The sequence below is a fragment of the Hirundo rustica genome, chromosome 3, assembly GCF_015227805.2.
Source record: "Hirundo rustica isolate bHirRus1 chromosome 3, bHirRus1.pri.v3, whole genome shotgun sequence".
NCBI classification, from domain to species: Eukaryota; Metazoa; Chordata; class Aves; order Passeriformes; family Hirundinidae; genus Hirundo; species Hirundo rustica.
In genome coordinates this window covers 101,452,981-101,741,338 of record NC_053452.1, presented here as the reverse complement: position 1 = coordinate 101,741,338, position 288,358 = coordinate 101,452,981, and the positions used below count along the sequence as shown (strand labels likewise).

At 41.4% G+C, this 288,358-nt stretch overlaps 8 protein-coding genes across 15 annotated transcripts; 4 read left to right on the top strand and 4 right to left on the bottom strand.

Moving 5' to 3' along the window:
• Positions 1-51,047: 51,047 nt before the first annotated feature.
• Positions 51,048-84,968, bottom strand: LOC131378504 (endogenous retrovirus group K member 25 Pol protein; the record flags this gene model as incomplete). Its single annotated transcript, XM_058419695.1, has 2 exons — positions 84,603-84,968; positions 51,048-51,512 (listed from the first exon to the last, which is right to left on the bottom strand). Coding segments are annotated over exons 1-2 (831 nt in total), but the record flags the coding sequence as incomplete, so codon positions are not given.
• Positions 84,969-85,254: 286 nt separating this feature from the next.
• On the top strand, positions 85,255-107,030 carry YWHAQ (tyrosine 3-monooxygenase/tryptophan 5-monooxygenase activation protein theta). The gene is made up of 6 exons (XM_040060691.2): positions 85,255-85,413; positions 86,394-86,772; positions 101,781-101,904; positions 104,280-104,443; positions 104,814-104,909; positions 105,961-107,030. The coding sequence occupies exons 2-6, from the start codon at positions 86,479-86,481 to the stop codon at positions 106,018-106,020; spliced, it is 738 nt and encodes a 245-aa protein (XP_039916625.1). The 5' UTR covers positions 85,255-85,413; positions 86,394-86,478; the 3' UTR covers positions 106,021-107,030.
• Positions 107,031-130,297: 23,267 nt separating this feature from the next.
• On the top strand, positions 130,298-164,953 carry ADAM17 (ADAM metallopeptidase domain 17). The gene is made up of 19 exons (XM_040057986.2): positions 130,298-130,431; positions 142,548-142,680; positions 144,156-144,289; positions 145,200-145,288; positions 147,256-147,424; positions 148,008-148,138; positions 149,822-149,911; positions 150,934-151,047; positions 151,594-151,738; positions 152,281-152,369; positions 154,242-154,394; positions 155,198-155,397; positions 156,410-156,513; positions 157,161-157,295; positions 158,192-158,322; positions 159,306-159,384; positions 160,555-160,643; positions 161,286-161,342; positions 162,957-164,953. The coding sequence occupies exons 1-19, from the start codon at positions 130,344-130,346 to the stop codon at positions 163,305-163,307; spliced, it is 2,481 nt and encodes an 826-aa protein (XP_039913920.1). The 5' UTR covers positions 130,298-130,343; the 3' UTR covers positions 163,308-164,953.
• Positions 164,954-166,597: 1,644 nt separating this feature from the next.
• IAH1 (isoamyl acetate hydrolyzing esterase 1 (putative)) lies at positions 166,598-172,861 on the bottom strand. The gene is made up of 6 exons (XM_040057987.2): positions 172,740-172,861; positions 171,579-171,631; positions 170,979-171,127; positions 169,984-170,145; positions 167,602-167,720; positions 166,598-166,920 (listed from the first exon to the last, which is right to left on the bottom strand). The coding sequence occupies exons 1-6, from the start codon at positions 172,812-172,814 to the stop codon at positions 166,753-166,755; spliced, it is 726 nt and encodes a 241-aa protein (XP_039913921.1). The 5' UTR covers positions 172,815-172,861; the 3' UTR covers positions 166,598-166,752.
• Positions 172,862-173,726: 865 nt separating this feature from the next.
• On the bottom strand, positions 173,727-191,371 carry CPSF3 (cleavage and polyadenylation specific factor 3). Of its 2 annotated transcripts, XM_040059441.1 has the most exons (18): positions 191,257-191,371; positions 190,707-190,770; positions 190,207-190,304; positions 189,118-189,246; positions 188,201-188,378; positions 186,541-186,630; positions 185,411-185,561; positions 183,578-183,753; positions 182,893-183,051; positions 181,994-182,140; positions 180,887-181,039; positions 180,379-180,487; positions 179,561-179,659; positions 178,407-178,501; positions 177,788-177,875; positions 175,799-175,868; positions 175,121-175,217; positions 173,727-174,157 (listed from the first exon to the last, which is right to left on the bottom strand). In XM_040059441.1, exons 1-18 carry the CDS (start codon positions 191,325-191,327, stop codon positions 174,056-174,058), a joined length of 2,076 nt encoding a protein of 691 aa, XP_039915375.1. In that variant the 5' UTR covers positions 191,328-191,371; the 3' UTR covers positions 173,727-174,055. The 2 variants fall into 2 exon arrangements, with proteins under 2 accessions (XP_039915375.1, XP_039915376.1); XM_040059442.2 differs by lacking the exons at positions 190,207-190,304; positions 190,707-190,770; positions 191,257-191,371 and adding an exon at positions 189,957-190,108 and having other exon boundaries at positions 173,727-174,153.
• On the top strand, positions 191,326-192,192 carry LOC120750052 (TMF-regulated nuclear protein 1-like). Its single transcript, XM_040058177.1, has one exon. It carries the CDS (start codon positions 191,326-191,328, stop codon positions 192,190-192,192), a length of 867 nt encoding a protein of 288 aa, XP_039914111.1.
• Positions 191,412-200,835, top strand: ITGB1BP1 (integrin subunit beta 1 binding protein 1). 4 transcript variants are annotated; one of them, XM_040059444.2, is made up of 7 exons: positions 191,412-191,584; positions 193,624-193,724; positions 194,642-194,720; positions 195,413-195,549; positions 196,735-196,827; positions 199,640-199,789; positions 200,481-200,835. In XM_040059444.2, the coding sequence occupies exons 2-7, from the start codon at positions 193,653-193,655 to the stop codon at positions 200,550-200,552; spliced, it is 603 nt and encodes a 200-aa protein (XP_039915378.1). In that variant the 5' UTR covers positions 191,412-191,584; positions 193,624-193,652; the 3' UTR covers positions 200,553-200,835. The 4 variants fall into 4 exon arrangements, with proteins under 4 accessions (XP_039915378.1, XP_039915379.1, XP_039915380.1 ...); XM_040059445.2 differs by having other exon boundaries at positions 191,419-191,584; positions 193,627-193,724; XM_040059446.2 differs by lacking the exon at positions 196,735-196,827 and having other exon boundaries at positions 191,419-191,584.
• A 269-nt stretch (positions 200,836-201,104) lies between these two features.
• On the bottom strand, positions 201,105-286,722 carry ASAP2 (ArfGAP with SH3 domain, ankyrin repeat and PH domain 2). Of its 4 annotated transcripts, none has more exons than XM_040059438.2 (28): positions 286,402-286,722; positions 267,701-267,773; positions 263,649-263,794; positions 254,959-255,033; positions 253,362-253,411; positions 243,567-243,696; positions 241,375-241,460; positions 239,945-240,020; positions 239,339-239,425; positions 233,940-234,043; positions 233,759-233,828; positions 228,705-228,792; positions 226,854-226,902; positions 226,579-226,745; positions 225,113-225,246; positions 224,292-224,386; positions 222,479-222,668; positions 221,971-222,056; positions 221,656-221,771; positions 221,104-221,171; positions 219,384-219,497; positions 216,000-216,255; positions 213,454-213,615; positions 212,412-212,580; positions 211,031-211,098; positions 209,288-209,397; positions 205,397-205,519; positions 201,112-203,755 (listed from the first exon to the last, which is right to left on the bottom strand). In XM_040059438.2, exons 1-28 carry the CDS (start codon positions 286,525-286,527, stop codon positions 203,681-203,683), a joined length of 3,093 nt encoding a protein of 1,030 aa, XP_039915372.1. In that variant the 5' UTR covers positions 286,528-286,722; the 3' UTR covers positions 201,112-203,680. The 4 variants fall into 4 exon arrangements, with proteins under 4 accessions (XP_039915374.1, XP_039915372.1, XP_058275892.1 ...); XM_058419909.1 differs by having other exon boundaries at positions 201,154-203,755; positions 209,288-209,394; positions 286,402-286,705; XM_058419910.1 differs by lacking the exon at positions 286,402-286,722 and adding an exon at positions 285,887-285,984 and having other exon boundaries at positions 201,154-203,755.
• Positions 286,723-288,358: the final 1,636 nt, after the last annotated feature.

The following is a 288,358-nucleotide window of genomic DNA, read 5'->3' as shown; positions in this document are numbered from 1 at the left end:
GACGTTGGCACAAAGTAGTTAGTGAGGATTGGGTCAGAGTAGAGATGACCTTTTTAGTAATAGTGGTAGACATTGGTAAGAAATAGTAAATAAAGAATACGTAGCAATTAGTATAAAAGATAAGGACAGCCCAGAGACAGGAGGAGTCACCAGATGTCCGAGCCGCGGCAAACATCTTTTGGACACTGAGAAAATTGTAAGATAAGAACTAATAAACGAAGCATGTAACCTTGAAGACTCCGTCTTTTCCTGCGTTTGGCACAGAGCTTTGCAGAGGGCCAGAACTCTAAAACCACCTGAATGCCGGGGAATTTAAGCTCCTGAAAAGGAGCCCCCGACAACTCGGGACACTGAGTTGATGCTTGGTTAACCAAAGGGGTGCTCACAGCACAGGCACAGGGCTGAGAGCTGTACAGCAACAGTTGTTCTGGCCCAGCTTGTAACTGAGTTTACTTTGTACAGACCAAAACATTTGTTTCCTCATAAGCTCCTCAGTCCAAGGTCAGACACTCCAGGTTAATTTTGCTCACAGACCATTTTGGTTTTAAGTCTTCTAAAAATTTCTTCACTAACATATGCCATTTCAATTTATTTATTTCCTTGATTTTTTTAACAGCTACCAAGAGGTCATATTTAAACCTCATGTATGGTATTAGCTCTTTGTCAATATTTAAATTCTTATGGGACCTATGTGGTCTTGAAAATGAATAATTAGGTTAATTGTTCAACCAATTCAACAAAGCAGAGCAGCACCTCTGTTATCTAAACTCAGGCCTGTGATATTTGACAGGGAGGATGACAACTTTCCCTCACACATCATGACCGAGTCCCCTGGCATCAGTGCAGGTGCTGTCTCTGATTCCCTTATTTTCATGTCACTACCCTCCCCATCGCTGCCTTCAGCAGGCATTGTTGTGTGGCAGCCTTGAGTCCTGATCCTTAGATATTGCCTCTGACTAGCATTGACCCCACAAATAGTGCTTGGGAGAGGAGCACCTGGAGCCATTCCCTTCACATCAGTGTTTCCCTGATGACTCACAAGTGGCATGAGCTGGCACAGCTCTGTTGGAGACTCTTGGGGAGTGGTAGAGTCCTGCCCATTCCTGCACAACCCACTCCCATGCCCAGATACATGGGCTGTGCAGAGTAAGAGCTAAAACCACTCCTGAGTAGTGCAGGTCAGCCAGCAGCCCCCAGGCAGCCATCTGGAGTCCTAGAGGAAAGCTGAATGTGGGTCTTCCCTGATAGGACCTCCTCTGATACCTGGCTCTCTTTGACTGGAAGTGGTCTTTGTTGAGTGGAAGAGGTATTTATTGATTTTTCAAGATCCACAGAATAGTCTAGTCACCTTCAAAAGTTCAAGGGGAGAAAGGTCCTTGAATGAGTGGCGGGAAAAGTGAAAAAAAGCTCATGGTAGCAGAAATGATGAAGACAGACTGAGAGGGATGCACAGGATGCAGGTAGGGGATTCAGACAGCCCAGTGCAGGTGCAACAGCTGCCTGTCATGTGAGTATCAGCACATGCACCTGCACAACACCTCTGTAGCAAGAGAAACATAAACCAAAATCACAGAATCATAGAATTGTTCAGAGTGGAAAAGACCTCCAAGTCCAACCATTAACCCAGCACCACCACCATGTCTACAATTAAACTGTCCTCAGGTGCCACATCCACACACTTTTCCAAAATTTTCAGGGATGGTGACTCCACTACTGCCCTGGACAGTCTGTTCCAATGCTTTGCAACTCTTTCAGTGAAGAAAGTTTTCCTAATATCCAAACTAAACCTCTGGCACAACTTAAGGCCTTTTCCCCTCACCTGGTCTCTGGCTACTTGTAAGAAGAGATTGACCTCCACCTGACCACAACCTCCTTTCAGGGAGTTGTAGAGAGTAATAAGGTTTCCCTTGATCCTTCTTTTCTCCAGGCTAAACACCCCCAGTTCCTGCAGCTGCTCCTCGTAAGAGGATCTCTGTTGCTCCTCTCTGCACTCTCTCCAGCCTCTCAGTGTCCTTTTGAAGTGAGGGGAACAGAACTGGACACAGCACTCAAGGTGCAGCCTCACCAGCTCTGAGTACAGGGGGACAATCTCTGCCCTGGCTTTGCTGGCCACATTACTGATACAAGCTAGGATGTAAAAGAAGAGAGAGCAGAAAAAAAATTGCCTTGCTTCTTTATTTTTCTGCTCATTTCTGAAGATGACAGCTGATCTACTATATTTCCTCTCAACCAAAACTCCTATGCCCCTCAAATTAAGGACAGAGTTTGCTGGGAAGCACTGGCAGGAGCCAGCCTGGAGCTTGTCCTTGAACTCTTTATTGAACACTCTTGCTACTGCTCCTTGGTTGCCAAGGGCTGCAAAGGTGATATGGATGGGGAGTGGTTTTTCACACACCGAGACTCCGAGGGAAATCTGCACTCAGTCGTGTAGCTCAGAGCACTGATGATGCCCTCTCCTCCTGTCAGTGCCCTGCTGCTCCTGTGAGCTCTCCTCACAGCTGTTAGCTCAGCCTGGCAAGCCGGCAGCAGCCGCGTCTGGCAGCCGGGGCAGCCCGATGCTGCAGCCGCACATGCAGCGGTGCTCGTGGCTGGGCCTGCTCTCTCTCCTCATTCACAGCTGCTCATCAGGGCGTGGGCACTGTTCTGCCCTTGCAGGGGTGTACTTTGCTTCCCGTGGCTCAGGGAGCCCAAAGGATTGGCATTTTTCTCTGCACTGTGCCGCTACCATCCAGTCGGGCTCTGACAGACAGGCGCTGGCAAAACTTGTGCTGCTGCTGGTGCAGCACCCACTCTCACTCTTCTGTACTGTTATCACAGCAAATAACCAGAGACACCGTAATTTCTCTTAAGAGGCTTTAGGCTACAGCCTTTTGTCCCCGTAGGCCTTGCCAGCTGGCAGCCAGCAGCTGGTGGCAGGTTGAGCTGCCCTTTCATTTGGCTGGAGATGCCATTGGGTGAGTTTTTGAGGAGCTCAGAGCCGAGAGCACAACTTGACACAGTAATGCCATCCAGTACTGGGCAGGCTGGCAAGCCACACCTCGGGCACCCCAAAAGCCCCAGAGCGATGCTGGCTAGTGCATGTCCCTGCTGCAGCACGAGGGCAGGGGCTTTGACCTCCTCCCATGGACGATGGGCTGTAGGAGGACACTGCCAGGTGGACTGAGCTGTTTCCCACTGAATGCAGAGCAGCACAAACTGCCAAATGGCCACTTGAAGCTGTTTTTGAAAACGCTGAGTGAAAGACATAAATGGTTTCTTTAACCAGACCTGCCTTAAGCAATGTAAACTGCGTGGCAATGAGGGAAGCAAACCCCACTGTTTTGCTTGCTGGGGATGTGCAGGACTCTCCTGTCTGGAGCAGGGTTGTCCTGCACAGTATTCCTCCACGTGCCATGAGGTTCCTCACAAAGGTGTGGGCTGCCCAAATCGGGACCCTGGGCTCTGGGGAGAGCCTCTGCAGGTTTGCAGGTGTGTGAAGCACACGTGAGGTGTCTGGCAGCACTTCAGCCATGTGCTGCACTGCAGCAAGTAACGTGGAGTTGATGTGCAGGGATTATAATGCCTTGGGAGGCTTGGGAAAAAGTCTCCTTCCTGTTCCAGTGATGGGACATGGGAGAAATTATGATATGTTTGTTCTCTATCCACTCCCCATCAAATGTTGTCAAAACTCCTGCCTGCACGTCCCTGTTCTTCCACATCCTTCTGCCACCGCAACCCACTGGCAACCAGCCTTTGTCACAAGTGGACTTTTGCTTTTTCTTCTTCTTAAATGTGAAGCTGTTGACAACCAGCTTTCTGTCTGAGAGGCAAATGGTGACTCACAGCCCTTCCCACCTCTGCATCCAGGGGGGAGCTGCCCTCCCTTGGAGTGGCACTCTGCAAACAAACCATGTGGGATCGGGAGAGACCCCACCATTCTATCAACACATTCTCTCTCCAGGAGATTTAAGGCTTCCAGCATTTTTAGAAAAATGAGCATTTTTATTAGCAAATTCTCCTGCCCTGGAAGCAACTCTTTTCATTTGCATGTTCACATTCATCAGCAAAGTCCCCGACATGCAAAAGCATCATAAACTGCACCAAGCTCCATGGTGCCCTGGGCCATCCCCTTTCCAGCCCATGTTGCACCCGAGCTGCAGCTCCCACTTTTCTTTCCCCTTCCTCCTTCTTGGTTTTCAGTCTGACACCAGTCCTACACTTGGTTTACACACAAGTAGAGACTTTCCCTGGGTGGAAGGGAGGGAAAGACACATCTGGGCTCAGGATGGGGGAGTCTTCATATGTTGTATAAATCAAGGGAGGGAGGAACAAGCGAATTTGCATCAGACCACACTCCCACTGGAAGGTAAAGCGTGTGAGGACACGCAGCCCAAATGATGCTGTGCCATAAGAGAGCTGGATCCCTGTGTGGGGAGAAGAGGCAACAGAGAATGGTTGACATGGCCAGCTAACACCATCTAAAAGGCTGACATTTCATTTTTATATTTCTGTGTAACTGCCTGCCTTTATTTCCTTTCTGCCTTTCAAAATGACAATTATTTCCTGCTGAATTAGCCCTCACTAGAGCACTGAAACTACCCGAACAGCAAGCTGTCCTGACATGTTGCCCTGGCAGGGACTAGTCTCCTGGCCAGAGAAAACCAAAGGAACATTTGCTTTGTGCCATTGAGATAACCCAGAAAAAGGGAAGTGAGAGTGAACCTGCACATCTTCCACTTACACACTGCCTTCCTGCAGCTCCTCAGGAGAGAGGAAAGCAGCCTCTGCCTTCACCTGCTGGGTTATTGAGGGAGACAGAGCACCTCTGGTCCCAGATCCCCATGGCTGTCATTTCACACCTCCTGGTGCTTGCTGCTGAGAGAAGGACTGAAGCTACTGCATCCTCCCAGTCACTGCGGCAGGGCCCCTTAGGAGCTTAGAAAGCACCAAGGACTGAGCTCTGGAAGTGCCTGCTGAGTCCTGTACCTTCCTGGCCTCTTGGTTACATCTGTGATGAGAGAATTAAATGAGGCAAGGAATCTTCTAAAGCATTTATGTTGCATTTTGTCCTTCTGTCTATTACAAATTGCACATTTTGTGACAGTAGTTAGCATGTCAGATTGCTTTTCCAAATAATTATGCATGATACACTCCCTCAGCCAGCCCTCTGGTGACTCACCAGGAGGTAAAGCTTTGAATAGGAGGAAAAAAACCCTCAGACACGTTTCTATGGGCTCTGTGCAGCCACCAAACAAACATCAAGTCTGGCCTTTTTGTTCTGCTGTCTGGCTTCTGAATCCCACATGAGATGGAAGGAAGGGAGTTTTGTGAAGAAGAAAGCCTGCACAAGATAGTCTGCTTTGGAGAGAAGTGGGGATTTTAGTGGTTTTGGTGCTTTGCTTTGTTTTTCTGAACCACCAGGTCCAGCAAAAAGACCTGCAGAGAGGGAAAATAATCTTCTCCAATGTGGGGGGGAAACTTTACAGCTGGGTTTGTGGTGTAATGTTGTGTACCAGGGACGGCTCTGCTGAAAATGAGCATTGGAAGTGATGACTCTCCCCTCTCCCCGTGTCTCTCCGGCGCTGTGACGGAGGGGCTGGGAAGAGACAGATGCCAGTGGGCACCGGGGTGTCCCAGCTGTGTTGCTGGAGCTGGGAGTGGGGCTGGCACAAGGCTGCAGCAGGGGACTGCCCCCCCAGCTGCCTGAGTTTTGTTTCCAGGGAGCCTGGCTGGGGAGCAGAAGGGTTCTAGTTTAACTAGGCAATGCCTCAGAGAAAACAAGATCCACGTAGAAACTTGCCATCAGATGTGATTTCACAGGAGCCCTAGAACATGATCTCTTTTTAAGCATCTTTATTTTTGCCTGGCTAATGAGCATGATTCCTCACAGAAAAGCAGATTCCCAATGGGAGGGATTGCAATATAATCCTTTTGCTCTGGCAGCAGTGCTACAAAGGGGATGGCAGAGGCTCAGGCACACAGACCCAGCAGGTCACATCCTGCCTTGGGATCATGGAGCCTGATGGGTTGGCTTTTCCAACCCATCCTTCTCTCACAAGGCGAGGTCTGGGCCATCAAGCCCCAGCCCACAGAGCCATGACATGCCCAGAAACATCCCCTGTCTATCCTGTGTCTCCATTGCCCACCAGAGCCCAGGAGCTGAGCCCTGGAGAACGTGGTCACCAGGTGTGGCAGCTGGACTTGGAGGACCTGCAGGCAGAGTGATAGATTTCCATAGGAAACCAGAGCAACAAATTTTTAGGAAAGCAAACAATCCAAAACAAATCCTTCTCCTTTATTCAGCAGTGGCACACAGGCACAGAACAACAGTGGGGTAAAATTTCTGCAAGTTGTTTGGATGCATGAATCCCTTTTCTTACTAATGGGAGCAAAGGGACTAATGGCTTTGAAAATGTGAGCTATGATATGTCTTGTTACAAGACCCCATTCCCCTATCAACAGGAAAATCCAGTCTGGGGACTCTAATGCGGGAAGATCAGGAGCCAGCTCAGATACAGGAGACTGAGAAAAATGCAGGACTTGGGAGAAAAATAAATCCTGTTTAATTATTATATTTTTCTTATATGGAAAACTGCATACTTGGAGAAGAAAAGTAGAAGAAACATTCTTATAAATTAATTTTGCTCAGAGTAAACAGTGAAGCTTAGAGGAATGTTCAACATGATGTGACTTCTGCCACTCTCAGCTCTTCAAATTGTTTTCAGTAACTAAAATGTTTCTCATTAAAGTCTTTTATTTCAAAACTGCATGGTATCAAGCAGTTAAAATGCTTACAGACTCAGCTTCAATACCTAATTTAACGATGGTCTTGGCTGCTGTTGTGTCAGCTGCCTCACAGAGACTATGGAGAGAGAGAGCAAATGTTAATTTTTCAAGCTTTTGCTTTATTCTCTTAAATCAGTTGATGTTGGTGTCTTGTGGCAGGATAAAGCCTTCTTTCTTGCTTAAAAAACAGCTAGATGGCTGTTTTTAATTTTTCAGCATTTTATTTTCTTTAAGTTAAAAATATATTAGTAGGCAACACATGTACAAGTAAGTACTTTAGCATACCATGGTCATGTCTTTCATAGTTTGAAAATAAAGAACTGAAACTCAGCTTTGTAAATGTATCCATCAGCTCCTTTGTTGAGCTAACTACATAAATCATAATTTCACCCTTAAAAAATTTTAACCCAATCATTCTGATGAGAAACAAAACTATAGAAATTACTTGAATTTCCTAAATTTGGTGGGTTGGGTTTTTTTAAACATTTTCCTCCTTAAGCCTTTAAAACTTACAGAGTTTTTCTGTCTCTAGGCAGAACAAGATTTCCCTGTCAGACCCCTGGCATCACATATTCACACATGCCAGCTGTCTTTAGCCCTGACACCCCCAAACCAGCCCTGCTCCTGAAGCCAGGTGAGTATTTTGTCTGGTTGCCTTTCCTGAGCACCCCCTTGCCCCAGGGCCTCCACTCACCCCTGCCCACCTCTTGACCACCACCTCCGCAGGCACTTTGGGAAGGGGCTTGGTGTCAGCAGGGGATGCTGGCTGCCCTCCTCTCCCATGAAATCTAGCTGGAAAACAGGATCCAGGGACCTGCTGAGAAATGCCAGGTTTTGTGGGAGGGTTAAGAGGGGCTCGCTCCCTCCAAGCAGATGTACTGCAGGCTTTTTGGACAAAAAGCAGTCACCCTGTGCAGCTATTTTGCAAAATTTTAGTTGGAGAGACTGTATTGCAGTGAATGCCGTGCCTTCCCCAGAAAGGGATTGGAAAGTCATCCTCGTTTCCATGGATACCCTGTAGCAGGACTGAAAACAAAGCTGAAGCTGTACTTTTTGATATGGCTCCCTGAGCTTCCCTTTCTGTCCTTATGCACAGGGAAGGGACAAACAGCCTCTGCAGCATGAGGGGGTCATGTCCACATGAAAATATCCACATTTGTGGCTGAGCAGGACAGGAAACTCTGTCAAGGCATCTGCTTTTTGTATGGAAACCACAAGGAGGCTGAGCAGTGCAGGGCTGTTTCTCCCCTCCCAATTAAATCTATTGGAGTCCATGTTTTATAGATGACCTTGAGGAGCTATTTGATCAAATAGATTTTATTTCATCTCTCCATAAATGTCAGCATTACATGGCATGTTGGAAAAAAACACAATAAACATAAAAAAAATAGACAACACTTTGTGGGCATCACATAAGCGGTGATATTCCCTCTGTTGCCAGTGACACAAATCTGCAGCAGTTGGGCTCTGTGTCACCCATCACCGTGGCACCAGCCCTGGTGAATCACAGCTGCTACGCTGCTGCAGGCACAACCACATGGCCTCAAAGCACTTGTGAGCCCAGCTCAGTTCTGAGCTTCTCCTTCCAGCAGAGATGCAGAAATCCAGCTCCCTACCCACTGGAAAGGGCCAATATCCAACATTCCCTGCTTTACACACCTTTACTCACTTGCAGTTCCTGAGCACAAAGCCCACTTTTAAGAAGCCATACTCTGCTCTGTGCCAGGCTGCTTGCTGCTCTCTTTCGTCTCCTTCAAGAAGATGTTCCACCTGACTGGCTGCAACCTTGATGCTGATGAGTACAGCTGAGAGAGGGTCAGCTATTTTATTCTTCAGCAGCCTCATGAAGATTTCATCCCAGAAATATTCCTTGCAGCAGTGTTGCAAACCATTTCCCAGACAGTCATATCTCATTATTCATCAATGTATTTCTCATGGAAGTGTTCAGAGAGCTGTAGAAGTCCAGGATTCTGTTGTGCCAGCTGCTGGCCAGGGCAGAGCTAAACCTGCTGGCACCCTACTCTTAGCAGATGCTGGGCAACTCCACTGCCTTCCCAGTACTGCTATGCGTTGTCTTGGTCATCTGTGATGTTATTTGGAAAATATAATGAGACAAGATGAGGTATACTAATGTTAAAAAAAAAAAAAAGAGAGATGTGAATATTGATGATATGTGAGTACTTCAATAACCCTTGGAAGAAGCTGTTTTGTTAGGAGCTTTGATTATTCTGGTGGGTGGGAACAAGTTTGTGTGGATGTGGAAGGACCTGGATTCAGCCGGGGCTTCTGTTCCAAGCTTGGCAGCCCACCCTAGGGCTCATCAGTCTCTTTCAGTCTGAAAAATCCCTTGGGAAATGGGAAGCACAGCAAGGACCAGACCTCACAGCAGAACCATCACACTGCTTTACCCCAGCATTGGACCTGGACTTGCAGGAGATTGAAACACTTAATGAGCAGAAGTCAGTACAAGGGAGGGAGACAGAGTTAACTGAATATCCAAGATAACAAATTTAAAGTGTAGCTTGTTGAGATTTTCTTTCAATATTATCTACTGTCATTTAGTAATTGTATGTACACAGATGCATGCATGAAGTACAAAGTGGTAGGATGTGGTTTTTGGCATGGGCTTCAACAGATGCAATTCACATGGAGGGAAGAGGCACAAAATCAGCTGTTCAGATCATCCCACACAAGTGCCAATAAAGTCCTTATACCATGCCATTAAGCATTCACGATGCACCATCTGGACTTCAGGAAAGCTAATTCTGGAATGTTTTAAACACAGCACTTTATAATAATCTCTGGTGCATTAGTTACCTAGTTACCTGGAGGGCAGTTTTGCAGGATTCGGAGAGAAATGGTAAAAGGCACAAACAAACTGTCTTGGTTTTGAAAGACAGTTGTCCACCAAGGAAAGCTAGAGCCTCCCTTGGAATGGAGAATGTAAACCCCCTTCCCTCCAAATTATTATAATTTTGCAATTAAGGGCTTTCAGGCAAAGATATGGGAATAGGAGTAACAGTTCTTTACTTAGAATATTAAAAAAAAAAAAAAAAAAGGAAAATACAAATGTAGAGTACAATAAAACAAGCAAGGAAGCAAACAAAGATCCTGGAAAATCTTGACAGAGTCAGGGATAAGACCTAGCACCCTGGTGGTCAGGGTGTTGGAAGCAGTCCAAATAAGTCCTCCTGGAGTAACAGATATGGTTCCATGAAGTAGAGATGGTCCTGTAGAAAGTCCAGTGGTGACAAGATGGGTCTGGTCTTCCTCTGGGCATCCACTGGAAATCCACTGTGTCCTTCAGTCCCAGTTTTTATCTAGCTGGGAACAGCTGGCTCCTCCCCCACTGGGTGGAGTGTGTCATGTCATTGGTGGGCCCTAATGGCCCATTATCAGAAGATGTCCCCCTGGAGGATGGAGGGGTGGGGAAAGAGATAAGAAACACTGCCCCACCTGGTTTTAATGGCTGGGCCATTATTAGAAGGCATCCACCCTCCTCTCCCCTGGAGTTACAAGAGAAGGATAAAACATCTCCCAAAAACCAGCTTTCAACAGATGAAATAGAATACATATTTTTAGGTTATATAATCCAAGACACAAACTCAATCTGCAACTGGGTGGTTTCAAGTCCTCCATCCTGGACTCATGCAAGACTCCTAAGGTCTCTATTGCTGGAAAACTGAGGATTGTCCCAGCCCCAGTGGATAAGCTCTCTTTTTCCAGCCAAACACTGGAATTCCCTTTTTAGCATTTTTTTTACATACAGCTGATGTTGGCCAAATTTTCCTGATCAGTAACAATAGAGACCAGAATCTTAAATGACAGAGCAGAGGAGGATGAGGAGGAGAAGGAAGAAGGCAGCAGGTGGACAGGGCTGTCTGTGCAATCAGTGTCTCTTTGGACTGGTCTAGGGCTCTGCAGGCTCCAGAGATTTGCTGGCTGCAGTCCAGTGCTGTAGTCAGCGTTATTTATTCCTCCCCTGCCTGGGCAGTGGATCCCACTCTCCCAGCTTGCAGCCTGCACTGCCCTGCACAGGCACTGAGGTTCATCCTCTGCCACCCCTCTGGCTGGAAGGAGACTACTGGGACAGGTGAGCAGCCCGTGTAAATCAGATCTATTCTTCCAACCTGAAAAGAGGCATTTTCCTTTTGTCCCTCTGAGCACAAGGGAACACTGCAAGGAGCCCCAGTGCTCTGCTTCCCTCCAAACCAGTCAGTCTTGGGTCTGTAGGCAGAAACCCTCCAGCTTTTGTAATCTGAAAAGCTCTGGTTAACCCACCTGATTTATCTCTGCTCAGGCCAGGTAGACTAATGCTTTCATTAGGTCCTTGTCTGCAGCTGCTTTTTATACCTAAAGGCATTTGGCTGCTCTTTCTGCTGGCTTAGACCCACTGCTACCTTGGAGAGACCTAAAATTTCATGGTACCTTCCCCTCGCAGTGATGGTCATTAACACCTGCAGAGCCACAACTGTGTACACACGCACTCACACATCTTTTGGGGACAAAAACATCTGAAAGTATGGACTGCATGTCTAAAATGTCTCACATATTGAGTGGGTTTACTAACCAATAACATTTTGAATAAAAAATTCTTGCATTTGAGGTTAACAAAATTTTCTATATATCTTCACGGAAGTAGAAATAGCTGTCAAGCTAAAATGTTATGCCTTTCTCTTTTTCTAGCTTCTTTGCAACAGTGCATTTGTCTTTTTTCACTTCTCATATAAGGAAGCTCAAATCTGGCTTTAGCTGAGGAAGCCTTGGGTTTTTTATCCAGCTCTGAGCTGTTGTTTTGTGCTGACTTCTCCTTGGAAAGACTCGGCATCTCCCTTCCACCTCAGAAATTTTCATTTTTAGGCATAGAAAAACCTTCACAACGTGCTTGGCTGCTGTCAGTGCCAGAGGATGTGTCCTTTTTGGCACACCAGTGTGAGGACACAGGGAGGTTTTGCTCTCTGTGCTGGTGCACAGGGCAGGTACGTGGAGAACACTCTGTCCCTGAGGTGGGGGTGTGCGCGAGCACCCTACATACCCACAGCCTGCCCACGTCCCTGGTTGTCGAGGTGGTATCTCCATTCCAAAAGCTGGGATGGTACAGTGATATGAATCCCTTGAGTACATATGTGTGGGTAAATCTAAAAATAAACTGAAATATGGTTGTCCAAGGTGTATAAGGAAGCAGTAATAAGAGTCAAGAAGTTGTCTCCTACTAGATTTGCTCCCATCCTGATGTTATGATTAAATCATGGACAAATCAAAACCAACTGCTCATAGAATGTAAAGTCAGCTTTCATCTGTGGATTCCCCTTTTGTCTGCCCAGGCACCGATGCCCTCGGCTGGCTACAGTGCTGGAGGAAGACGTGCTGCACCCTTTCTCAGGTACGGACAGGTCGATGTCCACGCTGGAGAAAGCTGGGGGAAAGTCCTGTGTTCAGGGCTTGTTGGCAACATCATGAGAGATTCCCAATACAGTCAACCAGAAATTTCATTATAGCACCCAGGGTTTGAGCAACCACCCCAGACTGCAAGAGGGTCTTCAAGAAAGGAGGTGCAGCTTTATAATTTTAATAATGACAAAGATAACCTGCACTTTCCTCTGCACTAAACCCCCATAGTTCCCCTCAGCTCTTTTCTACCTGACTCAAAACACACTTACTCCCTACCCAGCACCAGTCACATCCCCACTCATGCATCTCTGTGGTTTCCAGGTCTGAATATTTTTATGGGTCTCCCTGGTGCTTTCCCTGCTTTTCCCTTCCCCTTGGAAATTGTGAAAGGGGAATCAGAAGCAGGAAACTGTCAATTAGCATTGCTAAAAAAATAACCCAAAAAGGCCATCATCAGCTGGAAATGAGATGCTTCCCACACCAGCAGGTGCAGGCTTCTGGGGAGATAAATGTTTGTATCTGCCTTCTCAATGGTAAATTATGTCAATCCTCAGTCAGTGTGGGCTTAGGGGAAGGGTCTCTGTTTCTCTGAGACTTGCTGGGGCCTGTGGTCATTGGACGCCCCACAGGCTCTAATTCCCCAAACATCCAACTGCAAAAAAACACCCAGCAGATGACAACCACGGCAGAAAAAGCAGGGAGACATCTCACAGAAAGTTTGCCCATAAGGGAAATGGTAAGGCCAGCATATGGTTTTTCTAACAAACCTTGGTATGGCAAAAGATGGGAGAAAAAGTCTCTTTCTCACTGTTTCAAGAAGTTCTACCGTTAGTTGTTTTGTGTTGGTCCTCCTCCTACACAAACCTCATCTTTTGCTGAGACAAGGTAGGAATAAACAGGTCTTCCACAGCCGAGGTTTTCCAGCATCTCCCGGGAATGGTCAAACCTTGCCCAGCCAGAGAAGGACAATCGAGGCTCGTCTACATGAGGAACTGCACTTAGCCACATCAGTGCACTGAATAGCAGTCATCGTCCAAGCATGGACATGCTGCCCTCAGTGCACTCAAATACTGGGATAACATATCAAAAGGAGAATCACTATGCTTCAGTAAATTATATCTGTAATTTTTTTATGTATTGGGTGGGTGGTAGAACCCTCAGATTCTGCAATATCTGGAAAAACTTGTGGATGCAAAGAGGAACACAGACTTGGACCAGTTCACAGTGAGATCCCCACGTACCTTTGCCTTTGAACTACTTCCAGTGGTGAGAGATGCAAATCCACTGTGTCTGTGTTCACATTATGCCCTGCCTTGTATTGGGGGGGCTGCATTTCACACTCACCTTGCTCCAGTGACAAGCCCTCCTTTGCCTTCATCACCTGGGGCTGCAGGGATGGGGGAAACAAATGATGTTCAGAGTAAAAGAAATGGCTCCGGAGATGCTGGAGCAGCAGCTGACCAAGACTGCAATGTTCAGAGAGTGACCTTGCAAAATGAGACAAGGAGGTGGGTCAAAATTTCCAGTATAAAAAGTGCTTCCTCAGTTTGTGGTTGTTTTCTTTTTCTCTCGATGTGTAAATTCTGTCTAAGGAATGTGGAAGGTCTAGGGCATAGCATTAGCACATTGTCAGCGTAATCACACAATAAAACCTGCCACAGTGAAGACAGAATAACCATTTATGGAGTGAGATGATGCTGAAAAAAATGTTGTTTACAGCTTAGCATCTCCTCTGTCTGAAAATCACCCAAAGAGAGGAAGGAACTGAGAGATGATTCAATGTTTAAATGTTTAAATGAGAGTGTGAAATGGGTATTTCTGCCTCTGCTCAAGAGGGTTCAGGATCTGATTCCTCCATCTCCCTGCAGCCACACTTATGGGGTGAGCACATAGGCCTATGCCCTGGGTTTCCCCTGAAGTGGATGTTAACAGATGGGAAAAAATCCATGGGAATGGGTTTCTTGTCACACTTGTAACAGTAGTGGAGCGGGGAGAGGTAAACCCACATTTTCAATTACTTATTTCATCAGGACTGTTTTATTAGTGACTAGATAAGGGATGTGAGTCCATCCTGTCAATGGCTTTAGGAAGACCAGGCACTGTGGAAAGAGCAGATCCCAATTTTCGCATCAATTTCCAGCCCTTTGTAAAACTCTGCACTCCTGGTCTGGAGTAGGGTGATGGTAGGGTCGTACCCACACAGCTGTGCTGTTCCAGTAGCAGTAACACACTGCCAGCCTGGATTTCACATGGATCAAAAGCCTTTGACAAGGTCCCCCAAAACATCCCTGTCTGGATGGACAGAGATGGATTCAGTGGATAGACTGTTGTGTAGATAAGAAAGTGGTTGGACAAACACATCTAGGGGATTATGGTCAACAGCTCAGAGTCCTGACGGACATCCGCGACCAGTGGTGTCCCCAGGGGCCCATACTGTGAGCAGGGTTACTTAATATCTGCATTAATAACGCAGATGAAGGGCTCGAGTGCATCCTCAGCAAGTTTGCGGATGGCACAGAGATGAGTGTTGCTGTTGACACACCTGTGGGATGGGATGCCATCCAGAGGGACCTGGACAAGTTCAAGAATTTGACCCATAGGAATCTCATGAGGTTTAACATGACCAAGTGCAAGGTGCTGCACCTGGATCAGGGCAACCCCTGGTATGAATGCAGGCTGGGCAAAGAACAGATCCAGAGCAGCCCTGCTGAGAAGGACATAGGGATGGCATTTTGAGCCATCCATAATTAAATATCTTTAGAATTATGAGCTATATCAATAATAAAAGTAATAATATCCCATTTATTTTGATTAGTTGAAAGAAATTGGTACCTTCTTCCAATTACTAGAGCTAATGGTATCTAGCTCCTTTATGAAGAAATATTCCCCATTTTCCAAACAAATTGCATGTTTGGGCTAACCAACCCTTGCTTAGCCTTTGCAAGGTGAATAATTACAATCAATGCAGAGTAGCAGGGAGCACTTAGAGGCAAAAAAAAAAAAAAAAAAAAAAAAAAAAATAAAAAAAAAAAAAAAAAAAAAAAAAAAAAAAAATTAGGAATCACAGCAATTGAAATAAAACTGTCAGGGCTTCCCACGCAACCTGCAGCACTGTGCCTTTCCTGAAAAAATCCTATATAGGTGCCCAACTCCATTACATGTGCATCTGCCCTAGCCCCAGTGTTTGTTCCTCAGCAAGCTGTTTACTTTTGATGCGCTTGTGTTCATCCTCAAAGCTGCATCTTCAGTGGGACCCCAGCAGCCCAGCAGACCAGTAACCCCTGGAGGAATTAGGGCTATTGCAAAAGGCATGGAGAGCCAAGTCACCCCATACTGTGGCAGTGCCCCAGAATGGTTTTACCTGTCCAGTTTTTACCTGTTCAGCCACTGCACAGCAGACTGCACAATACAAAATGAGATATCACTGCTTTGATTAGTGTATGCTTTACACTACTTTTAGACTATTGAAAACAGTTGCTTCATAAATATGTCCCTGGATTTATCTCCTTTCCTATTTATTGTACAACCTGCTGTGTCACTTCCTTTACATGTTGTGGTGCCTGGAATATATTACTTCGCAAGTGTTTTTCCTGAAAGTGTTATTTTCAATGAAATAGGCATGAGCAAGAGTAAGAGTGGTCTTGGGAGCTTTCAGACACCACAGTGTCTGCTCTAACACAACATTACAGCTGCTGAAATGCCACCCTCAAATCTGAACCATCTGACTCATTACAGACACCAGAGAAATTTCATCTAAGAAAGGCGATAAGGTTGTTATGGACACAGTACAGCCTGTATCTACCTACCATCACCTCTTCACCAGTGCTGCCAGACAGTGAGCCCATTTTTTCCATCCTACCACTTCTTGAAATATGTGGCATGCTGTAAGACTGCTGCTTGCCATAAGAGATGGCAGCAAATAGACATGGCATGTCATCAGCCTCCCCTTCCGTGCCCCCTGCTGCTCTCCTCCTCGGCCTCCCTTTATACCTCCAGCACCGAACCCACACTGTGGAGTCATTAGCATCAGGGGAGACTTGTTCTGAGCACTTCCTGACACCATTTTCTACAAAGGTCACTACCAACATCTAAACCTGCCCAACTTTTCTCCGTCTTCCTCAGAACACAGCAGGGTTACTCAAATAAATCTATTCCAAAAGTCTGCAGAAGGACAGTACTAGCATCATATACATGAAAAACAACATAATGGTGTGGGAAAGTACCAACATAATGATGAAGATTTTTGAGCTGCCTCACTGAATTCTTCCTGAAGGATTTTCAGCTTTTGTTGACTTCTCAAAGACTTTCCTAACAAGGGCACCAGTAAGGCGTCTTGCTGGATCAATATGCCACTACATAACAAAAATAACGCAAGGCAATTCAACACAACTCACACTGGACTGAGTGCAGAACTGGTCATGATCCAGACTGCCAAACTGGGACAGCTGCGCTGGAACAGCAGTGCCACCCAGGAGAGGCAAGTTCAGGATGGCATAGGTCAAGAAGTGGTTCAACAATGCCTAAGAGATGAAATCCCTGTTCATGTGGGGTAACTATACAGAATACTCAAAAAAGCATGACAAAGCACACAAAACGTGAGAAAAACGTAACTCCTTCCACACACAGTCCCTGTTTTTTCCTTGCCTGGGAGGAAATGTTGGTGTTTTAATAGGTAGAAAGCCTCACTTATCCTGGGAAACTGCAGAGGGAGGTTCCAGCTCCTTGCTTTCCCTTGTCTCAGAAATTGTTTCTCCCTGAATTCAGTGGGAAGACATCACAACACCACGAAAACACAAATACTGCTGAGATTGTACCCAGGAACTCGCACATACTTTTCGCAATTCTGTAGATGTAGTTTACTGAAAGACTGTGTGGCACTGTGCATAAGGGGCAAGGGGATGCCCAAACCTCACCTGCACACTTTAAGGCTCTAACTGGAAAAGTGTGAAGAGACTTCAAGCAGGCATTATCTGACACCAGCACTCCTGCCTAGAAAGCTGGATTTGATACATAGCCTTGCCAAAGGACTTGCAAGCACCATTTGGCACCATCACATTGAACATTTCCAGGGGATTGTGGCCAGAATTACAAATGGAAGGACATTAGCTGGGATGGACAAAACCTCAGGTAGGCCAGCTGCCCACACTGTCCTTTGTAGGGTTCATGTTCACACCTGCACTAGTGGCAGCCAGTGGGACAAGTGAGAACACACACCTGACATCAACCTCATCATCTCAGACCACAAAACTACTAATAAAATAAAATAGCATAAATTTAAAATGGATATCCAGACCTTATTTTCTAAGAGGAAAAATGCTACTTTTCAGGCTAAAGAGCTTGAAAAATGAATTTATCAAGTTGGCCTTATTCCATAAGGGTCTAAAGGTAATTATAATTTTCTAATTCATAGTTCATGTTTTAACACTCTGCATTTAATGACTACTAGGTGCAAAAGGCTAACTGAAAATCATATGAATTGTGGCTGAAAAGTTATGGCATGAGGCCGAACAGTCTGGTTCCGCTGACTTGCACTATTTCTTGGGACAGCAGTAAATACTAACACAAAAACCAAATGATTTAATTAAATTTTATGTCTCAGACTAGACCTTAATTTTGACTTTTACATTCGTAAAGATTGCGTCCCCTACATTTGACATCTAAGAATAAAGAGAAGACAAAAGGAAATCTAATAAACCCAAGAATTTTGGGGAAATTACTTTCTTTGAATGCTAAAATATGTTATGGATGTTTCACCCATAGCTGGGAAAGGGGAAGAACAAAAGAGCTCCCCTTTCTCCAGCTTACCTCCAGAGTGTAACCAGGGTTTGCCAGCGACAGACCTTGCCTTACACAGACGTACTTTTATAATTCATGTAACACACATGTAACACAAAGGAAACTGGCCCGGCGGCGGCCCTGCGGCGCTCACCCTGCTGCGGCCCTGCTGCGGCCCTCACCCTGCTGCGGCCCTGCTGTGGCCTTGCTGCGGCGCTCACCCTGCTGCGGCCCTCCTGTGGCCCTGCGGGGCTCACCCTGCTGCGGCCCTGCTGCGGCCTTGCTGCGGCGCTCACCCTGCTGCGGCCCTCCTGTGGCCCTGCGGCGCTCACCCTGCTGCGGCCCTCCTGTGGCCCTGCGGCGCTCACCCTGCTGCGGCCCTCCTGTGGCCCTACGGGGCTCACCCTGCTGCGGCCCTGCTGTGGCCTTGCTGCGGCGCTCACCCTGCTGCGGCCCTGCTGTGGCCTTGCTGCGGCGCTCACCCTGCTGCGGCCCTCCTGTGGCCCTGCGGGGCTCACCCTGCTGCGGCCCTGCTGCGGCCTTGCTGCGGCGCTCACCCTGCTGTGGCCCTGCTGCAGCCCTGTGGAGCTCACCCTGCTGTGGCCCTGCTGCGGCCCTGCTGTGGTGCTCAGCCTGCTGTGGCCCTGCTGCGGCCCTCACCCTGCTGTGGCCCTGCTGTGGCCCTGCTGCGGCCCTGTGGCGCTCACCCTGCTGCAGCCCTGCTGCGGCCTTGCTGCGGTGGTCACCCTGCTGTGGCCCTGCTGCGGCCCTGCTGCGGCCCTGCTGTGGCCCTGCGGGGCTCACCCTGCTGTGGCCCTGCTGCGGCCCTGCTGTGGCTCTCACCCTGCTCCGGCCCTGCTGCCGCGCTCACCCTGCTGTGGCCCTGCTGCGGCCCTGCTGCGGCGCTCACCCTGCTGTGGCCCTGCTGCGGCCTTGCCACGGCGCTCACCCTACTGTGGCCCTGCTGCGGCCCTGCTGCGGCCCTCACCCTGCTGTGGCCCTGCTGCGGCCCTCATCCTGCTGCGGCCCTGCCGCGGCCCTGCAGGGCTCACCCTGCTGTGGCTCTGCCGCAGCCCTGTTGCGGCCCTGCTGCGGCCCCGGCGCTCACCCTGCCTTTGAAGGCGGCCTGGCGGGCCGGGGACAGCAGCGCTCCAGCAGGCCCGCTGTGGGGCAGTGCAGGAGGATGGGCAGAGCTTCCCGAGGATAAAGTGTATTAAAAATACCTCTGAGCCGAAATTTTTGCACCCCAAACTGAATCCAAACTTGCCAAAAGTTCAAGGATGCTCAGGTCTGAGGTTCTCGTTCGGCCGTGTCTCTGGAGACCTCAGAAACCCATTTACTTTGCAAAGAGAAAAACAGGAAGCAGAGATTGTGTCAGCCCCGGGGCCTTTCCTCCAGCTGAGCCAGCCGGTCCAGGAGAGATTATTTTGGTTGCAGGCACAAACGGGAGGAACTTTCCTCTGCTCTTTGGTTACAGCTTTTTCTGTGGAGCACTTACCCCTGACAGGAGGCAGTGCCTGCTCGAAAGCTGTCTCTGGGCCCAGCTGATGGAAACCCAGGGGCCGCATCAATGGTGTCTCAGGCTCACAGGCACTTGGAGGCGTCTTTTCTGCACCGAGGTTCTCACCTGGGTTAAAAAAACAACTGAGTGGGTTTTTTAAGAGGAGAGCTGAGTCTTTGCTTGCCCTATCCCTGGCTCTTGTGCCTTGTCTTTGAGAGGAATGAGATTTGTCTTTACAAACATGCCCTGAGTCTGCTAGCAGATAAAACTAGCACTGAGAGATAAGAGAAACAATGGGAAGGATTCTACTGATTGATGAATGGAAAAGAAGATACTTGCCTTTACAAACAAACCGTAAGTTTGTTTGTAAATGAAATTGAATATTGAAAGATGAAAGCAACAATGAGGAAAACCCATAAATCCCATAAAAATTAAAAATTAGCGGGGGGTTATACATTAAAAGGGGAATCTTAGGTCTTAGGCATTTCGGGAAGTCTCTACCTCTCAAGTACCTCAGCCAATGGAGAAAGAGAGAGGGAAATGCGGCCGAGAAATTAGGATAAAAAGGAGGCTGCGTCCTCCGAACGCATGGCCTCTCCCTTTATTCGAATAAAGTAAAAGGACTCCTCTGTCTCCTTTTTGGACATAAACCTCTGGTGTTCTTGGATTAATTTTCCTAACATCTTCCACGTGGCTTGAATATTCAAGTCATTAAGGTTTATCAGCAGAAAAACTCACAAAATAGGACAACAAAGAGCTTCTTGGAAGTGAATTTATAAAATCCATATATTTATCAAAATTGCATGCAAAGTCTAGAAACCACACCACGAAATTTGAGGAGCTAATCAGCCAAGCTGTAATTGCAAACCCTTGCATCAGGCAGCTGAGTCATGAGATAAAGTGGGAGAACTGAGGATGAACAGCAAGAAAATCCACATTCTTGGCTTGGAGAGATGCAGAGCACTTCTAGTTCCTTTCCTGGCTGCTGTCAAGGCTTTGCAAGTAAATAATCAGCATGAATAGTCTATGCATTTCATGTACACTACTCCCATAAAGTAGTTTTAATGTAGAGAGGGTTTAAGGGATTTTGAGGAAAACCTGCTCAGAGCTGTTTCAAACAATCGCTAGGTATTAATGTCACATTTGCAAGTCCTGGAGTTTCCCTGATTTTGGCAGAATAACATTTTCTGCTTATTAAGCGTTCATCTTCTTACTCCAGCTGTAAAAATACTGGGGACAGACGCTAAATTGCAGGTAAAGATGCTGCTGTGTTGGGGAATGGCCTTGTGTCAGATGTAATTGAGACAAACACTCTGGAAAGCCAGGAGGCAAAAATTTGTCTTTCATTCAATCTGCCAAACAAGGGTTGCTGAATAATTAGGGAAAATTAGGGCTGATTCATGGCTATGTGCTGGCCAGAAGGGAAGTGAATGCATACTGAATACATTTTATAATAAGTAGTTCAACCAAGTCTAATATCAGAATTGTCCATGCCATGGCGGTGTGCCTTTATCCTTTCCCTGCTTTTGAGATATCACTTGAAGTATTTAGTTCTTCTCCCACTCTCTCCAGATAATACACCAGGCTCATAATAACACATCTGCTAAATTTCCAGTGTGACCTATCCCACATATGCAGAACTCTGTGTGTCTTATGGTTACATAATATCAGGATTACATTTTTCCAAAAACCCTTTTTCAAAGTTCCAATTTGAAGTCATGATTTTAGCCATTATTCTCCGCCTGAGATAGTTGGTGGCCGGTGCTCTCCTGACAAGTGGGGAGAAAACCTACTCAAAACTAGAACTTCTGTAGGGAAAGAAAATGAAATCCTCTTTAAGAAACTTCAGAAAGAGCTTAATGGATGCAGGAAACACTGTGGATGTGGTTTACCTGGACATTATTAAAGCCTTGGACACTGTTTCCCACAGCATTCTCCTGCAGAAACTGACTGCTCATGGCTTGGACTGATGTGCTCGCCCCAAGGTAAAACACTGGCTGGATGGCCAGGCCCAGAGGGTGGTGATGGATGCAGTTACTCCGGTTGGTGGCTGGTTGCAAGTGGTGTTCCAGGCTTGTGTTGATGCCAGTCCTGCTTTATATCTTTATCAATGTTCTGGACAAGGGGATCGAGAGCACCCTCAGTCACTTTGCAGGTGACACCAGTTTGGGTGGGAGTGTGGAACTGCTGGAGGGTAGGAAGGCTCTGTGATGCTCACCAGAAATCTGTGAGAGCTGTCTTGGTTAAATGCAGCAAAAACCACCCCGCAATAATCCAAAATGGCAAGTTTAGATAAATTTGTCTAATGGCCTTTGAGACACAGTTTCACAGCACCTTCTTTCTTTTTCAATATGAAAGGACTATTCTGTCTTCTGCTAGCAACACCATGATTCAGCTGGACTACGAAAGTCAAAGTTTACCACGACTGAGATGAACAATGGGCCACATCAGAGCAGAGCTCAGCCTGCTCTGACGCCATCAGCTCTATCACAGGTGTGCACACACTCCCATGCCCCAGGCAAGGGCTGGCATCATGAGACAGAGTGCAAAGTAAGCAGTGCAGCCACCTCCTGGAGGACATTAAGTGCCCCAGGGTTGTCTTGTGTTCCCCACCAAAATCAACCTTGCTGTGATTCTCGGTTGTCTCATATGACAGAAGTTTGCATCATGGCCTCTTCATCACTGTGAGTGTCCTCCCTTTTCAGCTGCATTTATTTTTCAGGGTTTCAAAGCTAGGAAAAGCATGTAGAACTGATAGTCCCCAGGAATATTATAACAGATCACAGCTGTCAGTGCATGAGTGAGGTTTTAAGGCAGGCACACCCAAATGGGGATGTCCACTCTGCAAGCCATCCTTACCCAGAATTTCTGTCTCAGAATGTGGCCTCACCCCTTTCAGACTTATTTGTCAGGTATTCCTGGGAAAGGGTTGTGCTGTTGTGACATGCCCAGAAAATCCCACATTTGCTCACATTAGGAAATCAATTACTAAATTACAGAAAGTGAGCCCAGGCTATAAGTGATTTTACAGTAAGTATAACTGGTTTCTTTGGAGAAGAAGCACAGCAGGATCTTTACTTGTCCTTCCTACTCTGCACCTTAATTTTTTTTTATTATGGAATTGGTTTTTTGTGGTTTTGGCAGGTTTTTTGTTTGTTTCTTTGTTTTGTGTGTGTGTGTGTGTGTTTGTTTGTTTGTTTTAATTTGTCTGTTTGTTTGAGGTTTGGGGGGTTTTGGTTTTTTGTTTGTTTGGTTTTTTGGGGGGTGGGGGTTTGGTTGTTCGGTGTTGTATCATGTGGCAACAGTGACTATTGTGTCCAGGGAGGTTACAACAACCCGCAGGGAAACAGAGACAAGTCTTTGTTAAAAGCACGAGAATCCATTTATTCCCCCCTGCCCTAAGCTGGGGAGGGTGTGAGGACAGAGAGAGGTGAAGATGAAGACATCGAGCAGGGGCAGGGCTGTGGGTTTTATCGGGTATTTTAGGGGAGGAGTCTTAGGTTTAGGTCAAGGGAGGAGATCCGATTTCAGCCTCGTCGAAACAGGACTCCACAGGTCAGTTGGTTTTTTGGTGCTTGGTTGGTTGGTTGGTTGGCTGGTTGGTTTTTTTTTTCTTTTCTTTTACAGGGATTTTAAACTACAAAGCTCTTTCATAATATAACAGGCTCAGAATAACCTGAGTTGGAAGGGACCCATAAAGATCAGTGAGTCCAACTCCTGGCCCTGCACAGGACAGTCCCAAGAATTAAGTCATGTGAATTGTCCAAATGCTTCTTGAACTCTGTCAGGCTGGTGCTGTGACCACTTCCCTGGAGAGCCTGTTCCAGTGCTCATCCACCCTCTGGGTGAAGAACCTTTTTCTAATATCTAACTTAAACCTGCCTTGACACAGTTTCAGCCTTCCCTCAGGTCCTGAGGGACCACAGAGAAGAGAACAGTGTCTTTCCTCTTCCCCTCATGAAGAAGTTGTAACTGCATTGAGGTCTCCCCTCACTATCCTCTTCTCCAAGCTCAACAGATCAAATTACCTCAGTCACTCGTCATACAGCTTCCCCTCAGGGCCCTTCACCATCTTTGTCACCCTCCTCTGGACACATTTAATAGTTTAATGTCCTTCTTACACTGTGACACCCAAATCTGCCCCCAGCACTCGAGGTGAGGCCGCCCCAGTGCAGAGCAGAGCAGGACAATCCCCTCCCTTGCCCCGCTGGCCATGCTGTGCCTGATGTCCCCAGGACAGGGTTGGCCCTCCTGGCTGCCAGGGCACTGCTGGCTCATGTTCAACTTGTCATTGACCAGGACCCCCAGGTCCCTTCCCATGGCACTGCTTTCCAGCCTCTCATTCCTCTCATTGCTCTCTGTACATCCAGGGCTGCCCCATCTCAGGTATAGAATCTGGCACTTGTGTCTGTTACGCTTCATATGGTTGGTCATTGGTCAAGGTCTCTCTGCAGGGCCTGTCTGCCTTTGAGGGAGTCAACAGCTCCTCCCAATTTAGTACCACCAGAATAACAGCCCAGACACACTTCCCAATACAGGCTTTCAAACTTCCTGGGCAATATCCTAGGCTAGCCTTTACTGTTAATTTATAGACAGGATCTTTTTAATTTTCCGTATTTCACTTCAGTAGTTTGTGAACGGTTGGCTTTAACCTCACAGTAAAAGCCAAGAGCTTTGTGTCCTCAGTCTCAGCAGATTACCTTGAGTTTTGCCACAGAAAGGTCTGTGACTGATCAGTTCCATTCCCTGTTTGCTGCCTGAGAAGTAATTTGTCCCTATCTGTGCACTCCGGCCTACAACATCCAGGTCCTGAGAGCTTATGGATGGAGGCTACCTTAATATCCACAGACACCCAGATAATTTTTGCATGAAGATCCCAATTTAGTTTTCTCCTTAAAAATGCAAGGTGTAAATCTGATGAAATGTCACAGGTTTAAATCAGTATAAACCTACTGAAATCAATGAGGTTATTTGGATTCACAGCATGAGGGCTGATTCCATCCCTGCTCTGACTACAAAACTTCCCAGTTCAAGCAGTGGTACTTCTTTGATTTTACTGTTTAAGAGCCAAATTTATTTAATATATAAAGGAATTACCTTGGCATGAAAGGAAGAAGGGACACAAGGACAATTGCAAAGAGGCAGTGCTGCACAGCGTAAGGACAGACTGTCCTATGGCAATTCAAAGTAGACCAGGCTCTGGGGATGGCTGAGACGGAAGCTTGGCCAGTGTGAAGAAAATAAGTTTAATTTAGTCTAGTAAACTGGGGAAAAGTGGGGATGGTAGTGATCTCCATTAGTGCAGCAAACATTAGGGACAAAGATGATGATTATGCTTGGGGATGGCACAGCTGGTGTCACCAGTTGCTCTGCCAGAGCAAACGGGCTGCTGTGCTCAGGAATGGTTTCAGTCTGAAAATGAAAGAGTGATGCTGGCCTGTTAGAGCAGGCAGGGTCTGAAAAGGCTCCCTGAGGCACCTATGAGTTTGAAGATGGGATTGAATTTGACTGTGAGAAGGTGGGAGGGAGATGGTGAGTGGCAGTGAGGTCCCTGCCTGTTCTCAGAACCTCACATGCCCCCTTGCACCCACCATCAGGGTCTGCTCTCCCCATGGGGTGCTCACAGCCCTTTCCATGCAGTGTTCATCTCTGCTAACAAAAGTGAGTCTCTTCTGCCATTGGTTTGGCATTGAAACACTCACCCCTGAGCCACTGGGCTGCCCCAAGGAACCACATCTTGAGGCATGCAGCACAAACTGGGTTCAGACCAGTAGCACTGGAGTGAGTGACTGTGTTGTGATGCCAGTGCTCTGCATCTTCCAGTTCCTACAAATCCACCTCTTTGTCCATTAATGTGGACCCACACTGACATAGCTTTTTTCATTAACAATCTCCTTTTTTTTTTCTCTAGATGTACTGTATTTTCATTTATTATTATTAGCTGATAAAAATCTGGAGATGTGTATTAATGACCTGTGCATCTAACCTAGTTAGTAACAATATATTAATTTTATTATTTTCTGTCTTTAAATGAGAAAAGCTTCCTGTCAGGCCCTCTTAAAGCATAGAGAAGATAAGCGTAAAAAATTTTAAATCAGTGTCAAGAAAACAAGCCTATAGATAATTCAGTCCACAAAGAGATCCTGGGGAGAGAGCTGCACTTATCTTTTCAATCAAGTAGATCTTATGTTTCAACATTAGACTCTTAGTTATATCGAAACTGACACTTGTTTCCATTGAAGCCATTAGAAGCTGAACTCAGTTGATAAATATGTTATTAAAATGGAGTGCTAATGGAATAATCTGCAGCAAAGCTCAAAACACACAGATTTCACTCAACAAATGCTTGGAAATATTTAGTGTATGTTTTTCTCAATTGCTTCTAAAATTTGGATGTGTCACGAAGCATATTTACACTTACTGTGATGGCAGCAACATCTGATAGAGTCTTTCTCTAAATGGGCATTTGCTATAGTCTGGGAAATCCCTGTGATGAGGCATAAGGTGATCAATAGCTGCCCATAAGCAGCACACAACGTAAAAGCAGCAGGTTGGGCTGAACAGATTACTGTTGGTCTGATAAATGAGAGCTGTCTGTGCCACGTTCCTACTAACAGTACTAACAACCACTATATGGTAAAGGAGAAAAAGGACCTATATCAACCAGCCTTTTAAGTACAAAAGCAGGTGGAAGTGCTTTAAATTTGGTCCTGATGTAGAAAATCTGGCTTGTAGCTGAAAATAAATGACCAGAGAGATGATGAATGGTACAGTGATGCTCCTAGTGTATCACTCTGACATGAGCCAGGATCAGGAGGAATACCTGGAGTAGGCTCTGTTTTTTTCTGAGTCTAATATTTATAGCCAGCTGAAAGAGAAGCTCTTCCTGCCCCTCATGCCTTCCTCCACCATACATGAGACCTACCAGGTTCAAGTCCACCCAAAAATGTCACGGCCCTGGCTCATGTATCCTGCCATTTGTATGAGCTGTACCACACTGTTATGGCACATGAAGCTGTTATTTCCTGGGAGATCCTCCTGGTCCCTGGGAGGAGGCTGGAGGGGGGCTGGCAGGTACCCTGGTGCCTGGGAGGAGGCTGGAGGGAGGCTGGCAGGTACCCTGGTCCCTGGGAGGAGGCTGGAGGGGGGCTGGCAGGTACCCTGGTCCCTGGGAGGAGGCTGGAGAGAGGCTGGCAGGTACCCTGGTCCCTGGGAGGAGGCTGGAGGGGGGCTGGCAGGTACCCTGGTGCCTGGGAGGAGGCTGGAGGGAGGCCGGCAGGTACCCTGGTCCCTGGGAGGAGGCTGGAGGGAGGGCTGGCAGGTACCCTGGTCCCTGGGAGGAGGCTGGAGGGAGGCTGGCAGGTACCCTGGTGCCTGGGAGGAGGCTGGAGGGAGGCTGGCAGGTACCCTGGTGCCTGGGAGGAGGCTGGAGGGAGGCTGGCAGGTACCCTGGTCCCTGGGAGGAGGCTGGAGGGAGGGCTGGCAGGTACCCTGGTCCCTGGGAGGAGGCTGGAGGGAGGCTGGCCAGCCAGCTCCCTGCAGGCTAGCAGATGCATGAGGGGTTTAGGCATCTTGCAGGCAAGACGGGCACTACTTTTTCTTGTCTGAAGATTTGCTTCCTTCCCCTCTCCCTTCCTGAGACAGACAAAAGTATGTAAAATGCCAGGGCCTGTTCTCTGCAGGGGGGATCATTTCTATCTCACTTTTGTTCCAGACTCCCATGTAAGTGGCAGTCATGGGTATTACTAGACTGCATTTCATACAAGGTAATTTACCTGCCTACTTTTGAATGTGAAGATCTTGTTATCCTGTTCTACAAAAAGAGTTTGTCTTTAAAGCAATCTTTTTTTCTCTAGTTAAAAAGCACACCAAATCACTTAGACTTTGCTTTAAACATGCTAGGGGTTAAGTATTCAGGATAGTATTTCTATTATGGCCAGCACTACTTACAGAGTTACAGAGGATGCAGAATCTCTTCAGTAGCAATGCCACTGCAGGAACACTGAAGAACAGAAGCTTGCTACCAGCATCATCCAAACAGTAACACAGCTTGCAGAATATCCTGAACTTGGTATAAGCAGCCTGAACATAAGAGAGTGATTAGTGAGAGCTACAAGAATATGAACACTAATGTATATAAATCAACCTCAGCCTTTGAAATATACAAGGAAACAGAATATAAATTGGACATAAATTCCTCCTTGGGGTCTCTTTGAAGTGCCTCTGGAACAAGAGAAGAATGTGGCCAGGGTATTTTCCAAAGGCCAGGTTAACATGGACTCCAAGAATACAGACACAGACCTGGTAGCATTCAGTACAGATGAGAGACCTGCTTGCTTAACAAAGAGGAAAAAGTTGCAGATGAAACCCAACATCTTCCTCAAGTGGATGATGACACGGCAGTGGTGTGTGCCTGTTTTCTGCACTGTTATTTTTGGACACAGCAGCCCTTCTACCCTGGAACTGACTCACCTCTACAGGAAAGCCTCTTCCCGCCCCAGGCAGTTGTCTGCATTTTCCTTGCACGGCTTTTGGTTTCCTTCTAAGGGTTTGCACCAAAACTCACAGACAGTTTTAGAGCATGATCACGCTGACTGTTTACAAGGAGAGACCTGGGCCAAAGAAAACAATAAATGCTTGAACTCCATCCCATTAATCAGATCTCAGAGCATGATTACACCAAATCCTGTAAACCCCAACAAGTAATTCCTCTTATCCTCACTTTGCGTACTTGGACAGTCAGGCACAGACAATTCAAGTTACTTTCCCCAAATTCATGCTGCGTAGCAGGCCCAGGAATAGATTTTAGATCTAGACAATTGTAGGCAGCCCAAACAGGAAGGGATGAGTTTTAAGTCAACATCAACTCAGAAGCTGCTCTGAGATGTCCCTTCTCAGTGCCTTCACTTAGATTGTACCAGGAGATGAAGTAGGGCAGGAACACTCTGAGCACAAATGAGACACAAACCTTTCTCTCAGCAACATCGTAGTTACTCTCTCTACAATAAGAAACTGTTCTTTCATGTAGAAAATGAATCCCAGTGATATAGGAAGCAAGCAGACACCAGCTTGCACAGCCTGATGGGAATGGGCACCGTACAAGAGGGCCCATTCAGAAGCTCAAAAGACCTTTAGCAGAAGATCCTTGTGGTGAATATTTCCTTCAAATTTCCATGTAAGTCCGTCTTAAAGAAACAGGCTACAGAAAACAAAAATGAAGAATCTTAGTAATCATTGTAAGTCTTTAAAAAATAAAGGGAAGGTGAAAGTGTCTCATCAGAACTGAGTAGTCGGGTGGACCAGCAGTTGGGTGGGTGTGCGTGGTGGCAAAACCTGCTGGGAATGGGAGATGAGGTGATGCTCTGTCCTGGATTTTTGGGTTGTTTGAGGGGGGAGTTTTGTCACTTTGCCTTCCTCTTATGTCATCCTCAGATGACACCTGAACATTCATAGCTTGCAAAAGTTTACAAAACCACCTTTTGATAAAATTTTCATTTTAGCTGATCCGTCTCCCCCAGCCCTGGATACACTGTAGCATCCAAGAGGAAAGCCAAATGCTAGCATCCTTCCTCCCTAAGCTGCACCATCAGGTCTCAGCTGACTGTGACCAGAAAAGCCTTCCCTATTTGATCAGAAACCATAACATCATTGAAAACTACAATTTCCTGACTAAAATTGAGATACAAAATCTGCATAGAGATGAAGTCTTGAAGGGTCATATTATTCTCTGGGCTAATCACGTTTCCCTGCCCACTCCTTCTCATCTGAAGATTTTAATGGCTTTAATTTGTAAGTGTTTGGAGCAGTCGCAGTTTGTAGCTGTGTTTTAGAATAAATAGGAAGTGAGAAGACTTGAGCAGCAGTAAGGTTGCCATAGCAATTATTTGTTGAAGAAGAGAAATTGCGACAACAAAACCCTGGAGAGCATGTCACTGTGACTCTACCCTTTGCATCAGGCCCATCTAGACTTCAGAAAGGACAGGTTGCAGGGGAGAAGGGAGCCCTCGTGGCCCCTCTGCTGCTGTTCAGCAGGAGTTTGGGGAACCTGCCTGGAGGCACGGCTGAGGCAGTGAACCTATGGGCTGAGTAGGAAGTTTTGCTGAGTGACACACGCCCGAACTTTGTAGACACATTAAATCACGCATGACTCGTCAAGTGATCCCATCATTGTATCAGCACGAGTGCTTACTTATAAATCATAGATGAATCATAAGGCATTAGTTTGACTCTGTAAACCATGGAGTATCAATCATGAGATTTGTCTCAGATTTCAGTCTGCAATCACTTTGAAAACAAGCTGATCTCTGGTGTAGGAAGGTTATCTGCAGTGTGCTCTTGTGCTACTCAGATGAACATTGATGGGCCGCTAACCAGACAAGGAGATAAATGGAAAATAAATCCATGTGCAATTTGGGGAATTTGCTTTAACTTACATGAGAATATCTCTGAGAACCAAACACCACTTTTACCACTGCTATCTGAGCAATGCAGTGATAAATTGACAGGATTTGTAGGGAGTTTTTCCTTGTGGCTTTACATTTGATGTTTTATATATCTCATTTGCTTACCCCTGGCACCAGCATTTAATGGCTGGCTTTGCATTTTTACTCTCATCTTACAAGGAAAGGGACAAGGACAGAATGTAAATGGGAGCCAAGGTGAGATAGACACAGCAGAGCTGGAAATTGATCTTGTTTCCAGGCTCCATTTGACACAGACCCTGCCTAATAGTGTAAACTCGCGCTTCTGCTGCCATTACAGCAGATGCTGCTGGCACCTCCTAGATGCGAGGGTCATGCCATGTCTGAGCATCAGCATCTCAGTGACAACATTCAGAGACACCCATGGGACATTTATATTCACATGTCAACATCACTGGCCCAGGAAATAATGTTTGCATAAATAGTTTTAAAATGCTGTCTGGAATATCTTAACCACTGTAGGACACCCTTCTCTAAACACAACACTAAAGTGACCCCTGTGCCTGAGGAAGAGGGAGGCGGAAGCAGAGCAGTATCTCACCAGTCCCCAAACCAGCAGCCAGCCACACTGGGCATCAAGCAGCAGAATGCCTCCACCCTTCTCACCCACAGGACAACAGCTCAGACTAGAACAGTGCTTCTCGAGTAAGGATTTAAAAGTTAACTTCATGACCACGTCTGTGCTATACTGCAGTGACACACAAATGCTTCATCTGTACTCACAGAATACACATGGATGATGGCATATCCAGGCCAGGTCTGGTTACCTTACTGAGTACAGCTGCCCTCAAATGTTCTTTTGTCTTGAAAGAAATGCCATTTTTTGTCAGGCAGAGACATTTCTGTTTTGGAGGAGGAAGGTGGACCAGAAAGCATCCCAAGATTTCTTCCAGCTCTATTTTCTTGTGGACCTTGTTCTGGTTAAAATCAAATCCATAGCATATTTGAACTGTTAGAGCTTATGAAGCAGAACAAACTGCTCGGATACTTCTTCAGTGCAGGGAATAGCCAGAGATCCAGTGGTGTGCGATATTTGTCAAAAGCTGTGGAAGAGCACCAAAACTGCTTTCCTACATAAGAAGCCCACGTCCAGCAGCCAGTTATGCCAAAGTCAGAGGAAGATGCAAAGTAGCACTTGGTGTAAAATCATTTCCTGCATATCACACAGTGTTGACCATGGGTTAATACCATTTGCTTTCAGAAGAACAAGGCAGCTGTAGGATAATTCATGCCCACTTGCCCTGTGGCTTTATACAGAACATAACTTCTCAGAACTGGCTGGTATAGGTAGTTGCTGAGCAAATTTTTCATGCAAAAAGACCGCCTTGCTCTTTAAAATAAAAAACACCTTGTCATAAAGAAATGAAAATCTGGGACCTTTTACATATTCCCAAGGTAGTTTCCAAGACGGGATATGAAAAGCTAGGGCTGCATTTAACAGCCTATATTAACTGAATGCTTGTGTTGGAGAGGGAGTAGCCGCCTTGCCCTAGGAAAAGACAGGTGAAACTTTTGAGGTAGCAATTCACTTCATCTGCTTGGACCAGCGCATGAGGCAACCACTCCATGCCAGGGAGGTCTTATCCCCAGCTCCTTTCCCGAGGCTGCTGCGTGGCACGGTGTCTGTGGTGCTCCTGGTACAGTGAAACACTTCACCCACTCACTGGCACAAGCCTTCATGGTTATCAGGTGTGCCAAGATGTGAAGGTGAGTGCAATCAACCCTGCATGTTTGCCTCCATTTGGAACCAAACACCTCTTAGCCTGCAGAGCACATTTCTGCACAGCCCTGCTTCTGCAGCTTCAAAGCATTATGTATGCTTGGCTATTTGCTACCTTGACACTGAAACACTGTCGTCAGGCAAAGCTACCTGCCTTGAATAATGTGCTGAATGCCAAGGAACATGAACAGTCCTACGGCAGGAAATTTAGTTTGCTTTAAGTAAACTCAGCTACCAAATCAAATTTTTTTTTTATTTATTTTTTTTTTATTTTTTTTTTTCTATGAGTCATTTTTGACAAAAAAATATTTATATAAAGTTATCCTTTGGAGGGTTTGAACTGCAGGTTTGGCTTTCTTACTGACTCTGCTTCAATGCTCAAATGAAAGCTTTTTATTTCCCTACATTCTTTTTTTTTTTAGCTTGGTCAAAGATCACTGCTCTTGCCTGACAGCAGAGCACATCTTCTAAAGTCCGAGTAAGAGCCCATGGGTGCTGTCTGTCAGCACTTGCACTGAGGTCCCTGGTTTCAGAGATGTAAATACTGACTTGATATCAGACAAGCACCGTTTCTAAAGCAGTTTCCAAATCCTCCATGCTAAGGAGCTTCTACTGTCTTAGGAAAGGCTTCAGCAAGTGGCGACAAGTCTGCTCATGGATCAGTTCCTTCCTCTTATATTACTGCAGATATTTACCTGAAAATAAGATGCTTTGTTCATTAAATAGCATCTATTGCTTGATGCATTCCCCCTCTAAAATCCAGGTTTATTTTAGTCTCGCTATCATTCCTGCTGCAGAATTAGTAGGCTACATTAACAGGATCAGAAAAAATACCTAATTTTTTGGAACTCTTATGTACAACAAGCCAAGAGTGGGGACAAGTTTATACTGTCTCAGCAGGGCTGTTTTCTACTGGAAAACTTTTGGATTTGTCAGCATTAGATTATGAAATTACTTTAATTTCTTAGCATCCCCCCTTCAAGGTAAAATATCCACAGGAATTCTTAAAAATTGACTTTTTTCCCCTACCCCTGACGGAAGGACTATCACTAGCCAATACGAACTCCGGGCCATGCCCAGCCCTCTCCCAGGTAGTGACCCTGCAGCACCAGACAGAGAAAGTAGGACAAAATCTGTGCAACATGTGGTCTGCGAGGTGACTCCCCTGTTCCCGCAGCTGCTGAGGTGGTGGGGGAGCTGCGTGGCCGCTCCAGAGGCCACGAGGAGCAGAGAAGCAGCCCCTGAGGCTGTGGGGAGCCCAGGGTGGCTCTTGGCCAGTGACAGCCTGCACAGCACTGGGCTGGCAGAGTGGCACATGTGTACTGCCGGGAGCAGCCAAGCTGCCTCCCTTTGGTTCTGCACAGCCCAAGGGCAGCTCAGTGGGATGCTGGATGCGATTTTGGCTGAAGAGTGATGGAGGGTGGCTCTTGCAATGGTGGGGGCCAGGGCATGAAGGGCTCCCCGGGTGCAAATTCAGGGTCAAGTTAGAGATGTGGGAGGTGTTGCATTGTTGGAGTCCTAAGGCATTACAGATGGCAGAGGTAAGGAATGAGGAGGGGCCCAGGATCTTGTGGAGAAGAAGGAAGCGAAATTGAGGGTTAAATATTGTGGGTGCAGGGAGTTGTGGCCCACTAGTGATGTTTGATGGCCTCTAAAATCCAATGTGCCCGTGAGAGCTGGTCTGCACTGGGCTGTCTCTCCAGGCTTCAGGAAACCAGCTTCACCTCAGGGAACACCTTCACTGTTTGCATTTGTAAACACCAGACCCCCTGAACAGTGGGGTGTGGATTTGAAATGCCTGCACAGCTCTCTTGCGTCCTGGTCAGGTAGAGCAACATTTATGCTTTACATTTTCCTGTGGTTTTTGGTTTTTTTGTTTGTTTGTTTGTTTGTTTGTTTTTTGTTTTGTTTTGTTTTGTTTTTTTTAATGAGTGAGTTTTGTATTCCTTAAGATTGCTGGCAGAATTAAGAATTTTCCAAATGGGAACTGGGTATCACCCAACCACATCACCTCAAGCTCCCACTTCACCACAGAGTATAATTAAAAGTGAAACCCTTCTCTTTCTGATGAGCTTCTTGTGAGACATTCTGGTTAAGAGTTTGTAATCTTAAACTCCTTTGATCAGGTCTACAGAAGGAAAGTTTTGGTGACTCTTATTTCTGTATCATCTTCTGTAGCTTTGGCTGTGCTTGGCTTCAGGCACAGTGAGCTCTGGAGCAGACAAACCTTGAATCCATCAAGGCACACACAGCGGCACAGGCCACCAGATCACCCAGAGCAGAGGAATTATGTTACCTATTGCACAACAGCCTCAGGGTACCTAAGAAATAACCCAATATTCACCACAAGAGCAAAAGTTCTACGGATTATCACTGAATGCAACACTTGTTATTTATTGCATTATTATATTATTTAAAATAATATTATTATCGTTACAGGAAAAAATACCACAATCACTTTTTCTCAGCAATGACTGCTTTTTTTCTCTGCTCATTATAAAATATCTTATATCAGAGAGGGATGCTGGGTGGAGCTTAAAGTGTTGTACACACAAATAGGATTTCATAAGCAAGTATGATTCATTATCACTACTAGATAACGGAATTACCTATTCAAAGACCTCTGAACTACTCAGTATTCTCTGAAGGTATTACGCTCATTAACAAGAAGTATTTGCATGAGACAGCTTCTCCACATTCTCAAGAGGACATAAAGGCAATACAGTGTGTGTCAGCCTGTGTAAAGAAAATTTACATCAAGAAAAAATTAAAGCTTCCTCAGTTTTGGCTTCAAAGGAAAATTTAGTGTAAACTTGCTCTTCTTTCTGCTGCCACTAGAATGTCCCAAGTGGGCTTGTACCAACACTCAGGCTTTGGGGATGAGAGTGCTCCTGGGTGGATGCATGCTCTTCCCTCAATCCCAAGCAGCCACAGAGGACTGAAAACAGGAGCCTTGGTGGTTTAAGTGCTGGTGGTGCTGTGAGTTGGTGTTGCCCCACATCACCGTTGGCTCATGGCAGCAAGGCATGGGCACAGGCAGCACTGCCTCTTTCCTTTGCTCTTCTGGAAGCTCTTCCAAACTCTCCACAGCAGACCCATAAAGCAGCAATGCCTTCAACCTGTCCTGATGAAATTTTTCCCTTCTCATTGCAAAAGATATGTGCTATGCAGCACTGCCAGCATTGGGGACAGCAGTGTCCCAGCAATTTCCAGGCATCTGACCCTGTGTTGGTCAAACACATACTCAGGAACCAGCCTGCAGGACCTTAATGTACATTCAAATATTCTGTCAGGTGCCATTAGATTAGGACAGGTTTTCAAGAATGGGGACAGAAGAGCCCAAGCAAGCACATGCAAACACCTCATGGTCAACCCTTTTTGTTCAGATAGTTAAATTCCAAATCTTTCATACACTTTTCTCTCTCATTCCATAGAGATATTCTGCTATAGGAAGCATGGCCAGTGTAGTGCACGAGTAACACCCCAGGTTGCTGACCCAGCTGAGTTCTTCTGTGCAGAGCAGACAAGGTGCATTTTGTCTCATGCTCACTAACTCAGTAAGTCTGCAAGCTTGTCTCGTCCTAAGCCTCCTGAGAAGGAAGAGCCTTGCTTGAGCAAATCACCATCAAAAGACAGAAAAAAAAAATAGGTAGGAATGGGCAGACTGTTTTTGGACAAGGGCGATTACCAGAGAATCCCAAAGGAATCTCTTCCAGAGTTTAGTTCATAACAAGCATATGAATCATATGATAACACCTTCATAAATTATTTGAAAGAGTGAGGAACAAAGATTGATGATGATATGAACTGATTCAAAGCAATAAAACTGAAAGCTGTATAGAATTGTATAGACTGTATAGAATTGTAATGCAACCTTGCAATAAATGGCTGGATGATAAAAAGCCATATGAAATGTGATATTGATAAATGTGGAATAATGCATACTTGGAAAGACAATTTTAACACCATGCACACAGTGATGGGCTCTGACTGGCTTGCTACCACTCAGGAAAGAGATCTTAGAGAACTTTGTTAAACTATCAACTCAAAGCTCAGCATCAGTTTGAAAAGGCTAATTTTAATACTACTATTAGGAAATTACAGAAAACAATTGGAGAGAAAAACCAAAAAACTATTGCAAGGATTGTATTGCCTGCTTCTTACCATACATCTCTACTGTGAGCATTGGCATCTCTTTCCAAAGCAATGTAGTAGCAACAGAAAAGGCACAAAGATGTGAAGCAAGGATGATACAGAGAAGAACTTGACAGAGATAAGAAATCTTCAATCTAAGGCTAGAGGACCGTGAGGAATATATGTTAGGGTTTATAAAACCTTGAAGCACATAGGCTAGATTAAGAGGGAATAATGATTTAACTTCTGATACTACTACTATACTACCACTACTATACTACTACTACTACTAGTAGTAGTAGTAATATAATAGTAGTAATGATAATAATAATGATGATGATGATGATAATCATTATCATCATCTAAGGAACCTCACCTAAAATCTTCTAGTGGCAGATTAAAAACAAGAGGTGCATACAGTGTGTTGTTAAACTGATGTCTTGTGTTGCAATATGTAACCAAAAATGTGTATTCTATTTTCCATCTGTTGAAACTGGTTGTTTTATTTATCTCTTGTATAACCCGTTCCTCATAACTCTGGGGGGGAGGAGGCAGGTTCCTCTGCTAATGGGCAGCTGTTAAAACCAGGTGAGGCAGTCTTCTTATCTCTTCCACAACCCAGCCTCCCTCCAGGGGGATATATTCTGTTAATGGGCCATTAAGGCTCACCACATGACTGATCAATGCTCCACCCAGTGGGAGAACCTAGCCATTCCTAACTAGATAAAAACCGAGTCAGAAACACCAGAGCAGCCTGTTTTCCACTAGATTTCTCAGAGGAAGACTGGACCCATCTTGCCACCACTGGACCCTTCTACAGGACCATCTCTACTCCAACAGAACCATATCCATTACTCCAGGAAGACTTATTTGGCCTACTCCCAACACCCTGACTGACAGGGTACCAGGTCATATTCTGACTCTGTCAGTATTTCAAGGATTTTATTTGTTTGCATGCTTGTTCTTTTTGTACTACTATATTTATATTTTTAATATTCCTAGTGAAGAACTGTTATTTCTATTCCCATATCTTTTCCTGAAAGCCCCTAATTGCAAAATTATAATAATTTGTTGGAGGGAGAGGGTTTACATTCTCCATTCCAAGGGAAGCTCCAGCTTTCCCTGGCGGACAACTGTCTTTCTAAACCAAGACAACTGGAGAGCTCACCGAGACATGACATTGGTGGATGTCACAACTGCATGTGTTCAAACAGTGAATGGAAATAGTTGATGGAAGACAGAATATATTGAGTATTATTAATCACGAAAGTATCATACTTGCCTTAGGAGTTCCTTGGCAGAGCCTCCTGGGGAAGTTCTCCTACAGCTTTCTCACTTTTGTGAATGTTTCTAAGCATCCACTATCAGTCACCGTATGTTTTACAGGCACTAGCTTCCTCACAGTTCTAAATATCATTCTGCAGTCCCATCAGAGCTGTGAGAATGCAGCAGTGAAACCTAGTAGAAATGTAAGTCAAGCTCACAGGGGACTAAATGACACCAGGGTGCGCTAACCCAGGTCACAGAAAGAACATCTGCTTCTTGAAAAAGAGAATTTCTATGGCAACAGTGAAAAATTATTATATTCTTGTTTGTCTTCACATCTTTTGATCTGCAACAGCCTATGGCTCACACAATCTTTATCTCTCTTTCTGAACATGGGCAGAGACAAGCTGCTGACCATCCAATCATCCATTCTCAGCAGTATAGATTTGGTCCTAATGCTTTCTGGCTGGCAGGAATCTTAAAAAATTTGGGAGCATGTGATGTTTGTGGTGTTCTTAATGAAGTGGAGGATTAAGGTAACAAAATAATACAAGAAAGAACAGTATAAAATATTAATTGTAAAGATAATAACAAGGCAAGTTTTGTTTCTTATACGCTGGGGAAAAATAGGTTTTGGGGTTTTTTTAGCTTGTAAAGAACTTCTCCGTTTTCTCCTCTGTATTCCTTCTTACTTTTGGCCAAATTGCCCCATGCCATCCTCTGTGCACTTAGATATAACCAGTAAAATCTTTACGGAGGGCTGCTGTGCAAGACCTTTTTATAGGCTGCCTATAAGTCATGATTGTTGCAAAAGTGAGCTGCAAGACCCAGCTCCTAGGCTCAGTCTCAGCCAACCCCTCCCCTTGACAGGGTTCCTCTGCAGGGTGCGCAACACAAATCTCTGCATGGGAAGGCAATGAACCCCTGGATCTCTCAGAGTCTGGGAAAAAATACAGGCAGCCTTTACTTTCTGCAGGTACAAACATTTCATCCTCGCCGTAGGTGTGCTGAGCATCTACTAGAAGATTAAGGTAGTTGTCAGTACAGACACTTCAGATAGAAATGAGAGACATTTCTTACTCCAAACTACTGCTGACTCATCTGAGAATGGGTGAGCAGGTGTTAGACGTGATTTTGGAGCATCTGCAGTGTTTGAATGCAAACTATGTGTTAAGTAAGGTTATTAATTTTAAATTGATCAGCTTAGTGCAGCTCTGTTTTCTGAACAGAAACACGTCAAATCTGGCTGCTGATCTGGGGGGAAGCTCAGCTCAGAGTGCTGCAGGCTAGGTGAAGGAGACAAAATAAGAGGTACTTTCAACAAGTTTGAGAAATACTGATTTGGGTGTATCATAGGTCGGCACAACTTTGTTTCCTGGTTATAGAGAAATGTGAGATGTTTTTCCCTGACCTGACCATAGAGTGGTGTGGGGGGGAGGACAGGGACCTATCAAAAGCTGGCCGGGATATTGGCAGCTGGGTTGACCAATGGGAAATGTCGATGCGACTTTGGAGGAGACATTTAAAACTGATCTGCTGCAGAGTGGTTTCTCTCTCGCTCTAGATTCAGCCATGAGGTACCATCGTGGGTTGCGGCCGGCCTGGGTCGGGCCCTGCTGCCCCTCTGGGGGCGGCCGGGCCGGGCTCAGCCGGGCCTCTGAGGGCCGCTGCCCGCATGGGCGTGGCCTGGGTGAAGCCTTTTACAGCTCTGTGGTGGCTCTGAGCCGAGCCGCCCTGGATGAGACCGAGGGGTGGAAAAAAGGACATCTGCCAGCTTCCTCCATCAGCACAGCTTTGCATTTTCTTCAGCCTCGTGCACATGGCCCTTGCAGGCCCAGGCAGATTTAACCCTTTCCTAGCAACATGGAACTTTTAAAGTACAACTCTTCCTTGAGGGAAAGAAGAAAGAAAACAGAGGGTACGTGGAACAGACACCGAATGAAGTCAGTTAGATTAGAAGTGAAAGAACTGATAATATTGCAATAGGATTGAAGAAGTGGACATTTTTAACCAGACTTCTCTCAGGTAAACTATGGAGAAATTGACTGTTCTTTGCATCATCTTAGTGTTGTTGGGTAGAATGCTATTCTAATCAAAATTGAGGACTGATGTAATTGAAATTTATTTGGGAACTTTAAAGCCCCCACTCCTGGGTTAGAAGGTGGTCTCAGCCTTTGAGACAAAGATGATTTTAGACTAGAAGAAGTATTTGTGAATAGTACCCCAGATACACTGAGAAGCTTTGCTGATATAACATCCCAGTCTGTGAAAACTCTGGGCAGCAGCAGATGTGTGACATTAGGAGCACTGGCCTATTTTGTCTTGTGGCGAACATCTTCATAAAAAGTCTTAGAGAGACTCTTCTCCTAAAAGTAATGAGTGATGATGTCTAAATAGTGAAACTGACTGAAAATCTCAAGTTGTGTCTTTCTATGTTGTTTAATAAGAAAGTTAATAGTTTGTGAGGAGAGAAGAGTGTTTTAAAGTGTTATTCTGTTTTAGTTTAGGTTTTCTTTTTCTCAACTTTTTTTTCATTCTTTTAGTGTGTGTTAATAAAGCTATTTTTTTATTATTATTATTTTTAAGCTTAAGCCTGCTTTGTTTTTTTTCTCCTAATCTCTCCCTCCCACAAAAAGAGAATAAATACTAAACCCCCTACATTAATTGGTGTTTCTGCCCAGTTTTATTAAATTAAAACCATTACAGGGTGGACTGTACTGACAGGAAAACCAGTGTGAGCAGGGTTTGGTCTGCTATGCTGGTGAGGGGCTGTGCAGTGTCCCCAGGATATTCCCCTGTCCCATGGGTGCTCATGCCAGCACTGTGCCTCTACATGGGCACAGCTGAAATGCCCTTTAAATGTCAGTGAACAAAGTAAGGAAGACATCAGTTAGGTATTTACCCTGCCCTATTTTATGCCTTCTGTGGCATCAAAATCCAATATTATAAAATGCCGGAAATTTATATAAAAAACTAAGTATCTAGAAGAAAAGGCTATAGGTGACAAGGCGAGACAGGATGTCCACTTTGCTGGTGTACCACGGGGTCTGTGAGTGGAGATAAACGCATGACACAGACCTCTTCTGAGGCCTGGGCAACAGCCAGTAACCCCTTTATTGTTCCAAGCTCCTTTTTATAGCCTTTTTATAGCCAGTTTGAATTTTCTGGGCTTGGGAAGCCTATTGGTTGGAAATCTCTGCACCGCCCCGATCTCTGGCCAGTGGTGGCTCTGCATCCAGGGTTTAGGTGGAGACGCTGAGGTCTTTGTTCCCCTAGGGGCTTCCAGAACAAGCCAGGTCAGCCGAATTAGGTCTGTTATGATCAGATTTACATCCAACTGTAATCCAGCTCTATATTGCTACGTGCTGGTGCTATCTGTTGGATAAGGCTTGTCTTCCTGAGCAGGTTGTGAAGCCTAGGAGAGGGCTGTTGTAGCAGCAAATTCAAAAATAGAAGGTTAGCACCTCTCAGCAGCTGAAGGACAGTGAGTTGGGGTATCAGACAAAAAAGTAAAAAACTGCTGAGGGACAAGAGTAGAAATGTAATTATGGAAGATAAGACCTGCCAAAGAGAATATTTAATTCTTTGAGGAGATTGTGTTTGATTTATAACTGCAAAGACATAATAGAGTTTTGCAAGGTTTCTTTCTGAGCACCATATTGGCATTCTGATTAGAAATTGTCAATATACAATATTAATAAAGCATTATGTGGATAAAGAAATGATGAATAAACAACTCAAAAACCTGTTGTCTTCATCAAGCAGATTTGTTATCTATTGGATATTATGAAGACCAGTAGGCTCTAGTACCTCTCCAAAATTTTTATCCATTAATGCAGCTCTAGAGGACAGCAGTCTGCAAACAAATGTTCTCCTGACAGCTGGTAAGAGCAGACAGGGAACGGGACCAGCGATGGTCATGGCATCGCTAAGGAATTGGCAGCAGCTAAGGGTGCTGCTGCTGGGGCATGCTCTGCTTTGTCAGAGCACTTCATTTCCCATTGTTTCTGAACTACCAATGCTGTACACATTCCACTTTCTAATTCTTTTTTAGCTAATGAAGTTTCTGAGAAGCAAATCAGATTGCTATTGACACCGAGTCTAATGCAGGCCCTTCTTTGTCACAGTCAGTTTCTGAAATAAAGTTATAACAGTGCTGTAAAAAATACTTGATGTGACAGGCCTGGAAGATGAAATGGTTTGTTGATGTGCTAATGGAAGCTAAGCTGAATAGCTCAAGAGCAACAAATTATATAGATTTAGGGCACGGAACAATTTCAGCTACATCACCTTAATGTCCTTTGTAATGAAAACAAATTGCTTTGTGCTATATAAAGTGGTGCCAATGGGAGCTGGAAAGTTCAAAATAACACAAGGACATTGTTAGGTTCTCAACCAGCTCAGTAGAAGCGTGACAGGGTGAAAAATGAGGAAGGAACTTTACTAGTTCCTTCTAGAAGAATTTAGTCCCAGAGACATAATCCTTTGTTTAGCTACTACGCTAAGCCAAATACGAAGAAATATTCTTGTTTTATTCATAGCAGTAACTGCTGATCATTTGATTCCATCAAACATCACTTAATTTTGCAACACCTCTGAAGCCTGGCCTGTGTCTCAAAGTGTTTAGCCATTTAAACTACAGTGATATAATTGCAACAGAAGAAAAAACAACCCTAAAATAAGTGGCTCTGCCAAGGAGCTGTTAATTCAATGCAGTTTATTTAAACGGTGCAAAGCACCATTAGCACTCTGATGAGCAATTATTATTTCTATGGTGTGGCAGCTCAGGCTCGCAGCAACACACCTGCATCACTCTGTACTGGATGCTAGATGAATGCACAAATCTGAAGCCAATATTTTTGTACTAGGCATTCAATATCCAAAATATATTTGGAAAATATCAAGTTTTTAACTGACATGGAGTAACCATATCCTTGTTTTAAAGAAGAGGAAAAGTCAAGTCAGTTCAATACTTCTTTCTATTACAAAAGTGGAAAAGGAGACATTTACATATTTCCACAGAAGAGACACCTTTGCCTGCAAAGACACTGGATTACTGATTCATATAATAAGGTCCTTTCCTCCTTCCCAACTGACAATGGAGAAACACTGTCTTTTTTCTTTTGGAGATGACTACGTTATAATGCCACTCTTTTGAATTGTAACTGATATTTTTCAGGAATAAATCTTCTCCTTTTTCACATGTATGTTCATAAATGCCTCAAGGCTAGTCTTTAAATCTTAATAGTCTTATTAGATACAGACATATCTACCTTTTGTACTGGAAAAAAAAAAAAAAAAAAAGCATAAATTTGGACATCACTTTATCTGTGTTGTTACAATTGGCTGCCGCCAAGACTGGCTTTTGACCAGGCTGGTGACCCAAGTGCAAGAGCTGTGGTGTTGTTCTCTTGTTCAAGAGAACAGCACCAGAAAGAGCTCTGGGACTACTTTGGTAAGTCTCAGCTGAGAATCAGGACAGTCACAGATGCTTTGTTTTGCAATAAAAGAGAGCTCTTATAGCCTTGACAGGTATATATTGCTTGGATCATACCCCATTTTCACCTTTTGATGCTTCGATTACACACTAAGGACTTTGTTGACTTTCAGCTAATATTTCTACTAACTTTTTGCTAATGCATCCATCAGAAAAACATCATAAATACTTCTGGAGACGGATATTAATGGTATGGCTTTCAGGAAATATGTGCTTGGCCAAACTGAAATGCATGAAAGAACTGTCAGACGCACAGAAAGTAGCAATCACATTGTATGAGCTGGGTGAATTTTCCTGCAGCCTGAACAATGGATTATCTTGAGAACATAAGCAAATTCTAAGAAGAAATGTATTTAGTTAACCACTGGCAAAATAATTTGAATATCAAGTACATTTGTAGAAAATCAAAATCTATTCAAGGATGACTAAAATGGATTAGTCTGATGAAGCACATGGCCAGAGAAAAAATATTGTCCAATCTCCATCAAAATTATACAAGTTTCCAAATGGCCTCCATTCCTTTGCACACATTATTAGTGCTTTGCTTATTTGTACAGATGTAAAGTCAACAACCCCATGAAGTATCTGTGTGAAGCTGTGTATCCCAGTGCAGCTATTACACAGACACCTTTCGACTCACTCCCATGTCAAAGTTAAAGCCTAAAACAGCCTTGGCAATGAACTGCTTTGGCTATGAATTCCTTTCAAAAATTACTCCGCTGAGCAATGGCTATTTTATTATTTGACAGCACATAGAGGAATTTTAGGCAAAACCCATGGTGCTGTTACAGAACCTGGAAGCTGAGGATCTCCTCAGTACAAGGAGGATGTTGACGCTCTGCAGCAAATCCAGTGAGGGCCACAATGGTGGTGAAGGGGCTGGAACATTCATAATGTGTGCAGAAGCTGAGAGGTAGGACTGTTCAGCCTGGAGAAGAGAGGGCTCAGTGGGATCCTATCAATGTGTTTAACTACCTGATGGGGAGGGAGCAAAGAGCACACAGCCAGGCTCTTCTCCCTGGCACCCAGGGACAGGACCAGAGGCATTAGGCACAGATGGAAACACAGGAAAATATGTTTAAACATAATTAAAAGACTCTTCTTGTAGGGCGGTTGAACACATATTGTGAAGTCTCCATCCTTGGAGATACTCAGAACCCACCTGGACACCGTCCTGTGTGACCTGCAGTGGGTGATCCTGACCGAGCAGAGCTTGGACACATGGCTCTCCAGAGGTCCCTCCTGCTGGTACTACAGCATCCTTGACCTACCTGAAGGCCAGGTAGAAAGCAGAAAACATTCTTGAACTTTGCAAAAGTTTATTACTTAGTTTCATTCTCCTCTTCTACCTTGCTCTTCTTGTAACCTAAATTTATTTCTTGTGAATCTTTCTGATTTCTGAACTGCAGTTTCATGAGGCAGCTGGCTGAGTTTTGCTATGGCTGGACTGGTTTATGACTGGACAAGATCATGGCTGGACTGTGTCTCTTGTGGTAAAGGCTACCTTGATGCCAAGGACATCTCCTTTATTAAAGCAACTCCTGGTCTTCTGTCTTAAAAACCAAAGGAAGATTAATAATAATGCAAACCTGGCATGATAAAATCAACCAACACAATACTACAAATTTTATATCTTGCCTCTAAAATTCCTGAGGAAGGAACCTTTTCATGAAAGACTGGAGAAGAGAAAAAACAGAAAAAAAAAATTAGAGGGTTATAGTGCTTCTAATTGTACACCTATACACACACATATATATACATGTATATGTGTGTGTGCATGCCATTTACAGTTCAGTTGTGGTATTAATAGCTTGTCTCATTTTGTGTGAGGTAGAATACTCATAGGATAGGATAGTATACTGAAGTAGGAAATAGAAATGAAGGGGACATTCATAAAGATGAAAACAAGTACAGTAAATCCTCAGGATCCAGGCAGGGCAGGATACTCACAAACACACTGCTGTCCCTGACAGCCCTTTGCCAGGGGTCTGTCACTGATGAGACAGCTCTTGGCCTGAGACACTATCACACCTTTCCTGCACACACAGAGGATAGTAACTGGTTTGCTTGGATGGGAAAAAACAGAATTTTCATTAAATTTGGTGCCTGGGCAGGCAGCCTGCTGCCTGCTGAAACCTGACATATGCGACTGGTTCAGCCTCACAGGAGGCAGAGAGAGAGAGGAAATCCAACATAAGGAATAACTCATACTACAAGCAGAACAAAAGTAAAGAAGAAAAAAATCACTTAGGTGCAAACCCCTGCTAGGTATAAGACAGATGGTTTTCCATGGCAAAGAACCAGGAGGTTTTTTTACTATTGGTCAGAAATTGCATGAAATCATGTCATTTATTTATTTACTTAGTCTTCAATTAAAAATACCAGTGAACCAAATCTGGCAGTGTTCAAATTCAGTTTACTCCAGCCCTACTGTTTCATCCACTGATGGGTTTAATTCCTTTTTAATCTTTGCTGTATAGAATTTTTATAAGGGTTGCTGACAGTTTCACTCTGCATTAGCTCCCAAGACTTTTCAGCAGCAAACCCACTTGGGCAGGGGTGGCAAGAGCAAGCCTTGCTCCTCTTTCCCCTCCTGGAAGATGATGTCCCCGTGATTGCAATGGCATCATCTGTGTGCTGGGAGGGAAAAGCATTCCCACACATCTCCAGCCAGGGGGAAGGGAAACAAAAGTCTCTGTGCGAGATGTGCTGCAGAAGCTGTTCCCCTCCTCAGCACAGCCACACTATTCACCCTGATGGGATGTCAAGCCCTCTGCGAGCACATGGTACCTGGTGGTGGTGATTGCATCCCTGCTCCCAACGGCACCAGATTCCCACCACAGGTTCACAGAAGGGTGGAGGCTGGACAGGACCTCTGGGAGTCATCTGGTCCAAGACTGGATATTTGTACTAGTGGAAATATTATTTGTGTTATTTCATTCTCTCCAAATGGTGCAAAGTATGCTGAGAACCTTGTGTCTAGCTTTGTTTATTAGATTCTTGGAAAAAATGGGCTATGAAATCTATTAATCTCTTTCTCTTACATTTTTTCAAAGTGCTGTCATGCACTTGAAGTGATGGCCTGGCATCATACTCAGCCAAGTTTCACTGAAGGTTTGGATCATCTGGGGGCAAGGTGGTGACACAAGCAAGCTGGCAGCAAAGCTATGCTTTGGGCAGAAACACGGAGTGTGAGAGGGCCTGGCCTGCTCTGTGTGACAGGATCTTCCACCCACCACACTGGCAATGCTGGGAGCTGTCACAGCCAGTCCAACCTCACCTGAGATACTGAGTTAAAAACACGTAACATCTACCAAACACAAGGCAGAAGGGAATAACCTTCAGGAACTCAAACTCCAGGAAGAGAAGACCAAGGTAGAAGATGTCATGGCCACATGGCCAGCAGCAAGCAAGGCATGGCACTGCCAGGCTTGCAGGCTCCCACCTCCTCTCAGCCACCAACCACAGCTGAACCAAGCAGGGAAGGGACCAGGAAGATCTCAGGGAGATGATGGGATATGACAGACGTGGTCTGGGAAAAAACCCAACACATTAGGTAAGCCTTTATCTCACGGCTGACTTGGAACTATTGGCAAATGTGAAAAGTTTGTATCACATAATTATTTTTACAAACAAAAGTGGAGGAGGTTTTTTTTTTTCACGTAAAAAAGGTCTGGTTATGTGATTCAGATGAATTTTTATTTAAAATTCTCTCTTCCAGATTTTGTCATAACATTTTCTCAAAGCAAACTACCCATGGACTGAATTAGAATAAGCCAGAGCATTAAATCTGTTAATTCCCAACGTTTTAATTTTCTCTTTGTTAAATTTAGTGGAAGTTCTTTTACAACACCCTGGAAGTGTTATTTAAGAGAAAAAGTGATTTTAGCAGTCAGAAACAGGACACAAGGTGTTGGGGTTTATGAATCAGGTTGTAAAGAGTAAAGCAATGAAAATCCACTGACTTCCACTAAACTGAAGACATTTTACACTGCCTGAGCATCTGCTCTTTCAGCTTCAGCTCACCTCCACTGCCAAATCTCTGTTGTGATAATGTCCTTCAACGGAGGACATCCGTTAATGGAAACAATAGGGTTTTTCTTCCCTTTCTGCTGTTCCAAAGATAATTACAACTAGAGAGTTTCAAGAAAGGTTGTCGTTGCTTTGGTTTTGTACAAGGACATTATTTTGCAGTGTTGAACACAAGGTTTAATCACAGCTTGCATTACCTTAGTCGTTCTGAAACACAAGCACCAAGGGAATGCAGCCCTTTGGGCATCACTGTGCAGGCTCACTCATGTCCTGCCTTCCTTGGGCCATTGTGAGGCAGAGCCACCTCCTCCAGGGTAGGGCTCCCTGCTAACAGAATGGCTGTCCAGCCTCTCAGTCCAGCTCTCCATCCTCACATGCATTTCATGGGCTCGGATAAGGAAGGAGAGGCAGACGTCAGATGCTCATTGAGCAGATAAAATGACTGAAATGCTAAAAGAGAGCCATGAGCCCACTGCCCCAAACGGAGCATGGGAACCAACGGGGCAAGATGCAGAAGGAAGGGCTTTGCACTGCTGTAGAGGAAACTGTGGCCCTTCAGAAAGGCAGCACAGAGAATTTATTAATGTTTCTTGAGTTGTGTCTAGAAGTCAGACCACATGTAAGGGTCCCTCTGGGGATTTACTCCATCATTCACCCTCAAGAGACTCCCAGAGCTGCAGCCTGCAGGTGACCTATCTTTGCTCATGGATGCATTTCACCAGGAGTCCCAGTGTCTGAGTAGAAGCAGAACCCAGTTGTACCCACACTTGGCCTTCCTGAGCTGGTTCACAACTATTCATAATTCTTTTTTAGGTTATTCTCTTTGGAGTTGATTGAAAGCTGTGCATATAATGCTTGTTTTTAAGTGTGCAGCCTGTGGGAGACAACCCATCATAGATTGTTGTAGCTTATTAATGGACTGAGTGTGCCATAGGAGAAATCTTCACATCTGGGGAGTGGAAGCTTTGATCAGCTTTAGGTTTAATAAGTTTTCTTTTCTAGGTAACAAGCTTTACCTCAGAAAGGGCAGCAGAGTGCATAGCAAGGACCTCAACATCCCAGTATGGTACAGACAAGCCTCAGAACCTGCAGAGCAGCCACAGCAATCCCAGCACCTTCAGTCAGTGTTAATCTTTCCAGACCACCACCTGTGCAATAAAGGTGGGGAGAGATGAGACTCTGAGGAATCCTGCACTCAGTCCAAATAACTCAGTCTCACACTTGAGAGACGGTGATCCTGCTGGCCAGAGAGGTGGCAGTCTGCCAGCACTGCATGAAGAAGTGGTTTGCTGATCATTCCCTGAAGCAGAAGCAATAACTTCAGTCACCAGGGCTGTCTTTCAGCACCACAGAACTCATGTTTGTGGCTGTTAGCAAGTCAATTATAAGTAAGCAAATTACATTATTAAAAAACCTGTGTGAAAGACCATGCCTTGAAACCACGTGAAATGGTAAAAGTGGTGAAAATTGTGAAATGGTTCTCATTCTCAGACCTGCTGTGTGATGATTCCTGCCAAGGATGCCCATGTCCTTAGGGTGGCATCCCTGGAGGACCAGCAGGCTCCCCTGCCTGCCTCAGCCCTCTGCACCATCCCACTGCAGGCACCTGTGCCACTGCCCACTCTTACCAGGGGTCTCCCAACCCAACCCAGCAGTTCCCAGATACAGCTGGGAAAGGCAAACAGGACCATGGTCCCCACCCAGAGAGAGACTGTTGGCAGCACAATTTGAGTTGCTGATCTGGGCAGCAGCTCCAGCCCCAAATCAGGTGGTGGGGTTGAGGCTGCCATCACAAAATAGTACATTTTGCAAGCCTGGCATTTGGTCCAAAGCTCACCAAATGCAGAGGAAAAAGCTCCTAATTTCCTGACATTTAGATTAGACTCCCCACCTTTAATAAAAAAAAAAATGTTCCCTTGGCTTACTTTTCTTTCCATCATTAAAAAAAAACAAAACAACAACAAAAAAAACCACCCCACAAGCACACAGTAAAAGAGCTATTACTTAAACATAGATAAGTCCCTTCAAATCATTATTCTCTCTCAGTACTCTAGGACACCTGTGCATATTGAGCAAAAGCATCTATTATCTACTACAAGTCAGATGTTCTAGATGTATTGGGAGTTAGAAATGAGAGTCTGGCTAAAAACTAAGTCAGTTCAATGAGAAGTTCTTCAATTTAACACACAAATTGATTTGGTTTTGGCTGATCAGTAGTGATAAAAATAGAAAAATATGCTTTCAAATAATTAAAGAAACATTTAACTGGAATAAAATATTGACTACATAGGCCTTCTGAATGAAAATAATTTTCACTTCAGTTTTCTGAGAAGAGATTTGGAGGTCCACAATGATGTGGACCAGTTTTCTAATATAAGGGTGCTTGGCTGCTTACAGACAACAAAGTCGTGCTCCATTTGAGAGTAACTATCTGACTTTAGAATGTGGCATTTAAAGTGATGCCATCATTTTTTTTAATGCCCTTACTTGCACATTGTGTTCCAATCCTTTTTCAGTATGCAATTAAATGCTCTAAAACCCTGAAAAATAAATAGGAGAAAAAAATTAGGGATCTTAGTTTCTGAAGTTCCTCTTCACTTATTCCCTCCCTGAACTATTCAGAAACTGTAAGGATCTTGATAAATTCAGAAATATCCTCCTCTAAAGAGAGTTACATAGTATTTTGCACTACAATAAAGAACCTTTGACATTGTTGAGCAGTTCTTAATCTCTGTAGAAAGTAAAGCATGACTTCTTTGATCAGTACTTCTTGCTCTAAACTGAGGGCTGTGTCTAGTTCTGTCCCCGCACCGGGCGGGAGCTGACCTCTGGCTCGCTCGGGTCAACACAGCCACAGAAGGTCCCGGTTCGTTTTGGATTCTCGGCTTAGCAGCTGGACCCGATAGTGTTGTGATAGCAACAGCAGCAGAAGAGAAAAGGCTGGCTCTCAGCTTAGCAGGTTGAAAGATGTTTATTAGCCCAAGAGCTGAGGAGCAAAGAGGAGCAAAGAGCTCCGAGCTGAGAGGCTGAGAGAGTTTTCTTCCTCCCTCCTACCCCTTATAAGTGGGGGAGGGGTTCCAGGGAGGATACAACAAGACAACAAATCAGGGGATTCAGGGGGTAACAAGGTGTGCCCACCTCCAAGCCTCAGACCACTAAAATCCAGAGCTAAAGGAATTCCCCCCAGGGGGCCTATCACCTGAAGCCCTCTCCCTGAGATTTTGCAACCTGGGAGGGATCCCCAAAGTGATAGACAGGCTGCCCCAGAGAGGGGGGTGGGCAGAGGGGATATTACAAGTCAGGTGAGGAGTGGGAGGACTGACACAAAACACCTTATTATACAGACAACACAAAAAGGGTTACAACATTGGGGATACAGTGAAATGAACCATAACATAAACTTCTTATAAAAACCTAATAAAACAGTTCTGCACCACCACATCTCCCCCTTTTTTGTTTTAATAACAGGAGGAGGGCTGGAATGGAGGAAGATGATATTTGAAGTCCGGGTAACTCTTGGCGAGCTACTCTGGCTGAGTGGGCCACTCCATCTGAGGTTCCTCTTCTGGGTGTCTCCTGTCTTCTGGGTCTTTCTCCAGTTCCACGTTCTCCTCCCATCCAGGCGCAGATGATACAGCAACTTGGTTCACAGAGGGGGCATGTGTGGTGCTAGAAATTAATCTACTTAACATTTTTTTGATGATACCAAATCCAATTAAAATTAACAGAATAACAAACAAAAATAACAAAACTGATTTCAAAATTGAATCCACCCAGCCTGAAATTCCCCAGTCCCCAAACAATCCATTCACAGTCACCAGTCTCTCTCTTGATGTCATTCACCATGTCTCAGATGCTCTGGCTGGCTTTGTGGCCTGCCCCATTGCCCTGGTGGCTTTGGGCTGGGGCACCAACCATCCGGAGACAGGTGTAGCGAGACTGGCAGGCAGGAGGATGCTGAGGAGCAGGTGGAACTTCCTCAGCCCGGGGACTGGCGCTGGACAGGCTCTGACAGAACTAAAAGAACTAAAACAAACAATTAGCATCCCAGCAGGGGTCATTCAGGAAAGCAAAACCGTCCTGGGAAAAATCTTCCCTCCTTTTCCTCCTAAAAGCTGCCTGAGTAACCTGTGGCAGTTTCTTTTTCTCCCCCGAGACCTTCGGGACATAGGGCCTCACCCATTTTGATGGTAACCATCTTGGCCCCGTGGGGGTGGACACGCAAGCGTACCCACGGTCCCACGTGACTAAATCATGAGGTCCCTCTCTCCTTCCAGTTTCAGGGTCCCGGACCATGACCGGCAGCCTCTCTTTGATGTTTAGCTGAGGGTTTGCCCCGAAATGACGAACAATGGGAGGGTTTAAAAACTCAAATGTGCTGTTTAAAAAATTCAAAGTGAATAGAGCCCTGGCCAATCGGGTCTGTGGTGTTTCTGTTTTCAACACCGGTTGTTGTTGGTTAAGGACCCTTTTGATTTCTCTGTGGGTCCTCTCCACTACAGCTTGGCCTGTCGGGGAATGAGGGATGCCGGTTTTATGTCCCACTCCCCATTGTTGCAGGAAGCTGCAGAATTCCCTGGAATGGTATGCTGGGCCATTATCAGTTTTTAATTCTTTTGGGATGCCCATGAAGGAGAAAGCCTGGATGAGGTGTTTAATTGCATCTGAGGTTTTCTCCCCTGCGTGGACGGAAGCAAAAACTGCACCGGAAAAAGTGTCCACAGACACATGCACATATTTAGATCGGCCGAATTGGGGGATATGTGTCACGTCAGTCTGCCACAGCTCACAGCTGTTCAGACCTCTGGGGTTCACTCCCGCACTTAAGGTGGGGAGTGCATGCTGATTACATGAGGGACACGTAGCCACAATTGCCTTAGCCTGCTCCCGAGTGATGTGAAACCGGCAAACAAGGCCAGGTGCATTCTGATGGTGAAGCTGATGGCTGAGCTTTGCCTGCTCAAAAATGCTCGGCAATGGGGCCATCGCTGCAGGAGCAGCAAGAGCATCAGCCCTTCTGTTCCCCTCAGCTATGAAACCCGGCAAATCGGTGTGTGATCTCGTATGCATCACAAAGAATGGCTGCTCCCTGTGGGAGACAAGCTTAACAAGCTTAGAAAGCAGCTCAAACAGTGCGGTGTTAGACACTTCCTGCAGTATTGCCTGATCTGCCCTCGATACCACCCCCACTACATAAGCGGAGTCCGTTACTAAATTGAAGGGTTCGGGGAACCTTTCGACAGCCCTAACAACAGCGGCCAACTCAGCAACCTGAGGTGATCCCTCCACCTCGGCAACATCTGCCTCCCACTGCTGAGTCTGAGGGTCCTTCCAAGTCATGACTGACTTGTGGGACCTTCTGGACGTGTCTGTGAAAACTGTCAGGGCCTCTAAAGGCTTCCTGCTCCGAACATCTTTCAAATTCAGTGTGAATTTGGCATCCCAATTAAAAATTTTGTGGGCTTGCCAATGAATTGAGATTTGCCCAGTAAAGGAATCTAGAGCAAACTGCAGTGCTTCGTTTTCCTGAAGCAGGTGTTCTAACATTGCCTTTGTAATTTGGCCCGATCTTAATCCAATTGGAATGTGAATGCATTCAAAATCACACCCGGCCAATTCCCTGATCCGAACTCTGGCTTTTCGGATCAGTTCAGCCACCAGTTCCTGTGGACGTGTCATTCTCTTGGACCTTTGATGGCTGAGAAAGACCCATTCTATGATTAGAAGCGGGTCCTCTCTGCCCTGGTCCTTTTTGATGTTATTTCTCCATTGGAAAATGACTCCATGGAGGTGTGGCAATTTCCCCATTATTATAAATTTGAAAGGCAGGTCTGGATCACACCTGTGAGCCTGCCGAGTGGACATGAGATGCTGTATCTTTTCCAGCGCCTCCTTCGCTTCCGGGGTTAGTTCCCTGGGAGAACTCAGCTCCTCTCCCCCTTTCAATAAATTGAAAAGAGGAGCTAGGTCCTCGGTTGTGAGGCCCAGCCAGGATCTCACCCTGTTCAATGCCCCACACAGCTGATGGACATCTGCAAGGGTCTGAATTTTGGCCCTGATTTGCAATTTCTGTGGCACAATGGTCCGCTTGCCAATTTCCAGCCCAAGGTACCTCCAAGGTGGCATCCTTTGAACCTTGTCTTCCTGCAGCTCGAACCCTGCAACAACCAATGCATTAATTGTCAGGTCAAGCACATGTGACAAGACATCATCGGTGGGGGCACACACAAGCACATCATCCATGTAATGATGGATGATTGCTTTCTCTGCGGCTACGCGGACTGGGGACAGCAAGTGTTATAAATGAAATTGACCAAATTTGATAAATCAAAATTTGGAATTTTTATTGTGAGACAGAATAACAGTCTCGGACAGCCACAATTAAAAGGACAGCGTCGAGCCCGGGGTCGCCGCTGGGTGAACAATGGTAACACACTCTGTCAGTTTTTTACCCCCCAAGTTCACATTTTTGGTTTGCAGCAGTCTCTTTTTATACACTGGATCGCGGAGAGAGGCTCGGGATGTCGACGGTCCTCCCTCCGGGGCATCTTCATTAAACATGCAGGTTTCAGTTCTAAGAGTCTGAATGGATCAGCGGAGGAGGACAATGCTGTTAATGGTTGGGTCCAGGTGTGGTGTGGAGATGTTAATTCCAGACGGAGACCATCTAGATACGGATCTGATACAATCATCGGGTCCTCCGGACTATCATCTCTGTTTTCCGTTGCCTTTTGTTTCTTTTCAACGATTCCTGGCAGTGACAGTCTTCTGTCCTCCTTTCTGGTAATTTCAATCAAGCTTTCCTCGTGTCCCTCCCATGCCTTTTCAGGCTAGAGAAATTCTTGTATTTTATTAAGCCACCTTCCCCTGAGTTAACTCACAAAATGCTATTTTAAACAAAACTTAACTTCCAACATGCTAGTTTATACAGAACTTATACTTATATAGTTTGTATTACATTTTATATTCTATTAACATGAATTAACTTTAGGACATACATTACATTCCTTTTTAATGATTCCCAGCAGAGGCATGTTTGTGTCTCTCTCCTGGTAATTCTAATCATGTTTTGTCTCGTGTCCCCCCCCTTGTCTTTTCAGGCAAGAGAAATTCCTGTACCTTTACTGAGCTACTTTCTTCTGAGTTAACTCACAGCATATTGGATTAAAACAAAACTTATAGGGATGGTATTATATTTTATATCTTTTAACACGAATTAACTTTAGGACATATATCACAGCAAGGAAGCCATGTACCACTGGCAGATGATAGGTGACACCTTCATCCCTTGGGGAAGAACCCTCCAATGGTAGCGTTTCCTCGGGGCCTCTCAGTTAATGGTGGGAACCGAGAATGCAAAACGTGGTGCATCATCCGGATGTGGGGGAATATGGAAGAAACAATCTTTTTTATCTATAACAGCCAATTTCCAATTTTGTGGCAGCATGTTCGGGGTAGGCATCCCAGGCTGAAGAAAGCCCATGTCTTCTATCACATTGTTAGTTTGTCTGAGATCCTGGAGGAGTCTCCACTTGTCCTTCTCCGGCTTCCGGATAACAAAAACCGGCGAATTCCAAGGGCTGGTGGTCTCTACAATGTGACCCTTAGCTAACTGCTCCTCCACGAGCTCTTCGAGCGCCTTCAATTTCTGTTTTGAAAGCGGCCACTGTTCCACCCACACTGGTGCATCTGTTTTCCAATTCAGCTTGTGGGTAGGGCGCTCCTCAGCGACTGCCGCCCAAAAATCCTGTGGGGGGTCTGGAGCGTCCCGGAGGCTGAGCGGGCGGGCGGGAACCCTGCTGCTCCATTCCGAACGCTTTCCCGGGGACACGGGCCGGGGAGCAGAAGGAGGGGGAGGAGGGGGAAAACAATTTTCTCGGCTAGGCTCTTTCTGCACTCCCTTTTGAGATTGAATCGCGGAATTAACCTTTGTTGCCACAATAAAATACTTCGTAGCCTTTTTGTCACCCATTTGAATCAGCCGAATTAATTCCCTTTCTACAGTGCCACAGAAATCAGCGCTGCAGACTTCTTCGGGGGATACTTCGGGAAAATGCAGATGAACCCAGCGAACAAAATTTCTTAACTCGCCGTTTGAGATTTTCAATTTGGCGCCTTTCACAACCGATACATAGTTATAATACAACCTTTTCTGAGCAACCGTTAGCTTTCCACCCATGTTTTGATACTAAGTTGCTTTTGAACCCAAACCCAGATGAAAGGCACTCCCCGCCCCGCCCCCCCCCCCCCCCCCCCCCCCCCCCCCCCGCAGACCCGTTCGCTCAAAATCACAGGAGGTTTAACCCTGTAGCTGCGCAGCTATTTTTAGAGGATTTCCTCCCCAATAGATCCCCCTCCCTCGGGGGAACCATAAAACCAGTAAGTATGTCCCTTTGTGGGTATACTTACGTGTTCCTGTGACCTGCCCCCAGGGTGCATGGGTCGGGTTTTTCTGCCGCAGGGAGGACTCCGGTCGGGCCCGAAGCTCCCCTCCTTTCCCCTGGAACTTGCCTTGTTTAAAAGTCAATTTCACAGGGGTGCGTCACTCCCAGAGACTGTTCTTCGGGCTAAATCAGCCCCAGTCCATTCGCAGGGTCCGCCTCGTCTCCGGGGGGGCCCTGCTTGGGCACCAGACGCTCTGTCATGGTGGAGCCGTGCCCCACGTGGTCCAAGCTGCTTCTGCCGGCGTGGTTCGCCCCAGGTTGGAGCGCCAACGCTCTGTGTCTCTGCCGGCGTGGTTCGCCCCACGTTGGGCACCAAACTCTGTGTCTGGTTCCGTCCTGCACCGGGCGGGAGATGACCTCTGGCTAGCTCGAGTCAACACAGCCACAGATGGTCCCAGTTCCTTTCGGCTTCTCGACTTAGCAGCTGGACCCAATGGTGTCGTGACAGCAACAGCAGCAGAAGAGAAAAGGCTGGCTCTCAGCTTAGCAGGTTAAAAGATGTTTATTAGCCCAAGAGCTGAGGAGCAGAGAGGCTCAGAGCTCCGAGCTGAGAGGCTGAGACACTGAGAGAGTTTTTTCCTCCCTCCTACCCCTTGTAAGCGGGGGAGGGGTTCCAGGGAGGATACAACAAGACAACAAATCAGGGGATTCAGGGGGTAACAAGGTGTGCCCACCCCCAAGCCTTGGACCACTAAAATCCAGAGCTAAAGGAATTCCCCCCAGGGGGCCTATCACCTGAAGCCCTCTCCCTGAGATTTCGCAACCTGGGAGGGCTCCTCAAAGTGATAGACAATCTGCCCCAGAGAAGGGGGGTGGGCAGAGGGGATGTTACAAGTCAGGTGAGGAGTGGGAGGACTGACGCAAAACACCTTATTATACAGACAACACAAAAAGGGTTACAACATTGGGGATACAGTGAAATGAACCATAACATAAACTTCTTATAAAAACCTAATAAAACAGTTCTGCACCACCACAGAGGGGTAGCTCAGAGTGATTACTATGAGATGGAAATCAGTTGATTTTCTAAGAAAAAGGCGTTTAAGCAAAATCCAGAAAGCTGGTATCAGGCCTTTTCAGGGTGAAAAGTCTGCATTGGGAATCAAAGCAAAGCAGCTTTTGTTTTTTAAGTTCATGAACCAGGACACCTGGAGCACTCCTTGACAGGTATTTGCATAATTTCCATTGGAGAAGTTATCAGAAAATATTAATAAAAATAATTCAATGATATTTACTAAGAATAAGCATTAGTAATTTTCCTTAGGTTTTAGTAACTTTCTTTGTTTTTACACCCACAATGACAGCCGTGTAACACATTCTTATGTTCAAGCAGGGTGTCGTGGGCTTTGCTGATGTATATGAACATCATTCATATAGGGTCCATGGTATTATTTTACTGTAGGGGTCTGGGTGGTTTTGTGTATATTGAAATTACATCAGGAACTCTTGTGTTTTTCAAATAGCTTGAAAATACTGCATATAACAAATTGCTTAGACAATCCCCCAATGTTTTTATTGTGTTAAAATTTCCAAGGGATGCCGCTATATGGGGTAATGTTATATGGAGTTTAAGCCATCAATATTGCAGCGGGAGAGTGAGCAACAGAGTTGGCACATGGGCTGATCCTGTAACTGGGAAGAAGGGCAGAACTCCTACTGGTGCCACCAACCTGAAGGTCATAGTCTGACCAGCTTCCCACAGGGATTTCCTTCTATTAACTGTCTCAGGGTGGGTACAACCCTGCCTTATCACAGTAACATTTCACACACAGGTGTAAAATGGACAGGCTGAGTTCACTATACCAAGTAAGAACATTTTCTATTTTTATTACCCAGTAAAGACAGTCTCCAGGTCAAGAGTATTTAACATTAACAAGTGCCTTGGGAAACCCTGGGATTCCTGTGCAGTGCAAGAGGAAAACATCATAGCCACCAGGAGCAAAGGGTACCATTCTTTGTCACCCCACCTATATTTTTCTATTTGTGCTCTTTATACATCTTTATAAATAGAACCATTGTGCAGTTAATGTAGTCTCTGAATGAAATATAAGTTCATTCTAGACCCCTATACTAACAAGGTATAGGGATAACATTGGTGAAACTTCTAATGAAAGAAGAAAAGCTACAGAAAGATCCTAGACTGTGCCAAGAAAGTCTCTGCCTGTATGAATCCAAGTGCTTTAATCTGCAAGACAAAGCCCCCTCCCCTTCCGAGCTGCCACAGCACGGCATTGGCCTTTCACTCCGTGCAGTCTCCGCGCTAGTGTGGAAAAAGAGGCTGGACCCGTGTGGGCAAAACACAGAACATTAAATTCTCCCCAGAATATGTGCGTGCACCACCTTCCCCCCTGCAGGGCAGGACTGCTCAGTGTTTCCTTTGGCCTCAGTCAGACCCTTTGCTACACCAGAGATTTTGCGAGCCAGAGGCTCGATTACTCATTCACTATAAAATTCCTCACGGTAATAAGATGCTCCTGACTTGCAACTGCCGAGCTGCCGTTGACACAACAGAAATAAGAAACAAGGCAGAAAGAAAGGAAAGAACGTGAATCACCGAACTGCATAGTAAAGCAGACTCCGGTCTGAAACATGGGCTGCCTGTTGATACTGCTTTGTGTGGGGAGAACCAGTGAGACCCCGCTGGGACCTGCAGGGTAGGTGATGCCACTGAGAGAGCTGCTGGCTGGTGCCAGCCTCCAGACAAGAGGGAATGCTGCTGGGGCCAGGCCAGGGCAGCTCCCCGGATGGACAAGCACACGAGCCCGTCAGCCCCACCACCTCCCCAGGCAGTGCTGGGGCCGTGGCAGGGCTCTCTGAACCAAGTGGATTTCTTTAATAGAGTATGTGTCACTTTTGACTCACACTTCTACTCCCTAGACACGCTGATTCAGCTGCCCTGGCTACTCGAACCAGACTGCAAAAGCTGCGGCACTCCAGCGCCAAGCTCTGCTCTGAGCGGCACAGGCAAAGCCAAAGTAACTCCAGTGGAGACAAAGTCTCACACAGAGTAAATAAGCAGACATTGGACTTTCTTCCCTTTACCACTGACTTCTTACATTTAGCTCTAGCGAAATCGCTCCCATGTTTTTGGCAGGATCATCTCTTTCATCAGACAGAGCTTTTGATAAAGACAAGATGTATCTTGCTTAAAGCAGGGTCCTACTAAAGACAGAACAGTTTGGTGTTTTGTTTTTGTTTTGTGGGGGTTTTTTTGTTTGTTTGTTTGGGGGTTTTTTGTGTTGTTTTTTTTTTTTTTTAATTTCGATCAAGTAGCGACTTGGGTTGGAAAAGAAAACAACAGTTTCAATTTTTTATTTTTTAATTTTTCTAAAAGCTTGCCCTGCAAATCTGTGCCCAAAATTTATGTGAGATATTGAACTACAACAATTACCCATCTACTTGCTTGCTGTTACTGATAGTTCAGTAGGTCAGGACTGCAGAAACTTCTTATCATGGGGCACAGAGACTCTGTGCCAGATTCTGATCTCAACTGCACGTGCTGCAATTTACCTTATGTTCATATTGCACTAGAATAACTGAGATGGAAATGTGTTTCACTCTTCCCATTCTTTTGCCTTTGGAGCTGAAGCAAAGGGAAGCTTTACTTTGAAACGTAGGAGCAGTGAAATGATTAACAAAAGCTAAATAGGGCAGTTTCAGGCTGAAAAATGTATGATTCATAGCAACTTGTTCAGACATATTTCTAAGTAATATACATTATGGCAATTTAATTATGTAATAGAAGGGATCACGTACTGTTGCATGCCCACAGTTCCCACTCGTTCAACTAAATGCAGATGGGCATATACTACACAGAAAGTAACACACAAAAGAGAGGGAGAGCGAGAAAAGTGGTGCTGGAATTAAAGAAAAAAATATGTAGCAAAAGATAATACCCAAATGGCAAGTTCTGTACACCACCAAGTATTCATTTGCTCAATTGCAGCAGAAGGTCGGGCAGGAGAGCATCCCAGCAACAAGCCAAGGCAATCTCAGTGTAGGATTAATGCCATTAAATGGAGGGGAAATGTCACAGCATGCATAAGAAATCTGAAGACTTCAGACACGCAAGTACCGCTGGATGTGGGTGTTTTTATTATACAGCTAGATGTAGAATTTCAAAGCCTTTCTAGCACACTTTTCCACCTAAATCAGAAGTTTAAAGGCTACTGAGTGTTGCCTCAGCTTCTTTAGCCATTTGATAAAATCTAGCAGTGATTTCTGAATAGTGTGAGAAGGGTGCAGGTATTTTTTAGACTACTCATGCCCTCATCACTGCGCCTTCCATGAGCCCAGGACACCTCCTACTTCATTCAAAGATGTACTGTCTTCAAAAAACTCTTGGGTTGTTTATGTTCTGGAAGACTTAGGTCCCTGGGAACATGCCTCCTCACAGATTGGTGTCATATCAATCTATTTTGAAAGCAGTGGTGGCAAACAGCAGCTGAACATGAGGGATGCAATGTTGGCAGTGCTCACAAAGATAATTACTGTTCACAGTGATGGGAAATTTTTAAAGGGGAAATGGCCTTGAGTTGTTCCAGAGGAGGTTTAGACTGAATATTAGTAAAAATTTCTTCATTGAAAGGATGGTCAAGCATTGGAATAGGTTGTCCAGGGAAGTGGGTGAGTCTCCATCCTGGAAGGGCTTTAAAAGATGTGACACTTGGGAACATGGTTTAATGGTGGACTTGGCAGTGCTGTGTTAATACCTGATTTAAAGGTCTTTTCCAACAAAACTCTTCTATGCAGTGAAAAACTCATTCAGTCCCCTGAGGTGCCAAAAGTGACATCCCTCTTTTGGTTTACCTTCATATCACAGAACAGCATGGGCACCATCTGTAGCCATCAGTGCAGGGGGAGCTGTATGAGAACTCGTGGCTGCAGAGCTGCCACCATCAGCACCAGATTTGTGCACTAAGAGACAAAGCTCTGGTATGTATGAAATCTCCACGTGACACCAACACATAATTGCTTTTATATAGAATTAATAGGATCTAGTAGTGCCAAGTTTGTGCTTCTGTTATAGCTTTTTGCCTGCTTTTGCCAGCTTTGGGAGAGCAGATAAGAACTGATCAGCCACCAGGTGCCCAGTGTGCACTGTGGTCCCCGGACAGTGACATTTGTGTCCCACATTCCTGTGGCTGGGGCTCCATCCTGATCAGGAGGATTGCTCCCAGCAAGAGGAGAGGAGGGTTGGAAGTAATATAAAATATAAAGATATCTTTTAAAAATATTGATATGATATGATATGTACATTTAAAAAACAAATGAAAATCAATGCTTTGGTGGACTGTCAGACCACCTGTTACACCCCCAGATGCATCCTCTCTGTGCCAGCACTAGCAGGGCTGCAAATACCCTGCTGCACTGGAGGGAAACCTGCCTGCTCCAAGTAAATGGCACTTGAGCCAGGGGCAACATAATTAAAAAATACATAATAAGGGCACACGGTGTGAATGGCCTCTGAGCAAACAGAGCAGACACAGCCTCCAGCAAGCCTTGCTCCCTCAGATTTGACTGCTTCCTAACGGGAGGAGCAGGTGGAGAGGGAGCCTGCTCACTGGCCTGGCACCTTGCTCTGGCCACCCAGATGTGCAGGGGGACACAAAGGGACACAGAGGGATGCAGAATGATGCAGAACAATCCAGAGTGATGCAGAGGGCTGCAGCCATAAGCAGAAGGAGGCAAGTGCTCACAGGAAACAGACACAGCATGGGCTGGCCCCCAAGAGAAAAGGGACATTCTGTGCAATGTGATACCTGCAGCTGCCCCTGGCCAAAACTTCCCCCTAGTGCGTGGCAGAAGCTTAAACCTTGGGAGAGGGCAGGGAGGAAGTGTTGTACAGGGGAGATGTCTACATGCAGTGCAAGAAGAAAATCTCTATTTACTAATCCATGCCCCCATTAACCAGCAGAGCTGGGCTGTGGCATTTGCCTGCAGGATGCACAGAGAAGAAAGCATAAGGAAAGAAAGCATAAGGAAAGCCTGAAGAAATGGGGTTAATCAATTTAAAGGAGAATAGGATCATGCAGTAGCCTTCTGCAGGAGTGAGGTCTGGGAGGAGGCACAGCCCCCATGCTCAGCTGCAGTGTCTCTGGATCACCGCTCCATGGGGAGAGCGGCCGCCGCCCAGCGCGTGGGGACGCCAGCAGGAGCATTACCTCATCCCACGGGAGTGACTCAGAGCAGCAGTATCACCTCTACATGCCAAGCGCATCAGGTCAGTAAAATTAAGTCAAAGTATTGAGGAGACGTGTCCAGCACGAAAAAAAAAAAAAAGGACACAAGTGGCAGAGAAAGGCACATTATTGTACCTGCCTGTACATCACCCATCCATGTAGCAATACAGAGGTGATCGACTTCCATCAGCTGCAATGCTCTTCCCTCTCTCCAGGAAGAACGCAGGATAGCCATGCTTCAGGTGTGCATCTTCCCCCTCCCTGCTGTGTGCTGTTACCAGTGAACACAGGGGCAAAGCAGCTCACCTGAGTTTGGAGCACAAAGGGACATACTCTTAGGGACTGGTAGAGCTGGTTGCAGTGTTGAGCTAGTCCCTGAAAAATGGCAGCTAAAGAAAGAGCTCATATTGCACCAAAAATATTCATCAGGATTACAGATGAGCTCACACAGCAAGATCTTTGGACTCTCTTTGCTGAGTTATGGAGGATTAAGCTTGCTGGAGGCTGAGAAAGAGGGGTAGGTGTGACCACTGTAACCATTCTGGTCGGGATGCAAGCTAGGCTAGTGCCTTATTGTATGGGAAATGACTCTGTAGCCATCACATAGAAATGTGGAGCTGTTCTTTGAGGGTGATGCAAGGAAGACTCTTCAGCTTGCCTCACACCTTCTACAGATTCAGGTGAAAGAAGCTGTTTCAGGAGAGAGACAAAACCCAAACCTGATCCCACCCTGACTTTGTATGTCAGCACCTCACTGAGCTGAGATCCACTGTTTCAAAGCTGGCATCATCCCTGCACAGGTACCATGTGTTGTCCTTCACCAAAGCAAGCAGAAGGGGATTTTGGTGCACTTCCTTATGGAGAAAGCAGGATTCAGGTTTTAATATTTCTTTAACACGTAGTAAGGCACTGGTCAAAATGGATTTAGTGACAGGATAATTTAATATACTTTTCCTTAAAAAAATAATTATAGGTAAAAAAATACAGCTCTTCTGACATGTGATGGGCATCATCTTATCAATGTTTTAAACATATCAGAACCCTAGGATGCAGGAGGCAGATTTCTGACCTCAGATTTTAGCTGTGGAATCTTCATATAATCAAGTTGTGAGGCTGAAACTATTTGTTGGTCGATCTTTATTCACAATGTGTTCAGTGGCTCTAAGAGACATTTTGCACTTCATTGTAACCTAGGTTTTTAAAAGTTTATATACACTAAAGCAAAACCACAGGATTTAATTTTCTTGATGGAATAAAACCAGGAACGTGTATATTTAATAATCACATAAGGAGTACCCATATTATTTCAGTTTGCCTTTAAACAGAATAAAAAGGCATCGACTTACCTGATATCCAGGCACTGCCAACAGCCAACAGTGGACTCTGTCCCCAGGGCAGGTCACCACCAATGACAGCATAGTGCACAGCATGCTGCCAGCCAAGGAGGGTTTGCTTAGGAGCAGCCCTTCTGGCACCGAAACTGCTGACTATTGTATTTGACAATATTGCATCTTCTTTCCAGTCTGATTGAGAAATGGAAGGGGGATCATTCTGGTTTCTGAGATGTAGCAGGTCGTGACAAACAACCAGGAGAAATGTCCCTGGGGCTAAAAGTCAGTCCTTATTACCTACCCAAGCTCGACCTTCATGCAGAGACTTGAGCAAGTTTCTCTGCATATGGTTGCATCCTGTTGGAGATGGTAAAACTAACCAGTCTCAAGGGGGAAGAGTTATAGAATTCACTCATTCTTTTAGACAAAACCATTGCTTGATGCAGGGCTGGGAACCAGACAAAGATAACTCCTGGAGAAATGCTCTGTGGTCTCCGGGCAAAAACCTTTCTCACTTCAACTCTCTCCAATTTCTGCCATTAGTACCAGTAGAGCCAAGATCTCATTTTCTTTTTTAACCAAGCACAAATAAACAAGGATGTAAAAGTGGCAACAATAATGTTTTTGGGACACTCTTCACTGCTTTGAGGTCTTGTGGACAGGATTGCATCACTGACTTCTGGCTTTGCCCAGCCCTGGTTGCAGCAGCAGAAAGCATCTTCCTGTTAAAATGTCAGAAATCAGGTTTTTTGCTTGGGCAGCTCATTAGCAGCAGGCTCAAAACAGAAGTTTAAAAAGGCTGCAAGAAGTATTAACACTGCCTTGAACCTGACACTAACCACAGAGAAGGGGAATTACACCACTATAAAGGAAGGTGTGAATTTAATTAATCATGCTGGCAACTTAATTCCCCATGTGAGTATTTCTCTTCCAATATGAACCATGGCCATTTTCAACACAGTTGATGTTTCTTAACATCAGAAGAGGTAGTTTAGACTAAGATGAAAAGAAGTCACTCTTTATCCTGTAATAAGAGGATACATGAGAGATTATATTTCATAACTGCAGCAATACAGCTATAATTACAGCAGTCTGACTTCCCATGCAGATGAGTCCTGACCCTGGTAGAATTATTGATTTGTAGTGCTTCCTTGAGGAGGCAAACAAGCCCATTGTCTCTGAATTATCCTCTCTGTACAGCCAAGAAGGAGGACAACAATTTTTGGTAAAGAAGAAGAACAGAAATTTCCTTTCTGCTCTTCTCAGTTTGCAACTTGCAACAAAATTATTTTATGTCAACCAATTAATCTGTAGGACTGTAATCCTCCCAAAATACCATTTGATTTCTGGAGGAAAAGGAATATCAGGAACAGATTGCTTTTTATTTCTCATTTTTGCAGGTGCTAATGCATTCATTTTAAATACTAAATCATGGGAGAAGAGAGAACGTCCTCCCTTTTCCCTCTGCAGCCAAAGGTTAAATGAGTTGGCACTGTAGGCTGAGCCTGCTTTCATGACATCTTCCCTGACAGCTCATTTTCAATCCCTGATTCAGCTGTCCCTGATCACAGGTACATTGCATCACACCTACAAGCTCACTGGCATTTTATCAGACTCCAAAGAGCCGCCTGTATTCCTGTGCACCATGCTCTGTATGTAAATAGCATAACATTAAGTCATATGCAAATGTCTAAACACAGCCCACCATTAACTGCCATAGAAATCTATCAAATACAGGCATAATGAGGTGAAGGTATGAAACACAGATTACTCCAAATGAGGATCTAACCCCCACATGCATGTGAAGTTCAGCACTGCCTTTGTTTGGGCCAGGTGTCGTTCTACAGGCAGGACACAGACCATATGACAATTTTTAATTAGTTGCAACCAAAAATGACCATGATATTAATAGCACAACTTCTGAAAAATAGTGTCATGCTCAATATTTAAAGCCTGTGGGCTCTAGTCTTTCATCAGGCTGCTGATATAAACATCAGCTTATGAACTGGTGTCGCTACTTTTCTGATCAGGGTCATGGACAAGTAAATGTAATGACTGGGGCTGAAAGACATATTGTCTTGGCAAAAGAAGATCACATTTTCCCTCAATAAACAGTTTTCACCTAAGCTATCAGAAGTAAACAGCACATGAAACCCAAAGTGCCTATTAAAACACTTCCCTTGATGAAATATTTAATACATTTCTTATTTAACAACATACATACTCCTTGTATTCTTAAAAATAAGATGTTCTTTTCTGCACATTGAACAAAGATGTAAAAAGGCAAATGGTGACGAGTCTCAAAAAGTTTTATGAATTGAAAACACCTCATTCAAGGTATTTAAGAACAGAGTTCCCCTTTCTGTGTAAGGTGGAAATGCTTGGCCAAGAACTGCAGCCCGGCATTCCAAGATGCTGTCTTTGGAGCTCTTTTCTCTCTGTCCAGCCTCATACGTTATTTGGAGCACACAGAACATCCTTGGCAGGCAAGGGGCAGCGGGGCAAAACCTGCGTCACCTGAGATGCCAATGAATCCTTTTTCCACAGGCATTGTACAAGCTGCCCACATCATGGATGGAGACCTGAGCACCAAACGACCATTACAAAGCCCTGCTCTGAAGTAGAAGCCATTATTAAGGAGAGGTGAGATGGTAGGTCAAAAGCACAGGAGAATCTTGAGAGGTTCCTTTCTCCTAATTTGATCCCCTAAGGTATCTCCTGGACAGGTTATTCCTCCCTTTCCTGTTAGCGGGGGTTGCATTCCTGAAAGGAAAGGGCTCGCTGCATCTGGGATGGTGCTGGCAAGGAGCATCAGCCCTGCAAACAGCTCGGTGTTGCACAGGAGAACACGCAGTGTGCACACAGGAGCTCTGGGGTCAGGCTGGGGCACAGAGCTCTGGGTGTACTTGTTTTGCACACTTTTGTGTCAGTGACACAAAGCACGTCTGCAGCTCGAGCTGCCCTCCAGGAACCTCCCTCTGAGGCCTCCTCCAAGTAGAGGATCCACAGCAGAGGCAGGGATGACTCTAATATGTTTGTATTATTTTTGAACTGAAGATTAACAACAGTAAACAACCAACAAGAGTTCGTCCCGTCACGACTACTGTGCCACAGTCGCTGTCCTCCCTCCTGGGGTCTCGGTAGGGATGCTCAGCAAGCAAAGGGACTTGTGTCCCTCTCCTGGGGGGCGGTGCCAAGGCTCACACTAAGCTGTGACCAGCTACATCTCCTTCTGCTCTCTCAGAAAAAGGTTTGCTTTCCACCAGCCAAATGCTCCGAATCTGCAGCTTCCCCCCTAGAAACCCCTTTTATTCATCCCCAACCAAACTGAAGTGACACGTGGCATAATAATGGTATAATGCCTCGGGCACACACAGGTCTCCCAGCCTATTCCCTTACCTCCGTGCATCCTCTCTGTTCCCAGGCCAAACAAGTTGCATTTCCTCATCCTCGGGGCTGTAGGAGCAGCTTCCCGCTGACAGACCGCTGCAGCCCCCAGCTCCCTCCCTTCCTACACGGCTCCTACGAGAGCTCGGCTTGTGCCCCTCTCCCCAGCCTTCCCAAAGCAGCTTCCCAAAGACAGGGGCTGGAGTTTGGGGATCCCTCTTCATCCCTCTCAGTCTGGTTATCCATTTCTGTCCAGGGGAATGATTTTTATCTAAGCCATTGTTTTATCTTTCCTGCCTGGTTTCTTTAGTTTGAGTCCTGCCTCCTTTAAGTCTGCATTTCCAGTTAGCAACACGGAACCGGGCTGGGAAAGCAAATTGTAAGGGATAATCATTAAAAAACAAAACACCCAAAAAACCAACCAAACAAAACTCAAACAAACCCAAACATATTTGGTGCTTTTCCCTCGCGTTAAAAACCGTGCAGAAACTGATGTGCATAAAAACATGGGAATCTCCTGTCGGGGTGCTGGAGCACAGCGGGGAGAGCAGCGGAGCCCCCAGCGCTGCAGCAGGCAGGCAGGCAGCTGGGGAAGTGCCCCCCCCGAGCTCTGGGCTTTCCTGTGTTTTCCAAATAATCGGACACATTGAAGGTTGAATCCCACAAATGGGTTAAGTCCGAACCTTAAGTCAGTTGGCTGCAAAGAGAATGAGTCGCAGGGTGTTTCTCCATCCCTCTGCTCCTCCCTCCCAGCAAACTGGCATGCTGCTCAGGTTTTTCTCTGCAAACTGCCAAACCACTATTAAATCCTAAATTCATGCCACTGGAGAGAGGAAACTATTTATAGAATAAGAAAATTGAATGAGTTTGCTGCCCCAGGTTCATATTTGGTGACTTCAACAAGTTACATAAGGGCAGATTTTAAACCACCACCTCTGGAAAATCCTTCTCAGGCTTTTCCTGGTTTTTCTTGTTGTTTTGCTCTCCTCTGCTGATTAGATCTGGGTATCCTTCTGCAGGAGTGTTTTAAATAGTGCATTTTTAATGTTTTCTTTAGGTGAGAGTTCTGTGGCCTGGCCTGGCCTGAGGATCTTGCCCAGAGCCTTGCTGCAAGCAGTGGATCCTGCAGCCTCCTGAAGTCAAGGTAGAATGCCCCTGTAGTATACTCACAAGCCTGATAGTGTGGTGGTGATCATGGAAGGGATGGAAGATACTCCCTTTCTTCCCATTATTTAGCATTTATCAAAAGTTCTTAATAAAATACATGTTGTAAAAAGCACTGCAACTTAACTTTACCTGTTGTTAACAAAAGACCCATCTTAAAAAAGATTTCTTGGCTTGCATAACAAATGCAGGATATTATAGTTAAATATATACATTGAAACTCAGAACTGAGATGCCAAAAGCCTAGGAATCATGAGTGCTCAATGATTTTGAGGACATTAGCTCCCCTCAAAATTGAGATGCAGACAGCCACCTGACAAAATATTGACTTTTTCATAACACAACTCTAAATATGAATATCAACCTAAAGACACAATTTATAATCCAGTGGAACAGAGAGACCTGCTGTCCCATTGAAAATAGCTCCTGCAGACTTCTGAGAGCCCCTCACAAGATGACATCAGCCCCGGCTGCCAGCAAGAGCCAAAGTGTTTTGAGTGCTCGTGCAGCATTTCCATGAAGCAGAGCTGTAGTTTGCAAGTGGTGGGAAAGAGTCCACAATAGAAACAGGGAAGTGTATCTCTATCAGCATGCAGTGCTGCTCTCAACTCATTAAGAAGAAGGATTACTTTTCTTATTTCAAGACACATCACAGCAATACGTGACCTTTCGATTAGACAAGGGTTCTGGTGGAATCTTCAAAAACATTGCAATGCATTTTACATCTCTGTCTCCCAGAGCTGACAGGCATTAACTGCTGCAGAGTTTTATAAGACAGCAGCCTAGGGATGGTTTTGGCATCCCTGCCAACCTCAGGTCCATATGGCATGATAGAAAGCAGTTTCTCAGGTCACATGGAAGGCGTGTCTTGTTTCCTCCGGTTAACGGAGACAGGGAAGTGCCCCCTGGGGACCGTGTTTTAGTTGTAATATTTCCTTTGTTGTAAACAACAAGCTATGCCCCAGGAAAGGACTTGTTAAAATTATCTGGAAAGCAAAATGTGCTTTTCTTATAGCTTGGCTTGGCTTTGCCACCAGGCATCAACTGATGCACCTGAGTATGTGCTCAGCTCAGACAGCCTTTAATGATGCTTTTGAGTTAATTGAGAATTAATACTCTAAGCTGCAAGAAATCTGTTAATACAATCTCCTTTTTTTTCCATAACTGAGGTGGTTGGAACATTTAGGAACCTTAGATCTGTGGGTGAAAGTTGAACAGCTAAACTGACCTGAACAGTTTTTCAGTCCTAAGGTTCAATGAGTACTTCAGGTTTCATAATGATTTCAAGTAAAATGATGGGTTATAAAGTTAAATATTGTGTAGGCATACACCTCCCCCCCCCCCCCCCCCCCCCCCCCCCCAAAGGACTAAAAAGTGGCATTAAACAAAAGCAAGATGTTGCATTAAGTGCAAAAGGAATGAAATTATTTGGAGTGTTGGAATATTACTTAGATGTTAATGTTCGGTTTTAACCAGCTCTTAAGCAGTGCTTGATTAGATTAGGTTAGATTAGGGATTAGCAGGGATTAGATCTAATTCATGAATCAGACAAAGCCTGAGAAATTCTATGAGAGAAATGCGGGCAGGAGGTTTTAGCAGCAAATAAGTGACATCCAGGCAGTGGAAAACGATGGGAGCAGGGGTTGTGTCCAACAGTCTCCCTCCTGTATCTATACCTACTGTGGGTGAACAAAGCTTTCCTGGCTGCACAAGTGAAGTGCTGCATTACACTCCAAATGCTTCTTCCTTAAAAAGATCCTAATGTCCTCCCCAGCCTCTGTACCCCCACAAAGGGCTGAGATGGAGGCAAGGGCAGGACTCAATACAGCAGTAACCTCATACCTACAGGGGCACTGCCCCTGATACACCAAGCACAGGCATGATGACAAAGTGACAGGAGCTCCACAAAGGTACTGTAGGCAGGGCATCACTGCCTGTTGCCCAGGCATTGCTGGAAAACAGGCAGGAGTCCAGGTTATTGCCTTTAAATTGTTTACATCCTCTTAACAATTCACCGACACACCTGGGTCAGGCAGGCACACTTCCACCACCAGACTTCAAGCTTTAATGGGGGCTCAGCATCTCTCAGGATGCAGAATAACAACAGCAGGAGAATTCTCAGGGTACTTTGTGGCAGGGGCATCACAAATGAGAGTGCAAGTTCTGTTGGCATAATTATAATGCCCTTTACAGGCATGATGCACATCCTTGAAATGCTTTGACAGAGATCAGATTTCAGCTATAAAGTCCAGATTACTTTATGGCCTTAATTTTTCCATTCAATTAGGTTGATGCCAAAAGCTTCGAGGTACCTGTTTCACTTCACTTTCTTTGAACAGGAAAAAAGCAACACTTCAATCTTTATTTTCTCCGACAATGGGATGCACTGTTGTGGCCATATTCCTCCTTTCAGCTCAGAAGCTGGCTTGAAGCAGGTTGGGGTGGTTTCTCAAACCATCTTTTTCCAGGCATTACAAAGGAAGTGTCTGCTTTGGACAATACTTCAAAGGACAAGTGCTTGAAGAAAGCAAATATCATTCAGAACAGATCCATCCTGGCAGATGTATACTGGCAATATCATAGGAACTAAGCTTCTCCCAAGTATTTGGCAGTGAAAGCTTGCAATCAGAACAGGGATGAGCTAATTACTGTACAAACAAGGCATACTGTCTTTAGTGTATCTTAACATGTCACATCCTTCTGGAAGTGTGCTAGGAAGTGTCTGTCCAGATTTGGGGAAACATGAATGGTAAAATTTGCACAGGAAGGTAGACAATACGATGTTCTGAGTTCAGGGACCAGTTCTACTGCTGGTCCTGACTTCTTCACCAAGGTAAGGGAACCTTTCCTCTCCCCATCCCTGAAAGGGAGTAGAGTTGAACAGAGGGTATTTGTTCCCTTTCTTTGTAGAAAGAGATTCCTAATCCTTCAGTGGAAAGAGCAAGATGCTCCATGGGCCACACTCCCTGTTCTCCTGCAGGTAAACATTCATTAACTAACATTTATCCCTGTGCCTCAAGCTGGTGGCTTTGCAGTAGGCTTGTGATCTGGTTGGTTCTTCTTCAGACCCAACCCTGACCATGAAAGAAGGTGAAGAATGTGGTGAAATGGGAAAACAGTGATCTCCTACTGTAAGGGATGACCCAGGAGAGAGATTTTTGTCTTTTCCTTTCCATGCCTGAGGAGCTAGATGGGTGTCAGAGCGAGGAGTTATGTACAGTGCATATCACAAACTTGCTTTAACAGCATTGAGATGAACACTCAGTACCCAATAAACAATGATAGCCATGTCCAGCTGGGAATGGCAATTCCTACTCCAGTGCAGTCAGAGATCTGCTTCAGCCTAAGGACTGGTACAACAGTGGAACTACAGCTAACACTAATACAGGAATGGAAAGGGCAACACTGCACAGTTGGGTGTATCTCAAGTCAAGGAGTCACAAGTTTTTCCACCTCCCTTTTGGCCTTCTGAAACAAGAGAGAGATCAATGCCACTGAAGGAAGAAGGACATCCTTGCCTTCTCCATGGATCCTCGTAGGAAAGTTTGTAGAATAGTGTTAACTAGGCTCGCTCCTGCCGTTCATGATTTTTACTGCAATCTGGCAAAGATTTAAACCCATTTTGCAGGCAGATTCAGTAACCTGCTGGAAGAGCCTAACCCTTTTAGGATAAAAGGAAGTGGATCCTTCTTCTGAAAATATCCCATATTCTTCTACTAATATCCCAGCACATTTTGCCAAATACCTGTGTTTTGCTGCAGCCTTTACCTGCTTTCTTGTATTTTGGCAGTGAGCAAAGCACTGGTCTTCAGTATTCTGGCTGGTGGCAAGCTGATTCAGCACCACAATCCCATACTGAAGTCTGGAACTGATGACCTTTTGAAAAGCCTACCTCTTGGCCAAATCCCTAGCAATTGCTTGGTGCACAAAAAAAAAAGCAGAGGAGTGATAGAGGGGGATAGTTAGGACCCTGACTGTGACAAAAATAAATAAATAGAGCAAGACTTCAAGGATGGTACCAGGGTAACAGCTATTGCAGTACATTGTTACCAAGACCTGACTGCGCTCTGGTTCTGAGTCCCAGCTGGAGCATCTCTCTACGTTGCAGGCTGGGGATGGCACCATTCCACAGGATGGGGCACTGGAACAGGTTTTCAGAGAAGCTGTGGATGCCTCATCCCTGAAAGTATTCAAGGCCAGGTTGGAAAGAGCTTTGATTAATCTGGTCTAGTGGAAGGTGTCCCATGGCACTATCCCTGATACAGGCAAGGATGTCATTGGTCTTCTTGGCCGCCTGGGCACACCCTGGCCTATGTTCAGCTGCTCCCAACCAACAGCCCCAAGTCCTTTTCACTAGAGAAGCTTTCCAGCCACTCTGCCTCCACCCTGTAGCACTGCATAGAGTTGTTGGGATCCAAGTGCAGGAGCCAGCACTTCATCTTGTTGACCCTCATACCACAGGCCTCAGCCCATTGATCCAGCCTGTCTAGATCCCTCTGCAGAGCCTTCCTGCCCTCCAGCAGATCCACACTCCCACCCAACTGGGTGTCATCTTTGAACTGTCTGAGGGTGCACTCAATCTCCTTGTCCAGATTGTTCATGAAACTTGTTGCCTCCTCCACTGAGTTGACTGCCCAGGTGATAGGGCATTATTACATCAGTCAAAAATATCACAGCTAAAGGAAAACCACAACAGTTGGAAGGTAAAGTTCTTTTACTCTAAAAGTGCTTACTGTAAACAGAAGAATAAAACTTCTAGAGATGTGTTGCTGGCTTACAGTTTAATTGGTGCCCTCAGTTTTGAGCCAGCTTAAATCATTATTATGAGGCAAATCACTGAGGTCAGACTATTCAGACACTTGTGAAAGGAAAGCAATTCTGAGAGTTGCTGTAGGGAATTCTCTGCAGCTTTCCTATAGTTTTGCAGTGTACTTCACACTGACCTGCTGGAATTAAATGAACGTATACCAGAAGTAGTGCTGTCCCTTAGCATGAAGACTGTTCATTGACACAGCTCTCTGGTGGTGGTCAAACTGGGAGGGAGTGTGCTCGTGCCTAGTCTGGGCCCAGTGTTCTGGAGGAATAGGATATATTTTTCCTTCTCTGTCCTTAGTCTCATTTTAAAAATTCCAATTTTGCCTGCTTGCAACAAGTTTGACAGTGAGATCCATCAAATTGAGGGCAGCCTTAAACGTGCCCACTTACTAATTTGCTTCTCATGCACTTTGCTACCCCATACCAAAAGCAGCCACCAAGCCTTCTAATGGAGACATGCACAACCCCTGAGGCCTCTCTCAGTTGATAGCCTTCTACCATCTGTTCTTTCTCTGGCTATTTGGGAATCCATGCCATGTTTAATAAATTTCTCCTTGAGTTGCCAGGAAAGCACTGCCTTTAGACAACTGCCTTTAGGCTCAGGGGACAAGGAAAATTTTGGAAAGATGAAATCCTTGTAACTTGAGATTTGTTTAGGTCTGGATAGAGTCTGTGAGAAAGAAGACTTAAACCTGAGGAAAACACTAAAGGACAACTGCACTGTGTTGATGTCTGTAAACTGGAAAGTAATTTCTTGGTTTTGTCGTTTGCGTGTCCCCAGATCATCAGTGTGATAAAGAGAGACAGAAGAGTGTGGCAAAAGGGCTGATAGCCTATAGCAAAACAGCTTTGGGGGATCCAGGAGGGGCAGATAACTTTTCTGAAGCCTATGGTCTTAATACTCCTAACTGCTTTTCAGATGCTTAGTAATGTGGTTTTGCTTAGTGTTTACTCTATGTGTTCCATTATTTGCTTAAAAAAAAATAAAAAACAACAACAAAACAAAACCCCCTGAAAATATATTTCCTTTCCACAGAAAGTGCAATTAATTCTCTACATAAAATAAAGTAAAAGGTATGTATGAATCATGACAATAGTATTCCATACACAAGAAGATATGCAACATGCCTGACTGGTGGTTTATATAAAGATGTATTTGTAGTTCACAGGTGGATGTTGGAGTCATGCCAGGAGCACAATGCATTTCTGATTTGATGCCCCCAAGAACAGTATTTCTGTGAAGCTCCTCATCTGTCTATTCAGGGCTTTTGGCTTGTGTATCCTCTACCTTTCCCCACATCTGCACAATACCCTCTTGCTTGTTTTTCCCTTACAAAGTCGCTGCAAGAGTATTTCTGTCCTACTTCCACCTCAACATCAGTGCTGTCCATTCAATCATGATTCATCCAAATCATATTTCATAGTCCTTATAAAGCTATCCAGGCCATAGGATAAGGGACTGTTTTGCTATCTATGTGCAGGACAAAAGACTGAAATGAAGCAGCATTCTCTGAATAAGCAGAATAACTCTACAGAAGACATCAGGATTAGGCTAATTTGCTCCCACGAGGATCTGTGCTGTGTCCTTTGTTTATCTACAAAATGTACCCTGCACATCCAATTAAACCTTCTTCAAGCTTGGGACCTTGGAAGTGATCTTATTTAATACTTTCATTAACAACTTTGGCACAAGAAAATGAAAACATGCTAATGAAACAAGAGCATATCACAAGATTCAAAGGCTGTGTCAGTGCAGAGGAAGATCAGAGTACTGCACAGGTAGGCTAAGAGTAAAATAGACAGACTAAAACTGAAGATCATGGAGCATAAAGTCATGTTTTTAGGGATTAACACTAGAATTTCTGCTAAAAACTTAGAAGCCCATAATTTAGCATCCAACTAGGAGCACCTTATATTTCTAGCTAAGCACAATCACCCCTTGCTAATGTGATGCAGGGCTGAAAAGCCGAAGTTTGATGCCAAGAAGTATGTGTTATTCACTAGTAAAAAAGTTAATGTGCTAGTACCAGAAGGCTTATTGGGATCTTGCTGGGATATTCTAAGGAACTAAGGGTTGTTTTTGTTGAACAAAGACAAGTTCAGGCTCAAGAGGTACTGAGGCTGTTTTGGTGGAGGGAAGGAGGTAGACACAAAGGGACTAGCATTAGGTTTAGGCCACATTTGCACAGGCAGCATGAGTGAATTGTCAGGTAGGACTGCAGGATTTGAGGCAGATGTAGGCAATCAGACATGCTCCTGCCTTGAAATGTGCACAGAATTTGTTCTAATGCTTCAGTGAACACAGAGCCTTCCAACATCCCATGTACTACCTTCCTCCAGCATACTTCTGCTGTTCATAATTAAAGGCAAACCTGAGAGGGGACTCAGGCCTGCAGGAACAACTCCCTCAGAAGTTGCCTTAGCCAAATGTGGAAAACTAATGTGGATCTTCCTTGCCAAATTGGACTAGACATAGCCATCTCCTTCCAACTAATGAAACACGTGTTTTTGTTCACATTTCTCAGCTGGGGCTCTTATCCTGGTGTTTTGATATTTGATCCCATTTTTCCCCATCTGCTCATATATTCTCTCCTCCCTCTCTCAACCCATTCTCTCTGCAAGTTGCATATGTGTATCTGAGGGATGAGAAGGGAATGTCTCACATCGAGCTCTTGTACTGCAACATGGGCATTAAGGAGCTCTTTTGCAATGAAGCAGCATCAATAATTCAGCAACATGAGAAGAGTACAAAGCCCACAGCTGAGCTGGAGCCAGGCAGTCATTTGGGAATGTAAAAGATGCCAGGACTAAGTATTCCTATGTTGAAGCTTTGGGAATATAACATGGCAAAGAAAGCAGAGTTTCCAGGGATTTTGGACTCCCGCACTTCTTCCTGCATGTTGACTGACAAGCTATGGACAGAAATACATCTCTCCAGTAATGACTAGAAAGACTTGTGGAAGGAAGAGGGAAAAAACATAGCGTGCCTGCATTGATCCCAGCACAATGGAGTCTGGGGGCACAGGCTTAGCCACTCGGCAGAGGACCCAGCACACACCCATCGCCTCTGCCCACTCTTCACTGGCACCCACAGTGTCAGCTGCCAGCCAGGGGCAGTCTAGGGTGGTTCGGCCTCAGATAACAAGTGCTTGGCTCTGAGGCCATAGCAAACACTCATCTGTGGGCTCCACTCCTTCAACTCCTACAGGTTTCTTGGAACCGCTCTGAGACTCTGATGCCACCACAGCTGCTCACAGCATATTTTTTTTTTTATCCAAACTGGTTCAAACTTCAAACTATGCTAAAGTCTACAGAGGCAAGATTTTTTTGGCCACCTTCTCAGATGCATCAAGTTCTGCCATTGCCACTGATGTAAGCAAAAAGGTGGGAATACAGGTTTTACTTCTCGTTCAGGCTAAAGATAAACTGTACGGTGCCTAAAGATGCAGGCTACTGGTCAATGTCTTGACTAATGATCTGGAAAAGAGTGTGAACAGGGCAAGTTTACAAGTGACACAATGTTATCTGACAGTCAAAACAGAACTCTGAGACAAGGTTGTGAAAAACCTTCTTACAGGCTTAACAAATGCTGGTTGAATGGACAATAGGAAACAGAGGAAATGCCATGTTATCAAGTATAGTCTAGGACAAAATCATTTAAGTATCGATGCGGTTGGCAAAATAAGAACATTTACACAATGTTCAAAGTAATTTTATAAATGACTTTGGGAATAGAACAGAATCTCAGTATGATTCTTCCTGACAGAATATCAGGAAGAATTGTACTGAGAAAAGTCCTGAAAGCATTTAGTCACTGTCTATACCAACAGTCTCACCTTGCAGTGTCCAGAACCAAGTCTCCCATCACAGAGATATATGAGAAACATAAAGGGTCTACAGAGGTATAACTAAGAATTTCAAAAGTAAGGACGGACTCTAAATGAGATTGTACAAATCCTTATTTGTACGGGCTCATAATAAAAATCTTCAAGGAATTAGTTAAATACAAAAGACACATATTGAAAACAGACAGCATTTTTCTCTGATTTACACCAGAGAAAAATCAGGCCTTATCCTCTTGAAGCGAATCAAAAGGAGCTTGTGCTCTGTAAAAGCAAACACTAAATGACTCTTGATGACAATCACCCTACTTATCACGCCCCGCAACTACTGTTCCTTCCAACAAATTAAATGGCTGTATGCCAAGAGTAACAGTAAAACAATTGCATCAGAAATATGGAACATTCCTCTCCACCTGAAAAAAATGTATGACTTTGAATGAAAGTATATAAGTATGATGCAAAAAGGGAAAACATAGAAAATTTAGTCCCCTAACAAATGCCACTTTAAACAGTATGAAATTGAGCTCTTCATACAGGCTTGATGACCATTTATGTGCTTTCTGAGTGAACATAACCTGCTCAAAATTACCATGTAATGTTTGTATTGATCCATTAGTGGTAATCTTCAGTCATTATGAATATTCATCAAATTGTTCTCATACTTGTAGACTTTGGCTTATGTTCAGCCTATTTAATTTCAATTAGTTGCTTAAGGATCTGGAAACAGACACTTGCAGTATCTCAGTGAAATTGGAAGAATCATTCAGTTTTCCACAGGCTACATAGAGATGCTGGGGCTACTAGGCTCAAAAATCCAGTAACTTGGAACTACATCTACTGGAAAGAAATCCAAGTCTTTCTTTCTGTAGAGCATCCTAACAAAGTCTTGGAAAACAGATCTGACATTTCCAGGATATACACTTCTCTTCATCTGCAAGAGAGACTTTATTTCAGTCTTTCAGTATATACAGGGGACTTGTAAGAAAGATGGAGAAACACTTTTTACCAGGGCCTGAGCAACAGGAAAATGGTTTTAAACTGAGAGTTTAGATCAGCTATAAGGAAGACATTTTTTATGATGAGGGTATTGAAGCATTGGTATGCATTGTCCAGAGAAGTTGTGAATGCCCCATCCATGGAAGTGTTCAAGGCCAAGTTGGATGGGCCTTTAAACAATCAGGTGTAGTAAAAGATATCCCTGCCCATGACATGGTGGAGCTTTCATTCATATTGTAGAAGCATGGGGTTTTTTTCCATGAGAAAAGTTTCGCAACCTTTTTCTTCGGGGTAAGAAATCCTGAAGAGTTTGACAGAGCAGGACATTAATTTCCCACCTAGCTGTGATGACAGTAGCATGGGTACAATAAAGCAAGCTAGTCAACCAGTACTCCTCCAATGTCACACCTGGGAAAATAAGATACCATCCCTCCAGGAAAACGTTTTAATGAAATAGCTAACAAAGGTGGTAATCTGTGACAATAGGAAAAAAAAAACCAAACCAAAAACCTATGAAATCTTTGATACATTTATTATAACATTTTATGTCAAAACTTTTTCCTTAATTAGCTTATTATTTTAATAGTCCATGCATAGTTTCTAAGCTCAGGTAAAGATGCATAGAAACATTGTATTTAAAGTTACAGAAATAAGACCAATTCATAGAATTGCCTGTTCTTAAGAAGAGGAGCAACACTAACTACATAACATCTAAACATTCAAACACATTTTACTGAAGGTTACACAAACAACATTACTTTGAGGAACCCCATGAAGCAGCAGAATGAAATAAATACTGGGATTTACTTACAGCTGGAAGTCTACAGTGTTCAAACACATGAAATTTAGATCTGAAAACTCCTCCCAGCATCAATGCTTAACACTGTGAACATCTAGCACCTTCAGACTAAACTTCTCGTGTACTTATCCATGGATCAGGACCACATCTGAATCTCCCTATTTAGAAGCGTATCTCCTGCTGCAGAAATGGCTTTATCTGCCAACACAGCCAACATCAGCATGTTCCTGTACTCTTTTTGGGGCTGTATGTTGTAAGCACAGCTCTTCACCTCAACAGAAAACTCTGCTCCCTCATTCACAGTAGAATATGAAAATAGGGAGCTTGCATCTCTCATTTGATTTTTCCAGAAGGCAAAACCTCCCACTGGTAAGCTCAACCCACCAATGCAGGAGGCAACCCCACACTTAGATACTTCTTTCCCTAGTCTGAAGTTTTTTTCCTTGTTTGTAGCTCCATGGACACTCACCCCGTGTACTTGAAACTTTCTACAACATTAATGCAAGTAATTAAGTGATACAATTTGCATTACCACAGGCCATCATTAAGCAGCTTGCCTATAATGATGGTAGACAAGTACAACAGTGATAAAATATTTCAGTAAAGCAAAGATGCAGCATGTTAACTGCCAAAATTAATCCACTTACTAAAGATGTATGAATAGGGCCCTGTTCTTGGCTTGTCAAAGGGCATTTAAGCCTAAAATATGTATATATATGCATATGTTATGCCCTTCTTCTACTGAAGAATTATTTTATTCTACATATAAATCACTTTTAATAGTGTACCTGATATATAATCATGGGTTGTGAGAAATTAACCATGCGTTTTTCATAGTCCTCAAACTTCTGATCTTTTTACATGAAAGGCAGTGCTGAGTCCTCATTAAACTCATAACCAAGAACCTTGTCATTAGAAATTGTATGGAAAAATTCAATACATGCACATCCTATTGCTACACTGAGCTGATGAAAGAGCATGAACTCTCCAAAACCAAAATATCTCACCTTTGAACAAATTTCTGAGGGCTACTAGACAATTAATTTCAGTCTGTAAAACTCAGATGAGGAAGGATAGTTATATTACATCTTCCCACAGGTATCTCTACTTAACCACTTGACTGCCTTCTTTCCATCTCTATCTTTTTGTTCTCTCCCTTTCCTCACTTTATTCTTATGGCTGGTCTACACTGGGAATAGTCTGATAACCATAGTTTGTTGTTACTGCTCCCCTAACAGGCACTGTATTTCAGAATAAAAGTGGCTTTCTTTATAGAATGGAGTTTCCATGTAAGGAATTACCCTAGTTTACTTATAGTTTAACTATAACTGTTCACAAACCCTTTACCACTCAGTTTACCTGTATAGATGAACACTTGACCTTCAGATATCCATCAGTCTCAATATTATATGACAAAGAAGTGCATTTAGATTATGCAGGGGAAACTACACTAGTACTTTCAGATCAAATGCTTGTCTATTTTTCAAACTGTTAATTGATACAGTAAGAGATATTACCTCTCTGGACCAGCTTTGCCTGCTGGCATCCCTAGCCTATCACAAAACTAACAAGAGTGGCCTGCAGTGACTTGTCTGCAGTGACCTGCCTGGAGGACAAATCATGCTCCCAACTACACCTACAATGCCCCCTCTCCTGTCCCCACTGTGTCACTTGGTTGACTGATGTCCCTTCTTCAATTTGAATAACACGCTCCTGTGGCAGTTGCAGGGGAAAGAGAAGAAGAGAGAGAAAAACCAAGAAGTGCAGAGGTCAAACACACACAGAGCTCTCCCTGAATTTGCTAAATCTTTATAAAACCTGAAGCCTTTCCATGCACCAGTGCACCTTTATGGATTTTGGTCTTATTCCCTAATGCCCTTTTCCCTTCCAGTACTTCTCACTCCCTAAAAGGCACACTAAATGTGTGCAGTGTTTGTGCTCTCTGACATCTCCATGTGGTTTTTGCCTTGCACATCCACCCTCACCACCTGCTTTCTCAATTGTCATGACCATTTGCAAAACGGCAGAAGAACCAAAAATCTATACAAATCTATTGCAATATAGACATTTTCTGAAAGCGGCAATCTCATAGCACTACAATCAACTGTTAACGGATGAGCAATTTTAATGGTCCACTCCCATAAACTGGGTAATTTTTCTTAGACAAAAGCAAGACATATAATTAGAAAAGGGAACTAGTTACTTGTAATGAAAGAATAATCAAATCACCATTAAAAGGACATTAGCTATATTTGTCTTAATTCTAGGGGCCCTCCTGTTCCCTCCAGATAGGAGGATAAAATTTACTTGACAATCTGAGTGTCTTTTTCCAGTCGTGTTTGTTCATGCAAAAGCGGACCTTTTATTAACCTTTAGCAGAGCAAGTTGGATGTAACTGAACAAAAGCCATTAAAAGGCTATTTGTTTCATTTCCATAAAAAAAGCACACACCTCAACTTTGAGGGATACCATGAACTCCAGCTGGCTCCTGTCCTCCCACTCTTACGTCACACTTGTAAGACAGAGCAATTGAAAATAAAAGAGAAGCCCAAGGGAAATCCACAAAAGCTTTATGTCCAGCTAGACCAGTGCAGGGTATTCCTGGAGAGGAATCCCATATGGGACTCCACGACATGTGTCTCTCAGCCGTTGCAGCACAGTGAGGTCGCAGGGTTTTGGATCTACTTCACAAGAGATTCACTGGACCTGCCTAGGACCAAAACAGACAAACCTGCATTTTAACACCACCAGCACAAAAAAGGGAATGGCTCTGTTTAGCTGGCATCCTCCCAGGCCACCAGGAGGAAAGGAAAGCTCTCTGAGGATGGGAGGTGACTCACCCAGGTGAGGTGACAGGCTTGACTCTGCTCCCCAGAGCCTATTGCACTCTCCAGTACCACACGCCACAGAAGGAAAGGATGCAGAGAAATCCCGTCATGTTCAATAAGGTTATATATACTGCACCTCCCAAAAAGAGGTGTGGAATCTAATATCAATTACTGAAATGGTAGGAGGGAAGAAAGAGTGCCAAAGGCTGTGGCACTCCTATCAACCATGATCAGTAGCTGCCTCAGCACAACAGATTAGAGCAGCATTTACCTTGCAGCAGATAGCAATATTAATCAATACCATCCCTTACAAGCAGCAACCAAACTACTCTCAGCATGGAGATACACTTATCCTGAAGCCACTTAAACCAGACAAATGGCACTCAGCAGCAAAACTGAGGTTCAGTACCACCCTCCCTGGCAGTTGCCTTCCTAACCCAAGTATTTCTTGATCCCTCTTCTCCCAGCAGAAGAAAAGCATTTGCATAAAACAGCACCCACCATTAGCTACATATTCACCACCATTTTCAGAGGCTTGTCCTCTGGAGCAACTAGTTTATACCAGTAATGAGCTAGCCATGCCTGTATTTTCAAAAATTTAAGAAGTCCTGTGGCCTCTTCACAGCACAGTACAGACACACTATGGAATCAGGCTAATGTTTAAAGAGCTTAATCCCACTGACTCACATTTATTTGTCACTTAGCTGGACTCTGATGATGCTTTAGCCTCTTACATGCGTGACTTTCTACTTTTAATGTAAGAACACTCATGCTACCCTCTAGCACCTTTAAGATATGAGCAAAAAGTACAAGGGCAACAAGAGATCTTATCCTTTCCTTCCTAAGTCCCCAATCAAGCACAAGATTAACTTGAATAAATGTAAGTTTTATCTAGAAGAGTCATAACCACTGCTTTAGTTCTTCTCCGAAGGCTTAAATACACATCAGTCTATATGAACACACTTAGAATGTTTTTCATGTTTTAGCTAGAATGGTTTAGCTGTTTCTCACAGACAAAATCAGAAGGAATTCCAGTTTTGTCCAGGATGACACACTTTATTTCAATTTGACTATCAAAGAATTCCAACGCCTGCAACCATCAGAGTGGTGCCTTTAATCTCTACAAGAAGTTGGCCAGAAGGATGTTTAGTCTTATGCTGGTTTCATGGAAAACTAACCAAACATGGAAAACATAAAGAGAAAACTTGATTTTAATACCCTCAGCTGACATCTTAAAATTTGCCTGCAGAATTTCCTTAAGACTCCAACTCTCATATAAGAACTGCTAAATGTCTAGGCCTCCTAAGCAAGACTTCTCTGCCCAGAAGTTTCAGTAAAAGCTGGAACAACAAAAGAAGGGCAGAGGGTACAGATAGAGAAAGATTGACAGTGTACAGGCAGGAGCTGAGCAGAAGGCAGGAATCAGAAGGGGGTGAGATGGGATAGCAGTGTAAATTAGGGGGCTGCTAATAATGAAGACTATAGGAAGAGTATGGGAGCAAAGGAGAAAAAGCCTTAACCACCAGAACACAGGACCTTAATAAACATAAAATATGTTCTAATAAACATAAAATATGTTCTCTTGCCATTAAGTGAACAGACATGAAACTAGTTGTAAACAACTTTCCATCCCACTCAAGGCAGGACATGAAATGAGTACGTTTTTCTAGTGCTACCCATGACAGGACTATTTGGATAGTTCAGGAGCATGCTGCATATCCAAAGAACTCACTCATACTGTTGTTCAGTGGTAGTCTGGGCAAACCCCATGACAGAAGTCTGCTTTTGGGGGTTCTTTCTTTGTGTGTTTACCTTCATTCACAGTGCTATATGTTTGCTTTGTGAGATGCCACTTTGACCTGCCATGTACCTGTTGTACAGACAGTAGGAAGGAAGCTCCTGCCTGTACCATCTCAATCTCCTTTGCTGTAGAAATAGAAAGCATGTGATGGAGGGGGCTGGTTCTGCTGGGAAAAAGCAAGAGGAGTCTTATAGCAAATAACAGAGGCTCTAGAAAACTGTCTTCTAACTCTGTTGTAAAGTTCACATGCAAGTCTGAGGAATTTGCTTTATACATATTCCTCATTTTTCTCGCACACCCCGATTGAGTATTTTGTGGTGTGAGCTGCTAAGATGCTGAATGTAAGTAGGTACATCTGAAGTCAGTGGGAAGTGGACTTTCTGTATGCATGTATGCAAAGTAGCATAAAGCATTTACCACCCTAGAAATAAAGGTCTTTGATACAGTATTTACCACTTGGGAAATTAGGGTCTTAAATTTCTTCATATAGGTAACCAGAAGTGTTGATATTTTAAATTTCCTGCACACAAGACAAAATACTGCCAACCATTTCATAGTGGTGACAAGGGAAAAGTCATTAATAGTCAGCAAGATTATAGCACTCCTGAAATGCTCTACAGGAAATTAGGTTTCTTTAATTCAATAAAGCATAATGTTATGCAGTAAAGTGTACATTAAAGTATACATGGACTAAGCATGTATAAGAATATGGAATAAGCAATAAAAGAAACACAGAATTGGAAAGCTCCTGGAGCTTACTCTCCTGCTATGCCAGGCAACTAACTACCTCACATAAGCACTTTTATAAACTCATCAGGCTCTGGTTTCTAAGTGGATGAGCTTCCTGTGATCAGCACAGGGACTCTGTCTCATGGCTTCATTGTTCTGAAAATTCCAAATCTTCTAATTCACAGTCTAAATTAATTAATGTCCATTTTACACACATTTGTCTTCCATTGAAACAACAATTCTACATCTATGCCATTTATCCTTCTTTTGAGACAAAATCAAATCTCCTCTTAACATTAATTTTTCTAATCTAAACACAACAAATTCTTCAAGCCCTCTCTCAGTAAAGCTCCCCAAAGGACAACATTCCTACTCAGCAATAGGATTCTTCTGGGGAAATAAGCTTATGGCTGTGTGATTAAAAGCGATACTGCTGGGCAGTCTTATGGCATGTAAACCCACAAGACCCATGCCTGAAAAGCAAGGAGCACAGAGGGGATTGGAAGCCAGACACACACAGGCCACACAGCTGCTCTGCACACATGCATCAGACTCTGCATCACGTGTGGAGTTCAGTCTGCATCCATCACACTGCTCTATGCACACAAACTGCCCTGCCCAGCACTTCCCAACTCTTAACTTGGTTTCTGTATTTCTCAATGCAGCCTCTCAATAGGTGGGAGAGAGACGGGAACTAAATGGTATGAAGGTAATTCTTAATATCTTCCCCTTTTCTGAGGTGAACCAGTCAAGGAAGTAGCCTTAATTAGGTCAGCTGTCCTTCCTCAAATAAAATACACTCACCCTTTTAGGTGGAATGGCTAGTTGATGGAGACAGGGTGTTAATAAAAAAGGTTTTGCTACACTATTGGTCAATTTTGGTCTTTACTTCATGTAAACAAAGGTAATTATTAGAGACTAATGAAAATGAGAGCATATCCTACTAAAAAGGAAGAATAAATGGGCCTCCTAAAACTGTAGCAAGTTACCAAGAGGTAACTTCTGGGCGAGATCCAGAGCAGCTTCTGAGTTTCATTAAATTTGAAAAGGTTGTTATTAACAGGTCTATTTTTTTTTTTTTTAATAAAGAAATGTTTCCCAAACTCAAATGACAAAGTGCTGTGTTCACAGCAGAGCTCAAATTTCCACATACGTAGTCCAAGTCCTAGTCCAAACACACACCAAGAGCTTTATGAGTTGAGACAGAACATCCTGAGGTTGATTCAGAGAATTCATCATCCCATCTGGATGCTGAAGTTCCTCTGACTATATTTGGTGATGCTGAAAGCAAAGGTGAGAAATCTCACCACGCACAGACCTGCTACTGCACAGACATTGGAGAACCTGACCTCGCCTGAGCCCTGATACACCACATGCATTTGACCTGATTTTGTACGGCAAGACCAACAACACGAGCCCACCGTGTCCTTACCACATCCTCTGAGGCTGATGCGGCGTGAGTGCACACAAGTCGTGCATCCACTCGGCCAACGTTTTGAACCTACGTATGGCCATAGCTGCTCCACCTTTATACAGCCATTGGTGGGTAACATGCTGCTATTGTATACCATAACAAGGTCTGACCTCTAGAGAATTAAGGTGAAGTCAAGAGGATGAAAACAAGCAAATATACTGATAGCTGCTTATGGGAAATGCCGCCTTCCCCTGCGTGGGGCTCCGGGAACACGTACTCGGGAATACGAAGCCCCGCAGTGCCCGTACTAGACCCCGCCGCTCCCCGGCACCTGGCGGCGGCAGCACCCGGACTTCGTCCGGCCTGCTGGGGAAGGGCCGCACGGCCGCTCCCGGCCCGGTCCCGCCCGAGCCGCCGCAGGGCCAGCCGGGTAGGGCCGGGCCGGCCGGGCGGGGCCGGGCCCGCCGCTCGCTCCTGCAGGAGCTCCCGCCCGCCGGCGCTGCGGGAAGCAGCGGCCCGAGGGCGCGGCCGCCCGCGGGCGGAACAGCAGCCGCCGCGGTGCGGGCGCGGGCACCGCCTCGCCCACCTCGCTCCCGCCCCACCGCCGCACGGGCACCGCCTCGGCGGGACCCTCCCACAGGGAGCCCCGGGCCCCCTCCCTTCGCCTCCCCCATCGGCGGTCCCCGGTCCCCTTCCCGTTCCCGGCCCGGTCCCGCGTGCCGAGCGCGGGGGGGAGCGACCAGGGAGGGGGCGGAGGGGGGGGTTGTAGCGGCGTCACCATGGCGACAGTGACGTCATCCCACCCTGGATCTCATTGGAGGAAACCCCGTGGCCCCAGCCGCAGCCCACGAGCCCAGCCGAGCTCGCGCCCTGCCCGCGCTCGCCCCCGCGGCGGAGCCCTCCTCTCCGATTGGCCGGCGCTGCCCGGGGGGGCGGGGCCGGGCGCGCAGGCCGGGCCGCGATTGGCCGCGTGGGCGCGGGCCGCGCAGCGGGTCGGTGCGCGCGCCAACGCCCTTCAGCGCTGGCTCGGCCGAGACGGGAGCGGCTCTTTCTCTCCGCCACAGCCCCGAGCGCGGCACCGACCGGGTGCGGCCCGGCCCCACAGCCCGGCGGACCCAGGTGAGCGGGGGGCCGCGGCCGCCGGCGGGATGGGCTCCGCTCCGCTGCCTCCTTCCGCCGCGTCCTCCATTTTGTGATAGCGGCGTGGAGAGCTCGACGGCCCCGGGGAGCGGGAGGTGCAGCCAGCGCCGCCATTTCGCACCCGCCGCCGCTTCCTCTTCCCGCCCCGTCGCCACGGGGCCTCCGCCGGGCGCCCCCCGCCATCCCATTAGACGCGGCCGCTGAGCCCGAGACCGCGCCCGCTGCCGTGTGCCGAGAGCCGCGGGGCCCCCGCCGCGCCGAGGGCCGGATCGGCATCGGCCAGGGCAGACGAGAGGCCCGGGTCCACCGCGCCCCGCCGCGGGGAGGAGAAGCTCCCGGGGCCCCCGCCCCGGCCTCGCTCGCCCCCAGGGAGGCGGGTCCTGGAGGGCTTTAACCCCTGCCGTGTTCTCTGGGGACGAGCTCGTCTTGCTGGTTTTATTATGTATTTTTTTCCCGCCAGCTCCGGCATTCATGCCCGCCTGTCTGCGGCGTTCGCCCGCAGGGCTGGTAGCACACGGAGGCAGGGATTTGGGCGAGAGCCCCGGGCTGGGTGGTAACCAGGAATCCTTCAGCGAGTCCCTATTAGAGAGCATATTATTATGCTCACGTAGGGCACGAAGGAAGAGCGGCGTGATGACTTCTGATGGAAAAAGAGCTATTTTCACTGCTTGGGTGGCAGGCTGCCCGTCCCTTGGATAGCACCGACCCAGTGTGACTTACTCGGCTGGGTTTCTGGGTCATGGTTTCTCGAGGGTTGGACCCTTGGGACGAGTCCCCTTAGCGTCGCATAGAAGGGCAGGATCTTGCAGTCCATGTCTCCAGGAGAAGCACCTGGAGATGGGGAAGGGAAGGCAAGGCTCACAGTAATTCTTGGTTTTTGCTGGGTTGCGGTGCGTACCATAGGATCGTGTTCGGTGGTGCTTATCCTGGCATCATGGTTACTGTCTTTTTTCTGTCAGGTTTTGAGGTTCATTCTCGTGTTGATAGCGTGACATCTCCAGCTTCTTCTGCTACTGCGCTGCTCTTGTCCCACTGCCAGCCACCATGGATAAGACCGAGTTGATCCAGAAAGCCAAGCTGGCTGAGCAAGCCGAGCGCTACGATGACATGGCCACCTGCATGAAGGCAGTAACGGAGCAAGGTGCCGAGCTGTCCAACGAGGAGCGCAACCTGCTCTCCGTGGCCTACAAGAACGTGGTGGGGGGGCGACGCTCGGCCTGGAGGGTCATCTCCAGCATCGAGCAGAAGACAGACACCAGTGACAAGAAGATGCAGCTTATCAAGGACTATCGGGAGAAAGTGGAGTCTGAGCTCAGGTCCATCTGCACCACGGTGCTGGTAAGTGGGGACTTTGTTTTTTCTTATATTTTGTTTAAGGTAAAGAAATGCAGTATTTAAGTGTGCTGCTGTACTGGGGGAGGTATTGGGAGCTTGGACTGGAACATATAATGTAGTGTTGTGCTGGGGTAGGTGAAGTCAGTACAGTAACTTTCTACAACCCCTGTGTGGGTCACTATGAAGAGGAGGATCAACTGCACTATGCTTTTGGCCCTATATGTAGAGGTATTTGAGACACTCAGTTTTGAGTGTCTGTGAGATACATTTTTGGGTGAAGTGATCCATATGCAGTATTTCACCAGGTAGTTGCAGAGATACAGGGAATTTAGCCTCTGTGCTGTGGTTAGTAAACTTACCTGTTCATAAGATAATCTGAAAATGTGAAAACCCCTTTATTCAGGTTAGCTAATAACTTGCTAAAAACATTGAAACCGTGTGTGCATTTTGTTTACTTCATCATGAAGAAAAATATTCTTAAGGGTTCTTCAGGAGGCATTTTGAGGAATATTTTAACATAAATTTGACTTTGCAAACTTGACATCTGTATTGAAGGTGGGAAAGCTGTAGAAATTGGCTTTGTTAGTTGCAAGCTGACTTCTCAGGGTATCTTTGAGATGAATTTGCAGTAATTATGGAGCAATGAAAAGCTAAGGTGTAAAGACTGGAATGACACCCTAAACATGCCCATCAAAGCCTAGAAGTACATTTCTGTGGAAGCAGCAGAATTCCAGATGCTATTGATAAGAAAACTGTAGTATGCTGTAGTGGGAGCTCAAGAGATGTGTGCCAGCAGTGTGGAGGCTGCTGAACCCTGTTCTACATGATCAGGGAATTGTATCTGCAAGAAACTGCATGTGCATAATGCAGTAATAATTCTGTGGCAGATAATTTTCAGTGGTTAATTTGCTCTTCTTTATTACCTCTAGTGTCTAGTATTGCTAATGTGAGAACAGGAGGAAGCAAGTCTATAAGGAAATAAAAAACAATTTTGAGGTAAATTTATCCTAGATTGGTTTAGGAGATGTGAATTTAAAGGTGACTGCTTTGGAAGTAACTGATTTTTCTTCCTGATTAAGTGTTCTGGCACATGTAAAAGGGAATGCTTCTTTGGATTGTGCTGAAAATACCTATATGCTTCCTTGTATGCTGCCACCTAGGTTTGTTCTTTCTTTCTAAATCAAAGTGAGTTATATTTTCTTGAAAATAATTTTCATATTTATTAGCTTTGTGAATCAGTTGAGTTAATTCCTTAATGCATTTCTGAGCCTGTGCCTTCATCAAGAGCAAAATCATTTCTCCAGTTACATTGTATTGAAACTGTGAAACTTTCCCCTTTGTGAAAATGATGGGACTTCTGTAGGATTCCTACTTCCTGTGACTAGAGTTTCACTAGAATGCTGTGACGAAGTGCCAACATTTGTGTCACTCTTCTTTCTCTTCTCTACTCAGTGCCCCACTTCAGAACTAACTTCTTGGGACCTCCATATAAAGCTCACTCTTCTGACTTTTTAATCTACCTCTGTCCTTTTACCAAATTGATGCCTTGGAGTAGGTGATGCGTAAAATCTCATACTGGTTGTACCATTTTGACAAGGAGCTCGTGCTTCCACAGGGAGAGGCAGTGAAGCACTTCACATAGTGTCTCTGCTGAAGTTATTCCTCTCTATCTAATGGCCAGCAGGTATTCTGGTAGCTGTGGTAGCGCAGACCTCTGGTGTAGAGAAAGCAAGCTCTTTCTGCGCTAGATGAATTTTTCGGTGCACTCTGGTCTTTCTCTGTTCTCAGCATTGGCCTGTTGGCAACTCTCCCCTTCCGGCCTAGAAGGCTGCAGGAAGTAGTGAAGACCAAAACCTGCAGCTGAGCATACTTTTCCTGTCCTGTTCTGACCTGCTGCAAAGATGCGCCTTCCTTGGGTAGGAGGCGATGTTGGCTATCTACTCCAGGCCTTCCTTATTTTATTCTTTCTTTGAGGGCCATGTGCGGTTCTTTTCTCTTCTGATTCCCTCCCTTTCCTCCTCCATCTACCACTCCTATGATCCATGAGTCAGCATGTGAGAGGTTGGAATTCGCCATGAGCTGGCCTTACAAAGGATGGGTTTCCTCAAGCTGAGCCACACAATGGTTTTGACTCCTCCTTTGAATAATTTCTTCTTGACTAGTACTATGGTAATAATGCCTTGTAGCTTTTTCAGATCTCTTCAGCTGAATCTCAGAGATGCTTTTTTAATTCTAGAAGGCAGCTAAACTATAGCAACTGCTGGCAAGTAGTATGGAAAGGTTGCTTGTCATCTGGAGTATTTGGATTTAGCAAGGGTGGGTGTGTTGGGTGGAGTGTGACTGCTGTTAGTCATACTACTAACAGTTTTTTCAAGTTTTTTTTAACTACTGATATGACATATTTCTGAATCTTCATTTAGAAATACTTGTGCTAGCATTAAAAATACTGCTAACGTTTTTATTAAAATGTCAGGAACATGGAATCTGTAATTACTTTTTTCCTGCAAAAAATGCCCCAAGCCAGTTAAGTAAGGCATTGTTTCAGGTCACGGTTTGAGAAAGAACTTTAATTTAATCACCACTAGACTACAAACATTCAAAATTACATTGGAATATCTGTATATAGATACATAAAAATAAAGCTTTTACTGATTATTTAACTGCCGTTCTTTAACTGCCTGTCTTGCAAGTAAGCATGATCTGAATGCTTTTTAGTTGTTAATTTTATGACCAGTCTTTCAGATGAGAGTAGCTCTTTAACGGAGAAGTGATATTATATGGCTGTCAAACAACTTCCACAAATGTTTTATTTGAAAGCTACACTAGGAGATTTTGCCGAACTCCCTGTATTGATTGACTAATTCTTTGGTAATGTAGAGAATTAATGTTGAATCATCTCTTATGACTCATAGTTAAAAAACTGTTCTTGAAACTCTTTTCTTCCTGAATAAAGAAACAGGTTGGCAACTTAATTTTTTTCAAGATAAAGTTGAACTATATTGTTTTATATACGCTGAGCACAAAGTTCATGTTGCTTTTTCTTGAGTGATTTCACAATCAGTACTAGACAATGTAGAAGGGGTAGATGCAGCAGCAACTTCATATAATTAGTGAAATTATGTGGGATACTTTGAAGATGGAATGTACAGTATAAGATTTGCTTAATTGTATGCACACTCCACTGTTCGGTGACATTAAGTTTTTTTTAAAAGTTAACTTTTTTATTGGAACCTTTCTGGGGAAGCAGATTAAACTGGTGGGTTTTCTGAGAGCCTTGGTCCTTTTGCACGGCTATAACTTGTGTTGCATTCAGGCTCCTTTGTTCTTTAGAGGGCAGTAATGTGAAGGCAGGGGAGACAGCAGCCCATGCCTGGAAGCACTCTCCACTTGCCCCTTGAGGGTTTTTGTGCGTGTTTGCGTGTGTTCAGTTTCTAGGTCCTGTCCTGATGTGTTGGATCTGTTCTTGGAGTAATAGAGATGAGATTTGATAACGATTTTTCCACAGTTTAAATCTTGATGAAGATATAAAATCATTAGGGCTTGAAAACAACTGTGTCTTAATGGTTATTTCTTGTGTCTCTAGCTGAAACATTCAAGTGGTTTTTTAATATTCTTTGAAATTTTATGTAGAAAAGTTACATACCTGAGGCTTTTCCGTTGTTTCCTAACATCTGTTTTCACAGTGTCCTCTGCAAACATTTTTACATTGTATTGTGTCAGGCCTATGTTGGCTTGTTTCTCTAGAAATGAGCGAGGGTATTGTGAACTTCTAGAAATGAAGGAAGAGTCACATTACTTGTGCTGCTGATTCTTTTTGCCACCCTGTGGCAGTGCCTGCAATGAAATAGTTTTGAACTATAAGGTGTATATTATCTGTATGTTTACTGTCTTAAGGCTGATAGGATGCTTTGATCTTCTGGGAGATCGCACTGTTAGTTGTTGAAAGCATGTATTGGTCTGTCGCTCTTGCCAGCTCCCCGTTCCTTCCTCTGTCCCCCCAAGGCTGCAATGTTGTTCCTACTGCTGCTTCACATAATTAAGAAACAATAAAAGCTAATAAAAATGAGTAAAAAATCTGTCCTCTTCTGAATATTATCCATTTTGTAGATCTAAAGTTACTCACTTAAAATGAGTAGAACAAAAATCCCCATGCTAGAAGGTAATGTTTAGAGCAGTTTGTTTCAGCAGCACAAGTTCAGCAGTCCATTGAAAGTGAAGTTGGCATTTTCTTGCAGTAGTAAATAGATTCCACACGTCAGCGAAAATATCTGATGTCTGATGACGGATAACTTTGACCACAGCCCTGTTCATTCTGTAGTGTTACCTTTGGCCTACAGAAAAGTGAAGTCTTTGGGTTTTTTTATTGCACATGCAGCAATTTGTCAGATTCACTAGGTCTCAGCCACATGCTGCTATCTAAACAATTTACCAAAGTTTCATGTCTTGTGAATTTTTTGTCTCTGTGTTCTATTGTTGGGGAACAGACAATATGTGGTGTAGAGGTGAAACCCAGTAAAAGGGTATTACATACAGTCTCTTGATACAGGAACTGTGTAGCATGCAGTTTTATTTTGAAAGTCAGGCATGCTAATCACTTAATATTGCATTTGGACTTAAGTTAGTTGTCCTGGTCCTGCTTGGGACAGGGTTCCGAGTATTAATTTTTAACTGTTTTGAGTTAAAGCAGCTGCTATTCTTAAGTGACTGACTAAAAGGAAAGGCTACTTCATGAAAGTCAGGTTAGGAATGTTACTTCTTGGCAAGTCCAGAATTGTGGAGTGCATGTGAATTGAATGAAGAGTTTGGAATAATTTTTTTTTTTTTTTATGAAAAGTAATTTGTGGAGAGAGATATTTTTCCTTAGTGTTCTCAGCACAGCTTCTAGCAACCATCAACACATTTGTGGTAGGAATTATGGAATTTAATGCTTTAATATTTTTTTTAGTTTAATATGCCTGAAAATTAGATCTGAACTTGACTTAGTCATAGTTTTACCTTCTCTTACCTTCTCTGTCATCTTTCAGTAGAATCTGCTGCTGGAATCCTCCCTCGCTCTTGTGCAAAGAAAACGTAATTATTTCTGAGAAAGGACTGATTCTTGCAGGAACAAAGAATGCACCGAGGTTCTCGAACAGACTGCAAACTGTTAAAGAGTTTCAGAAATAGTTCAAGGAATTCTGATGGTAGCTGAAGCCTCCATCCCATGCAGTCATTGCTTGCTATCCCCTCCCACTACAGCCAAATGCTGTCTAGTATTATTAAATTTCTTGGAGGACATTTACTGCTTTGGTGGTCTTGAGAAAGTAGGATGTACTCACTAGGTCAAACTGGACAACAAAACCGCAAATTCTGTTTTTCTGCTAGTGCAGTGGAGCATTTAACAGATTCTGTAAATCACTGTCACGCTTATCTAGTAGAGAGTTGTCTCACAGGCATTTCAGCTACCTTGGATACTAATGGTGATAGGTGCCTTTTTGAAGTAAAACACAGAAGACTGTATGTGAGAAAGAGAGAGAACTTGATGTGGAAAGAACGCACTTGAGTTTGAAGGTTATTACACTTGTTTTTTTTTTATCATGGCACAAATAGGGGTTGTTTAGCACCGTATTAAAGGAGTAGATTGTACCAGTTTCTGTACAGGTACTGCAGCTCGTTTTTGGGGAGATTCAGTAATGGGGGATGCCAAATTTTCAGAGGAAGGTAGTGAGGAAAACAGCAGAGGAAGGGCTGGTAAAAGTGTGTGGATGTACTTGTAAGTTTGGTAGGTGAAGGTGCACACTTGATTAATCAGTGTTTTCATATTTAGCTTTATGCTCTTGGCCTTTGAGAAGGAGAGGCCAGGTGCCCCTCGATGCTACTTGTGGTTGAGCTTTCTTACCGCCAAAAAACTTGAAGCCAGTTTTGTCAAAAACAGGTAAGGTAAGTAATAACTATTCTTGACCACGGCATTTGTGGCACTTAATACAGCTCCACCAAGTTTATTGGAGGGGTGCTTACAAGTTCTTTCTCATCCGTTCTGCATCCCAGGAAGCTGGAACCAACATCAGAACACTTCAACTGTGCACACTGCTGATTTGTAAACTTGTCATTTGCTAATCCATCCTCTAGGTCTGAATATGTGGCTGAATATGAGCCAGTGTGAGCGAGGCACTTAGGCAGCAAAACAGTTTGAGTGCTGAGTTTCACATCTTGTGGTCTGTGCACCCACCAAAACATCAGATGTCAAGATCTAAGAACTGGGAGTCCTGAATGAGCTATGATTTTGCTTGTACCTTTCTCTCAATTTAAATGTCTCTAAATTTGTTAAAGTAATCAAGGGTTTGATTTACCAGTTTGTAATTTTGCTACAATATTCTTGCTCTATTGCTTTTTATTATCTCCTTTAATTTATATGATCCATTCACTGAAGTAGCGAGGAGTAGTATTCAGCTCTGGAAACAGAAGAATTTGCATTTATTTTAATAATAACTTTTCTAAATACACCATATACACTCTTACCTGATTCACAGCCACGTCATTCCTGGATAAAACTTCTTCAGGAAGTTTTATTCTGAAGTTGAATACCTTTTTCAAAATTCTTGTAAGCAGAAATTGTTTTTAGTGAAAGTAGGTAGCAGGGCCTTAGCAAAAAGTCCTGGCTCCCTTTCTGTGAGACGTTGTAGCCGGGTTATCTGAAATGTTGGCTTCAGTTTTTCCGACCTAAGGTTAGACTTCATTGTTGTAGGTTGTCTCATTTGGGGAATAACAAATGACTGGCACACCCCTAATAGACTGAGTGAAATAGTCTATTGCGGGTTTCCTTCAAGATAAAGTTGGATGACGCAAAAGGCTCTTCCAAGCTACACTGTGCAATGGGAAGAAAGTGCATCTGTTATGTTACCATTTTGAGTTCCAGTGATCCCCAGCCTCTGATTGAGGGCTCCCAAAGAGAGAGGAGAACTAAAGCAAGTCAAAATGAGTTCTTTGCATAAGGGCAATGTATACCACGTAACTCCTGTGTGCTGCTGTTCCTCTTGAGTGCTGTTAGTCTAGATATACCTTAGTCAGTCATTTAATCTTATCTTTGGGCTTCTGTAGCTGCAGAGCATAGAAGTGTTTTTAAAGTAAAACTTAGACTTTTTTTAGACTGATTCTGTCATAATATACAATGTCATGAATGGATGCTGAAAGAAACCTTTTAGATGGCCAGGATTCTGAAGAGAAGGATTTGGTGTCTAAAATGTGTGTTTGCTAAGAGAAGAGCACTTGGAAGTATTTTGAGGAATTAGAAATATGTAAAACTTAGTCATGGAAGAATGTTAGAATCAATTTGAGATAAATATGTCAGATACTAAGGAATTTTTCCTGAAAGCTTTTGGCTGTGTTGTATAGCCATTAATTCATCAAAAATTTATAATTTTTGAAAAGGGGAATGACTTTTTTTTTTTTAAATACTCATTTCTACGCTTCATAGGGAAACTGAAAAACTTTAGGCTCTTCCATAAAAGCATAAATAATTCTCTGACTTTCACTAGATTGTTCATTTTGTCCGAAAAAATCTATGGAAAGGAGAACTTGCATTTCCCTACACTTCTAGTCCCTGGCTTACATATTTCTCTGGGGACCACAGAACTTTCTAACTTGAGGAGAAGTAAAAGCAGTGAGTGTAAATTCTCGACTAAATTAATCTCAGCCCCAGGTGGGAATAGTGTGGGCAGACGTGCTACAATTCAGGCTTCCAGTGCATTTGTTAAGTGGGATTCCAGATACTTCATTCAGGGCCAATCCTAAGTACTGGCTGCCAGTTTTTTAAACTATATAGACAAAGACATGGAACCAAGTGGAAAAGATGAATTAGGTCACCCTCTCCGTTTTCATGTCAGGTACATTTGTCTCTGCTTTCAACAGTGCTTTGTCAGGTCATCTTAAGGCCATGCCATTACTGGAAAGGTACACACATACTTTCCTCAATACATAAACTGAAACACAGTCTGGAGAGGTCTGTATGAAAATCACTTAATGTTCTCCCAAAAGGAGTTGATGCATAGAGCTTGAATCCTGAAGGATGAAGAATTCAGTTCCATTGAAATACTGTTGAAAGTAAAATGATCTTACTGTTGCAGCAGGGGACTCTCCCTTTCCTGTCAAGAAAACAACTGCTGAACGTTAAAAACCACCTAGGTTTCAGTGAGTCATACTGTGGACTTTGGAATGACTGATTATACTTGAAATAGTCAAGAAGTCTTAAATACTTCTCTGCTAGACGATTAAAACAGGCAGTCATCTGTGAGTAGAAGCCTTATTGAAAGGTCTGAGCCTACACCAATCATCTGAGCTGTCAGAGACTTTGGAATATTTGATGTGTTTAGATTCACATTTAAGTTATATTAGGTGATTATATTGGTCTGAGCTGCCTCACCAACTTTACCTTTGCTTTTTGACTGCAGTTATGGTGGAAACCATTTCTCTCTGTGCTGCTTCTAGATCTTTTTTTCTAATATTGGGTCTGGATGGACCGTCAGAAATACTTGAGACTGAAAAATTTTTCCAAATATTTTGTGTACTGCAGCCCTGGCTGAATTTATGTATCCTCACACACTTCATGGTGTTCCTTGAGATGCAAGTTTTTCATCCAGGTGGGCCTCTGATGTTGAATCCATGTTTCAGGATGGTGAATTAACTTGCTAAAAGATGTGTTGACATGCACTGTGTACTTGTGCATAATTTTTAAGGAACCTTGTTTCAAAATAGGTTTTTATTGAAACAGTTTCTTCACTTGCATGTGGTTTTTTGGTTCTGTGGGATTTGGCCAATTAGTGTGTGGTACAACATTAAGTCATCAATTACTTGCAGTTACCCAGGTAACATCTGTTCTCCTGGTGAGCTTCAGTGCTCCTTAATAAACAAAACACCCAAAAGCACCTAAAGCTCAAAATAGAGACCGTTCAGTGTCAGTTCAGAAAATGAAGAAACATCTAGGAAACAACAATAAAACTCAAAGTCTAATTCTTGTAGAACCTGTGAAAAATTGGTACTCTGTGGAATGACAGCACCTTCTCTGCTAGCAGGTCTGAGAACACTTGGATGGAAAAGAGCTGCTGAGCAGAAGTTCAACTTAGTTTCTTTTCTTTTTTTTTTCCCATACAATTGAACTTTTTCCATTATGCAGTGAGGAGGAATGTAATTTTTTTTGATACTATAAGCATTGATATTTATGAGTTTGTTCTTCTGTCAAAAAATTGCTACTATAGGATTTTTTTTTCTCTAGATGCTTTTTGTGTTATGAGTTCAAGCCACGGGAAGGACACTGTTTTAAATTACTAAAACCTGCAAATATCAGTTACTTCACACAAACTGTTAGGTTGTTCACTTTTAAAAATAGCCTTAAAAATTACATTCCCAGAAGATGGGAATGGTGCTGAAATAAGGTCTTTTAAACAACTTGAAGTAAGATTTATGGGCTTAAGACTCAAGAGTGTTGCTGGAACCGTCTGACTTGAAATATCAAACTTTATCTAACATGGGCCTCATTCAGAAAATTTTGTGCCGGCCATTTAGACCATGGACACACTCTTCCTTCTAAATACCATGCAGCAGCTTAACTCATGTGACAAACTTTTGGAGAGCATTGCAGTTTCTGATGATTGCTTTTACATTTACTTTTTTCCTTCTAGTGGAGCAAAATTAATGATAAACTGGACTCAGTGAGAAATGCAAATAACAGTGTAGACCAGTCTTCTAATAGCATAACATTAAATAACTTGGGGCTGGTGTGTGATCCAAACATGTCATAGGTGTTGACATCTGAGTGATGGCGACATTGTAAATGTTTTGGGTTATTTGAGTTTACCACATTGAGATATTCTGTTGGTACCTGCTGTCACATGGCACATGCTGTCTTCAGCGTGCTTTGAAAATTGGTCTCAAACTATTTATGATGAGTAGATAATCTCTGGAGCTGACCTGGTTCATGTTCATCCTCTGGTATTGAATGGTTAATTGTGAAGAATATATTCACTAGCTAGTGGATATATGAGGAGACTTACACTCATGTATTTGCTACTCTTACTTAATGAAGTCCAGTTCTAAATGGCACAACTCCTGAAGGAAGCTAAAAGGTCAGTTTGGTATTCAAGATGCTTTTTTCTCCAAATTCATCTTTGCTGTTGAGATTTTTTTTATAGCTGGGAAGAGAGAACAGCACAGATCAGATTGCAGTGGTATTTTTCTGCCACTTGAACCTACCCTGTAGTTAAACAATATAGAAAGTATTTAGTGTATGCCATGGTTGCACTTAATTTCTCAATTAGTCTTGCCTTTTAAAATAGGCTTAGATGGGGAGAGAGTGGTGGGACTTTGTTTTGATATCAGCTTTTTCAAGGAGGTGTTGCCCTGAAAAGAGGTATCATAAAGCATTTGTGGAGTGGGACTGGAACATGAATTGCAGGGGTGATGTGCCAGTGTATTGTAAGGAGAGGTTGGTGGGATGCACACGTCACAAATAATTATTAAGGAGCTTTGTCTTCAGGGGGCTCCTTTGTGTCAGACATACCTTCAAGTAAAGTATGGCTGACATTCCTTCAGGGCTTGCTTTTCCTAAAGCTGAAAAAATGGAGAAGTGATGAGAGCAGATATACTGACTTAGTATTTCTGGCTCAGCTTAATTGCAGTGGTCAGTGAGTACCACATTGTCAACCCTTGAGCCTATTTAAACATAGGGGAAAAAAGACTGAGAAGATACTTATGTGGTTGGGAAAGAACAAGAGCAGAATGGAGAAGGATCCAAAAAGGCAATTGAAATGTAACTTTCATTTGACATGTACAGGAGTTTGTTTGCCAATGGAGAGAGACAGAAAAAAAAAAAAAAAATCAGCTTTCACGAGGAAGAAGTATCTAGCTGCCAGGCTCCCAGCCTGTTCCCATGGCTCCTCCAGGCAGCTGCAGACCTCTTCCAGGGAGCATTAGCCCTTTGTTGCTGGCATCTCTATAATAAATAAGCCTCTATATAGGAGTGGAAAAGAGTATCATATATGAGAATATGATGCTGTTAGGATGACTAGAGTTTTAGCACACTGTGAAGGCAGAAATAAATGGAGATGGATGAACAACCCTTAAGAGTGGAGTGGGAAATCTTGTCACGCTCTAGGAGGACCAGCACGCCCCCTGAGTGCAATATGTCAGGGTGGGGGAAGCGGCAGCTACCAGCCACACTGTCACACTGCAAACCTGTTGTAATGCAACTGCAGTGGGACACAAAGGGTCTGGTCTGAGATAGAGCTTTGATTCCTGCATCTTCATACTGCTCCTGGTTCTGAGAGTCACCCCCCATCAGGGCAGATCAGACACTTTGTGGCTTTCATGCAGCTTCTGAAGCATGTTCTTGTTGCAGAGTACATAATTGCTGTTTTTTCAAGGCTTGGTTTAGATGGTGATGGGAAGAGCTGCAGTTCTTAAGTGATGGTGGTAACCGTATTTTAATACACAACGGGGATGGGCACATTCACTGTATGTGAGCATGGATGGCAGTCTATTGTATTGCCTTACTTCATCCCAGAATCATACCTCTGGCAGTGCTTGTCTCTCCCTAGGTAAAATCACAAAAACTTGTGGCTCTCTGTGTTTACTTCATTGCTTTGCCTGCCTGTAGTCATTTTACTTAATATGAGCTGATGTTTAAAATAAGGATTTCTGGCTAATTTCTGTCTGCTGGAAAGGTAAAAAAGACCAGGTGGGGAAAGATGAGAAAAGAGATGCAGGAAATCGTGAGATTTGACTCACAACAGTGTAAAGTAAATAATTTGGCTTACTGTACTGTCTGCTCTCACTACCCCACCAATATTTTGTCTGTGAGAGGGAGGGTAAAATATCTTCCAAGTAGTGATGATGATGTCCTAAGATGAATGGCTCTTGAAGTACACCAAATACATTATTGAATTGAAAGATTAACATCTGGCCTGAGAAATAATCAGCTTCAGAGTCTGTTTGGATTCTGTTCTAACCTACATGATTCATAAATGAGATCTTGTTCCATTTAAGGCTGTTAAAAAACCAAAACTGAATATGTAAAGTCCAGAATGAGGATGTTCCACCCTAGCTGAAGGAAAAGGCATAGGTCTCTTCCTTACTTGTGTTATGTAAGCATTAGGAGGCCTCCAAGTGAACTGGGAGTGGGAGCTGCTGGGCTACTCAGTTCTCCACCTGAGAAGTGCCTAGGAAATAACCCACTCTTTGCTATCTGAAAAACTGCAGCTCATTCTCAGCATCACTTTTTCTCTCTAAGTTTCTCAGAAGTTTGGACAGAGCCACTGGTTATCTGGTCTGCGTAATGAAGACAGCATTTTAAGGATGCACTGACACACAGGCCACAGTGCTGCTTGGTTGTGGTAGGGCTGGCACGGCAAAATCCTTGCATATTCCTGAAAGCAGTGTGTGGCCTACCCCATCTGGGGGGAAGAAAAAGTGGGCACTGATGCTTTAGGGAATGTAGCTTTCAGATTGGACTTAAATTGGCCACGCTAAAGCTTTCCTGTAAACATTCTCTAGTGTGTACTAGATTCCAGGGGTTAAGTGTTTTTCAGCCATAATCAAGCCAGATCAGCTCTAGTGCTAGAGCTGCCTCCAAAGACAGAATCTTATAATAAAATGGGTAATACTTTTTGTATTTTTACTTTTATATTACTTTTGTGCTAAGTATACAGTAAATTTCTACGTTTTGGAAAGCATAAAATAATGCCTGAGTGTTCCCTTGTTGATATAGGTGTAATATCTTGAAAGTTTTAGTTCAGCATTTAAAAGATGAAGCTAAGATAAAGTTCTGTGAAATAGCTGGCTTAAAATGCCATATAGTATCTTCACTGTTTGTCTGGTCAGTGCTCCTTAGCCTGTGGCACAATTAACCCTGAGCACATGGATAAATCACATCTCTGCCACTTGATGCAGTCCCAGCTGTAGGATGGTTTTTAGAGGCTGGTAGTAACTCTTCAAACATTACGGATTTATGGAAGCATAATTTTTTTCTAAACCGTAGGTGTATTATGTGTCACATTTCACCATTCTGGGCAGTTTCTTGTAAAATAAAACTCAAATGTTAAACTTGAGGTTACTGCATTATTGTCTCTGAGACTGAAGCTGGTTTGTGTGATGTTGAACTTTATGGCTGATGTGGACATTGTCATATGACAAAAACAACAGGAAAACATTGAGCCAAAATGAAGGTTTTTTTCTTTGCAGAAATCTGTAGAATGGGAATAACTCATTCTAATATGGAATGATTGATGCACAATAACAGTATTAATCCAGTGTTGTATTACCCATCTGCCTGCTCCCTTTTAACTCTTGTTTTGAAACCAACCTAAGGTTTTGCTGCTTTTTCTGTAACATCAGTGAGCTGTACTGTTCTATATGTTTGTTCAAGCCCCTGCATACTTGACTGTGTTAAACTGTTACATGAATTCCTCACTTACGACTTTGCCAAATAGCCAGTATCTAGGCTTTGGCAGTAGTTTTATAGCCCGACAGAAACTCCTAAAAATGGCTGTCTCTGATTTGGTAGGTGCAAGGGTATGTCAGACTTGGTATCATCTTACATTCCTGCTGTTTTCTCTAGGGTGATATTAAGGGCAGGTGTGACTCTGTACTTTCCTTACTACCTTGGTAGGTATCTCTGAGGGAGCTTGTCTTGGGCACTGCATGTTATATCCATGGGACATACACAGTTTGGATATGAAAACACTTTTTAAACCCAATTGGAAGTACCCTACTAGTGTCAGTACACTGCAAGTGTCAGTTTAAAATAGTTGCCAAAACCTCAAATGGACTTGGAATGAGTAAATGCTTTGAATTGGATTGCTCTGCTTCCATTGATCATTAAAGGAAGTAATAATAGCATGGTGGTGTGCATAGGGAGTAGGTTTGTGTCTAAAGTTAGCTTGGTTGGATTATAGTGCTCTAGTACCCAATTAAAGTGCTAAGGATTTTTGTGCAGAAAGCTAACAGTTCCTTGAATATTTACTTTGTAGCTGCTTCATGAATTTGGATACATGTTCCTGTAACAAAAAGCTGCAAGCTTTGTGGAAACTTTGTGCTCCTTTTATGACCTGTTTACTTTCCAAATAAGTAAATGTAGATCTTTATCACTTACATTCCTACTGTGACGTTTCTCTGAGTATTGCAGGTTTCCTTGAGTGTATGGGAATTCACTTGCATCTTTTGTCAGCTCTGGAGAACATAAGTAATGAGTTGGGTGAAACCTCTGCAGTTCAGGTCCAAGGTCAGGCAGAAGCTGCTCCGCTGCTTGTCAATTCTGTGAAGTACCCTGTTCTCCAGGGGAAAGTCCTCTACCTCTTTCTTCACCCCTGTCTTAGGATAACTTGCAATCTTGGAGAGAGACTTACCTTCTCTTCCTGGAGGCTTGCAAACCTTTCCTTGTCCTTCTGGTTGTCAGGAGGGGAGCTGTGAACAAGGGGAGTGATTCTTGCAGCAGCTCAGGGTGTGCTGGAGAGCACATGACTTTCTGGGAATGGCAAGGCAGATATGAAGGATGTCTCCCTGCTGTGCTGGAGCCAGGTATTCCTTTAGGGCCTTGTGGAAGAGCTGGTGCAGTGTGGTGAGGTTGGCTGCTGACTGGATGTGCTTGAATCCTTGACTTCCTGTGGTAGGTAGGCTGGAGATTCCTTATCATGAGTCTAGTATAAACACAATTGATGCAAAAAAAAAAAAAAAAAGCTTTGAAACTTTCTGCATCTTGTTTTGCTTTTCCACTAAAAGCTTATTCATTTGCAATGCTTTTGAAATGGTAAGTGCATATCCTGAAACTAAACTTGACCCTGAAACTGGACACTACTAAGCATTTCCTTGTTACTTGCAGTCTGATTGGTCAGTTGTCTGTTCATCTTCATGAAATAAGTGTGCATCTATCTAAAATGCCTTAATACTCTGTTTAGCCTTGTAGCAAACATTTGGGAGAGAAGTAGATTGAACTTAGTTGCAGTGGTGTTTGCAATATGTCAGCTTGTGTTTTACTGTTGTTTCAGGAGCTCTTGGACAAATATTTAATAGCTAATGCAACTAATCCAGAGAGCAAGGTATTCTACCTGAAGATGAAGGGAGACTACTTCCGATACCTCGCTGAGGTTGCCTGTGGTGATGACAGAAAACGTAAGTAACCTTGGCTCTTTCACAGTTCTGCTCCATGGGTGAGGGGCCAGGAAATGACATACAGACTCCAAATTCACATGAGTTAGCTGTGTTTCTGTTAGAAATCTCCAGTTTTCATACAGACAGACAGCAAAACTCTGGCTAGACCTTAGATCTGCCAGGGAATTTTAGCAGGTGTTCCTGTCATCTACCCTAAATTCCTGAATAATTGCTCCATAATGCTTATTCGAATCTTCTGGAAAACAATGTAGGTGATGGTATGGTAATATATTTAATGTTGCTTGTTTGTAATTCTTAACTATAATAAAGTTGGTTATGAAACTCTGTAATATTTTGAACTCCATGATAGAGTTCTGTTGATCTGTAAATTTTACCCATTTCACTGTGAAGCAGATTTCAGTGTAGTCACCTGTGTTTATAAATAAGCCACAAAATTACTAGGTAGATACTATAGCCAAAAAACATGAGCTGTATTCTAAAATGACTGATTTTAATGGGAATAATACTGTTCCTGAAATTTTAGTTTGCCCTTTTGGATTCAGCAGGAGAGGCCTGGGCATCCTGAGTCTGTAGAGCTTTCCTAGGAGTTAGAACAGGTGCATAGGTAGTTGTAAGTACCTCAGGAACCTCTTCTGGGGAAGACTTTAACTCTGTATTGAGTAGATGTCTGGAATAAATTATTGAACTGTCCTGCAAGGTGCCTAGATAGTGATGTGATGTTAAAAACTCTTGGTATGGCATAAGCCAGTGATGTATTTCTACTTAACAACTAAAATGAGTTGTGCAGTCATGCTGTGACACAGGACAGGGACTGCTGGAGCATGTGGACGCTGCAGTGACTGTCCCCTGGGGTTGGGCACGGCAGGGCCTGACAGCATTGGCTGCCTGAAACCGACTGCAGTGCACAGTGGGAGGACAGCGCTGGTCGTTACTTCAGTAAAGGCTTTGTTAGTCTCCCTCTATTGCAGGAGTGTTAAAGTCAAAAGATGAAGGCATAAAGAATGGAGTAAAAGTCTTTGCATTAATGTTTTGCATTCAGAAACTTCTAACCCTTAATCTCATTCAAGTAGCAACAGCAAATCCAAGGGTAGTAGAGAAAACTTGCCTTTGGCTTTCACAAAGATGATCTGATTTATACTTTGTCTCAAGCAACAGCTACAAATCTGGACTTGTCCGAGCACAGAAATACCAGCTCCTCTTGGCTAAAATGACTGCAGTTGCATGCCATGTGTGCTGATACGGGATACAGTGCAAGAGAGATTGATTGATAGAATCTTATTAGCAGATCCTGCTGGGGTTTAGCCCTGAAGTTAGTTTGTGTATCACCATGCAGACTTTTCTGCTTAACTTCTTGCAAACTTCAAGACTTTAAGCTTTTCTGGTGTTCCACCATGAAGCAACTGTTTATTTTCTCAGCTTCAAATATATTTTATGTACTTAGAAGCTAATTTATCTTCTGGATTCGCTTGCTTTTTGCCTTTCACTGGTTCTCAGCAAATGGATAGTCCTTTAGCACTCATTACTGTGTCAATACTAGAGAATCCAAATCTGTCTTGTTTCTTTTCAATACTACTAGATTTTACTTACCAAGCTCTTTTACCAGCATTTGCTAGAGCAGTGCCCATGCTAGCTAGCTCCCTCACGGAGTTGTATCTTGGGCTCTGACAATAACCTTTCTTTTCCTGCAGTCTCCTTGCATTCTGCGGCATGTTTAGAGCAGCTGTTGGCCCCTTTGGTTGTCTAGCAGAAGTGAATCTGGAATAGACAATAGGTAGCACTCTTTGAAGTACTCTCTGACCTGGTAACCTCTTTTCTCTGTGGCGTTTCTCCCAGTTATTTTGGGCACAACATTGGGGCTTTTTATCTTGACCTTTCTACACGCAATTTTTGGAGGCAAACCTTCAGTTTTTCTAGAATATGCTGTACCTGCCTTCCAGACTGCCTCAGGAAATTTGGCCTTCTTTACTCTGCACACATAACTTGCATGAACATGTCCATCCTGTGCAAAGAATGAAGTAGTTCTGTAGAAAAAGTAATGCACAAATGATTCCCTACCTCCCTTGCCCCCAGTTCACCCACTGCTTCAGTACAGTAGTCTTGGATGCTTGTGTTTACCAGGTTCTGTGTATTTATCTTGTCTTGAATACCTTTGCTCTGTAGTAGCTTAGTTTGCTCCCTGTGTTTTGTCAGTGAGGTAGCAGTACTTAAGATGGGTGTGCAGTCATTACTTTGATTAAAGTGCAGCGTTTTCCTAAAAACAGACTTATGTACAGCATTGTTCAGTCTCCTACTAAACTAAGGGAGTGATTTAGGTAGAAATATCTTAAAAAAAATGAAGTGAACCCAAAACCACTTTGTTTGTCATTCTTTTACAGAAACAATAGAAAACTCACAGGGAGCTTATCAGGAGGCATTTGATATCAGCAAGAAGGAGATGCAGCCAACACATCCAATTCGCTTGGGTCTAGCTCTTAACTTCTCTGTATTTTATTATGAGATTCTCAACAATCCTGAGCTTGCCTGCACACTGGCAAAGACAGTAAGTCACTTTTTCTTTTTTTTTCCATCAGTATGCCTGCATAGAAAGTAGGAAAGAGTTTATGCTTAAAACTGTATGATTTATTACTTCCTAGAGTTTGTGAAGGAAATTATTCTATTTAAAGTTTCTGGGTTCCTGGTTCATATTGTTAGTGGGATTGAAGGGGTACAAGCAGGCTGTATTTACAATGTGACTTAAATTTTCAACAGCATGGCAAGCTTTTATTATGTCTTTAGTATGGTTTTGTTTCAAATAGTGGGTCATTAACCTCTGTTGCTTTTTCTTTTAAGCTGCGTTTCCTGATAGGTTTAGCTTCTGCTTAATTAATGATCAGTTAATAGAAAGGCTAAAGATGGTTTAATTATTCCAGGCATTTGATGAGGCAATTGCAGAACTTGATACACTGAATGAAGACTCATACAAAGACAGTACTCTCATCATGCAGTTGCTTAGAGACAACCTAACAGTAAGTTGCTTTTTTATGTATTATCTGGTTTTGTTCTCCAGATGTTTGCTTAGACTGAATTTGTGATGGAAAAAAAACCCTTATTTTTCTCTAGCACAATGCACAGCACTGACTTGGGCTATTTAGTTATGATACCTTTTCATAACTTAGTTTGAATGTTGTGTAAGTTGATGTCCAACTTCATACTGTGTAATCTGGAATAACAGCCTGGTTAGCTCACATTCTTCTAGTATGACGGCCTTATGGTAGAGGGGAGAAGGGGCATTCAGCCCAACGTAATGTGTAAGATAGGACAAGCAATTAAAACAGTCATCAGTGAACTGTCAGGGAATCTTACTCAAACTTTTTTGATGACTACCTTAAAACAACGTTTCTCCTGGTGTACATCCAGTGTAGCTTGCTTTATTTGTTGTCCTGATTTTCATTCAAAAGCTCTGAAATTTCAGTGTACTAAGAATAAAATCAGTTTGTTTGAGTATGTTCTTATAATGATAAGCCATTTAGGAAAAGTGTCTTATGGAACAATTAAGTTGTATTAAAACATGCAGCTATGGCAGTTTTTCAGGGAATATCCTCTCTGAATAATTGCTGTATTTAAAATTACAACATTTATTGTTTTGCAATAGTCCTTCAGTAGAAGTGGCTGTTGTTAGCAGAGTGAAGTGCTTAGCTTCGGTAACCACGGTGGCAGTCTACACTTGGAGGATTCAGACTGCTGCGTTTGAAATGGAAGTTGTCTGTGGAGCTGCTGTTGAGGCTGTTGAATGGCCTGGGATAGATGGCACAGCTCACTGTTAAGCACAAGAGCTGGAGCCATTGAGAACGTCTGCTCTGCCTTTCTGTCTGAGGGGAAAAGCTCATTGTGCCCTGTGCATGGGGAGCTCTCTCCCCAGCAAGGACTGGAAGCCAGGGTTGTACAGTGCCATGCACTGGTACTTTGTGGGCATCCTTAAGTCCAATTCATTATCATTTCCTTACAGTTAGTAGTTGTCCCTTTTTGGATTCCAAGCTGCACTTCTGAAGGCTGACACTGTTTTTCTTTTCCTTCTAGTTATGGACATCAGACAGTGCAGGAGAAGAATGTGATGCTGCAGAAGGTGCAGAAAACTAAACTGCACGTGGGGCGTCATTCTCCCTTTCCTTCTCAAGAAACCTTTTTACACGTCTCCATTCCTTATAGCTCCACTTGGATTTCCTATAGCAAAGAAAACCCATCCATGTGTATGGAAATCAATTTATAGTCTTTTCACACTGCAGCTTTGGGAAAACTCCATTCCTTGATTTGTGTTTGTCCTGGCCTTCCTGGTGTGCGGTTACTGCTGTAGAAAAGTATTAATAGCTTCATTTCATATAAACATAAGTAACTTCCAAACACTTATGTAGCGGACTAAAGTGTACCTGGTATTTAAAAACAAATCTGAACCAGTTCCTGCCAGTTGATGGTGTTTTGTATTACAGTAAGATATGAAAATGTAGTTAATTGCAACTAAAGAGTGTTCCACATAGCATTTAATTCTCCACATTCCCTTCTTATTCTGCAGGGCTTCCTTTCCATAATTGACTTTCACATGCTCCTGTGTATTTGTTTCAGTAGGAATATGGAAGTTCTGGGCCAGATCAAGTTGAGCATTTAAAGTTTGGAAAACCACAAATTGAGTTGCTTCCCATATCATGTAATACAGAAGCTTGTGTGTTCAAAAACAGGGGCTTCTCTTAATCTTCAGTTGCTGCTGTTTAAGTTGATATCCCTTCCCAATAAAAGTTCACTTACACTCCTGCCTTTGTAGTTCTGGTATTCACTTTACTATGTATTAGAAGCAGCATGTTACTGCTGGAGTACAGGCAGTGCTTTTTGGCAGACTAAAGTGCATGTCATTTCTTAATACACTGGAATGGGAAAACCAATTGAAATTCACATGTCCAAGTATAAATTTTAGTACTTTTCCATGCAGGTTTGTGCACATGTGAGAAGGTGTCAAGTTTGTCCAGTGATTGTTAGAGAGTTTGGACCACTATTGTGTGTTGCTAATCATTGATTGTAGTCCCAAAAAAGCCTTGTGAAAATGTTATGCCCTCTGTAACAGCAAAGTAACATTAAATAAAATTACATTTTATAAACCACCTGCTGTTGACTTGTAACAATTCCATATAATAACTTAAGGGCTGAACTTAAAGGAAGTATCTTGTACTGGAAAGGTCTTTCTCAAATTTATTGCATACTTCTTAAAAGTCTGCTTTTAAACAAACTTTTTTTAAAAAAACACCCCGGATAACTTGTCATAGTTAATCTGACATGTGGACTTTTTAATAACTTAATCTACTAGAAGAGATGGATTCATCTTAGTAATGAACTAAGAAAAGATAGCAAATTTCTTGATACTCTTTCATAGCTTGCAAGTGCTCTCATATAAATGATGCACATCTTTTGTAATCTCTTGGAATTCTCTGCTGTGTTCTCTTATGTTTTTCCTGATGGATCTCATTACAGTGTTCCAGCTACACGTTTAGTAATGCAGAGGAATTTGTCCTGCTCTAGAATGTTAGTTTGTGTGCTGCTACATCATGATCTGCTTTCTCTTGTTCTTAGACTACATTTAATGTTACTGTTTTCCCTCATTTTTTGAGCTTTTTGTAAAGATACGTTGCTCTGCTTTTTTCATTTCCCGAAATCTCCACCTCTTACTTTCCCATGTTGGTGGGTTTTGGAAAATACTTACCTCTCGTTAGTGTTGTGGCTGGACAAGAAATCACATTACAGAAAAAGGGTATCTATTATTAGTCCTTGAAAGCTTCTGGTGGTATATCTTCCACCTTCCATGTTTTTATTCATTCTTTGAGTGTGCACAATGAGTGTTCCTACAATAAAACTGTTCAGATTCTGTGCTTCAATTGACATACATTACTCTCAAAAAAATTTGTATCAATTCCATTTTCTTCATGCAGTCACTTTGAATTGCTGTCCAGGTATTGTGTGGCAGGACTTTACATAAACTCATATGATTCTTAATCAGTGTTTTGGTTTTGTAATTTCCCCTCACCCACACATTTCTTACTGATCCTTTGTTTGTTTCATAAAGGTTTTAGCTCCTAAGTGCTGCCATTCTCTAGTAAAGCTGTTTGGGTACTGACATGTAGCAGTCAGCTTGATCTGTTCATTTAAGGGTTTGCTTTCTTTGCTGTCTTCTGGCTGCTGTCTTAGCTTGCACTACATTGTCAGCTAACAGAGTTCTCTTTTTTCCTTTCTTTTGTACCTTGTTGAGAGAGTTGTCAGTTTTCCTTACAGGAACAGCAGCTGGGCGTTGTATCTAAATTATAGCTTAATTTATGAAATGTCCCTTCTGATGTTCATCAAGCTGGGCAAATTCTAGCTGTGTCTTGTTGATTGTATCTACATTTAACATGAAAAAAGTCTTGAAACTGCAGCATCAGCTTTTAAATTTTAATAATAATGAATACAGCAGCATCTCTCCTCATTGTTGCTTCCAAAATTCGGCCAAGTATTTGCATGGTTTGGGAGGAGAAAGGGAATGAAATGTGTAGGAGAATGGGATGATACCACAAATAAAAGGGATGGATTGTTATTCCCTAAATGATTTTGCTGAGTCTTTCCCTCCCATGTAAACTTGGGCAATAAATCATCATATGTAGGAAAAGGACAGACTTTGTAATTTATTCCAGGCATTACTGGGAGAGTACAGACTTGTGATTCCCATTGTCCAGCTGAAATCCCAGACTTGTGTAACAGGAACTAACTGCCCTCTTTTGTGTGAGTGTGGCTAGATGACACGGCTGCTGAAAGCTCCAGCAATTACAGCTTAGCCAGCTTTCAGCTGTATAAAATACCAGAGTGGGAGGGTGAAACGTTAGTACCAGCTTTGGATTACTGCCATGATATTTTCCACTACACTGCAAAGACTCCAGCTTCCTAGAGGAATGTGTTGTTTTCTGCTACATGGTCACGAGTACACCTGATAATAAAGTGTCGCCTGAAACTGACATCAAGTACTTTAAAACTTGCATTTCTGTATATGCAAACTAGTTTAAAGGCAGCTTTTCTTTAGTGTAGGATCCGTGCACTGACATCAGTGTAAGAATTCCTGAACAGATGAATTAAAATTCTGTAAATGCCATTAGAAGTGGCTCATAAGCTTTTTTATTGCAAATTATATTCTTTGTTGTCCAACCTCTACGCTTAGTTAAATCCTCATTCCTCTTGTTGTGGTCATTGTCATTGTAGAATTCCTCTATTTTGGAAGCAAAAGGACATTTTTGTAAAACCTGTTTGGAGAGTGGGGCTTTTTTTAGGCCTTTGCTTCAAATCACATATGGCTGCTGATGTTACTGCTGAGCAGATGCTGGGTATTTCCAATCTGTTGTAAATCTGTTGGAAATTGTAAAAGAGGGTCATTACTGTAAAAAGGAGGAAAATGAGAGGGAGATGTTTGTTTCTATGCTATGAATTACTTCAGTTGCATTCCCGGGGAAATCGGATGTGTGACAGCCAGGGAGTGATAGAGTTTGGTTTCAGCAGTAACAGCAATAACAAGACTGTACATTACAGCATTCTTCACATAACTCAAGGCTTCCAAAGAGATTTTGAGCATGTGTTGAGATACTGAAGCCTCTGTAGTACAGAATGCATGAATCAGCTCAGTGAAGTTTAAAAAGTACTTGTTTTTCTATTCACAGAACAAATTATGCTAATGTGAACCAGGAGGCAGCAGAATATTTTGGCTGTTATAAAATGGCAGAGCCAAGGTTTTGCCACTCTTACCCCTTCTGAAAAATCCAGGCTGACACAAAAAGCTACCTTTGTTATGTTAGCATAATTTCATTGGTTTCAATGTATAGGTGACTTAAACTTCATTTATAGAGCTAATTTGATCAGACTGAATGGTCTGAACAAGATCTTGCTATATGATTTGAAAGGTTTCAGTAGCTGGTGAACTTTATTCATGACTTAATTTGCCTTTAATGTTAGAATTAATCAGTTTAAATACAGGAACCTGAGAACATAATTTTTGATTTTCATATACTGGGTCTTCAGTAGGGTCTTACGCAAACATAGAATAAGCATCCACATAAAAAGTATTTTTATTTGGACACTTCAAACTATAGATACTTGTTAATATGTAGCTATGCCAAAACGCTTCATAAAACACTAGTGCTCAGGAAGCATTGTGTGAAGTGGAAACTCATGACAGCTTATTCCTGTTAAGGTTTGTGGTCTGAGAGATGGTTGACATCAGTGAGAGGAACAAGAGGAACTTCTCAGGCAGTACCAGAGCCTCACCAAAGAAGTTTGTGTACAATGGAATTGCAGCTAGAATCAATTTAACTGACCCAATTTTTGATACTCCTTTTTGTCCCTCCCCTCAAGTTTTATACCATCTGGGATAGTTTCAGTAATGCTCAGTGGGAAACACAGTTAGTGCTTTTGCTAGGCCTGCTTGAATTATTTAGCAGCCAAGTTCAAAGCTACTTTGCTGTGAAACTTCCATCCCCATAAATGTGTTTCTAATGTTCTGGTTACTCTCCTGCTCAGCTTTATTCCAGCTGTCCTTGCACTGCTCTTCCTTTCTACCCTGTCTTCTAAGGCTCTCGAGTGAGGGCTGGGCACACTGGATGGTGGTGAAGAAGGCACAAATTGCTCTCATGTCTTGCACATTGAAAATACTTGAGGGGATGGTCTGCACCTGAGTGCCAGGTGTGTAGGATCCCAGAAGGGAGAAGATACAGCAAGATGATCAACTACTGAAAGTGTTGTAATGCAGGAGAATAAGAAAACCAGAGCCCATCAGTATTGAATGCAAACACTGCTGTCTTTTATTGCCTCCAGAGTGGAAGGACTTAAGATACTTTGTCATTTAAAAGTGAGGGATGTCATGCCTGCAGGTCTGGTGTGTGGTCAAGGCTGAAAAGATGCTCAGATCTCTGCATGTGCTGCTCCATTCTACAAGCAACGAGATGGTTATGTGCTGTTCTGTACCAAGAGCACACAGTCACCTCTAGTGAACCTGTGGAATATGGTTCAAAGCCAGTAGCTTTGATAAATAATAATATAAATGGTTCCTCTGGAAGATACAGCCTTAATTGTGCCAGCCCAATCAATTGAAGACTTCTGCTTTGAAGTGGGACAACTTATGCTGTGGTTTATGTACTTAAAATGTCTGGAGGAGACCCTTAGATTTCACATCCCACTCATTGCCATCACAGGCACTACACAGTATGTGTATCAGGCTGGTATAAGATTCTTTTCCTCCTTTGGTGCTTGAAGCCTGTTTCAGGTCCTCATCCTGCTGATAGCTAGAAATCCAAATAGAAGCTTTCTCTTAGCTAATTTCCACTCATTTGTTTTTGTGTCAGTGCTGCTTGTTAGTTAAATCTTGTAAGCAGTCTGCTGTCAGCAGCTTGAGAGGAATCTTAGATTAATGGAGTGCTCCAGGAACATTTTGTGGTATGCAGGGATAGTACATTGTGCAGAACTTCAATACATCTGTAACAATAATTGGTTTTCAGAGGTGGGTCCTAATGCTGCACATCCTTTTGCTCAAGGTTTTGCTGATTTTAGTGAGGATTCAGTTCACTGATGGTCTGCAATAGTTAGATTTGTATTTTGTCAGTGATAATTTGGCTGGTAGTGGAGGCCATTTGCTTTGGAGTACATCTGCATAGAATCTATTGCAAAGGGAAAAAACAGCTGAGGAAGAAGGAATTGTTTTGGTTGCCAAATAGACTGATCTTTAACAGCATGGGTATTGGCATTTGCAAGGAATAAACATATTTTCTTTTCCCAAATGGCTGCTCTATAAAAATGGCTCACTTGTTTGTTCAGTGTCTTAAACGATAAAAAGGAAATGTTACTTATCTGTCTGGCTTGGTTGATGGGTCAGTTGCAAATATTTTGTCCAATTAGAACTGGAGGAGAAAGGGTGAATCATTCTTGTCAAAGGCACTTCAATTTTTAAAAGATGCTCAAGCTTTCCAAACGTAACTTTTTTTTCCATCCAAGTACAAATATGAGATCGTTATCAGTATCCTGGAACTTCATATTTTATTCGTTGACTTTCTAAACTTCACTTGCTGAGAAAACCAGGCAGGCCTTACTACTAATTAATAAATCACTAGGATTAAATGGTGCAGTAAGAAAAGTAACAGGAAAGAAAACAAGTTTACTGTTCAGTGGATTTGTAATACTGGAATGTTTTGTTTTTCTCTTAACAGTAGGAAATTGCTACACCCACAAAAGGTCTATAATTTAGTGTGTTCTCCTCTTAGTAACCACATCTTTCATCAAGAGGAATCTAGAAACCTGTTACTGCAACAAAGCCAAGGAAAATTGTCATGTCACTGTGGATCTAATCATTCTTGTTATTACAGTAAAACTTCACAACCCTGCCATGGAGAGCATGACATACACAAGCAACCAAAGCCTGGGAACTCCCACCTGGCATGCTGACCCTTTCATGACTGATGAATTTTGGACAACCTTCAGTAACTGCAATGACTACATAAAATCATGGGATAAAGCCCATATAAATTAAGACAAGGTCAAGCATTATTTATGTAAAGGAATGAAATACAGTGTTCTCGTGTACTTTAAAAGACAAGTAGGATAAGAATTTGACAATTACTTCAGGGTTTATAGCAGAGATGGAATCATCCTGCACTGTCTTTGTAGTTCTGCTGGAGACAAAAGGAAAAGCTATGTGGATTAATTTGAAGATTTAATAAAGCAACTGGAGAGAGTAACCTGTTTTATTCCTGAACTCTGGAGCATCTGAGAGCACTCTTCCTCTGCTGGAGAAGGAAAAAAGGCATCTTTTATCAAGAAAATCTTAGGATTCCTCTGGTGAGACATAAAAAGCAACCACATGCACTTGTACTTGAGGTTGCAGTGGTTGTGATCTTTTTGAAGATCTAGAGAAGACATTACTCATTTTGTCATGATGAGCTTGTTTCTGAACCACTGGGTTTCTGCTGAAGTTCCTCAAATGCTTTTGAATCCTCTCTGGTGAGAATGTTGCTGCAGGGTAAAGTTCAAACAAAATTCTCTAGTGAAGAATGATGGTCTAAAAAATCAAGAAATGATGTAGGTAAGTGTAGAAGGCAAAGAAGGATGAGAATTTAGTAGCCAAAGGAAGTGATCCAGCGAGGCTGAGTAGAGGTTGGAGAATCCCTGCCTAACTTCAGAAAGTGAATCAAGCCTTAAACCAAACCACATGGTCATATCTCCGGGTAAAATGATGCAAATGGGTCCTTTGGGAAAGGAGATCAACCTTAGGGAAATACTTGGGGTGCTACTTACTAATTCAAATACTGGATTTACTCAATGAGCACAGTGATGTAGTGGTAAAAGATGGGGGTTGTTTGTGTTTGCAGGCATCACTGAAGTCATGCTAAAGCTGCCACAAGGGAAGTATTGTGCCATTTCCTTATGTGTAAGTTCTATCACTGTTTTTCCATCTGTGTTTATGTATTTTTTTTCCTTAATAATCAATCCTGCTCTGTACAGTCTGAGTGTGTGCCCAGTGAGATGTTCTGCTGAAGAGTGGGGATCCCAGGACTTGGAGTAATTTATCAAGTCAACCTGGAAAAGCTACAGCCAGGTAGCACTAGTGCTGGATCTCCTGATGACAATCTGCTCAGAGTAGCAGCATCATCACAAGTACTGGATGCTTCCTAAAGAACTTACTGGATGAGTTACTCGATCTTAGCAGGAGACCTGTTGTTTAATTGGTAGAATTGAGTCACAGAAACTATTTCCTGCCTAATGAAAACAGTGTCTCCAATTATCCAAATATGGCACAATTTTTCTATTAAAAAGCTTTTATTGAAAATGAAATTCTGACATTTGATTTTTTTTTCTTTGAAATCAATTTAAAACTGTTAGATCTGATTCTCTCATTAAGCATTCTTGGCCAGATAAAAAGTCCTCAAAAGCTCTGGAAGCCATAGCCAAATGGGACTCTGAATTGCATTTCCATCTCCTAAAAGACAGTTGGAAAGATATCTCTGTGGGAAGTGATCCACTGCAGGGAACAGTCATGTCCTGGCAGCAAGGATGGACCAGATGACCTAATTTCTCTTTTCCATTGGAGTTACCTCTGATTCCCCAACTAGTCATGCAATCACATGACTGACAACAAGGATAAAAAAATATGAAAAATATATCTCCCAGTGTAACAAATAAATCCTGTTATTCTTGTTTTCATCAACTTGCAAGCACTGATCAATTGAATCCCATAGAGTCCTATATCATTATGTTGGTCTTTTAGAAGAAACCCTTAAAACTGGCTTGCCATCTGTTTTTCCTGGAATTCAGCACTGCATGAGCCTCAGCTGCATGAGACATCTGCTTGGTGCAGTATATGAGTGAACAGAAGCAAGAATTGAGAAGAAGAGCTCAAAGAAGCAATTGCAGGAATAATACTCTATTGCACAGTTTTAATGTTACCCCATACAACTAATCTACAAGATTTTGGAAGTGCAGCACTGTGCTGAGTACTTCTCCATTATTATACCTTGTATACATGTGACATGAACTTGCTATGCCAAAGTCTGCAGTTCATTAGAGTGGCCTTAAAATGGCTTTTTTTGCAGCTATTTATAAATCAGCCATGACCTGGCTGTTATGATCCAAAGGAGATTTTCTTTCTTTTTTTATTTTCCTTTCCTATCACTTGCTGCTTCTTGCTGGCTGAACAGGTTACCTGTTCAAGAGAGGTAGCCCAAGGTCTTGTAGTGTCAGATCTTATCTTCAATATGAAGAATTTTGGAATCAGCATTTAGATTATTATCAAGGGATAAGTCTTTGAAACACATTTTATTAACATAACCTCATGCTGCAGAGTTTGTAAATAGAATTTTATTCCCACTTGGTACATCCCACCTGTAATTATTCTCCATTAACATTATTCCTATCATACCTACAAAAAAAACCAAAAAAAACCCCCCACAAACACGAAGGCCAAAGAGTCCTCACTGTAGCATTAAGATGATAATGGATGCACTTAGAAACACCTGCATCTGGGTGGAGAAATGAGGATGTACAAGATAAAGAACTTTAAAAAGCAGAATACACAGACCAATAAAACACTTTGTTGTTTTGATGGAAACAACACAAAACCACTGTATTGTCTGAAAGAGGATGTTTACCCTTGAGATCCTTCACAACTCTGATTTTCAATTACTAGATGGACACTCATCTAGCCAATTGAGATCCAGGAGGAGTTTTCCTCTCAGATCCACTTTGGAAGAACTGTGGTAATGTTGATTTCCTCCTCAGTAAGAGAAAGTGGAGTAGAGTTCTTGCTAGAACTGTATGTCATGTACTTCCAAGGGCCTCTGCAATGCCCAGTCTCTCCTGACCTCTTCTTGTACCTTATTTTTTTAAGTAGTTGTGGCTTTCAGTCTTTCTCTTTAGGTATTTTGGGTTAGAGGATGTTAAAAACCTGTCTTTTAGCTTAGATTTATTGACTACACATTTTATGGGGCCTTCAGAAGTAGATGTTTATTACAGACTTAGTTGGATGTACAAGATTGGACAAGTCCTGTGCTCCTCTGGCCCTGGTAATCAGTTCTTTCCTACTCGTGTAGCCAAAAGAAGCACTCTCTCCACCCTGCCACTGTGGAGCCAGAGGCACGGACAAGATACAGGGATGTCAATAGTTTTCTGTGCTCTGCATTCTTCTTCTAAATTATTTTCCTGTGCAAAGCAATCCCAATTTCTAAAACAATGAGAAAAAATCTTCAAGCTCTTAAGAAATATAAATAAACACATGTGTATTATAAAAATATCAATGGTTAATAAGAAAAATACTGTGATAATGAAAAAAGTTTAACATTTAGAAATGAGGAGTGTCTGACTACTGAGGGGTCTTTACGGAAGGAATGACCAAAAATTAAAAAGCTTAACATTTAACAGCATATTTCCTGTCTGTTCCTGCTTGTTTTTTCCCTTGACTTGTAAAGCTTTCCCATGTTTTCTTTTTCCAGTTGGAATAGTGTGCTGCTGTTCGGGAAAACTGCCTTAGAGACCTACTCCACTGAGACAAAAGTAACTGGTAAATGCAGTTTGATGTATTTTTGTTTGGTTTTCTTCCTTGTCACTCAGCTTTCATATCCATTTGCACTTACCCCCTCTGAAAACTCCTGTTTGCTATTAGTAATTTGTTTATTTAATTCAAGGATGCTTTGCTTAAAAACTCTACATACTACTTCAAAACAGTGTTGTGGGATAAAATGTATCAGTCTGAGCATTGTAAATTATATCAATCCGAAGGCAGTGCTGATTCATTTCATACCCCCTGCCAGTGATGTCTGAAGATTTTCATTAAAGGGGAATTGCTGGGGTACAAAGCTCCAGTGGCAGCCTGTCTTCCTGGGCCATGTCTCCTGCTGACAACCAGTTCCTGCACTGGATACATGCTCTGGAGGATCCCTCTGAGATCACAGTTATGCAATCAGTTTAGTCCAACACCAATCCATACTGCCTTTGAAATCTTCTGCTGTCTCATCTCTGCTTGTCCCTAGTTCCCTTCTTAGGCTGGGATCAGACAGCCTGAATGCAAAACCGCGTGCCAGGATGGACACTTTTCCCTTCTCTCTCCCCCACCCAACTGCTGATCCCCACACTGCATAGTTCCTCAGGAGGAGAAATGCATTGGAGGAGAGGCCAGGAGCACTCCTCCTCCCGATGGCAATGCAAATTAGGATGGATGATGTGGAACATTAACAAAAACCCAGGTACAAGGACTCTAACATCTCTACTTGTCAGACTCAAGGCAGGTTTATTTGTCTACTTTGTACTGTATTCTGGGTCTGGTCTTGTAATGTTTATTGTTGGCTCAAAGTGAGTGACACTGGATTCTCACTCATTAGGCTACATGATGAAAGTCTCTTTAGGAGTAACAGCTTCGAGCAGTGAAAGCTCCTGAATCTCAAACTGCACAAAAAGAAGAGTTGTAAATAAAAGACAAAAATCAAGATCCTCACCAAGGAAAGGATCCTTAGCAGAACATCAATCCAAATAACATCCTAGCAGAACACAGGCATGGTCAGCAAACCTGTTTTACTACGATTTCAGGTGTTCTGCATGATCCAATTTCTTTCTACCTTCACAAGTTGGGCTTAAGGGTAAAGACAAATTTAAGCATCAAAAGGCAAACCTTGTTTGCAATCCTCCTGTGCTTTATTGTGTGGGAGGCTGTTTCTGTACTATTCCAGAATGAAAGGCCCTGGTAGTGATGGCTGTAATCAAGGAAACAGGAGAATATGGGATTGATGCAAGAAATAAGATGAGCTGATAATTAACCACAGAAAGTTAGTTCACTAAAGAAGTTTAACTCATTAAGATGAAACAATCTAGAGCAAGACTCCTATTAATTTCAATTGAGAAGTGTATTTGGAATCCTCCCTTTAAAATTATAACCTAAAAAGATGCACCATATTCATGAGAAATAAAAGGTGGGAAAATAATAAGTAATACACCAAACAGTTTCAGTTGTGCTAGTGTGTGTATACTGAAATACATATTTTATTTATAAGAATTTTGTTATATATATTTACATGCATTTGTATATATATATGTATTTATTTATGAGATTTGGCCGTGTCTGCTTGCAGAGGACTGACTCATTTGATGTTGGAAATTAGTTATAATCAGATGCTAACAACTTTTGGTTACTAAGGACCTAGGCTGACCCCATGCCAGTACCCACACGTCATTAGCTGTAAGTTTGCAGTCCTGTGAGCCACTCCTGCCTTTGCATAACTTGGATTTCTGGACTCAGATGAGGACAGAAAAATGTTAAAATTTTGTACTAAATACATTACATTAATTATAGTGTCTTGGTTGAAGACTATTTAGAGACCACATTTAACAGTAATTACTGGTCATGTTGTCTGGAAAAAACATAAATAAAAGTCTAAATCCGTAGAGGTAAACTCTTCTTTTCTGGGTGTTTTTGTATACAGGCAAGAACAGCCAGTGTCATTCATTAAACTTTTCAAATAGCTTATTTGAATATGGTGTAAGTTATGATAGGCAATACTAGAAGCTTGCACAGTAGAACAGCAATATAAAAGCAATAAACTCATACAAAATAAAAAAAAAACTGCACAGGTTTTCCTACTGCCATATATGCAGTATCTTTGCATTAATAAGAGCAAGACAAGGAATATACGTTTAAGGATCTTACAAAACATCCCCTCCAACTGCTTTTCTACATTGCATAAATTGCACACACATTTATAAAGTGCAGCTGTTTGTTTACGGCTCCATACTTTATTGATTATGACTTTTTATAGCTTAACATCATGCCTTCATTGCTCTTTTCATTACACAATGCTGTCAGCCACTGACAAGGCAAATATTTTAATAAAATCAGCTTAGTTTCAATAATGCTTTAGAGTTATAAAACCATTAAGGCTGGAAGGGACCTATGGAAATTACATGGTTCATGTCTCCTCTCAGAGCAAGTCCAACTTCAAAGTTACAGGTTCCTCAGGGCCGTGTCTTTCAAACACACATAATGCTAAATCATCCCAATACTCTACATAGCATTAAAAGCATTAACGCAGTCAGTTGTTCTCCCTAATCCACTAACAAATACCTTAAAGTTATCCTGTGTAAAACTAGCCACTAAATTTATTTCATCTTACATAAACAGCAGTATTGCTGGTTTTTTTTTTCTCTCAACACCTTCATTTCTTTTATTTTTATACTATTTTTTTAGACCCCTGATTGCATAGTCAATAAATACAAATATATTTGTGTAGTCAGTGGTGGTGGTTTTATTCTTGGAGAGCTATCATTGCATTCTGGAGATTGGGGCTTAGTGAGTATGCTTTAGAATATTTCTTAGATACTCAGCAAAAAATCCATATTCTCAAGGGAAAGAGAACTGGATTTATATCAGCTGTGGTAAATGAGAAAACCTGTCCAACAGCAGCACACTAAAATTCAACTAGTTTCATTTTGTTCTAATCACTTTAGTGTTTTAAAAGGCCCTGAAAAGTGATTTTTTCTTTAATCTCAGTATAACTGCCTCAGAAACAGCAGCAATGCATCCTTGCTTACACTGGCTCCAGCAATGTTTTCATCAAAACACACAGAACTGACTTTAGACAAAAAGCACAGTTTAATTTGTAGTGGACAGTCTGCTGGGCTTAGTGATTCCTACTGGGAAACTACTCCTACAGCAAGGCCTCTCCAGTAGAGCTGGAAGATGCTGGTACAGACATCTGACCAGTCTGTAATCCTGACAAAGGCACCTAAGCAGGATGAGCACTGCTACAAGAGTCCAGAGGTCTTGTGCAGATACTGCTGCTCTTGCATTGAAAATGTAAGTGGAGGCCCATGGGATCCCACCACAAGTGCTCACCTCTGTCTCAGTCTTCCCCATCAGCTGTCTTGGAGGAGTCCTCCAGACAATCCAGAAATCCAGCAACTGTAGACCTTGATTCTGCATAACTATTTACACCTTCCACTCCTTTTTTTACCTGTATTTGTAAACACACAAAAAAATCTTAAAATCCCAACCAGACAACAAAATAAACTATGAGGATACCTAAGAATTCAGTGAGATTTAATTACAAACACAAAGATCGATAAACCATATTCAGCATCATTTAACTCACCAAACTGGAACAGGTTTTGTGAAGCTCAAAGTGAAAAGGAAAGGAGAAGAAGGTATCAAGGAGAAAAAAGCAAGAGCAAAAGCTCTGATGGCACTACAGAGTTTGGTTTTTTTTTCTCTTAAACTTTTTCTTGGTCACCTTATTGACATCCTCGTCTTTCATGGCCCTTTTTATGACCTGTTTCAGGCTCCTTCTTTGCACTGATCCCACGGGTCATCTTTTCTCAGCATCCCAGATACAGCAAGCAAAGTTAGCCAGTGCAGACATCTGACAGCAGGACAACTTTGATTCAGCTGAAGCCAGGTCCCCAACTAGCACAGGATCAGAATTAGGCTTTCCCTGTGTGTCTTAGAGATATGAACTGTATCCTTTGAACCACATTCTTGATGATATTTGTCACACATTTCCTCAGCAACTTCAAAAGTGTTCGAGTCCTTTAATTACAGTGCTGTTTACCTACTATCTTAACTAAGAGGCATTTGCTCAGAACAGACATTTTCTCAAACACTCCCTTTATTATCTTTTCCCCTAAGTGCAAAAATAATTTACAAAGAGCTATATTAACATTCCTGGTTATATATAAATCGGTATTCTTTTGAGAACAAAAATATTAAAAGAGTAATAAGCAAGTATGAGTTTCTGTCCTAGATTTGCAGTAAACTCTGTGATTGTGCTTTCTGCTTTAGGGACCTTAGAAACTTCTGCCTCCTAGTTCTTCACCAATAACACTTCACAGTCACGTGTGAGAAACATGGGCTTGGTGTCACTTTTCATAAAGGAAATTACATAAGAAAATAACTTTAAAATAGTTCTAGCACTGTGCTTGTTTTCAGGTTATTTCCCAGTCCTTTTAAATTGGTGGTTTAAGTCAGCAGGTGTTTATTAAATATGAACACTTGGCTCTTGCATTGCATATCTAATATGTATCACTGTTCATGCTCTACCACTAGAAAACTGATTCACACACAGAAAGGTGAGGAGACTTAGACAGAATCTCGTTAATGGTGCCTTAAGTTAGTCACAGTTTAAGTATTTTGGCCAGTGGTTTCCTTACTGTGCTCCATGAAGCCACTGGTATGGTCTCTACACAATCATATGAAAACATGGGTTTAGGTAGAATTTTAATAACAGGGTACAATAAGTTTTCAGAGTTGACTACACTCCAGTGGTCCAAACTTTCTGGAGACTCCTGACCTAGTCTGACATTTGTGATTACAGAATTACCAAAGTGCTCCCAGCTGCCTTACATGGCAGAGCAGTGTTACCAGGGCAATCTAAGCTACAGCTCAATGAATAACGAAGCCAGCATATTTCCTGAGGGCAGGTCTGTCGAGGCTCTTTACTACCACTACACAGAATACACTTCCAGCCAAACCACTGCAGGCAGGCCAAGAGAAGGATGAAGCCTGCAGAGGTGTAGAAGTGAACATGCCTTCTAGCAGCAATGTCCTGCAGCAGAAGTGTCCCTTGGAAGTGCCCTTCTCTCTGCCTTCCTGCTGTGTGTCCTGTATCAGATCTGGCTAAGCACATCCCAGAGCAGGGTAATCGGGCAGGGCTGGGGAGTGGTGATTCTGTGAGTCACATTTCAAGCACACGGAACTGAAAGCCCTGCAGTGGAGAGAAATGAGGCACCATGAAAATGAGACATCAAAGGCATATAAATAAGAAGATATATTAAAAAAAAGAAAAGTTGAAATCTCAGCTGATGGGCAGGTGACTTGAATCACACAGGTCTTATGCAGTGCAAATACAACTCCTTCACCAAAGCTCCATCATGAGAATGGCCAGTCTGGGTCACCTGAACCCTGACTGTTGGATGAAGTAAGCCAGTGGTGCTCCTGAGCCTGACACCAGTAGGCTGTCTACAAGTCCAACACACGTGCAGGCCCATTTTGCAGTGGTGAACTGCTGTCAAAGATGTAGGCTCCCTTTTCTTTTTGGAAACAGGTGGTATTTGTGAATTCTGGTCACATGAAGTTTTTGACACTGTTCATAGACCCAAAACATCTGGTGAAATTTTCTTTGTAAAGAAATGATTTTAAAATCAATCCTCTCGGTCTCACTCACATACTCAGGAGAACTATTTTGTCTGTGAAAGAACTGTGAGGACTTGGATCCAGATTTACTGCTCAGTGCAGGTACTTACACCTATTTGGAGTGTGAAGTACTTGCTAGCCTGGAGCAGCAATGCTTCACACTTAGGTTGCTCAGATATCAGTGAGTTGACAGGGTCAAAAATAAGTAAGGAGAATGAAACCTCTGAACTGGTTGATAGCTTGTATCAACCTACACTACACTAAGGATTGCAGCAGCTCAGTAAAAAACTGCCTGCATTCCTCCAGTTCTGGGGTGAATGGGTTCATTCAGTCAGTGGTGCAATTTAGGGTAACTCTGCCCTGTCCTCCTGCTGCCAGGTCACTACATGAGATCCTCTTGTCCTGGTGTTTTCCCTCTCTTGAGGCTTTAAGATAGTCCCCAGAGGAGCATTAAGACAGGAACACAACTTCTCATTTTACAGAAAGAGAATTGATGCAACATTCCATCACAGCAATTTTTTCAAGAGCATCTGATTTGTAGGAGGCTCAGGACTCCAGTTCTCATGTTGGAACCCAAGGAAAATGCAAGGTCTTATTTGGTTGGCTCAAGCATTCATCTCTTCAAGCAACTCTCGATGATGCCTCATTCACAAATATGGTCTACTACAGCTCTAATTAGGAATAGCAAGCAAAATCTAATGCTACATTCCATGTATTCCATGAATTGCTCTGTATTTGAGGTATTGCCAAAAAATCCCTAGAAGGCACAAATCCATTCCAGCACAGCCTTTTTCTAGCCCACTCTTTTTCTGTTTCTTTGTAATGCAGATGGTACAGAATTCAATACATGAATTTTCCATAGCATGCTGAAGTCTCTGCTTACAGTTAAATACCACATTCTCAACCTAGCAAGAGAAAAAAACCCCAGGAGTACCCCCACCTTTCAATTCTCATGCATGAGAATAAATCTCACTTGTGAAGCCACCAAATACTGATTTCAGTTTGCACAAAAGAGTTTGTCTCTTTCGTACAATTCTAAGCCTAAACAGGAACTCTTACGTATATAAAGACATAGTACATATACACACACAAATGTAGAAGCAAAGCAGTGTGCATAAGGTAGAATGCCAGCAGATCTTTCCAAATCCAAACATATGCAAATTTAATCAGTTAAATATTTTGGGGTGTATTGTATTGTATTGTTTTGTTTACTATGGTTGGTGTCCAGTTGTCCAGCTGCCAGGTTTTCCTTAGGCTGCTGGAGTATACTGGCAGTCAGTTCCCTCTGCACCAAAATAGTACAGCTGGAGACTGGCCCACATTTCATTATTTTCCACAAGGGTTTTTTTGCTGCCTTTGCATTAACAATACTCCTGGAATAATGTCTGGTCCTAATGCTTGATCAAAAATACTGCCCAGAAGAAACACACTTGTACTTAGATTCTCTTTTCTTCTATTAAATTTCACATCAAAGAAGCTTTTTCCTAGGAGAGAAAAGAGAATCAATAAAAATATCTGATGTCCTCCGAAGAGCTGGAATTGATACCAGAAATGTTAACTTCCACCAGTGTATGTGATAGCTGTTGGGTGGGTAAGAGAAATTAGCAGGATATATGTTAAATCATCAGGATGTATTTTAGAATCAGAATATAACAAAACATGGGAATTTGACATTAGGTCGAGCTCTTTTTTTTAGGATTTTTTTTTTTTTTTTACTGCAGCCATAAGTGTTTACCAAACAATTGCATTGATGAAAAGAAAATTTGATACCAAATAAACAAAGCAAAAAAATCATCCTTTAAGCTTAAAAGGAAGCATATTGCTCTGTGGTATTCACATGCATTTATAAATGTGATCAAGCAGAAGATAATGTGTCTCTCCATTATACATTGCAAGGTCTTTTCAGGCCAAATTTTGTGAAGTCTGCTCAGTGGAACCTGAAGCCACATGACCTGTTAACATTGATGCTAACAGATTTGTCTAAATTACAAAAAGTGATTTAGGATGAGTTTTAAAACTGCATCTTGCTTCCATTTAAAGCAGTGTCACAGCTGTTGTTCTCTGAACAGAGCTGGTATGCCTGTGAAAGTATGAACCATCTTGCCAGAGTGTATCCACAGATGTCTGTAAAGGTGACAAAGGCATGTGTGAAACTACTCAGGAAATCATAAAGTTACGTGGTTTATATTCATCATCCTGCCGTGGAACACTAAAAAACTCTAGAAAGTTCCTGAATGGCTTTGCCATTGACATCTGGTGAATCTTAAATATGTATGTCCAGTTGTAAGATAGTAGTAAGCTTTAAATATGGAAAAGTGTTTTCTGTTTCCCTTAAAATCCCTACTAGGACAAAAGCACACCAGTCAGATGGCAGAAATATCTTCATTATTTATACATAAACATGTGCCACCTTTCCTAAAAACTGGAAAGGAAGAGATGGAAGACTGGCAGCACCATCTCCTGGCAGATAAAAGAAATAGGGACCACTTTGCGTCAGAATGTAGGGCCAAGTAATTTCTTTGTGGATTTTAAAAAGGCTGTAGCAGGAAGTAACTTCACAAGAGCCTATTCCCTCCCTGGGAAGATTAACTTTGATATGCTTCAGAGAAGAAAAGCATTATGTGCTATTATAATTATAGAGAACACATGCTCACAATAATGAGGAACAAATTCAGATTGCTTCTACCTTTAGAAAGCTCTCTCACGTTGGTCTCTGCTTTCCTTTGTGATGCAGTAATAACAGATTTCAAAACTCGCACAGCAGGTAAGTCAGTCCAGTTGCAGCATATTTGTGTAGTCCTGGAAGACCACAGGAGACCATAGAAGTTCCTCGAAGTCAGAAAATATTGGAATATGTATATTTCAAGAGTTGTAGCCAAATTTCTGTCTTGCTGAGTAGGTAGGGGAAATGTTGGGAAATGTACTATAAACTCCTGGATCACTAATGTGGAGTGCTACTTTACATATTTTGAAAGTGACAGTAGGCCAAACATCACTAAGTAAGGGTGAGGCCTTCAAAGTAATGAAACACTGTATGGGAAAGAAAAACATCTAGGGAGATAAAAGAGGAGATTAAGTCAGATGACTTGGTGAAAAGACAGACGTGGAAGACAACATATGAGAAAAAAGAAGTATGGAAGAGAGGAATTACAGAAACTTCAGAACTGGTATGCCATAGGAATCCAGATCTCATTTATCAGCAAAAGGGAGAAAACAACCTCAGCAATCAGGCCAAAGTATACTGGTCCTCTGCCTGTTAACTCTTACAGACCTGTTCTTGCTGTTAGGTCCCCTGTTCCATGGTATGAAACAAACACAAAACCCTCTTTGTGCGACATAAACACAGATGATGTTTTGCTGCTGGTGTTTTTTTCTGTGTTTTGGAGGTTATTGCACTTTGAGGAACTCCCAGGTACTTTTAAAGATTTTTTTTTTCCCTTTCTGCAGATGATCATGAAAGTAGAAGAGATTTATGAACTTATTCATTCCATCCTCTCTCCAAAGTATGAACACTTCTTATAAGTCATGGTACTTCCCAGGACTTCACCCAGCAGAGATTCCAAAGCTGCATGTAATACGGGTTTCAGTAATTCCCATGGGAAAATATGCAGCTTTATGAGGCCAGCGTCTCCCACATGGGTGGGGAGGAGCTCTGCTTATCTCTTTAGCTCAGAACCAAGATCAGGACCTTTTCCTCAGGGGATCATTTACTCTTCAAACATTCACAAAACAAAGGTAATCCACCATCTTCCTCCAGGGCATGCCACAGAATCCATCTTCCTTTCCAATCAAACTACTAAACTGTATATTTTATGAATCACTCCGGGTAGTGGGTTTACCTCTTTTACCAAGCAGTTGTTCTTAAAGGAACCCTTCTTGTGAACAGGGTCAGTTACACAGCTAGCTGTCAGTCCACATCTCCAGCTTTTATTATTAACACAGGGAAACACATTCTCTGCCTTTATACATTAAATTCTTTTGTTCCTTTTTTTTTTTCAATTCAATGTGCTGTACTTGTACTATTCCTCAACAACACACCGCATGCTGTTTCCCATTAATTTCTAATAATATCCTATGTGTTTAGCATATCCTACTCATGTTAATAAAATGGCTCAAATTCCTTACTGTGAGAAGAAAAGAATGCATTTCTATTAATACAGAGTATCAACACACTCCAAAAGTGATCTTGTACTGGACACAAGATGATACATTTGTATAAACAAATTAAGATTAAAAAAACCCTCGCACTCAGACATGCTATTAAACTAACCTACTGATACCAAATCAATTACTGTTATTAATGTGGAATAAACAGTATTGATAAATCAGTGACAATTTTCATAATAACTACATACTGTTATGCTATTATTAAATCACAATAGTCTTAACACTTTAACAACTCCATTGTGCTGGGCTCTGTCAAAAACAAAATCACAGTTCCATAACCCTAAAAATATTTACAGGCAATCAAGTTTTATTATTAAAGTGTCCTTGTGAGATAAGAAGTAAATGAAAGAAAAAAGACCTAGTCAGCAAGAAAATTCAAGTGATAACAGAAAAATAAACTTTTTACCTGGCTTTCTGTATCTTCCTTCACATCTTACAAAATAGTGAGAGATAGGGTAGTCCATCCATTGCTTAAAAAAATGGATCTGTACTGGGATCTCTGAATTCCAATATGTGATCTGGAAATTGGGATAAATAGTTCACAGATAAAACAATGCCATTCCAAAAAGTTCCATCTAAAGTTGATTCTAAGACTTGCACAAAGATCCTGCAATATTAAATCATATCTGATAAAATGGCAAATGAAAATCGATGTTTATAAATGTTATAGTAACCTTTACCAAATACTTAAAAAGATGAACACTTATTTAGTTGTTCTTAATCTGAAAAGACATCTTAGAAAGCTGGTGAGGTATCATCTACTTGAAACTTCAACTCTGTACTCAGTGGAGGTCAAAAATTACAGAAAGTCACTAGAATCAAGACATGGGTAGAGGAAAATTATTTCTTATATATTTCAGAATGACTGTACTATATCCAAAAAACCTGAAAACCTCACAAACCCAAAACCCAAAAGCCAGAGAGAGGTTTAGATTAAGCACAAACATGGATTAATCACACACAAGGGAAGGCTAACCAAAATAAGACATTTTATTTGGGAAAAAAAACCCAATCAAACCTGTAACTCAGAGGATTATGGTAGATTTCATTAATGATATCAAAGGAAAGAGTCATAAAATGCATAAAATCCAATAATACATTGATAATAATTTTCAAGAGGATCTGAAATAATTTAAGATTATTTCAACAATCTTAGTGTACACTTCATCACTGCCTTATTTCCAATCTGTTTCAAATGGAGATGCTGACTTAAAAAGAAGTTCATGACACGAAACAGTGACAAATTCTCAACAGACACTGTTCATGGAGGAAACTCAAGGATGCAATAATTCTTACAGTGCAGTGAGATTCTAACTGTGGTATAAATTCTTGTTTAAAACTTTCTTGGCATCTATGAAGTGGATTGTATCAAATATTACATTAAATATTTTAATTGTTTCTATGGAAAGCTGGAGAACTAGTGACCATTAAAAGTGACACCTATTCTGCACAGAGCAGTACAACTATAATTAGTGCATACGTGGGGAGATGTGATTTACCAGGGAAAGGTCAACACGGGTTTAGTCAATATTGTTCCTGCCAAGAGCAGTCATGCCTTACAAACTCAGATTGAAGTCTTTTGAATGTGTCAGCAAGCACTTGGATAAGAGGGATTGCAGAGGTACAGTTTGCCGAGATTTCTGAAAGATTTTCAAGACTGTCTTGCTAAAGGTTCTTAAGGAGACTAAACAACCACAGGATAAGAGAGAAGATCCCAGCATGGATTGAAATGCAGTTAAAAGACTAAGTATATGGTCAGTTTTCACAATGAAAGGAAGTCACTAATGCACCTTCACATCTCTCTGCTTGTTCCTAAATAATCTGAGTAAGGTGTGACAAGACAAAGATTGCTGAAGATGGAGTGTTATTCATGAAAGGAGAGAAAAGGTGTGGCTGAGAATTGCAGAAAGACTTCCTCGATTCAGGGCTCATACACCCCCACTGATGCTCCACCACATGGGGACTCAACAGGGACCCCCAGACTCTGCTAAAGACTCACTCAGACCCTCTGTGTCATCTGCAATAGCACCGGACACCCCCATGTGGGCAACTGAACAGAGTCCTCAGTGCCTGGCAGGAAAACAACATGGTCATGAAGACAGACAGATGTACAGCCATGCACATGGGGAAAAAGCAGTCCTATCACACGTGGAATAATGCTGTCTGAACTGAGCCCCACATGTCAGGAGGGAGAGCTGGGAAGTTTAATGTTATTTGTAGGACAATGCCAGCTCAGTGGAAATCAACAGCACATTGAATATTAGAAATATTCAGAAGCAATATTGAAAACAAGGCAGGGAATATTGTTATGCCACTTCATAAATCTACTATAGGCCTCTGTCATGAACACCATATGCAGTTCCAGTCCCACCATCACAAAGATGAATAACAGAAACTGTAAAGTTCATAGAATAGCAACAAACATTTCCTTGGAAAGAAGGAGATTTCATTTGGACTTGTCAGTCTGCAAGAGGATTTCAGACTGACCAGACTGCAAGGGGATTTCATGGAGGCTCTGAAGTAGTGACTGGCGCAGAAAAGGCAAAATTGATGTACTGTCCCTTCCCAAGCAAGAAGCAAGGTTGGGTCATCACATGGTGTCACAAAATGTCAAATTGAAAGCAAGGAAAGTGCCTGTTCATACATACGTTGTGGAACTCCCTGCCCTGGGATGATATGGATGCTGCAGGTTTACAAGTAGTAGGTCATAGAAATCAGAGAAATCAGAGAAATCACAGAATGAATAAGGTTGGAAGGACCACGATGCAGCATCTGGTCCAACCTCCCTGCTTAAGCAGGGCCATTCCAGAGCACATGGCACAGGATTGTATCCTGGTAGATCTGGGTTATCTCCAGTGAGGGGGACTTGACTGACAGCTTCCCTGGGCAATCTCTTCCAGTCCTCAGTCACTCACACAGTAAAAAATTGCTCCTCATGTTCAGGTGGCACTTCCTGAGCTTCAAATCAACTGAACAGATGTATGGAGGAAATACGTTGAGATATGGTGATATCTGCTAAGCAAGACACAACCTCTGATTTCAGGGGTCACTAGGTGCAAATTGTTGGAAGTTCAAAGCAGACCCACCAGAAGGTTCTGCAGAAGCTTCACCTCTTACAGTCTTCTCATCATTGGCAACAAGAACTGGGAAACACCCTCTTGGTTTAAGTGACGTATCCGCTTTTATGGTGTCATGAAAAATTGAAAAATTACTATTTTTATTGATGCTTTTTAAATATTTCAGGTTAACTAATGAGCAGCACTTCATAAGCAGGATGGGCAGTAAGGACACTTTTTCTCCATTTTTGCCAAGTACATCACTTGCAATCATCTTTGCTGGAGGCATCTGCAAAAAGGTAAGAGATAGATCCACCTAATTCTGGAGAATATTAACCAGAGCACTACAGCACAGCTGTAGGACAAATACATTTTCTGTGCTTTTATCTCAATAAGGCATGCTCTGTGGCAACAGTTGTGTCATGGACCCATCAGTTATTATTTGTACTAAGTGCCACAATCCTCAGTCGTGCTAAGGAAACTACACAAAACCTGGTAAAGTCCCCGAGTGCAGTCACTCACACGGGCTGGGGAGAAGCAGCAAATGCAGCTGTGAGTGGCATCGCTGAGCATGCAGTACCTGAGAGCATCAGGGTCCTGCCCAGGCAGGTCCTCACCCCACGCTGTCCACAGAGAGGGGCTGCAGAACCCAGGGCTTTCTCCCTTTCCAGGGGTCTGTTCCCGTCCTGGGAAGTCCATGAGGGGCTGTGGTGGGCATGTCCCAAGAAGGCAAGTGCTCTCAGCAGGAAGAACAGCGTTGCCAGCAGGTAGGAGGTGATCCTGCCCTTCTATTCAGCCCTGGCGAGGTCGCACCTGGAGTGCTGTGACCAGTTCTGGGCTCCTCAGTGCAGGAGAGGCATAGAGCTCTTGGAGAGGGTCCAATAGAGGCTACCGAGATGATCAAAGGTTTGAAGCATCTCTCTTACAAGCAAAAGCTGAGAGAGTTGAGCCTGTCCAGCCACAAGAGATGTCTGAGAGGGGACCTCATCAATGTATTTCAGTATCTGGAGGGAGGGTGTCAAGAGCACGGAACCGGACTCCTCTCGGTGGTGCTAAGCAATAGGACAAGATGCAACGGGCAGAAATGATTGCTCGGGACGTTCTACCTGAACGTGAGGAAGAACTTTATTGTGCGTGCGACCAAGCACTGGAACAGATCGTCCAGAGGCTGTGTTGTCTCCCTCCGTGAGTATATTCAAGAACCGTCAGAATGCAATCAGGTGCCATGCGGTCTAGGATGACCCTCCAGGAGCAGCGAGGCCGGACCAGACGCTCCATTGCGATCCTCTCCTCTCCACGCCGCCACAAGCAGCACTCGCCGCCTCTCGCCCTTACGGGCACCTCCCCTCCGCACCGCCCCCCGCCCAAGATGGCGGCCCCGCCCGCCCCACAATGCCCCGCGCGCAGCTGCCGCGCTTCCGGGTGCGGGCCCAGGAGGGCGGCGGGCCCGGCGCGGCGGGCGGAGAGCGCGGCTGCCCCGAGCGGATGCGAACGGGCGGGCGCGCGGTGCCGCAGGAGGCCGCGCCCGGACCATGAGGCTTCGACTGTGGCTGCTCCCGGCCCTGGTGCTGCTGTGGGGGCCGGGCGGGCTGGAGGCGCTGGGGCAACCGCAGCGCTACGGTGAGGGCAGGGCGCGTCCACGGCAACAGCGGAGGGGAGGGAGGGCAGAAGGAGGGAGAGACCACTGCGACGGGACGGGGCGGGGGAGGCACGGCACCCTCGGTTCTGCCAGGGGTGAGCGGTGGGTGATGTGTGGGGTGGGGCAGAGCGCCCCTTTTGCTGAAGGCATCGCTGATGGGCAGTGTTTGGGTTACTGCTCTCTGCGCGGAGCCGGGGAGACACCTTTGTCTTCACACTCGGGTCTGCTGAAGAGTTTTCCTCGCAGGAGTTTGCGTTCTGTTAAAGGCAGAGATAATCGCAGAATAGGTCGGGTAGGAAGGGACCGCAGTGGGTCATCTGGTCCAGTCTCCGTGCTCCTATAGGATCATCCTGGATTATATTCCACAGGATTTCATCGAGGCGGTTCTGGAATATCTCCAGTGAGGGAGGCTGCACAGCCTCACTGGGCAAAATCGTATAAATGGCTTCCCTTCATAGTTCTGTTTGAAGAGTCACCAGAGAGCCCGAAGCCACTAGAGCTGAAAGTGACCTCTAGAAAAGCTTGACACGGAGGAGAACCGCTGCTTTATTTAACTTTTGTAAACACTTTTGCATCTGAGCTTCTGCCTTGTAATGAACAAGTTGTAGACTTCCATTTGATAAGGAAAAGGTTATCACTGAAACGGCAGATGGACTCTTGCAGAGGCAGTGGCAGTGGCTTGCCTTGAAGACCCATGTCTTACATACTTCCCGGATCCTTGTCTTTGTTCCATTTTTCCTCTTCTCTGTACCATAGTTCCTCATCACTGGAGCAGCAAAATTTTTGTTTCCTTTAAAAGCTTTATCTGGCCCCCACATGAAAACCTCTGTTTCGAAAATCAAAGGTGCAAAAATGATTTTGTGATAAGTTTTGTTGCTTTCCTTGAGCCCATTGCTGTGCAGGGTGGGGATTCACATGTGATGATGCTGACATTCAAATCAACAACCGAACTGTCTGAAGACAGTCTCAAACACTGTTCCAGTCATTCATCAGCTGTACATTCACACAGAGATATTTGTCCTGGTTCCAGTCAGTGGGGCCAGCAGGTACTGCTCCAAGTCTCCTTTCTTGGCCTACATCCCTCAGCATATTTCCTGACAGGTGTCCAGGCTGCCCCTCTGCCCTCCTCTCCTGCACCTGAGGTGGATTTGTGGTTTTGTGCACACCTCAGCAGTTGGTGGCTGCAGGAAACCTGGGAAGGATGGAGCTCAGTAGTGGATGCTGCAGGAAGTGTAACAGAAATAAAACAAACAGTGTCTCCTTTCAACTTCAGTCAGGTCAGGAAGATCCTGAGCAGAGGTTGCATCTTAGGCTGTCAGATCTTCATGCCTTCTAAAGGACCTGTTTGCTATGAGTTTGTGCAGTCTTTATCTGAAGGGTTTTATCTTCTTGGCCCACCTACCGCTGTGCCTGGATTATGAGCTCTTCAATTTTATGAGATACTGCACGGAGGAAAATCTCATTTCTTCTGTTTCTAAACATTGGAAGAATTATTCATTTTCTTTACAACTTTGGTTACTGACATACCTATGCAATTTTGTACTATCTTTTGCTTCTTAAGTGAGAAAATATAAGTCAATATAAGAATTCGTAGTATGAGGAAAGAATTATGACTTTATTGGTTACTTTTGTCTATATATTTTGTGTTCTTTTTTTATTTATTTGAGATCAGGGTATATGCAGGAGACCATTTGTAATACAAAGGCACCATAAATTTATAATGATGAATGCTTTTGATTTTGTTTCCTTTCTGAGTATTTTTTAGTCTTTAATGGTCACTCCAGGTTTTCTTTTCTTTGTGGTTTGTTTGGGTTTTTGGCAGTGGTTTTGGGTTTGTTTGTTTGTTGTTTATTTTGGGGTTTTTTGTTTGTTTTGGGTTTTTCTTTTGTTTTGAGTGGTAGTAATTGTACTGACCTACTTTGCTATGTAAGTACAGTGAGGAATTATTTTCCTGACGTGTTATTTCAAACATTCACGTCTTGAATTTCATCCCATGTTTTGTTTTGTTGTCCAGTAAACTGAATTTACAAAAGTATTTTGTGGGGGGAGCTTGAAAAATCCGTGTGTGCTACATTAGCTGGTACTTTTATCCACACACCACTCCCATATATATATATGTATGTATGTATGTATGTATATGTATGTATATATATGTATATGTTTATGTGTATATACGCTAATATATAGGAGGCATTACTTTCCTAGTATCTTATTTAGCCCCAGGTCTAGTAACTTGCTTGTTGTTATTGTTACCTGTTTGCCACCTCGGGACATTGAATGTATTTGTTGATTAGGCCCTTAGATGGTACCTGGAGTGGAAATTGGTCTTTTCAGACCCCCTGCACTACACCAATGGCAGTTTAGTCCCACACCACAGTTAGGAGTTGACCAGTTCTATTTTTGCAGTGCTTTTTAATTCTTTGGGGATCTTTTTAATCTCCTCTGCAGTGAATACTAAGGTCAGTTATTAGTACTGGCCTTCAGCATCCATTCTTGGGGCTGTATTTGCAGCTTACTTGTTTTACGAGTCCTTTTGGTTATTTAGCTGTGTGGCTTCTTCTCATAAAATAAAAAAAAATATTTCAAGTATTAGCTTTATCCCTTTTACAAGCTGCTTTTAAAAATACCTTTGCCTATTTTTTGTGGTTTTATGTTCATCTTTTGTTGGAGTTCTGTTGTCCTCATCTTACAGCTTGGTTTTCTAAATATCATCTTTTCCTTCTAATAATTTCAGTGTTATTATTTTGAAAGCTCTCTTTATCCACAGCTTAATTTTTGGGAACTGAAATGAGATTTCTAGTGAGAACTATCCTTAAGTAAGTTTCATGAATTAACATATTTTGATTTCAGATGAGAACTTCTTGCTAATTACTCTGAGTTCAGTTTTTCAAGGAGAAAAAAAATACACCATGAAAACAAATTTGACAAAGAATAGAATAAGTGATAAAAAAAATGTGGGTCATTTTCCAGCTTTTTTTTGGCTGAAGTAATCTTAGGGTGTGGTGTTCCAGGAGTCTAAACTGATCTAAAATGGGACTGCCACAACCTGACCTCAGCTTTCCAATCCCTTCCCCATTCCTGTGAGCACATTCATGGAATGTGAGCTGTCTGGAAGCTAATCTCTTTTTCTGTTCATTTGTTTGGTTTTTTGATTTTTTCTTTTTTTTGGGGGGGAGGGGTGGGGCGGTGGTGGTGTTTGTTTGCTTGGTTTTGGTTTATTTTCAGGAAAGAGTTCATTTTCTCTCTGTGAACTCCATTATTGTGGAGTAGCTCACAGTGTGGCTGTCCAAGCACCTGCCCCATTGTTTTTGGGGGTGGAAGGGGTTATGTTCCAGGTGAGGGATGAAGGCAGGATGGTAGCCACCTGTTTGTCTGTAGGTGTACTCTTTTTAATAATGTTGACATCAGGCATCAACTTCTAGAAAAGTGAGACTCTGCTAGTCAGTACAGTGACTGATACTGAGTTTGGCCCCAGAAACATTAATGGCAGCTCTTTGAAAATGTTTCTCTTTGTTGTCATTTATCTCTGAAGATAACCTTTTATAGCTATAAAATATTTATACAGTTATTCTTGGAGTTCAGACATATCTGAATGGTAACAGAGCTTAATGTACTTGAAAAGAGTAACAGTGCAAATATCCAGCCTGAGTGCTGAATAGGTGAGTAGGTCACTGAATACACCTAAAGAACTGCCTGAATCTGTGCAGTGATACAAGCTATGTGCTGCCACTAAGCAGCCTGTATCCAGGATTACTCCCAGCAGAGTCTGGATGTAAAATGTGTCTTACTCCACTGTTACCTCTTCTAAATGAGAGCTTTTTGTCACAAGCTAGGCAGGGAACTAAAATAAGATAGTTGTTCCTTTGTTGGGCAGATGATATTCTTTAAATCATTCCCTGGGTGTCTTTTTCTACCTGCCAAATTGCACTAATAAAACCTGAGGCAGGTACCCTGATTTCCCCCAGTTTTTTCTCCACACTGCAGAAATACCACACAAAACTCAGAACAACTGTGTGAGCTGGAGAAATGACCTGTTAAAAATGATTCGGTGCAAACATACCTAATGCACATCAGAAGGCTTGGATTTAGAAATTGTTGAGTAAAAAAGACAGATGGTAGTGGTGCTGATGAATAAACCAGGGGAGCTAAGTGATATAGAGGGCAGCATAAATTGATTTGCAGTCAGTTTTGAATTCTTCACAATTGGTGTGACGAAACACAGGAAGTCCAAAAGGCCAGGAACGTAACTTGTTGCCAGATAGTTTAGGAATTGGAAGTTTAGCTCAGTGTCAGGAATGTGCAGGGAGATAATTAGTGACAGAAATCTTCATGGAAGATTAAATTCTATCCTGCTGGACTGAAGCTTCTGTTGGAGACTATGGTAAGACTTAGGTGAAGGTCAAATGATGCATTTCCCTACCATGATCTGCCTTTTTTGTTACTGTTTCGTACTCCATTTGGACATCCTTTGAAGCAAGATTACTGTTTTAGATGGAGCTGGTTTTGCAGTTTGTCCCCAAAAGCTGAAGGTTGAGTGTGTTTCTCAGCACACATTGCATGGTGGAGAATTCAAGGACACACAGTCCCACAGCATGTGGTCCCTGACTAGGATGTGGTGATATTATTTCAAAATCATTGCAAAAATCTGTTGATGCACTGTCTTTGTCTCCATATAAACACCATATGCTTGGTGTAGACAAGGCCTATTGCCTGCAAATTATCAGTAGAATTTTTGTGTTGTGGATTAGCAGTCTTTTCCATTAAGTTATTTAATATCAAGGTTTTCAAGTACTTTCCTCAGGTTTGTTTTCATTTGTTCGTATGACTAGGGTCAGTGTTTGTATTTCCAACTGAAAAAAGTGACTGACATGTAATTTCTTCGAAAAGTACTCAAGGTCAAGACAAAGAAAAATGTCACTGCTACATTAAATTCTAATTAATAAAAATTACCTTTGACTATTGCAAGATTTTTGTAATGGGAGCATAATCCAGTTCTCAGCATGAGTTTGGTTTTCAGTAGTGCCAATTTGTTCTGACCTTTAGGCAGGCAAAAAGTAAAATTCCTGTTCACATTTAAGATTTGGGGTGGTTTAATTTTCTCCCCAGTAAAAACTGCCAACTTCACTGCTGCTGTATTTTGCTGATAGCAGCAGTGACTCATCTCAGTTTCATGCTTCTGCCACTCTGGAATTTTTGTGTGCATGTGCAGAAGCCCCAGCACGGATTTCTGCTCTGTGGCTGGAAGGGCCGAGTGAGGAAGCACAGCCAGCCGTACTGCAATAACACTCTGGCACTCTGGCTTGACATTAGGATTTAATTATGCATTTTGTAGTTGGCAGAGATTTGTCTTTGAGATAGAAGTTTATATTTAATTTTCATCATAAGCAGGTTGATCCCTCTCCTGCCCAAGCATTTTTATAAACTGTAGGAGTCCGAGTTTGCCTGTTTACCAGACTGATGATGGGATGTGCTTTGCTGTGAAACTGAGAGCCAGGTTTCTTTAACAAAGAGCAGTTTATCCTGCTGTCCTTTTTTGTGATCTTCATGTGCAGCACATGAACCTGCCTGTTTTGGGGATGTCTTGCAACTCTCTCAATGGTTTGAATGGTCTTCCTGATGTCTTTCATTCTTGCAGATACATGTGCTAGTACTGCCCATCTTTGTCACTTACGCCCTGCATGTCTTCACAATATCCATCCCTGTCTTCCTGTGCTGCTCTAGTGTGCATTATTTGTACTTTTTTCCCTTCTTGATATTTGTATTTTTAACCTATGTAGGTGCATGGACTGGAACGTGGCAAGGAAAGGATACTCTGTTATGAAGGGAGGCACCTACAGCTGCCACCCAGTAGATGTTGATCCATAATTACTGAGGTGTTGAACAAGAACATGATAATCCCTTGGTTTCCTTTCTCACCTTTTCAGGTTGTCACTGAAATAGTAAAATTCTGCCCCTCAGTGCCTGTGATGTGCCGTGAACTTTGGAAGTTTTTGTGTAAATGAGTCCAAAGTTGTAATCCACAAGGAGAAGAAATGCAGTTAGAAGTGAAAGGATTCATCTCACAAGTGTAGTCTAATGTAATTGGACTGCACAGTAATTAGTGTCTACCTAGAATCAGCTCCACTCAGAATTATTTTGTGACACAGCAGGATTTTGTGATGTGATATCTTTGTACAGTAGTGAGGCTTGTAGTTTTTTGAGAGCCAGACAAATGATCTGTTTCCACAGAACACTACATCCTGTGACTGGGCGGTTCCTCTCTGCAGGATGTATGAAAGCATGTGATTTAGGGATGGGTTGTGTTGGGTTTTTTTGAACAGTAAGTCATATGATGCTGTTCTGGTGTAAGATGGGATGGCTGTATTGCCCTTGTTTCAGTTATTTATGAGGATGTTAATTCCATGGACTTCCTTATTTTTTATAATGTCAATACTTGGCAGGATATTGCTTTCTTTTTTCTTTGAAAAATGGTCTGTTGTCATTAATAGGACAGACTGTTGTTAAGTCGAATAGATCCAACAGTATCAGTTATGTTCCTCACTGGTCCTTATTCAAGATGTGATGAGTGAAGGAGATAACCTGCAAGACTAGAAGTGCGTGAGTTAACGTGTAGGAGCCATTATGGGTATTCAGCTGTATTCGAAACCACCAGAAACAGCAGCTTAATTATCTACACAGCTTCTGCTAAACAGAATTTGCACCCTTAAGGAAATATTCCCACTCCCTAGAAACAGATGTTTATTTTACTGTGGGAAGAAAACTTTGGAGTAGTATAAAGGTGCAGCTACATGAACAAGTTTTTCCTGAGATGAGCTAAAGGGTATTTAGTAAGCTGTTAGCTTTTCCATGATACCCATCACTGGCATGTCTGAAAGTGTGATAAGGAGAGAGTAGCTGCCCAGTGTAACTGCAGGAGAGGTGCACTGAGGAGTAGCTGGTGGACAATAAAGCATCAGCATCCCTGCCCTCCCAGCACGAGGGCTGGGTAACTGTACCCCGAGGCTCTGTCTGCCGCTGGCTGAGTGTGAGTGCGGGCACCTTGTTTTCTCATGTGGTTTAACTAGTTTGGTGCAGCTGGGATCGAGTCAAAAACATGCCTTCTAAAACATTCAGCAGTGCTGACGTGGCTGGCCATTCTTACTAACAGGTTTGTCCAGAAATATGCTCAAACACAGTGTAAAGTTTTATCTTGTTATGGTTTATTAGAACGCTGATGTGTATTTGGTTCTTGCTTTGAACTTGTTTCTCACACAAGTTCTTCTGTTTACATGTACTAGATGAGGAAAACAGCAACCACTCTTCAGTGGAAAGAAGTAAACATGATTTATCTAAACTGTTAAAAGCATGGCCTGTTGTGTGTGGGATTAAGTGTTTCAATTCACTTCGTATTGTGTCTCTGACAATGTCTCTGTACCAGATGTACTGGAGAAGGATGTAACAGCACATACAAGGAGTTATTACAGAACAGCTTTCCCACGATGAACCTCTCAATGTGTCCTCTTCATCAACAGTCTCCTAAAAGCAGCATAAGCTGTTCAGAGAAGGTATCCTCAAACATTTAGGCATGACTTCATCACCTCCTGCCTGGCACAGACTGTTTGTGTGCCCAGCTGAAAATACGAATATATTTGCCTTCTCCATTAGCACTCCCTGGGATCCTGCTGTATTGCAGCCAGGGAGCAGCTGCAACTACAAACACGGGGGCAGCTGTTTTATGTAGGGTGATGGAGACCTGCTTTAGCTCTTGTGGTTCAAGCTGGAAAGACTCCAGTCTGTGTTTCCTGGTCTAAATTCTGAGACTTGGAATTGCATTTCAAATTACTGTATTTGGTTACTTTAATTAAAATATCTAAATGTACAAGAAGAGCATACAAAACTAAATAGTAACAGTAAAGAATATGGAGCCCTTCAACTATTCAGTCACTCCTCAGCTGAATCAGAAAAATTGTTACTGGTCAGCTGCTCATAAGCTTTTCATAGGTGTTTGATACCCATTGGAAATCAGCTTGAGATCAGAACCCAGATGTAGCCGATAAATACCACTTGAAGTACAGCCTGGAGCCCCTTTTTCATTCTTGCAGATGACACTGATTTAAGAGTCCCACTGCAAAATCCTTCCTGAGTGTTTTTGCAGTGCTTGTTCTAGGACTGCTCCCTGTAGGCCTTTGACAGAAAAATTATTTCTGCTTTTATTCCCTTGGGATGATTGGAGAAGTAACTGCAATCATTCCTGCAAAGCCCACTGATTATCTAGTGGTCTTTTTTAAATCACAAAAGTAATTTTTTTTTTTTTTTTTTTTTTTTTTTGATCTTGAGTTTTGGGTAGGAATGTTTTCTATCATGGGACAATATTGAAGAGAGTTTAAAAAACTGTTAGTTATATCTTCTGGGTTAAAACTTCATGCTTCTAGATAAGCTTAACCTTTCCATAAATAATGCAGTACAAAACAGTGCTTATGAAATGGCTGACTTGCCACATTTGCTTGTTGGTTTCCGGACAATAGATGGGGCGTGAGATCATGGGAATTTACTGTTGTACTTATGAAAGCCAGGCTCGTTGGAGAAGGGTGACACTGGTATTTGAATTGCTAACTGAACGCTGAAAGAGAAACAACTTCTTTTGAAATACATGCAGTGGCCTCCAACTCAGGGGCTTAAGCTGTTCCCTGTGCGTTCTTGAGCTCTTTAGTGCTGGAGCAGAGTTTATTAAAAGGTCCTTTCCTGTGTTAAGTCTGGAAATCTAGTACTAGGAGGCTTTTAACCCAGAAACAAGGTGAAAAAAAAGAGGGAAGAGTTGGTGACTTCAAAGCTGGGGGTAGGGAGGATCACTGCTGTGGATTTCTTGAGAGCTTTGGGATATCATCTTCGTCACCAATGTTCCTTTGCTCTCTCTCTTACAATCCCCATTTCTGTATGTTCTTGGGAGGTTTCCCTCCAGGAAAGAAGGTACCCATGAGGCAAAGGCTGTTGATGATAAATAAACACTTGCCACATCAGGATGCAATTAAGGTGTTCCCTGAAAAGACAGGAATGCAGAAATCTAGGAGGGTGTGGAAGGGAATGAATAAGCTCAGGTCTCTTGAAGCCCATGGGAAATGACTCTTGGACTATAATGAAGATAATGGGGAAGGAATACCAGAAAGATTTTAAAACTTGAATAAAAAGTCAAGTATATGCTTTCTATGGCTCCCATCCACAGACTGCTGTACAGTTGGACTCTGTACAATTCTGTGTTGTCTTTAAAATAATGACACTTCATCTTTTATTTTCAATAAGCCATGAACATGGGTTCATTTTTGCAATATGAACATTTTACAAAAAAATTTTGGTTTGAGTGTATTACCAATATATTTGTTCCACATCTGTCTGATACCATAATTAATTAAGAGATTATGTCTGGGAGCAGCATGTCTTAAGCATCTATTTATGTTGTAAGTAAAATTAAAAGCAAACAAATTTAGGAAGGGCAAGAGGAAATACGAACAAGTGCACTCTTGTTTCAGGGTTACAGGAACTGGGAGTGCCATGTGTTTCATTTGTTATTTCAATAGAATCATCTTACTCATCTTCATGAACTTCTTAGGTCTTGTTCTTACTACCCTTCCGGTGTCTGTGTGAGGCATTTCCAGAAGGGTGTTTGTGTATATTAAGGTGGAGTAGGGCTTGCCTGCCAAATAAAAAAACCTGATTTTTTTTTTAGCAGACTTCTCAGTTCTCTTTCCATGAAACTGAGACATTTTGTCTGGCCATAGTGGCACCTGCATCTTGCTCTTTGCCATGGCTTTCTCTTGGTTCTGGTCTGTACTTCAGAGGTAGAAAAGGGCAGTAATGTTTTGTAGCTGGGGTTGTGCCTCTCGGGCAGACCTTGTTCTTGGCAAGTCTCCAAACAGCACGGCAGTGGTACCACACCTCTTGTTTCATGTCCCACACACCTTACACTTGGTCTGTATCACAAGCCAATGTTGAATATCCTGTATATCAACATTCACTTTAATTGAGGGGTCACTCTCAATTGAGTGTGGCGAGAGAATCTCAAGTTTGGTTAAAAGAATTCAGAACTAGGTGGTTTAATGTGGGGATTTTTTTCTGGAATTGATTTCCTTGCCTGTTCTTACCCCCTTCCTAGATGGTTCTGGATGAGGGCAGATGCCAGACAAAAAGCAATTAATTAGAACAGACTTTTAACAAGAAAAGAGGTGTTTGGAGGGGGGAGTTATGCATTTACTCACTGTGTGGCTCTAGTAAATCAGCTCTGCAGCATATGGTAACCTAAAGATGAGGGCCCCGTTTGACATGCAGCATTGGGCATATATGGGGAAAATCCCCACAGCAGAAAATATGGTGATAGAAAACTTGTCTTTGCATGTAACCTGAAACACATGGTAATCAATTGCAGGTGCTCTCGACCTGTGGGTTGTAAACAGAAATCAGGAAATTGCAACTGCACTGCCCTTCCTGTGTTGCTCAAGGAGGAGCAGCCAGGGAGGGAGAAGCCTGGGAACTACTGCTCAGTGGCTTCTGCTGCCCAAGAAAGCAGCCATGCTGCCTGTGCTTCACTCTGTGAGTGGGTCTGGTGCAGGGCCAGGGGGGCTGTGAGGGTCATCTTTGCTTCTGTGCCTTCCTCGCTTCAGAGTACACAAGCACACGTGTGGCCATATGCTGCTGGTTAATTCTCCCTATCCACACCCATGCAAAAGGAAAAGCAAGGTGCTTCCCTTGCCCTGATCAGTGCATGCTTTCTTGAAGCTTTCCTGGGCTTCGGAGGCATGGGAATAAAATGTGGTACTGAGTGTCAGGTTTAAAACACCCATATTATTTCAAGAGCTATGAGCATCTAGATTTCAAGTTGGCAATCTTGCTTTGTTGCACAGTAGCCAATAAAACAGTTTGTTAGTGGTGCTGCTTGCCTAAAAGTCCAATAAAACACATGATGTCGCTTTGCTGAGTGGGGTAAGATGATGACCAGGGGCTCTGAAGAAATGGCATCTTCCTTAACAGAAAAGCTCTATGGTAGCTATCAGGTCTGGTTTAGAAGCATAGCTTGAAATGTTGGGGCTGGGGGGCGGGAAGAGAAGAAACAGGGAATTTTTTAAATAAAGAATGTCTGGGTGAGCACTTCTGCCTCTTGTAAAACACATCTGAGTCCTCATTTCAGTGAAGTGTGAACACCTCTGGCTGAGAAGGAAAACGGCAATGTGGGACTGAGAGCCTCTGGTTAACGCTGTAAATAGCAACTGACTCTATCAGTGCTGGTGGTTGGTGGGTGTCTCGCTGGGTGGTGGGTGCTCCAGAGAAGGAAGAGTATGGATGGGTGCTTTGAGGAAGGAATGCCTTACAAAGTAGCAGGAGGCTTTATCAGCAAGAGCCAAACACTGTTTGCAGCTGTCATGCACTTGGTAATACTGGAAACATCTGCAGACTATTGAATTACCTGAATTTGGAATTTGTGTGCTGCTCCCATAGGAATTCAGGCGCTTGGTCTCCTTTCTCTGAAAAAGTTTTCATGTTCTGTGTAGGACGAGGAGCTTTGCATGATGGTAAGGTGTAGGGAAACCAGACTATCTCACATGAGTTGCCTTGTTAGTTAATTCTGATGGATTGTGCTGTGCAGATTCCTGTTTTCTGGTGACCGTTGGGCAGAAAGGCCCAATGCAGTCCAGTCTGCAATTAATTTGGTTTAAGTCTCCTAGGTTAAAGTATTTTCTTTGTCAGACTCATGTGGGGACCAGCAGGTGAAGAGAGAAATTCACCCCAGAGAAATGGGAATCTTCTCCCCATTTGGTTTCTGGGGGGCAGCCAGGGAAGGCATTAGTTCTGCATTGCTGTGGCACTAAAAATGATGAGTTGGTTGCTCAGAAATTGTAGAAAAAGTGAAGCAAACTCTGTTTGTCTCTCTTAGATTGTATCTTGTCTCAGTCTGTGATTTCTACTTGCCTACACAAGATAGACCATTACAGAAATGTACAATGGTTATCCTAAAATAAGAGCAGACTGTGGTCTTGCTGTTGAAATGGGAGTCTCTGGTTTGCTCTTTTTTAATGTGTGCATTTGAAAAGAAAGTCTTTTGAAAGTAAAACTTTCCTTGTTGGTCTTTCAGACACAGTTGAGTCCATGCTCTCAGACTACGACATCCTCTCACTGTCTAGCATCCAGCAACACTCACTGAAGAAGAGGGACCTCCAGCCTGAGACACATGTAGAGAGGCTCTTAAGTTTTTCAGCCCTGCAAAGGTAATTAAATCATCAGCAATGAAATAGCATAATATTTTCCTTCAGTTTCTAATGAGTAATGTGCAGGTTCAAACCCAGAAATTGTCTTGTTTTCTGTCATGGCTGGCCCGTTCTTCTAGGTTAGCGTTCTGTATGGTTATATGACTTCAGAGAGGCTCAGAGGAAAGTAACTTTTATTTTATTTTTCTGATGGCTGAAGTGGCTGTAGTTTAGAATCTCTTTTGCTTTATTCTTAGGTTTAATTTCACGTAGATTACTCCCACTGATCAGGCTGGATCTCACTTATACCTCATCTGGCAATGTTGTCAGTACTTCTTGATTTTCCCCTGGTTCTTGAAAGTCTCAGCCTTCCGTTTGGGAAGTGTGTATGGTGTGTTGCCCAAGAGATTTACTGTATTAATTTCATGGAGGTTTAATCATTTTTCTACTGAATATGAATGTACCATTAAATAAAATAATTATTTCAATCTTTTGTTTGTTTGGTTTGGGTTTGTTTTTTTGGTTTTTGTTGTAAGATGGGAAATAAAAGCTCAGGTGGAAGGGGAAGGAGAAATAGAAGGGAGCAGGCATGCAGATTGCAGGGGTTTATTCTGGGAGTCAGAAAAATGCCTTGCAGGTTATTTTAGTGCTGAAATTGTGAATCTGAAATGGGGAGCAGGGTGAAAATAACACTTTGTATTAACAAATGTAGATTGATTTTTGTTTGACATCTTTTGTCCTCTGTGTATTCATGTGCCTTCCACTGTGTCATTGTCAACTGTCATGCAAGTTATGCATAATTTTTGAATCTCTGAATGTTTGAGAGGGCAATTTTTTTGAGTTTGAAGAGGCAATTATATGAGGTTAATGGGATCAGATGTCTGACTGTCCTTGTTTTGCATTGCCTCATGCACCCTGGCTTTAGGGTGAGGTTGCCATTGATGATTACAGAATAATTGCAGAGGAGCATGCCAAAAATCTTTGACCCAAAGCCCACATAAACCAAGAGCCCGTGAGGCTTCTTCCAGAAAAGGTTATCAGCTTACTTTTTGGGATAGTGTTTAGTTTTTGTGACAATATATTGTAAAAAATATAGGGAGTTCAGATTTCTGTTTATGGTCTTCTGCCTGTATTATGTCAGAAAGTAAGGACTTGAAGATAATTTAGTTTCAAATAGATGCAGAAATTTCTTGGTCTGATTTTTTTTGAATAGTTACCAGTAACTGGTTTTGCTTAACTGCAAATGGAGAAGACACATCATGAGCAAACTCTGACTGTTTTGGAGTTTGGGGTTTATTTTTATAACTTTTTTTTAATTAAACATCTGTGACTCCAAAATACTTACAGTTATGAATTACATAGTATATGTTTTTGTAGCCTGCTTATCAGAATTAATGTTTTTTAACTTCTTTTGGACCCTCAGTAAAATGGAGATTGAATGTATCTGTTACGTGTATACTTTGCTTAAAAGTAAATATAAGTAAATTCTTTTACAGGCACTTTAAATTATACTTAACTGCAACTGCTGAACACTTTTCAGAAAAATTTCAAGCATTAATTGTGGATGGTGAAGGCAAGGAAAAGGAGTATCATGTTCAATGGCAGGACTTTTTCACCGGACATGTCGTTGGTTAGTATGAAGTAGACTGTGGGTCAATGCTGAGAAACCACAGCTTTGCTCAAGGCTCTTGGGCAGAGTAAATGGTGTGTTTCCCTCATTTTCATCAGCTATGGTTAGGATGAAGAAATAAATGTAATTCTTATCCCTTTGGGTTTTCTGGTTTTGTTTTTGTGGTGTGTTTGGGGATTTTTTTAGATTTGGTGGGTGGCAGGGTTTATTGCATCAAGCTCCTAAGATAGGACTCTTGTGTTTAGTTTGGCAGGACACAAAGCTATAATTTACTTAAGCAGCAGCTTGCAAATTATTTTTTTTAAATGCTGACGGTCGCCTTAATTCCCGTTGGAATGTAGGACTTGAATGTTCCTTGCCCCAGAACACAAAGCTGAGGTAGAGGTGATGCAGAGATGCCCAGGCCGTTCAATTAAAATACTTAAAGATAGTTCTTTGTAGATTACTTTTCTGTAAAGAAAGATACCATGCTGCACTTCCATGCAGTACTAATGCTTCTGCTACATTGTTTTGATTTTTTTGTTGCCTTTGTGATGTGGTGAGACTTTTCCACTGGAATGCAGGCTGACGCCATGAAATTGCTGTCTGATAGTAGTTAGATGCATGCTGCTTTTGTTGGCAGAAACATTGTGTCCCCCATTACTAATCCCCAGAGCCATCTCAACTCTTTCTGTAAAAATTTCTGTTAAATCTGAGTTTTGTTGACTTTGACTTAACTTTGGAAGTTAAGAACTGGGGGAAGTGCTGGTTAATTTCTTTTTTTTCCCTTTGAATTGAACAGTACAGAGACTGAGGAAGGTCATTTGTCATGAAGTTTAGAAACAATGAAATACTCCCAACAAACAGTGTCTGCTGCAGGAGCACATGCAAACAGCTGAATTAATTTAATTCTTTCATGCTTATATTAAAGGAGAGCATAATTCCAAGGTTGTGGCACACATTGGGGATGAAGATTTTACAGTGCGAATCAATACTGATGGAGAAGAATACAATATTGAGGTATGCTGTGGAAAACTGTATCCAGACAGTCATCTTCTTTCCTCTGGGTGTTCCTCTTCCTAGTTAGTTGTGTTGACACTTCTGTAGCTCAAACTAGATTTGGTGGTAGTGTTTGTTTTGGGGTGAGGAGGGAGAGAAATAAGGAACCAACTTGGCTTGCAGGTGTTGACTTTTATTAGTGAGTGACATTCTCTGACAGTTGCATGTTTTAGAGGCATCAGGGAGAAGGTATTTTTTAAACAGGAAGGGGTTTCAGAAACAGAAATGGATAACATTAGAAATTGGTGGTGATCATGGCCTCTAACAAACTGTGGCAGTCTAAACAGTCAGCGTCTGAAGCTTTTTAAAACTGGCTGTGTTACATCTTGGAAGTTTTCCCATTCTTAGAGCTTCATTGAAAGTCTGATATTTTATCTGAAAATCTGGTTATTTTTCCCTACTCCCTTGTTTTTCACCATTTTCTTTGCTTGTGTTATTTTGAACTCTTGGTTTAAAAAAACATATTCAACAAATATATAATTAGAGACTGTCATAATGAGATGTTCAGTGCAGTATCCCAGACACAAGCAGTATTAGAATGGTTGAATAACAGTAATTATGGCTGAGTGTTATATGGATATTGTAATTGTCTCCAAACCCAAAGATACACAGAATTATGGGTAAACCTGAGAAATCTAGTCATGTTAAAGTATAAAAATGTGATCAAACTGCCCAAATCACTGTACTTTTGTTTTACACAAATAAAACTTGTCTCTTTATTGAGAAGATACAGCAGCTGTTTGCTTGAGATGTAAAGCGTTTTTGTGTTTGTGGTGCCGAGCAGTTGTGGGTGTGCCTTGTCTCTCCGTGCAGCCAGGCCCCATTCCTGGCTGGCCGTGTCTGTGCAGCTGAGGGCAGGCAGTGATGTGCAGCCTCGGGCTTGTCCTCCATAATGCTGCCTCGCTGGTGCTGTCCCCAGGTCAGCTTTGGCCACTAACAGCCCTGGCTCAGATGGTTGCCGTGTGCAGTCACCCACGGCGCGTGCCTGAGTCTGTTCCCCAAGGGCAGCATGGGCAAAGCTGCTCTGCCATTTCCTGCTTTTGTTTTCAAGGTAGTTGGGTATGGTTTGGAAAGGCTGTGGGACTTTGTCCTTACACCTTGTGTGAAACCCCCAGTTTTGTGGCTGCTGATGTGCACAGCCTTCACATTTTGGGACCTTTTTGCTGTGAAGTGAAAGCACAGTGTGCTAAGTAATGGCTGGCTGAAGTTGCAGGAGCCCTGCCTGAGGGCCAGAGGAGACCCAGAGCCGGGTGCACTATGTTGTTGATGCAGGCAGTCTGTGCTGCTTGGCTTTGGCCAAAGAACTGACCCTGGCCGTGTCATATTGGGTGGTGCTGCTTTAGCATTCAGATTATAATAGGACTTGTCAGTAAAGTAAAAGGATGGTTTGTATGCATCTGCTATGGGAATTGGTGTTTTTCCTTGAGATTTCATGGTCTTCCTTGGTTTTGGAGAAATTCTCATTCTTGTGAGTGACTCTGGTAGTAGCTATTGAACATCAAAGAGCCCACCTTCTGCTGTGTGCTTAAAGGCTGTTACCTGCCTCCTCCTGTGCTTCTGGTCAGTGCAGTTGTTAGCAGTTAAAGATACCCTCCTGGCACCATGCTGTTACACAGGGGAGCAGAGGAAATGGAGAAGCCTCTTCAGCTTGCTCAGATTCTGAGGAGAAAAATGCTCTCCTATGGCCTTATCAGGTAGCTGCCACCACTTTAAGATGCTCTCAGACTTTTGGATTCCCATGTAGCGTAAGAGAGGTGACTTCTGTTGGCTTTCTTGGGGATGTCATTTTATCAGTGGATTTGTTGCTGTGGGTGAAGTGCATTTGTGTGCGTAGACAGAAAGTTTTGGAGATACAGTGGTACCTACAAAAAGTCTTTTACTTGTTTGGACTTTGGGTTCACTGTGTTCCTACCTTCTTGTGTTGTCAGCCACTGTGGAGATTTGTAGATGATGTGGAAGATGAAAGACTGCTAGTCTACAGATCTGAAGATATCAAAGATTTCTCAAGGTTGCAGTCCCCCAAAGTATGTGGTTATTTAAAGCTGAATGAAGATGAACTGTTGCCAAAAGGACTGGAAGACAGGAAGCAAAGTGAAGGTGAGTGTCCATACCCTGAGAGAGCAGCAGCTTTGAAACAAATTAGCTTTTTCAATTCACTGTGCAGATGGAGGGGGAAGACAGCACTCCTCATGCGCCTTAAAACAGCTTTGTACTTCTGTGCACTGTGCAGCAGGACGTGTTTGGCCTCTGTGGTCACTCAAGGAATCCATCTTGAACAATGATGGGGTTTTGATAGTTTTTGGTCCCTGTTTCCTCTGTCCTTTGCTGTATCAGCAAAAGTTGGGGTAATGGCTAGGAATGGGAAGAGGAGAGGTGGTGAGGCTGTGGTGATGACCATAAAAGCTCTATAGGTAAATCTGATGAATAACTCAGTTTCATTGCTTTGCATTCTTTTGCTTACGGTAAGTTTGAGGACTGTTAGGAAGACAAAATTTAAGAGTAGCTATTTAAAAAAAAAAAAAAAAAAAAAAAAAAAAAAAAAAAACCACAAACCCAAACTAAACTAAACATCCCCATTCTCCTCCCAGGAGCCCACCCACACTCACATTCAGGTCTTAAATAAGGACAATAGACAGCAGTGGTAGTAGTATTGAGTGTTTATTTGAAATCTTGACTTCAGAAAGCACCCATCGGAAGAAAAGAGCCATTCCAGAGAACTCCAAAAACACGTGTAAGATGTTGGTAGTGGCAGACCATCGTTTCTTCAAGTACATGGGCCGTGGGGAAGAGAGCACCACTATAAATTATTTGGTAAGTAAATGTACCCTGTTAAAATTTGCTGGAATAGATGCAGGAAAACACACTGATGCAGTAGCTAAAACAACATACAGCTTATGTACACACAGCTTTTACCTGGGAAAATGCTAAATCATGCTTTAAAAATATTCTACAGTGAAGCTAATGTAGTTCAGTAGTCTTCAAATTTCACTTGAAAGCAAATTCCTTCCTTTTATATACTTCTGTTGGCTATGCCATTTTCTGCCCAGGAACTTCTCTTTTCTCAGTCAGAGCTCTAGAGTCTCCTGGATTTTGAAATCCAGTGCAGATGATCTGAGCATCTTTAGAGTTCTAGCATGTTTAATGAGAGGTTAAAGCAACTCATATAGATCTTCTTTTCCAAATTCTTTCAGGATTCTCTGTCCAGAACAATAAATTAGACGCAGGCCCAGTAAGCAACTTGTTTAGTTGTACATTGGTGTTGTGGATTAACCCCAGCAGGCAGCTCAGCCTCTGGCAGCCACTTGCTCTCTCCTCCCAGATGGAATGGGGAGAGAATCAGAAGGGTAAAGGTGAGATAACCTGTAGGCTGAGACAGAAGCAGTTAGCAAAAGCTGTTCACAGCACGAAAGCAAAGCACAGCAGTTAATCCACTGCTTCCCATGAGCAGGCAGGTGTTCAGCCATCCTCAGGGAAGCAGGGCTCCATTGTGTGTACCAATTACTGAGGGAGCCAGCCGAAACACTGGGCTTGTCTATCTGACAAGGCTTTTGTGAACTAGAACAAGGCCTACCCACACCTTTCAGCAGATGGGGAGAGTATGGGGATTTGGGGACTGAAGCCAAAACAAATGAAAACAGGTTTGGAAGTCTGTTGTTTGTCAAAAGTCTTTTTCTGAGCTTTACTCTTTGAAATGCTAATCACTCTGTTCCATTTTTGCTGGCTTTTTGACCTTTTTGTCCCCAGAAATGCTTTTACATTCTCCAGGTGAGGGGGCCTCGTTTGGTGTGTTTGCAGAGGTGCTCTTATCTCAGCATCTGGCATGTGCTGAGGCTGACCCCTGCTGTGTTTCCTGGGTAGATGGGTACTGCTAACACAGTGGTTAGAAAACTAAAGCAACAAACTATTATTGAGTGGTTCTGAATGTCACTTCTCCTTCTCAGCAAGTTTGGTGGTTTATATTTAGTAGAAGGGTTTTTAAGAGAACAGCTTGAAAAAGGAGGTACTGATTGTGAGCACTGACAAGAGACTTTCTGAAACTTTGTGCTTGAACCGTAATGAGGAAAATAATAGGTTTTTGGCTGGGTGAGGCAAGCAAGCCTGGGGAGTCAGTTAAACTAGTTAAGCACCATGCTAAAACAACGCAGTAAAAACAGCTCCCTCCTCTGCCCTTCACCTCAGAGAAACCTGGAAAATTAATGCTTGAACAAAGTGTTTCCCAAAATGTCTTGTTCTGAATATTATTGCTCTTTTACTACACAAACAAAAGTGATAAATAGAAAAGTTTCCGCTACTTTTTTGTGAAGGAAAATTTTCAAATGCATTGGATAATACTGATCCAAAACCAACAGTACTTGGATCAGGGAGTTTGTCTTGTTACCTTACACAAGGTTCAGTTTTAATTCAAGTGACTGTTTCTAGGTAAGTGTGTATGTTGCAGTTTCTCTGGATGTCTTTTGCCCCATGCAAGCTCACCTGTTTTTCTCTTCCACACAGATTGAATTGATAGACAGAGTAGATGACATCTACCGAAACACTTCCTGGGACGATGGAACCTTCAATGGGTACGGCATACAGATAGAGCAGGTATTCACTGGACTCTGCACAGGGCTTCCAAGTTAAAGGAACATGGTTTAAACAGCAGTGGTTCTGATTATTTTGTCTGGGTTAGAGCTAAAATAGTAACATCCTACATTATTAACTCCAGCCAGGGGCACTCTGAAATAGCATATTGCCAGCATTAATGGTCTGACACAATGCCCATTTTCAGTTCCTTGCAGTGTTTGAGATGTGAATTTTCAGGAAGAATCTTTTCATATTTACTCCTAATTCAGAAGTGCTTTTTTTGCCTGAATATGAGCAAATTTTGTTTCATTCAGACATGCATTTATTTTATATTCCTGTTGCTAGTGCTTTGGCTTACAATGCCTGAGTGGGCCTCAAACACAGGTGAAAACACAATCTTGCCTGAAGAACTTTAATGACTCTCTTAAACATCGTGCTAGGGTAGAGGTTTGTATATGGATACAGGGAATGTAGTTACTTCAGTTTGTACGATGGTGTTTCGAAGTAGTGCACAGAAATCTGGAAAACAGCATTAAAAACAGGACTCCAGCTGGGATGTGGGACGTGGAGACTAATGGTACAAGGCAGCTGCCCCTTTGCTGGGAAGAGATCTGCAGGCATGGAGAAGGAGCATTACTTGGGCAGGGAGGGGGTAGAGAACATGATGAACTAATTCTGGATTACTTGGAATGTAGCAGTCCTTTAACATACATTTTGGTTAGCTAGAACTCTGGGATGATTTGGAGTTATTTATACTTGTATTTGTTTGTTTTTTTTTCCTAAAAGTAAAATGCATCTCAAAGCAGAATTTTACAGTGAAAACTTCTGTTGTTGTCCTGTAAAAGGGTTACTTACAATGTTGTTACTTAGGATTTAGTTGGTGTATTGCAGAGGCTTGAAAGTTAATATTAGAATCATGCTGAGTCTGAATTTTTCTCCTTACAGATCTATTGAGACATTTAAAATTACCTCAAAACCCTTTCTGTAGCTATAAAAATTCACCAAAATTCCTCTTCATTGTTGTTGCCCTTTTTGACTTGTAGATTATCATCCACAATGAGCCAAATCCTGTAAAACCTGGAGAAAAGCATTATAATATGGCAAAAAGTTACCCAGATGATAAGAAAGATGCCTGGGATGTGAAGATGCTGCTAGAGGTGGGTTGTAACCCTTGAAAAATCGTGCCCCTTAACAGAGAATTGCTCATTCATACAGCTGCTCTGTAGTAACGGGTGAAAGTCCTCGGCTCCCTCTGCATGACGCGTAGATGTCACACAAAGTCAAACCAGCTGCTGGGGAGTCAAACCAGCTGCTGTGCCCTACAGCCCGTGGTAAAGGGCTCCCTTGCATAATTACAGAGCAGACATCAATTAGTCTTATTAATGTGGTCTGAGTCAGAAAGGCAGTCCTGATATGTCTGGCCCTAAGACTGGCTGCTTGTGACCTTCATCACGTTATTGTGCTTGGCTTTGTCCTCCCTGTGAAAAGGGAAGATGAATAGACAAGTTATGCAAATGAATGTGTACAGTCTACTTGGGCATTAGTTTAATTTCCTGCAGCTCTGTAGGATGGCTAAACAGCTGCTGCTTTCTGACTTAACTGCATCTAGGAGGTAATTGTCTGGCACGTTAAATAAATGTTATTATCTGTAGACTTCTAACAAGCACTTTAAGCTAACAGAGATTTGACTTTTTTTTTTAAAGCAATTTAGCTTTGATATTGCAGAGAAAGCAGCTCATGTGTGCCTTGCTCATCTCTTCACGTACCAAGATTTTGACATGGGAACTCTTGGACTGGCTTATGTTGGCTCTCCCAGACCTAACAGCCATGGTGGCATTTGTCCTAAAGGCAAGGCTTCTTTCTTTTCTGTCCCAGTTGTGGGTTGGAAGCTAGTTTTTGTTATTCATGTTTAATTCTTTTCTCCAACTCTCATGGAGTATGTTGTGTTATTTGTATAGACTCTAGTAGGTTTTTTTACATAGAAGGGATGGCCATATTTTTGGCTGGAGCTAAAAAAAGTGGGAAGGATCAAAGTCACTGATCAAAGTCACTAAGCTATCTGGTGTGACCAGGCTGTATAGAAAACCCTCTTCTAAGGGCTGCTTTGTGGGGGGGCATCCTGCAGTGTTCTGGAATGGCAGATGCTGTTGTCTTGGAAATTCCTGCTGGTTTTGCCTTTACTGCAATACATGAGCTGCTGAAGCTGTACTTGAAAGATTCTCAGCTCCAAAAACCGGCAAGAGGCAGGGTCTGACTAGTGAGCTTGTGAGAATAATGAAGCTGTAAAGCTGTTCATTTCCCCAGATAAGTTTCCCTCTCTTCCCAAAAGTACCCTGAAACACAAGAAAAATGTTTCTTAATTTTAATTTGTTGATTTCTTATTCTTTTAGCATATTACAGTCAAATTGCAAAGAAGGATATCTATCTGAACAGTGGCTTGACCAGCACCAAGAACTATGGGAAGACCATCCTCACAAAGGTAGAAGAGTATTCTCCTCATACGTGTGTGCTGGTGATGCGTGCCATGGGATTGTGACAAGCTTCTGTGCTCTCTCAGAAAAGAGCTGCTGGCTTTCCACTTGAGTCAGATCTCTGGGGACAAGGATATAGATCATAAAACAAAAATCATCTTTTTTATTGTAGCTGACAAGGGGAGTCAGGACTGAGTGGAACTGGAAATTGAATTCACTGTGAAACAGGAATGAGGAAACAGCTAGTGTCCCATAGGAGCTGCAGTTTCCTAGATATAAACGGGTTTTTGATGTCTAAAGATGAATTTAAATGTCTTTTGGTTTAACTAAAAATTCCCAAGCAAACAACAAAACTCTAACAAAACAAACCCTCAAACAGAATCAGGAGGCAAAATAGGAGGCTTCGTTTGAGCCTTTTAATGAAATTCCTCCACCTGATTTTGTGTGTCCTGAGAAACTAGAGCAGAGAACAGTATTATAAGGCTGTTTAATACTAATACTAAGCCTAAAGTAAGCTGATGCTTTCTGGATTTTTTTTCCATACTTTATGAGATTGTTAATACACAAAGGCCTGAATATGAGCTTTGTCTCACTTGTAAAGACACCAGACCAGTGCCTATGTCTGCCTCTGTTAAATCTTTGAAGCTGGGCATATTTTGCTTTTGCTGGCTTCTACCAGCTTCTCAGCTGTGCTTTTCTGTAGCATGATTATAATAGGAATTTATAATTGATGTGTGGGCTAAAACTTGGCACAGAAACTGTCAAGAAGATAGGGAAAAAAACAGTAAAGCTTTGTGTTAGAGGGATGTTGACAGAGAGCTCTAGCAATAGCTGTTGCCATGCTATTTGCATTTGTTCAATCTCCAGACTGGAGCTCTGCCTCAGATTACAAAGGAAGTTGAGTTTTCTGTCTTCCCAGTGGCAGGCTTAGGGCTTGGGATGATGGTTCACATTGGTTTCACAGGGAAAGTGCTGCATGGTATCCACTTTGGTTTAAAAAAACCAAAACCAAAACAGCCTTCTTAAAACTCTTCTCCAAATGAAACACAGTGAAACACAGGAGGGATGCCCGGGCAGCTCTCCTGTCTCTGGCTCCCACATTAGCCATGCTTAGGCATGAATGGGGGCAGCTCATGGCAGTGCTTGGTCCTTCCCATGCCCACACAGCTGCTGCAGCGACAGTTCCTCTCCAGAACTGCCCAGTCTCCTTGTGGTTATCTTTATTTCTGTGTGAGTTTAATTTGTGCTTGTGTCACCCTGTGAGCTTGACATCATCTGCTGGGGCAGGCGCCGTGGGCGGTGCGCAGAGCCAGTTTGGGATCCTCAGCACAGGCAGGTGTGTCTTGCATAAATGATGCTGGAAATCCATCCCTGCTGGGCCACAACTGCAGGTGTCTTTCCTAGAAATCATGCAGTAGCAGAGTTTATTCAGCATTCCTAGTATCATTGTCCATTTAGAAGAAATAATTCTAATGGCAAGATACATTAAGCAAGAGATTGACTAGTCATAGTAGCTGGTATTTGTTTGGATTGGGATTTGTTTTAACTTTTTATGCCTTCCAGCTACATAGAAGCAAATTTTCATATTTAAGCATATGCATTGCCTTGAAAACAAGTTTGAATTGGTATTCTAGGCCAGCATTTTGCCTTTAATAGTGATCGAATGTTCAAATCTAGTCCTTGAACTTGACTTTGGACAGGACCACAATTTTATTTACCTTCATTTCCCCACTTCTAAAAACAGAAGAATGTTCGTAGGAAATTCCCCACCATCTTGGTGCATCTTAGTACTGCTGGTGGCCCAGAAATAGCTGGGGTCTTCTGTCCTTTACTCGTCAGACTAATTTTTTCCAACATTGTTTTTTTTGTGTTCAAAAAAGGAGGCTGACCTGGTTACAACACACGAACTTGGACATAACTTTGGAGCAGAGCATGATCCTGACAGTCTGCCAGAGTGTGCCCCCACTGAAGACCAGGGTGGGAAATATGTCATGTATCCTATTGCTGTCAGTGGGGATCATGAAAACAACAAGGTATGGCTGTTCAATTTTGCATCAGCACAGAAGTTTCTGCTATGGTCAGTGACCCTTTGTACGGCAAATCTATTCAGTTAATGATTCCTGTAGCTTGAAACCACCAGAATGTAATGGATTAGCCATAAGAAAACATTTGCATGCAGTTGGGTTCTCTGCAAGATGAACTCGTCTTTGGAATCTGGGTTTCACTGGAGTTCATAGCATGTCAAGGTGCATTTTAATTAGTTGTTTGTAATTAGCTGTGGCCATACGCTGCTACAAGCAGCTCCCAGCGAGAGTCAAATCCAGGACCTGTGGTAGCACACGGCGTTGGGGCGGTCCATGGCTGCTCTTGGAGAGGGGCTGCCAGGCACCACAGCTTGGTGGAAGCTTGTCCAGTGTGGAGTTGGCACTGTGCCTGTTCTACAGATGAGAATCCCAGACTAGCAGGGCATGGTTGGCCTGCAGTCTGGTCTGACCGTGGCTGTGCCCAGCTCCTCTTGCTGCAGCCTCACATCCTGTCCTGGGGCCGCTGAAGCCGTGGGAGAGCTGGAGTTGTCTCTGAGCCAGACTGCGTGGGGGAGTCCCTGCAGGGTGTAGCAGTGTCTAGTACTGACCCAGCCATTACTTTCCCATGTTAAAATTTTCCCAAGGTATCAAACTTGGAAAAATTTTAACAGTAAAACTTGAACAGTATAGAGGGAATAACTTCTTTCTGGGATGCCAGGGCTCAGAGGCACAGGGAGGCTCTGGCTGTCTTACATGCCACTTGTTAAGAGAAAGCTACACTTAGTGCTGCTTTTTTCCCTGTGACTCTCTAGATGTTCTCAAGCTGCAGCAAAAAATCCATCCATAGGACCATAGAGATCAAGGCCCAGGAGTGCTTCAAAGAGCGCAACAACAAAGTGTGTGGGAACTCCAGAGTGGATGAAGGGGAGGAATGTGATCCTGGCCTCTTATATCAACTGGCTGATCCCTGCTGCTCTGCAGACTGTAAACTGAAAGATGGTGCCAAGTGCAGGTACGGGGAAATGAGCTGCAGCTTCTCTTTACACGGGAGAGAACGTTGGGCTGGGCTGAAAACTCCTAAAGCCACCTGCAGTGTCACAGGCCTCTTTCCTGGCTTTAAGGCTGAATATGTGAGCTCACAACAGTGAAAGATTTCATGAAAGGCCTCTGTGTGCGTACATTAATTTTTATAGCATTCTGTTTTCCTGAGAGGTGTCGAGCCACAGGCTTGAAAATCATTATTGTGTTGTCATTGTTATTAAGCAAACTTAGGCAATCAAAAAGTATTAAAAAATTCCTGTGCACACTTTCTGTGCAAATACAAGTTTTGTTTGTGTTGGAAGATGGCTTTTTACACTGGTATATACTGGTAATTCCAGACTGCTGCAAAATGTGTTTGAGCAGACAAGAGTGGCTGCACTAAATGATTCTTCTTTCTGTTGTTGCTTTTTGGGGTGTTCACGGCCTTGTTGCAATGCAGTGTCCAGTCCTTTTTTTTTTTTTTTTTTTTTTAGTTCAGCTCTACATAACATGGCATTAGAGAGCTTGTGCAATTCCTGTTGTTTAGCAAGAACATCCATCAGTTTTAATGATGTTTTTGTACTAAGGGCCTTCTTGCATTAGGTGAGAACAACGAAAGTAAAGACAATGCAGAAAACTAAGTTGGAAACCTTCAGGACAAACAGAAGGGGGAGAAATGTTTGGGGAAGGAAAGGGTGAAAGATCTTGTCCTAAGTTACAAGGCAGGTTACAAGAGGATGATCCAAGTGCCTTGGATCCCTCTGTTGTATCTCAATATATTGTACTTTCTGTGTGATTTGACCTTCAGTACATGAAGAGTGAGTGTGTATATAGAAACGTGGCTGTGGGAGGGGGCAGATGGGACAAGGGTTGAATCAATGAGTCAGTCTCCAAGAAGCAGCTTTTTATTTCCTAAACATCTTTTTTCTCTGGCTTTGTCACACTTGTACTTATTTTTCTAAAATTGGTTAATATTTATTTCTTTCATTTTGATCTTTCCCCAGTGACCGGAACAGTCCTTGCTGTAAAGGCTGCCAGTTTGAAAGTGCACAGAAGAAATGCCAGGAAGCCATAAATGCCACTTGTAAAGGAGAGTCTTTTTGCACTGGTAGGATGTGGTTCTGTCCCCTGTATGTCAGCTAGCCAAGTGCTCCAGGCTCAGTGTCCTGTTCAACCCACTTTCAGTCTAGTGCCCTTTAGTCATCCGGTACGTAATTTTAGAGACCAGTTAAGCATCACAATATGCTTCTATAAGGAGTTTCATTGTAGTTCAAGAGCCACTTTGTGATTTATTGCCCAGAAGAACATTAAAAAGTTGATTTTTTTTTAATAATTCTTAAATTTTTGTTTCTTTCCCTTAAAAGAAGAAAAAAGCAAAACAGAGTGTCACTGGGAGGGGACAAGAATTAATTTTGCCATAGAAAGAGTGGAATTACTGCAACTCTGCTTCACTTTCCCACTTGTTTACTTCTTCCTCATAGTCTTTCCTGGAGGCAGGAGTCAAGTCAGAGTGTGTGCTGTGCTGAGGGGGGCTCCAGGGTCTGCACCTACTGCTTGGTTGCCAGTGCCACAATGCCTGAGCTGTTGAAAGCCTCCAGAGCCTCTCAAAGCAGTTGGCAGGTGCCTGCAGTTGAAAGCCAAGAACAAGCTATTGGGCTTTTCCTGGGATCAGTCTGTATTTCCATTATTTTCCTTCTTTCTCCTGCACACTTAGGTGCTCTGCCCCTTGCTCTAACACACTGATTCCATCTGCAGGGAACAGCAGCGAGTGTCCCCCGCCAGGGAATGCTCCGGATGACACGGTGTGCGTGGACATGGGGAAGTGCAAGGACGGAGAGTGCGTCCCTTTCTGCGAGAGGGAGAAGAACCTGCGGTCGTGTGCGTGCAATGGTGGGTGACACAGACCGAACTGAAACGGGACTGAAGCTTGGATTTCATCTCTGCTCCTTGGAGAGTGCTGGCTTTACTGTGGGCTGGCCTGTTGGAGGGCTGAGTTTGTGGTTGCTGGAGAAGTTTAAACTGTTGGGTTTTGTCAGCTGTTCTCCGTTTAAAAATGGAATGTGAATGTCCTCCTGTCTTCCGGTGGTTTGGGTTGAAGACATTAAGATGAGACTAAGGGTCTGACACTCCAGTGAAAGGAGAGGACACTCTCCTACCTTCCAGGTCTACCACAGATGGACAAGAAGGTATTATAAGGAGATTGCAACCAATCTCTGGATCCAGCATCTGGCAGAGGAGTAGTGGCCTCCAGAAAGGGGTTAAAGAAGGATTTCAAAGAGATTAAAGTGCCTTGAGAATATAGAATCCTCAACTTCATTCCCCTGCTAACCTGCCTGCCATATACTTCTGCCAGTGACTTTTCCAGCTCCTTTGGTGTCCATATTATCCCCTAAATGTGGGGGATAGCTGGGAGTAGGATGAAAACTTCACAGGGGCAACACAAGGAACTGCTATGAGCCCCACTGTTGGAGATGGACAGCATAGCTGAAGAGACAGGTGCCTAGAGGACTCAGAGCACAAGAAATATTTAAATTTGTCTTTTTGGATGTGTTTGGAACCTCTTCATTGGCCTGTTGATTTGCGCATTGTTGGGGTTTCAGCTTGGAGAACTTGGTACCTCTTAATGTATTGCACAGGGCATGTAACTGAGTTTTAGGCTTGATTGTCAGAGTTCCTGAAATTGGACGTCTTGGTCCTGCTTTCTCTGTGGTCAGCTAGGACGTGGGGTTGTGCGTTGCAGGTGACTCTTTGTGCTTCCAAGGAATGAGTTTGCTGCTTTGTTTCAGAGACAGATAATTCCTGCAAGGTGTGCTGCCGGGACGAGCAGGACAGGTGCACGCCATACGTGGATGCCAACGAGCAGTTCCTGTTCCTGCGCAAGGGGAAGCCTTGCACCGTGGGCTTCTGTGACACCAATGTGAGTGTGCCCAGCTCTGCTCTTCTGGGGGTCTGAGGCCTCGGGAAGGGGAATGTGCTGGGGAAGAGGAGCCAAAGCTTGAGCAGGGTAAAGGGGTTTAAGTACATCTTCACAGGGTAAACGTTAAAGCGTGTCAGAGGCTGTGGGTGTTGGAGTTCTGCAGAGACCCATGCAAGGGATAGCTGTTACCTTCTGGAGGTGCTCATTACCCCTCTGCTCCTTCCCACAGCTCAGCCAGCTGGCACCCTGCACAAAGGAGGGGGCTGAGCGCTGCCGTAAGCCCGGCTGGGTTTGCAGCGCTTGCTTTTCCAGTTGTTCCTGTTAGCCCAATTAACTTTTATTCCAATAATTCAGGTCAGGGAGCAATCACATGAAAATCCAGCTGGCAGTATCTGAAGGGGCAGTGAGCTGTGGCACGGAGACTGGTGGGTTGCTGGCACTCAGAGGCCTTTTCCATGGTACAGCTGCATGGGCACCTGCAGACCGCAGTGGCTGGAGCCAAACTGGGTGTCAGCAGAGGTAAATTTGGGAGGGCATGCCCCAGTCCTTCTGCTGGCAGAACTGGAAGTTCAAGGTTCTACTGTGTTAAACCAGCACAGCCAAATCTGGAAGTTTGTAACCTTGGGCTCCTGAGAGCTGAAGCCTTCTTTGTGCATAATGAAACTGAGGCTTCCAGTGTTTAAATCTCTCCAGAAACACCAGTTTTATGTCCCCTAGCGTGGGCCAGAGGTGGAGTGGATTTTCCACGTTTCAAACAATACAACTTGATCTGATTCAGACCGCAATCGCATTGAAAGTGGCTTGATAAAAATTAAGGCAGTAAAAATAGACTGCTGCTATTGGGCATGAGTGTAATTCTGTATTCAGAATGTAAGTGAAGTCATGCTGTCTGTTCTCTTTTCATTACTATCATTGTACCTCGCTCTCCAAGAAGGCAGTACTTAATACTTGAGTAGCATAAGATTATTTTGTTACTTTTGCAGGGCAAATGTGAGAAGCAAGTACAGGATGTGATCGAACGATTTTGGGATTTCATAGACCAACTCAGCATCAATACTTTTGGTAAGATACATAACCATATCCTTTGGGGATTTTTGGGTTCATGACATGAACCTCTAAAGTCTTGGGGAGAGTTAGCTGGATTTATTCACCCATGTGCAAGGGCAGCTGGTAGCTGTGCTTGTGATATATTGAAGTATATTTTTGCCTGAAGTTTGACACTACTGCTCTCACCTTTTAAAACTGAAAGGATGGGGGATGGTTTTGTGTTTTTATACTCCATTTTTTTCTAGGCATCTTCCAAGCTAGTGAAAGGGACGATAGCTTCTTGTCTGATTACCAAGAACTAGGTCAGCTAGAGAAAAGGAAATAACAGTCAGTCTCTTTAGAGGTCAGCTAGATTCACCAGGGTATAAAGGGGGCCTCTCAGTGGGATTTAAATGTCAACAGACCAGGAGGGGAACACTTCCTTTCTCTGTCATTTAAGAAAACCAGAGATCACACACCTCAAGCTGTGCCTGTGCTGAGTCACTCCCTGTGACTGAGTGGGCCTCCTTGGTCTTGATCCCAACTGTGCAACCCAAGCAGGTGTCACCTCACCCCAGGTGTCACCCCCAGTGTCTCGCTCTGTGTTACTGGCACCTGACAAAACCTGTGCTTAAGCTGGTGCTGTGTCACGAGCCCTGTCTGTGTGTGCTCATGGCACCCCTGTGCCTGCACAGTGCAATTATCTGAGCTGCAGCTTTCAATCTCAAGTTTCAGGGACAAAAAAAATGTTTCTTAGGTAACTGAAAAAGCTATTTAGCCTGCTTGGATAAAGGCAGTTTTTGAATCTTTGGCATTCAAATATTTTATTTGTGGAGGCAGGTAGAGATCACATGACTGTTACATCAGAATTTGGTAGTGGACTCACAGTGTGTCTTGTACAAGTGAGAGGGGCAGTTTGGCTGGCTCAGTACAGGCTGTTCCAAAACAACCCATATTCAATATTACAACCTCACAGCATTTCTCTTCAGAGAACAACAGAGAAAAACCTCTTGTTAACATACTGGCAACAATTTTTTAAAATTGTGTAATTTTATCTTTGCTTACCGTATAGTAGGCAGCCTGTGCTTCTCTGAGCAATTCTGAGGCTTCACTTGCCTGAGCAGTGGCCTGCAGAAGCGTGGGATAGATGTGTGTGCATGAAACAGTGTTTGGTGGGTAACTGACACTTTTGAACTGGTTTCACAGGGAAGTTCCTAGCAGATAATATTGTGGGCTCTGTGCTTGTCTTCTCCTTACTGTTTTGGATTCCTCTCAGCATCCTTGTGCACTGTGTGGTGAGTAAGCTGTCATAGAGTTGACTGCTCTGTTGGATTTTGCTGTGAGAACACCCTTCATATGTGAAATGGCAGATGGCTGCAGCAGAAAATGATGGGAAGCTTTTAGCAAACCCTGGGGGGAAATCCAGCATATGTAAGGTTTACTGCTCCTCCAGTAGGCAAAACTCTTGCTGAACTTTGCCAGGCCCTGGCAGACCCAGTGCTCCTATGACTATTCCCTGGAGCCTTTCCCATTCTTTCCCAGGCAGATTTTCTTTCTCTGCCTTCTGAATTCTACCCAAGTATAGTTTTGGTATTTTATCATTAAAAACAAAGTCTTCTAAAGCCCTGTGAAGAAATGACACCCTCATTTTGAGAGCAGACCCAGAGTGAAAGTGATCTCAGTTGCTCTTGGGTGGGTGGGTAAAGAGTCAGCGACCTCATGGCCAGTGGGAGTGTGGACAGGTGGTGTGCTGCCAACAGCAGTGTGGGCTTGGAGCAAAGGGGTGCTGTGCCCACAAGCACTCCTGGGATGAATGGGAAGGCATGGGAAGTAGGGGAAGGGAAAAGAGCCCCACTAAGTGTTGTGTCCCTGCAGGAAAAAGGAGACTTTGCCATAGGGAAATTAACTTTCTTACTTTGTTGTGTGTTTTTCAATAGGACAAGAAACTGGACAAGCAGTATGAGGAGAACACAAAGTCCCTGTTTTGCCCCAGTGTAAGTTTCTTTCTGAACTGGCAGAATGCTGTCCCATGTGTATTGGAAAACCTGAACCTCAGTTGTCTGCAGAGTATTTACCAAAAGCATAGTAAGAGAGAGCCTCAGAGCCCCATGCTTCAGAGGGATGAATCCATGTGAGGAGAAGCTGGTTTCTGAACAAGCCTTCTGTTCACTCTTACAAAACACTGCAGCACGGCAGGGTCTGATTCTTGCTTCCTGTAAGAGCTGAGCCTTGTTGGCAGAGCCCCTCTGGTGCAGCAGAGAGGGGCAGGAAGCCGCTGGGGCAGGAGCCACTCTGCTCTGCAGAGCACAGCTGCACCCGTGTCCAGCATCCGCTCGGCACAGCACAATCAGCAGCACCAGCCACAGGCTGCTTGTTCCCAGCCAAGGGGAGTCACTGAAGCACAAGGCTCAAAAATCTGCAAAATGCAGTGTCTTTGCTGCAGCATGGCTGTCTGCAGCACTTGGCTTCTAGCAGCCAGATGTGCTGCAGCCTTCCAGTTGCTCAAGGGGCCCATCAGTGGCACTTCTCACTTTGCAGATACTGAGCTGGGAGAGGTGAAGAGCAAAAAAGTGCCAAGATAAATTTTAATTACAGTCCAGCACAGGGCACCTTGTGACATAGTTTTGGGGATCCTTTTCTGTGCTTTGACAATCCAGTTCCTATTAAGAACTGAAATATTCAGTTAAAGAAATGTTCTGTAAGGAGAGAGGGGAAAAAGCCTTGCAGAGCTCTTGTACAACCACTGGAGGAAGCATACTGAAGTCAGAGACTGCTAAGGCAGAGTGCCTCTGTCATCTACTGTGACAGACCTGAGGGTGATTTTAGTCTGAGTGCCCCACAGCTGTGCCATGAGGAAAGTTATCTTAGTGCTTCTTACCTGCATTCAATTGAGAAAATCCCAGAGGCAGGAGAGAGAGCACAGGTATAGCCAACGGTTTCCTTGCACCAGCAACTGTTTAACAGATTTTGTGTCTTTTGAATCTGCTGAGGATGGAGCAGGTGGTAGCAGGTAAACATCTCATCCTTCCCAGTATCAGCATTTGCTGAGGTCCTTGGGGATTTTTTTATGCCTAGAGATCTCTGGATATTTTCCAAACCATTCTGAAATAGAAGTAGACATCAATGAAGTCGAACTTAATCTGGGTTGCCGAATTTGGTTGGATGACACTGGTGCCTGCAGTCTTTGACCCCGTGTTCAGTGCAGCTTCTTGTACATGATACCATGAACTCCCGAGGTTGGAGGACTGGAATAAGCTCTACCTTGAGCTCTGTGTCTAGTGGTTTGACCCTGCATTTCCTAGGCTTTGCCAAAGCAGTCTGGGCCCCAGGAAGGAAGGGCCCAGTCACCAGCTCTTCCCAGTGAGGCTGTCAGCTGTGGTGCCTCGTACAGAGGAGGAAGCAGCAGAGGCAGAAGGGCCTTTCTGTCTTAGGGAGTGGCACGGAGGACGTGGTAGCCTTTAAGCTGTTCTAACCGGAGTGCAGCTGCTCCTTAGAAGGTGCCTCCTCCCTTTTTTTGCAGATTTCTGCAAAAACCAAACCCCAAAAACCAAACCCTGGACTAGATGCTGGTTGCTTTTGCCAGTGACGTGGCCACTCGTGTCTTGCAGAACGTGGAGATGCTCAGCAGCCTGGACTCCGCCTCTGTTCGCATCATCAAGCCGTTCCCCGCGGCGCAGGCCGCGAGCCGGCACCAGCCGCTGCAGCCCCTGACGCCCGCGCCCGCCGCGCCCGCGCCACCCAAGCAGGAGCACCAAAGGATGGACACCATCCAGGAGGACCCGAGCACCGACTCGCACGTCGACGAGGACGCCTTTGAGAAGGACCCTTTCCCAAACAGCAGCTCGGCCGCCAAATCTTTCGAGGACTTGACAGACCATCCTGTCATTAGGAGCGAGAAAGCTTCGTCCTTCAAACTACAGCGCCAGAACCGGGTGGACAGCAAAGAAACAGAGTGCTAGTGTCCTGCCTTCGAAATGTATGACTCGTGTCTGCAAAATAAGGATCTGAAACCATTTCATTTCTATAAATATAAATGTATGTATATATATTTTTGTGAGGGAGTGGGAGAGTAAGGAAGTGACCTACTGCAGATGCTGGTCATGTGTATGACCTTCCTTAAACTACATTTATTAGAGCATTATATCTTTTACAAAGGAAAATCCAAACTAGAACTGGCTTGTTTTTGAAGCTTTTTGGATTCGTTTTTCTATTTCCTTGACCTTTAACATTTCCTTCAACCTGTGGTGCAAAACCAAATATCCTGATGGATATTGGATTGTGTATATCAACCTTTTTTTATAACTTAATATTTTGTAGTCTGACAGCACTGATAGACAAAATTAAGGGGCTTTTAAAACCAAAATGAACACTGCAGTATGTTCCATAATAGAGTAGGTAATTTAGCAATTCAAGGTACACATAACCAAAAGCCTAAGCAAATGCCTTGAGAACAGAGAGTAATGAGGCAGATAAAAGTACAGTCTCGCAGCATTCAGTGAAATGCATAATCAGAATAAAGAAACTTAAGATGCCCAGCTTCTGTATAAATAAAAGGATCACAGAGGCTGTTAAACTGCATATGGTGCGTGAGAAATGCTCCTCTAGCGTGAAACTCTTCTGCCTCAGTGGTGAGGCTGTCTTGTCTTGGTGGCTTTTGTTGGGAGCTTCCCACTCCACTAAGCTTTGCGTGTCACAGGTCTGGCTGGAGAAAGAACTGTAAAGGAAGAAATCATTTATGCGGATGACTTTTTAAACTGCTGTTTACAGCAGTTTTGGTGCAGAACTGTTTCTCCAAATGTTATTTTAAAATAGGCAACACTATTTGAGGTCAGTTTGCTGGACTCTGAGGCCTTTGGAAGCTCCTACTGCATGAATGAGGGGGGAAAAAAATCACTCCACTTCAGGGGAGGCATTTGTTTAAAAACAATTGTGAATTTAGTAAAGAAATAAACCTTTGTTAAAACTTGTAGGGTAAGTGTAAGAAGGAGATTTTGTGAATACAGATTCACACAGGTAGTAAAACATGACGTTAAAATCTGGTAATTGGATGGTGTCCTCTGTACACCTGGAGATCTGTCAGGTGAACTGGGACTGGCACATGAGCATGGTTTTAGCTTAGTAGCAGATGGACTGACACAGTGGAGTCACGGAGCAACTGTCCTGGTAGTACAGCAGCATCTTCATTCTGCAGCTGTTTTCTCCCACAATAATCTATTGATAAAACTGACAGAATGTGGCCAAGGGCAGAACCATTTAACTGTTACAAGCCTGGACTCAGCCACAGGAAGTGGGGCTGCTGCGAGCCCCTTTTTAAATGTGAAGGAAAGGAACCGAACCTGTGCTGCAAAGTTGTGTGAGTATTCCCTCTCCTCCACAGCCAAGGATACTTGTTACACTAGTACTTGAATGTGTGCCTTATGGTATTCCTGTCTGACTAGCTGTTAGGTTTTATATGCTGGTTTTCAACTTTGTTTGGGGTTGTTTGTTTTTTGTTCAGATTTTCTTTTTTTGATTCAGTGCAAAGTACATGTGTGAGGAGTTAATTTAATTCCCAACAAAATAAAAGCTTTTTATATTAAAAAAAAAAAAAATCAGTTAAAGAAGAGCTGTTTCTATGCACTCCTTTTCTAAAAGATCTCCATGCTTTGGCTGTCAAACCTTGGGTTAAAAGTCTGGTATGGAGCCAGGCAGGAGCCAGGATTTCTGCAGCTCAGACCCTGCAGAGGCCAGACCTGGACTATCAGTGGTGCAGACCTGCACCATTGAGGGCTGTCGGCTTCCTGCCCGGGCTGGAGCTGGTCTTGCCATGTGTCCTGCAGGTTATCATCAGTTCAGATGGTGACATTAATGCATAAGGGCTGGGGGTGTGCTCCAATGCCTGTTCAGGTACCAAATCTGTGAGTACATGTTCTCAGCACAAAGGTCTTTACATACCAGGTGAAAACCACGCAGTGACAGGTGCTTGGGAGCCTGAAAATGGAGACTGGGAGCAGGCCTTGGAAATCACCGAATCCATCCCCCAGCCTGAGCTGTATCCCAGAAACTGAAAGCAGTACTTGCATGGTTTGTTTGTAACACCCTAAGGCAGGAGGATCCACAGCTTCCCCCCTTTTGCTGTTCAGACAGTCCTTACTGTAAGCATTTATTACATTATTATAGTTCAGTTTAATACTCATAAATATTTATAAGTCAAACTCACTTCTGCTCTGGCTCCAGGCACATGAAAAATAACTACTTATGCAACAGTTTATAACACTGTTACACAGTAGATGACAGGTCTTGACCAGCTTAATTATTTAATGAAACAAAGGCAGTCTAATGGCACTAACAGTGCAGGACAGCATGAGAGCCTCTCATTACTCTCTAACCCCCTACATAATAAGCACACCTGTTCCATGTCAGCATAACTGTTAATACAGCCCAGAATTACAGAGGGGTTATAGCTGCATTGATACACTGATTTTTATGCACGGTTTTTTGTATCCTTATTTTTGCTGCCATCTAGCTTGCTAGACAATCATTTCCCAAATAATTTTTTCAATACTTCTTGTATTTCATCTAGGTTGCAGGCAATGCTTTTTTGTTTGGTTTTTGTTTGTAATGGCAGTTTTGTAGTTTGTGTTCTCTTGGCCAAAACCTGCACTGTCTGCAGTACTTACATGTGTTGTACAATTATTTTAACAACTCACTTGAAAAGTCTTCTTAACTTGATGGCAAATGACATACAGTGCAGCTTTGTCAGCAGAGATGCAGACCTTTGCTAGTAGTTTTTCCAAGCTTGTATATCACCACTTTTATACTGCCCAAAAACATGCAGTGGTCTGAAACCTGTGCCTATACAGGAGAGCTGGGTATAAAGAAGCTGCTGCTGGTGCCAGAGTGAGTTAAATTTTAAAAGCTCTGCTCTAAACTACTCTCTATCACTACCAAAGCCAAAGTAAAACTTAGGGAACTGCTGTTCCTGCAGTATTACATCTAAATAAATTAATTTGACACTAATGGCTCTTGACAAACTCCACACTACTGCCTCTTACAAGCTCCTCTGTGTTTAAAGCAAGTAGATGGTATTAATCATCGGGCAGGTCCCAAAGCTCAGCAAAGCCAAGAACTGCTCAGGGCAGCCTCTATCCCTTGGCCACAGAGCAGCCGAGACTCATTTTCCTTTGAGTTCTCCAAGGAAAGAGCTACTCATCCCCACAGCTATCCTGGCAACAGCAGCATGAAGAAAAATCACCCCAGGACACACCCCAAGTGGCCTCACCTTTATTCTCCCACATACCAAGAGAAGGGGACAGAAGGGGAATTGCTGAGGACTCCCCAGTGCCAGGTTCCCTGAGGACACAGTTTGCAGCACGTTGCTGGCTCTGTCTGTTGTGGCTGCCCCAGCTCCTCCCTGCAAGGGTGTCACAGAAGACTGGCCTCGGGGTTCATGTGGTCCACGTCACGCCAATAAGGAAGCAGGGAAGGAAGAGCAGACAGTTTGTTTTCCAGGCGTGACCAAAGCTGAGCTGCTAGAAAGCTGTTGCCTTTTGCTGATAAATGAAGACCATCTGACAAATAGGAAGAGAAATCCTACAAGGGAGGTTAAAACCATGTATTAGTGTATTTGCTATCTGCAACAAGACAGTCTTTAGTAATTCTTCAAAACCAGCTGGTAAACTGGTTTTATTTTTCACCATTTATGTTAAAATATTAAGAGAATGTTCTGATGGCCAAAATCACCGCTATTCATCAGTAAAAGGTCATGGGATTAAGTGAAGCGATCAAAAGTCAACAGCCTACTGCATCAGGGAGAGCAGGGGAGAGAGAAGGTTCAGGGTCCAAACCAGATTATCTGCTCACAGGAAAAGTCTGCAGTCTCCCATGGATGAGTTTGAGTATTTGATCAGAAGCATCAGTAACACCCTTGTGCAGCCAGATCTGACCTTCAAATTAGCCCGACACTGCAAAGTGGGTTGGGACAAGAAACCTCCAGAGGCCTCTTCCAACGTAAACTATTCCCTGACTCAAGTCCAATTTAGATAAAACGGACTCGGGGGATATCTGCTAGCCAAGTACCATGGCCAGGTTGTATAAAGCTTTATTTCTCATTGCCAGCTATGAAGCACTCTGGATTATTTTTTCCTTCCCTGAAGTGTAATTTGGATGTCTTTTGTATCATTTCAGTGATACTGCAGCCCCGCTGGTTCCTCTATGCTAAATGATGCATTTCACAACTCGTGACAGTTTCAAGTATTTCTGATGTCATCGTACCTGATTCTTCTGCATCAGGGTCCAGAGGTCGAGCACATCCGTGCCGCATTCCCTGGCGACCTGGACGCAGGCCTGGGCGTACTGCCCGGTGGTGGCATTGCAGCGGTTCAGCTTGTCACCTACCAAGCAGAAACAAAGAAAACATCCAGCACCTGCCGCTGATGGAGCGCGATTTCAGCCTCCTGTGGCACACACCGTGTGTATCAGGTGTTAAACCAGCAGACACAACCAACCACAAACTAAACCCAAAGCACAGCAATGTAAGTGGCTGGAAGCTACAGCTTGCGTGGTCTTTGTCAGGGCACCCTTTGCTTCTGAGTCACTTGAAGATGTCTCTTAAAGAAATGCATCAGGTTGAGAGAGAAGCAACAAGCAGACTTTGGGCAAGCTTCTAGTGAAAGCAGTGCTTAGATTTAAAACTCCTCATACACCTGCTAAGTCAGGTAACACAGAGTTAAGTAAATGGAAATTTATTTACAAGTTGCCTTCTGCTTTTTGTCCAATTCCACTTGCAACTGCTCCTTGCAGCAGCCCTTTTGCTGCTTTTCACACCTGGATGAATGCTCCTGTGAACATCACCATCCTCCTGCTTCCCATCTCTCCTTTGCTCTGTATCTATCTGACAAAACTAGAAACAGGCAGAGAATTTCTCCCCAGTACTGGAGGGCAGATGGCCTGATATTGCTGCTTATTGTGCCCACAGTACTTCTTTTGTGGTACACAGTCTGAGATCACCCTTTTGTTCCATCCATAGACAGTACTCTCTTTTAGACAGATGCTGGCAGATTCAATGCTGTAAATTCCAAGTTTCCTCCATCCTTACCCCATAAAAAGGAGAGTTTTAAGAGGAAAGTGGATTATTATTACAACAAGTGCTCCTTGGCAGCTGGGAGCCAGATAAGCAGTATTTGAAGTGTGCTCACATGACATCACATCAAAGTCTAATGCAAAATCATACAATAATGTTGTCTAATTTAATGCAGTTTAAACTTCAGGTCATCTTCAAAGTTTTACTACTTTGATTGAAAACATGACTCAGGATATGCAACACCACCTAAATCATAGAAAACTGCGCCACAAAGGTACCAGCTCTGTATTTACCTGACCTAACTCAAAAGTTTTTTATAAACGTGCAGGAACTGGACAAGGTTTCCCAACAGAGAACTGAACATGCTCTCAGGAGTGTGTCCTAGGTTACAATGTAAAATGTGCCCAAAGTATGCATTCTATCACCATCTACATGAAATGTTGAAACTAAGTTGTGCACCACTGTTTCCCGTGCCCCCTCCCTCCAGACTATCTTCTGTTAATGGCCCATCAATGCCGTCCTGCATGACTCATAGGTAACTCTCCCCAGGAGCTATCTCTGTTTAATAGGCAATCAAGGACCCATTACAAAACTGATAAAATGATATCAGCCCATTGTGAAATGCTCCGCCCAGGGGGAGGAGCCAAGCATTCCCACCTGGATATAATCTGGGCCTTGGGACAGCACAGGCAGCCTTACCCACTGGATTCCCAGAGGACAAGAGCTACCAGACCTTTCTGCAAGAACACTGCTTCAACAAGACCACTTCATCTGGACTGCCACCACCACGGTTTCAGGTTGTATTCTGACTCTGTCAGTGATCTTTTGTACCATTGCATGTGTTTTATTTTATTTTACTTTTTTTTTTCCTCTCCTATTAAATTGTTTTTTCTGACTTGGAGTCCCTCGCTGGTTTTGCCTTCAAGCCAGCACAGAGTGTCAGTGCTGGAGTCAGTAGGATCATGGCAATTTCCACCAGCTCAGTAACACAAAGTAAGTGGTGCTACTGTCTTTCTAATTTTAGAGTTAGCTTAAACAACATAATGGGAAATAATTTAATTACATTTTTCTTCTTTTTCAGGCGCTTTTATTAGCATCTTTAGAATGTTATATTCTCTAGTATTGTTTTTTCTAACTTTAAAATAAACCTAGTTGGGATATTTCTGCTTATCCAAATAGATGTGAAATCTGCTGTACCTAGTAAAAAAATTTTCTAAGGCCCACAGTGCCAACACTTCTTCCATTATTTTTATTATTCTGGAAGCTGCTGGGACACGATGGAATCTGCCTAAGACATGTTGACAGACCCCATGTTCTTAGAGGGCAGCCACTTCTGTCAGTTCTGTGCATTAACAGATCAATCAACAATTTGGAAGGGATGTTTGTAATTACTTGGTAGTTGCTCCATGAGCTTATTCAGAAATTGTTTAGTAAACCAGCAGCCCTTTTCCAACAAGTCAGAGAACATGACTGCAATATGGCACACACACAAAGGAAAACACCTGACAACCTGGGATCTGTCACACTCCACTGGTAAAACGCACAAGTTCCACCCATCCTCATCATTCCTTTACCTTTGGCAAGACATGCCTTTTCCCAAGCTGATTCCTGAAGAGGTGGTGGTGTTATCAAAATAATCCTGTCTGCAGTAATGTCTACTGACTTCAGGTACTGCACCATGCTCTTCAGGTTGGCGGCGTACTCCTCCAAAGGAACATGTTGCTTAGGGTTCAGCTCTGTAAGGGGTGGAGCACAGGCATCAGTGGGGCCGAGCTCCCTGCACGTTTCTTACACAGCGTAACGGGACTTCTGCACAGTATGGCCATGAACACTCATTTCCAGTGTGCAGTTCCTCTCAGCCATGGATTTGGGCGGTGGGCTAGAAAAATTCTGTCCCTCAATATCCAAAGCAGACAAATCAAGAGCTTAAAGACAGTATTTGCAACAGGCAAGTAAGGGACGGGGAAAAAAACCCCAACAGCTGGGTTTTTTTAAGATGTTTTTTTTACAACTTCGTGTCTTAGTATCAGAACATATAATCACCTCAAACCTTGCCTGAATCAAAACCTGAGATTTCCAATATTTTTGGATGCAGAGAAAATTTTGGAAAGTCCCGTGGACGTGCAGTCAGTCCCACTGATGTTATCATTTTGATTACACCCTGCATCCTGCTCTGCACATCTGAAAGAGAGTCCAAATGCTACCTTCCCTCCTTTCCTCAGCCCATCTGCTGAGAACTCATCAGTCTCCTTTAAAGGCAGAAAAAACAGCTGGATGCCCAACTCCAATTTTAGGCAACTTGAGCCTACAATTAAGCCTTGAGCACCCTGAAATTTATTTCTCTAGTATTAAAACTTGGCGCTAGAGAGAGAAATGGAAGGCACTGAATGGTTTAAAAACAAATGACATGACTGACAACAAACTTCTGTATAAAAGAAAACAGAGTAATCAGTTCCTGGAGAAGCAGCAGCAAAAGCCTGTGAAATGTTCTGCCTATTCTACTAAACTGTAAAACCATTTTAAGAGAACACGTCACAGGACAAAAAAGACAGAAAGCAAGCTACCCTACCTTTCAAAGCACTGTCATTAGCTCCAAAGAAAATGGTAACTGCAGCAATACTGTCAGCACTAGTACTTTCAGTGATCAGTCTTGGAAGAATCAATTTAGCCCATCTGGTGTTGTACCCCGAGAGCCCGCGGTTCACGACATCACATTTTCTGAAGCAGAGACACATATCAAAAAGAACATCTCTCCTCTGTCCACCAAAACAAAACTTGGGAAGCTCTGAACCATTCTGTCAGGCCATCTGCCTCTATCCCTCTCAGGAAAAACAAGGTGTCACATGAGTTTTCAATGCAATCATGCTTTGAAAGCACACATACAGGCTGCACATGTATTGTTTACCTGTAACTTTCACCACAGAACCAGAACAACAATCCTGACAATCACTAAGAAATTTTTAATTTCCACTTAAGCTTTGATTAGAAACACCCAAGAAGTATTTCCACCAGCTCTGGGCATGCTGCCCAGAAGGCAGTTCCACTTCACTAAATAAATAAGTGTCAATAAATAAACATGTATTAAATATTAACTGCTCTTGGTTTTAATTTAGAAAAGCTGCCTGAGTTTCTGCAAGCTAGAAATTACTTGTGAAATTTAAGCTCTTACCTGACCAGTCTCTCAGCAAGGTACGCCCCCCAGCCATTTTCCTGGAAGGAGTACTGAAAACAAGGAAAATAGTTAGATCCTCACTGGAAGAACTTGTTTCCCAGAGCTCAGCCCCACCACTGGCACCTTCCCACCTCAAAAGCTGTTGTGCATGGCCTTTGGCACTGCTGCTGCAGTGCTTTCTCCCTCCTGCCCTGTCCCTCTGAGGTCAAACAGTGCTGGTTTTACCGAGGCACACCACTGGCATGTGAGGCAACACAGGGCTGGTACTTCTGGAGGGACAGACCCTGCCGCCCCTTCAAAATCCAAACTGACTGCTGTCAGACTGTAGTTCTATTTTGGACAGTGAGGGTTTGCTATGTCTGTTTGTAGTATTTTTCTACTTTATTTCTAAGATCCTCTCATTCTGGTGAGCACCTCTTAAAAATCCTCTCTTCATGCTGCCTCAGAGTGCGATTTGATACCTACCTCTTCCAGAAGCGGAAAAATGAATTCCTTCTCCTTATTCCCACCGCTGCATCATCCTCTCTGCTACAATTCTGCACAGTGAGTCAGTTTAGACACCCATCTCCCATTAAAGATAAACTTGATCTCTGGTTAGCTACTTTTTCATCAGAGCAGCTCCATGACCCACCACAGAACGGATGCAACAGAAGGCAGCTAAAAACCCTAAAAACCTGGTGCTGCCTCAGAGATGTTCCCCAGGCCGCGGCCCAGTCGCGTCAATGGAGAACCTGTGTCCGGGCAGGGCAAGCTGGTCCCAGGGAGCGGGGATGCACCAGGAGCCGTGAGGGCAGAGTGCCAAGTCCCTGCACACGGCACGGGCAGCACGCTGGACCCCCGGATGGAAAACGCCCCGGACACCGGAGCATCCCAAGCTACACCTTCGCCTTCGCGCCTCTAACACAGCGACCCCAAGAATTTCTGTGAAACGGCTCCAAATCCCACAGATGCCCACCAGGCGCGAAGCCTCCGGGCGGCTCCGGCGGGGCGGGACCGGGGCCGCACCGCGCTCCCGGCTACGGCCGCGGGCCCGTCCCTCTCCTTCGGCACCGCAGCTCAGGCCAACGCCGGGATGCTGCTGAGCCACCGGCCCGGCGAGGAGCAGGGCTGGCAGGGAGCTCCTCGCGGGAATTGCGGGGGCAGGCGGGCGGGCACTACCTCAGTGATGGAGTCTCCGAAGAGGAGGACGCGCGGCCAGCGCAGGAGCCGCCCGCCAGCTCCCGCCAGCGCCATGGCCGCGGCCGGACATCCGCCGGGAGCGGCGGCGGCGGCCTGGCCGCTTCCTCCGCAGCGGGAAACGGGGCGGACCGGCGGAAGGCTCCGGTTACACACCGGGTTCGGGGGCCAGCCCCACTCAATCTTTTATGGCCTCTTTAAAAGGCTCAGTGGCGCAGGTGCGCGGGGAGCGCGCCCGGGGCAGCCGCGGCGCCGCCCCCTCACGGACACCTTGTGTGGTGCCTGGCTTCCGGCTGGAAGCACTTCCCAAAGAACACGCGCAACTTCATGGCCTTTATGCTTCAAAGAGAGACATCCTTCTTAGGAAAATACAATTACTTAATTTAAAATACTTCATACTGTTTAGCTGGCTAACGACACAATTTGGGGAGGAAAGTGTCGCTAATTTTGCCAATACTACTCATACACTAATTCTGCTAATACTACTAACTGCTATGAAGATCATCAGGTGCCATTTTAATGAGCTGACGAAAGGAGGAAAGAAACATGTACAAGACAGTTCTTTTGTAGAAAACTTAGGTTCTGTGGACGCTTTTCAGCATGACACTGTTTGGCAGCAATTGCAGCCACCTCAGAGCCTCAATCACCCTGTATGTGCAATTCCGCTCGGTGTCATGCAGTTCCTGATTCTCGTGTCTCTCTTCCCAGCTGGAGTGGTCACCGACTTGGGGCAGCCGAGGCTGTCACAGGTCATAAGCACCCACTTCTCTTGCACTTGGTGGTGTAGCTCTAGTTCAGTTAACAGCAATGCCAGCATGCAGAGTTTTAAAGCTCCAACTAACCCCACCACGCAAAAGTGGATTCCATTTTTAATTGTGTGTTCAAAACCCCTTTGACTTCAAGCAGACACAAGCGTGCAGCCAATCACTTCCTCAACAGGAACAAAATTATTTATGCAAACTCAGCACATCCAAATTATCATCCGAATGGTTTTAATATTCAAAAATACAAAACTCCATTTAACCTTTGTAATTCTGTATCAGGTTAAGAATTATTTCTTCTATGTGCACATAAGAGAACATATGCACACTTTGCCTGATTTAATTGCATCTATATGCACAAATACAGTTGTTAGAAGGTTGCTGATCCATTATGTGAAATAACTCAGCACTTTCACATTCACAGAACTGAAACCTTTGAGTTACCCAAGAAAAAAATTATTTGCTCATAAAAAAGAGCCCAAATAAACGGAAAATTTAAAACTTTTTTTTTTAGGCATCCTAGGTTATCTACAGAGGTCAGTATACTGGGCTGAGGGCATCATAAAGCCTCTGTGCTGCCAGTTCCACCATTTCACGAAGGGATTCGTCATCTTCACTTCCTGGCTCACAGTCAACTGTCTGGGAACAGAAAGAGAAGGATGTTACAACAACTGGCACTTCATGTTCCCTTTCAGCACACAAAGAATGTTCATAAGGGGAAGGGAAAAAGTAGTCATGGAAATTATCAAGAGCAGCACGATATATTTTTCAGTGGTCTGCCAGCATGTAGAGGAGTTCAGAGAAGACTTAAGCAAGTCCTGCTGAGGAACAAGAAGCTTAATTTTGAGTTTTATGCTCAAAACAGCTATGTAAAATGCATTAAGTTTTGTGGATTACATTTAATTCTAAATCAAACTCACACATGATTCAGTTCCTGGAGATTTCATTTTATCTGTGAGTTCACTCCCAGTGTATTAGGTTAACACTGCAAAACACATGCAGTCACTAGAGGTACAGGCACCACACTGATGTTCCCACACACAATGACATTTACACAAAAATAAACCAAATAAATTAATTTTTTACTAAAATCAGTTTTCCTAGGGGAAGGTGCTCACCCCAAACATGAAACTTGATCTGCATTCCTGACTGCTCTACCTCAGAAACAAAGGGCAGCATTTGAGCAGTAATACTGTTCTTGGTCCTGTGGCCTTTCTAGACTCTGAGACTACCTCCTTTAATTCAGTATTAACTTCTTACTCTTCTGATCAAGTAACTCTTTCCAACCATAAAGGTTTGGGGGGGAGGAAAAATGACACTTTAAAAGCATTTGAGAAAATTGTGGGTTAACTCACTTTCTCTTCTACAATCTTTCTTTATTCATTTTTTCATACAGCTGAGCTGTGAAAAATTTGGTGTTTTTCCCAAATGTCCTGCATTTGTTGCATAAACATGGCTAGCATTTTTTAATTAAGAATGCCCTCTGTTTTGATACCAAGTACGTTTCCTTAGCAAGCGAGTACACGACAGCGTAGGCAGCCCTGTGTGCCGGACAGGAGGCTGCTGAACACAGCACACACCGACCTGCTTCGCTTTACGTACCCGAGTGTCCAGGGAAATGTTGGCAGTCTTCCCATCCACTGTGATGCACAGGACAGAGTCATCTTTGGAGCTCACACAGTCCTCTCCAAACATATCCCTAAAGCAAACACCCGTGAGTGTTAAGGTGTGGCCGAACGGCAAACAGGTTTTTCTATTAACCCTGAGGTCACTTTGTCAGGTGAGTATCACCTTTCAGCAACAATTATTTAACTCATTCCGATGTAATTAAAAATATCAATCTTTATTTTGACAGTGGGTATCAAATAACAGTAAGTATTTTACCAAAATAATATCATCATAAATAAAGGAAAAGATTTCTTTGCTTTCAATAGAGGCAAGATTTCTACACAAATTATATAATGCACATCAGACTAAGTTTTAAAAGAGATGGGATACAAAGTTGTTTTTATTAACCACTTGTAGCATTTTTGGAGTCAACTTAAAAATTTGCTTCTGGAAGATATAACTGAGCACTGAATTCAAAATTTTAGTGGGGCTGAGAACTTTTTACTGTACCTCTTTCTTTACTTAATTCCTGGCCTTCACAGAAATTAGACTGAAGTCAATTTGCATTAAGTATTTTTACATAACTATCTTTAAACCCTCTTATGTTAAGACTATTCTATTTACATGATTAACAGTGTTCATTTTCCTTTAGAAAAATATATACCAACTTACTGAAGCATGATCTCCATTCTCTTCCTATATACATCCATATCTATTTTTTTTGAAATCTTATTTACTGCAGCTGAAAAGGAAAAAAAAAAATTAATTTCACAGACATTTACTGGGAGGGAAAAATGTCTAATTGATTGATGCCATTCACAGACTGACTTTCCTGAAAAACAATCCAAAAACTAAATAAAAGATGTATGTTTAAATAATTTATTAAAGTATGTATTAAAAATATGAGTCAAGGAAATGTGTAAATTTTCATTATATATTCCTGCACTTATATTTTAAAATAAAAAATTTTGCAATTCACATTCTGACTTTTTACTTCTCCTGTTTATTGTTAACACTTATTACATCTCATCATGTCCTTTACTTAATAGAGAAAATCATCTACTTTCATTAGTTGTTTATAATCCCTCCATTTTCTCTTATAACATGAAAATACCACACCATGGAGGCTGGGAGCGTGCAGAGAATAAAATAAAATAAAACTGGACAGTTTTATTTTATACTGAAAGTGAGCACTAATAATAAGCACAGACATTCCTGGAATATATTTTAGCATAGAGAAGTTGAAATAAAAACAACAGATTTTTTTAGACCTGATTTCAAAATTAAGAGGTAGTGTAGTATTTTGAACATAATTATTTAAGTATTTGACTGTTAAAGAGTCAGAAGTCTGTAGGAAGGGGTAGTTGTGAAAATTGCTACCTTTTTCATTGATAAAAAACTTTAAGTCTTTGAAAGTACTTCTAAATCACAGTGGTAGTAAGTTTCTGAGAAATGCTTTGAACAACTTTACAATTGCAAGTGACTGAGCTTAAGTCTTAATAAGAAAAAACCTGAATAAATATATAAAATTTACCATTCCTTAGATAAGATGCAGTAACTAAACACACTAAGCAAGATATAATTTTATCCTGGGAATAAAGCTGAATAAAGCCTGAGGTAAACACAAACACATGGTCAGCTAAGGAGCAATAACTTAAAATATTTTAATTTGATCTCTTTTGATCCTGTGAACGTACCCTAAAATACACAACTGTAAGAACTCTTTTAGATGTTTTTACCCCAAATAAGAACAAAAGAATCCTGAAAGAAGCCACACCTGAGATTAGCTAACAAAATCAGCACCACAAAACATGGGAGATAATGCTAAAAGGCATATAAAAACACAAAGAATTATTTTCACGGTGGTGGAGGGTGGAGAATCTAGATACTGTCACTAACATATCATACAGAGAAACTGTGGACTATGAAAAATTAGGCTAAGGCAGATATTACAATAAGAAATAAAAAATATTTAGCACAACAGCAAAAGGGATTTTCTATCTGTATAAAGAAAGAAAAAAAAAAGAGGAGGTCAAAGTATCATTCAAAAATAAAATTTCTATTTTTGATTAATTTCATAGAGCAGAACATGAGGGCAGGCCAGAAGGGCTTATATATACTGAAAATTATCACAACCAAGATCAGAAAATTACACTCTGAATTTGTTTGGGTCAAGGTGACTGGAAAATCTTTACCCCAAACAAAGTAAGAACTGTTACGGGAATTTACAAACTCAGGTGAGTTTATACAAAATTGTTAAAATATATAATGAAAAGGCAAGAGGGGTAATCCAGTGAAAATAAACACCCATTTGTCCTCATAGAATCATGGCCTGGGTTGGGCCATAGAAAACTTAATCACTTTAGATTTTTTTGTATAAGAATTAAAACTTATTTTAAATAAAGGCCATGTTTTGCACAGTCAATTATTGGTTGCCATATAAGAGAAAGTTTCAACAAATGAACATGTCACAAACAATGAAGACCAACCTGTAACTCTGTTTTTAAGTGGCAAATTTTAGTCCCTAGTAAGTTCCATAAGGCAAGGAAAGACAATAAGGGGATTGCAATCTATTGGAAGGCATTATTTCCCTCTAAGCTTGATGTAAAAAAAAAAAAGGAAGAAATGCCTAAGTTAAATAAACATGCACTAAACTTATACCTTTCTGTATTTTGGGATTTGACTGAACTTCCAGTATCACTGTTGTCACAGTGTCTGCATACATATCATTAGCAGGATTCGCCACCCACTAGAAGACAAAAAAAGGAAAAATGATATGGACTGAGTGAATAATGCAGCACAAAGACAATATAACATTAATTGCATTCTCCTTTTTGCTTTTCTCTGAATTCCAGCTTCAAATGACTGTCATCCATTTTACACCAGATTATTAACTACATTTAACTGGGTGTACTCCAGTAACTTCCCATGTCAAGCTTTTCAATGTTTTTGGGCACATTTACAAAACAATTAATTACCACAACTCTTTGGGAGAGGAATGAACACCATTCGATGTTATTCCCAATTATTATCTGCCAAATGAAGAGAGGGCAACAAATCTGCCATTATACTCATGAGATACAGCAAAAAAACCCCAACTGGCACTGGATAAATCAAATAACACACATCCACACAGGACCACAGCTCAAGGGCAGCTTTGTTCTTGCCTTTGCTCTACTTGTCTTACAAAAGAAAACTCCTTAAAACATTGAATTCTGCGTGGCATCTCTATGGTATTATTGGAGAACAAAATACTTCTTTCTCCCTCACCAATGCCCACCTCAAGGACAACCATGCCTGGTTCCTGGATCACAGTAATATTTTTGAAAACCTTCAGGGCTGGTTTTTGTTGGATTTCTATTTCTTCTACGTCACCTAAGAAGTGACAACAAATGGTTAGCAATAATGAAATTATACTGGAAGCAAAACTAACTTTATTTGCATAAGAAAATAGGTCAGTTTAAGAATAAGAGGGGCTGTCTGTTATCACAACTGCTCAGAGCAGCTCACAAAATGGAACCCCATACTCTCATCCCTTACCTGACAATATTATTTTCTTTGTTCTGGATTGTTTGGGATTTTTATTAGTTAATATTGGCCATTTTACTTGGTTTGAATTCTCATATTTGACTAGCTTAGTACACTGAGTGAGTACACCAACAAAAAGGAAAACACATGAGAAATTAGTTAATTCTGCTCCATTTGCAAAAGTATCCAGCTCTTACCCCCTTAAAGGATAACCCACTGCTCACATAAAAGCGTAGAGCTTAAACAAAAAGCACTTGTGTGCCTGGTAGCACTCGGGTTATGAGACCTGAACCTCAACTGAACACAGGTGTTCTCTTCACTAATTCACGTGAATTACATTCTGATACTAGAGAATTAAAAAAATTCTGAGCTTTAAATCTGGGGAAGGAACCTGGAAGGTGTGTGTACCTAGGACAGGAGCTGCCCCTAACGCTTGAGAAAGGCAGAGAGAGGCACAGGGGATCATCCCAGTGTCGGGTTTAAATGGCTTCTCATCCACCAAAGCCAATCCGTGCCTCTTGGGGAGGCACACAAGGAGGGCAAAGCTGTCACAAAGGAGAAAAAAAGCTCTTGTTTTGATTAACTGGATGGCATTAGCCATTCCATTTGGGGCTAGAGATACAAGATCAATTAATAAAGTTTCTTTAGCTCTCACTTTGGGGACTGACAGAGACAGAAACCAGCCTATGCTCTATACTGCTATATGCTCATCACTTTGCAGTATGAATACAGTAAAATCCCCCCCAAAGCTGTGTCACACTCATGAACTGGATGTGGCAGAAGCTGCATAGTCTGATGAAAGCTGTAAAATACAAAGACATCTCCACTCAGAAGACCTCTGAAGACTGGGAGTTGTTTTAAAAGCTGGCCAGTGTAAATCAGGACCGTGTCCTGCCAAGAACGCACCGGTGAGTTTCTGCAGCTGGTAATAAAGCAGGTTGAAAGGGCCCGTGTAGGGAATGGCTTGTGTCTGTGTCACTGTGCTCATCGCCAAGTCCGTGTAATCTGAAACCAGGTTACAAGGTGCACGTTAAAAATCAGCCCTCTGGATTTACTTCCTAACAAACAGAATTGCCATTTTAGATAAATAGTGGCATTGATACATTTAAAACAAGAAGGCTGAAACAGGCAATTTATAAAGAGGCAGGTGGAGCACCTATTATAAGATAAATAACGTATTTGTGGTTAGGAAAACAGTTTGTATTTATTATCCTGCCTATTAGAGACAAACAATGAACTAGGGCAGCAGAACTGCTTTCCCCCGAGCTCTTCTGACCTCAGATTTAATTCCTCTTCTATTCTGAGAATGGATCAATTCCCTGAGTAATAAAAAGCATAGGAGGACTACACATATATTTTCTGCGTTCTGTAGTTTTTTACACTTAAAACTAATGACATTTTAGAAAATGGCAGGACTATTGATTGAGGTGTTTTTTGGTTCTCACTGGAATGTTTTATGCATATTCTTGCAGAGGAAAAGGTTTTAAGTAACCAGAAGGGAAATGGAATTTTGCTTGTTTTCTGTTAGAGAAAGAATATATTTTGAATTTGAGTGAACAACAAGTTAAATGCCTTTTGTCTCACTACAGCAGTTCAGAACTTATGGCAAACATTTTCACTAATTGCTTATGAAACACAAACTGCAGGAAAAAAACCCCGAATTATGTGTTTTAATGACACAATAAGTTTCAATTACCACTGATCACATCACTGTCTGTACTTACTGGAGAGGTCACATGGAGAAAGGATGTGATAGTTAAAATTTCTTTTAACTAGGATTCCAGAAATTCTCTGTCCTTGCTCTGGTTTCTTATCTGCTAAAGATCCCATCACCTGGAGAGAAAAAACACACACAGTGCAACAAGGCAATCTGAAGCACTCACAGCTTCAAGTAAATACGGAGATGAAATACAGATCTCTCAGAAAAATCAGAGCGTAAAATTAACTCTGAAAACAAAAGAAGGTCAGACTAATCTAGAAACTTTCTGAGACATAACATAAGAAAAGTTTGTAAGAGTGAAGAACCAAAGAAAAACTCAAAACAACAATCTCAAAATAAAAACCCCTGAACTAAACCTCAAATACAACTAAACACAAAACGTTCATCTTCTCTGAGACCCTGGAAAACATGTAATTTGAAATCAATTAAAAATAGAGGCTAGGAAGATAACATGCAGTTTTTACACCAGAAGAAAATACTGTTCTGCATATAAGAAAACACTGATTTCATACCTTGGCAAGTTTTTCTCCTCTGAAGTTTAATGTCACAGCTTCAGTATTCCTCGGATTATGAACTTCTATATGAACTTCATCATTATCCTCATACTCCCGTATCAATGCTGCTTTCAATCTGGCCATTTCATTCTGCTCACCATGAACTAAAATCTATAAAAAACCAGTTTTCCTTTTAGCAGAAATTATTTGTCCAACCAGACATGTTTAGTAAGCAAATTATCCAAGAAAACTGCAATATTCTATCTCATCTTTATAAAAATGCAATTCCATGAGGTCACAGTGTAGGAAACATAACCTCAATTACAGTTCACGTCTCTGAATTCTCTGCTTTATTCAAAGGGTGAGATTTCACAATCCTGAGTATTAGTTGAAAAATCCATGCTACCAAGCAGAGTGCATTACAGAGATCCCATTTGAGTTTTAACAAATACACTGTTGTATTATGGAAGTATTAAGTTAACAGAAGTCAGTTAGCTTTATATTTTTGTGTCTGTGTGTAGATATAAACATAACAAATATGCAATTCAGAGAGGATGCTTCACAGTTCACCATTTTCTTTGCCAAGTTAATTCTCTTCTGTGATAATTTTTTTCTTTCTTATCTGTGCCTGCACACTGTTTCATCACCAGTTTCAGATCCTAGTCCACATTTTCACATTCTGGTCCTTCATACCATCTCCTTCCAATTATTTGCTCATGCTTTCCCCTCCAAGTGCTGCCTTTATCTTTTGCTGTCTGCATATACCTTCAATCAACATTTTCTTATTTATTTCAGGGCCAATTCCAGTGAATTATTCTAATACCAGCATCCCCAGCTTAATGTTATCCCATAACTGCATGTTACTTGCTCAAAACACTGCTGGAACAGATAATGATCTGCACCATTGTCTGGAAAGTCATCCCCAGGGATCCCACATGCAGACACTCAAGAACAAGTTCATTTTTACTTTACTAAGATGACTAAAAATGATTAAAATCTCCACCCTTAATTATTCAAAGCACAGGGATGCTCGCTACTGCTACACACCAGTCCCTGCCTTGACGCAAGGCTGTGAGCTGGTTTGATGAATCCCACTCTGGAGCAACGGGCAGCATGGATACTGACCACATGTGGAGGTTTCAGGGCCCGGATAAATTCACTAGTTTGTTGATAATCTGTGTGAGCAGAGAAAGAAATGTAATCCACAGACATCTTCAGTGGGAGCTTTTGCCCTGACATAGTTGTGATCTCTTCAGGTTCAGACATGATGTGCTAGAAAATAAAAAGCACCTTAATTAAAAAACGTAAAGACTCCTTTAGGCACCGTGTAACTAATGTTTTACATTTCAAAAATCAATGAAATCATAGTGGCAGCCACATTAAATGCAAAGAAGTGAAAAAAAATCTCTCAACTTTCCTAGAACAAGACTCACATATGAAAAACACATGCCCAACACACACCATTTGATCTTGTGCATCCTCAGCACATCTGAGGGCTCATCCTTCTTCCAGACAAATCTCTCTAACTTGTATCAAAGCAGTAACAAATGTGTGATTTCTATCTCTAAAGGCAAAATTAGATGCTGTGGTTGCCCTTAGCCGCTGGAATTTGAAAGGATTTAATTCCCTACAGACGGTCAGTGGCACAAGGCACACAAGGCAGTCTGGTCTCTGACATAAGTAGTGTTAGACTTAGTATCAGCCTCGCTAGAATTAGGATTAGGGCTACCTTCTTGAAAAATTAAGCAGTGGAGAGGTCTAAAGTACCAAGTGTTCTTCCTCATGACAAGGTAACTGCCCCTAGAAAAGATTATTCTATATAACATCACTGGGAATGACCATATGCAAATTTTCCGTACTTTTCATTAGTATTAACCAAAAGCAATCAGTTTTGACTACATACTCATACATACCCGACAACAACCTCAGTAAATCAAAAAAGACACTTGCTATTGACCAATTCTTTTAAAACCTAACATGAATGCTACCTGTTATTAAGAGGTTGTGGTACATTAGCAACTCACCTTAGCAAGAGTCCCTTCAACACAGTACCCTGCAATAATGACTCCATTTCTCTTATCTGTGCACCAGCTCTCAAACAACTCCCTGGATAAGCCACTCTGCATCATACCTGGAGAAGCCATCACAACACTTGGGCCAATGTCATCAAAGTGATCCATGCTCTAGAAAGGCACAGTGAGAATGTTAGTTGCCACAACTCACTTAAAGGAAGGACAGCCCAGCTGCACCCCTGAACAATGTACAAGAAGGGCCCTGTGTTTACAGATTATAGCCCATCCTCACAAAAATGCCCTTTGCAGGAAAATTCCCCTTACTGATAGCTACAAGCAGTAAGCTGCAAGCACAGGTATCTATGACAGAAAATTGTTGGGGGATAAGCTTCCCTCAAACAGCCATCCAAGTACTGGGAGAGCAGATAACTCAGATACAAACCTGGACCTAATCAATCTATTAGGATATTAAGGATATTGATTGGCTCAGCTGATTAGAGCACGGTGCTAAAAACACACCAAGGTTGTGGGTTCAATCCGTGGAGGGGCCATTCACTTCAGAGCTGGACTCCACGATCCTTGTGGGTCCCTTCCAACTCAGAATATTCTGTGATATCAGGATATTAAACATGCAAACTATGCAGCAAATATGAACTCCTCTGTCACGTTCACCTTTTTGTAAGAAACTCAAGCTTACCTTCAGATTGCTAATATGCTTGAAAACAAAAGGATTGTTGATGTTAATTTGCTTGCGGATTTTGTCATTCATGGCATTGACATACGTCTGATAAACTGCCATACACTTCTTTGCCAAAGAGGAGGCATAGTATATGGGGATATCATGGAGTTCAGGATGATTCTGCCAGTATTCATCTAAAATCCCAAAACAAACAAAATAATAAAGAAGAACAAAACAAAAAACTTTTCATGAGCTATTTTTTGGCAAAAGGCTTTCTCATCTATTGATGACAGTAGTCATGACCTTTCCTAAATACAAAGAAGAGATCTGAATGCAGCTGTACAAATATAACTTATCCATTTTCCCATTTGGATACAGTTCTGCTAGTCTGAAAGATATTAATGCTGCACAATTGAGGCACAATAGTCCAAAAATAGAGGTACACTCTTTTGCCTGTATTTGTGCATTTACAATGACATTACAATGTGCTTTTACCTAACATTTCTGATTTGGAGGCAAAGCTTCTCACAACATTTCAGAGGCCCACTGCCATGGCTACCTTAATAAGTTCAGCTGTAAGGTGGAAACAGCCAGTAAAAGATAACAACTGAATTCATCATCATAATTTTCTAGACAATAACACAGTATTTTATTTTTGTCATACAGTTACAGAAAGAAGAAAAATAAACACAAAAGCCTGAAGGCTCAACTGCATAGGCATGTGAGATGCAATTGCATTTGCTACCTAATTAAGCACCCAATTGCATGTCTAGCTTTTCTAGATGTATTTTCAAGCTTATCTTTAGAAACTCACTTTAATATCTACACACCGCGAAGGGAGGCAAACAAATTACAACCTAGTGGCTACACAAGGTTGAAAATGTTGTTTTTATGTTCTCTAAAAATTAAAAACCCCTCTCAATCAATGAGAAGTAGTAAATAATTGCACATCAAATACTACCTCATGCCTAGATCTGAATGTCTTTGAATAGACTGCTAAGACATTTTGAAAACAACCTGGTTTCTAATAATGAGCTAAACTGAAATGAAAAGTGAGAAAAATTTCAAATAGTTTAGGGAACACCTCATATTCAACACCCCTAAATAGACGCATTTTAAGCTTGAGATAGTTATCTTTTGACCTTGCCAGCCTCTGAATGAGCAGAAATACTCACGAAAAAATCACATAACCTAGTAAAAATTAAATGTGCTAAAAGGAAGCGAAGAGGCCTGGGAATAATTTACTTAAAAACTGTTTTTTCTGAAGCACCTGGTAACAACTATCTATGTATTTTACGTGAAGTAGCTTGTTATGTTCATGGGTAATTTTCACTCCTTTTTGTTCAAAAGCCTAATTTACTTTTCATTATTATTAGGACTTCAGAAGTGCTAGAAGTGTCTTCTGTGCTCTTCTAAGCTTTTCCTGTAAAGAGTTTTGCATACAGGTTTGTCAATTAAAGTGCAAAAATAGTAGAATTTCAGAAGAAAATATATCCCTTTTTTAGCAGTACAGTTTAAGTAAAACAGTTGTTGTTGTAACTGGCTATTTTTCTATTTGTAATAATTGTCCCTAATTGCTGAAATCCTGATTCAAAAGGATTCAAAAGCCAAGCACTTATTACCACACAATCATCTCTTCCTTTCTAGGTCTCCCATCCTATTTCACAAAGCAGAACTGCTGCTTGGTTTACTGGACTTTCTGCATTTGAACAAAGATGCATTATATATTCAATTATCAGATAAATAACACGCTGTAAAACGGCTGAAGAGTTGTTCAAGGACGTTACGGTACCTGAAACATTCTAAATCCCTTTATCCCTTTCCCTTAAGAGGAACTGGGAAGGTACATACCTAAGATTAGGAGCAGCTCTTGAGCTCGACCCAGGGCAAACACAGGGATGAGCCCTCGGCCCCCTCTGTTCACGATGTCGTGAACGGTGTTGCAGAATCTCGCCTCCCGCTCTTCCCTCTTCTCATGAATGTGAGTGCCATATGTGGATTCCTGGAAATGGAGAGACAGAGCACTGAAAGGGCTGACACAGAGAATTCCTGATCTTCCATGAACTCAACAAAAATGCAGATAAACACACTGGCGTTAACATGCCAGGGAGAGGAGGGAGAGAGGTCAGAGAGACAAAAGTCAAAACCACCCCCAAGTTCCCAAAACCACCCCGCCAAGGCAAATAACCAAAACTTCTCCTCTCCCAAATCCCTCCAAGCCATTCAGACAGACAGATCCTGTTAGCACCAAAGAAGTTAGAGCAATTAATTTCAATGCTTCTTTTAAGAGGTTTCAAATTTAACACACTTATTTTCCTAGCTGGAAATGCTGCCAGTGCTTTGATGGTCACACTGACAGGGCCCACAGTAGTACATGTGCCATTTAACCCCAGACTTAAAATATAGGAATTACACAAAATACAAGATTTTGATGTAACTTAAAGTTAGATTATCAGTTACAGAGAACAGCTAGAAGGGACACAGTAAACGAAATAATTTTGGAAGTTCCCAGTGTTTGTTTCCAGCTAAAACTGTTACTTATAAAGTTTCCCTTGAGCTGCTCTTTTCCAAATATGGAATAAAATAATTTCACTCAAAAAACAAAACAGAAATATGGAATAGTCACAGGGCACCTCCACCAAGGACAAATTCTCATCACACCTGGAAGCAGGTTAGGATCAACTAAAGAGATGTCTGGTTAAATTCGGGTTGGCATAACACAAGTTGAAATCTAATAAATCTCCCATCTGAGAAATGTTTGTCTAGAGCCTTAAGGAGCTTCATCAGAAGAATTATAAAATTGTAATTAGACTTTTCAATACAATATCAGAGTTCTGAACACCCAAGTATTTTGGATATTTAACACAAATCACTACCCCTAAATCTCTATTGTATTTGCCTTTGAGTTTTGGCTTTAATTAAGTCATACCCCTAATCCATAATTAACCACTAACAGAAAGAAGTAATTTTGCAAAACTTACAATTATAAGAATATCGGGCTTAATATTGGGAATCTCAGCTGCCATCAGGTGTCTGTCTTCCTGCCTTGAGAAATCACCTGTATATAGCAGCTGTTGGAGACAAAGAGAAGCAGGTGCTCTGGTTACAGGTTCTACCAGTCACCAGCTTTTAAAACACTGTGCAGAGATGGTTTTAATGAATTTTTGATAAAAAGGTCAGCTGTACTTTAAATAAGACTCTTCTTACGTGAGCAGCGCTTACATTATTAGGTCAACGATGCTACAATACAAGTATTTAAACCTCAGTAGTAAAGGTTTTTCAAGCAGTACCATAATTCCAACAAAACCAGGTAAACAGTGATTAAGCTCTTATTTTCCATTTCAGATACTAAGGTGCCACTTTCAGCCTTTTGCATACTTGCAGTGACCACAGAGAAGTAAAAACAGACATAACATAAAATACAGCAACTCCTAAGCTGAAGTAAATCAAAGATCAAAGTGCATTTATGTACCAGAATGCAAATATAATGAATAACCTAATAAAATAATGTACTAAAAATTCTTTAAATATTTCCTGATACAAAAAGCCTGTAATCTAATTGATTTTCCAAATGGAATAATTACGTTCCCCATTACACCAAGAAGTAATTTTTAATTGTTATTTATTTTTAATGGACTCTTAACGGCAGGGTGGAATGCAATTCTCTGCACCCAAATTGATGGTTTCAAAACTGACATTTTTTTATTTAACAGTAATTCCATTGATGAAAATGTGAATAATAAATAACATACCCTCAGTGACAGCAGACACCTGGTCTGCCAGGTAACCTACTATCACAGGGAATTAATAAAAATAAAGATATTAAATCAATCTATTTAGTCACACATAGTAAGAGGGAAATCTTTGTCATGCCTCAATCAGAAGAAAAAACCAAAAAAGAAACACTAAGAGATCTAAATGTTATTGTGATCATTGTAAACTCAGTTCTATTTCTAGGATTTCTTTTAAGTTAAAACTCTTATAATTCTCAATCATTATAAATCATGAACAAAGGGCAGGAAGCCTCAGAACCACCTTCTCTTTCCCTCTTCAGGGCTGTGTGGAACTTTCCTTGGACAGTGATTATCCTGCTGAACTCCAATTCATGAGATGTGTTTCAAGTATCTGGTTTTGGCACAGTGCTGCCTGTGATTATATGATTTTCTTAATCCCTCTTCTGTGCCTAAAATTAATAATAATCTTATTTCTTTAAGTACTTTAGCATAGGAGTGTTATGAGAAAAATATTAACTCACATACATTGACAAATGCCATTTAAGCACTTGAGAAAGGCAGAGTCATAAATGAGAATTACAGAAACAAACATCTGTTCACAGATTTTACTAAAATGCAGCTTCCACACAACTGCCACAGCTACCACCTGCCTCTGATCAGACCACATGTTTAGTGGTTCCAAGTCTGTCATGTCTCAGACTCCCATACAATCCAAACATCTTTCCTGATCTGTGTCACTTGCCAGTTTTAATCAAGGAGAAAATACATGTCCTAAGCCAAGGCCTCTCCCCTTGACCTGAGTCCAAGTCTATTGGACAGCTCCAGCCACAGTGGTGGGGCGTAAGAGACAACAGGAGCACTACATTAGTACTCAGGCTTGATTCCAACTTTTAACAAAGAGAAATACCTTCACACCGGCTATTTCAATCATAAACATGGCTGCTCCCAGAACGTGGCCGGCGTGGTAGCACCAGAATTTGATCCCTGCCACCTCCTTCACTTCATGGAAGTTGATGGTCTCAATCTTGTCCATGCTTTCTTCAAGGTCTGTTTCTGTGTAGAGCATGTCATCCGCTGAGATGTTACTGGACATAAGTGAAATGGCTCAACATCAGCTCATCTGAACAGCTGGAAAACAAACTTCCTGGGTTTTCCCCACTGACAGATTTCCATTCAGTAACACGCCATCTCCTGTGTTAGAAATCAAGTCCAGCTACTCTAATGTAGCTCACCTAAGGAGAGTTAAAGTATCTTTCTTTTGAAAGGCCATGCTAGAATAGTCTTTTCAGTTAAGAATCTGCTCTTTATTTCTCAAAGAGTACCAATAAGATTCCCAGTGCTGGACAGAGATCTGCAACTTAGCTTGTAACAATCCTCAAAAACCACATGGATCCATGCTTTTCCTACCAGCCCAGAAGAAACAAGTTACAAGAGGACTGTTCATCAGGTTTCTGGTCCAAGCTCAAAATATCTGAGTTGAGATATGCTCAGGACCACTGCAGTCACATGGAAATAATGTGTCAAGGCATAAAACACATGAAAACAAAAATATAAAAGAGAAAAAGCCCCCAACATGTAAGTAACAAAGCATTCTTTGTATATTTAATATCTAAACTGTCCTTGTCCTGAAGAATGTATCTTTAGGAGCTTAAAATTCACTACTATGAAGTAGTAAGATGATTCATTACTTATATGTTGTGTGTAATGTTGCTACTTATGACAACATCCAGGTTCATCCAGCTACTTTGCTAGCTTTACCTTAAGTTTCCCATTGGATATTTAGGTGAAATAATTCAGGAAGAGACATCCCACAGGTTAGCTTACCTGACTTTAACATAGTCTGAGAGAAGCCATCTGTAAATAGCTTTTGTGGCATGAGTCATAAATGTCCTTCCCTTAAAACTCGTTTTCTGTAAAAACCACGGCAAAGCCCCACAGTGATCTAAATGGAAGCTGAAAATAGACACACAAATCCAATTAATACATTCATATTACACAACACTAATACATAATATCTATAATTCACTACTTCACTGGACTAACAGGGTGTCATGAAAACCCAGAAACAGAATTTCCAACCTTGTCGTTAACTGTGCTGGTCTACATTCTGCAAACTAGTGACTAGAAACACAACCAAGAAAAGGTAAAACTAATACAGAAAATTCTCCATTAACTGCCAAGGTTTTACACATATAGTATTAGAATTATCTTCTTTTTGGAATTTCTGTATAAATTTAGAGGGAGAAAAAGAACAGGAACCAGGGATACTAAACATCAAAGATATAAGAAAGCCAAAAACATGACCCTAATTTTGCATGTTGCACACTACAGAATAAAACATGATCTCTGAAAATTAAATTCTTTGTTCACACTTCTGGTTCGACCTATCTTAAGAAACTTTTGAAGTACAGGTAGAACAAACACATACCACCAAACCTCAGGATTTTATGGAGAGCTGTTTATTACTGATTACATAATTTAGAAATGGCTCTCCTCATCTCTCAGCCACTAAGCAATACTTAAACCACATTCAAAGCTTGTGGAAGTCTCCAAGAACCTTTTCAATTCTAAGCCAATAGAGCAAAAAACACACCCAATACTATTCTGCAGTCTTTGTGTAGAAAATTCACTCCAGGAGCTATCACAATGATGTTAAAACATACCAGGTTATAAAAGTCAGAAATCAAAGTGAGCTCAGAGAAGAGGCGTACTGTCAAAAGTGAATGAATATCCTCAATATTCAGTCCTTAATTCTAAATGGAGAGCACTCAAACTTAAAAAAAAAAACAATTGGAAACTAGAATTTTTCATACCATCTAAATAACACCTATTTTCAGCCTCTCTTCATAACCTGCAAGTGGACACAGCTCAGACCATGACCTCAAGTTATTTGTGCTTTTAGGTGCCACTTACTGACTAATGAGGAGGAGATCAATCTCAGCTGGATCTATCAAATCAATGTAAGGAAGAGCATCCATTCCTTCCAGCCCAGGATGGATTCCACAATCAAGCTGAAAAATGAAAGAGAGTTAAAGCTTCTGTCAGAATGTATGAAAAACCCTCCTCCATTTTAGTCTACGGTATAGTTATTAGTGACTGGTAATTTTTAGCATCATGCAAAAAAAGCTTTTTCTTCATGAAACATTACTTTTAGCATTGGATTTGAAGCAGAAAGGTTTGAGTTGATAGCACATACATTCTATACAGGGATATGGTTTTATTTTACAGCACAGCCTCTGTGATACCTAATATCATACATGCTATACTGCTCCAGAACGCTACAAAATGTGCCTTTTCTAGCACTGTCTGACTTCAGTGCAGAGGCTGAACTTAACCTGCAACATTTCGGATCACTTCAGTGATCTGAAGTACCACGCTGGGAAGGCATACAAATATATCCATACGATAATTACCATTATTTTTCTTCCTTTAAACTCCAGAATGATGCATGACCTTCCTACTTCTTGGCCAGCACCTCTGCAAAAGGATATCAAAGTCATGAGGACTGAAACAACCCACACCACACAGATGTAACTACACTGGATGCTTTTACTGGGATTATTTTTGTCTAGAAATAACAGCTGCACGGCCCTTTTAAGCTCAGTTAGCCAAAGTACCTGAACTCTGTAAGTAGCTGTACTTATCTCAAAGGAAATGAGGCCCTACGTAACGCAGCAGAAATAAAAACAACCTGTCTGAGGAAATTATTTTTGGCTTCTTTTGTTTTTTACTGAGCACTGGAGTCCCACGCTACTGACAGGTATAATTAAAGCGCATCTAAGTAACAAATGGGGCCGAATAAGCCTGGAGTAGCATCTTCACGCTGTCCCAAAAACGCTTGTGGCGCTCCCCGACGCAGCCCGGGCCTGCGGCGGCACCTTCCGAGGGACAGAAGCGGCTCCCAGCGGTGCCGCCCGCCCCCGCGCCCCCGGGCCCCCGGGCCCCCGGCTCCGCGGCGCTCACAGGGGCCGGATGAGCAGCTGGTCGCTCTCCTCGGCCGGGATCAGCGCCTCAGCTTTGCGCTTGGCCGCCATGGCTCCGCGCTCCCGCCGCCTTCCGCCTCCCGCCTTCCGCCTTCCGCCGCGCCTGTGCCCGCCCCCGCGACCCGGAACGGCATCGGGAACGGGAACGGGAACGGCATCGGGAACGGGAACGGCAGCGGGATCGGGATCGGCAGCGGGAACGGCATCGGGAACGGGAACGGAATCAGGGTCGGGAACGGCAGCGGGAACGGCATCGGGAACGGGAACGGAATCAGGGTCGGGAACGGCAGCGGGAGCGGGCGCTCCCGGTGAGCAGCGGCCGCATCGTTGTGTCACTTGGCGTGTTATCGGCTGGGGACGGAGGGAGGAACGGGGAGAGAAGCGAAGGCGGGATGCGGTGCTGCCCTGCACGGCCTCCCGGGCCGCTCCCTGCGCGCAGGGGCAGAGATGCTCCGCGGAGAGCCCGGGAGCTACCGAGGGCCCGTGTGGTGCGCCCGGATCGCTGGTGGAGCAGCGGGTGCGGAGGCTCCTCGGGGGCCGCTGCAGAGCCGGCAGACGCTGCTGGTGCGGCCGCAGGCGCTGTGCAGGAGCGCTGCTGGCTCGTCCGTGCTGGAAGCTGGGGCGGCCGGGGCTCGGGGGTGTGCCGGAGCCGCCCTGCCCTGTGCACCGCTGGTCGCCGAGAGCGGCTTTTAGTCCGCCGGGGAGCCGGTGTTTGCTTAGTGACGGACACAGCGGCGGCCTAGGGACTGTGACCCAGCGCTGCATCGCGCATCTGACCTCCGCCTTGTGCTTCTTCCATTATTTTCTGCGCTGTGAGCTGTCTTCCGTAGGTTGTCATCTTCCATTGTCCTATTTTCTTCCACTCGCTCAAAGCTTCTGGGGTTTTGTAATGAAAATAATTCGTCTCCGAAGCTGAGAAATAGTGTTCCAGAGAAACAGGGAGCCAGCATCCTGTTGCTTGGCACTGGCCAGCCAAAGGTTAAGCGAAGCAAGGTGGTAGTAGGGCAGGCATAGGAAAAATGCTTCTGGAAAGTTCTCCGAACTCCCGGGAAATCAGTTCTAGTGCAGTAAATGTACAAAACGTTTTGCTTTAATTGTCAGGAATATGTTATGTGGTGGTGCAGAACTGTTTTATTAGATTTTTGTAAGAAGTTTATGTTATGGTTCATTTCACTGTATCCCCAATTCTGTATCCCTTTTGTGTTGTCTGTATAATAAGGTGTTTTATGTCAATCATCCCATACCTCACATGACATGTAACATCCCCTCTGCCCCAACCCCCCTCTCTAGAGCAGCTTGTCAATCACTCCCGGGGTCCCTCCCGGATTGTGAAATCTCCGGCAGAGGGCTTCAGGTGATAGGTAGCCTGGGGGAAATTCCTTTAGCTCTGGATTTTAGTGGTCTGAAGCTTGGGGGTGGGCACACCTTGTTACCCCCTGAAACCCCTGATTTGTGGTCTTCTTGTATCCTCCCTGGGACCCTCCCCCGCTTATAGGGGGTAGGAGGGAGGAAGAGGCTCTCTCAGCCGCGGGGTTCTCAGCCTGGAAGTTCTCAGCCGCTGGGTTCTCAGCCTGGAAGCTCTCAGCCGCTCGCCTCGGAGCTTGGAGATCTCTGCTAATAAACATCTTTTAACCTGCTAAGCTGAGAGCCAGCCTTTTCTCTTCTGCTGCTGTTGACTGTCACCTTTGGGTCCAGCTGCCAAGCCGAGAAGCCAAAACGAACTGGAAACTTTGTGTCTGTGTTGACCCGAGCTAGCTGGGGGTCAGCTCCCACCCGGAGCGGGGACACAACCGGACATAATGTTAAGTGATGATGGCGGCTCCTATGAGTATTCCAATCAGTAGTTCTTCAGAAGGAGGTTGGGGGTTTTTTGTGGGTTTTATATTTGTTAGGAGGGGGCGGTGTTTAGTTGGGGGGGTAGATTTTGCTTTTTGTTTTGTTTTGTTTTACTGGAAACACAGTCATTGGAGCAGGGAATGTGTTGTATGCACTTTATAGGGCACTATTTGTAGTCACAAATAAAAATCACCTAATACATTTAGGTGGGAATATAAATTTTAAATTTTGCCTTGTTTCTAAATCCATCTATGCATTAGAAACTGACCTTTGCAACAGTCTGTAAACTAGGGACTAGCCTCTTTTGACAATTCAGGAGGATGGGGAAATTTTAGGAGAGAGCTTGAGGAACTTTCCCCAGTTACACATGAAGAGCATCAGAGTAAAATTCCTACCTCCATTCACAGAGTCCTGTGCAAATTTCCACTTTGGACACAGTCACTGGCATTTGCCTGGACCTCCTTCCCTTGATAATATGACAGGCTTTAATTTTTTTTTTTTTTCTACTTAGAAGATCTTCCTTGATCCAATTATGAAAAAATGTTTAGAAAAGGAAAAAAGCGACACAGCAGCAGCAGCTCACAAAGCAGTGAAATCAGCACTAAAAGCAAGGTAACCTGAACGTGGTGTTCATTCTCTTTGTGAAGCACTTTGGTTTGTTACAAGTTAACAGTTCAGTAGTTCACTTGCACTGATGGTAGGATGTGACTTCCATAAAATGCCAAGTTCCACAAGGAGAACTTTCTATTTCCACTCCTCAGATTGCTTTATGAGAGTTAAAAATACCTACCCATCATAAAGCCCATGTATTCTGAGATGAATACTGAGTCACTTCCACAGTGAATTGCACAAACACGAGAGTTTCTGGCAGCACATAGTAAGGTTTGAAGGAAAAATTAGTACATTTTTTCTTAAATTTTGTCTTTAAAGACAGTGCCTGGTGCCAGGTACCAAGAATGAGTTTATTCTTCAGTACTTTTTGGTTTCTCAATATCTCTAAAAGTATTCTTAATTTTGAATAATATGTTTGTTTTGTCTGATTGGTTTTAGAGTGATCAGTTGAATATTCTAGATTTTCCAAGGTGCTGTTTCTTTTCCACTGCACTCATATGTTGTTTCAAGTATTGGTGACAAGGATGTCGTTGTCAATTTCTTAATGTAAAAATGCAGTATCAGAAAAGTTTGGACATAACCCTAAGTTTTATTTTTCCTTTTTCTCTGGACATAACCTTAAGGTTCATTTTCTCTTTTTCTGTCATTTCCTCCTTATTTCAAAATATCTGGGGACTTCTCAAGGGTTCCTGATGAACTTTTATCAGTATAATCTGCATTGAGGGCAGAAAGATAACTTGAGGAAAGAAGCAGGTGGTACTGCTTTTTACTACCCATTTTCCAGTGCTGCTGAAGTAACTAGAACATAAAGTGTAGGCTTTGTTTGTTTGGTTTTTTAAAAGGGTGGGGGCAGCGCATCTAGAAGTGCATTGTTAACACCTTCTCAGTAACTTTCTTCGTATGATTTTTTTCCTTAGTCTGTAGATTCCAGTCTTGGGGGACTTTCCAGGTCTAGTACTGTGGCCAGCCTAGATACAGACTCCACAAAAAGTTCAGGTATGTAATCAGAGTTGGAGCAGGATTAACTTTGTGTCCTTGTATAAAGCAGCAGAAAATGTAAAGGCTTAAGCTGGTATTTTCAGTAATAAAGAGTGAATCTGTTAGATGGCCTAGTGACTCATGCAGGCAAAGCCCTAGGCCTGTAAGTATTAATGTTTCATCTAGAATTAAGTCACTGTTTTCAAAGTAAAGTGTCTGAGGAAGAAAAACTTAATTGTGTTACCATTCTGTTACCGGCACAAATCTTGTACAGCTTTTTGGATGGCTGCTTTCTGCTTTTCTAAGTTTCCATTTGCACCAAAATAATGGAAGTAAGTTTTGATTTTACTTGTTTTCGGTCATCAGGTTACAGTGTATCACTGTTGGACCAAACAGTTAATTTGAAACAAATAGATATCAAAAAGTAGAAACGGCTTTTCTATGTTTCCTGATTCAAGGTTGTTAATTCCAAATTTGAATTGGTATAAACAGTGCTGTATCATGGATGCATACAAAACTGTTGCCTTTACCTAGGTCTGTTCTAAATCAACCCAGTACAGTTCATTAAAGAGGAGTTAATATACTGTGATAAGTGTTTGATGAAAGTCTGCAAAATTAGGGAATCTAGTACGATAGCCTTGTTAAAAGCAACTAGACTAAGATTGCAGTTCTGGAAGTCTTCAGAATGGCTTTGTTTTACTTTGTTGCAGGGCAAAGCAATAGTAATTCTGATACATGTGCAGAATTCAAAATTAAATATGTTGGTGCCATTGAAAAACTGAAATACAATGAGAGCAAAAGTCTTGAAGGGCCACTGGACTTGATAAATTACATAGATGTTGCACAGGTAAGTGGGTTACAAAAGGCAATACTAACAAAGTCAAAACATCTTAAACTTAGGTGTGGTTTTTTTAATTTATCCTGTGGTTTCACATCTGTAAATTTCAGACTTACCTGAAGAAAGTGGCATAATTATTAACCTGTGCATCTCAAAAGCCATCACAGTTCTATAATTTTAGGTAGCTGGAGAAGATGTACCCAGAGGAGCATTCTGCAGAAGCAGGCTTGGGATCAAGGCCCTTTTCATGAGTCCTTATTGAACAAGTCCCAGCTAAAAGCTGTTACATTGCCTCCAGCACGATTAGGAGTAGTATCCAGGAAGGAATATCTTCCCCGATTCTTCAGTACTGTAAAAGTTTTCCCATAGAGGAACATGTCAAGTTTCTGCTTGCAATCACTCATGAACCTGTGACCAAAGAACCTGAATAATATTTGGGTCATCCTTGCCAATTTCTGGTTGCTTGTACTTAATTTTATACTAAAAGCCATAACTGGTTGTTCTCATTAGGTAGCTGATTATATATTTTTAAAAGCACAGAATGTCTGTTTATTGAACAGCAACTTGACATTTCTGCATATGTGCTAAAACTATTTTTGCAGCCAAACAGCAAAAGTGCTGCCAGTGGAACACTGATCACCTGGGGTCAGTACAGCTGATAGGCCATGCATGATTTTTCAGTCAACCTGATTTGACTGACCTCAGGGCCAGACTCTCCCCTGAGATAATAAGTTCTTTTCTGGAACCATGTAATATTTAGAGTAGAATAGAACAGAATGGAATAGAGTGTTTCTGCTGGAAGGGACCCACAGTGACCAGCAGTTCAAACTGCCCAACCATTTCAGGGCTGACAAACAGTTAAATGTGTTGTAAAGGGTCTAAATGACTCTTAAACACTTGACAGGTTTGGGGCATCAACCACCTTTCTGGGAAGCCTGTTCTAGTGTGTGTTCACCCTCCCAGTGAAGAAATGCCTCCTAATGTCCAGTCTCTCTGAATGTGTTTCACATAACGTTAAGAGACTGGGCGAGTGCATGAGCACTGGGCAGACCCCACACAGCAGAATCTGAGCAGGGTTTGTGGTGGTGCTGACCCAGTGGACCCAAGTACACATAAATATGTTTTCTGTTGTGTATCTTCATTATTCATGTTCTTCTGTCTGCACTAAAGGCCTTTGTTTGTTTCCTTCCAAAGCAAGATGGAAAGTTACCTTTTGTTCCAGGTGAAGAGGAGTTTATTATGGGAGTTTCCAAATATGGCATTAAAGTTTCCACATCTGATCAGTATGTAAGTGCTTCACCCAACTTGTCTTTCTGATGAAAGCTGAAAAATGGTTCCATTTATTTCTCTGATAGATGATCTGTGTGACCAAAACGTCATTTCTGGCTTTAAGCAAAAGTCAAACAAACAAGCTCTCCCAGCAGCACTGCTGCATGTCATATCTCCACAGGCTGTGTTTTCCTTGTTGGATTTCTGACAAAAAGCTGTTCCTTTTGAGACAGAGCACCAGACAAAAGGCAAGCAAGCCTTTGGCAATGCTCTTTGGGCACATCTTCCTTCCTCTGGCTGTCCTACCCTTATTTCATGGGAGCAGGTAGTGTGACTGTGGTGGCCAAGACCATGTTCCTCAGCCTGAGTTAGGCAGTTCCTCTTGGTGTTTCTGCGAAGCGGGAAAAACAAAGGATGGGGTTTTTCTAAGAATACCTGAGTTGCCCAGCTCTTTTAAGTTCCATCCTTGCACTCCTAATCCAAGAGGTAGAGTTCACTCCAGCATTAAAGGCTCATGGTTCCACTTTATTGATCAAGCCTACTTTTTGTTTGCATCATTTCCTACATTTAGTTTATTTTCCTTTCGTGCACTTCAAGTAGCTTCTTTGCTAAAAATAAAAATCCAGTCTCTTCCCCAGGGCCCTCCAGTTGCCTTTGTGTAGCTTTGTGTTGCAGCCATGTGGTTTCCTTCTGGTTGCCCTCAGAGCCCCAGATACCATAAATACTTGGCCTTATGAAGCCTTGACCCATCAACAACCCAGTGATGCCTGTTCATAAAAGCCTCAAGTATGAGCATGGGGAATAGCATTGCTTAATAGTTGAATGCTCTCAAGAAAGCAAAAAGTTTCCTTTGGTCCCTTCAGAAAATAAAACACTCGATTCTAATGCCTGGGAGGAAGGGTAGTAGTTGTTATTCAGACTTTGAATTCTTTTGAATTCTGTTTTTGCTCTCCTAAATTCTTAATTCTCATTAAAAATATAGGTTACACTATAATTTAAATTCCTTTGTGCCTTGATAAAGATCAAATAGTTAAAGACTTTCATGCATCACTTCTCTGTCTTCAAGCTGAAAGTGTGCACAAGCAGATAAAGCCTTTTGTGGTTAAGCTAGCTTGCACTGACAATTTATTGCGTTGCGTTGTTCCCCAAACTCTGGCTTTTTGCATCTGTGTCACTGTTGGCATTTAATTTGTCATTCAGTGTGTTAGTTCACCAAAATCTTTTCACAGAGTTCCAAGATTCTGAAAAGATGGGAGGAAATTAATTTACAAGGAGACTGTATCCAAAAGAATTCTATCATCCCTCTTAGTAAACAATCCACATACACCTTAGCACTGTAGCAAGTTCCAAACAAGCAACCCCTGAGAGTTACTCGTAATTTGGTGAACAGTCTTGGCATCTTTCTTACAGAGATGGGAGGGTGGATTCAGGCAGGCTCCAGCTGCCCTGAGCGTGGTTTGATAGTTGCTGATGGTGAGAGCAGTGTGAGCAATGAGCCAAGGGAGCCATTTCTCAGCAAGGTGACCTTAGGGCTCTGGTGGAGGGCTCTCCCTCCAGGGTTTCAAGGCAGGCAGCAAGCTCACTGCCCATTTTTACAGCTTCTGTATCAAAGTGGGCATTTCTTTAGACCCTTCAGCTCACAGACACAGGTGTTGAATGCCATGAACACAAAGCAGTGTAGGATTCCTAAGACCCTGGAGATGGTATGACTGGAACAGACCAGATGAGTATGATCAAGGGCAGGATGGCTGGAGAAGAAAGGCTTTGTGTAGGGTGGGGCTGCAGAGACCTTGTACTGGGTGTCTTCTACCAACCCCCTTCTGGAATGGCCAAAATCAGAAGTGTTGGGACTGTGGTGGAAATCTTGCATCTGTGATGGAGAGCAGAATTCTCCCAAGTGAGATCTGTGGAAGAGTCAGGACACATCCTGTGGCTTAGGCCACAAGCAGCCTGGCTACAGCCACATGGCTACTGCCCCCCAAAGCAGCTCTTCTGTGAACAGTCTTGTGTGTATCCTCCCCAAGACTGAGATGGGATTATCTAGAAAAATAATGGGAAAGTAAGAAGTTGTTTTATGTTACCTCTGTGCCAGGACAGAGTGTTCCACCTGTCACAGAGGGTGAGTGAGGGTTGTGGGAAGCAAATGTGCGCTTTCTGACTGGCCAGGAATGTCATTATAGAATCATGGGAGGGGCTGAGTTGGAAGGGATCTGAAATATCCTCTGGTTCCAACCCCCCTGCCCTGGGCAGGGACAGCTCCCGCTAGACCAGGTTGCTCAAAGCCCCCTCCAGCCTGACCTCAAACACTTCCAGGGATGGGGCATCCACGGCTTCTCTGAGCAACATGTTCCAGAGCCTCACGACTCCCACAGTAAAGAATTTCTTACCTTAAATTCAGTAACCTACTACAAACGTATTCTTTTTCAGTTTAAAGCTATTCGAATCCCCTTTTTGTCACTACATGCCCCTGTAAAAAGTTCTTTTCCTGCTCTATTGCAGGCTCCCTTCACGTACTGGAAAGTGTCCCAAAGTCTCCCCAAGAGCTTTCTCTTCTGGCTGAACAACTCCAGCTCTCTCAGCTTGTCTTCATAGTCCAATTAGGAATGCACTTCTAAAATAGAAGCAAAAATTAAAGCTCAGCTTGTGCTTAACCACCACTTTTAAAAATCTTGACTAAACTCTTAAGTAAAAAAAAAAAAAAAAAATTACCAAAGGAAGCTTTTCTCCTGTAAATAAATCTGAAGTATTCTTTTGTGAGAGTAAAAGCATGGAAAATTGAACTAGCTGTTGCATTGTTCCAGAGTAACTTTTATTTGCCACGTGCTTTCAGGATGTGTTACATAGGCACGCTCTCTATTTGATTGTACGGATGGTGTGTTATGACGACGGTCTGGGAGCAGGAAAAAGTTTACTGGCTTTGAAGACAACAGATGCCGCCTCTGAAGAATGCAGCCTCTGGGTATATCAGTGCAATAGTTTGGTAAGAGTTTATGCTTTCAGTATCTAAATTGGAATTCTGATTGTAAAGGGAGATTCTAAAACCCAAGGCCCTTGTGAAGGATTTTTGGCAAAGGAGGATTGCTTAATTACAAAAAAAAACCAAAAACAACAACAACAACAAAGTATAAATGTGTGCTGACTGAGGAGGGGAAAATAGCTCTGCTGCCTATATTGGATCAGCTTTGAGGAAAACACCTGCATTCCCTAGAACTGCCAGCTTTCTCCAGTCTAAAGAGTACTATGGCAATTCGTATGGACAATCTCCACCTGTATTTCCAAAGACAAAAACCTCTGAGGGTATGGAGCAGGAAGGGGTGGAGTAACAATTCTGGTCGAGCATGCAGCCATATTTGTAAGCAAGGGAGGTGATCCCTTCTTACAAGTAGGAGAATTCATTGTCAGGATGCTCTGATGACACAGACCCTTGGCTGGCAGCGCTGGGGGAACACAAGAAATGACATTCTGAATGGTGCTGTGCTATGCTGACAGCCAGCAACTCTCTGACTTGGTTCAGAAGAGCTCATGTAAGACAGCTTCTACGTGTCATTGCAGGCCAGACAGACAAAATCTGGTCTCACAAAGCAAAATGAAGGACACATTCTGCTTTAAATGAGTTTGGAAAAGTTTAGAAGTTCTTCAGAAAGTGTTAAGTGTGTGTTTGGGTTTTTTAGGAACAAGCACAAGCTATTTGCAAAGTGTTGTCTACAGCCTTTGATTCAGTTTTAATGTCGGAGAAGTCCTGACTTCCTTCGGCAGCAGTCTGTGTTTGTGCGGGGGCTGCTCGTGACACCGCGGCAGCTTGGAGCCACGCACAGTCCTGGGAAGGACTTGCTGTGCAAAGAAGAGCCACACAACCTTGCACATGGTACTCTGGCATTCCCCAAACATGACTTGAAGATTCCATCTTCAGTGTCCAGGACATTACAGAATTTTATATTTAACACAATTTCTCTTTTTCCTAAACCATGTTTTGTATGTTAATGTTAATATTGCAGAAATGTAAAATAAAACTGACACTTGCTTCTACCTCATTGTCTGAGAAACAATTTGTCAATACAGACTTTGATTCTGCTTAACCCATATATTAGAAGAAAACAAAAGCAGATTGGTAAGAGGGAGTTATTTGGTGTTTTACCTCTCTAATTTAATCACAGGTGTGCCATCTACAGTTTTTCAGTTCAACTAAAGTTCACAAGAAATACATTTTTTTCCCTCAAGTGATACTTGTTTGCATTTGTATACATTAAAAAGAACAATACCGTGTAAGTAATGCAAGGGAACAGAAGCAGAAAAGGTGATTTTAAAAGTAGTTTTATTTTTCCAGACATTTGACTGGGTAACAAGAGTAAAATTTATTAATCATGCTCTAATTATAAATCACTGCATCCAGGACATTGAAAATAAGAGTTGATTTTAGGTTATACAATATATACAGTTGCTCTGCAACTAAACAAAATAAAACCAACTGAATTGAATATTATACATCTCATAGCATTCTAAGCTGCATTTTAAGTGTCACTTGCTCCTTTTTAAACAGTTAACACAGCAACCTAATAGTCTGTCTATTAACAGATTTTTTGAATCAGATTTGAAAAACTGTATGAAATATGCCAAAATTTTGGACTTAAAATTCTTAAATTTATATTATAAATAGATATCTACAGGCTCTAGAATTTCATTTTTCTCTGCCAGAGGAGAAAACCTTTTGAGAAACAGAAAATCAAGGGATAAATTTTGCTTAGCTGCTCCTTATTGGTCCTTGGGGTTTTATCTGTCTGCACTGTTAGTGCTATTAAGTTGTAGTCTACAAGTTTTCTGGTTTTTTAAGTAACCGGTGAACAAAATTGTGACATTTTACTCTATTCCTCTTCTAGCAGAACTCAAGGGAAATTTATCATTTTTTAATGTTACGAATTGTTACATACACTATAAGATTCTGTGTTAAAAATACTGTACATTAGGAGATCTGTGCAAAATAATATGCCCATTTACTCTCTAGACTCTATCAGGGATAGAAACATACAAAATAGTGTTGCAAACTGAATGTATCAGTAAGTGAATAAAACTGTAGTGCTAAACTATTACTCTATCATTTTACTGGGAACTTTGAAAATACAGACTAATTTGCTTCAGCTTGCAATAAAAATATCTTGAAACATTCCAGTTTGTTCCCCATTTATACTGCAGCAAGAGCATCTAGGAAGTGAAAGTCACACATCTACGTGGCTGTACCCACACGCCCGAGAGGCATCAACCAACGGTACCATTTAGGAAGGGTGATACAGGGTGAGATCAGTGTTGCTCTTCCAGCACTTTCACAGCATGGTTTTTCTCCAAATAAGTACAGATGGTGGTGGTGGCCTGTTTTCCATTCCTTCCAATATGAAATGGCCAATTTAAGCACCATTTGCCAGAAATTCAAAGCTCTCTTGATAAATCTAGAGATACAATGTTCACATAACGTGATCAAAGCCAATGTGACCTAGACATTGATTTTCTGTATCCTATGCCTCAGTTGTTTCTTGTAGCATAAGCAAAACCTGGTACAATTTCACAATATACAAACATCAAAATGATGTCAGATCTGTATTGGTGTTTTATATTCCATCAACCAACCGGGAACTATCCATGGCCTAGCTTTTGTTCACAAATCAGTAAAACAAGATTAACAACAGTGTAGCTACCATATATGTGGGTATTCTATATAAATACAGAGTGAGTTGGCAAACTATCATTGTTTGCAAGGTAGTGGCACACAAATTTCATAAACCAGAATGTAATGTAGTGAACTTCTGAGGTGTCAGGTATTTTACTGACCAAGGATAATTATCAAAGTGTTCCACCAAATGTGTTCTCTCTGTGAACACATTGCTGGATGATTTAAAGAAAATTCAAGAATTTAAAAACAAAGTCTAAATGCTATAATGAGACAGGTGTAAGAAATGTTCTGCAATCCATCATCTTAGTTAAGTACATTTCAGGAAGTGCAGTTTTCAAATCCTTGAGTTAATGTAGTAACTCATTAATATTGCCATAGTTTAGTTAACCAGCAGTAGTCACATTAAATGACCAAAACGGATGTAACATACGTAAAGAACATTCAGAAAACAGGTTCTACACACATGCAGCATAGAAAAACAAAACAGTCTCAAGCTCACAAAATTAGAACTAGGGAGTTCAACGATTAACACAGACTTCAGATAACTTTAAGCAAATATCTACATCCATTCTGAAAGAAAGAAGTTGCTCTTGTGGTAAACTGAAATACTTTTCCACTTTCACCTGGTCAAAGACACATAATTAAAACAATTTCTTCTGCAACTGTTGGCATCCTTGATGACAGCCAGTATGACAAGCTACTGAATGAGTCCATTTCAGAACTACACAGCAGCTTGCATGTTTTGGTTCCAACACTTCAAATGGTGTCAAGAACTGGAAAAAATCACTGCCCTGGTAGATACACACACAATTTCTTTGACGGGGAAGCAACACTGAACTGTTGTACTGTCATGTTACAAAAGAGAATAAAATTACAGTGAATTGATCAGTAAGAACATTCATAATATTGTGATATTCAGACACGTGGATTTTGAATGTTAAAGCTTTTCAGTTCACCTTGAAAAATACAGGAAGAGTTGTTTTTGTTTTGTTTTTTTTTTAACTGTAAACTGCTTATGAGAAGTTTTCACATAGAAAAAAGTTTAAAAGTCCCAAAATCAGAACAATGGCAATAAAAAAGTAAGCTACAGTACCTAGGACTTGGGCAGTGCTCTGGCAAGGTGGCTGCAGATAGGTAGGTGAAATGAAATAGAACAAAACTTATTTCTGTGACTGCTGGAAATGAGAAATGGCTCCACTCATCAGTAGCAATCTAGTCAACAATAAAGTGCACAAATGATACAGGGAAAGCTCCTTTCCGACTGGGATCTCCATCAATATGACCAATCTGAAAGAGTCCAGATATTTTTCAAGTTAAATCTTGAAATGACATTTCAGTATCACCAAAATGAATACCAGTGACCTTCCTGCCTGTAGTACAAGCCTCCCACCAAATCTTTTCTGCAGTAGCGCTACTTTTCTTCTGCCAATAGAAAGTCGGTCCTACAGGGTGCATGTTTTTTGGCTGTAGGTTGGGTTTTTGTCAAAGGCAAAGTTTTATCCAGTTTTTTGAATATAAACCATCTTATTGCAGTATCACTGCTGCATAATTCCAGTGCAATCTGTAATGCCTGGCAGCCCACATTTGGGCTCTGTTGAGTTCCTTTTTAACCATCACTGTGAGGCACAAGGATGGATCAAGCTTTAAAAGTTTCAGGTTTTACATTAATCTGTTTGTGTTTATACAGCATTAATGTCAATTTAGATGCAATCTGAAGCTCTGTTCTTCACTAGCTTACAAATTAATGCAAGTGTTTTCATGCACAATAATTTTCCAAGATTTTGCTTCAGCCAGTGAGGCTCTGGAATGTAAATACTTGAGATGGTTTCGCAGCTCAAATAGACTCAGTCCTAGTCATCTGAAGACTGAGGACAATACAAAGCTCTCCTCTGACGCTGTTCTGGGGTGACTTTATGATGCTGTATTGCATTTGTATCCCCTGTTGTCTGTTTAGCCCAGAAATAGGTTCTGCACCTTTAAAGCTAGATCTGAGAACAAAGTGGGAGAGAAGGAGAAGCAGTGGAATGTCTCAGGCAAATGCATTCAAAACACAGAGATAGGAGCTTCGGCTCTCTCTCTCAGTTCATGTTGTCTGCAGCACGGACAGCAGGAGAGAACTCTCCTTTGCTTGTAGTTTTTTTTTTGTTGTTGTTGTTAGTTTTTTAGCTAGCTGAGGTAGAGAAGTTCCCTGGACTGTGGCTTTTCTTTTCCTTGGAACTGTTCAGCCCTGCTTTGGACTGAAACTGAAAAAAAACCACTGGGAGCTCATGCCTGTGGCCCACCAGGGCCTGGGATGTGGCATTTCCCACACAGGAGGGACAGATAAGAGACCGAGCAAGCTGAGCTACACCCCACGACAAGGACTCTCTGAATTTGCCATCCCTTCAGAACAGCAAGAGGTTTTATTGTTTAATACTATTCATTTTTTGTGCTTGTGAGTACTTTGCTTGTTAAATAAACAGTTTTTTCCACTTTTCTCAAAGGAGGTTTATCTCCTGAACAGGTGGGGTGAAGGGCCACCGAATTCTGCCCTTTAGGGAACATCCCTTCAGAAGTTCCCTTCCAAATTTGTCCCAAACCAGGAGAGATACCCACTACAGAGCACCTGTAATAGCAGATTCTTAAATTGCTGACACTCCACCAAAATTTTTCTGGATTTTGCAGACCATGTCCCCCGTGTATGGTGAACCCTACTAATCAGTTTGGGGGTTTTTTTGTTGTTCTGTTGTTGTTTTGGCTTTTCTTCTGAATGAGAAAAGCTAAAAGCTTGTCTGAAGTTTGACTTTGAAATTTCATCTCAGGTTTCCATGAGATGAAACTTTTCTTTTATTTGAAAACCCAGCAGGGGATCTTCTGAAATTAGTGTCAACCTCTAAGATTTAATTTCTTTCTTTCAAAGCGTGTTGACAGAAAATGCAAAATACTCACCCACCACTCCTGATCTTCTTCACCATCAACAACAATAATATCTCCCTCTGAAAAAGTCAGCTCATCTGGGTTATCTGCTACACAGTTGTAAATTGCTTTTACTCTCTTGGGTTTAGTTTTTGACTGAAATGAAGAAAAAAACCCCACAAACCTGAATGTAAATAATACAGCACAGAAGAGACAGAGTAGACTTGGAGTTGTCTAAAGAAAATTTCAGAACTGCTTCCAACTACTATTTTTCATAGATTAGAGTCAGCTATATCTTTTATGCTGAGTGCTCATGCTTCAGGCTGAATCTGGCACCACCCAAAGGTTTTTAGAACCACTGTGCCAATAACTCAGGCCATGTTTCCCTTAGAAAATCTCCATGTTGGCTCACACAAACCTGTCTTCAGAGCACTACATCACTGCAGTGAGCATGATTTTATTCAGAAGATGAGGTGATCAAGTTCTGTGCAAATGTAACAGCAGCAGCATTATCAGAGGGAGGCCTGAGCCACCTGCCAATATCCTCCTTCTGAATTTGCTAAACCCATTTCAGTAGTGTACAAACACACCAAAACATCCTCTGTCTCCCAGCAGTATTCTGAGGACTGCCAGCCACAGAAGTCTTTTGGCAGCTCTTTCAAAGGTGAAGTTTAGTAAGGAGTTGCAATATTCCAGTACAGCAGTGGGACTCAGTCCTAGCCATGTTCTGTGCAAAGTGACACCAAAATTGTTTCACTCTGGTTTTCCTCATCTCACAGCTTTTCCAGTGCAAATGAGTCTGCTGCTGCATTTCCTTTCAGCCTCCTCATTCTCTGTTGCAGACCAACAATAATGCTGCCTACACGGTGTTTCCATGCAAAACAACCCAACAAGTGAAGAGGTTGGAGGCAGAGTGTAAAGCTTTCCACCATGAGTCCACCCTCTTCCCAGCCACAGGGAGCAAAAATCTCTCTACCCTAAGGTGTCAGAGCAGAGCTCTAAGTGCCATTTAGGTCTGAGATGGCTGTTACTGCAGCGGCTGCTTGGGACAGAAGCTTCACATGGCATAAGGAAAAGATGGCCTCATCACCATACTGGAGTTCCTCCAGTGCCTGGTCCCAGTCTCTAGTTAGGTCAGCCATGAAGCAGGAAACTTGAAAAGGGACAAGAGACTCCATTTACAACTCTCCTCCATCAGCAAAATGGCTCTGCTGAGAACAGTACTGCCCAACAGTCTCTTACTGTGCCATTTTGTTAGAGCTGAGCACTATGCAGAGAAAAATAGGGAACGTGGATGGGGAAGGATGGAGGAAGCATGATTCTTATGTTCCTCTAGAAGCATCCATTTGCATTCTGGTATAAATTCTATACAAATTCTAATATAAATAAAGCTTTGGCCTGCCCACGGCAGGCACATCCTGAGGCTCTCTCACCCCTGTGAGTTGCCAGCCTGGTACTGCAGCACAGCAATTTTTCCAGACGCTCCCTCTCAGACAAGTGACAGTCTGAACTACAACCACCTTTTAGGTCAAAAGGAAAAAGTTTCACAGCAGTACAACAGTGATATAATTACTAACTTCAAAGTGTAGTAATTACAGGTATTTCTTGTTCTTTAGAAGGCAAGGAAATTAAAATAGATCTCATTCCAAGAGGAATAAAATCTTCTAGGGAAGTTTCCCATGTATCTACAATATGGTTTCAAAAATCTAAATATCACACTGGGAAAAAAAAAGACAGCAAAAGGTGAATCAGGAATTTCCACCTGATAAACAGGCTATTGGGTAAATTCACTGTGTAGGAGATAAGCCACTGGCTAAATGTGCATGTACAACTAGACCTGTCTCTTCTTTATGCAAGGACCATTTCTGCAATCATTTTCTAAACGTGGGCTGGCCTCTGGATTACCCGGCATCTGGCAGGGTAAAGACTTACCAAAAAAGCCAGGAGTGTAAAGCTAAATGGAACAATTTAGCCAAAGAACTTTAGCTAGATTGATCTAGCTAAAGCTCTTTAGCTGAGAAACTCTTGACTAAATCTCAGCTAAGATGCTTTACCTAGGTTGATTTAGCTAAAGCACCTTAACTAGCACACACTCCTGAGCCAGGTTTTCCCTTACTTCTCTGTCCTGTGACAGAAGAAAATCCCTCAGCTGATTTGCTCAGTCACAGAATTCACCTTACTGAAGACCTAGAGACAGCTGCAGAGTCAGATATGTATCTTTAATTAAATTGCATATTATGTGTAATTAATATTAAACATTAAAGACACTGACCCCAAAACTAGCCAGCACAGCCCACTCCTTCATAGCTAAATCAATTTGTCCTAAATAAATAAAAAAGAGAGAGAACAACATAGAGAAACTCCAACTTCAGTTTATATAGGAAGTCAAGTTAGGAGCTGTTTCAGATGTGCTGAAAGGATGTAACCAGTGCTTACACTTGAATCCCAGCACACACAACAGAAACTTAAATCAGAGTCCAACAGCTTCACAAAGTAAATACAACAACTACTTAGACCACTTTATTTTTTTTGGCCTAAAAAAATGAAGGCTATTTTAATGCAATATGGACAGTAATTTGGCTGAACAAAAGTGGGGGAGGCAAAAAACCCAGAAAATTTTATAGTCCCAATTAATGCAAGATGGTATCTCTGAGGCTTCTCATCATTATCAGAGGAAACAGCCAACAGGGACTCTGTGTGCTCAAGACCTATGAGCACACAAACACACTGAACTCCGTCCTGGAGAACTGCTATTTCAGTGGACATGGCTAAGGAAAAATGGATGAAGGGAGGGAGACAGAGAACTGAAGGAAGGAGGTGTTTTCATTACCAACCATTAACAAGACCATTGCAGAGCCTGGAACAGCACATCTCCTACCTCTGTTTATTATTTACCACTGAACCACACACCTACACAGTATGTATGAAACAGCCCAAACCAAGTCACACACAGCATCTCAGAAATGTCCAGGCTCTCCATATTGTGATTTGCTTCCTGCAGAGATACATTGTAATGATCAAGGATATGGAACTTTTACATCTACCACACAAGAAAGCAACATAAAATTGAAGCAAGGACCAAGACCAAGTTAACCACACATGATGTACAGCCCTACTGACATCTGGAAATCCATCCCTTCACCTACAGCAGTGCAAGATTACAGGTACTGACACTAATATGCACTATCATTCTTAGGCCAAGATTAAAAATAATAAGTAAAGATTATAAAGTGGCCACGCAATCGGATCAAGAGTCCATCTAAATCCAGCATCTCTTTTCTAACAGTTACTGTAAGGCTGGGGGAGGGTGGAGAAGAAAAATATAGAATTAACCACCTTTCGTTGGCGATATGCTTACCAAGATATTTCTCTCCTGTCACCAGGTGAATGCTGAGAACCAACAGCACAAACAATCAGTTTCTTTTGTTCTGAGCTTGACTCCTGCTAGTCTTGTCTGAAGTAATTTCACCTACCTATGTGAACAACTGTCAGTGTATCTGTGTATAGATATATAAAAGCACAAGAGTTCCTTCATAACTTACTCACTGAAGCCTGAGAATGAATGTTACAAGCGACCCACCAAGCTCACCTGCAAGTCACTAACTCATAAAGCTTATCAATCTCCAATAAGTCAAACCGTAATTCTGTGGATTGTGTTGGTCACATCTGAACATGAGCAAAGAATCCAACTGGTTTGGTTTGATTTTTTAAACTTAAAATCACATGCTATCCTACAGGAAATTCAAGAAAAAAAGTTTTCATAACTATTTAGGATAAATCACACAGATACTTAAACACAGGCTACAGGCCTTGTGTTTCGTGGCTCTCACGCTTTTCACTATGGCAGGACACACCATCATGTCTACAGCGTGCTTGATGGAATGCAGAAGACTAACAAAATCAAATGCCACATTTTATACTTACTATTTGTGATTTCCTTGGCATTGGTGCTGGTGGCTGGATTTGTGCCAAAGTATTTGCTGTAGAACCAGTCTGTGTTCCTGGAACGTCACACACAGAAGATGACTCTCCTGCTAAGGTAAATAAACCAAGTAAATATTAGGCACACTTTCAAAAGAAGTAAGAGTGATGGTATCAATTGAAATCAAACTAATTATTCTTAAAAGCATATAAATAATTTTATATCCCATGAATATTTAATTTTTACTGGTTCCTTCTGAATCACTGAGGAGAATTCTATCCTTTTCCTTACCAAAAATGCCACCTTTCCCAAAGAAAACTACCTAAGACATTTAACAGTGCAGATACGCTAAGAGAGAAAATAGAGAGCAGAACCAAATGTCCTATTCCCCCTTTCCTTCACTACAGACTGTATGCTGTTGGAACCTTTCTTTCCTAGTAAAACCCATCATTATCAAGATGCTGGATCCCTCACAGGAGACTCCTGACACAGATGGAAGATAGCCGTTAGCAAATTCCCCTGGGATACGTCAAGATGAAATAAAAAATAATCACAGTAATAACAAATTAATATAAAATATGCAGTAGAAGGAGAAACAAGGCAGGAGAGATTCCATTACAACCACCACAGAATCTGCACAAACTTTACTGGAGAGATTTTACTGAGATTACATTATTGTCATGTCCCAAAGTAGTAGTTACTTTGAACAACAAAAAATGCAAAATGAATAATGAACTCTGAATAATGAGTCTCTTTATTTATTAATATGAAAAGAGCAATATCAATTCGCAATTTAATTAAATGTGACACCGTATAAGCTCTGGATTTTCAAGCCAGAAACACATTTTTCTGTTCTAAAATGCGTATCTGACACCTTGTTTATGACATATACAAACAACAGTGCAAACAAAAATTTTCAAAATGAATCCTTTGAGTGGGTTTTAAGGTGAGGTTAGAAAAGCCAAAGCCTACCTGGAATTCAATTTGGCAAAGACAACAAGAAGGGCTTCTATAAATCCATAGGTAACAGAAGGAAAATTAGAAAATATGTGGCCCCATTGTTGAACAAGATGAGATTTTGGTTGCACGGTACATGGAAAAGGCTGAGCTACTGAATGCCTTCTTTGCCTTAGCCTTTACTAGCAAGACAGGTCTTCAGGAATCCTGCTCCAGACATCAGGGGAGAATCTGCAGCATTGAAGTGCAAAGTCCTGCACCTGGGGATGAGCAGCCCATGCACCAATACATGATGGTGGCCACCTGGCTGAAAAGCAGGACCAGAGGCAATGGACACAAACTGAAACTCAGGAGCCTCTGTCTGAACATCAGGAAACACTTTGTTACTCTGAGGGTGCCCCAGCACTGGCAGAGGTTGCCCAGAGTGGAGTCTCCATCCTCTGGGCACAGTCCTGGGTGATCTACTCTTGTAGTCCCTACTTGAGGAAAGGGATTAGACTCTATGATCTGCAGAGTCCCTGCCAACATCAACTATTCTGTGATTCTGTTTTTTACATGGTCCCATTATTGACTTTAACTGGCCCACAGTTCTGCTCATGCTAAAGAACTTGAGGCATCAGGGCCTACACAATCACAAAGAGAAACAAGAAGAATGTTGGTACTGATTATATTTAAATGTGTAAGGTAAATAAACAGATTTTAAAAAACCTCAACAAACCTACACTTTCTCTTTGATGGTTATGACAGCTTAATTACAATAAAATAAAATAAATCTCTAAACCAGTTACCAGGTTGTTGCAGAGACCCAAGTCCTCTGGTCTGCCCTTTGTTAGTTAAGCCAGATGACTTCTCAGTCCTGTGCGGAAAGTAGAAATTAGTACATTTCAGAAACAAACAAGAACTCAAAAAGCAACAATCTAGAGTACCTTCCAAATTATAAAAGTCTTGAATTGTCTTCAGTAAAATCTGAATAGTATTTTACTATTTGCTTCTGCATTTCTGATTGAGTGAATTGAAAGTTGCACGTAATTTTAAAAAAGTAAGGCAGAAAAATAATACAGGTTTGATTATTGCAATTTGTGTCATTTCCAGGGATTTGAAGCTCCTTTCACTGTTTTTTTTTTTTTCTTCCTTAAAATCATGCATCTATATTAGTCTGTACATCATAGCAAGCTTCAACAATTTGTGTCTACCTTTTAGGCAGTATGGTACATGCCAAAGAAGGGTGAGAAAGGACCTTAAAGGAAAAGGTTGCTTTAATCTTTCAGTCCCAGTTTGCTTATTTCTTCCAAAATTTTCGCAGAGGTCCTGTTTTCTAGACTTCTCGTTACCTATATTGATCTCCCCTGGTTCCCACCTCAGTATTTCATATTACTGCAATGCCCCAGACTGAACACAGCAGTCTTGCTGAGGCACCACTGACGTAGAGTCAGTCTGAGAGAATCAATTCCTATTGTTTGCAGGCTATGGTAAAACTATACTCTTTAACTCTTCCACAACAGCACTAGGTCATCTGCCTTACTTACTATGTCCTTACAGATCCTTCTTCTAAGAACTTTTTCTTACCCATACTCTGCTGTTCTCCACGCTTCATTCCTATAGTTGATTGTTCTTAATTACTAAGGGTTGCTTACTGAATGACCCCCTTCCTTTCCCTTGACTACTACTTCAGTTTCTCAAGGACGTTTTGGATATGATCCTGTTTTCCAGTGCGCTTGTCCCTCCTAACTTATTTTTCTGCAAATGTAAAAGTTTGGGTTTTTTTCTTTTCCAGGTCTCTTTACTTCTGCCATGAATGAAAAGATTCATGGAACAGAACTTGGGCAAAGCATGAACAATAAATGGCACAATCAGACATCCCATTATCTCCTATTTGTCACTAGCTGAGAATAAGGAATTAAATATTTTTTGTGGTTTTTTATCTCCATCATAGCTAGGCATTCTGGAGATATTTTGCAAGTCATACAACCTTAAATCCCTACACTGTCTTGTTTTTACAGTAGGAATCCTTGTCAGTCAGGTCCTTAGCATGTGTCTTCTGTTCATTCCCACACTCTAAAACACATCACTGGCAAAAAGCATGTATGCTTTATTGATGATTGCATGTTATGGATATATTAAGTTACTAAAAAGACAAATTATATTAATGACTAAAATGACATCAGTTACCCGGGAATAGGCTTTCTCTGGGAGATTCTGCTAGGAGGTTGTGGGGGCAGTGGTGGTGGAGTTGGCTTTGTTTGTGGAGGAGCTGGCTGCTGTTTCGATTGCTGGTTCAAAGCTTCTATAATGCTGGCTGTCTTTGCCACTGGAGGTGGTGGTGCTGGAGAAAGTACATCTATATTGGAAAGTTAGACAGAAACATGAAATTAAATTTCTATTTACCATTTCATTTCTTGGGTTCTTGTTACAGGTTTCCCTGTTTCAGGACTTACCCTCATCTAAGAAAAATGCTTTACTACATGTAATGGAAGGAGGACCTCTTTGGAAAGTGGTTTACCTTTTGTTTCACCTAGTCAGAGTTGGAGAGCTCACAAGCACTTAAACTTACTCAAGCATTAAAGTGCAAGCAAAGAAAATTCTTACTGAAGTCAGTCATATTCTTGAAAACAGTAGATCAGAATACATTTTTTAAAGTGCTAATATTATTGGCTCAGTCAAGGCCTTCAGTCTGTGTTTTATGGGAAAATAACCAAGTGAGTAGTATCTGGCAAATTTTATTTAGAGGAACATCTTTTCTTAACATCTTGTTCTGCTTCACGACTAACAACAGACTAGGTTTAGCAATTAACTAAAATTGCTATTGAATTCTTAAAACCACAACAGCAGCTGGCAATGAATTAAAACATCCTTTTGCATTCCAGCGGTCGGCAAGAATCAAGCACAATGTGGAGACACAGCCCCAGGCTTACATGTAACACTCACCTTTACACCTAGTGAGAAACACAGCACTAAAACTGTATCTGTATGTATATGCATACATAAAATGATGAGCCCTCTAGCTCTAGTAATAGATGGTGTTTCCTGCTGACCCTGCACTACACCATACAGTCCTCACTGGAGCATCAGAGAAGACAGTTTGTTACTGGATGGGAACGATAGGCCAAAGCTACAGTCACCAAAAGAGGAAGTATGAGTTGTGGAAATGGAAAAATAAGCCAACTGTGATTAGATACAGTAGAAGGGAAAACAGGGGAAAGTGGAAACATACTTGTAGATGTTACACGCAATGGCGGCACAGGGGGATGAATAGCTGGTGGATCTGATGAAGACCTCTGCCTGCTTACACTTTCCACTCCTAAAGAATTTGTCTTCCACACTGCATTAGATGAAGAAATTGTCTGAATACCACTGCCAAGAACTGAAGGCTGAACTAAAAAGAGAGGAAAATACTGCATTATTATTATTGCTTACCCTAAGCACAAAGTGTTAATATTCACACCCGTGCTTTCAGAAATGGTGTGGCTAGACCACTATATTCAGCAAGACTATAATCAACAACTATAGTCACTGCATCCTGATGGAATGCCAGAGCAGAAATCAGTCTGGTGTTAAAAATTACACAGCAAGACTTCACCCAGAAACTTCTAACGCTTTATCTAAACAAAATTTGTCTCCAGTCATTACTTGAAAAAGCAGATTTCTCAGTAAGAAGGCAAAAGGTAAGTCTTGCTACCTTCTTTAATCCCTGACTGATTTTCTCAGGTACTGCAAGAAAAGGACCTCATGCTTCCACAAGCATGAGCACACACTGCTGACTCAAAATGAAACATCAGTTTTGACTTTGAAACAAAATAAAACTGTAAACCTGAATTTCACTCAAGCAAGAAGCTATAATAACTAGTCTTGAAACAGTCACAAAGTACTTCTTCAGAGCCTCTTAAATGACTCCGTTCTGAAGAGCTGTTTCCTCATTTCATAAAAACACTCTACAGGTTTTCTTTATAAACCAGTATTCTGCACATATAATGCCATTTCTCCCTACTCAGCACATGAGCATCTTATTAAGAAAAGACGAAACAGAGCAAGGTATGAACAAATATTAGGTTGCAGGGAAAAGCATAAAAGACCCAGAAGACTCGGAAAACAGCCAAGGCTATGAGGATAAAGGAGCAATAATACACCATAAGCATAATATTAACAACATCAGTAATTGACAAGAAGCTACAGTCAATGATACTATTACAGCTTTTAATTAAGTGTATAAATTAATAGGCTAATACACTGCCAGAGTAAAGAACATGAACTAATCTGAGGCATACAGCATGTCTTCAAGGCATAAGTTCTATTACAGTAATGCCAAGAAGTTTGGGGTTGGGAATGAAATTAAAATCCCACTTTTTGAAATGTGTCATTTAATCAAGGGCAAACTGTGAGTATGATTGGCCATAATTAAAATAATATCAAAGAGTAAAACAGTCTTTTTAACTATTGAATTGTATTACTAATTCAGAGATATAATCTAACAGTTAAACAAACGAGGCAAGCTCCTTGTGTCAGTTTTCCTGTTTGGTGGGGAAAACATTCCTTTCCATCAAGTAATAAAATGTTGTCTAGATATTAAGCTTAGAGTTCACGTGAAATGTTAAAGTAATCACTCCTTGGTTAAGTATTATATGCAACTAAGCTTCCCCCAGTGCCATGCTACCCTTTCCAAAGCCAGGCTTTTCTGTTCTGTTTTTCTGCCCTTTTTATGCAGCCATTCCATAACTGACTTTTCATATTACACAGAAGATCAGTTTTCCATCTCAGGCACAATCACTGGTGTGTGGAGTCCTGCATTCTGACCTCTGCAGAGTGCTCCCAAAGGCAGAAGCCACCCATGTGTGCCTAGAACGTTTCCTGATCTGCTCTTACAGAGTCTGAATTACAGCACCACAGAAAACCATGTGCTTAACAGTAATTGTTCTTGAATTGAATACATAAATTTAGCCTCCATGAAAGATGGTGGATTAATAGAGGTATTAGAACAATGAAACACACTGAATATGATCTGTACAAAGAGGACCTATACAGATTTCTCTATATTTCTTTACTATGATGCAAACAGATTACATATGAAGATAAGAATGAACGTCACAGCACCAGCTTTAATGGTACATTTTGCAAGCACACAGCCCTCTGAATCAGGATAAGACACGTACTTTTATACTTTTCTAATGATCTGGGGACAATCAGTAATTGGCAGCTGTATTTTCAGTCAGCTATCAGGTCTCTAAAATCATCCAGTTCTCCACATCATGACACTTACACTTCTATTTCAATGCTGAAGCATGTATTTATTAAGAGAAGAATTTGCCAGGTTAAAATCTCATGTTCTGCATACACTCTCCATTCTCTGAGGTCTTAAACAAAGTTTCATAGCACACAAATGCTACTGAAATTTTATCTTTACACTGAACTCTGACAGTTCAAGAAACTTCAAGAAACAGAAGTATGAAAAGATTGAATACAAAAAAAAAAAAAATTATGACCTACATTGACTGCAGCCATCTTTTTAATAAATAGTTTAACTCTGGTGAGGTTATCTGGGTATTGTTTTCCCAAACACTATTGTGTACTGTCTTGCAGGTTACCAAAAATCAAACTCAGAATACATTTATGTAGATTCACTTCAAGGACATAAAATGAAGCCATCAAAAACTGTTCCAATACTTACCTGTCTAAAATAACTATAAGGGAAAACCTAAAACTTAAATTATTTTTACAAAAAGTTACGATCCTATTTTTCTAGTATACAATGATATTTTCTAGTACCTTTGCCAATATTCCTTGGAGGTAGAGGAGGTGCACTACTTGTAACAGGTACTGCAGGCTGAATGGGAGGCGGACTGCCACTGAGTATTGCTCCATATGTTTCATTCTGTAATATACTTGGCATAAATCCTCTTTGCTTGTCCTTAGCAATGTTTGCTGCATCTCTTGCCAAGGATGCTACATTAGGCTGAAGTTGGTTTGATCCAAGTTGGTAGAAGCTGACAGGCCTGTCCTCTCTCCGGTTGGGACTGGGTTGCTTCAACATAATAAAAAAGTACTCATTGATACCACATTAGTTGTACCCATTTTATTTATTAGTTGATAGAAAGTTACTAGTTTCTAGAAAGAAAACATGTCTTCTAAAATGCATTTTTGTCACTTTTAATATATAACCTAAAACATACATTCTGTCCTCTTCAAGACAAAGTAACTATGCACCCTAAGAACAACAACAAAAGATTAAAAGTGAATTACACTTCAAAACAATTAATATATTCTCATTTCTTCTGTAGTACACTGCTACAGGATAATACTGTATCCCTATATACACAAGACTATTCTGTAGATAACCAATATAGATTTTCAGACTGGATCAAGTAGTTTTCCTGCACCAAAATACCCAACAGTATTTTCAAAACTAAATAAACAACTGAAGATCCTAACCTTCATCTGAAGTTCAGCAGAGCTAAATCCCAAATGGGTGATCATGACCTCAAAACCCAGACAATCTAAGATTTCACTACAGCATTCTACCTCTAGCCCAGCCTACAACAATGAGTAGGCAAAACTTCTCATTAACTCTGTTTAGCTCACTAGTATCACTAGTAACTAGGCTAAGTTTGGGAGATTACTTCAAATGGCAGCTGGGATGGAACACTGCTCATCCCACACAAATCATCCAATTGAATCTGATTAGCTGGTTTTGAGATTTACAGCAATAATCTGCACTTGGCATTATTCTTCCTGTTTCAACAGCAAGCAAAGTCATTACTGTTATCAAATTATAATTAAAATAGCTGGAGTTACAAATTCATGTGTAGAGCATGGGCTTGTACAGCAATGGGCTTTAACAATCCACAGCCCAGAGAGCATAAATATGCCTTCAGAAACAGTGCTAGATAAACATGCCATACTGACATATTGTCTGTATGAAATTAAAATAACCACTTACAGTAATAGCATTTAGGAAGAATAAAGATTTACATCAACAGTACCACTAACAAGCAATTGATTTTCATCTGAATACATTCAATGCTTACTACTGGATTGGATATGTAAGGCCTTTAGATATGTTATAGCACAGCACTATAGCTCCAAGATTTATCAGAATGATGTACATGATAGTCCCTACTCTTGCTTTGGCTCAGCAGCCTCACTCCCTCACTAGCTGACACTCTCCCTTCCATGACCTCTCCACTGTCCTAGGTCTGGGCTGCCTCACTAGCTGACACTCTTCCCTTCCATGACCTCTCCACTGTCCTAGGTCTGGGACTTGTTTCAGCCCACACCTTCTTCTGCTTTCTAAAGCAGCAGAAAATTCTTTTTCTTGTTTATGATTCAGCTTTTCACTAGCTCACCAAATTGAAGCAGCTCAATACAGGGACAAATGTGTGCCAGAGTAGATGCAAAAGCTGAGGCAGGACCAGGCAGTCATGTTGTACAACAACAGCAGAAACCAGTTGAACTACCTTGATCTTCTTTTAGGTTAGACTCTCTTTTATATGAAATATTCTGGACTAGAAGAACTTAAATTTCAGACATGACTTTTTCTGACGTAGATTACAAAATCTATTCAATTGTCTTACCAGCAAGACACACCCAACAGCTTGACATTTAAAAACAAAACTCTGATGTGATCCTAAGAAACAGCAGTATTCACCCATGTGAACAATGTAGTCAGAGACTCTGTGATTAATAGTCTTTAATCTCCTTTCAAAAGTCCCTGCAGTATAAACCTATTAATAGTGGGCAATGAAGTAGGAGCTTCATCATTTTAGTCACACTGCTGAATAGTAGATACCTTCCTATATGAGATGGAGCTCAGGGACTAGTCAAAAAAAAAAACCCACTCAACTGCAGAAGGCAACTGGCAACAATGAAGGCAGTGAAGGACAAGAACAGATCAAAAAAACAAATTTAGATCATGCCAGAAAGGGATTTGTATTTGCAAATTACCAAAAACCTTTACAGCTGGAAATAATGAGACCTCTAAAGGTTTCAATCTGTTTTATCAAAACAATCATCATTATTATTGTTATTATCTGGAGGGTGATAAAATAAATAGGAATACATAAATATGGGGATAGAGTATGCTCGTGCAGAAGAACTGGATCTAGCAGCTCATGGAATCCAGATTCTTCCACAGATACCAAAATTTTAAGGAAAAATCTTAAGAAGAGTCTCAGGAGGCAGAAATTGTGCTTTGAAAAGAATGTCCTGAGACACCTTCATTGCTAATTCGTTCAAGTCAAGCACCAGAGGTAACAGCAGTTTTGGACTAGAGAGACAGGACATGGGGAAAAGAGTCCTACACACAGAGTATTGTAAAAATGGTATTCTGCAACAGAGGAACTACTGAGGTCAAAATTAGTCTCCAAAACATTTAAGCTAATTTAATGGTATGATGACCTAACAATTTTAAAGAGATTCTATGAAGGTAATGGAAATGAACCTCTGACTGTGAGGTTTTAATATTTCTGAAAACAAAGAAAAACCCAACACGCAAGGCTTGGTTTTATGTTACTAATTTTATGTTAGCAATTCATGCCCTAGTTGAGATGGGGAATTTTGCAAGAGAAGCATTAAAATGCTAGAGCCTGTAGAAAGAAAAAAAGAGCACAGAAGTACCACAACTCCACTAGACATTTCAAGTATGAAAAGCATGAAAAATTATTTTATACATGAAGATCCAGAATTAAGACCTTACCCTGCTGTTAATGGATGTAGCTTATTTAATGCACAGGTTCAGTTGAAGACAAAACAAGGCATAAACTGTTCTAAAATTAAAGCCATTAACTGGAAATATTTCACAAACATTAGGAGATAGTCTGAGGTGCCTTCCTTTATAAAGGCAATTTTCCTAGTTCATGTTAGATCTGCTTCACAATCAGCAGAACTAAATATTCCTGATGTATTGAAACCAACTATTGACTTGACTGAAAAGAAGATACAACACATGGCTAATTATAATTTCATGGTCATTTTTTAAGAGGAAAAAGAAGACCAACTGTAATTCCAGAAACAAAAATTTAAGCTACTGCATTTTACTACAGAAATTTATTTCACAGTGTCTTCATACCTATAGTAAAAAGCAAAGTTATTGCAATAATTATGAACTTCACACTTACACATACATGAGTACAGAAAAATAACGTTGATACAAACCTGCAACTTTTCATCCACATCATCATCACTCTCATCCAGATCTTCATGAAGTAACCGCCATTCATATTCCACATGAACATGAGAATTAAATCTTCCAGACAGTGCTTGAGTAAGCTAAGGAAAAAAAAAAAAGACTGTTGACACTTCAGTTATGTGCAGTACTTATTTTAAAATAATATATTTAAAACAATATATTTAAAAGCAAACAAAGTCCACATAAAATTTTGATTTCAGAAATCTGGAGAGTTACTGCACTGAAGTAAATTTAAATTAAGCTGTGTTACCAAATACAACACAAATAAACCAAAAGTAACTAAAGTAACTAGACATTTCATTAACCATTGTAGATCCATTTTCCATTTTCTGACAAGAAGCAACACATCGTATTTGCTTTGATTCAAAACATTAACTGCAATGGCAGTTTTCTTGAATCAGAGTCACTTATCAAGAAGCCTTGACTCCCTTAATATGATGGGGCATCCACAACTTCTCTGGACAATGAGATAACGGCCTTCATCCATGGCCTTCACTCATTAAAAGTACTTTAGTAATTAGATTTCAAGGAGATGTCAGACACTTAGATTCACAGAATCGTTTAGATTAGAAATGACCTTTAAAATCATTAAGTCCAACCAGGAACCCAGAACTGCCATATCCACCACTAAACCGTAGCCTTAAGAGCCACATCTAAATCATTTCTAAACACCTCCAGGGAAGGTGACTCAGCCACTCTCTTGGGCAGCCTGTTCCAATGCTTCACAACTCTTTCCACAGAAATTTTTCCTACTATCCAATCAAAACCTCCTCTGCTGCAGCCAGAGGCCATATCCACTTATCCTGTCGCTTATTACTTGGGAGAATGGACAGACACCCACCTGCCTACAGCCTCCTTTCAGATAAGGTCACCCCCAAGCATCCTTTTCAACATCCTAAAGAATCCCCGCTCCCTCAGCCACTCCTTGTAAGTCTTGTGCTCCAGACCCTTCACCAGCTCTGCTGCCCTTCACTGGACTCATTCCAGCCTCTCCAAGTCTTTTTTTTCAGTGAGGTGCCCAGAACTGGACACAGAACTCTAGGTGTGGCCTCACCAATGCCAAGTACAGAGGGATGATCACTGTCTTCCCACTGCTGGCCACACTATTGCTGATACAGGCCAGGATGCCACAGGCCTTCTTGGCCTCCTGGGCACATGCTGGCTCATGCTCAGTCAGCTTCTGATGAGCACCACGAGGTCCTTTTCCACCAGGCAGCTTTCCAGTCACTCTGTCTCCAGCCTGTAGCACTGCAGAAGGTTGCTGTGACCCAGTACTAGACACAAGACTTGGCTTTGTTGAACCTCTTACCACTGGCCTCAGCCCATTGATCCAGCCCATCCAGATCCCTCAGCAGAGCCTTCCTACAGTCCAGCAGATCAACACTCCCACACAAGCTAGTGTCATCCAAAAATCTACTGAGGGAATCTTACTTTTGCATCTGTGACTAACAGCTCAACAGAATCACCCCCTTGCCTCAAAGGTTTTAGCATTTCCGATACATCTGAAGAAAAATATAGTTTTCTTCTTAAAAGCATATAACTTCATGTAAGCATATTACTGTTTCTGAGGATATGACTATTTCTCCTACACCACTATTTCATCTGGAATATATTCACTGAATATTCAGCTGTAAGCTGTTAAATGATGAGACATGAAATGCACACACAGAATGACATGATACTCACCAGCTCTTCACAGTGAGTATGTTTTAAACGTTTAGCTATATCAAGCGGCGTCTCTCCTGCTTCATTTGCTATATTACAGCAAAAAAAGAAATTATGAGATGTCACTATTAACATGTCCATTACTAAAAATCAATCTGCATATTGAAATACTAGACCAACACACTCAAAAACTCATCTCTTTCTTTCATAGGTAGGTCCAACCTCACATCAACCCTCTGAACACGATGAACAATAGCAATTCAACATGCCATATACATATTTACAATAGCAATTCAACATGCCGTATACATATGGATGATAGCCATGAAATGGCAGTATGTAACTTGACCACAAATCAGTAATTAAAAATCTAAATATGTTTAAACACTAAGTGTAATATACAAGTCCATTTTAAACTTGAAATAAACAGTGAATACTGACTCTCTAATAATGAAGATTGTATTTACAGAATTATGATAAACAATGGAGGAGAAAATGCACTTATTCCAACTTCACTGTTTCTTATCTGAAGCAATGACAAATAGGAAATTGAAGAACACATTACCCTTTTACCTATTTCAATAGAAGCCTTCCCTCTCAGCAGCAGTTTGAGGCACTCAACGTTGTCTGTTAGGCAGCAATAATGCAGGGCTGTGCTCCCCTTACAGGTTTGCTTATCTAGGTTGCCACTTTTGGAGCACAAGAAAGAAGAAAGATAATTAAACGTAAGTTTCCTACCCTACATTATCAAGCCACACTCATTAGAAGATTTTCAAAGAATAAAATTACATTTGCAAATACAGCTTTAGTACTTTAGTATTTTTATTTATTTAGTATTTATATTACTTTACATAAAAGCAATGTTAATATTTAGCTTTCCATACTGACCTGTTCTGCACTAAAAAGTCAACTATATGAAGGGATGTTCGATCAACTGATCGAACAGCAAGGTGCAGTGCTGTTTCATCTTGCTCCTAAGAATAAAATGAAAAAAGACATTTATTTATTCTTCTGAAGAGGAATAAACTTTAGTAAGACATTAATTAAATCAATTAAAACATGTAATTTCAAAATATTCAAAACTGCTACCATTAAAACATCTGTGAAGAGTAACTGTGGCCGTTTTGTTCCTTTAAAGTAAATAAATAAATAAATGGGTTGAAAACAAACAGATTATTGAATGATTTAATGTTTAATGTTTTAATAAATTTAAAATTAGATAGTACTTGGAAACAATTTTAGAATAAATTATTTAGTATCTTCTTTTTCATTGTTAAATTACACCATTAAAAGGACATGCATTGAGAACAGTGTTTCAGATATTATTTCAAATAATTTTGAATGAATGAATACATATTGCACTAACAATTTGCCCAATAAAATTTATAACACTTACGTGGCCATTGGCCAGTGGAATTTTTTCTGTGAGATCCACGCCGTCAGCATACACTTGAACTAGTCCAAGAATGTCTCTTGATTTCACTGCTTCACAAAGAGCATGCAATTTAGCTGCATTGTCTGCATGCTTCTTCCTTGCATATTTTCTCTCAATATACTTGGCAGTAATATAATCTTTTCTTGCATTCCTGAAATTGAATATGATTTACTTCTATAACTTTTAGCTGAAGATACACATTAGCATTTCCATAAATACATGCAAGTCATTTGAAATCACTCATTATGATAATTTTTCTTTTAAAATATGCATGTAACCATGCGGTCTCATATTTCAAGTATGAAATACAGTTACAGAAAATGAATCAAATATCCAATACGAAGACAGACCGCGAATTTCTTCCTCCAAATTCTGTGACGATGTTGAGATCAAGACTACCCAGCTCTGTGTACAGAAGATACATCAAGGCTTCATAATGTTGGTTTATGTTGCCTTGCAGTTTTATGTTTACCTGACTTGCTACTCCTACACAGGCTGGAAAGGGATGGAAGGCACGGGATACAAAAATCTATCTTATACCTCTGCACAGACTATCCAGGCCTTAAATCTGAATTCATATCAGTGAGTATGTTCTTTAAACTCTTCACCACAGCTCTAACAGGGAGGATGTATTGGAGTTTTAGTGACATTTCTAAAACAAGATGAAAACTTAGTCCACCTGACTCAGCACAAGCTATCACTTCTGCTGATGATGCCCAGCAACACATCTACTCCTCTTCCCATCACTGCAAGACAGGAGCTTGCTTGCCTCCCAAAGGCCTATTTCCTTATCAGCTCTTGGGATGTACACAGCATTGCACAGAAGACGTTTAACAAAGCCATACCTCATCACCCAGATGTAATGGGCAAGAAGTAAAAAAACCCCAATAAGTAATAATAAATTGACTCAATAGATAACTCTTGCTCATAAAGCATTTAATAGTATTCAGGTTCTCATTTCAATAAAATAGCCCCAAATTTGACAAGCAGAGGTATCAAACTAAATTATATTTTTAAATACAAATTTTTAGAAGTGTTCTTATTATACTGATTCAGCATATGGTAAAATTATTAGTAATTTGAATTGTTAATATTAATACTCTGCATTATTATTGATAGTGGTAATCAAAGATTATCTACACTGCCTTGTTTAACACTGGTTTTGTCACAATGCTAAAAATCCACCTAATGTAAAATCAGCTTCATCCAGAGCCAATTCCTCTGGGTTTGTTTCTGCAGTGTTTACTAGCTCTTTTATGATAAGTAGTATCCAGCCAAGTAGGCAGCTGTCCTTGCTGTATCTCTGCCATCACTCTTCAGTGCTTTCGAGGAATTCAGTTAAATGTTCTGTCTTCATTCCACATGGACTTCAGTCCTAAGTAGTTTCTAAATGCTGTTCTGTATCTTCCAAGTAAATGTGCACTTTATTACAATTTATATTTTGTTTTCAAATAGCACAAAATTAATTGCTTTGGTTTTAATCCCTGCGTCTGCAGGTTCCCAACAAGTCGCAGTTAATTTGTTTCTGTCCCACAAACCATGATTCAAAGAGTTGGTAAGACATTCCTTACTATTAGGGAAGGCAGAGTCAGATAAAGCTCAATTAAATAGACATGCAAAACATCTAAAGAAAGGTTTACTCCTCAATTGTAAGATCATAAATACAATATTACACATCTTCCATGGCCTGCCAGTGCAAACCATAATGGCACAATCCCTTAGCAATATTAAACTAAATGACTGCCTTTCTCAGAAGTATTGGCTCTTTACTTACATATCGCTGCTTGGATTAGGTTTGACCATCTCATCAACTGGAAGACAGAATTCCATAATCTCATTAAATCCAGCATTCCCAATATTCTTTGCAAGCTGTTAAAAAACAAAATCCCACAGCTCAATTTATAAACATCTTCAGTTATAACCCATACACATAACAAGGGGAGAACAAGGGAAAATAAGAGTTGAGACCTCTCATTTCTGATTCCTTGGTTTGATGCTATGTCAGCAATAAGAGATTCAGGACTTTTTTTGGATGTGAATTTTCAACTGGATTTAGTACATGAACAAATAACTGCAGAATAATCCATCAAGACACCAGCTCATACAATAATTGCAAATATTTTGTGCTGGGTAAGAACACACATACAAACTGTCACGGAGCAGCTGCTAAGTGGTAACTTCTTTGTGTAGCAAAGCCGAATACATTTTCTGCCTTTGGGGATTAAAGTCATCTTCTAAAATAATGCTGAATAATTAAAAGGTTAAGTATCTGTGAAGCCCTCCAACTTTTAATCGGAGGCACATTTATATGTCAAACAGCTGCATTCTTTTAAAAAGCAACTCAGGACAAAAAGATTTGAAAACACAAAAAATATGAAGCCTCTACTAATTTGAGTCCCAAGATAAGAAAAAGTTTACAGTAGGACACTATGTTCCAGGAGGTTCCAATAAACTTTAAAAATTAGGCTTTCTTAAATTGTGTTTACCCAGAGATAACTTCAGGATGGGAACATCTTGCTAAAGTGACAAAATATATGCTTGTGTTAGAAGTATTTTACAGTACTATTTTTAAGTTAATAAAAGCAAATTGATTACCAAAAGTTCAGATGTTCCCAGCACATCTAATGTAAGTGACTGCATTCTGGAATAGTGAACACCAAGTTCTCTATGGATTCCTGAGCATTCAATGCAAGTCAAAATTCCCAAATTTGTTGAAAGCCAGGTAGGATCTGAAACAGAAGGCACCCACAGAATTAAAACTTATTCAGGCAACTACTTCATCTAGAAAACACAGAATACAGAAAGTAAAATCTGTAGAAGAAGATTCTTGTACTTTTTTTTTTAATTTATGTCTTTACAGTTACTCTACCTGGAAAAAAAAGAAACAGGATCTTTTATTTAATGCTGAAAGAAGTAAAGAGGAGAATTTTTATTTTATTTTTGTGAAAGTCACTGCTATCCAAGGGAGCCCCTTAACCACTCCAGTTTGTCATTCTTCAAACAACTTTTAGGAACAGCATTTTCTCACCACCAGTATAATGGTGTCTCAACTGAGAATACAGGTGCAGTTTAAACTGAAATAACAACATTTACAGGGTTGGGGTTCTTTTATACTTCAAATATAGACTTTAGACTAAGTGAAGCAGAAGTGCACACACAGCACACACTACAAGATTCTCACTCAAGTACTTCACAGATACTAAGGCTCATCCCTCTTCTTTCACAGTCCTGGACCACCTTTTCTCCTGGTACGTTGCATTTACTACATCATTCCCTCATTTTTCAGCCAAATAATTAATTTCTGAAGATTTAGACATGTTAGCAATTAATTTGTTCGATAAAGGTTTGTTAGTTGCCATTTACACTCCCCTTTTTTAAGACAGCAGGCTTGACTCTTTCTATAATCTTATACAATACCTATTGGTGGAAGTAAGTATTGATTTGTAAAGTGCATATAGCATCAGAACTGATATTTGCAGCTACAGTTTTACATCAAAAAACCCTAAGTCCTGCAGTGCCCCTGCAACATCAAAGAACACAGGAAATAGCAGGATTTTAAAAATAATTTGAGGAGGGTTAAAGTAGAAATTTATTGATCAACAAAACCAACACTACAAACCATAGTCAGGAGGAGCATACTTCTCAAAAAGAGTACAGCCTTAGACATATTCCCTGTCTCACTTAGTCAAACACGATGAAAAAGAAAAAAAAAAGGTGTATTAAGAAAATGCTTCGAGTAACTTATGGCTGTTCAGTTTTATCTAAATCTTACATTATTAACCCTTATTTTATGTAAGTTCACTTGATTTATGTAAGCAAAAGCTACAATTAGCAAAGTACATGGGAGAAAAATAAGCTTCTTAGTAACTTTTCTCCCCTCTGATAATAAGCATATAGCAAATCAATCTTACTAAAGTAGTTCCATTAAATTGTTAGCATATTCTACTATGTGCATAATTTTTGTGAAATAAGGAGTAAAAGTGAAAGCATGAAACATTAGCTAAAATATTCTCATGAGACAAAGAATTTTTACCCATTAGAAATATGCTTAATTGAGTCACCTTGTGCTCCACAGTCACAACAAACATCATTTCCAGTCATCCTCTGGACTTCAGATATAATTTCTTTTGTCAGTTCCTGGACAATATTATTTTCTCCTGTGTTATCATCTCCTTTGAATGCATTATTTAAAGCTTCCTCTTTGCTGTTTTGTAGCACAGATGTCCATCTAAAATGGCAGTAATATTTTGCTATTAAGTGTTATGGCACTTCTGAAGTTCAAAGTAAGTCTCAGCAGATCACCAGTGTCAAAAATAAAATTAGCAAAGTAACTCACATTTGACATTCCTGTTCATCCTCTGCTTGAAAGTGATATGTTCTGTCGTCTGCACAATAAATAATTCACATAACGATTAGAAAAAAGTTTTTCAATAACTCATCTTGCAGAAATCTCCCAATGAAATCTAAAATTAATTGATTCCTGGGGTCTCTAGTCTCATCACTGGAGGGTGTTGACAGACCAAAAGTCTATTCAAGAAGTTTCACCTTACTACCTACAGTTCATCTATGATTACATCCGTGTTTACACAAGGTGGCTTGTTGCATTTTAAACAGAAGCTGCTTTCTTCTGTGCTGCGCTTTTATCACAGGAGCAGCAGGAAAGCAAAGGAAATATTCCATGTTCTGGATACAGCCTCAGTAATCACAAGTATAAAGTTCTGCTGGGAGGGAGGGGAGTAAAATATACAGCCCATATTTGAATTTATTTGTGTATGTAAGAAAGACCTAAAGAGTTCAAATGAGCTCTTAAAACCCAGGAATCACAAACTTCAAAAAAAAATCTGCCAGACACAAAGTCCAAACCACAACCAGTATGAGCCCCAAGCTGTTTCAATTAAACCAAGCTCACAATTTTTAATTTACTACTATGTTTCTAACTCTAAGCATTGTTACCATAGTGTACTACTAAGGAAAAAAGCATAATACATTTTAAGTCTATCGAGAATAATGTATGATACAATTTAATGACTGAACTGGAGTGAGAATAGTTGGTGAGAACAACAGAGGTAAAGCTATGGGCAAAAATATTCTAAGATGAAAATTTCTAAAGTTTGAAAAATATTCAGGCTAAAAGGTATTACAAGACAGCTTCAAGCATGGAAAATATTAAGACAGTGAAGATATATGAAAGAACAGAAAGGAAATTGCTACATTAAGAGATTTTATCTTGCCATTATACAGCAATCTGCATTTTGTAAAGAACACTGGAATTTTTTTTAACTCTGCAGAAAAACAAAGTTAAAAAGTCGTCTGGAGAAGACTAGGGGGCCAGTTATGCCTTTTCAAGTGTGTGGTAACATTGCAATAGGCTGAAACTGGGCAAAACATGACGTGGTCCTCAAGAAAGAAAGAAAGTGCAAAAGTAAACAGGGAAACCCAGTTGCTTGAGCAGAAATGAATTAGCTGTATGTTGCACACAAGCATTTCTGTCTATTCACATAAGCAGCACAGCTTACATTTACAAATGCAGAAGAACCTTATGCTTCAATAAAGGAACAAATGAAGAATATATTTATATTCTTCTCCCCAGCTAATTTGAGGTATATATTTCAGTAAAATATCCTAGTGAGAAAACAAAGGAAACACGGTACTGCTCAATTTCATATCATCCCATTCTGATTCAAAAACTACTCCGTTTTGGTGGGTTTAACATGTAGATGCTTTATCTCACCTTTCTATTGATTATGAGATAATAAAACCAAAAAATGTTTTTAGTATTTTCTTCACAGTTGCAAAGCAACCACCAGACTTAAATTTTAAAAAGTTTTACAAGCATCTTTTGATCTGCAAAAGTTGTAACTTTTGAAGATGATCAGCTATGACATTTTCAATAGGAAGAGTGATGTCATAGAAAAAAAATTGTTCCTCTGCAGTAAGACAGCAAAAAATTATATAGAGAAAAGAAGTGAAGACAGCTTTTAAAAACAAGAGGTTTTCCAAAGAAACAGGCACACAGTTGCATTATGCTAAAATAACTGAAAGGTCATATTGTCATAGGAAGGGCATTTTATAAAGGGAAGCATTCTACACTGGCAAAAACATTCTTGTGGATTACTGACACGTCTACAGAAATAACGCAAAATTCTGCTATGAGCTGCAAGTAAAAAGACCTGAACAACAAACCTACGTGATATGAGGTCAAAACACTTTTTCTCCTCTGGGTTTGTTTTCACTTGGCAGGTTAACAGATTGAGTTTTGCTGGAGGTCGGTTAGCCTATTTGAAGATAAAACATACACATTTTAGTATATCCATACTGACTGAACCCTGCAGATTCAAAGCACAGGATAGTCCCGCTGGCCAAAAAGATCTGACAAATGGCTGGTAAATTTTTAAGGTCTCCAGGTTTACATTCATGTTTTCTTCTGCATCATGGTTCATAAGCTACTTTATTTTGACTATTTTGTTTACTGGTAGCTGGAAACACACTAGAATTTTGAAAGGAAGAAGGGTTGAATCTCTTCAATCACCACTAACAAGGAACACTTACCTGAAGGAGCCAGGTGTGAAAAAGAGACAGGTTCATCCTTATATTTAATCCCCTAACTCTCAGACATTTAGGTTTTCAATAATTAATTATTTTGACTCCTGCTAATGTCTTTAAGGGGTTCCCAGATAACCAGTTAAGAACAAATGCTGAATTTTTAAATCAGTAAAGGGAAGCAAGTGAAGGAAAATAAGTTTTCAGGGAAGTCTTGCAGCAAACATATGTAAAAGTAAACTGAGCTAGCTGATTACTAAAAAATCTAGTGAAATAATGCGTATTTTATAATGATATGTATTTTCCAGTCAAGTTCCTCTCAGCTATTTCAGAGCTTTTTTGAATAGAAAGTGACAGTGCTCTACTAAGAGCAAGATTCACAAGGAACCTGCATTTTGAAAGGCACATAAAGGCTACAAAGACTTTTCAAAGAGCACCTCTGCACTCTTCTTTCCCTTAAGCTACCCGCACTACAGACTTGGGCTAGAACCTACAAAGACTCGTTTGCAACCCTGACCTGAGGAATGGCTTTCACTTCCTACAATTGATAACTAGTTTCACTCTTCTTTTAGAATAATTAAATCAGAAAGCAGATTTAGCTAGTCAATCGTTGCTCTAGACAATAATATCTAAAAACCAAAAATTTAAACCATTAGGAACAGACAATTATAAGGATAGCAATACTCGCACATTACCACTCTTACCATTGCATTCTAACGATATTAATAGACTAAGTTACTAAAATAAGATTTAAACATCTAAACAAAACTATTACCAAATGAAGCTGTACTATCATGTAATGTCATTAACTTGCAATGAATCATAAGAAATGTAGACACTCTCACAATCTCATCTAAATTTACTGATGAAAACATTTAATTCAAAAAGAGAAGGGACAACAAGTCAAAATATTACAGATTCCCTTGAAACAATCTGATAAAACAATGTAGCTGGCCAAAAAAGAATAGTATCATTATATGTAAAAACCAGTTTAAACAAAATCAAAACCCTGGACAAACACAAGCAAGGAAACAATTATGTATTTTTTTCCTGTTAGGAAAAAAAAGAAGCATAGTGTCCCTGAAAAATAGCAGGCTCACGCTTTGCCCAGCATAAGCAGCAGACAAAACAAAGTCATGCAAGCTTTGAAACAATAAATGTTCAGGTCACTTGCTGGGCAATGTAAAACAAATTATACCCAAGAGAGGTTTTGGAGGCAGCAAGATGACAATTTATTGACATTCGCATTGTATTCTCTGCCTAATAAATAGCTTTTCAAATTCCAGGCTTCCTTTCAGTAGCAAAAGCGCATACAGTATTAATTATTTAGTTATAAATTGTATATAAATATATAAAAATATTTATAAATTATTAATTACATAGACACTGGGCAACTTATATATACACCTTTCTCACAGGCTCTATCAGAATGTAAAAGTGCAATTCATGCTTAAGAGAAAATCCCCTTGCCCCAAGACTTTGGATGTGAAATACATTTGGGACCTACTTAGTTTTCTCTAACTTATGAATTATGAAGCTGTAAATGAATGCAGTAAAATGCTTCAGAGATGTCTGAAGGACCAATGCACACAGGACTTGTCCCTCTGGACAGGAGAATGCAGCTGAAGAACTCAGTATCACAGTCTGAGAACCCAAAGAAATGGCTGCAACAACATTAGCATATCCTGGATCAATATGCTGATCTTGGAATCCATACATATTCTTGAGCTTTTATCTGAAGAACTCCTAACCTGAAGTCAGCACTAACAGGGGTATTAAAAGCCCGGTGCACATGGCTGATAGCACCTCATTCATGCTTCCATCCTGCAGCCAAGTAATGGCTTTTCTCCAGCAGCCTCCCTGGCCTGTGCCCATTGCTTGTGGACAGCACACTCCCATCACATGGCAGGTGCTGCCTGGGGAGAAGTCAAAGCTTAAGGACAAAGGGGGGTAAGGCTGTGCGAGCTCCTTAGCCACACTGATTCAGACACTTGGCAGGATTAGGAGACACTGGGTGAGGAAAAAACTAACAAATTGAACTACTATTACGCTACCTGTTTGAAACCTCTAAGATTCACTTTCCTGATTAGACAATTAAATTTCAGACTACTGCTGAGTTTTTGGACACCCACGTTAACATACCAACATCCTGAAAAGTGCTGCCACCTTTCATACCATACACAGGCCTCAGCATCAACTCATGTTCCTTCCTGCAGAATTGGCAACCCTATATCCAGCAAAACTGACTTATAAACTGTTCTAGCAATAAACAGAAGTGTAGGAACCAAAAAGTTAGGTCTCTGAGACAATACAGGAGATATAGAGCTGATTTTACAAAAGGGATGAGCAAATATGTCCCCTTAACAGACTGGCTGGCTGATTTCATCATGCATTTTTTCTGGATATCAGTGATCAACTCCAGAATAAAAAGATGAAGTCTGATTGTTTTGCCTTCAGATTGCCCTTTTAATCACCATGGTGAAGTTTTCAGCAGTAAAGAAAGACCAACAAAGAAAGATTTGATAAGGAGTTTCTCTTATATTCTTTTCTTTGCAAACAACTAGTGAAACTTTAAACACAAATCCAGCTTTGAGGAACCTGATATTTCTGAAATCTTTTTGACTCATGACTTTTTGATCTGGAAAGGACTTAGGAAGACTAATCACATGTTTCAATCTTCTTCTATCATTGTTTTTTCATCCATGTACATTAAATGTACGAATGCTGATTTCTTTGAAGCTTTCAGTTGTCTAAAGGTCTAACTTCTGCACATGTGCCAAGGCAGGCAGGCACATACAGGGTCACAGCTGGGTGACTGACAGAGAACCAAATCTATTCCCTCCATCCATAAGGAGCACTTGGCAGGCCAGTTTAAGCATCTGCAGTTGCTTGAAGAGAGCTGTTCTAGAGACTGACAGAGTAGACCCTCATAAAGAGAGGCTACACGACCAAAGAAGAGAAATCCATGAAGAATACTTAGCCCTTAAAGGAAAAAGTATTTACAAATTTGTATTTTATAAAGAAAGCAAAACTGACAGCTTAATTCCTGAGATTTTGATGAACTGCTGGGGTGAGAGAACAACACATCTTATTTCAGAGAACTCTGAGAAGCCTGGAAATCAATGTTGCCCCTTCCAAATTCTCAGAAGACATTCAGAGCAGCCTGGAAAATTCTTAATGAACAAAAGTCACTTCTACCTGTTTCAGTGTCTGTGAAACATTAATTTTTTACATAAAGCTGTCATCAACATATATGGGGAAAGTGAGAAAATAAGTGAAAATACCTTTTAGAAGTATATTTTAAAACAAGTATATTTTTTCATGTTGTAATATAAAAACATCAAGAGCAAACCTGTGAAACACACCAATCTAAATTCACATTTGAATATCTGCCTTAGGAACAGATTTCCAGCTACGGCTCCACTGATTTCAGTGGGAACTTACTGCTTCTAGAAATGTCAGACCATCTGGTAGACAGCTTATAAAAAGAGAAGAAAACAGTATCTTGATAGACTCAGTAACTGTACTTGCAAGTGAAAGTTTTCAAATTCTGCTCCACAAGTGGATTGTGTAGCCTCTGCCAGCTCTGAGCTGCCCCAACCACATTCCTACTGGTACCAGTACAGCATGTCCAACATCAAACAATCACAGCACATGGAGACACCAGCACAGAATACACCAACAGACTTCACTCCGACAAAGACACACTGCTACACACCCAAATGAGAAGAGGCATAAACAAGTGGACAATTCCAAAGCCATAGTAATGACTCTGCTTTGTAGGCCTGACTTTATGCTCCTCCTTAACTCCTGATTATCAATTCTGAAGGCAGCAGCTCGTGGTTAGATGCACAAATGAGAGATTGATTCATTTTTGCTGCTGGGGGGGGGGGGTAGTCATAGCAACAGGCATAACAGGATGAAGAACAGAACAGTTCATAGCAGGACCAAGAAACAGGACTGTTTATTAGACCAAGAATGGGAAATACTGTCACCGAGTTATTTTTTGCCTCAAGAAACTTTCTTAAAAGTTTTGAGAAAACAATATAAAAAATGTTACAGGAAAGCAAAACCAAGTTGAAGGCAAAGTGCAAAAGGTCCAAACCGTGAAATCATAATGTTTTTTTAATTTTAACAAATATTTAATAGTTATAGTTAACGTGTTCAAATATTGGTAGCAGTAATAAAGAGGAATTTGTAACTCTCTATTTCCTGTCATTCTGGTAGGAGTTGTTTTTAAACGTGATTTTCCCCAACAGCTACTCCTAAGGAGCTAAGAGACTACCATACGGCAGCAAATCTGGGGGAGAAAAGCAATTCAGCATACTCTCAACTTATCTTGCAAATATAAAAAGTTGTTTAACTCATATCTGTAAGTGGCTTAATGCCCAACCACGCATCAAAAAAAGTTAGAATTTGTATTTTTAGATAACCTGGTAAAATATGAACATTTACACAAACCGAGTCACTAAAAAACAAGCCTTTTTTCCCATTAACAGTAATGAACATTAAAATAGCTGTATTTTTAGATACTGTGTATCTTGATATATTTCTAAAAGGCAGCCTTAAAAATATATATCCCTCATATTCAAAACACTGCATCAGGAATCTAGCTAATTCCAAATCATAAATATAGACCAGCATAGCTAGCCTTTCTGTATTAGCAACCACGTACATAAAATACTGTAAACAAATACTTACTGTACCATGGGAAATTGTAAGAAAACCATTTTTAACTGAGCACTTCCTTTTCTGCCATACTTTTCTGATTCTAGTTTAAAGGGGAAAAAAAAAAAAAGTTATAGTTTAAATACATTTTGTATGACATTGTTTGAGCTCTCAGGATGTAATACTTCTCCCAGCAAACTCCAGCAGTACTTACCCATCACTTTTCTTGTACAGACTGCCACTCCGCTCAGTGCCGTGTTCCTTGTTTCCCTGAGGCTGATGTAAACTGTAAGCTGTACTCTGACGAATCTGAGAATCCTGAAATAATCAACACCAGTTTGTGACACATTCCACACCCTCAACCAAACTACACCCCCATTAATGACTTTCAAGAGCTTTTCCTTCCTGCTCTAATCCAACAGGCCAAATGAAGCACACTTTTCCTCCTCAAAGAGGGAGATCAAGATCCATTTCTTTTTTCAGAGGGCACAGAAAACATTTGAGAAGTATCCATTATCACCACCTGCCAAAATCTTTTTTGTTGCTTTTATTTAGATTTACTCTTGGTCTTAATATATAGGGGTTTTAACCCAAAACTTAATTGAGCAGTGGCCTTTCCAACTCATGTAAACACTGCAAGGTACAAACATTAAAGACTTATTATCTGCAATTGCTAGTGCACTCTTCCATTGAAAAAACAATTACATATATCAATTTGAAGAAGTGACTTTCTTTGTGAAAACTGAATGAAGTTATTGTCTGAAAAGCAGAAGAGTCCTCTTGGAAACACAGTTCAGGAGTCATATAGGAAAACTGAAAAACTTTTTCCAAAAAAGAATAGTTTAAAACAAAATATCTGGAGGAAAGTAGAATTCAGAGACAGGAAGAGACAAGGATTAATTAAACCCTTCTCACTGCTCTCAGAACTACCCAGAGGCAGGACCCATGGCTGCAAGAGTCCAACCTCTTAAAAAATAACCTGAAAATGAGGAATCTGATGTGTCACACCATATTAACAGCAGTTGTATGAGAGAATGGACTTCTAAATGCACACAGTAACAATGACTATTACTTAAATTTTTCTCTTTTTTTTTTCTTTTCTACTGTCACTGCTCTATGGACATAATTACTCCTGTGCTATATATGGCATATAATACAAGTATTGTAAGGAAAAACCACACAAAGCAGCTCACTTGTATGACTATGAGCTACTCTAAACATACCGGTAGGGACAGAGCTCCCACCTACATCCCTGTTCAGAACTTAGGACTCCACATCTCTAAGCTGCAGATTTCAGGCTCACCCTGAATACACTGCTGGAACTCAGTGATCCTGAGATCCATGAGCTGAGCTCCACACAGACTGCAGCACTCACTGGTGCTTCTTTTCAAGAGAAGCAACCTGTGTCCTCTCCCTGCCTCTCAGAAAGTGATCCAGGAAGCCATACCAGGTAGCTACAACATCATCTGAGCCTTTTAAAGAGCCTAAAGAATCACCACTTAGCCCTCTGTGCCTGACAAAGCATCTCTTCTAGTTTAAACCAGTCTGTTTATCGTTCCTTTCTTGTTTGTTTACACAGAATTGCTTGGTTTTGCACTCTGCACAACACAAAGCCAGAAAAAACATTTTAAAAATATTCCTGTCACTCATTAAAAGCTGCTGCATGCATACATTTACTGATATTTTGAAGAAAATCTGATCTGACACTGCTCATTGTACCCTACTAATGCCTTGATCTCTGCCTCCCATTAGACAGTAAAGGAACTCCATTCCCAAGATTAGAGGCCTGACAGGAAATTAATTTCAGTCCTCCCCATCCTCAATTATTTAAAGATTACTGATGACCTCCAACACCTGCTCATAGCACCATTCCCATTACTTTAGTCTGTGCTGCTACCTTTTGTGCATTATTTTCTGCCTCATTTCAGCTACCTCCCTTCATCTGTTTATGCTCAGCTGCTGTGTTTGGCCAAACTGGCAAACCAGTAATACAAGCTTCTTCCTGCCTTATATTTCAGCAGGAGAGGAAGCTGCAGCAGCTGGCATGTATTTCCACACATTTATGATTATGAACAGTATCTAAAAAAATTAATACTATTTCATGAAAAAATCTTAAGGACAAACATATTGCCCGTTTTAAATTCTCAGCTCAAGTCATGTCCAGATAAATACAGTCCAATGTGATTGCCAAATAATGGTTTTCCACAGCTGTCTGACAAGAACATCTTGATTTTGATCCAGCTTCTAAGAGACGGTAACTACCCCACAAATCACCACCACAATGAACATCCTTCCTTTCAGCATGCCTTTTCCATAAGCAGGCTCTCCAAGGATCTTCCCTTATTTCTGGTTTGCATACTGCACCAAACAGAGATACAAATCACACGTAACAGGGTCAGACCCCATAGCCTCGTTGGAGGGGCAGAAACAACGTACATTACCTATGGGAGGAAATGGATCACCACACGATAGAGGACACACACTTAGTGTTTTCATTTTAAGTATATCTTGACCATAATGAGATCAGAACAGGCTGAAGTACACATGCCTAAGGAACTGAACTTTGCCCACTTTATCAACTTTGAAATACAGATAGGCTTATAAAAAGAGGTGAGTCATTTTAAATTTGCAGCATGTTCTTAGTGAATCACTTCACTGACCATAGAAAGGTTTGAAATTCTTTCTTCCAAAGTCTATAAACATACACTGACAACTAAGTCAAGTTGAACAGCAGAGCTAAAAATGAAAGAAATGTGAAAACAGTATTCTCTAAAGATGGTCTGTGACTACTGATAAATATTCTAAGATCCTATTTATCAGGCTCCCTACATGAACACAAGAGAACTTTTCATACAAGGTGCTTCAACCTATACACAACAAATTTTGGCTAGCTATTCCACAGCTTCCATGGAGAGGGATTTTTAGACTGTTTAGATCACTCCTGTGTGTAAAGCTGCCAAAAAAAAAGCTCTTATAGCTCTCCCAGAGCCTGAGCTTCTGTGATATTTGCAGGATCATTGCCCAGAAGATGTTCCAGAGATCCATCCCTTATCTATCCCATCCCTATCCCTATTACAGCCCCACAAAGTCTTCAGAAGATGTATCTATCAGAATTCCCTGCAGGTAGCCTCTCCTATAGCAAAACTACCATAATCTTTGTCAAGAAACACATTTATCCTATTTTGCAGTGGCCTAAACAGATTATAGGTTCTACCAAAGAAGCAGAAACAAATCTAAACACTACAGTCACAGGAGGTGACCTCACCCAAGGTCATGAGAACAAGAACAGTTAAGGCAATTCAACTCTAGGGTTGACTCTGAAACTTGCAGAACTTCTGTATTTGAAAAACAAAAGCTTAAAAAATTAAAAATTATGAAGATGCACACAAAATGACATTTCAAAAAGAAATTTCAATACAAACCAGGTTTGAGGAAGTTGTGTGCAAGAAGAAATTATGCATATAGGCACAACAAAAAAAGGTTCACTAAGAGTGCTTGTGTGTGTTCAATTTTTTAAACACAACATGAACAATATTTATCAATGTTCTGTTATTTCATACATGAAGTCCATCTTAATTAAAAATATACATATCTTCAAAATCTTGCAAGAACATCAAATCAAGCAACTGGATTTAATTTTCAAAAGAAAGTACGAGGGAAATCACCAATTTGTCTTAGAAAAATTTTCTTTCCCAAGAAAAATCTGATAATTTTTTTGATAGTTTTGTTTGATTGTTTTCTGTTTGTTTTGCTTTTGGGGATTTGTTTTTGTAATAAAATATACCAAAGAGGAGAAAGAACCGGTCTTTTCATGCCAACAGACAAAAGCTCAGAGGAAAAATCCAGTTTCTTGAAATCTGAATAGAAATCATGCCACTATTTTCATTAAAACATAGTAACACTTACTCTCCTAGACTTCGGTCACAAAATGTAAATGCATTTCAGGAAGGAAAAAGAAATCAGTTATAGTAAAGAAAATTACAGTGCAACAAGAATAATATTAGTGGGTTGTACAGTAAATTGTATAAGATCTCTTTGGCATCCCACCAATTAATCAATGTTTTCAAAAAGCTTTAAAAATAATCATAATAATTCTCATGCCCTGCAGGTAAGCATTTATATCTAAATTTGAAGAATTAATAAATAATGACTATAGGATAAAGTACTTTTTCTGCTTTCATTGTTAAATATCACAAACCCAGTAGAAATAATAAATTTATGTGTATTACTAATTTTTGAGTCTGTCAAAAAATGTGCACGTGTCACATCTTCTATATATATTTAGTATCAGTATCACTGACAGACATTCCCAACAACCATGAAAGCCAACTACTTCTGCTCCCTCTCTTGAGCACAGACCCAGCTAAAAGAGGACACCTGCTAATACACACTAAACAGCAGACTGCTTGGGCGTGGGCAGTCAGTGGCTAACCAAAGCAGTCCCCATTTCCACAAGGTTCCCTAGTCTCTCACTCTACCAAGTTCAAATTTGGAAGGTTTTGGCAAATCAGTGAGTCCTGAATGCCAGGCAGAATCTAAGGAAGTGCCAACTGATCTTATGGGACTTTGTACACAATGGTCATGATAGCAAATTTCCCAAGGTAACAAAGTGAAGAACGTCCGAGACATTCCAAATGCCCGTCAGCAAGTCACAGAATCACAGGGCTTTGGGATGGGAGGGGCCTTTAAAGATCACCAAGTCCAACCCCCAGCCGTGGGTGGGGACATCTTTCACTAGATTACATTGCTCAACAACCATCATCTGTCACCAGTAAAAGCCAGGAGTCACCATAACCTTTAAGGCAAGATCAAAGCAAGACCGGAAAAGATCAAGGAAGTCTGAGCTCTGTAGACTAAACTGTTTCATTGTGATCCCTCTCAGAAGGAGAATCTGAAAAGGGGGCGGGGCTTCATTCATCACTTGCTCACGGCCCAGAAGCTACACAAAGGAAGCTGGCTGGCATTTATTTATATGAAGAGGAGGCACTAGCAATCTGAAACAAAAGTAGACCCAATATTTAGGATCACATTATACAAAAGATGCTTACTTCCAGATAAGAGTTTGGAACTACTCCAGAATTCATTAAATCTAATGGCAATTTTAATTGGAACTCAAAAAATACTTCTTTGATTGCCAAACTGACCCAGCTCTTCCACATCTGAACACTGGCATTTTGCAGCTGAGTAGCAAACTTGATTGTCATTTTTGCAGATGAAGAAAGAGGTGGTTTGGGATTTGAAGTTCAGTTTTACATAATCATTATAAGGTTTGGAATGATATTGTGAGATAAGGTTCAATGCATAGGGTCTTCTTGATACTGCCCAAGTTCTTTCATTCTTAGTTTGAGCAACAGTGCACCATCTGAAGTATTGTACAATACTGACAACAAAAAGAAATTATTTTTCAGTAAGTCTCATATTTTTAGTGGGCATTCATTTTTTAAAAAAAATGCCTTTGTCAGAAACATTCAACATCAGCATCAAAACAAAGATGAATTAATAAAAGGAATTAAATATCTTATAGAAGTTAAAATAACTTTATTTGGAATATTAACATTACATTACAAGTAATTAAAATAGGTATTCTAAAGTTAAACCACCTTATATGCTCACCTCTTTTTGATCAACTTGGAGTGCTGATTTTAAAATATCTCTGAGCTGTGTTAATTGTCTTCGTTCTTCATCTTGTGCTTGTTTAATCTTGAATGAAGAAAAACACAGGTTAAAAATAACTTTTTCCTTTTTTTTAATGCAGGTCCTTTGAATTTGCTGCTTAATTGGTTCATTTTTGAGAAATATTCAGTGAGAATGAAAGCAAAGAGAAAAGACAATGTGAACAGGTTTTTTTTCCCTTGTACCTTCAGGTAATGGCTAGGTTTTGTATCTTGATAATGGTTAGGATATTGCTGGGCTAAGACTTTCATATTGCCTCACAATGCTCTTGCTTCCTTGTGTTCCATTTGAAACCACATATTATTTTCCACTTAATAAACACTTTAGAGCAAAGGCTGTTTTCAGATTTTACACAGAGTTTACACAGTGAGGTCCTGAACTGAAACTAAGGCTTCTGAATGCCATATTAAAACAAGATTTTACCAACAACCTACTCTAAACCTTAAATGCTGACTATTAAAGCAGTCAGGCAACCTGAACCAAAATGATCATGCTTCTACTGTAAAAAACGAAATTTACCACACGTATGTGAAATTTGCTACTCACTGTATAAAGATCTGTCGAGAGTGTCTCAATTGAAGGTTTGAGACTTTCAACTGCTTTTAATCCATCCTGAAAGAAACTTAAATAGAAAAGCAAAAAGCAAGCTGTTATGAAACTTTACTTTGTATTTTCTGCTTAAAAAGTTGCCAAAGTAAGATATGCATATTATTATGCCATCCCATAAGCTTCAAAACAGTTACCTTTTTTTAACCCATCTTTGACTGATCCACCTCTTTAGTTCCATCATAGCTTATTCTAACATGCAAAATCCCCAATTAGATTCAGAACTGCCACAATCCACTGCCACACAAATTTTCTTCATTCTCACCTCAAATACAAGTTCTCATCACACCTTGTGAAGGCCCAGAACAAGTAAGATACATTTGCAGAACAGCAAAAGCTCTGGTAGATATAAAATAATTGTGATTTCTTGAAGCCACATAATTTTATGTCTGATGCTATTTTTTTACAAAAGGAAAACCCCTTTGTTTCCCAAGCATTAATTATGGCCTATATGCAAGCTGAATATGCTACACCTTTCTGTAATATATGCATTTTGTATTGGCAGAGTAATTCTATCTATGCCAAGTATTCCAGTTCTTAAAAAAAATAATTTGAGTTTTAAAAAATAAATTTTAAAAAATCACAGCTACACGCATATTTGCATGTTGCTGCACTGTTCGCAACATAAAATATTCTCATCCTGGGAAGCAGTCATGAAAGTGACAACACAACACATATTTATGTTGCTAAAATTTTATTAAACGGACAGGGCAGATTACTGACACTACAAGTGAAACTGATTTTAAAAGCAACACAGCTATTTAAGGAAAAAATACACAGAGGCAGACTGGCGTTTTAAGATGAAAACCTAAATTATTTCAACAGGTTAGCAGTGGCTCTTTCACGTTTATAGGTGTGACTTCATTGCTACATGACAGATTTGTAACACTATCATAACAAAAGCACATAATTCTAATGAGAACTATGTGTTTCACTACTGGGTCCTCCTCCAACAAACTAGAAAAAGAGTGACTCTTTCAATATAGTTTCATTCCACTGCTTATGCAACTTATTTTTCACAAGCACAGAATTAATTTAGATACACTCAAAGAAGTCCTTTAAAACTAATGGACCACTAAGTAATAGATCAAACTAAAAGCCCTGTTTCAAGGATAGTTTATGAACACGCCAAATTAATGTCCAGTATTCCTTTGGAACATACAATTATATTCAATGTAACAAGCTCAACCTCATCATATTTTTCAGAAAATAGCAACAAAAGCTATGACTAATCTAACAAATCAATCTGTCTAAAAACATCAGCAAGAACAGATGAATCTTTAAGATTTACTTTGAAAATTCTAGAAAAGTGTTATGATGATGTCAAAAGTTGAAAACAAAACACAGAGATAAAGAAAAGTAAAACATACTTGCACTGAGCATGAAAATACTTGATCAAGTTCTGAAGCAAGTCCACTCCTTTTTTAATCTTGATTTCATTGACTTTCAGCAGGTACTGTTAAAACAGTAATTCACAAAACAAATTACTTATTACTGCTACAGGGGTTTTTTTAACCACTTTATTTTCAGTTATATTTCAACAAGTTTTAACAGTCAGAGATTTACAAAACCGAAAAGAAAACGCAGCAAAAAGTGGCTTCAAGAGTTAAATCACACAAAAATAATTCCTTTCACTACTGATTTTTGATAGCCTGTGAGGCTATTTCACTATGATTTGTTTAACACGTTACAGTATCTTTTAGGGCTCCTAAGGAAAGCCTCTGTTAAAGAAAGCATGAAAGGGTTTGTGGAGTACATTTAGGAATCCATTCTTACACTTAGCAGCACATCTAAAAATGTATCTCACTCGTTAAATTCATTGCTAAACAGATGTCATTAAGGAGGAAAGCAGTTCACTTTAAAAAAAAGGTGAGGGATTATTTTAACAAGTTTTAAAATTTGCCTGTTGATTTTATAGTTTTCTTTATCAAATTCTTATATATGGTAATTACAACAAATTACAGTTTAGCAAGAGATTTTTCAAAGACTCTACTGTCAAGCGCAAAAGAAGTACAATTACTGTCCTTTTGCATAAGGCACAGTCAATGTCCACATTAAGTGTCAGCTCCTCCCCTGAAAACCATAGCATAAAATATGTCAGCCATGCAAGCAGAAGTATGACTGATCAAGTATCAAAGTCCTTAACTGCCCATTAAGTGACAACAAGTTTTAACCCCAACTTAGACATGACCTCCAAACGAAGGAGCGAATGTCTTCTCAATGATGCTTTAACATATCTGGGTTTCCCTTTCTCACAGTACACCCTAAATGTTTTAAATCAACCGAAGTAAAGCAGTATCCAAGTGCCAGCTTGCAATGTTGCAGCTTCTTATGCTGGTTCAGGTGAACAAATGATGAACCTAAATGCAGATGTGCACTGAATAGTATTTAGTTACAACAATCACCTCTCCAGCTCCTATTAATTTAAAATGGAGCTCTAGGCATTTGGTATTCAGTTCACTTTCATAATTTATAGATAACTAGTCTGTACTTATGATGAAACTTCAATATGTCACCCTTCTGACTTACTATCAAAACAAAAACAAAGTCCTCTTTCACATTTATTCAGAGGTATAAACTTCTTTTCTACAAAATCAGAAGAAATACAGGATATACTTCAGCTACTCCACATTTAGGATAATTTGATCCAATTTCACATTATAATTACAACTCACTAAAGTGAACTCTTCCTTTACTGGGACCCAGCAAGAGAGAAGCATCTGTTCCTAATTGTTTCTTAGGAAGGATACAGATGGGCAATTAGCTGACAACATCCATAAGTTTATTTGTTACTCAAATCCCTTTATCAGTTTTGAACATTTTAGTCTGATTCTGTATAGGAATGTGAAGCTTTTCCCTTATGTATGAGTGCATGTAGTTACCAAAAGTAATATTCAGGACAACTGCAGTTATGCTATGCTAGCATATGAGTCAAATTAGCTATCATCATCACAGGAAAGGCAGTAGAAACACCCATGGTGTATTTTTGGGCTAATGTGTACTAAAAAAGAACATAGCAACTTGTATTCCCAACCACAGAACCAGACATACCCTTAAATGAATGGAACCGAAAATATTCACACCAGATTTAACATACTGCAAAATCACAGAGATTTTGAAGTAGAAACATTCTGAAACAACGTGAAAGACAACTGGATTCCATCCCTAGCACTTTTTTCCTGCACCAACCAAGCAGTGTGCTACACTGCTACACTAGAGCCTCTCCTCCTAATAACGCAACAGCTGTCAGCACAGGGAACAATTCAGAGAATGATCAAGGGTTTAAAATATCTTATAGTGAAGTAGTAGTATAAAGAGTTATTTATTATAATCTCTTGGTGTTTTATTTGCATTGAATTACCTGTTAAGTGAAAACAGAAAATATCTAAATTCCCTGCAAAGTTGCCCATCAGGATAATTAAAAAAATATGTTTTCACAAATGGAGTCAACAAATAACTTGGCATTTCCCTTTAATATCACAGCTACTCCTAAATAATTGCATTTTTCAAAAATTTCCTAAAACCAGCAGCAGAACAGTAATAATTTCACACTGAATCTTACCTCACACATCTGCAGCTGGAAGAACCTTCTTTCTTTCTCCATCTCTTCTGCAATTTCAGCTCCGCTTATTTCTGTACGAATCATCCCATGCAGTTTAGCATGCTCTTTTTTCTCCTTCTCTATTTTTGTACTATAAGGCAAAAAGAATCAGTCAATGAAGTGAGAAATCCACAGCCTCTCAGGAAATCAGATTATTCACAAAGTCTAGTGACAGACGCAGAGCCAAACTCCTGTAGCTTTGCATACAACTTACTTCCAGATGACATTTCATTTGAAATTTGACAATGACTAAAGATCAGCAATGACATACAGTAGCTGAAATCTAATTAATCATCTGTTAAAGTAATGTTCTGATATATATTCCAAAATAAGACAACCAATGAGAAGAACATATTAAGTTCTTGCTCCAAAGAAAGAAAATAGAGGAAAAATAATGAGTTTTAATTGAAAACATAGGCTGATGTTTAATCCTAACAGAGCAAACACTGGTTAACAAAGTTCAATTATGTCACCAGATTTATTGAGTCTTGCCTGTCATCAAGTCATCTTCTATATATACAGGGTTTCCTAAGCCAAAATCACAGTTGCTGTCTGTACTTGCTGCTGAGCCAGTTGGCACCGGGAATGCCGACCAGCCGGCTGCGTTGCAGACTTCAAAGTCTGCTAGACCAGCTGTCCTAATTCCCTAAAAGTTTCCGTGAACACTTTCCAAGAGCTCTGAATAATACAGGTTCTCCTGCGGAATATAAATGAATAATCAATGCCTGGCATATTCCCATAAACTCACTTCTGCATTTGTTAAAGCTATTCTCCACATTATTCCTAAATACAGTAGCATAATTTGACAACCTAGTTAGACAAGTCAAATATAGGAAAAAAATATATATATTAAGGAAAGAAAATACATGAGAATGTTTACTTTTTGAAGACTTTTAGTTTGCTACTCACACTATTTAGAACTTCAAAATTCTGAAAAGAGCTTCCTGAGGAAATGCTATACTGTTTTTGAACACGAGGAAGTATTACACAGAAATACAGGAAGGAGATCAGAGGAACAAATAACACACGCAACTGTCCTACCTCCTCTTGGGTAGTCAAGTGTCTCTTAGCTCTCTCTCTGAAAAGATGACATGTCTCAAGTACTCTCTTAACCTGATGTTAACATTACCCTAACAGCTTATGGGAAAACGTCTAGAAGGTCTGAGAACGTCGAGTCAACAAAATACTCTATACTTACACTTCTCAAAAATGAGGAACTGCCTCCTATTACACATCAAGCAGCAAGGGAAAACCACTATTAATTTCATTAATCCTTCCCTCTCAACATTCCCTCTGGGAAGCATTTTGAGCAGCAATCCAAAAATTGCACTGTGCTCTGAGCACGGGCAGGCACAGCAGAGCCAGCTCTGTGCAGTATTCCAGCAGCCAGCACATCCAGCCAGCACCGTGCTCCTCCTCAGCCCATCACACCCTGCCAGAAGCAGACGTTTGGAAGGAAGCTCCTCTCCTTTGAAATAAATATTCTGCAAACCTCCAGTCACCTGAATTGAAAGTCAGCTCCAGAATGTTCTGTTTTAATGAAGAATAAGTCAGCACTCTTACCCGATTACTGCCAGTTACACTATTTTGAAGGCATAGAAAACTCAAGTCCAGACACAAGAATTAACCAGACAATCCTGAGCAAGAAAGATAACCATTACAAAAAAGATTCACAGAAAATGATGAATATACAGCTCCTTTCTAGCACACACTCTAGAAGAGTTTACATTATATCATACTTGATAGTTTTAAACCAATCAAACCTCAGAGGAAAGATCCAGGATGTTTCAGTTCTCTCAATTTCCATATTAACCTAACAGTTCTTGAGGCCAGAGAACTCGCTAACGTGACCAGGTGTGAGAAGGCTAATAACTACGTATTACTATTGTATAGTATTTTCATTTTTTACAGAGAACAACACTCAAGCACAAGAAGATGAAACCACCTCCAAAATCTTAGGAGTTTATTAGCATGTCATAAGGTATCTCTCAATGCTAAAAAGATTCTAAATCAAAAGATAGCTAACACTGCCAAAGAGTCAAACATTATGCACAATATCACAGCATACATTGTATTCCTCCTAAAGAAAGCTAGATTTTGGTAAAAGAGTTCTTTCTGCTCTTTAAAGGATAAATCATACTCCACAGGCAAAAAAATAGTTAAACCACGATGAAAATATACTGACCTTTATCCAGAAATTCAGAGAAAGATATCCTTGAAGCCATTTGGTGGCTACTTGTCTTCAAAAACTCAAAAAGATACTTTACCAAAAACCCCAAATTGTCTGTCAGTGACAAGTTTCAGAGATGCATGTCCGGTCTATTTCCCATTTACATTTCCATTATTTATGCTTTTAATATCTAACTACGTCCTCACCTTTGTAATTCAGAGTTTACCCTGTTGTTTTGCCACAACAATAGGCTACCGCCTATCTGACTGATACTACAGGACACTTTGTTTCTAGGGAAACAAAGAAACCCCTCACTGTCGTTTTGCATGCAAATCTTCCAAGCCCTAAAGGCTGGCTGAGTGTCCTATCCAAATGCAAGGATCAACTGAGCTTCAAGTGTCAGTCTATTGTGACATAAACCAAATCCTTTTGGCAAATACAGTCCTGTAACACTACACTGTGGGATTTCCAAATGTTGCAGGGTATTCAGATTTTGCAGGCAGATCAATCAACCCAAATTAATAAGAAAATTGTGAAAACTCTAAAAAATACCCGAGAAGCACTAAGAAAGCAGCAAATGTTTTGTAATGCTGCTATTCTTGGAGCTCATGCAGCACATATCACATATACAGACTTTGCTGACGAAGATTAAGATGCGAGCACAAGTCAATCCATTTACAACACAGCTGCACATAACTAAAATACAGTGAGCTCAGATGTGTGTAACAGACAAGCAAAGCTGAAATACAGGATGAAGAATTACACCAGTAAAGTCAAAAAGATACAAAGTGAATGATCTTACCCATTCAGTTTCCAAGATAACACTATTTTTACCGCTATGATTTGAAAAGCAACCATCTTTCAATATAAATTACAATTTTCATTTCAAATAAAACTATTTTGTCATACAGATCGTGGTATAAATAAGCACCAAAGACTTGTATTTATTTTCTGCCAGTCAATAAGGGTAAACAATCAGAGCAAAACAATTTTGTCATACAGATCATGGTATAAATAAGCACCAAAGACTTGTATTTATTTTCTGCCAGTCAATAAGGGTAAACAATCAGAGCACCCTGTGTACATGTAGCAATAGCAAACTGGCTGGCTAGGAAGCAACTCTGTCATTCTTCCTCTCCTTCTACATAGAGCAGTAAGCCAGGCTGAATCTGGGTGAAAGAACTCCATTTTATTTCACCCTACTACCTGTCAATGCTCACAAGTAAAGCGTGTCTCTCCTATCACTCAAGCCCTCAATGAAGAATTCCTCTTTTCCTTTTGGAAAGGCTGGAAAGGTTTTCCCTTCCATACATCCTGCTCTGAATGATAAAGGAAAAGAGGGCAGAAGGCATGAAATGTGCTCAGATATTTTAATAATTTAATCCATAACATCTGCAGATCCATTCAAAGACTTTTCTATTTAATTTGTAGGCAATCTTTCAAAGTAAAAATACTTAATATGAATTCTTAGACTTGAAACAACATATTGTGGATGTGGTTTACTGGATGTCAGTAAAGCCTTTGACACTGTTTCCCACAGGATTCTCCTGGAGAAATGGCTTTAACAGGTACACTGTTCACTGTGCAAAAAAACTGCTTCAAGAGCCTGCAAAAGATGGTTGTGAATGGAATTACTCCAGCTGGTGAGGAATCACTACCAGTATTCCCCAGGCTCAGTGTTGGGGCCAGTCCTGATTAATATCTCTATGAATCACCTGGGAAAGGGGATTGAGTGCATTCCCAGCTAGTCTTCAGAGATCTGCTGGAGGGTAGGAAGACTCTGCTGAGGGATCTGGACAGGCTGGATCGATAGGGGAAGGCCAATGGTATGACACCGAGTAAGGCCAAGTGCCAGGTCCTGCACTTGGATCGTAACAACCCCAGGCAGCGTTACAGGCTGCGGACACAGTGGTTGGAAAGCTGCCTGTCAGAAAAGAGCCTGGAGGTCCTGGTCAGAAGCCAGGTGAACACGAGCCAGCTGTGTCCAGGTGGCCAAAAAGGCCAATGGCCTTCTGGCCCGCATCAGTAATAGTGTGGTTAACAGGACCAGGGCAGGGACCATCCCCCTGTACTCTGCACCAGCAAGGCCACACTTTGAGCGCTATGTCCAATTCTGGGCCCTTCAAAGACATTGAGGCGCTGGAGCAAGTCCAGAGAAGAGCAACAGAACTGGTGAAGGGTCTGGAGCACAAGTCTGATGAGAAGTGACTGAGGGAGATGGGATTCTTCAGGTTGTTGAAAATGATGCTTGGGGGGACCTTATCACTCTTTACAAATAGCAGAAAGGAGATTTTAGCAGTGGAATTTCAATTTCCTCTCACAAGTAACAAGCAATAGGACAAAAAGAAATTGCCTCAAGTTATTCCAGGGGAAGTTTTAATTGGATATTAGAAAAATAATTCTTCTGGAAAGGGTTTTCAAGCATTAGAACAGGCTGCCGAGTAGAGGGGTTGAATTGCTACCCCCGCAGGTATTTAGATGTGTAGATGTAACATTTAGGGACATGCTTTCGATGTGGAGTTGGCAGTGTTAGATTTATGGTTGAACTTGGTCATCTTAAAGGTATTTTCAAACTTAAATGATTGTACTATTCTATTCTATGACTCTGAACAACCTTGTTTAGCACTTTCTTTCTATATCACTATTCATAAGCTGTGACCTCCACTTTGTCTTATGTACTGGCATTAAAAGAAAACAAGGCAGAAATATCTAGGAGCTGCAAATATCAGTGGTCTACTGGGTCAAGTTAGAGAAGTAAATTCAGAAATGCGTGAAGAATATTCAGATAAAATTGTTTCATATTGTGTAAAACATGAGTTTACCAAACTCGAAATAGCACCCCTTAAACAAATGGTTGTGCAGACAACTTAACAGATGACTGTATTTGACCTTGTTTCTTTTTCTATTGACTTCAAATGGTTCAGAAACAAATCAGTGATAGCTATTTCTAGATAGGAGCGCTTGTGTTTCTTCACAGTAATGTATTGTTAATGCCTGGATCTTAAAATGCTACAAGCACATTCAAACAACTTGTTCTCTTTCACTCAGTTGTGCAAAAGAGACATCATGCCCAGTTTTAAAAAGGAGAATGGCAAAAGAGGAGAGGTAATTAGCCTTCCCAGAAATAGCTCATTAGTTCCCATTAAACCTTTACATTCCATAGCATTAGCAGAACACTTGTAAAAGAAGACTTCTGAAGATAATAGATATTTACAGGCCCCAAGAGAAGACAACTCTATTTTAGTCTTTTTTTTTCCCCAGGAAAATCAGGTTTATTTCCAGAATACAGACATATTCAACTAAAAAAAAAATTGTGAATGCTTCAGTAAGTTTATGCTTCTATTTCCTGTGTAAAATTGATACAAAGTTTTTACCTCGGAATCTACCACAACAGGAACGATCAAACTGAAGCATGTGGGTGATATCTGGCTCAGCGCCTTGCTGAATCCGATCTGTCTGCTGGGAGAATGAGCAGTTTTTATGACATGTGTACTCCTTCCCCATATGGTCCCACGGCACGCCTGCCATTAGTGTTTAAGTACATGGGGGAAAGCAACAGCCTCGTAACAAAAAGAGCCCGGTCTGAAACAGCTCCCCCGAAGGACACAGACCAGTCCCGCTGTGCTCCGGGACATCTCCCAGCTCCTACGTGGGAAACAACAACTGTAACTGAGGTCCCATGAGAAATGCACTGCTTTAAGGCTTTAAAAACATTTAAAATTCTTTATGGCTCTGACTGAGTCATGTTAATGATCGATGGTGAGAAAAGATAAATTATTCATGAATGTTACTTCAGGATAGTCCCAATTTTTGACTGAGGTAGGTTTGCATGAACCTATAGGTTATTTGCTCCTCCTATTACGCCATCCAAGAGCAGCCCCAGGGTACAAAGGAACAGGGATCCAGCTTCCCTCAGTTACTTCAGCTAAGATGATCCTGAGGAAAATAGTCTGAGAAGATAGGTGGCTACAGGGCAAAGGAGGTGCATAGTAATCAACAATGATGGATGGTGATCTAAAAGCATCAGAATGGATTTTAACATCTCTCTCCCAAACAAGACCTAGATACATAGGAATTTTTAAACACATTTAATTAAATACAGAGGTTGAAGCAGCAGCTCAAAAATTGTTATGGGAATAAAGCAAAGCAGATACCATTTTTAAATTAACTTTCTTTCTTTTCAAATAGGTCACACCTGGGTTTATTTACACCCATGGGGTCATCGCAAAGGTGCAAGTAAGAGAGATGAGATAGCGTGACAAAAAAGCTTAAAACTTTTCCTTGTAACGACACCAATCATTATGAAAACTGTCACCTCCCAACAGACTACAAAAATAGCATTTCATTATCTGGCCTGTAGCTTCACAGGTCTGTACTTGTGACACGGAAATGCAGATGAACAATATGATGTAGGCATATGAGATACAGAGGCATGAGCAGAAAAAGAGCACCCTAGGAGCCTTGAAGAGTTTGTTAACCCAAAGGGAAAAATTAAAGAGAGGGGAAATAAAACTAAACCAAACCAAAAACCCCCCCCCAAAAACAAAACCAAACAACCCCCCCCCCCCCCCCAAAACAAAACAAAACAAAAAAGGCACCAAAAAAAAAAAAAAGAAAAAAAAACAGGAAGAATTTTTAAAAGAATTATTCACATATTTGAAGAAGTATCACTGGAAAGGACAGCTCACTAAGCACACACTTAGAATTGGTTTTAGGTACAATCCAAACAAGGAATTATCAAAAATAACAGATTGAAGAAAGCTGAGCAAAGCTCTGGCTATCAGCACCTACGTCCACCATTCTACTCTGGCAATACAAGCTGAGACTGAGGTTACTTCTCCCATTTCCTTTGTCCTTCTTATTAAAACAGAGGGCATGAAGATACCACAACAAAATACCCAAAATTTGCAATTAAGAATTCTTGAGGTGACTCTGCATCCACACACTGCTACAGAGGACCAAAACACACAGTTATAAGGAAGTTTAGATCCATTCAAGACAGCCACAGAATAAAAAGTTATTTTTATAACCAACCTCAGCAGCATGCATAATTGCAACCGAGAAAAATCTCACTGTTTTCCTATGTACAAAAATTAGTATGAGAAAAAAAATGACCTGAACAGATTCAAGCTCAAATTAATATTCTCATTCTAAACTGAAAATCACATCATTAAACTTCCCATCTCTGGTTTATAAAGACAAATGCTCCATAATGACAGCTCATAACATCTCCATTTATCTGGAAACTGATCTTATGCAGAAAAGGTCTGACAAATCCCACAGTCCTACTGCAGGGGCAGGGGTCTCATGGAAGTTCCAAGACTGAATTTAACTCAATAAAACCATGGAAAACTGGTCTGCTCCTTGGTACAAGCAACACAGCTTGCACCAAAAAACAATCCTCCTTGACTGCCAACTTTATTTCATGAAAAGTAATTTCTACTGTTGTAGAACAGCCTATAAAAAGGAAAAAAAAAGAGCAGCCCATTGTTTTAAAGAATTATCTTGTACACAGAATTCCCAGGCTCCCTATCCTGAGCATCAAGCCTTTGGTCTTGACCAAAGTCAAGGAGTCCAACAGGCTGGACTAAGAGCTTAAAACTTCCAAATATTGATGTGGAGCTTTCATCTAACCACTTTAAAAAAAAAAAAAAAAATAATAATAATAATAGAGCACTCAGTAATTGTACCAGCCCACCACTTAGAAATACCAAAAAAATGGTTCATGGATCTGAAAGAATTTTCTGATGAATATGTGCTACCTTCAACTTTTTCATGTTGAATAACCTGACACATAAATGGCTTAGAAATGAGCATTGTCAAGGGGGTCTGCTTCATTTGTTAAAAAATCGTGCAGAAAGTAGAGATAACTGCAAGTGGAAAAAAGGAATCCTTTTCAGATCAAAACCCAAGTGTCTTACTTGAAAGCAAAGTCATAAAACAGGTTTTCTAAAGGACTGCCAGTTGAAAGCAATGGATTCAATCCCACAGACAGAAAACACATCATCAGCATCATGTTTTCAGGTCCTGAATGACACAGCACACAGAACATTTCCAACATGTCCCTAACCTCAAATGAAAATCTCTACATATACAAATACATTTTCTAAGGGGATATTTTTGCTTCTCAAGTAATTAATTAAATTAAGTAACAACTGAAAATATTTCTGGCATATCTGACTCGGAAATGCCAGCTCTGAGCAAACTGATGATCAAGTACAAATCTTTACATCACTTCAACACACTCCTCCTAGTGAATATTAGATCAGAAATCCTAAAAGCACTCTAGGTCTTGCTCCAGTAGTAACATCACTCTTGGTGTATGTCCCAGCAGTGCACAAATTTATTCTAAATTCTGCACATAAACTTTGTGGGATGTCAGAATGAATAGTCACACATACGTAAACAAGCTTTTAGATTTACCAATCAAGCAGTGCTAGAAAACAGCAGACTAAATTATAGGACTATTCTTTAAAGCCTGTCCTCAGAGATCAACTACTGATCAACATGGGCAATGATTAGAGATCTTGATTACTTCAGTGGTCAATAATTGGTATGGCACCAAATGAGACTGCTCACCAGTGTCAGGAACACAAAACACTGGAGCCACCACAATCTTCTATGGATTTAGAGTGACAGACCAGAGGTTTATCTCAGTATTTCAAAATGTCTTTTTATGAAAATCCAGCTATAGCTAGGCACTTTCAAAAACTGAAAGCCACACAGGCTTTCCTTACAATTTAATGCTAGAAAGCAATAACTAGACCATTCACATTGTTATTCACAAAAGGAATAATGAAATTTAGCAAAGTGGTCGCTTCTGTGGGTAAACCGGCTACAGGAATAATTTCTGAAGACTTCACACAGACTAGCTAAGTGGGCACCAGAGAATCATTATAACTTCATGGAATTAAAAAAAATACACAAATGATGTTAGATTTTCAGTCAGTCTAATTGGCTGTGGATCTGCAAGTTTTTTATGTTAAACAGTGTCATCATACATGACTCTTCTGGACCTGTATCATCAGAGATGGTCTGATTCAAGGCAGCATTATTTCAGAAGAACAAAGATACTGGACATGTGACACAAAACAGATAGTCATAATCCAGGTAATACTGAATGTGGAATAAAACTCACTACAAAATTCTACTTAGGAGACTGTCGGCTGTACTGATACAATTGACCTGGCCAACCCTGGAAACAACTGTCCCTGATGTAGGGCACTGAACCACTTCAGATTTACTAGGAACCAGAATCAATTGTGTTTGATATTAGGTGTTGAACTTTGTTGACTCATTCAGTTTATTTAGCTGGATATAAAATTCTGGTTTTTATAAACTTATTTTATAGCTGTTTATACAGTGTATCTGATAACTTCAAACAAGTGGCTTATGCCAAATTGAGTTAGATCCACAACGTAAGACACAACTTACAAGCCTCAGATAGGTGCACATCCACTTCTAGTACATACTGCACCATGTACTGAGTACATGCTGCTGAGAGCATCCAACCTCAGCATTAGGTAACAACCTCTACCAATTTCAGTTATATTTCCCTCTTAAATAGAAGTTTAAAAGATACATACACTTTAGTTTCATAGTCCTTCCAAGCTTTATCAAAGGGTTTTTTCAGGTCCTGTCAAGAAAAGAGAAAAAGTAACAGCCAGCTATTTACATGAAAAATACTGTGGCTCTTACGATGAAGACACACCTTGGCCACTTGCACTTGTCTAGCAAAACTCCACTCTTTCCTGAACCCAAGGGTTGTGCAAAAGCAATCTTGCATGTAGGAAAACCAATCTTGTAAAGATAATTAATACACCCATGTTTTTAAAAGCATCTCTAGGGTGTTTTTTACTATGATTTTTATAGCTCTGTTTTACTCCTGAAAAGGTGTAACAACATGTTATCCCAAGACCACAATATGCAATTAATGAAAGTAACTACTTTCTCATCATTCTATCTCTGGCTCTACTGGAAAGAAGTCCCTGTCCTGAGGCTGCAGTATAGTTTTAGCTAAGAACTTGATTCATAACACTAAAGTTTAAAAAATCAATTTTCCAGTGACTTAATGAGAGCAGTATACACCTTATGACTCAGCATAACTAATTCCATGAGAATTCTGAATTACTTGTGTTCTAAATTTCTTTATCTTCTTTCCTCTAAATAAGGTAATTTGGATAAAATGATCTTAACTAGTTGTAAAGTTATTTCACTGATGTCTAAAAACACAAGAAATGACATTTAAGTTCAAGAGAACAGACAGATACAAAAAATGTTAAATGTCAGACACTGGAAAAACTTTGCAACTACAGATTAGGAACTAATTCTTACATGTTAGTTAGTTACTGAGACAACTATTAAACTAACTGAAGCAGAATTTGATTATATTCTCAAGGAAATGGGGAAACACTGTATTGCAATAAATGTATTTATTCTGACATAGACAGCACAAGTGAAATGTGGTAAGCAAACAATACAAAGAAAGTAAGTCTATCTTACTAAATCATCTATCCTCCAGTAATTTATAGAAACCATTTTTAGTCTATGTACATATTTTTCTCCTTCCTTCCATGTCCTAGAACAATAGCTGCCAGTCGCTTCCTGCTTGCTCACTAGTAAACAAAGCATAAACCAAGTAAGTTTGCTCTCCATAGGCTCTGGAATTTATCCCAAACATATCATCGTTTGAGTCCTGAAGCTGCCGATATTTCAAATAGGAAATGTCCTTAGGGCATAAACAAATAGATTTCAGCTTCTTTAAGAAAAATCCTATGCTCACACAGGCTAATGTGTGTTTCTTAATAGTTCCAGGTAAGTCTAGAATGCTAAATGATAGAATGCTAATAATCCTTTAAAATATAGTACTACTCTTTACTCAACTAAGTAGGTATCTAAATCTTGCACCTCTTTCCCTGCTTATCTTCTGTATCTCAGGCCTACTTTTAAAGCTCCTCAAACGTTTTGTATACACAGTCAATAACATGTGGTATGTGAATCCACAAACAGCAGGGATGACTTGACTCACAAAAAAACCCCAGAAAACAAACAAAATCTCCACAGTCATGTTTATTGAGCTAATACATTACTCGAGTATCCTATGCCTTCCAACAAAAAATATTAATACGCTTGCTAAATGTATTTATTGTACCAACAACAATTCTTTATATAAATAGGACATACCCCTTTTACTCCTTTCAGGTCTCCCTTCAGCAAACTGTCCAATGGAAAAGTGATTATGTTGTTCATATTCTGAATCTGTAACAAGAAAATTACACCAAATCAGTTACTATATTTAGACACAGAACATAAAATGTCTTAACACACACATTTCACAAAGTTTCACCAGGAAATCTTACATATTATTTTCCTATTCCTGCCTTATGGAGATGTTTATCAGCACAGCCAGTAATCAGAGATGAACACAAGAGTTAATTAAACTCACTCTGGAAATACTATAACCCAAGCCAGCAGGAAACCTCCAGAATTAGTGCTGATTATAAATATCTTTTCCAACAGTGTCTGCAAAATAAGACCACTGATTTTTACCTTGCCTTATTTCCTCATTTAAATTATATAAAAAATTTTATACAATTTTTAGCAGTGATAATTCAGTGCCTATAATTCTGACCTATTCTATAAAACATATCTGCTACTCTCCCAATACATGGCATCTTATTCTGACAGAAGTTATAAAGACAAAGAATGCTGGCCTGTAAAATAGCCACCATTCCAATATTTTCCATTTGTTTTTAAAAAGCAATACATCTGCCTTATTTATCTCATGCAAACTTTGAAATAAGAATTTTAAGAGGTCTTTAGTATGTAATTAAAGAGAAAATAAGTACTTCAAGACCATGAAAATTACTTCAAATGAAGACAATAGTAAAACAGTCATGGTTTTTGGTAAGCACATATATTTTAATAACACAGTATTTTAATAAGAAAAATGAACAAAGAAAGACTGTAGGAGTAAAACAGCTAGGAAAAGACTCTATGTCCACTCCTTTATGATTCAGGGAAAACATTCAAGGTATGGACCATAATGTCTAGGCAGAGAGTTTAAACTGTAATTATTCAGAAGGATGGGTTGCTCTGAGGAGCAAAAACCAGAATAATTTAGAATAACATGATGAGAAAAAAATCAGAATGGCTTTTTCAGCAGTTCACTGAAAGTTGCCCTTGGAGGAGTCTCCTCTTTTTTTGGCATTTTAAGCTGTTCTGTGATTTTTTTAAAGAAGCTCTGAAATCCCTACATGAAGATGGATTTCATTACAGAAAGAACTTTGCATCGTGTAGGAAGAAATGCTTTTATTTCTTCAGGAATAATGTCAGGGACATCAAAGTCCTCTTTAGTGTAACCCATCCAGAAACGAAAGAATACTAAAATTTCAAGGAAAAAAATATTTCCAACTATGGATGTTTCAGTCTCCCCAAAATTGAAAAGTACAAAGTAATATCACCCTGTAGTTACTTGTTGGCCTTACTAGAACAGACTCTGCGATATGTAACAGCTGTTGTTAAAACAAACAAGCAAAGCCCCACTGTCCTCACCTCTCCTCCTCAAAGAAGCTACCTTACCGCATTTGCTTGAAATTTCAGCCACCAGTCAAAGAGAACCTTCATCAGTTTTAAAGGTTACACAGATTGTCTCTGCATGGGAAAGCTAAAAAGTACAGAAAATCTGGTCTTTTGAACTCCTAACACAAATCACATTTCCTCTCCTCTACCCTACTTCTTCTCCTCCCCAACAAGCTGCAAGACCCAACCACAGCCCTTCAGAGTCAACCAGTTAAATTTCATCTCTGTGTTGGGGTTGGTTTTTTTGAGTACTTCCTGTAAAAACTGAATGAGCAACATGTGGAAACCATCCACCTCCTAAGTCCTCAGCAGTACTACCACATTCACACATCAACACAACCATTCCCAAAGGTAATAAAATTATGTGTGGCAGATACAGGAGATAAGTGCAAAGGTTTCAACTGCACAACATCTATGTAAAAAAACCCCAAAACTTCTACAAGTTGCAAGTGCACATCCAGAATGGTTATTCAGGTGGAAAAGAGAAGAGGTCTCTTTCAAGATATCATCCCATACGAAGTTTTCTGCTTTGTTATCCTATTTTATGAGTATGATGTAGTCAAATGTCTAACTTATGGAACAATACTTTCATAGCCTCTATTTAATTATTCTTCAAATTCAGTAGACAGGAAAAAAGAACAAAGCATTTCTCAACAGCAGAGTCAAGACAACTGATTTTTCTTTCAGTCACTAAAAAAAGGCCATCCAAAGTATTATCCCAAACATAATCATGTGTAAACATCAATCAGACTCTGAAATAGTTATGGATATTTGCTAGAATTTCACACCATGAGTGTTGGAGTCCAAAGAAACTTAAAAAAACCCCCAAAAAACAGCAGGACAAAAACTCTACATTAATTTTAAAAGTTTAGAGAATGTTTGCCTATTCAAATTAATTCCTTCTGTGTGCTATTACCTGTACATTACTATCAGTCTATTGTATTCCCTAGGCTCCTATCCTATTTGTAACAAAAGTAAACATACATAATGCATGAACTTGTCATTATTAACCTAGTTAGATGAATCATACTCCCTGATATTTGTAAGTCAGCAAGCAATATACAGATAAAAGATCTTAGATGTTTTTCCCTTCTTCCTTGAGAAGCATAAGCTGAACTATCTAAAAATATAGACCCATTTTTGGCATGCAGAAAAGCACTAATATGCTGCAGCTCCTATTCTGTGTGCAGAGTACAAGGAGCTAGAACATATGCAATGGCCTCTACATCTTGATTACTTTATGTTTTAAAATATGCTTTAAAAAAAAAATATTACACAAAGGTGCAAGAAAGCTTCACAGAAATTAAATTCATTCCATCTCAGAGAAACACTAGCAAATTCCATATGTTTTAAAAAAAAGAAAGAAAAAAAATAGTTGACCTCGTTTCCACTTCCAACATTGCTGCTTTAGCACTTTCAGTTTTCCTCTGACAGTTTCCAACACGATGACAGGGTAGAAAAATTAAAGCTTCATAAGCTGGAGAAAGCTCAGAGAAGAAGAAATGGCAGAGGAGAGAACATATAAACAAAACACATAGCAGCCAGAAGTGCTGGTAGAGGCAACAAGCAAGCCAGCATTTGTAAAGGGGAAAGATGTTCAAGTGGTTTAAGGGCCTATGGTTAAACATTTAAATTCGCTGTTTGCTAGCTCTCCTGATTACTTTAAAGCTCTTTTCCATAAGAGCTTTGGATACGGGTGCCCACAGTACTTCTGTAGGTTTTGTTAGCTAAATCCAAGCAAAAAGGGAAAAAAAGGCCTTTTCAGTACACTTCAGAAGTTAAATACTCTACTTTACATGAAGAACTTGAAACTTTTTCAGTTGAAACTAAAATTCAGGCAGTTGAGCAGTATGATATGTCTCCCATTGCCATTACTAAACTGAAGATGCAGTCCCTGTACTTGGCTGTGAGCTCCTCAACCATCAATGAGCTTGCCTGTGGGCAGGAGATGGCAGTCGTGCCCGCTGACAAATCACTGCTTAAGTTATTTTCTTTTTTTTATGGCAAGTACTATTGGATTTAATAGTTTCCAATAATTTTTCTAGTCACATGAGCATTAGTAGGACAAGGCCAATCAACACAGCCAGGAGAAAGTGGAAATCAGAACATCCACTACAAATGAGACACTGTTTGTCTGAACTTTAATGTTTAGCATCTACCCCCAAGACTTCAGAAAAAGGTGTAACAAAGACTGGTGGCACAAACTTTCATCTTTGCACTGTGCCTTCCCCTCACACGCAAGGACACCGTGCTGCCCTTCCTCTGTCCTCACCCCCCTTCCCCTGCAGCACAGGTGTGGCTGAGCTGGGCCATCACCCACCCCCCATTATGCCACAGGGAAAACAACTCCAGCACAACAGGAGCTGGGCACCACTAAGTGTCCACATGGAGCTGCTGGCACAGCTGCACAGAAAAATGTCTTCACATAAGAAACCACGTGTTGCCACCATGGACTACTTCGAATCAGCTCCATTGTTACCGCAAATACGCAAACTACAAACTGGGAACTTCTCTATTCGGAAGTTTTTAATGGGAAATCGGAAAAGCACACCATGAAGAGTTGCAAAAGCAAAGGAAGGAAGAGACTTGTGGTTATTCTTCCCCTTCTTCCTTGCCAGTGGAGAACTCCAGAGTGCACATTTTCTAACCTAGGTTGAAAGACTTAAGTAGTAGGCTACTATCACTTTCTCTGGGACTCTTCACCTAATATTTTCGGAGTGAGATCCCATTTACATGCTATTTATTATTTTCCTCCTCTACAATCAGAGTTATCTATGAAGCAAACCATACATTTAAAATTCTTCTAAATTTTCTTCATAAACCTACCTATTGAAGCCCTAATAATATCTTATTACTGTTCTCTGAATTTCCACCAGTTGGATCAAAGTTTGCCCTTCGGCAAAAAAATAAAGATTTGATTCCAGGAGCTGAACCCAGTCTGCTAAGGAGGAATTATTACATCTTGGTTTATATCTCTACAAGCATAAATCAAACAGTACTATTTATTTTTTAATTCTCACTGTTAGCCAAGTTTTCCCCAAGTGTACTGGTGAAAAACAGAAGGCTCACAACTTAAATCATTAAGCTCCATATATAATACTCCAGTCTCAAATATGGACACCTGTAGAGTTTTTTCATGGACTTAAGTGAGTCCTTCTAAACAAAATTATGTTTGTGAAGGTTCAGGCATCAAACATTGTTTTTTAAAACTTGGTCTAAACAAAGGAAATTCTGAAATAAACTTTTTCAAAAACTTGAAATAATTTTTTTAAGTTTGTTATATAATACAGAAAAGATAATTCCTTCAGTTTTGCTGTTACCTTTTACAGTTAAGCAAATCTTCTTTCTTCTTACATTTAAAAAGTAAGTAAAGCAAGAGCATATGGTCAGAAAAATATCATTGCTGTTCTTCCATTTTTTCTGACTAAAAATCCAAGAATTATTAATAGAAAATAGAATCTCTTACTCCCAGCTACATTCCACGGAGTGGAAATACCGGTCTACTCCTCTCAATCCAGCCTGTTTCATCAGCTTTAAACTTACATAAATGAAAAAGAAAGGACAAGAATATGTATAACAACAATAAATACAGAAAATTGTATCTGTTAAACAGCTACTTCATCTTCATAGATCAAACCCATTTTCAAGGAGTGCTAACAAAAATGCACAACTAGAGTTTACTTCTCAGTACAGCAATTTATTGGATTTAAAGGAGAAAATATTTAAATGCAAACATATTGCACTGAGCCTCTCCTTGTCCTAGCATTTTTCATATTAAGACCCACACCTTTATCATTTGGCACTATACTTAAGAAGACAGAGTACTTAACACTACAAGTAAGTGCCATACTGACCTAACCTACCTGGGAGCTCCCCCTGCTCTAGTGGGTGGTCCAATTCTATTAGGAATTAGTAACAGGGTTGTCATCACCAAGCAATACTGTACTTGCCAGAAAATGTAGTATGTTACCTCTGAAAATGGCCTCTAGTATTTTCAAATCTTTCACTACCAAAAAGACAAACTGATTGCTCAATCTTCTTAAAAAACAGAAGTTGAAAAAAAAAATGTTGATATCAGAGCTTTGGCAAGAGAAATTAATTGCATAATATATATCACAAAGTGATCCAAATAATGCAGACTGGGCAGAATGGCTAAAATGAGTGGTTACAAGGATCTTGTAGACAGTAAATATCAATTCATATCTTGAAGATGCATTTATAAATCACTTCAAAAGTGAAGAAAAACTACAAAGGTTGGGGTGGGGTGTTTTTGAATTTTATGCACTACTTGAGAGTGCTCATATAAAAGCAGCATAGCAAACTTATAAAAACTTCAAGACCTAAACTTTAACTTGAATAGTACACAGGTTTTAGGACTGAAAACAAAACCACTTCAGCTGTTATTGAAATACTTTAAAACACTGAAGCCTTGATAAGGCCATAAAAACTTCAAAGTCTTTGGGGAAACTTTTAAAATTATTAGGGAAAACAAGCACCTGAAACTCCAGTCAAAGCACAACTTTATAATGCCTTTCCTCTGCCTTATTAAGGACAAGCTTAAGGAAAATCTTTGTGCAGAGGCACTTTGGAGCTACAGCTCTAAATGCCACCCAGGCCAAGAGCTGACAGAACACATCAGCTTCTAGAAACTAAAGTAAAATATATGACAAAGCAAAACTTGACAGTAGCCCTAAAGCTTTGCCAGTGTTAATAGCTTTGGCATCTGTTCCAGTCTGAACATGTCCTCTCACTTCTTTCCACATTCCCCATCCACTTCAGTTAAAATCTTCTGTGGATATTCAGCACCCTGTGATACTCCAGAGATAGGGCTATTTAAAGAGAGTACCTTTCAGAATGTTTTTTCCATAGCAGCAGGTTGCATGGCCCTGGCTACATTTTTGATGAAAATATTTACAACCAAAACCCGTGGAGTGCTACAAGGAAACACCAGAGGAGAGGCATGTTTTTAAAGTCAGTATGTTGAAGCATTCAGAGTTAGATACGTCACCTCATTGTGAGAATGCACATATGGCTATGACTAACAAAATACACCCCAAATTATTTCCAATTACTTACAGAACTTTTTATACTGGTCAATACTATTTTAATCTTCTAGAAAACTAAACTTCAAACACTGAATTTATGAACAGATTTTCAAAGTGACCGTTTACAAAAAATTTATTCTAGTGGCATTAACTTTTAATAGGCAAAGCTATATAAAGCTATAATTTTTCATTATTGTAGATTTCTTTTTCATAAATATGGCATTTGCAAGCAATAATGAAGTTCACATCTTTTTTTCATATGTATTTCTTTCTGGAGGAAACTTACTTTCCTATTGAGACACCAAATTCAAGGACCATTAGGTTTCCTTTGCTAGTCAGGAAAAAACAAAAAGCTTCAAACCTCAACAATATGAGGTGTGTTAGAAAGGAGCAGAACTTTAGAGAGACCTGCTCTTCACCAGACAGTATTAAAGAGAGAAGGTGCCTATGCTATTGTAATATGAAAAAAAAAATTACATTCATGACTATGCAAAATTACTCTTCCCTTCAAAAACAGAGAAAATAAGAACCATAAACTGAGAAAACCTACAGACTTAGCTACTCTCTTATGACATATCCTCTTATACACACAAACTGAAGCAAAAGGCCATAGCTGCTACTAAAAAAAAAGCCCCACCAGTGCACAGCAAAAAGAACTACAAATATTTCTTGAAGAGGACACAAAAAACACTTAGGTAGATAACAAAAGGTAACAAAAACATGCATCCCAACTTCCCATAGATATTTATTTTGGCATTTTTCCATTCCAAAGTGCGGAAGAAAAGTTCTTCTTGTCAGAAACATTTTCCAAATATAGCAGTTTCTGGTTTTCAGAGAACAAATAGCTAGGATTTTTGGTAAAATGCAACACCTTCTAGCTTTCAGAAGTATTCTTGAAATGTAAGACATTAAAAGATTTTTCTGGGGAGGGGGTGTAGCTTTTAGTAGATTGCTTTTTAAAACCACATAAACATCACATTTTCCGGATCCATTAGCCTAATGAATTCATCATACTGGAATTAATATATGATAGAAAGGGAGAGTTTTAGTCAACAGAAGGTATCAATTAGAAGACCCATTCCATTTTCCTTTCCATAGGAGCTGCCTGTCTCTGTATGAGAGACTTGGGATAACTGACTCACACTGAATCAGGATGCCTCTTCTGACACATAATCTCAGGTAATATTTGCACATCCAGAGAAGTTCAAATCTATATAATCAATACAAAATACATTTCATTGTTGATAAATATATTTGTGGCTGTATTCATCAATATCATGATCGGGTAAAAAGAGAGGACAGCATCAGAGAGTGAATGGAACTGCCCTAAATCCCATCAGCTGGAAAAATTCCCCAAAGAAGTGATTATGACCAGCTGGCTGCAAACTACAGACATTTGGTCTAGACTCACAAAAGCATTTGATGTGTCTCCATGCCACTGATTTCAGCAAACACCGACTTTTAAATGCTCCTGGGAATCTGGGTCATTTCCCCTTCCTAGCCCCTGGTATAAGAGTTCTGTGAATTCAAGTAAATTCAGTACTTAAGATAAGGGAAAGCTCTAGCTCATAGGATGTAATCAGAATCTGCCCTTTTTGTACCCTCTGATTAATGTGAAATTAAAGCTGAAAATTCTCCATTTATAATTTAAAATTCCATTTTTCCATTTGGCTCCATCCCATTTGGCTCACCAAAGAGGCTTTTAAGACTTACTAGCTTCAACTGCAGGATTGGTCCCCAATGGAGGCTACCATTGTTTTAGCATTTTGCTTGATTTTGTTTCCCTGACTCATTTCCCTGAGAAGCAAAAACACTCTCTTCCAGTGACTAAAATCTCCCCTTACAAATACAAATGGAAAGTAGGAAAAAGTAAAGTAAAACATCATGATCACACAGTAAATCAACTTGGGTTTTGCTGGTTTCACAATTTTAAAGCTAATTCGGACGTGTGTTTTATAATACATGTTATAACAACTTTATTGTGGAAAGCTTTTAATTGTGAGAAGTTTTGGAATAGTTTGTTCCGGTTTTGTTTTGTGGTGGTTTCTTTTCTGGTTTCTTTGGTTTGGGTAGAGTTTTGACTTCTGCAAGGGGAAAGCCTAGGACATGAGATATTTTCATAAGCTGAGAATTTTTTAAGAACAGTGGTTGCTAAAACACAAATTATCTTCAATATGAAGAGCTGTTATAATTCCAAAATATAGCCTTTGGCTTTAAAATTCCATGTTTTTCTTAAGTAATTCTTACCAAATTTTTGAAGAGTGCAGTTAATTCCTTTGTAAACACAGAAAATTTTAAAAATGCTGTTCCCAAATCTGGGTCATCCCTGCAAACACAGTTGCCACCAAACTTCTCCAGTGCTTGTGTATACTGTTCTTCATTTTCCACGTGAGCTTCAAAAAGAGCAAAACATGAAGATACCATCAGTAGATAAAAGGTTATTGAAATAACAATTGAGGGTTCTCTTAAAAAAAAACAACAACAAAAAAAAACACCCCACAACTTTCCAGAGTTATTGCTAAAAATGTTTACTTGATACAAAAACCAGTCATTATTTACACATAACACTGATATAACAGAAGTATGACATCTCACTAATTCTGGTTTGCATGTACCAATCCACATGTAAAAATGACAATGTGCCAAGACAAGACAAACATCTGACACTCTAGAAAGACCCATAATATTTCTGCACTGTTAGCAGAGACCTCATAACTCCCAACTCCTATATTGAACTTTCATATTTTAGAGTCTTTTACTAACACCTTCTTATTTTACCTGTGTGATATTATGTTTTACTGTGTGCTGAGAAAGAAACAGAGAAGCTAAAGTGTGCTGGCAGAGTCTTGGACCTCTAAAACAGAAGGCAATAGATCAAATACTCTTGGATCATCCTGGGAAAAAGGACTATAAACCACGTTACAGAAGAGGACATAACCACATCTGTGTTAGTTCTCTGATTCAGAGCAGCAGTGGGGATCTGAAGCAAATCCCAGCAATCTGCATTTACCACAGGCCAGTTCAGTTCTGAAAGCAGTTCTGTTCATAACCAGATTCCTTTCTGAGACAACAAATCCAGAAGATCTGCCCTAGAAGTCGTCCAGTGGTCCTGGGCTACACCAGGACAATTCATCCAGCACACACCTGAAATCAATGTTCAGAAAGCTTTGAATTGCACATGTTGGAGGGGTTATTCAGCCCAGGACATGAGAGGAAATGTAGGCATAAAATAAATTCCCCTGATTCAAATATAAAGGAAATCTGAGAGGCTTCAGTCTGAACTACTTTGCCCAAGTGATTTACTCCTAGGTCACCAGTTTAATTGCCTATACAGATAGGCATAAAAAGTCTCTTTGGCAAAAGTCAATTTGATCTGTGGAATAAAACAGAAAGTTTTTCTGAAGCCAAGTTTAGTTACCGTGTCAAGCTTGAGCATGGGGACAAAGCACACCAAGTTGGCACCTGACAAAGTTAAAATTGCCTATTTCTTATTCTAGCTGTAGACAATTTCTAAAGCTTCATAGGAAGTCAGGGAAAAAGAAACTCAACACCCTAGAAAACAAGTTATGCATTAATAAGGACAAAGACTGTCTTGGTCATTACATGAGACTAATATAAACCCTGAAGATTATTTAGAGAGGATTAATCTGTTCAAACAAGCAAAGATTCAGAATCATTTCAAGCCCATTTGTAAATATCAACACATTAACATCCAAAGGATTTTTGATACAATGTCCTTCCCCAAATTTCAGTGAATTAGTTATACAACCTATTCAATAAACTTATCATGCTCCAGGCTAAAAACAAGCCTGTCTGTCCATGCGTCCTATCTGGACAGCCATTCAAGAACTTTGCATCTCAAATAGCAACAAATTTTCTCTAATTTCCAATATATGAAACTAAAACTCTCTGCAGAAGCGGTATAACACCATGTAATTAAAGACTGGCATAATGTACACAAAGAATGGAAATTACACAAACAGCCTTAATTCTACAAGTCCTTAACTTGAGCACTTGAATTTGCAGCCTATAGTTTGCAGATAGCTATTAAATTTTAAAACTGAGTACTATCACTGAAAGTTATTTCTTTCCCTCTGCAACAACAGCAAGGGCTGAGAACTTAGCAAAATTTTTGCTGTAGGATGAAGTAAAGATGTTCAACTAATTCTACTGTGTGACATATATACACCTGAATAAGCTTTCAGAGAACTGGCATAGGCAGCAAAAATGAGGATGTAGCAGGTCACAACTCCTTGAGAGCTCACATCTACACAGTAAGGTGAATTATTTCCACACTGCTCTCTGCATTCTTGCTGCTTCCTGCATCCAGTTTAGCTTACGTGAACCCAGGTGAGAGAAGAGGTCAGGCCACAATTCCTACAGCAAAAAGAGAAAGCTGCCCCTGCAAGGCCGAAAGGCTGCTACCATTAAGTGTTATGGTTAGATGTGCAACCAGTAGCTGAGCCATGCTGACTTTCTACCTTAGGAAACATGCACAGCACCCATTCCACCTGGCATCCCCCAGAGTCTTCTGTTCCCCAGCATCCTAGGGACTGCTCTTCTGGATTCTGAGACATTCCCCAGAATGCTGATGGTAGTTTATTGCAGCAATACTATTAACTGAGTTGTTACTCCCTACATGCTTCTGAAGCACACAGAAAAATCTACTTTTCTCATGGAACCCTCCAAAATACTCTTCCTGTCATATGGTGTTTTCCTGACAAATTTTAAATTTTCTCTGCAAACAAAAGGTATGAAATCAAGAAAATAAACTTGATCCAGTTTTGAGGGTTTAGAAGCTTTCTTTAAGTAAGAACCCAAGCTATGTACAAATTGGGAGTCACTGTGTAATCCTTAATAATGGTTTGTTAACTCTCACATTATAAAAGAAAGACAAAATATGTATATTAACTATTTAGGGAATCTATACTAAAAATCCAGTCACTGTGCTCTTCTGAGTGTAGGATCATGGGGCTTGTTTTGCCAAAAGAAACTCCAGGGGCTGACAAGTGGCTTGGTTAGTGATGTTTCTGCTGGTGGAAGATAAATGCCTCCAAAGTCTTCTTGTCAAGATTGGGTGGACAGCACAAATTTAAAACATGGGCAAGGTACTGATTTTATGTAAAGACTGGTGATATGCTACAATATTCTAACAGGTACTCTGATTATGAAGCATAGTCTAGCACTCTAGAATAAAATTTTTAAAAACCTCAACAGCCAAAAAAATCCAGCCAAGCAAGAAAAAGAAGCAAAGAAAATAAAGGATGCCAAATCAATGAAACAGCTCCTGATGAATCCTAAACTGGACCCTCCACAATTCAAAGATAACAGCTTTATTACATTCGACAAGGAACTTCCTTTCAATTAGCTGAGATGAATTACACTACAGCAGTTCTTGTTCTAACCTTGTCTGAACACCAACATGGCCACAAGTTCTGTCAGATATTGGTGGCTCTCCAAGGTTGACAGGCCTATCTATTTTGCATTTAATATAGGTTTTGTTAGCTCTAATTGCTATGAACTGCACAGTAAGAACAAAAGCCAACCAAATGCCATTTCTTATCCACAAAAATAAATGCTGTTTCTTATTCACAAAATGCTGCTGATCCACAAAAACAAAAGCTTCTGTTATTTTTTCAAAGAAGATAAATATACACAACTCTAAGAGATTGACATACATTTAAAAATGCATACAGCAATAGTTCTTTGTATTTTATACACCACTGTAAGAAAAATATCTGATTTTTTATATCATGATAATAAAAAGTTGCAGCTCATCAGCTCCCTCTTGTCATGAAGTTCTCAACATATATAAAGTGGAAGCCACCTTGGAGACTGAGGTTTCACAAAGCAGTAGAGCCAATGTAGCTCCTTATTGCTGCCAAAGAGTAATTTCACCCCCTCATCTTTTGAAGATACACATGGCCCCACCACTTCAGGTGCTCATCCAATCCCAATTAAGCTGATCTCACTGAATACGCAGCTTTATACAAGCTTAAAAACTCATCTAGGGATCTGCCAAGCAGCAGGCATGACAGGAGCAGGTAGCCTACACACAGCGGAAAGAGGAGAGCACAGCTTCACCGCTTGGTACCAGTATGGCAGCAAGAGAGGTTTAGCGACCTCACAACGTCTCGACCTTACTGAGGTCATGATCAAACAGTTCAAGATTGCCGTTTAAAATGCACATATTTGTCTTCTCACAGTTACCAATATAACTCTTTCTGATTCAGTATGACGTCTGACTGTTTAAATCTTCCAATTTCACCAACAGAAACTAACAGGAATTATGTACTTACCCAGACCAGATAAGTTTATGGCTTTGACAGATTTCTTCATTTTATAGAGAACAGTTCGGTCAACATCCAGAGCCTAAAAAAAAGAGAAAAATGTAGTAGTGGATGGTCCTTTGGCAAATTTCTGCCCTGGAAGCCTGCTGTAGTTATAACTATTACATAATTAACTTTATTTCCATAATTAATAAATTACTTGCTATTTGCTTCCACCTCCATCCATACAACCTATTCTGTCCCCTTGCCCAAAAAAACACCTCCTCCCTTTTTGGCTGGTGACCAGAATCACATAAACTCAGCAGGAAACAATTTACACAATATCGTCTTTCCATGCTAAATTATTAAAGAAGCTTAAAACAGTCTTCACCCATCATATGTTCTAACATTGCTGGAGAAATGAGCAATATCACTTCCCTAGGCAGAATATTGAAAATGGAATTTAATTTCAGTTTTCCTGGATAATTTAGTTAATTGCATTCTCAACTATATGAACTTTCTAACTGCTGTGCTGAAAAAAATAAATTGCATATCTCTCAAATATCTTTCACACAGTTTAACACTAGACTAAGGTTTCCCCAACACTATGTAAAATTCAAGTTTAAATCTTGCCCAGAATGCTCAAGCACTTATAATCAATTTGTTTCAAAGAAAGAAGTAAAAGCAGGCAACCATTTTGCTTACTTAAGTGAAATATGAGCAGACTCAAAAATGTAGAATTATTCCAGAAGGGAGAAGCAGAATTATGGTATACAAATTAATTACAAAAAAAGTTGTGAAGCTTGAAGAAAATACAGGTTCCAGAGATGGTGGTGTGTTTAGACCCCACTGAAGAACAATACTGAACACTAGAAATCGTATTACTAATTACAAAAAAAGGAGAGAAGTTTGAAGAAAATATAGGTTCCACAGATGGTGGTGTGTTTAGACCCCACTGAAGAACAATACTGAACACTACAAATTGGATTTTGCTGAGAGCTGTTTAGCATGATACATGATAAAGCAAAGAAAACCCACAAAATTAATTCCAGTTTTCATTCCAAACATTTCAATGAATTGCAACAGTTGCACATCTGACCTACCACTGTTTTACTGTAAATCATTTGTGTAAGAGACAAAAAGTGGAAAAGTCAGCCCCGAGGAGTCTATCCAACTATTTTAACATAGTGAATGTAAAAAGAAATATTAAGCCCCCTGATTCTGGAAGTAGTCTTAAACTGAATCTATTTAGACCCCAATAGCTGAACAAAATCTTCACATCATTCCATGGAAACCAACCAATTTAGACAATGCCTTAACATTTACGGTTACAGCGTCATGGTACTGCTATACCCATTGGAGGTTTTACCTCCTGCATCTTTATAGTTCACATCTGAAACATTTGAGCAGGAGAAGTGCAGAGACCTTTTCACCTGGAATTCTGAAGTACAGAGCAAGGGGAAAATAAAACCATCTAAGCAAGCCCATAATAGCCATGCCAGATCTGTTTACCTTCTTTGAATTCTATCTACTAAAACAAGTCGGTACCTAGTGTGATCTCCAAGGATAGATTAGTCAGCTGTTTGGACGGGAGTACATGAAGTGAATTCCCTCTTTGTATATTTGGTGATTTCTAAAAATAACCCCAGAAAGTATCCTCCAACCAGCTGACTACAGAGGAATCATTTCATTGACGACTGCATCTAAGGGCAATCACCCTCTTGGAGTCCAAGTGAAAGGAGTATCTCCAACTACAAGCAATATGAGCAACAGTCCAAAGAGAAGGTTAACAGCCAGAGACTTAAAACTTACAAATTCAAGCTAAGTCTTAGATTTGTGTGTGTAGCTGAGAAAATATTAAATCTCAGCACCTTAGTTTGGGGGAGATAATTCTTTAGGAAGGGAAGTATTGGAAGGATAAATGCATGGGATTAATTGTATTACCATGGTCAGGGATCCAGACAGGTCATGGATTCATAAAATCCTCTGGTTCCAAGAGTGCCTCAGTCAGAAGGCACAAACTCCCAGCAAGGAAAATACCTCAAATCCTCTTCCTCAACTAAAGTCATCATTTTGGTTTGAAACGACTCTCAACCAACTTCCACTTTCAGCAGAATCAGATAGCAGAGGAACAAACACACAAGGCACAGCATAACCAGAGTCCAACAGAAATGGCAGCAATGTCCCTAATACACAACTCAAGCATCAACCCATTTCAGATAGCTGTTCCACATCAAAACAAAGTATAATGGGGAAAATACCTCACAGACAGTATCAAGGACAACACAACAAGCAAAACCTAAAACCTTAATTGTACAGGTCAGGCTTTTTGGGTCCTCTCTTCACCCCCTGCCTGTCTTTTCAGTTGTGTCAGTGCAAAGCTGTACCTGAGCCTTAACAAACTGTGACTAGAAATTGGGGGGAAAAAAATCATTTCTTGAAAGTTTTCCAAACAGGAAACAAAGGATAACAAATATCGAGCCATTTGAAGAGGGACCTGGATACTTTTATGAAATACAATCACTATGTTTCCAACTGCAGTGGGAAAAGGACACTTGCCCCTGTAGGAGGTTTTGTCTATTCCTTCCTCCCTCCCTCCGTGCAATCTTCTCAGAGTGTGTGACATTTAAGACTGCCTATGTGTGCCTACAACCAATCGGCAAAATACTGAAAAGCTTTGCATCTTTAATACTGTATTTCAGTCTTGCTAACAGACCAAATAAATATAGAGGGGGACTTTGCCTCTGTTTAATGGATCAGCACTGGTATTTACTCACATCTAGATTTCAGTATAAAACTTGAAAATGTCAGCTCCTTGTCTTTAGTGTTGTTCTTCATATTTCCTTGTTCTTTTCTTTGTCCACATCTTAGCACTGGAAAATCAGTTTAAATCCAGCTGTAGCTTCATTATAGTTCACGTTTCTAAGCTTGTGTTTATACAAGCTATAAATATACCCATACTATACCAATGCACACTCATGCATCAAAATGCACCCTACTTCAACCTCTTGGTGCATTTCTCAGTAGTTTCAGAAGCAGGGAATTTTAAAATGCCTTCAGATGTTACATATACTAGCATTGCTTTTTATTCGCTTAAAATACCCAGTAAAATCCTGAATAAGAAGAAAACTGACCATCTATTTCACATGGTGGGATCATTTTGTCCTCTCACGTAATGTTTCTAGTTTTGTCTCAAAAACCTCTAATGTAAGACTGCTTATTTTAGCATTTGTTTCAGCACAACTGAGACCATATAAATAACTTTCATAGTCCCACTCAGCTTCTACTCATGAGCACTCAAATTTCTCTATTGTTAAAAACAGTAAATATAGCTTTGATTTAAGGGGGGGGGGGGGGGAATTCTCTACAGTACATAAGAAGTCACATTATTGTGGAAGCAGTGTTATGCACATTCTCAAACTGAAACTTGAAAGTCACCTTCTTGAGTGTGTGTCCTTGTCTGTGCAATCTTTCTTCCAAATACCGTATTTATGTCTTCTGTTCATTTACAATTGTGATTTCTGATGGCAATCTGATGAAAACATTTTTAAGGTAAATTACTTTATAGTCAGAAGTATACTAGGGAGGGGAACAAGCATATCAAAATCAAATGTAGATTTTTAAAGGAACACAAGAGAGAGGACTCAAGCTACCAGTGACAAGTAGCAAAGCTTTTTTCCACATGTAGGAACAAGGTCCAGTTTCACTTGCCAAAGGCCAATTTCCATTTTTGCTGCTTCAAAGGTTTCTACTTTGAACAGTAAAATATGTCAACTAATTAGAACCAAATCCATCTTACCAGGAAGAAATCAGTCTGAGATTACTGAAACATCCTGAAATGTTATTCTACATCCTACTCTGTATGCCTCAACAACAATAAATAACAATAATAATAATAATAGTTCTGTTTGAGTCTGTTTCACATTGCCTAGAGAGATTTAAGCCCACCAGGGTATACAATTTTCAAACATTTAATTGTGCTGTTTTTCCCCACCCAAAAAAAAGCAGTAAAGAAAATGATCAGCATCAATCCCCAAATCTATATTGTCTAAATAGATCTGTGCAATATAGATGGTTGGCACAAAAGGTGAATGTTTTGTTTGCTCTTTCCAGTGGAGAGAGGAGAAACAAACTGTTCTATTATTAGCATATTTAACTCAGGGAGGAAAAAAAGCAGGAAGAGAGAAACTCATAAACTGAACATACCAGAGATGATTTTGGCACCTTTTACAGAGCCAAAGGGTACAGGGAAAACCAGGGCAGCAGCAGCATGAGAAGAGAGTCCCCAGGCTTTAGCAGTTCATTAAGCATCTTTTGTGCCAGTCTTACAGCAGAAGTCTGGGTCTTTATCTCTACACAAGTGTCCTCACACCAGTGTCTTTTTACTTTGTGGCCCAGAAAATAATTAATTATCTGTGAAGGAAGAGAAGAACAGCCATACTGGATCAGATCAACACTGCATTTAACCTGATATCCTCTATCAGGAGCAGCCAACAGCAGATGTTTGTGGCAGCAAGCAAGGAAAAGCACGTACACATCCTTCCCCAGGATAATCTCCCAGTTTCCAGTAATGAGTTTAAAAACAAAAGACTGATAACCATAAACACTACATAGCTCAACAGACTATTCTAGAGAGAAAAAAGAAGCCCAAATTTTCTCATTCCAGACAAGGGAAAGTAAAAAAACTAAACCTGACAGCATACCATGGGAAGTAGTGACAAAGGAAGGAGTCGGCCATTACCTCTATTTTGTATTTAAAACAAATCAAAATCTCTAACGCATTCCTTCCTTCTTACCCACAGCAGCTTCCTTTTGGAAAATGTAAAAGTAACTATTTCACATTTTCAGCTGTTTGGATGGGGTTTTGCTGAAAGTATTCATAGAACTGGATCTGAATTTCAGGAGAGTCTCAAGGCTACTATTTTGTAAAATAAAGAGTCTATTGGAACAACAACAAATGCTTGGAAGTACTGCTAAAGCAGTAACAAAATTTTGGGAAACAAATCCTTTTGTCATTTGAAAAATTATCCTGGAGCCAGGAACTCATGTATTCTTCCATATACTGAACATCTAACTGAGAAATATACAAAAAATATTAACACACTGATATTTGATTTACTATACACAGTTATCTTAATCTCTCTTTAAAACAAAATCAGATCTGACACTTAATTTTAGCAACTTGCTTTAAAACATCAGGCTACTCAACAATCATAAATCCTGCACTACATCTATTCTGGTACTTCAGATAATGCCAGAGGCTGCTGCAGATGCTGAACACATATAGGAACATCCTTCCCAAAAACAAAAGGGCACAGGAAGAAACTTGGTCAGTTAAGGAAAAGAGAGGCAATCAAGTAGTTATTGTAGCGACAGCAGAACAAGACAAGGCTCTTGTGCTTCACTGGACTGGTCTTGTTTAAAAATTAACAACAGCAAGTTTTTTATGCTTGTATCCAGGAAGCACAATAGTTTGGCTTTTCTGGTGTATCTTTACAGGCAATCTGATATTTGCTGTAATTAATCCTTGCTGACTCAAAAGATCAGAGATATCCACAGACATTCTGTCTCAGTTTGTTATTTTTCTACTAGAAATTAACTGTCAACACTGCTGACTTCAATCCACCTTTCTGCTAGAGAGGGTGGTAAAAAAACTTCCTATATTATGTTATCCCTCTCCAGAATCCTCTTTCCATTCTCCTACTGTTATGTCATTTCCTCCTTCAATGTATTCATTTCTTTTCTAAATCCTCTCCAGTTTCCTTACACTGATCACCTTTGCACATTCACTGATACAAAGAGGGACTGATAAAAAGTGTGGAAAAAAACCCTTACAGGCATAGTCTGGGGCCAGGCATTGTAGCTTCTGAAAGTATTCTAGAACAACAGAAATTTTAAAAAACTTTAATTTGGGGCAATTACTTTACTTGGAGTGTGCATGTGAAAAACTGAAGTAGCTATGACAGTTAATTTGTATAAATGAGCTCTTTGGTGTGAGACCTGTCAGCTAAAGAGACTGAAGTTCAGAGACAAACCTGCAAAAAAGGGACAGAGTTTATGGCAGAATCACCTCTGAAAGGTCCCTTTCCACAAAAGCATTCTTTCTCCAGCATCTGGGTTTGTGGTTCTTGTGGGCACAATGCCAAGACAATCTGTTTAAACAAGCACTGGTGTATTTGGCAGAAGAATGTAGTAAACTCTTGAGCTAAGGATATGCACAGTGGAAAGAAGTAATACCACTGTGCTTTGGGAAATTAATATTTGAAAGTGCAAGATAATTCTACTGCAAAGGTAAATGATGGGAGAATTTGGCACTGCTCTATGTTGTGTATAAAACCAGACCTGAGCATGATGACCTGGTAAAATGCATTTATTACAACAAAGGGAAGCCTAAAAACCAGAGAAATCTCAAATCAGAGGTTCAGAGATACAAAATGTTACATTATTAGTACAAGTCACTAAATGAGACTGTTTCACACTAAACACAACAGGTTCTGTGTATTAATTCATTTCCACAGGCTTCCCTCACACAACAAAAAGTTAGAAATGCAACAGATACTTAACTGGGAAAGTTAACTGGGAAACAGACATCAAGCACTTTTATGAAATAAAATCTCATGCTTAGAGAAAGAATGGAAACTGCTTATGCCAACTATTTCTCCAGAACACATCCACCTCCTGCATTAACCAATCTTTACACTGAGAAATGTATTTTCCTTCTCCAACACTGCAGCTATTTGCTTTCAAAGACGACTGGACTTTAAATACAGATCTCATAAGCAATGTAACAGATGATGCACTTACTCTTTACAGTTGCTCATTTATAAACTAAGGGTGTGTAAATAAAGCTCCCTTATTTAATGTTTAATTGTTGCTTATTCTTTCAGTTGTAGTAGCCAATTCCTGATATCCATCTCCACTTATTTAATATTACATGCTTCAACATCCTAAGATATATCACCATGTAAAATAAAGTAACATAGGCAACAGGATTAAAGTTCCAGTGATTACTGTCTTAAATGGACGAGAAAGATTTACCAACCCTTAATCCATGTCAAAATTCTCTGGTCCTCACCCTGAAAGAGACGTTTTTCTAGCTTCTTGTTTTTGCATTTCTGTCTGCTGTCATCATCCATCAAAGCCTTTCATGGTTCGGAGTCCAGCTGTTGGAAGAAGCTGATCCTCACCCGCTATCACTCCACAGTATTATGATGAGCTGGCTGATGGGATTTTTCTTTTGCAGATTTTTTTAAATTCAGTAACTCTATTCCCCAGCATTGAATCTTTTTAGACACCATCAGAGGCAACAATAATTAATCTTTGCAGAATATAATGCCCTTTTACTCTGCATGTGATAAGCTTTCTGAAAAGAGAATTTTTAGTTATTTATGGGAGCAATTAACAAATCAAAACACCTTCATATACTCTAAAGTTCCCATATTAGTGGTCTAATTTGGTATTTGTAGTCTTCAAAACCTCTACTTGAACCAGGCAGACACTCCTGTTACAACCTCTATAAAACAATGAAAACCTAAACAGTTTTGTTTCTCTTTATGTATAATACACTTACTCTATGCTAAAAATGAGAACCTTTCCAGTGTGTGCACAGATCAGCTGGATGCCATAAACTGATCTATCCCACCCCATCCAACACTCCTTTGACTTTCTCTTCTTTAGGTATCCAGTAATTCTAGGAACAAGAAACTAGCCTAGAAAAGAGAAGAGTCTACAGCAACATAGCAAAATCAAACTTCAGTCTTAACAGGCCTCTGAGAGCTTCTTAACAAAAATAAATAATAAATTGGTGTCACAAACAGCTCTGGCAGACACATACAAGGCATCCATTCTGAAAGGGAACAGAAGGTACACAAACCTTGTCTAGTTTATGATACACCTGAAACTCTTAACACACCATATTCCCACAACAAAGAATGGCAGAGGTATCTAGAGGGAACTTCAGGAGAGTAAGACAAATCACCTCAAATGAACCAACTATTACTAGGGGCATACAGAACCAGCTGTCAAAATAAGGTTCATCAGAGGTAAAGCAGCATATTGGACATCAACTCTCTATTATCAGGGTAGAAATTTATTAACAGCATCTACTCATATACAGGTTTATAGGTAGATGCTGTTAATATACTAATGGTATATTATTACACATAAAACCCAGTGTCAAATGAGAAAAATTGTTTTCTCTTGAAACATTATAAAATTATTTCTGTTCTATAGTGGCTTCCAGACTTCAGCCTGTGATTTTCACTCCAAATTCTCTGTAATTCACTGTACCTTTGAAAATCTCTGCATGGTCTCACTATCAATACACTTAAATGAAAGAATGCACCTGAACTGCCATTCATCTTAGGTGCTCAACAAAGAAATCACAGGACAGTATTAAAATCTTGAAAGCAACAATCTTAAATTCTACTGGAATTTCAGCAGCTTTAAGTATAACTAAAATTAACAGCTCAGACATTCCTGTCACTAGAGACAGCTGCCTCAAAGTTTACGTGAATCTTAAGTGATGCAATTATTAGTGTAGTAAACAATAATATACAATGTTATATGAGATATACAATACTCATTTGCATAATATTGATGCAAAAATAAAAGCTTTGTCCCCAGAGTGGATTTTGCCAAAATAATGAGAGTTCATGTCATGGAAGGTATCTATAAAATGGAACAGATGGTACTTCCCCTTATCACCAATGAAGCGTTAGGAAGGTAAACTCATACACAACTGTTACCTAAGACAAAACATTACCTAAGACAAAGAACTTCCACATTTAAAATTGAAGCAATTTAGAACAGAGAAGCATGTCCATGTCTACCAGAACTGCTGCTGTTCTTAAATGAAATAGGAAAGAGTTACTGAATCAACCGATTGAAGCAGAAGAGACAAACGCCTGAATCTATAGGTGACCAAACACCGTGTGTCCTTGCAGCAGTGCCACACCCGTATGGCCCGGGGAAGGAAAGGCAGTGGCAAACATCACCACTCCGTCCCTAAAACAGACTAGGCTGGAAATACTTCTATTAAAAGCTCGTCATCTACAGCCAGACCATTTAAGCAATAGAACAGAGTGAACTAAGCAGAAGAATGAATGAAACCAAACAAAAAGCAGCTTACAAAAGATTTACTACTTCAATGCTATTCTCATCAGTACAATTAACATCTAGTCTACACGGAGCTCAGAGTGTAGGAGGACTCTGCTGGCATTTTTTCTATTGTTGTGTAACATACACCGACAGTGCTGGAAAATAAACAAATTATTACAAACATGTGCTTTGCAAAACTCCATACTGCATGTTTTGCATGTGACTACAGAGCAGGGGTTCTGTGTTTGCAAATGCTAAGGAAATTCCTACTCCTATTGCAATAGCCAAACAGTGATCCTGTTTGATTGACAGGCTTCAAAATCATTACTAAATGCATTTGTTTCTGTGTTTGCTTCCGTAGAATACAGCCTAAGTTTCCCTGAAATTGCATATTCTAAGAAAGAAATCTTTCACTAACAATGAACAGAAATCATAAAACAGGAAAAAATAATCCGTAAGAACATCCACATCCTTCAGTACCATTTTCCCATCCTATATGCTTTTTAAATGTAGCACAAAGCTTTAGGAATGTGAAAGTAATTTGTTCAGCTCTAATCACTTCAGCTGTTTTGATGTATCTATACACATACTTAACATAATGCCTAGACAGAATTATAGATTTCAGGCTAGAACTACATTGATAATCTGATCTTTAATCAGGGCTAGCTGAGGAGTCCACAAACAGCAGATGGTTCTGAACACTACACTGTTCCAAGACAACAAGGAGCAGAGTTTCAGCCTTCTCTCTCAGTTCTCCATTTCTTCTTGGTTTAACAAGTCAGATGCTAGAATTTATACTATAGCTTCTTTCATGTTAACTTTTACAGCCACCTCTTACAGAATATACTCCAAAGAAATACACTTCACTGCACAGTATGTCACTTACATAGTAAATATTTCTGTGGAGCAGAGTTCACACACACAAAGAAGCAAATTTTTCAAATTCTGTCCAACACCTACTCACTTGAAAACAAAGCCTACTACTTGAGATGAAAAGCACTGAATCACACCACCCAAGCTAATTTCCTGCAAAGCACCATTGCTCACAAGAAAAAGCCTGTTCAGTTACAATACTGTATCTCGGTTCCTCCATCAATAAATTCTCCCAGTAAGGTAGATTTTCTTCTGTTTCCAAATAAAATTTAGGTATGTATAATATGTCATAAAGTCTCCATAATTCTTAGTATTACATCCCATTTTCTGGGGAACATACAGAACTCTTCTTCCACTCCTAAACTACACAGTAGGATATAGCTAAGAGATCACCAATACTCCCTGTCCTCCATGACTACCCCTTCCCTACATTCCTGCCCACTTCCTTGCTACACCAATCCTTTTCACATTAACCCTGCCCTCACATTCTCAGGCTTGTGTTTTCACCCTACTTCCTGAGTGAACACTGCCACACTCCCTCTTCCTTTTCAGTTTCTGTCAATTCCAATTCCTCAGACTTTTTATGCATTTCCTTATCCCCTCTTTAATGCTTCTCCCCAAGTAGCAATTCCCCTTGGTACTTCAATTCCTCATATCCTACCACTACTTCTGCTTCTGGATAACTCTCTCAATCTCTCAATTTGTTTTCAATTCAAATCTTCTTTTCCTGTTCTTCACATTTGACGGATCTCCATGTTACCTCTTAAACATTTCAGCTGCCCATTACTTCATGAGTCTTCCCTTTCTTGTGTTACCATTTTTTGTTGCTTCCTAGCCAAATTTACTTGACCACTTAATCCCTAGATTGATGTAAACTTCAGAAGTCTAGATTTACTCCAAACAAAAGAAGCTTGTGGTCACCTTAATCACAGAAAATCTCATCTCTAATACTAAAACTCTTTGAGCTGATGTCTCTGTTCCCACCAAGAGCAGCTATACAGTAAGCATTTTGGATACAGAACAGCTTAAACTTCAAAATAAAAAATGTGAGACTATGTGGGGGAAAGGCTACCAAAAAAAGATAAAGTCCTGCCCTCAATTTACAATAAAGTTAATATAAACAAACTTCAAACTTCTGTTCGTTCCATAACTAGAAGTACGTTTTCCAGCTGGGTTAAAGAAAAAAAAAAATCTGTCTCAGTTAAAATGGACCAAAGGAGAGATTTTAATGCTATATGAAACCCTGGTATACCCACCTTGTACAGCTTTACAAGTATGATTCTCAGCAATTCTGTTTTCCCATAAGCACCTTCCAGCACTGCTGAAAGAGTAAACAAGGAGGCACAATTTCTCCTAATGTTAACCTCTTTGCACGTTTGACTGTGCTACAAATGTGAAAGCACTGGTGTCTTGAATAGCAGTGGTAATTGCTGTAAATGCATGTTTAGAGTGTTTTTCAAGCATTTCTGGAAGCAGGAGGGGAACCAGTACTTGCTTGCCACTCATCCAGGAATACTTGCAATATTTGAGTAAGAACACCTCTCCTCAGTTTAACTGTCATGGTCTGCATTTCTGCATTCATTGCAGTATTTTTTTTTTTTTAGATGCAAATATTTCTCATCTTCTTTCCACTCCTGCCTTTTTAACCCTCTGTACTACATCAGGTATCATCCTAGTCTTCAGAAGATTTGTCAGAAATATTTGCTAGTTACCATCTTAGTTCTTTCAGGATCCTGGGAAATAAGTTAACCAGTCCCAATAAACTGAGTGCTTTAAGCTCACAATTTTGTTTATTGCCTTGATTACTTGCGTCTCTAGCCCTGACATCCATATTACCTTCTCCCACACTTTGAGCTCAAAAACTGTAGCAAGCATTTGTTTAGATTTGACAATAACTACATTATCTTTAATACTACTACGTACTAACAGTGTATTACGTGTTCTTTTTCTCCTTGCAATTCTACGTGCTTAAGAGTGTTTTTGTTTTCTTTACTGCCTCCTGTCACTCCTAAAGAAACCTGACTTTTGAAAATTTGTCTTTTATCTTTACACATACTCTTTAATACAAAACTTTCCCCTGAATACCTGGCTTTTTCTTCACGTGTCTGATAGGCTCAGATAATTTGTGACATTCTTCCTGGAGTGTTTTAAGTCTGTAGATTTTCTCATAATTTTCCACCTTTCCTGGGATATTTAATGAACTCCTTGGTTCTACTGACCTCACTAGCTCTCAGTTTAATAACATATTCCCCATATATACATATATGTATGTTTTGCTTTTAATTTCTTTGTTTTGCTTTTAGTACACAATTAATTCAGTCCCCACTATTCAACAAACACTGTACTTGTTTCCACAACTTGATTCCTTCCTTTAAACCACCAATTTTCACATTAGCCCCTCCAGCTTCTGTGTAAAAGTCAGCATCTTGGTTCGCCATGACAGATGCCTGACTATAACATGACTTCTTCCCTCTCTAGCAACTTCATGAAGAATATAAGATTTATTTGGAGACAGCAAGGGCTGAGAACAAGTGAAGGCTCTTGCCACTGGCCCATCCATGAGAGGCGTTTCATCTTAGCATGAAGCCCACCTGAGTTCCAGCCATTGCTCCAGTACCTTGGACAGGGCTGGGCCAAGGCAGGGACCGCCACGGAGGTAGGACAAAGCACCAACAGCTGTAGCAAAGGAGTTTCAAGAAATTAAAGATAAGGAGACTGTACACATTTTGAAAGCATAGAGAAGCTTGATACCCATGACAAGAGAGGAAAGAGTCAGCCTAAACAAGGCTTGACCTGACTTTTGTGGAACTTTTAAGTGGAAAGGCTGTTTCTGGGAAAGTGGGGCAGACAGATGGTGTGGGCTGCAGTGCTGGAGCTTACACAGGGAATGGCTGGATGTAATACACATACTCACACATATGGAAGGTGGAAATTATAAATAAATAATAGATTTAAGAGTTGAACTAAGTGCTTAGTAACCACTACTCCAATGCATATGAATAAAAAGAAAGCACTTCACAGTGGTTCAGCTACTAACACAATACACCAGTCAGGTGCAGCAAGTTTTCTTACATTTCTCCACCTGTATTCATCAGCTGGATCCACTTGACATGTGGACTGTCATGTAAGAATTCTGGAGCAGGGATTAGGCTTTTGTCCTGTGACTATGCAATAAAGCCTTTCAGAATAAAGGCTTCATCTTTACCTAACATTGCTGCATATTATGGTATACAGAGAACAACATGAAGATAAGAAGAGGAAGTGAAGGTGGGTTAAACCTTAGCAGAAGTAGCCACATTCTACATTACCCTCTTCTAGCATCAGCATGAAGTACACTAGATTCAGATAAGATGGTTCTGAAAAAATACAGCAACATTATGGAAAACTCAAAACACAAAAACCCCAATTAGTAAAATAATTCAGAAAGATACATATCTTTCTTTATAAATCTATATTTTTCATTCATCCTCCTAGGAGGAACAGGAACATTTGGTAATGTGAAACAGATTCATCACCAAATGCACTAAGGTAAGGTGCACAGAAATCTATTTTTGTGGTTTGACATTGTTTTAACTGACTGCATGTTGATGTTAAAGGTTTAAGGTTTAAACTGTCTATTTGAAAATATGCACAAAGCCCCAGCTGAAGACATACACTTTAGCTTTTGCATTTCTGCAATTTTCATCCTCTATATTCTTCTCAAAAAGAAAGCAATTCCCACACTCCTTTTGAAATCATCATGCCTTTTGTGTTATAATGACTTTTCCAGAAACCTCTCTGGATGCTGATGACAGAGAATCATGATTCCAGAAAGGAAGCAGAAGTGGAACACAAAGAAAGTTTTAAACAACATGTATTTATGGAAGAGTATTTAGTAATGATGTAAGAAAAGTGTGAAAATATGTTCTACAAAAGAGCATGCTATAGTGGATATAAAGATATATTTTATTAAAAAGAAATAGACAAGAAACTGTAGTAAATTTCTCAAAATGTACTAAAGTACTACTGCTTCTCAAACTATTCAGAAACACCCTCTTCATGTACCTTGGAAACGCAAGGCACAATCATCAACTATAGGAAAACAGAATCCAGTCCCATAAATGTAGCGAGCAAAAAGTAAATGTATAGGTGTATCCATGCATCCAGACTCACATTCCCCAACCAAGCTGCTATTACATCTCCCCTTGTTAGCTTTGCAGAACCAAAATGCAGAAGAGAATATTACAGAATTGTACCATACAAGAGGGAATAAAATTCAATAAACATTGATCCCTTACATACTCCAAGCCAGCTGAAAACTGTGGATTGCCTTAGGTGGCAAGATGTTGCCATTTCTGATAGAAAACTGCATGATAAATGACAATGAGGAAGAAAAGGATTTGATACAGAAATGACATGCTGCATTTGTAGGACTGTTAATTTTTAAAAAATCTTTTAAAGTGTAAAAGAACAGAACTATTGAGGTATAATCATCATGGAATGGGACCTACAGAACAGCAAGTAGAGAACCTGAAATTACAAGTTATGTCTTTAACAGTAATTACTCGGCTTTTACAAAAATTCCTTGAGAGTGGTTTTTAAATAAACTGTAAGCAACTGAAATCTCTTTCTAACCAGAGTACTAAAACCATCTTTGGTACCACTATACTGTTTCTTTTGGTTGTACACTTTACATATTTCCACCACGTTTGTTTTCTCTACTTTTTCAAACACATTTATTCCAGTGGCAAGTGCCACTATGCTGTGGAGGTGTTCCAGTAACCTATTAAACTTCTCTCAATGTTTCCATTCTCCTCCCTTCACAGGGAAATCTGTGCATGCAGTGAAGTTTAGGTAGGTGGGTAAATTTTGTACCTGAGTCCTGACTTAGATGGAAATGCCTTCAGCACAGGGACTGTCTGCTACTCTCTGCTTACATATTGTCCTGCAAAACTGCTCCCTATCCTACTTACTTGTCCAGCACTGGCCCCCAGTAAACAGTCCAAACAGAAAACTTGCACTCTTTATTGTAAAAATTAACTCACGCTTCAAAAAAAAAGTGGCACAATTAATTTCTAGTCATTCAACTACTCTTTAAACTAATTTCTAAAAATCTTTACAATTATCACAGTTACAAGAACCACTCTGCAGATTTCATTACAATTTAGGGACTATTTTACTTTGCTTACAGCACACAAAAGAAGCTTGTGTTCTAAGTAACAGCAGTATTGAAACCAGATTTTTAAGTATTTATAGTTTAAGAATAGTCACCACAAATTTTTAGATCCTGTAACCTTTAATAGAAACAGACAAAAAGGATGCAGTTGTCAGACCAGATTACTGATTTCAAGCAACCCCACCCCCAATCATGTGACCATGCTCTGCACTCTTATCAATTAAAACTTATTTAATCTTAGTCACTATCACACATGTAAAGATTAAACAGTAACCCGTAAGGGCCTGTGACATATTCCTCACTAATAATTTTGTTTCAGAAGAAGCTGAATATTCCCAACATTTTGCTAAGCAACATCCTAATCTGAGAACAATGCAGAAATTACATGATTCCTCTTCCTTTGAAATCACTTTGTGTTCCACAAGCATGCCTTTCCTAATCCCTTTTCCACTACTGAGAGCAAAGAAACAGATTCAGCAAAGAATCAGATGCTCTTTCTGCGAGTGTTTGAACAGGCACCAGCTCCCAAACTGCAATGCAGGTGTTTCTGGTGATCTCAAAAGCCTTGATCCATGGTCTATAACCAGTGTATATAATCACATAAAACAGTAAAACTGAAAGTATTTTCAACTGATACTAAGAATCAACCATATTGTGAAACTGACAGAGGTCAATTAATCCAAGTTCAGATTTGAGGCAATACCACTGCCCACAAAGATATACAGGTAAATTATACATTTTTAATTGTCCAACATCTTATTGATTTCCTCACTTAACAAGCCTCTTCCACTCCACAATGGAAAGCTTCATTAACTAAACTTTTAAGACACTATTAGATACCTGCTAATTAACAAAGAATTACAAAACTAGTAGCCAGCAATGTTAAGTGCAAAAGACATCCCAGTGGGATGTAAAACATAACTGTGCTTGCTGACAGTTGAGCTCAGTCACGGCAGCCTCCCCCTCCTGTGCTTCTGCACTGCCTCCCCAGCTCCCAAGGGAGCACCAGACTTGGGAGGCTAGAGCTGGCTTCATGCAGGCAGTTGAATACTCCATTCCAGAACCAGATTTTCTGGGAGTGGTAGTAAAGAGACATCCTCTAAGTATCAGTATTAACCACTTATTTTGTTGATTTAATAAACGTATATAATATCCTGGGAAGCAAAAAATGTGTCTTCGGTCAATGAACTAGGTCTTACAGTCGTTTGTTCAAAACACTGCACACACATAGTCAGCAGTCAGCCAGTTTCAACTCACCTATTAACTGCTTTAAAGCAACACATCCTCTCAGTTATAGGGGATTTAAAGCAACACATTCCCTCAGTTATAGCCAGACTTCCCAGTCCCCAGAAATACACTGCCTGCTGCAAGAGAGCAGTGTGCTCTGGAAACCAATGCTTCACACTACCAGTGCCACTGGAAACACACAGGTTCTTTGAATTCCCTGAACATTTTTAGATGCATTCTTTAACAAGCTTTAGTTCGTAACAAGCTGATGAACTACTCCTTGCCCAACCTTCCAGAAAAAAGGTGCTGAGCCCTGACTTCTCTATTACACAATTTATAGACAGCTTTTTATCCAAGAACCACATTTAACCTGAAAAACCAGGCACATCATGCTAAAGGACTTGAGTATTTCCAAACCAAAGAAGTCTAAGCCTGAAAAAAAAAAAAATTCACCATTTTGAAACTATGAAAATATATTTGTTGTTCTTGACAAATCACAGAGAAAAAGATTCAGTAGTCATCTCCACACATGCTTTCAGATAGCAGCACAAACAGGCAGGAACTGCTGATATTTTGCCAGAAGTGCCAGATAGATCAATACTATTAACAACTACTGCCAGTCTCTGCAATCTCTCACCTCCTGCCTTGCAAACTTTACTAGGCTCATTCTTTATCATCATTATTACTAAAGATAATTTTGTACTGAGCAAACAGACTGCTTCTAATACTAGAAATTTTCAGATACAAAGAAAGATTTAATGTTCTGATTGTTTTTCATTAAAAGTCAAACACCAATACACTAAATTCAACTTACAGAAAATTATTTTTTTCAGAACTGTAATAAAAATCTCGAAATCTCACAAAACTTCTTTTGACCCAAATGCTTATACCAACTTCAATCTTGTATTATTCAATTATTAAGCAGTTCTACCTTGCAATTAAAATTATTCATTACTATAAATATTCAGGAAGAGGTTGTCTTTGTTACAGAATTGTTGATCTTAAGACTATCGGGTTAATAAAGCATAATTAAATCCAGGCATTTAAGTGCAAGCTTGCAGGGCAGAAAATTACCTCAGGAACAAGATTATTTTGAATTCAACTCCTTGCTTTAGTGGTTTTGGGAACTGGCAAAACAGGAAAATCCTGAAAAGGGTGTTTAAACACCTAACCTGGGTTTTGTTCACTTAAGACACGTTAATAATCCATTGCTAGTGGCAGTTCTTTTGTAAGAAAGGACATCAACAACTGACAAGATTCTTCTTGCTGAAGAGGCTCGTCTTAAAATATATGCTTACTACAAAACAAATCAACTAAACACACACTGTAAGAACTGATGTAACAGGTAGATGGAGCAAATTAATCTGCTGCACAAGTAGGACTCCCCCCTCCTACAAGTTACTTCAGAGAAGCTGCTAGAGGAGACAAGATACACAGACGCTTCTCATTTCATTGTGCGTGTATGACTGGGATATGGAATGTGCTCTCACTGTGTTCAGACCTGTCCCAGATTTCCCTCTGATTTGAAACAGGAGGGAAAAGAGCCTCCCTCTCCCGAGTGCTGGCAGACATCCCCCGTGGGAAGGAGGGTGGGCTCCCACCATCGGGTTCAACGGCACGTTCCGAGTATCTTTAAAGACAGAGAAACACCCGGCTCTCGGCGAGACAAAAGCGGCTCACGCCAGGCACCCGCAGCCCGCCTGTCCCGGAGGAGGCAAGGAAGAGGGAGCTCGGGACCCCGCACACCCAAGGGCGGGCACGACCCCGAGGGAGCGGATCCCCAGAGAAGGCTGCCTTAAACCCTACGGCCGGGGGAAGTGCGTTTAAATTTCTGTGTGCGGGAACTGGAAATTAAATCCCACCTGTGCCCGGAGGCAGGCAGACACACACTCAAGGAAAGGACAAACAGGGAAAGCCGAAGCCGCACACGGCAAGCCGGCGAGGCCAAGGCGGTTCAGGTGTCGCTGTGAAGGAAGGGGCTGACGGAGGAGACTGCAGAGTTCAAGTTCCACCCCCCAGTTACGAGGAAAGCGGGCGGAACCGCCCGGATCGGGGCTCCTCGGGCGTCAGGAGGAGCTAGGAGCGACAGCTCGAACTCCCCCAGCTGAGGGCGGCGGGCGACCCTGCCCCGCCGTGCGCTGAGGGGCGGGCGGAGCGTGAGCCCCGCGGGCCGGGGGAGCGGCGCCCCGGCCCTTCCCCCGCTCCTTTTCTTTCCCCTCTCCAGTGTAACGAGCCCCATTTCCTCCGAGCGGCAGCCGAGGGCGCTGCTCGGGGCCGGGCGGGAGAGGGAGCGGCAGGAGCCAGCGCCGGTAGCTCCTTGTTCTCTGCAGCCAGGCCAGAGAGGGCTGCGCGCCCCGCGCCCCCCGCCCGGGCTCACCTCCTCGATGGCCGCCACCGTGTTCCTGCACTGGGCCATCCGGGTGGTGAAGTTGGAGGCGGTGGGTGACTTGTAATCCTCATTGGTCTCGGACACGAATTCCGACACGGAGATCTGGTCCGGCATGGCGGGGCGGGGATGAGCGAGGGGAGGGAGGGGGAAAGCAGGCGGCTCCAGGGGCAGGGAGGGGAGGGCGCAGGGGGGGGCTCCCCCTCACATCGCTCGGCAACCGGCGGCGGCGGCGGCAGCGCCCTCCTCGCAGCCTCGCCGTCTGGAGCGGTGTTGTTCCTCCGCCGCCACACAAGGAAATTCCCCGCACCCACACTCCTCCTCCTGCTCCTCCCGCGCGGTCACGCAGCACCGGGGGCCGGGCACACGCCCAGCCGCGGGAGCTGCCCTCCGCACCCCGCCCTCCCTTTTGCTTTCTCCCTCTCGCTTTCCTCCTCCTCCCTCGCTCCCTCACACGCTCGCGGGGCGGGGGCGCGGCCCCCTGCAGCCCCCGGAGCGGACCTGCTGCCGCGCGCTCGCCACCGGCGCCCGCCCTGAGAAGATGGCGGCCCCCTCCCTCTCTCCCTCCCTCAGCCCGTCCTCCCCGAGCCCCGAGGGGAGAGGAGGTGGCCGGCGCCGGCTGGGTAATCCCAGCGACAGGCAGGACGATTCCAGCCGTGTGGTTCGAATGGTGTTTAACAACAAAAACCGAAGGGCAGGGGAAGGTGAGGCGCGGTGCCTGCCTGGTGGGAGGGGGAACAGGTTGAAGCCCACAGGACAGGTCTCCGCGCTGTCCCCTCCGGGACTGCCCGCAGGTGCAGGGACGGTCTCTTCTCTCACAGCTCGTAATTTACGTTTCAACAGTTTAATCTGTTTTACGAGTTCGCCGTCTCGTTTCGAGGGAGCTAAAGAGAAATGCTGTCCTTCCCAAGAGTCCGTGCAAAAATACTTTTAGGCTAAGTAACGTCTACATCTAAATTCTTAGAAAGCTTTTTTCTGTACTCCAGGAATAAGAGCTATCAGAGGAGGTGCTTTGTTCTTCAGTATAAAGCCACGAGGATTACTCAAGGCAAAAAGGGTGAAACTCATCCCGAGCTGTGGCGTTTGTGACTGATGCAGCAAAAGAGACACTGGCAAGGTGTCACTGAGCGAGCATGGTGCTGCTTGCATTGGGAATATGGGGATGTGATCCATAGCAGTTGTTTCTTTTGCCCTCAAAGCCCTTAGGACTTCTAGCAGATTCCTGCAGAAAGCTTCAGAAGTCTGTATTTGGCCCAGAAACTCTCCTGTGGCTCTTTCACTCCCCTCTGATGATACAGTTATTAGTTTTCTATAAGTGATTCTTTATTACTCTGTTTTAAAACTCTTTGGGGAATTCAGATGAGTAAGTAGGTACTCCTTTGCTGCCGTTTGTAAAATGTCCAAATAAATAACTGTAGGCCTTCTCAGATGTTACTGCCCTTTGCAATCCTTGCTAGATCCTTTAGCATAAATAATAAAGCTTGTAAACCATATTTATTTTACTGGTTGTAGTAAATCAAATGAACAGGGACTATCTGCAAGTTTTTTCCATTTTCAACTCTTAATAGTTTTTCCATCCTAATCATTCCTTATTTTCTCCAATGAAAGTCACCACTGTTGTTTTGCTTTTAACTTCTTGGCCACTCTCCTCATTAATAATGATCAGTTACTACGACATGTAAAGGTATACATTGTTCTGCTGCTAGTGCATTAAACTTCTTCTCTGTATTTGTACATCACATAATAAATAAATATAGCTGAGTATAGTTATTCATTCTTGCTAAAAGTCTGATCTTACATCTTCATTTTTGCATCAGCTGATGGTGGTACCTTTAAAGCAACACTTATCACACTATTACCCAAACTTAGTAAACACTACCATTCTTAAATTGCCTACTGTATCTTCCAGTGTGGCATATTTATTTTGGTATTTTGAAGGGGATGAAAA

Excerpts from the sequence above, each read along its gene's own strand:
- LOC120750052 (XM_040058177.1), top strand. The coding sequence starts at position 191,326 with ATGGCTCCGCGCTCCCGCCGCCTTCCGCCTCCCGCCTTCCGCCTTCCG.
- YWHAQ (XM_040060691.2), top strand. The coding sequence starts at position 86,479 with ATGGATAAGACCGAGTTGATCCAGAAAGCCAAGCTGGCTGAGCAAGCC. Across the intron at positions 86,773-101,780 it reads CCATCTGCACCACGGTGCTG|GAGCTCTTGGACAAATATTT; the intron begins GTAAGTGGGGAC and ends CTGTTGTTTCAG. Across the intron at positions 104,910-105,960 it reads TGCTTAGAGACAACCTAACA|TTATGGACATCAGACAGTGC; the intron begins GTAAGTTGCTTT and ends TTTTCCTTCTAG.
- ADAM17 (XM_040057986.2), top strand. The coding sequence starts at position 130,344 with ATGAGGCTTCGACTGTGGCTGCTCCCGGCCCTGGTGCTGCTGTGGGGG. Across the intron at positions 152,370-154,241 it reads GGAAGACCATCCTCACAAAG|GAGGCTGACCTGGTTACAAC; the intron begins GTAGAAGAGTAT and ends TGTTCAAAAAAG. Across the intron at positions 155,398-156,409 it reads AAAGATGGTGCCAAGTGCAG|TGACCGGAACAGTCCTTGCT; the intron begins GTACGGGGAAAT and ends ATCTTTCCCCAG.
- ASAP2 (XM_040059438.2), bottom strand. The coding sequence starts at position 286,527 with ATGCCGGACCAGATCTCCGTGTCGGAATTCGTGTCCGAGACCAATGAG. Across the intron at positions 243,697-253,361 it reads AAGGACTATGAAACTAAAGT|TACAAAAATAGAGAAGGAGA; the intron begins GTATGTATCTTT and ends TTTGCCTTATAG. Across the intron at positions 226,746-226,853 it reads GATGAACAGGAATGTCAAAT|ATGGACATCTGTGCTACAAA; the intron begins GTGAGTTACTTT and ends CTGCCATTTTAG.
- ITGB1BP1 (XM_040059444.2), top strand. The coding sequence starts at position 193,653 with ATGTTTAGAAAAGGAAAAAAGCGACACAGCAGCAGCAGCTCACAAAGC. Across the intron at positions 194,721-195,412 it reads AGACTCCACAAAAAGTTCAG|GGCAAAGCAATAGTAATTCT; the intron begins GTATGTAATCAG and ends ACTTTGTTGCAG. Across the intron at positions 199,790-200,480 it reads TATATCAGTGCAATAGTTTG|GAACAAGCACAAGCTATTTG; the intron begins GTAAGAGTTTAT and ends TGGGTTTTTTAG.
- CPSF3 (XM_040059441.1), bottom strand. The coding sequence starts at position 191,327 with ATGGCGGCCAAGCGCAAAGCTGAGGCGCTGATCCCGGCCGAGGAGAGC. Across the intron at positions 175,218-175,798 it reads AGAATGGAGATCATGCTTCA|GGATATGTTTGGAGAGGACT; the intron begins GTAAGTTGGTAT and ends TGTTTGCTTTAG. Across the intron at positions 174,158-175,120 it reads ACATTTCCCTGGACACTCGG|ACAGTTGACTGTGAGCCAGG; the intron begins GTACGTAAAGCG and ends TTCTGTTCCCAG.
- IAH1 (XM_040057987.2), bottom strand. The coding sequence starts at position 172,814 with ATGGCGCTGGCGGGAGCTGGCGGGCGGCTCCTGCGCTGGCCGCGCGTC. Across the intron at positions 170,146-170,978 it reads TAATGACAGTGCTTTGAAAG|AGCTGAACCCTAAGCAACAT; the intron begins GTAGGGTAGCTT and ends CACCCCTTACAG. Across the intron at positions 166,921-167,601 it reads CCCTGATGCAGAAGAATCAG|GATTTCTCTTCCTATTTGTC; the intron begins GTACGATGACAT and ends CCTCCCTTGTAG.